The sequence below is a fragment of the Rosa rugosa genome, chromosome 1, assembly GCF_958449725.1.
Source record: "Rosa rugosa chromosome 1, drRosRugo1.1, whole genome shotgun sequence".
NCBI classification, from domain to species: domain Eukaryota; kingdom Viridiplantae; phylum Streptophyta; class Magnoliopsida; order Rosales; family Rosaceae; genus Rosa; species Rosa rugosa.
This window is the reverse complement of record NC_084820.1, coordinates 7,972,677-8,257,461: the sequence shown is the minus strand read 5'-3', so window position 1 is coordinate 8,257,461 and position 284,785 is coordinate 7,972,677. Positions and strand designations below refer to the sequence as shown.

Below are 284,785 nucleotides of genomic sequence, written 5' to 3'. Positions count from 1 at the left end.
GGTCTCCTTCACTACTTGCTTGGTGTTTATATAGATAGCTAGCTAGCCAAACCGGCTCCGTGAAAAGACACTAGTCTTTTATACCAGATTTTGTAAGCTACTAAATGGGCTTGTTGAGAATATTAATGAGGCACCGGATATACACATCCTCTAGTTCGAGCCTAGCCGGGTCTAGACCTGTAAGGGTATGTAGCTTCCAGGGCCGGTCCTGAGGTTCTTGATGTCCAGGGCGAATTTTTTTTTTTTTTTTTTTTTTGGTGTCCAGGGCCGGTTTGGAGAATTTTTTGATGACGATTTTGAGATTAAATTGGCTCCGTAAAGTTGCGAATTAACAAGTTTTTAGAATAATTATCAGAACAACAAAAACAAGAAATATAACTTCTACTATTCATAATTTCAAAATTGAAAAACACCCCATACCTATTTTGATATATACTTCAACCTACATCATGGAATGTCAAAAAAATTGTCTAATCACCTTAGAAGAACTAAAAAAATAGAGAGGAGAAAGATTGGGAGATGAAAAACATACAGGAGAAAGACTGGAGGGACAAATGATGAAAATGAATTGAGGGATTGAATAACCATTGAAACCCCAAATTTAAAGAGAAATTAGTTTGATTTCAATATTTTGGAGAGAGTGAGAGACTCTACTCTAATGGTGCTTAACTTTTTGCAGTTCTCGATGACTTGAATAGTAGAAGAATGAGAAGAAGAAGAAAACACACAATTATTGCATCTAAAATTCTGGAATTTTTTTTTTAAAATATTCTACAGCATATATTATTGAAAATTATAATATATATATATATATATATATATATATATATATATATATATATATGTGGTGCCCCACCTTCCCTTGGGCCCTGGGCTGTCGCCAAGGCTGCCCTTGGGCAAGGCCGGGACTAGCTTCACGCCAGATTTGGCAGAGATGCAATGCTAAATAAGTAAATATTATCCACTCGTTCTTTAGGGCCGATCGAGAAGAAAATAAGTTGCCCTAAAATTTGATACGATGTCAAACTAGTAGATTTGATATATGGGTGCGTCTGGGCTACGCCGGGCGCACGCTACGCCTTTGTGGGGTCAACCCGCGTGGGTGGTTCTCATCTATGTAATTTGAATAAGAAGGGCATTAATGTAATTGCGGAAATAACCAACGTTATCAGTTAAAAGCGTTGGCGTTACGATAAAAAGATAAGGGTAGTATCGTAATATGCTGAAGAGGTAAAAGCCTAGTTAAAATTTGACGAATCAAACCCAGGTTGCATTTGTCCATATGCAACCTTTCTCCATCGAGTCGGAAAGGTGATCACTTCACTCTCCATCACAATCCAAAAACCCCAAATCAAAACTACAGCAAATTATAAAACAGAATATGCATAGTGAACTACGCCTCCAAATTTGATGAGCGACGGAGCAATTGATAAGTCTGGGTATTTCCCACTTTCCGAATCTGGTGATCTCTTCCGGAATTGCCTGGGTCATCAGGTTTTGCTTGAAATCCGAGGTCTGAAGCTAAGGAAGGCCTTGACTTTTTGTTGTTGATGCCGTTGGTTAGTGTAATGGAAGATGGAAGGTTCAGGTGAAAGGGGTATCTTTGATTTTCAGTTGATTCAAATAACGAAAAGCCAAGGGTTGAATGGAGTCAATGGACTGGATTTGTGGCTCAAATGGAAATAGTTGCATCAAGGTATCAGATAGTTTTCAAACAACTCACAATCTCATATGGTGCATGTGCGAACAGACAAGCCTCTTGGCTAGACATAACCAAAAGTTCAAAACCTCACTGTAGCTTAGCTTGATCCCTCTCGACCGCCTCGAAGAATTAAACCAAGATGGGTGGTAGTGCAAGTTTTAATAACGAGGCTTTGAACTTGTTCAAAGGTTCAAACGAGTCTTGGTTATGTCTACTAGTGTTATACAACATATATTGGTTGTAGAGAAAAACATACCTTTCAAGATGAACAAGGTGAAAGAAATAGAATTTAACGAATTCGACCGTTGGATGTGATAAAGGTAGGGAAATATGGCTATGGTAAAAAATTGACATGTTTTTGTCATCTTTTCGGTCTCGATCCGCGTGGTCAACCCCAAATTATAAATATTCATCAAACTAAAACGCTCATAACCACTCCCTTGCAACTCTTTTTCTCGATCTATCAGTGCTCACACTCTCACGGGGATAAGGTGTATCAACCTATGTAAAAAATTCGGGACATTTATCTCCCCAAGATTCGCCTCCCCTTAGGGAAGCAAAAATGTATATTGGGTTGACATCTTTGACCAATATGAAAATGAAGGCCGATCAGATTAGTTTTTTTTACACGGTACCAATTAATCTGTGTTAAATATATGGGTAGTGCCAAATCTATTGATTTCCAATTTGTACTATCTGGATCAAACAAAATCTTTATATGCCTACTAGTGTTGTATAACATGTTTATTGATTGTAGAGAAAAATATACCTTTCAAGATGAACAAGGTGAAAGAAATAGAATTTAACGAATTCGACCGTTGGATGTGATCAAGGTAGGGAAATATGGCTATGGTAAAAAATTGACATATTTTCGTCATCATTTCGGTCTCGATCTGCGTGGTCAACCCTAAATTATAAATATTCATCAAACTAAAACGCTCATAACCACTCCCTTGCAACTCTTTTTCTCGATCTATCAGCGCTCACACTCTCACGGGGATAAGGTGTATCAACCTATGTAAAAAATTCGGGACATTTATCTCCCCAAGATTCGCCTCCCCTTAGGGAAGCATAATTGTATATTGCGTTGGCCTTCTTTGACCAATATGAAAACAAAGGCCGACCGAGTTAATTTTTGATCACAATACCTATTAATACGTGTTAAATATATGGGTAATGTCAAATCTATCGATTTCCAATTTGTACTATCTGGATCGAACAAAATCTTTATATGCCTACTAGTGCTGTATAGCATGTTTATTGGTTGTAGAGATAATTATACCTTCCAAGATGAACAAGGTGAAAGAAATAAAATTTGACAAATTCGACCGTTGGATGTGATCAAGGCAGGGAAATATGGCTATGGTAAAAAATTGACATGATTTTGTCATCATTTCGGTCTCAATCTGCGTGGCCAACCCTAAATTCTAAGGGCCCGTTCGGTAATGTTTCAAAAACATATTTTCAGAATTGTTTTTTGAAAATGAAAAAGTGAAATAGAGAATGCATTTTCCAGATGAAAAATGTGTTTGGTAATCAAATATTAAAAAACCATTTTTAATTTTTTTTTTTCATAACATCAAAACCCATCTTCACAAACAAAGAAGACGTGCACTATTCTTTCAAGTTTCTAACGCAGACTTCAAAGAGACTTTTATACCAAGAGCACCAATAATCATCCAACAGTTTCAATTGCTAATCTGAGACCACAATCAATCTCAGAATATTTCAATTCCCATTCAATTAACTCAATTCTCATCCGCCATTAATTATACAAGTGCATTCTATCTTTCTTCTTCTTCCCAGTTACTATGAGTTCAAATCCAAGAATGTAAGATCCACTTATAACCTGAGAGAGCTTAATTAAGATCAATATATACTAGAAAGACAGAAAGCAAAGATTTAAATGCTTCCAAAGAAATTAGTATGCATCTTATCAATGATTGATGTCAAAACTGACTGGTTTGATGTGTGCTTTATCGGTTTGGCTGAAATCCGATGAGGACACAAGTTTGACGACGGTGAGTTTGTCGGAACCCGGAACCCGGTGAGTATAAAAGAGTTTAGACAGTGTCATATCTTTGAGTTTCTGACTGTTGGTGATTCAGATGAAGTTTGGGGGTTGCAGGTTTGTGAGATGAAAACAAAGTGTGAGAAAATATTGAAAACGTTAATTTGACGTTTTCAGATTGTTAGAGTAAAGTTAGAAAATATTTTCAATTTTCATTTTTAATGTTTTCAAAAATATTCTACCGAACAAAATTTCTTGTTGTTTTTATTTTTAAAAATGAAAAAGGGCTCTTATTTTCTCTACCGAACGGGCCCTAAATATTCATCAAACTAAAACGCTTGCAACTCATTTTCTCCGATCTATCAGCGCTCACACTCTCGCGGGGACGAGGTGTATCAACCTATGTGAAAAATTTGGGACGTTTCTCTTCCCGTAATTCAACTCCCCTTAGGGAAGCATAATTGTATATTGCGTTGGCCTCCTTTGACCAATATGAAAACAAAGGCCAACCGAGTTAATTTTTGTTCACAATGCCTATTAATGTGCGTTAAATACATGTGTAATGTCAAATCTATCAATTTTCAGTTTAATGTTTGCAAATCGCTAGAAATACCTATGTGTCGAGTAGTATTGTATAACTTGTGTATTGTTTATATAGTGATGTAGACTTTTCAAAAACAACAAATAGGAGAAATTTTAGACCGATTGTTGGATGAGATGATTGAAATATTTTATGTTTGTTATAAAAAAATCAACCAATTTCTTCATTGTTTTGACTTCGATCCATATGATCAATCGTTGACAACTTAACAACAATATATTTATTTATTCAAAAAAATAATAACACTATATTTATTAATTACATTCCTCTAAAGATGTGAGATCTCAGAATTTCGGTTTTGTATTTTAAATAGAAAAAATAACTTCGAGCTATTTTTGCTTGATTTTCTCTTAATTACATTCCTCAAAAGTCTATAAGCTTTTGAGAATTATTTAAATTTTAAGTTTTCCAAAATTTGTCTTTCGAGTTTGTATGATTAAAATAGAGGTCGCTACGAGTTCGTAAGAATTTTTGGAGGATTTTTCAGACTCCCAAGCTATTTTTATTGATTTTTAGAAATTGGTATCATCCAATAATTAATTTAAAATAGGTTTATGAGGCGGTTTAATCTGGAGCGTCCATCTTAACCACCGCAAGACCTGGAGCGTCGGATTCAAATATGTATAAGCATGGATCAGCTTGAGAAGCACCAGATTTCAATCCTAGACCGACCCGTTTCCTAGACCAGTTTTGCAGCGACACGACCCAACGATATCTCCCTTCTCGGACTAGCAGCGACGGCGGCTGGAAGAAGCCCGAAAGCTTCTTGGGTTCTCCGACCTAGTTTCCGACTCCGGCCACGGCTGCAAGTGAGACCAGTGGCAGTAACTTCGTCTTGGCGAGGTGAAGAAGCCTGTGGTATCTTATTGAAGTTTTCTGAGATTCCCAGCGAGTTCATGTTTTCCAGTTTGAATGGCTTCTAGTATCACTGCTTCTAGATTCGAATGGATCATTTCACCATTCTGCTCCGGGTTGCACCCATTATACCCCAAATCCTGAAACCGCCACCGCTGCCACCGTTATTTCCCTCAGATTTCTCTTGAGAAACAGAGAACCAAATCAACCACAGCCTCGAATCTCATTGAAACACAGAGACTCTTGAGCTTTCAGAGTTTCAAAGCTCTTTGAATCTCAACCTTCAGCCGCCATCATCGTCTTCAACCTCCGAACCTTCATCTTCTATCTCATCGCAAGCATCTATTCCTCATCCTCTATCTTCTTCTAATCTATTATTTTTCTGGTACGTTCTCCATAGACTTCTCAATTGCTGAGATACTTGATCGCCACCTGCTGCAACTTACCTTCAATTCGGTGTGGATCGGGAGTTTCCGATGAGATACAGCTTCGACAACACGACTTGGCAGGTGAGAGGGATGGCACCGAGTGGAATTTAATTAAATGACCACTTCGCCCCTCGTTGAGAGGGATGGGAGCGCAGTAAAGAGTATTTTTTCACCCACTCCATCCTGCTTGTCGTTTGTGAAATGTTGATTGACCATACTGACCTTCTGTTAACGGCTGTTACAGGCGTAACTTACACCCGGCGCAGCCAAGAATTGTCCTTGATATATATATATATATAATACCTACAATTGAGGATAAGCATGCAGGTTTATGGAGCAAGCCATTCCATGCCCTGTAAGAAGTAATAGACTGGATAAGATGGATCAAATCGATCAGAGACATACAGGAGTAGCAGTACGTGCAGCCGTAGCTGGACAAACCCTAGCCGTACGTCTTCTCTTTTCTACTCGTGCTGGTGCTGCTTAATTGGCTCAATCGTCGATCAATATCACCATAATGGCGTTCTGGTTTGGTCGGCGGGCGGATGACGAGGATCGGAGTTGGAGAATGTTCCCTACAGAAACAATGATAGGCGTGCGTGCAGGTCCATACAAGATGGAATATTCTTAGATCCTTCTTGAAGTGAAATCGTGACAATTATAAGCAATCTTCTCGGCTTTGGGCCCAATACCACGTACTTTTTCTGAAACCCATGGCCACAGACCGGTCCGGCTAGCCCAATACTACGTATTTTTCACATCGACAATGACGAGGAGACGACGAAGCTAGATAAGCAAATTGAAAATAAGGAAAAGCTTAGAGATTAACAAGAACCCTAACTCCCTTTCTGATCAGAGAGTCTCTTACACTCATTGTTGAAAACCAAAGCACACACAATAGAATTCTCAAGTATGGTGAATGATTCTGATTATTGAATGAATGTAAATTGGCTTATAAAGCCATTACAAGTACAGGAAGCAACAATGCAGCCCACTTCTCAACATCCCTGAGATCGTGGTAGAGTAACTAAGGAATAGGCAAACGCTAACAAACCCTAACAGCATTAAACAACATTAAACAGACTTCTCCTAATAAATAGGAGTTTATTTTGACTGAAACAAATAAAACCTAACAACTTGACTTAAACAAGGACTCTTAACGATCATTCAACCAAATCCTAAAAATCCCTCTCCTAAACTGAAGCTGCTGAAAGCAACTCAGTTTTCTTCACCTTTAGCCTTGACTCCAAGCAATCCATGAAGCTTCTCAAATGTCTCCAGCTTCAAGGGTTTGGTTAGTATGTCTGCAATTTGCTCATTACTGCCACAAAACTTAAGCTACACAACTCCATCTCTTGTAAGATCACGCAAGAAGTGAAATCTTACATCATCGATGTGTTTACTTCTTCTATGTAAAACAGGATTCTTGGATAACTTAATAGTAGAGCTATTATCGTAAAACATAGTAACACACTTACATTGAGAGTAACCAAGCTTGTTAACCACTCATTGCATCTATACACTTTGGCAAGCACAGGCAGCAGCAGCCACATACTCGGCCTCCGTAGTGGATAGTTGTTAATGTCTAAAAGTTCGGCGGTAGCTGAACCTTTGTTAACGCTAATCCGGTGGGCGGATTGGTACTTATGTTGTTCTCAAAGCTTCCGCTACCTGTCAAGTGAAATACACAGGGCGTCAGAGGGAGACCGCGCCGGGCGGTCTTCAACTCTCCGATGCCTAAGTTAGTCAATGTATTTATGTTGACAGAGTAACAGTAGATAAGTATTGAATGCGTAATTAATGAGGAGAGAGGAGAGAACCTTTTATAGGTGAGGAAGAGGTTGATCTTCTCTTTGTTTTCGATGTGGGACTGATGTGCTTCAGTCCCCAGCTCTGGGAGCTTCTGATGCTACCTTGGCGCGGCGCGTGGCGGCGCGTTGGCGGTGATCTGGGGGTGATCCGCCGCCGAGGTTGTAGCCCGCCTGGCGGTGTGTTTGCATGTCATTCCTTTGGTTGGAATTAGTACCTTTGGCGGTCGAATGAGCGTGGCCCATTATAGCTAATTATGCTTGCAAATGTACATGTATGTACAAGTCCCCCAATTCCCCAGTCAAGGAGGGCAATCTTGGTTGGGGAGTTGTTCGGCGGTTCGAAGCGTTTTCTTCCGCTAGGCTTGCAAGAGCATAATTAGCGTCAGTGCGTTGTCAACCATGGATTTTACTGAGCAAACGCTTTATACCCTTTCGGGTGGGCCTCTGCTAGGCCCCCCAGGGAGTCCCCCACTCCCCGGCTAAGATAGACCTCCGGATGGTCTGTAAATTGTTTGTTGAGGGGGAGCTGCGCGGAGCAGAGGGTGTTGGGTAGCGAGCCCAATCTTTAGCACCCAAGTGACGGGGGTCAACGTGCCTGATCAGGGCCGTCGTAGACTGTTGACACAAGTCCCCGTGTCCCGTAGGGACCGTCTGACGGTAAAGATTGGGCGTGGCCTCGGGATCCGCCGCTGGCGGAAGTCCCCCCGCTGATTGGAGCAGGAAGCAGCGTCCAGTAGACGTGCCTGGCGGTATTTTATTGAGCGATACTGCGCTGAACAAAGTACGCGGCCTGCAAGATGATAAGGGGCTCCGCTAGAGGTGTGTAGCGGAAGATGCCCCGCTTGCAAGATGTCAAGGGAGAAGTTCCGCTGGCGGGGTTTCGCTCAGCGGAGACTTCGTCACTTGGAAAATGACAAGGGAGAAGTTCCGCTGGCGGGGTTTCGCTCAGCGGAAATTTCGTCACTTGGAAGATGACAAGGGAGAAGTTCCGCTGGCGGGGTTTCGCTCAGCGGAGACTTCGTCACTTGGAAAATGACAAGGGAGAAGTTCCGCTGGCGGGGTGTCGCTCCGCGGAGACTTCGTCACTTGGAAAATGACAAGGGAGAAGTTCCGCTGGCGGGGTTTCGCTCAGCGGAGACTTCGTCACTTGGAAGATGACAAGGGAGAAGTTCCGCTGGTGGGGTTTCGCTCAGCGGAGACTTCGTCACTTGGAAAATGACAAGGGAGAAGTTCCTCTGGCGGGGTTTCGCTCAGCGGAGACTTCGTCACTTGAAAAATGACAAGGGAGAAGTTCCGCTGGCGGGGTTTCGCTCAGCGGAGACTTCGCCACTTGGAAGATGACAAGGGAGAAGTTCCGCTGGCGGGGTTTCGCTCAGCGGAGACTTCGTCACTTGGAAGATGACAAGAGAGAAGTTCCGCTGGCGGGGTTTCGCTCAGCGGAGACTTCGTCACTTGGAAAATGACAAGGGAGAAGTTCCGCTGGCGGGGTTTCGCTCAGCGGAGACTTCGTCACTTGGAAGATGACAAGGGAGAAGTTCCGCTGGCGGGGTTTCGCTCAGCGGAGACTTCGTCACTTGGAAGATGACAAGGGAGAAGTTCCGCTGGCGGGGTTTCGCTCAGCGGAGACTTCGTCACTTGGAAGATGACAAGGGAGAAGTTCCGCTGGCGGGGTTTCGCTCAGCGGAGACTTCGGACGGTTGGGGAATCCATCGCAAGTGGTTACTTCCACCAGACGCTTCGTCTGGTGGTGGTTAACACGTGTCCAACCCGTAGAGGGTTAGCGTGCGGAGGTTTGTCTCCTAAGCCTAGCCGTCTTCTCGCCATTAATGATGGTAATCATGGATTCCGTAACCGAGGCGACGCCTCGGTTAATCCGGAGAGTAAGTGGAAGATCGCGACACGTGTACGGCCGGTGCGTGATGTCGTTTTTAGCGGACGGCTGAGAACGCGCTGATGTTGACATAAAAGGGGGGGAAACTCAGCGAGATTTGACACTTTGGCAAAAGCTTCAAACGCAGTCGTCGTCTTCCTGCCTTGCTCGTGTGATACCGAAGGGAGAGGCTGCCAGAGTTTGGAGGTATCGTTTCCGGAAAAACGAAGATTTTCCCCCCTGAAGGCTCTCGCTCACCACTACTCTGGAGCTTTCGTCACTAAGGTTGGTTTCTTGATTTCTGTCCCTGTTTTATTGAATCTGCTATTTTCTGGGTTTTGGTGTTTGTGGATTTTGGGAGTTTTTTTGTGCTTTTCCGTGTTCTGAGGTGTGAGGTGAGATTTGGGGGGGGGGGGGGGTGGTTTATTGTGGTTGGCAGAGAGTTGGTGTCTAGGGATGTGCTAGATGGTCGAATCTGGGTGGAGTGTGCTTGTTCTTGTTTTGGCATTTTCTGGGTAAATTGCCCTTGATGTTCTTGGCTGTGACTGATGTAAGAATAGGCTAGATCTGTGTTTGTGCTAACTGGTGTGGGTTTTAGGGTTTGGGATGGCTAACGTCATAGAGATTTCGAGCAGTGAGGATTCCGGGTCTGACGTGTCATTCAGCGCGGCGGATAGGGCTTTTATTGACTCGTTGCGTCCGTCTGCCCATGCAGGAACCTCACTGCCAGAACCGCTAGAGGTTGAGCCGCTACAGACCATATTCTGGGAAGTAGCCATGGGTCGTGGTCCACGTCCAGAGAGCTCTAGGGCGGGCGAGGCCGCTGCTGCAAAAGCTAGGTGCGACGAGCGTTTGGCGAGCAATAGCGCCGCCAGCGGCTCCGCTGAGGTAGAAGAAACGGCGGGGGAGCACGTTGAGTCAGCGTGATTCTTCCCGGATGGCACTGCTGTTGATGAGGCAGGAGGGCGGATGAATGCCGCCGCCGTTACCCGAATGAAGAAGGCCTTTCGGCTGCCGGGATAGGTGAAGCTGCGCCCGCCGACGGTAGATGAGAAGGCGTCGATTCTCCCAGAGGGCGCGGCGGCTGTACATGAGGCGATATTCTGCCAAGGAGTGACACTCCCGCTGGTGCCGAATCTCCAAATCCTGGTGTGCGAGTTTGGCCTTGCTTTTGGTCAGATTTGCCCCAACATGTGGCGGTTGATGTTGGCGATGAACTCGCTGTGGCGGTTGTCCGGGTGCGAGGGGCCTACTGTGGCGGAGGTGCTGCACTTCTTCGAGCTAACCTACGTGAGGCGCCAGGGTTGTAGAGGGCAAGTGAATCTGAGCCGCCACCAGGGAGCGCCCAAGTTGATTGAGAATCTAAGGGATTCCATGTCCTATTGGCGGGGAAGCTTCTGCGTCGCCACAGAAGGGTGGGAGTACCAGGCTGTGGGGAACGAGGGAGGGCCGGCGTTTAGGATTAAGTCGGAGTTCCAACCTATTCGAGGTCGGTAACGAAGTTCCGCTGACTGCATCTGGCGGGTGCCCGTATTGTATGTATTTTGACTAATTGGTTTGTGCTTGTGCAGCGGGATTGCGGTACAACTTAACGCGCGAGGAGGAGTGTCACGTGGCGCGGATTAGAGGTTGTTGGCGGAACCGTAACTTGCTGGACTTCCGACTTCTGACTGGCTGGGAGTTGCTAGTTGCTCAGAAATTAACTCGGGCCGTTGGTAAGAAATTGCCGTCAGGTTGCCCTAGTTTTTTTTTTTTTTTTTTTGTGCAAAGTAGCCAACTGACTGATTGAGTTTTTTTTTTTTTTAGAAACGCCGCCAGGTAACAAATCGAGCCGGGACGCTTTCGAAAAAGCCATGGACCGCGCGGAGATTGATAATTTCCTGGAGACGATGTACGCCGAGGGGATGGTGGCCCAGCAGACCGTAGTGGACCCCGAGACACTGGCGCTAAGCCAGTCAGAGGTTCCGGTCTTGTTGCAGATGCCGCTTCACTCGCACCTTGGCGATGATGGGCTGCCCGTCGTTCAAGGGGCCGCCACAGCGGTTGCGACGAAGGAGAGGGTACCCGCCAACCGGCGTGGTGCTCAGAAAGAAAAGCCGGTGCAGCCGGCAGGGAATGTGACCGCCCCAAGGGAGGACCCGCCGCCGAGGGTGACTAGGGCTGCTGGCGGAAATACCAGGGTGCTTGAGAGGAAGCGCCGGCAGATAAACTCCCCCAACGAGGAAGAGGATGAAGATGTGGAGACGATTGGGGCTCGGCATCAGAAGAAGGCCGGCCAAGCTCCGCTGAAAGCTGCGGTAGTGGAGGGAGAGGTGCCCACCGCCAGCGACCTGGACTCATTTGCCACCTACGCGGAGTTTATGACAGGTGGCGAGCGGGAATTCCTCTTCCACCTGTGCGAAAGGCTAGGGTTTGGCGGCCTAGCGGGGATCTCACGCCCGACAGCGATTGACCAATCGCCCTACAGCTCGGCGTTTGGTCAGGTATCAGCCGGGCTGTACGACATGTTTGAGGCGGCGAAGAAGCAGCCTCTGGTCGAAGGGGAGGTGAGGGAGGAGATTCAAAGTCTCCAGAAGGAGCTGGGGGAGTCGAGGGAGAAGCTGGCGGAGACAGAGAGGCGGCTTGTCAAGGCTGAAAGTGACTTCGCCGACGTCCGCGGTAAGCTCAACGTGGCGATCGAGCGGGACTTGGAGAGAAATGACCGCGTGATTAAGCTGGAGGAGAATAACTCCCTGCTGGAGGAGCGGATAGCTGCCAAGGATAATGTACCTACATGTACGTTGCAAAGCATAATTAGCTATAATCAGACACACTCATCGTACCGCCAGAGATACCAACTACCGTCAAAGGAGTAACCAACAGATAGGCAGCCAGGCGGGCCACGACCTGAGCACAAGCGTTCCCCGGGATCAACGCTGACGCGCCGCCACGCACTCTGCCAAGACGGCATCAGAAGCTACTGGAACTGGGAAACTGAAGCATATCAGTCCCACATCGAAAACAAGGAGAAGATCAGACCTCTCCTCACCTATAAAAGGTCCTCTCTTCTCCCTTCATTAACGACGCATTAACTACTCATTTATTATTGTATTGCCTATATGCATCAACTGACTTAGGCATCGGAGAAGTGAAGACTGCCCAACGCGGTCTCCCTCTGACGCCCTGTCTTTCATTTGGCAACCAGCAGGAATCACCAAATATACAGAGTAGCGGTCCGCCCGCCGGACCCGCGTTAAACGAAGGCTTGGCTACCGCCAGACTTTGAGCATTAACATTGGCGCCGTCTGTGGGAATCCTTGAACAAGAGGTCATCCCATCACAATTACCATGACTAGCGGTAGCGGGGGAAACGCCCATGAGCAGGCAGACCAGTCCGCCATCCCCCAACCATCCAATCCAGCGGTAGGTGTTAACCGCGCACTATTCAACACCCCAACTAACCCTGGCGGTGAGACGGATCCAGGCAGCAGCCGCCCACCAGGCCAGGACCTCGCCGCCATGTACGAGTTGGCACTGGCAGACCTTCACAAGGCAAACAGAGAACGTGAAGAGGAGCGCAGAGAGAAGACCGAGGCCCAAAAACAGGTGGCTGTGCTGATGTCACGTTTTGATGACCTGAAAAGGACGTTGGAAAGAACCGCCAACCCGGTACAGAGCGAGCACTCGCATAGCACAAGGCGTAGTCATCCCAACGCTGGTACATTGGGACCAGAACCAGTCGTACAGATGCAGGTCCCGCTGGACCCCCCCCGAACTACTAGGGATGGGACCGCCGCCCGTTCCCCAACTCATGTTGGAGCAGGAGGCAGAGTCGGTACCACGCACCAACCGCTCGGAAATTAGGGCAAGAACTGAGGGTGATCCGCCTGCGCCAAGGCATAGGCAGACCCAGCGGAGTACATACGCCGGACCCGCCGGCGACGCAACAGCCCAAATCCTGGAGAGGATGCAGCAGTTGGAACAAAGGTTGGTCCGGGCAGAGTCGGGCGCCGCGCCGTCAACTCAAAGTCCACTTTTCACGTCCAGACCAGGGCCCTTCACCGCTGCAATCCTACAAGCTATCAGGCCTGCGTACGCAAAAACTCCAAAGATGTCGCATTACAGCGGTACAACCGACCCCTTCGTCCACATGGACACCTTCAAAAAGGTCACCAACAACAAGGGATTTGACGACCCCACCCTCTGCCACTTGTTCAGCGAAACACTGGACGGAGAGGCAATGAATTGGTTCTTCGAATGTCCGCCAGGATCCATTGACTCATTCAACGCACTGTCACATACCTTCCTCTCCCGGTTCATCTTATTGTCCGCCGGACATCATAACACGAGTCAGCTGTTCAGCGTCAAACAGGGAGAGAATGAGTCACTCAAGGCATTCGTCACAAGGTGGCGAGCGGCGGCATCTCAGTGCCGCGATCTGGACAAATCGATGGCATCGGCGGCCTTCAAGCAAGGACTCCTCAAAGGACCGTTCCTCTATCACCTCAACTACAATCATCCAAATGCGGCATATGACCATATCATGAGTGAGGCGGTCATTCACGCCCAGGCGGAATTCATTACATATGGAGAAGTCCCACCGCCACCGGTAACGCCAGCAAAGGCCGCACAGCCTACCTCCAGTCATGAAACCGTTAATAAGGCACCCGCCGCATCACCAACTGACAAGAAGAGGGAATGGCCACAGGGCCACTACCAGAACAAGCGGCAGAAGGATCAATACCACAAGGGAAACCGCCCAACCCAGGAAGATAACCGCAACAGACAAACGGAGTCTTCTCAACGGTATGCAGTGTTCACGGTCCTCACAACCTCGTACGAGGAAATATACAATCAGTGCAAGGATCAGATCCCGCCACCTCCTCCAGCAAAATACCCAAGGACGGGCAAACCCAAAAACACCGGCAGATGGTGCAAATACCATGAGGACAGCGGCCACAATACCAACAGCTGCAACGCACTCAAGACGGCAATTGAGACCTTGTACCGTGAAGGCAAGATGGAACAGTTCAAGGTACGCCAACCGCCACCAGTGATCGCCAACGTAGAGACGTTGGGCCGCATTAACACAATCGACGGCGGTGCTCCAATCACGGGCTTGTCTCACAGAGCCAGGAAGCGTTACGCACGCATTAATCACCCAAAGGAAGTCTGCAATATCCGTTACGAGAGATCCGCCAAAATCCCAAAGGTAGGTTGGGAACCTATTACATTCTCTGAGGAGGAAGAGCGCGGGGTGCACCTACCCCATGATGACCCCTTCTTGGTCGACGCCATTCTTGGTAGGTTCTCAGTGGGGAGAATATTGGTAGATAGCGGGTCCGCTGTCAACGTCATCTTCAGCGGTTGCTACAGCCATCTCAAGCGGAATAACAAGTTGCTCCAGGATCATGAGCCACTGCTCAGCTTCTCTGGTGACGTCACACAGCCGCTCGGTTCTGACTACATGCGGTTGACTATTGGCACTAGTCCGTGTATGGCGGAGGTACATACAGAATTTATAATCGTTGATTGTCTCAGCTCATATAATGCCATCCTCGGACGACCGGCGCTCAACAAGCTTAAGTGCATTATCGCCGGATACATGCTTCTCATGAAGTTCCCCACACCTAACGGCACAGGCAGTGTGAGGGGAAGCCAGCAGTTGGCACGGGAGTGTTATTCAACGACTATGGCGCGGTCAACGCGCCGCCATGATGTCCTAACGGTGGGAAACCAGGCACCGCCACCAAATATCTTCGAGGACCCTAGGGATGAGGAGGAGAGGTATGTGAGGAAGGAGCCGGTCAACCCGGACACATCCTTGAAAGTTGTCTGCATCTCGGACGAGCACCCTGAGCGGACAGTCCGCATAGGCGCCCAACTAGATCCAGAAGTAGAGGCAGAACTCATTCAATTCCTACGCCATAACGCCTCCGTCTTTGCATGGTCCTACGCGGACATGCCAGGTATCTCCCCTGAGATTATCACTCATAAACTGACCATCAAACCCTCTTTTTATCCCATCAAGCAGAAGCGGAGGGCCTTCGATGAAGAAAAATACCGGGCAATCGGAGAAGAGGTCGCCAAACTCCAGGACATTGGATTCATCCGCCAAGTCATCTATCCCCAGTGGATCTCAAATTTGGTGATGGTCAAAAAGCCCAGCGGCAAGTGGCGGATGTGTGTTGACTTCAAAAACCTCAACAAGGCATGCCCAAAGGATAGTTTCCCGCTACCCCGTATCGATCAGCTGGTCGATTCCACCGCCGGACATGAGCTCCTCAGCATGATGGACGCCTTCTCCGGGTACAATCAGATCAAAATGCACCCCAGCGACCAGGAATGCACAACCTTCACCACCGACAAAGGCCTCTACTGCTACAATGTCATGCCTTTCGGTCTGAAGAACGCCGGTGCCACCTACCAGCGGTTGATGAACGCCATGTTCGCGGAGCATCTGGGAAAAATCATCGAGGTCTACGTGGACGACATGCTAGTTAAGAGCATAAAGGCCGGCGGACATGTGGCAAACCTCAGGATCATAGTAACCATTCTCTTGGCCTATGGTATGCGCCTCAACCCGGAAAAATGTTTCTTCGCAGTCACCGCTAGCAAATTCCTGGGATACATTGTCAGCGAGCGGGGCATCGAGGCTAACCCAGACAAGGTCCAGGCCATCCTTGACCTGGCGGACCCTGAGTATAAGGTGCACGTCCAGTGCCTCCAGGGCAAGTTAACCGCCCTTTCTCGGTTCATCTCTCGACTCACCGATAAGTGTGCCCCATTCTTCAAACTCCTCAAAACAACGCACAAGAAGGTCATCGACTGGAATCCAGAATGTCAGGCGGCGTTTCAGGGCCTGAAGGAATATCTGGCGGCAGTCCTACTCCTCTCCGTCCCTGTCCAAGGAGAAACCCTGTTCATATACCTAGCGGTATCCGTATCAGCGGTAAGTTGCGCAATTGTCCGAAGGGAAGGCCAAGATGAGCTCCCGGTTTTCTACGCCGGCAGAGGCATGAACGGAGCGGAGACAAGGTATCCTTCCTTGGAACAACTGGCCCTTGCACTTATCGTTGCCGCCAGGCGCCTCCGCCAGTACTTCCAGGCCCACACGATCCATGTGTTAACAAATCAACCGCTGAGACAAGTAATGCAGAACCCTGAACACTCGGGGCGCCTCAGCAAGTGGGCCATCGAGCTCAGCGAGTTCGACATAGAATACAAACCAAGAACCGCCATGAAGGGCCAGGCAGTGGCGGACTTCATCGCTGAACTCACCGAGCGTCAGCCTGAACCCGGTGTAGAGATGGTACCCGGAGCGGAAGTGATAACCGTCGGGGAGGCAAATCCCCAGTCGGATTGGAACCTACATGTGGACGGATCCGCCAGCGCCAAGGCCAGCGGCGCCGGAGTCATCCTAACAGGACCCGGGGGACTGAACGCGGAGTACGCGTTGAAATTCAACTTCAAAGCTTCAAACAATGTGGCGGAGTACGAGGCACTGATCGCCGGTCTACTTCTCGCCATTGACTCAGGGGCTGACAGCGTCAACATATTCAGCGATTCTCAATTAGTCGTTAACCAGGTCAACGACAGCTTCCAGGCCAAGGACCAGCAGTTAGCGGCATACTTGGGATATGTCAAAACGTTGCTCAAAAAGTTCAACTTTCACACCATCACACAAATCCCCAGGGAAAAGAACGCCAAGGCTGATTCCCTGGCGAGACTGGCAACCGCCCAGCCACATCAAAGTCCAGCGGACACAAAGGTGGAATGCCTTGACAAGCCAAGCATCACGAAAACCCTAGCAGAGATCTTCAACATTGAAATCAACCCCAGCTGGATGGACGAGATCACTGCATACAAGCATAGCGGCACACTACCAGAGGATAAGGTCAAGGCACGCCAAATTCAGCGGAGAGCAACCCGCTACAATATCCAGAATGACAAGCTTTACCGACAGGGGTTCACTCACCCCAACCTCCGCTGTTTAACCCCGGAGGAAGGAAAGGTCGTGTTGGCAGGAATCCACGGCGGGGAGTGCGGAAACCACTCGGGCGCCAGATCCCTGGCCAATCGTACAATGCGACAGGGCTACTTTTGGCCTACGCTTGGTGAGGACGCCCGGCAGGTGTCAAGATCTTGCCACAAATGCCAGCAGTTCGCCGATCTCCCGCACGCGCCGGCTGAACCACTTTCAGTCATCATCGGTCCATGGGTCCACTCTACATGGGGCCTCGACTTGATGGGAAAATTCCCAACCGCCAAGGGACAGTTCAAGTACATCATTGTCGCTATCGACTACAACAGCAAGTGGATAGAAGCAGAGCCACTGACGGCCATCACTACCGCCAAAGTCATTCACTTCCTCTGGAAAAACATTTACTGCCGCTATGGTGTCCCACACACAATCATTACAGACAACGGCACACAGTTCAACAATGAGGAGCTCATTTCATTCACCGCCAATCTGGGCACCAGGATGAGCTTTGCCTCTGTCGCCCACCCCCAAACCAACGGCCAGGTCGAAGCGGCAAACAAGATAATCAAGAAGCTGCTAAAAAAGAAACTCGACACTGCCAAGGGCCTGTGGGCGGAAAAGCTTCCAGAAGTGCTATGGGCCATCAGAACGACTCCATCCTCCGCCACTGGTGAAACCCCCTTTTGTATGACGTTCGGAACTGAGGCCGTTCTGCCTGTCGAGGTAGCTCAACCCACCGCTCGGGTCGAGTGCTACCACCCAGAGACCAACGGCGATGGCATCAACCTGGACTTGGACCTCCTAGAGGAAAAACGACACAAGGCCCATTTGCAAAACCTGCAAAACAAACAACGAGTTTCGCGTTTCTACAACGCCAGAGTCAAGGCCCGGAACCTCCAACTGGGGGACTGGGTAATGAAGGAAGTCATTCCAGCACCAACAAAACTCCGCCCAACTTGGGAAGGTCCATATAAAATAGTAGAAGTCGTTAGCCCAGGCACCTTCTACTTAATGGACAAGGATGGCGTCACTACGACCCACCCTTGGAATACCGAACACCTTCGGTATTACTACAAATAGTCATGTCGCTACCCAGGAGCATCTTGACTTAGCTAAATTTTTGTTCAATATTTAGCTAAGGGAAGCTACCCAACGGGTACATCCCCACTTTTGTTAACACTGACCAGTCAGTTATCAATGAAACGAGGAATTATTCAAACCATTGTTACCAAGTCTAGCACTGAGGGCAGCTGGCAACGCCGGCAATCGTCAGCGGACCTCGTCCGCTACGTTGTGCACTTGGACCAATCTTAATTCCTTTAATTTTTCATTGATTGCAAAAGAAAATCCCAAGTCAAAACTCTAGCGGTATAGGCATGTCATCACACAACGTCAAAAATCCCATACTTCATATATTCAGGGCTGGGACTCCCCACCCAAAAATTGTTCCTTACATTCAAAAAAAAAAAAAAACAAAAGTACATAATATTTTCAGCCTCAGCGGCTACAGTCAAAACAGAGCACGTCCGGCATGTCAGGGGTTGGCCCCGGCGTCGCCTACTTCGGACTGCGACGGCTGTCCGCAGCTTCCTTGGTCAGTCCCTCGAGCGGTGGGACTTGGCGTCTCTATGGTCCCATCCGCCGGAGTCTGATACCCGCTGCCTGAGCTGCCGCCACCTGCTGGGGGACTGGGTACTGGCGGGGGTTTCTTCGTCGGCGCTGCATTTTTTGCTTGCGGCGCCTTGGGCAGGGACGCCTTGGCCCAATCAATGGCACCATTCGCTCGCAACATCTCGACATTCGCCAGGGCGCCGGCCTTCGCCACTTCATTCATTGCATGTTTGTATTCCGCCGACTGCTTGAAACTCTCCACAGCGGCGGCAGCGGCTCGGCTTCCATCGTCCCTCAGCCGGGTCACCTCACCCTCCAGTCTCTTCACTTCCCCTTGCCTGGCGGCAGACTCCAGCTGCAGGATGTCAATTTTCTTCTCCTTGGCGGCCACACGCTCTTGCAGCAAGGCCTTGTCTTGCTCCAGCTGGGAGACTTGATCATTTCGTTCTATGTCCCGCTGGATGGCCACGTCTAGCTTGCCTCGAGCGTCCGCCGCGTCACAGTCCGCCTTCATCAGGCGTCGCTCCACATCCGCCAGCCTGTCCTTGGCCTCCGCCAGCTCCCTCTCCAGCCTCTTAACCTCCTCCCGGAGCTGTCCCTCAATTCGGGGTTGCTTGGAGGCCGCCAAGAACATTTCGTTCAGCCCAACCACCAAGTGCCCAAAGGCTGAGCTAAAGGGCGACTGCTCGATCGCCGTTGGCCGCGTCATCCCTGCCAGACCGCCGAACCCCAACCGCTCGCACAGGTGATAGAGAAACTCCCGCTCACTGTCGGTCATGAACTCGGTGAAGGCAGCGAAGGAGTCCAGATCGCTCGCGGGCATCTCTCTCTCGGCCGTCACGGGGGCCTTTGACGGGTCTGGTCGGCTCTTCTTCTGCCTGTGGACCTCGAGGATCTCGTCCTCATCCTCCTCCCCGGCCAAATCACACTGGCGCCGCCTCCGCAGGATCGACCGGGTATCTCCAGTGGGCGCAGCCCTGGTCCCCTTCGGCGGTTGTCTCCCCACCGCGGTAGCGGCAGCCCCCACTGGCGCCACGACCTTTTCTCTCTGTGGCCCACGTCGAGTGGCAACCACTCTTTCCTTCTGCGGCCCGGAAGAGGATCCCTTTTTCCCCCCGCCCGCTTGTCCATCCGCCTGCACGCTGGGCAGACCGTCGGCCCTTAGGTGCGAGTGGTGCGGCATGGGCAGCGTCACCGGAACCTCGGATACGCTCACCTCCAGCGTCTCCGGGTTCACAACTGTCATCTGGGCCGCCTCGCCTGAAGCATACATTGTCTCCAGGAAGTTGTCTATCTCCGCACGGTCCATGGCTTTGTCAAAGGCGTCGCGGCTCGCTTTGTTGCCTGGCGGAGTCTCTGAGAACATGCAAACACCTGTCAGCTTTAACCAAGTTATCAAGAGATACAATGTGGCGGGGGTCTCTTACCAATGGCGCGCGTTAGCTGCTGATCGACCAACAGCTCCCAGCCGGTGAGGAGACGGAAGTCCAGCAAATTGCGGTTCTTCCAACAACCTTTGATACGCGCAACCCGGCACTCTTCGTCACGCGTCAGATTGTAGCGCAGGCCCGCTGTAAAACAACAGAAGGTGTCAGTCAAACGATTGCAACATATATACCATAAACCGCCAACTATGTTCAGCGGAGATCGACGGACAACCTCGGATTGGCTGAAACTCCGACTTAATCCTAAACGTCGGCTCCCCCTGGTTGGACTCCGCTTGATACTCCCACCCCGTCGTTGCCACGCAAAACGTCCCCCGCCAGTAGGACATCGAATCCCTCAAATTCTCTATCAGCTTGGGCGCTCCCTGCCGGCGGCTCAAATTTACTTGCCCCCTACAACCTTGGCGATTAATGTACACCAGTTCGTAGAAGTGCAAAACCTCCGCCACCGTCGGCCCCTCGCACCCGGATAGCCGCCACAAGGAGTTCATCGCCAGCATCAACCGCCACATGTTGGGACAGATCTGCCCAAAGGCGACGCCAAACTCGCACACCAGGATCTGGAGGTTGGGTACAAGCGGCAACGTCACTCCTTGGCGGAATATTGCCTCGTGAATAGCGGCGAACCCCGCTGGAAGAATTGAGGCCTTTTCGTCCGCAGTCGGTTGACGCAGTTTCACCACTCCCGGCAGCCGGTATGTCCGTTTCATCCGGTTGACCGCGGCGGCAGTCATCCGCCCTCCCGCCTCGTCAACGGGGGTCCCATCCGGGAGCACCCACGCCGATTCTGTTTCCTCCCCCGTCACGTTTCCCCCGTCAGCAGAACCACTGGCGGCACTATTACTTGCTAGCCGCTCCTCACTCCTCTCCCGCGCAGCAGCTTCCTCACCCGCCCTAGAACTCTCCGGATGCGACGTACGGCCCATGACAACTTCCCAGGGTATGGTTTGCAGCGGCTCGATGTCTAACGGCTCTGGCAGTGAGGTTCCTGCACGGGCAGACGGACGCAACGAGTCAATAAAAACCCTATCCGCCGCACTGATTGACACGTCAGACCCGGAGTCCTCACTGCTCGAGATCTCTACGACGTTGGCCATCCCAAAACCCTAAAACCCAAATCAGTTAGCCCACAGAAGGATCTAACCTATCCCTATATCAGGCATAGTAAAGCACCACGAACAGCTACCCAGAAAATACCAAAACATGAACAAACCCCCCCCCCCCTCAACCCAGATTCAACCATCTAGCAAAACCCTAACTGTCAACTCTCTGTCAAAGCACCGTAACCTACCTCAAATCTCACCTTACACCCCCGACGAGCATCAAGAAACCCAGTTCACACACCAATCCCAGACACAAATACCAAACCCACAAATCAACAAAAACACAAAACTGAAGAGAAGGACAACCAGAACACTAACCTCAGTCGTGAACTCGCCGGCGTACTGATGCTCGCTATGCCCCGACGACGGAAATTTTCGTCTCTCCGACCACGAGAACTCCACCAACGCACGGCACTCTCTCTGCAAATCTCGGCTGGGCAGAGCTTGAAGACGACAAACAGTTCGAATGAATTTTCTGATGTCCCTTCTCAATACGTTCCCCCCCTTTTATGTCAACGTCAGAGGCTTTTGGGCCGTCTGCTAGAAAACGACATCACACCCCAGCCGTACACGTGTCCCCTGTTAGCACTAACCCTCCGGGTTAACCGAGGCGTCGCCTCGGTTACGAAATCCATCATTACTCGCATTAATGACGAGAAGACGGCCGGACTGAGGAGACGCGTCTCCACACGCTAACCCTCTAGTTCTTTGCCACGTGTCAAGGCGTATCACGGAAGCAATCCAGGGTACGTCCTTCTCCAAGTGACGGTCTCCGCTGAGCGAAACCCCGCCAGCAGAACTTATCACTTGTCCTTCTCCAAGTGACGGTCTCCGCTGAACGAAACCCCGCCAGCGGAACTTATCACTTGTCCTTCTCCAAGTGACGGTCTCCGCTGAGCGAAACCCCGCCAGCGGAACTTATCACTTGTCCTTCTCCAAGTGACGGTCTCCGCTGAGCGAAACCCTGCCAGCGGAACTTCTCACTTGTCCTTCTCCAAGTGACGGTCTCCGCTGAGCGAAACCCCGCCAGCGGAACTTCTCCAAGTGACAGTCTCCGCTGAGCGAAACCCCGCCAGCGAAACTTCTCACTTGTCCTCTCCTAGTGACGATCTCCGCTGGGCGGAACCCCGCCAGCAGAACTTTTCACTAGCTGTTATTTACGAAGTCTCCTAAAAGCGGCACTTCTCCCTTGTCATCATACAAACGGGGCACCTTCCGCTACGCACCTCTAGCGGAAACCTCTTTTATCTGGCAAGTCGCGTACTTTATTCAGCGCGGTACCGCTCAATAAAGTAACGCCAAGCACGTCCACTGGACGCTGTTTACTGCTATGAACCAGCGGGGGGACTCCCGCCAGCGGCGGATCCCGAGGCCACGCCTCATTCTGACAAATGACCGCCACGCGGCATTCCAGTCAGATTGTCCCTACGGGACACGGGGACTAGTCAACAGTCTACGACGACCCTGATCAGGTACGTTGACCCCCGTCACTCGGGTCCTAAAGATTGGGTTCGCTACCCAACACCCTCTGCTCCGTGCAGCTCCCCCTCACCAAACAAATTTTGCGACCATCCGGAGGTCCATCTTAGCCGGGGAGTGGGGGACTCCCTGGGGGGCCTAGCAGGGGCCCACCCGAAAGGGTATAAAGCGTTTGCTCAGTAATATCCATGGTTGACAACGCACTGACGCTAATTATGCTTTTGCAAAAGTCTAGCGGAAGAGAACGCTTCACACCGCCGATCAACTCCCCAACCAAGATTGCCCTCCTTGACTGGGGACTTGGGGGACTTGTACCTACATGTACGTTGCAAAGCATAATTAGCTATAATCAGACACACTCATCGTACCGCCAGAGAGACCAACTACCGTCAAAGGAGTAACCAACAGATAGGCAGCCAGGCGGGCCACGGCCTGAGCACAAGCGTTCCTCGGGATCAACGCTGACGCGCCGCCACGCACTCTGCCAAGACGGCATCAGAAGCTACTGGAACTGGGAAACTGAAGCATATCAGTCCCACATCGAAAACAAGGAGAAGATCAGACCTCTCCTCACCTATAAAAGGTCCTCTCTTCTCCCTTCATTAACGACGCATTAACTACTCATTTATTATTGTATTGCCTATATGCATCAACTGACTTAGGCATCGGAGAAGTGAAGACCGCCCAACGCGGTCTCCCTCTGACGCCCTGTCTTTCATTTGGCAACCAGCAGGAATCACCAAATATACAGAGTAGCGGTCCGCCCGCCGGACCCGCGTTAAACGAAGGCTTGGCTACCGCCAGACTTTGAGCATTAACAGATAAGAAACTTATTATCGTGCAGCGGGAGTCGGTCGCCAGGGCGACGGAGCTGAAGCGGCTGGAAGGCCAGGTTGCCCGTCTGACGGCTGAAGGGGATGTTGCCGCGGCCGCCGCTGTGGAATCGTTCAAGCGGTTGGCGGAATATGCGAAGGCAATGACCGAGTCTGCGAAGGCCGGGGCTTTAGCAAACATAGAAATGCTGAAGCGGAAGGACGCCATCGACTTCGCCAAAGCGTCAAAGCCTGATGCGCCGCCGGCCAAGAGTGCCCCGCCGGACAAAGAGGTCGTGCCTGGCCCAGCGGGAGGTGCCCGCTCAGGCAGTGGGGAAAGCAGTGCACATCCGATGGAAGGGTCCCAGCAGACCCCCACTCCCACACCGTCGGAGGTGTCACGTGCCGGATTTCTGGCGGCGCACACCCGGGCGGATGGCACAATAGAGACCCCTAGCCCGACAGCTCGAGGGTCCGATCAAACGAGTCGAGCGATCGTGCCGCCGCCTGCTGCAACAGAAGATGCCGAGGGCAACCCCTGAAGCCAGCTGGGACCGCCAGAGATTCCCCCCTGAACTTTGTTTTTTTTTTTTTTATATATATATAGCCGTTGAGGTACAATAGCTTGTAACAGAAATTTTGAAATGGAATGAAGTTTCGACGTTGTGTTTGTTATGATGTGTTTGTACCGCTAGTACCTTGACTTGTATATTTTTTTTTGTGTCAATGAAACATTAAAGGAATTAAGATTGGTCCAAGTGCACCAAGTAGCGGACGAGGTCCGCTGACGATTGCTGGCGTTGCCAGTTGCCCTCAGTGCTAGACTTGGTAACAATGGTTTGAATAATTCCTCGTTTCATTGATAGCTGACTGATCAGCGTGTACAAAAGTGGGGTAGTACCCGTTGGGTAGCTTCCCTTAGCTAAATATTGAGCAAGAATTTAGCTAAGTCAAGATGCTCTTGGGTAGCGGTATGACTATTTGTAGTAATACCGAAGGTGTTCGGTATTCCAAGGGTGGGTCGTCGTGACGCCATCCTTCTCCATTAAGTAGAAGGTGCCTGGGCTAACGACTTCCACAATTTTGTATGGACCTTCCCAAGTTGGGCGGAGTTTTGTTGGCGGTGGAATCACTTCCTTCATTACCCAGTCCCCCAGTTAGAGGTTCCGGGCCTTGACTCTGGCGTTGTAGAAACGCGATACCGGTTGTTTGTTTTGCAAGTTGTGCAAATGGGCTTTGTATCTTTTTTCTTCTAGGAGGTCTCTGTCCAGGTTGATGCCGTCGCTGTTGGTCTCCGGGCAGTAGCCTTCGACCCTAGCGGTAGGCTGAGTTACTTCAACAGGTAGGACAGCCTCTGTTCCGAACATCATACAAAAGGGTGTCTCGCCGGTGGCGGAAGTTGAAGTAGTCCGGATGGCCCATACAACCTCTGGTAACTTCTCCGCCCACAAACCCTTGGCGTCGTCGAGTTTCTTTTTGAGCAGCTTCTTGATTATCTTGTTGGCCGCTTCGACCTGGCCGTTGGTTTGGGGATGAGCGACTGACGCAAAATTCATCTTCGTGCCAAGGTTGGCGGTGAAAGATATGAGTTCCTTATTGTTGAACTGTGTGCCGTTGTCTGTAATGATTGTATGTGGGACACCATAGCGGCAATAGATGTTCTTCCAGAGGAAGCGAATTACCTTGGCGGTAGTTATTGCCGTGAGTGGTTCCGCCTCTATCCACTTGCTGTTGTAGTCGATGGCGACGATGATGTACTTGAACTGACCCTTGGCGGTTTGGAACTTTCCCATCAAATCGAGGCCCCACGTGGAGTGAATCCATGGGCCGACGATAATTGACAGCGGCTCTGCCGGTGCATGTGGGAGATCTGCAAATTGTTGGCATTTGTGGCAAGATCGCGAAATCCGCCTGGCGTCATCGCCAAGTGTGGGCCAAAAGTAGCCCTGCCGCATTGTGCGGTTGGCCAAGGATCTGGCGCCTGAGTGGTTTCCGCATTCTCCGCCATGGATTTCCGCTAGGACGGCCTTTCCCTCCTCTGGGATTAGGCAGCGGAGGTTGGGATGAGTGAATCCTTGGCGGTAAAGTTTACCATTCTGGATATTGTAGCGGGTTGCTCTCCGCTTGAGCTGCCGCGCCTGAACCTTGTCCTCTGGCACTGTGCCGTTGCACTTGTATGCAATGATCTCATCCATCCAGCTGGGGTTGATCTCAATGCTGAAGATCTCCGCCAGGGTCTTTGTGATACTTGGTTTGTCAAGGCATTCCACCCTTGTGTCCGCTGGACTTTGATGTGGTTGGGCGGTTGCCAGTCTCGCCAGTGAATCAGCCTTGGCGTTCTTTTCCCTGGGGATTTGTGTGATGGTGTGAAATTTGAACTTTTTGAGCAACGTTTTGACGTACCCCAAATATGCCGATAACTGCTGGTCCTTGGCCTGGAAGCTGTCGTTGACCTGGTTAACGACTAACTGAGAGTCGCTGAATATGTTGACGCTGTCAGCCCCTGAGTCAATGGCGAGGAGCAAGCCGGCAATGAGGGCCTCGTACTCCGCCATATTGTTTGAAGCTTTGAAGTTGAATTTCAACGCATACTCCGCGTTCAGTCCCCCAGGTCCTGTTAAGATGACTCCGGCGCCGCTGGCCTTGGCGCTGGCGGAGCCGTCCACATGCAGGTTCCAGTCTGAGTGTAGCGGAGCTGCCTCCTCCGCGGTAACCATTTCTGTTCCAGGCTCCGCCCCGGTGCCGGGTTCTGGCTGACGCTCGGTGAGCTCGGCGATAAAGTCCGCCACCGCCTGACCTTTCATGGCGGTCCTTGGCTTGTATTCTATGTCAAACTCGCTGAGCTCAATGGCCCACTTGCTGAGGCGCCCTGAGTGTTCAGGGTTCTGCATAACCTGCCTCAGCGGTTGATTGGTTAACACGTGGATCGTGTGAGCCTGAAAGTATTGGCGGAGGCGTCTGGCGGCAACTATGAGTGCGAGGGCGAGCTGTTCCAAGGGAGGATATCGTGTCTCTGCCCCGTTCATGCCCCTACCGGCGTAGAACACTGGGAGCTCGTCCTGAGCCTCCCGCCTGACAATGGCGCAGCTTATTGCCGATGTTGAGACCGCTAGGTATATGAATAGCGTCTCCCCTTGCACAGGGACAGAAAGGAGAGGGACTGCCGCCAAGTATTCCTTCAGGCCTTGGAACGCCGCCTGACATTCTGGGTTCCAGTTGATGACCTTCTTGTGAGTTGTTTTGAGGAGCTTGAAGAATGGGGCACACTTGTCGGTGAGTCTGGAGATGAATCGAGAAAGGGCGGTTAACTTGCCCTGGAGGCACTGGACGTCTACCTTATATTTGGGGTCCGCCAGACTGAGGATGGCCTGCACCTTGTCTGGGTTAGCCTCGATGCCTCGTTCGCTGACGATGTAACCCAGAAATTTGCTGGCGGTGACCGCAAAGAAACATTTTTCTGGGTTGAGGCGCATACCGTAGGCTAGGAGAATAGTTATTATGATTCTGAGGTTTGCCACATGTCCGCTGGCCTTTATGCTCTTAACTAGCATGTCGTCCACGTAGACCTCGATAATTTTTTCCAGATGTTCGGCGAACATGGCGTTCATCAACCGCTGATAAGTTGCGCCGGCATTCTTCAGACCGAAAGGCATGACATTGTAGCAGTAGAGGCCTTTGTCGGTGGTGAAGGTGGTGCATTCTTGATCGCCGGGATGCATCTTGATCTGGTTATATCCGGAGAAAACGTCCATCATGCTGAGGAGCTCATGTCAGGCGGTTGCATCGACCAGCTGATCGATACGGGGTAGCGGGAAACTATCTTTTGGGCATGCTTTGTTGAGATTTTTGAAGTCGACACACATTCGCCACTTGCCGCTGGGCTTCTTGACCATAACCAGATTGGAGATCCACTGGGGATAGATGACCTGGCGGATGAATCCAATGCCCTGGAGCTTGGCGACCTCCTCTCCTATTGCCCGGTACTTTTCCTCATCAAAGGCTCTCCGCTTCTGCTTGATAGGGTAAAAGGATGGTTTGATGGTCAGCTTATGAGTGATAATTTCAGGGGAGATACCTGGCATGTCTGCATAGGACCATGCAAATACTGCGGCATTATCACGCAGGAACTGGGTGAGCTCTGCCGCCACCTCTGGGTCTAGGTGGGCGCCTATGCGGACTGTCCGCTCAGGGTGCTCGTCCGAGATGCAGACAACTCTCAACGACGTGTCCGGGTTGACCGGCTCTTTCCTTACATATTTTTCCTCCTCGTCTCGAGGATCCTCGAAAATATCCGAGGGCGGTGCGTGGTTGCCCACGGTCAGGATCTCATGGCGGCGCGCCGAGCGCGCAATGGTCGTTGAGTAGCACTCCCGGGCCAACTGTTGACTTCCTCTCACACAACCCGTGCCGTTGGGTGTGGGGAACTTCATGAGAAGCATGTATCCGACGATGATGCACTTGAGCTTGTTGAGTGCCGGCCGCCCAATGATGGCGTTATACGAACTGAAGCAATCGACAATGATGAATTCCGTATGCACCTCCGCCATACATGGACTAGTGCCAATAACCAGTCTCATGTAATCAGACCCCAGCGGTTGTGTGACGTCGCCGGAGAAGCTGAGCAGTGGTTCGTGATCCTGGAGTAATTTCTTGTTCTGTTTGAGGTTGTTGTAGCAGCCGTTGAAAATGACATTGACAGCGGAGCCGCTGTCCACCAAGATTCTCCCCACTGAGAATTTGCCAAGAATGGCGTCGACCAAGAATGGGTCGTCATGGGGTAAATTGACTCCGCGCTCCTCCTCCTCTGAGAAGGTGATAGGTTCCCAACCTGACTTTGGGAGTTTGGCGGATCTCTCGTAGCGGATGTTGCAGACCTCCTTTGGGTGATTGGCGCGTGCATGGCGCTTTCTAGCCCTGTGGGACATGCTGGTGATTGGAGCGCCGCCATCGATGGTGTTGATGCGGCCCAAGGTCTCAACATTGGCAATCACTGGTGGTGGCTGGCGTACCTTGAACTGCTCCAACTTGCCGTCGCGGTACAGAGTCTCGATGGCCGTTTTGAGGGCATTGCAGCTGTTGGTATTGTGGCCGCTGTCCTCGTGGTACTTGCACCACCTGCCGGTGTTCCTGGGCTTGCCCGTCCTTGGGTACCTTGGAGGGGGTGGCGGTGGGATCTGATCCTTGCACTGATTGTAGATGTTCTCATATGAGGCCGTTAGGACCGTGAACACTGCATACCGCTGTGAGGACTCCGCTAGCTTATTGCGGTTATCCCCGTGGGTTTGGCGGTTGCCCTTGTTGTAATGCTGGTCCTTCTGCCGCTTGCTCTGATGGTGGCCCTGCTGCCACTCCCTCTTCTTGTCAGGTGGCGGTGTTGAAGGGGTCTTGCTAGCGGTTTCCTGATGACTGACTTCTCCTAATAAATAGGAGTTTATTTTGACTGAAACAAATAAACCCTAACAACTTGACTTAAACAAGGACTCTTAACGATCATTCAACCAAATCCTAAAAATCCCTCTCCTAAACTGAAGCTGCTGAAAGCAACTCAGTTTTCTTCACCTTTAGCCTTGACTCCAAGCAATCCATGAAGCTTCTCAAATGTCTCCAGCTTCAAGGGTTTGGTTAGTATGTCTGCAATTTGCTCATTACTGCCACAAAACTTAAGCTACACAACTCCATCTCTTGTAAGATCACGCAAGAAGTGAAATCTTACATCATCGATGTGTTTACTTCTTCTATGTAAAACAGGATTCTTGGATAACTTAATAGTAGAGCTATTATCGTAAAACATAGTAACACACTTACATTGAGAGTAACCAAGCTTGTTAACCACTCATTGCATCTATACACTTTGGCAAGCACAGGCAGCAGCAGCCACATACTCGGCCTCCGTAGTGGATAGTTGTTAATGTCTAAAAGTTCGGCGGTAGCTGAACCTTTGTTAACGCTAATCCGGTGGGCGGATTGGTACTTATGTTGTTCTCAAAGCTTCCGCTACCTGTCAAGTGAAATACACAGGGCGTCAGAGGGAGACCGCGCCGGGCGGTCTTCAACTCTCCGATGCCTAAGTTAGTCAATGTATTTATGTTGACAGAGTAACAGTAGATAAGTATTGAATGCGTAATTAATGAGGAGAGAGGAGAGAACCTTTTATAGGTGAGGAAGAGGTTGATCTTCTCTTTGTTTTCGATGTGGGACTGATGTGCTTCAGTCCCCAGCTCTGGGAGCTTCTGATGCTACCTTGGCGCGGCGCGTGGCGGCGCGTTGGCGGTGATCTGGGGGTGATCCGCCGCCGAGGTTGTAGCCCGCCTGGCGGTGTGTTTGCATGTCATTCCTTTGGTTGGAATTAGTACCTTTGGCGGTCGAATGAGCGTGGCCCATTATAGCTAATTATGCTTGCAAATGTACATGTATGTACAATAGTGTTACCATAGATTGCTTTCGTGAAGACCATGACACAGCACCACAACTTAACATGAACACAAAGCCAGATGTACTTCGTCTGCCATCAATATCACCGGCGTAGTCACTATCAATGTACGCCACTAACTCATCACCAACTCCCCTTCTATAAAACACTCCCAACTCAGTTGTACTCTTGAGATAACGTAGCACTCTCTTAGCTGCAGACAAGTGTGCTTCTCTCGGTTGTGCCATGAATCTGCTAATGAGGCACACCACGTACATTAGATCGGGTTTGGTAGCAGTCAAGTACGTGAGACTGCCAACAAGCTGCTTCGTACAATGTGCCATCAACTTCAGCTCCGCCACCCTCCTTTGACAACTTAGAACCAGGAACAATTAGATTTCTCACCGGATTACTCTTTCCCATTCCAAATCTTTCAAGGACTTCTCTAGCATACTTGCTTTGACACAAATGAATACCTTATGCACTTTGTCGAATCTCAACTCCCAAAAAATATTTCCCAAATCAGTCATTTCGAACTCATGCATCATAAAGCTCTTGAAATTCTCAATCATGCTCACATTATTTCCTGTAAAAATTAGATCGTGAACATAAAGACTTATGATCAAAATTTTACCTCCTCCCTTAATCTTCACAAAGAGTGTATGCTCATAACTACATCTCTCGAAGCCTTCCTTGAAAAAATATCCTTCAATCCTGCTATACCATGCTCTCGGTGCCTGCTTCAATCCGTACAACGCTTTCTTGAGCTTGTAGACTTTATTTTCTTCACCTTCTTTTACATAGCCTAGAGGCTGATCAATGTAAACTGCCTCACTCAACTCTCCGTGCAAGAACGCACTCTTGGCATCAAGTTGGAACACAGTCCACCCTTTCTGAGCTGCCAAAGCTAGAACCATCCGAATTGTATCCCAACGAGCCATTGGAGCAAACACCTCATTATAATCTATTCCATACTCTTGAGCATAGCCTTTAGCCACCAAACGTGCTTTACATTTATCAATCTCTCCATTTTCATTCAGTTTGGTCTTATATACCCATTTCACACAGATCTTCTTGGCTCCCACAGGTAGATCAACCAGCTCCCACGTCTCATTCTTTTCTATTGACTCAATCTCCAAGTCCATTGCACTCCTCCATTTACCACTTCTTGCAGCCTCCTCATAACACGTAGGATCTTCATAGGAGATGAACATGGCCACATTCTGCAAGTTTTCTTCATCAGAGAGTCTCTCCCCACTTTCTAGTCTTGCATCCAAACTGGAACCCTCTGAGTTTTTCCTTCACGTACCATTTCTTCTGGAGAGTTTGGTGTGCTATTTTCAGGTGAGCTGCTACTGCTTGGTACTTCTTCACTGTGGTCTTCATCTGCCTCACTCTCACTTCCAGATGCATCACTGGTTTCTTCTTCTTCATTGTCTCCCCACTCAAGCACATTAAGTTTGATCTCTTCAGCACTTCTTCCCCAATTCCAGCTCTCATTTTCTTCGAACACCACATCCTTACTGGTCACAACTCGCTTGGTTACAGGATCAAAGAGTCTGTAGGCTTTTGACTCTTCGCTCACTCCAAGCAACACAACCTTGTAACTCTTATCGTCAAGCTTCGATCTCTTGGCATCTGGGACATGTACCTAACCTATACACCTAAAAAATCTGAAATATTAATCAACATTTGGCTTAACACCACTCCAGCTCTCTTCTGGGGTTTTGTCTTTCACAACCACGGTGGGACTTCTATTTAGAACATGAACTGCCCATCTAACTGCAATACTGCATCCTGCCAAAAAGTATTTGGCATATTCTTCTCTGTGAGTAAGCATCGTACCATATTCATAATAGTGCGATTCTTACGCTCTACTACTCCATTCTGCTAGGGTGTGTAAGCTGCCTCTTGATTTCGTGAACTTTACAGAAGTCATGAAACTCTCTTGAGGTGAATTCACCACCTCTATTTGTTCTTAGGCAACAAATATACAACCCTAGCTCCTTTTCCACAAGACTTTTCAAAACTTTGAACGTTGAAAAAGCCTCACACTTCTCAGTAAGAAAGTACACCCATATTCTTCTACTATAATCATCAATAAAACTCAAGATGTACCTTTTCTCACTGTTTGAAATTGGAGTTATGGGACCACATATATCGGCATGTATGAGCTGAAGTCTCTCTGATGCTCTCCACTGGCTTTTTCTTGGTATTGCATCATGATGTTGTTTTCCCACCATGCAGCTAGTACACACCTTGCTCATGGAATTGAACTGAGGTAGCCCCTTCACCAGTTTCTTGTATTGCAAGGTTCAAAGGTTTTTGTGACTTATGTGGCTGAACCTTCGATGCCATAGTTCTGTGATATCTTCAGTAGTTGCCTTGAGACAAGTTGATGGCTGGGATGTCACAATTGCGAGCAGCACAAACATTTGGTTGGCTGTCATCTGTGTTTGCATAATAAGTCCCCATCTCTTGTGATAAACCTTGCATGCTCCATCTTGTATTAAAATGGCCATGCCCTTCTCTTGTAGTTGACCTATACTAAGCAGGTTATTCTTCAAATCAGGAATGTAATAAACATTAGACACTTCCTTTACTCCTCCAATTTGCAACTTGATACTTCCTTGACCTGTTACGACCATCCTCATGTTATTCCCTAACTTCACCGAGTGTCTATATTCCTCATCCAACTCTGTAAACCATTGCTTGTTCCCCGTCATGTGATTACTACAGCTTGAGTTGCACACCTTCTCGACTTGAGTTATTGAGCTCCATATAGGACATCAGAAGTAGCTCTTCCTCTTCATCCAATTCAGCTTAATTGGCTGCCTTCTCCCATCTGGGACACTCGTACTGAAAATGCCCTAATTGATGGCATTTATAGCATTCAATGGTTGCCTTGTTGAAAGCTCCATTTCTGCCTCTGCCTCTTCCTCGCACCATTCATCTTCCTCTTCTCCTCATTCCACTTCTATCTTCAGCTGTAACTTTCAACACTTGCTCCTCATCATTGTGACTCCGCATCCGCTGCTCATGTACAAGTAGGCTACTCGATCTGAAGCTCATCTATTGTAAGAGTGTCAAGATCATTTGATTCCTCCACCGAGCAGACTACATAATTAATCAAACTTTGAAGTCATAGACCTCAAAATCTTTTCTATGATCACAACTTGCTCCATCTTCTCCCCATGAGCCTTCATTTTATTAGCAATTGTAAGCGTGCGAGCAAAGTAATTATCTACCTTCTCTCATTCTCTCATCTAGAGCACTTCGAATTCTTTCCTCAAAGCCTAGAGTTATGCTCTTTTGACTATAGTGCTCCCCTGGTACTTCTGTTTCATAGAATCCCAGATGTTCTTGGAGGTGTCTTTGTTGAGTATCGTCTCCATAATGGTACGATCGATTGCTTGGAATAGATAATTTTTTGACCTTAAGGTCCTTCAGCCTTTGTTCCTCCATCGTCTTTTTCTGAGTTTTCGTTGGCACCACACCTTCTTCTACCACCATGATTCCTCCATCAACTAAGCTCTAGTATTCCTTCGATTGAAGGAAGTTCTCCATTAACATCGACCAGTGATCATAATGGTCGTCAAACTTGGGAATGGCAGGCTGAACAAAACTGCCCTCTGAAGCCATTCCTCACTCACCCCCTTTCGTGTTTCTCTCTTTTTTCTAACCTTCTTTCTCACAATCAGGCCCCAATAAGGAGCTTTGATACCAGAATGTTGAAAACCAAAGCACACACAATAGAATTCTCAAGTATGGTGAATGATTCTGATTATTGAATGAATGTAAATTGGCTTATAAAGCCATTACAAGTACATGAATCAACAATGCAGCCCACTTCTCAACATTCCTGAGATCGTGGTAAAGTAACTAAGGAATAGGTAAACGCTACAAACCCTAACAACATTAAACAGAATTCTCCTAATAAATAGGAGTTTATTTTGACTGAAACACATAAACCCTAACAACTTGACTTAAACACATAAACCCTAACAACTTGACTTAAACAAGGACTCTTAACGATCATTCAACCAAATCCTAACACTCACAACTTTTTGAACTAACTTGGGCCGGTAACTAATTCTACAACAAACTTAGTAACAGAAAAATTCAGAGATGGCAGTGAGGTTAGTTAGGGTTTCAACTATTACTAAATCATGATTACTAAATTTGCAACTATTACTGGATAAAGAGTATATTAGTCTTAGGGTAAGGGTAAAGAATTATATGACATGATTTGGCAAATAAGTGATTTGTGTAGATGACATGGTATAATATCTAGGATTGATGTCACAAATCTTAGGCCCCATTGAGGTCCTATATCATTGCCCAAAGAAAAATTATAGTAATTAGAATTCGATTAGGTTGTATTTCAATGTACATGATCAAGGTTTGATGAAAGTTAATTTTGCGACTATGTCGTACTTGTGGTGGTGATTGATGAAGATTTTTTTTTTGGTCGGTTCGTGTGTATTCTAGCCATTTACACCAAATTATAGGCCTGGGCACGGTCCCAGCCCGACATGCATTTATCAAGGCCCGGGACCAAGCCCGAAATGTTCGGGTCGGGCCCAAATTTCATTTTCGAGCTTCGGGGACTAGAAAGGCCCGGACTGGAAAAGAATGGGCTGGTCCTTCGAGTTATTTCGGGCCCAAATATTCAATTATGAATTTATGCTGATATTCATTTTCTGCAGAATTTCTTTCTGATTCTGACCTTCTGGGTTTAGAGTAGTGCTTAACCCATCATACAAAGCAGCAAAGTAGGCTACAAAATGAAGAAAATAACATCCAAACCAAATGAAATGAAGAAAGTGATGAAATGGAAAAACTAATTGCATTAAAATTGAAGGAGGTGGTATCCTTGGGGCGGTTGGTACTGCGGCTGATCCGAGCTTCTCTCTTCCTCCTTGAGCTTGGTTCAACTGTCGCATGACTCGGCTCACTCGGCTAGCTCTCCTGAACGCCTTCAGACTGGCTAGAATGAACTGAAGCTGCCACTATCTCACTCCCACAAACTGGAGCTCCATTTTTCATTTAGGAATTAGGGTTTTGAGGTTTCGTTCTTCAAAGTTCGAATAGAGGCTTGGGGTTGGGAAATTAGATTGTTGACGAAGTCAGGAAGGGGATTGAATGGGATTGAAGGCTGGGTTTGACCAAGGGATTGGATTGAAATGTGGAAATTTAGCCATTTAGGGTTCTGTTCTTCGAAGATGGGGTTGGGAAATCTGATTTTTAATGCAGTGAAGAAGGGGATTGAAGGCTGGGTTCGACTAAGGAATTAGATTGAAATCTAGAGATATAGGGTTCTGTTCTTCGAAGATAGAGTAGAGAGGGATCGGGGAAAAATCAGAAAGTTGAGAAAATTAGGGGATATAAAGGGATAAAATGAAAAATCTGAAAGGGGATATAAGGGGTGTTTGGGCCTTCGGGTTTTAGGGTCATTGGATTACAAGGCCTGGGACCGGCCCGTTAAAAGTCTAACGGTCCGGGCCTTTAGTTTTTATGTTTTTTTTTTCTTCTCAAAGCCTGGCCTGGACCCGACGGTCCGGATCGGTCCAATCCGGGTTTTCGGGCTAAAATGCCCTGGCCTACCAAATTAGTACAATTAGAAATTTCCAAAATGATTATGATGAAAAAAACATTAATGCAAGCGAAAAATTCTTTTTATGACACGTTTACTTACTTAGAATGGAAAAAATCATGAATCGGAAGCAAGAAATCGGTATGGGAATATTTCAATTCCGTTAACCTATTGACTTACCATATGGAATAAGAATAGGAATGCAATTGATTACAATTGATATTGTTTACTAATGTTCATGAATCAGAATCAAAACTAGTTCGATCACTAAACTACTCCTACAAAAATAAATATTCATGAGAGAGCTAGGTATATATATCCCTAGGGGCATGGGTGATTAATTTGGGGTTAGTAGGATATTTTGGGTAGTTTAAATGCATTCTTGAGGCTTTGATTCCTAAACCCATACCCCATTTGTTATCAAATTTCGGGTTATTTAGGAATCGATTCCTTACAATTATGTGAGACCCACACCAATTTCAATACCTATATATGTTAGTAAACGCATGAAAACTCATACACTGAAATCATCCCAATAATTTCCATTCTCATTTCAGGTAAGTAAAAGAGTGACATTCTACTTCAGTAGAATCAAATCTATGATCCTAATCCTTTTTTTTTTTTTTTCTATTTTTTTGAATAACTAGCCTAATCCTATATGCGATTAAAGATTTGATGGAGATAATTACAACACCTTTTTTTTTTTTTTTTGAAAAATTACAACACATTCTTTAACATGGGGAGAAAAAATTGGAATGATTCCATAACTGATATCCCTCAAACGGATCCATTTTTTCATGAGATTGGACTTCTCATTGAACTCATGCCTACAATTGGGCCATAATTCTAGTTTCTATTCCAGATCTGTTCCGAAACAGAGTACAGCGGCCCACACCTACAGTTATTTCCAAATCAAGTCGAACGAAACAAACGCTGTTTCGCTTTAAGATAGTTGACTACTTACTAGTTTACCATATTGGGGCGTCTCCTAAAACTGCTCCACTAACCCCCCCTCTCCTCTCCTCTCAGTCCACACCAATACCATGGTCTCTCTCTTTCTCTCTCTCCAAAAACCCCCCATATGTCAAACCTCTCCGATTCTCAACAGTCATGTCTTCTCCAGCAAGACTCCAAAACCATAGCAACCCCCTCCACGAGTTTCAGGAACAAACACCACGTAACCCCCTTCTGTCCGTACTCTCATTCTGGTTGTTTTTCTCGTTTCTCATCGGCATATATATAGTTTACACACTCATCGTTAACTTGTTCTTCACCGTCAAGACATAATTCTCTAATGGCTATGAGATCGACACCCGCTCTTGTGGTCGTTGCGGCATTTCTGGCTCTCCATTTCGTGCCTTTGCTCGTGTCGGGCCACCCCAACCTCATTCCGGAAAACGAGTCTGATCTCGATGGCTGGATCGTCCAAAACATGAGGGAGTACAACGAGCGGAAGGCCGAACTGAGGACCAGGAGCGACGTCCCCGGCACGCACTTCGACACAGGGCTCGCCGCCGCCGAGGACGCAAAGAGAGTCATCCGGGTGAAGCAGGACGGCACCGGAGACTTTAGGACGGTGACGGACGCCGTGAGGAGCATTCCATCTGCAAACAAGCAGAGCGTGGTGGTGTGGATTGGCGGGGGAGAGTACAGGGAGAAGGTTCTGGTGGACGTGACGAAGCCGTACGTGACGTTTTTTGGGGACAAGAACAACATCCCGTCGATCACCTACGACGGCACGGCTGCCGTGTACGGGACGTGGAACAGTGCCACGGTGGCGGTGGAAGCCGACTATTTCATGGCCGTGAATATAGCGTTCGTGGTGAGTAGTAGTGAGGCGTTATGTGTATTATTAGCATTACCGTTTTGTCCATAATTCTCCTTAAATTTGATGTCGTTTCGTGTTCTTTGCATATGTTCTGCATGTGCGTTATCTCATTTCACATTCTCTTTGCTCCTCTAATTTGCTAGCTGTCTTCAAGATCAAGACCTAGAGCGGTGAGGGAGAGAAATATTTGATAGCAAAATGGCATGCATGCCTTTTTGTGTGGTTTAGAGGGTCAGGGATGACCTCATCAGGGAATGGGAGCCCTAGAAAAAGATGGACTCTCAACTATACGATGGGTTGGAGTCCTTCCAACTTAGTCGGTCTCAATCATTTGATTTATTTCCCTTTACAATTAAACATAAGTTAATGCATTCATGATTCATCAATGCAATTACCTTTAATTAATTAGATAAATTTACAGAACAGAATCTTTACTTCGTCATATCGTATGGATCTCTTCTCTCCCATCGGCGCAATCAATCTCATCAATCTTTATGATGACTTTATCGTCTCCATCAATCTTGATTCCCTTTAGTTACTATTACGCTATTAGAATCGATTATTAGTATATTTCCTTTCCTAATATTCGTTTGCTGGTCTTAGTACTTGGTGAGCTTCAAATGGTTAAAATCGTGAAACAGAATCGTTTATCAGTACGTAATTAAGATGCAACACCAGATGCTAATCTTCTGTCTCCGTATATCAGCTTTCTAAAGACTAAAACAGAAGGCAATAAGTATGGTGGGGTATTTGTAGAACATGTGACCTTAAAGCTAATACTCATGCAACTTCTTTTATATTACTTATCATAAATTTGAGAACAATTATTTAACTTCTTTTGTTTGATGCTTGGTTTGTGTAGAATTCAGCTCCTATGCCAGACGGCATAAGGAAAGGTGCACAGGCGGTGGCAATGAGAATATCAGGGGATAAGGCAGCCTTCCACAACTGCAGGTTCATCGGATTTCAGGACACCTTATGTGACGATAGGGGAAGGCATGTCTTCAAGGATTGCTTCATCCAAGGCACTGTTGATTTCATCTTTGGCAATGGAAAATCCCTCTACTTGGTACACACATACCTATACTTGTTATGTCTTGTAATTGGGTTTTTAAATTTTATGTCCCTGAAATTTTTAGCTATATAGAGCATTAACAATTACAAACTAAGCACGTCTAAGAGAAAATATTTCCCTAAAGTGGATAGGTAATCTGAATCAATGAAGAAAAATACTAAAGTGGGACTCCGGTGAAAAGTAAATCAGGACTACAAATTTCTTAGGCTAGACAGGAAGAACCAGACAGGAAGAAATTCTTAGGCTTTTCAACTAGATACTGCATTGGATGCTCTAATGTAAACTTGGTATATATGATTGGTATTGTAGAAAAGTACCTTAAACTCAGTTGCGAATGGAAATGGAGTGATCACGGCACATGGTAGAACAGATGTGCAGGATGATAGCGGATTTTCGTTTGTGTATTGCAACATAACGGGGACAGGTGAGACCTTGCTTGGGCGTGCTTGGAGGGGAAGAGCAAGAGTGGTGTTTTCTTACACGTCCATGGGGAACCTTGTCGACAGAGAAGGGTGGTCCGACTACAACGACAGTGCGCGTGACAAGTACGTTCATTTCTATATCTCTAGTTTCATAATATGACAAATATATGTAAAATGAAATGATTGAACATCATGATGTTTATTTGAATATGAGCGCAGCACTGTGTATTATGGAGAATACAAATGTTCTGGACCGGGTTCAAGCTCCATCCATCGAGTCAAGTATGCAAGGATGCTGACTGATATAGAAGCAAAACCCTTCATCAGCCTGACTTTCATCCAAGGAACGAAATGGGTTCTTCCCCCTCCCAACCTCTAGTGAAGTACTACTACTTCACTCTACCCCGGCCGTCCACCACATCGTAATAACTAGTTTCATAAGTACCTAAAGACGATAGGGCAATGCTAGCCATGTACGTACTGATGTAGAAGAAGGTAAACAAAAGCTGCGCGCTAGCACTGTTCTTTGGTTGAATGTACCCTTCATGTACGTATGTATACTTTAAGTTTGTTGGTTCTGCGTAGTGAAAGTTGGGTTCATCTGAGTTGTATGTGCTCGAACAGATCGAAGTTGGTCGATGAACTTAACTTCGGAAGGGATTGGATAACAGAAGGTGTTGCATTAGGTTGTTTTGTTCAAATTTTTCATAAATGAATAACCATATATATTGTTCTATTTCGTGATTGCCATTAAGACAAAAAAACTCGAATGCAATATAATAAAATAGCTGTTTTTCTTTCTCAAATGGATCCGTGTGTGTATATTTCCTTATAAAGGTTTATAGCTAGAACACCCCTGCTGCCTTGTGCAAAGATGATAAGGATAAATCGGTTCAAATCATGATCGTTTGTCAAGTTGTACTGTAATGGAGGGAGTTCAAGTAGTTTAACCCCATAGCTTTAATCTCACAGAGCAAACTCATTCCTAGAGCTGGGTTCTCTAGACTCTACACAATTTGGGATTACTGTCATGTTAAGGGGATCGAATTAAAAGAAACAAAAATGTCTGCCTTTAGACCAATTCACATGATCATATACATATAACTTCCAATTGGTATATGATATTCAATAATACCAACCGAAAGAACAAAATTATTTCTGAATTTAGTGATTGCGATCCTGGAACCATGTGCAGGAACACTTGGTACATGAAGGCCATTATATATGGGACTTCAAGCTTTAGCATGTGCCATTGTTTAAAAAACGAAGAAGGAATCTGATGCATGATGTCGAAGATCTCATTCTGCTGTGAATTCGATGCTGGCCTCATCAAGGTTGCTGATAATAGCACTTGAAAAATAAGCAAAGAAATCTATTTTGGTCAAAAACCGTAGATTAATATAATGATCCTTATTATAGTAGCATATATAGAGCTGGAGGGACAAATGTGTTTCATACTAGATCAAACATCAGATTTAGTTTATACATAACACCACTCTGTATCACCAAATTGTAGGCAACACAAACACACACACCTGAAACCTCTCTAACTAAAAGTTGTACCTAATTGTTTGTTAATGACGAATAATTGAAAAAAGAAAAAGAAAAAGAGAGAATAGAAAATGTCTGCACACAAGGAGATACCCTGCTTTACACCAGAAAACCAGCCCTAAAATCTGGATCACTAAAAACCAACATCAGCATAATTACTTACTCTTCTGCCTCATCATTCAATGAGTTTCCATGCTCCAGCTGCAAAAACCATCAAAAAATGGCAATGTCGTCGGAATTCAAATTCAAACACACGGCAATGTGAAGTCGATATGACGGTGTTATGATGTGTAGTTACCTGGGGTTTCATCAGGGTGAGCTTTCTGATGGTTCTCCATGCACTTCAAGAGGTACTTGAAGGTCTCCGTCTCGCATGGAATTGTGAGCCCCCCGTTATGATCAAATCCAAACTCCTCTTCAGCCTTCTCCAGTAACACTTTAAAAAGGTTGTGACTAAGGTAGCTTGTGGGAATGATGAACCTCCGAAGCTCTGGTCCAACATAAACCGCCAAATACCCTTCAGGGACATCAGGTGGCGGCTCGGGACTTGCGCATGACTCCTCGTCCGAATCACAAATAACATTTGTGAGCCTCCTGCTAATCGCTGGTGAAAGGGCTCGACTAGATAAGGGACTGCTTTGCTCAGAAAGGGGACTAGGACTAGGACTGCCCACTCTCACCCTTCGACCAGAATGGGAAATGGAGCTGTCCCTCGTCACCCTTCGGTCAGAATGGGATTGAGGGCTACTGCCCACTAACATTCTATCAGCACGAGAATGAGGACTGCCTCCTCTTCGGGGGCTATTCCCCTTCGAGCCAAGTGTGACAGATTGCCATCTCTGCAGGATTTCTTTGAACTTAACAATCTGCCTAATTCCAGTCAACTTGCTGCTACCAGGATGCTCATCCATTGCTAGCTTTATCACAATTGTTCAAACAATCCAAAGCCAGAATTCAGTGTGTCTGATTCAGACGACAAGGTCTCATCAGATCTTCTTCCACTACAGAAATTTTGTAATAATTATCATCAACTGTACCAAGTCCAAAAATTCAAAACCGAATTCCTAACTCTACAACCTCTAATAAATTGATTCACAATATGATAATCAAATGAACTGAAAAACCAACAGGGGTTATCTTTCTGTAATCTGAAACCAAGTTTTTTGCTCCTTTTGAATCAAATCTATATTTCTGATGCCTCTACATGCTCCCGTAATACAACATAATTCTTCTTTGGCTAACATACGAGTCAGATTAACATAAGCTTCTAACTAAATTAAAACAAATTTCAATTGCCCGTCAAATGCATTACAGCATTAGTAATGTAAATTGGGATTACCATACCATCAAATCAAAGCCAATGTTTTCCTGACCTTAAGATCTATAACAGAAAAATATCAAATGGGACATGCAACAAAGAAAAAGGAGGTTACAAATCTCAGAACACAACCAACATTAATACAAACATGAACAAATGATACATGATATATAGAATGAAAATGGGTACCTGATGATTGAGGAGGGAGGAGGACATCAGCAGCAAACCCGAAGAAGGAATGCCATGGAGCTTCGGAAGGAAAATTCAGAGCGAGAGAGCTCACCTTTCCACAGAGAAAGAGAGGTTTTTTTTTTGTTTTTGTTTTTCTTTCAGAAAAAATTTGCTAAAATAATTAAAATAAGAATATGATCCAAAGCTGAAATTAGAGATAGATGGATGATGTGTTTGACTGTTTTGTATTCTCTCATAAATTTTCGGAGTCTCTCTCACCTCCGGTTTCGGAGGCACTCTGTTTTTTCGGTTTTCTCTGGCAACCAAACAAAACCAACGGCCCTGCTCTAAATCAAATCAAAGCTTAATGATTTTTTGAGAGAGACCCCAAAATGCATTATAGAATGAATCAAACACAAAAGGAAATACAAAAATATAGAAAATATTTATGTTGGTAGAATGGTGAGGTGGAGAATGAATGTGCTTTGGTGAGGACGAAGAAACAGGGGAGGGTGCTCACAGGGAGGGAGTAGCTATTTAATCTTTTGGATTTTAAAATTGGAAAAGTGTAAATTTACGCGTCATGGGCTTACTTTGTTGGTTTGGGTCCACGTTCTTTTACAGGAATCTCCACAGCCCACGTCCTTTGCCAAGTCATTTCTTTTTCCTTTCTTTTATCACCTTCCCATTAGAATCTCGGATTGACGATAGCTATAATCGAATGAAGTTGTGTAAAATAAATGGAACTTATATTCACTAACGTGATATGACGAAGCATCAAATCATATATATGTCTCGATATAAGAGCATCTATCTCTACTTTCAGGTTTATCGTCTAATAAGTATTTTTCAAGTAATTGATAAAAGTGCTTGCACAAGAGTAGTACTCTACTAATTATGAAGCTCTAACAGACATTTCGTATTATAAGTGGGTGTTAATATTATATGCCTACTCATTTGCAATATTTGTAACACTAATAAAAAGCAAGCTTTTCAAGTTACAATTAGCGGATGAGAGTATTAAATAAAATGATCGATGTAACCTGAGTTATAGGTGTCCATTACCATTCCATAAGTACGTACTTTAGCAACTTGATACCCACAACATTAATACAAAGTCTAAAAATGAAAATGTATGGAGTGTAAAGGTTTGGGTTGTTGGTTGATGGGATTGATATTAAGAATGGTTTGACAAATATAAAAACATTACTTCCAAAACCCTTTTATTTTCTTTATCATACCAAAAACCTTTTGTGCATGTGATTACCACCCCACATTTCAATTCATGTGTAAACTTTTCATTTATGATAAGTTATTTAATACTGGTATGAAAGTAAATTTTAAGCTTCCAATGTCAGACCCTTATTTTCTGCATGTTTTATGTTCATTCATGTATTTACCATGAATTTATCATCTTCTTCCTCGGTTTTCTTTCGTTCTTAGATTTCTTGCTAGCTTTCTTCCACCTTTTGCTGTTTCACCATAAATTTAAAATTTTAGCAATTTCCTGGTAATTTTACTTTTATCATTGCATTGCATGTTGTTTTGTTTGCTTAGTTTTCCGGCAATTTTCAGATTGAAACATGGAAAACAACAAGATCGATGGAACGAGATCGAAATGACCCAACACTGGTGGGTCTCAATTTATTGCTTCATTTCCAAGGATTTACCAAGTGAGCTCAAAATGGAGACGTACGATAACGGAGTACTTTTTGCAGCTAAGCCATAGCTATAGATTCTGTGTCATTGTCTTTGATCAAAATGTCCATGCATTATAATAGTACCATCATCAAAATGACAATTACATATATCTGGATTATGACAGTATCGATCCGTCTTAATTTCCTTTCTGGTTGATTAGTAGGTTTCACCTAATTGGCCAAACCCTAGCCTGCTTTTACTACTTTTTGCTGTTTATTACATCATCAATTCTCAGTACGAGGGTGAAAGTACGATTCTAGAAAACCTAAACCTAGGTTCCATATATGAAAAAAGTACTTCCCCATCAATTTGTTTCCTATAGCATTTGAAGTAGTACAGCTTTCTTATTACCATTCGAAGTAGTACTAATACTCACCCAGAAGTGACAAGAAACTGCATTTGAAAGTTTAGTATGCAACGGAAGTCAATGAGTTGGTTGATCTATTTATTTCTCGAAGCTGATCTTCAACATAATGTAATATTTGTCGTGCGTATGAATGAGATAGTCTTTGTTTCTGGAAAAGAAAGAACCCGTGAGCTATGGCTTTCCGAAAGGACACCAATAAATAATTAAGCAGCAAGTTTAATTCTAACTAATTTACAAGTCGAAATTATTAATTGTAACGGCAACTTAATCTTTTTAGCCTGCTGGACGAGGAGTGACATGCAAATTAAGTTCGACCTAAGCAAATTAACATCATCTGCAGTACATGCAGCTTCTGTAACTAATTAATATATAATTAACTAATCATAGTTAAGGTGAAATTAACAAAATCGACAACCTTTGCTTTTCCTAACATTTGAATTTAATTACTACAACGTTTCGTTGTAGTTGGCAAACTCGATTAATTATAAATATTAGTAAGTCATGCTGTACATGGATTATCAGTACGCCCTAGTTAATAGCTATACATGTTAATTATTTGATCGAAGTTTGAGGTTATATCAAAGGCAGGTAAAATGTTGCCCTAGACTATATATATAGGATGTTTGAGGTTATAAGATGCTTAATTACGTACCCTCCAGATCAATCAATATCTTGTATTATATGGCAACCCTAGCCTATTCCCTTATAAGCATATACCTTGTTTTATACACAGTTCACCAATCAAAATTCTCTTGAGTCTCATGTGTAATAATCAAACAGTCGTATTTTCTCAGAAGAAAGATAACACAGGTTAGTTAGGTAGTCAATTTCTCGATGACTAATTTACATACTACCAGCCAAAGCCAAAGCCAAAGGAAAACAACGCCATGCATTTTTTTTCCTGTCATATAGATAGCTAAGCTAGGCAGCCTCATCTGGTAATATTTCTTATATATAAGAACAATGGACCATAATGTTCGTCGTCCTTGCTAGGCTGCTACTTCTAAGTCTTTGGGTTTTGGGCATATAGCAAAAGTCTGTATATATATAATTGGATTTGATATTCAATTTCATTTCTGGACTTGCTCACATAAACTAACAACAAACAAATACAAAATCACTTTCAAAAGATTTTTGGCGTATTATTTAGTTATATAGGAAACTGGAAGTTAGCTTCCTAGAGCTAGTCCACCACTAAATCGCCAGTTTCTGTCTTCCTGTACGTGAGGTATAGGAAGGAGTGGGAGACACGAACCTTAAATAACTTAATAAGTGAGCTAGCAATACCAAATTAAGCTGAATCATATTTTCCATTCCTAACCAATTGTGTTGCGTCCATGGTCTTCCGCCACACATAGTTTCCCATATGAATTTTTCAGAAGCACACTATATAAACATATATGTGTGTTTGAGAGAAGGTTCGCGAAAATGATTGTTTATGGATATCTTTATTTATTTTATTATTATTATTATTTTGCTACTATACATTGAGTCGAAATGACTATGTACTTAGATTGATATAGTGTATTGATAAATGACTAAGTAGTTTCCAACTTTAGTGCTTTTTCTTAAGCATAAATGCCAAACAAAAAAAGGAAATGAAAATTTTCGCTATTGATCGAACTACGTGTTAGAAAGAAAATGTCTGCAAAAATCTTGCGATCGTCCTCTGCAAAATCTTAAAAAGTCAATAAATTAAGTCACATTAATATTATCGTTTGATCTAGGTTATTCATTATGCATGAACTATATGTGATATATATGGGTTCTTGGTTGATTTTCGTTCCTTTAGCTACTTAATAATGCACAAATTTTGCACAACTTAATTAGTTTTTCATGCACCCTAGTCATAGTGTACCCTGTGTTGAGGGCATACTTTGAAAACTTGAGGTCCAAAACAATTATTTTTACGAGGTGTCCTAATTATATATATTGATCCAACCACCCTTGTTTTTCTTTAATTTACATTCTACTCGACGTTGAAATGGTCACATGGAAGTTGTGAAACTTGGAACCTCCCTGAATTAGCAGGCATTCTGATAATAAAAAAGCGCACCTAAGAAAGTCAATGCATGATTAATTTTTTTTTTTTTTGAATAAGGGGTTTGAAACCCAGCCTAGCTGGGAGGCCTAGCCCCACGCCCGAATGCATGGTTAATTATTCATCATTGCAATTGGATATTATTCGAGAAATGTATGTTTTGGATTAATTTTAATATGAAATTCCGCTCGATCATTCTCATTACATAAACGACAAAGATGGCTCAACCCCAACTCGAATTTTCAAAATCGAACTAGTTTTTCTATTTGCAATTGAGTTTTGAAGAGGCACCTATATGATGTTCGAAGCAAATATTCAGTTTTCGAAGTCCTTTACAAAAAGTCTAAGAGGAATATATAGTACTTCGGCTTCATTAATCGATGCTTTAATTATAGCTCCATCACACTTAATTAAAGCTTTATAAATTTGTATAATAAAGAAGGTGAACTAATTTCATATATATTTAGGGTTTGCATGCGTATAATAATATCCTGCACCAAGTGAGACGTTGCAAACCTACCAACAATCAAGTTAAATAACTAAACTTGAGACTTGAGAGAATAGGTCATATTAAAAAAGGTATATAGGCACGAATTAAATAAAAGAGACTACTTTGAAGGTCCAATCAGACATTGATATGTGAGAATAAAACTCCTTGATTATAAGAATTCAGGATTTATCAACTGAACTAGCGAATACTTGTCAAATATTCATTGAAGTTACATATACAAGAAAAAAAAAAAAGGCAAGCATGTTTTGGTGTGGGTTCATATATGAAGAAATGTGGATTATGTGAATACTCAATCGAGTCCTGAGGCTGACGGCTCAACAACATATATACTTTTGAAGTTTTGATTCATATATGTCCACAACTACAATTGCTAGTTGTTTCTTACATAATGATCAGCTTATATCCATGCATAATCATTCCAGCTAGAATTGTCTGAAATTCTGAAAATGATAACTTTGCTCCTCCTGGATAATTGACTACCTATACCTTGCCCTTGTTTTAGGCCATGAATGGCATGGTTAACCACTTAACCGTACATGTTTCTTTTATTTTTTGAGCAAATATCTTGTTTATTCCTACTTGCCATTCTTTTAGGCCATTAATTTGTTGGAGAGGAAATATCCCACATTGGAAAAGTGACAAATAAAATATAACTTATAAGTGGGTGACTCTTACCCAATTGTACCGAGGCCTTTTGTGATTAAAACCCAACACCTATCGGGTGGTTAAGTTGGGACAGTATCGGTACAATGGTGGACCACGGGCCACGCTAGTCGCTGTTTAACATGGTATCAGAGCGGGTCCGTCTCCAATTGCGTCTCCAATTGTCATGGGCCTAAATTTGAGTTCCTTATATTGCCATCGGAAAATTCCGATTGGATTGTTACCAAGTGTCCGATAGGCCTTGGATTGTTTTGACCAAGTCTCCGATATGAGGCTTGTGTCCCAATTTCCAATGTGGGAATTGGATTAATTAATTTCACGTGCAGACCTAGAGCTAGGTTGCACGTGAGGGGGCGTGTTGGAGAGGAAAGATATCAGCATAATTTCTTGAACAACAACTCTGAAATAACTCACCACCGCGGCCCGATTGATATACCCACAGTCACTTTCCCCTCTCATAGCCGGATGGGAACAGTGTCATATCCTGTATTGCCCCTCCATCTCCTTCCATATATTTCTTTCTCTGTGATCGAGAACTATATCTCAATAACCGTTATCAAATTTAGGAGTCTTTATAAGAATGAGTAAAGTTTGGAGGAAAAGTCTGTGGTGAAAGTGTAATAGGATGAGAGGTCGTAGAAGATGTGCGTTATATGTATGAACACGACATATGTCTTTCATCTTATTAATCATTAAAAGTGTATGAAAATATAGAGATTTAAAACTCTACGTATTTCGTATTTAGTATATTTATAAATAGTGGTGAATCTTAATGAAGACGGGAGATGACCAAATCCCCATAAAAAAGAAGACATTGCAAGAAATGTAACATTTTATTCTTTTATTTTTCTTAAATTCACACACTTTCTCTCAAAAGACCCAAAAGAAAAAAAAAAGTAATAGTACGTATTATTTTGTATTTGCCTATTTGGGAGCTAATATTCTTTATATATAAGCTTCTCCAAGTGGAATAATTGTCTAGAAGACATTTGGCCTCATGAGCAAAATATCAACTACTCCAACTCTAGAGACCACAAAAGCGTTGAAATCGTGTAGGAGGAGTGATCGGTTGGGAGGTATTTGTCTTGTTTTCTTAGAACCATTCTGAATTCCAGTCCTAACGTGTGACCCAATTAACCCTCCCACCGCTTCATCGTTTCTACTTAGTCCTCCACATTTCAGTCACACAAAGCTGGCCTGAAATATATTTATAATGACGTCGCCGGCGACCCCGTCGTTTGGTTCCAAGCGATCAAACTACAGCTTACCTGATCATGATCGTCAGCACCACCGCCTTTGCGGCGCAATGCTGCCTATATTTCTCAACGACCTCACTAATCACAACAACCAAGACCTGGTTGAGGTCACACTAGAGCTCAACAACGACGACGATGACATTGTCGTGTGCAGCGTCGCGCCGGTGGGGAACGACACGCCGGAGGAGGAGGAGGAAGAGGAGACGGGGACAGGAATGCTAGGAAGGAGCCTCTCCGCTACGTCACGGAGCATTCGCCGCACATTCGGGTGGCTGATCAGATCGTCGTCGTCGAGGACCGCCGCGTCTTCCAATTCAGGTGAACTCGTTCTTCCGCCACGAGAGGCGAGGAGGCTGAAGGCAAAGCTTCAACGGACAAGATCGAGCGCGCAAAGAGCTCTCAACGGCCTGAGGTTCATCAGCAAGACCACCGGACCTAGCGACGCCGAGGAGCTGTGGAAGCAAGTGGAGGCCAGGTTCGAGTCGCTGGCCGTCCACGGATTGCTCGCCAGAGGAGACTTTGGTCGATGCATAGGTAAGAATTTAACTTCTATCAAGTTATGGTTTTGACACGTTACGGATAGTATAAGCATGTACTGATACGTTAATGTATTATAGAATTTTTTTTTATTATCGGAATTTGAAAATGATTTGATGACCGTGTGAAGGGATGGCGGACTCGGAGGAGTTTGCGGTGGGGATATTTGACACATTGGCGAGGAGGCGGCGGCAGAAAATTACGAAGATCACGAAGGAAGAACTTCATGATTTTTGGATACAAATCTCGGACCAGAGCTTTGATGCGCGCCTTCAAATTTTCTTCGACATGTATGTGTTCTCAGCCGTTGATTAGGTCTACCTTTGAGAGTTGGGGCCAGGTTTCTAACAAATCGACGGCCCCAGATTATGGTCAAATTACCCGCCAGATTAGTCCACTAATTTGTTTTTACTTTTTGGGAAAATTCTCTTTTTGGAGAGTTTTTTGCGTTTGGTTGTGTCTTTTGTGTGTTCTATCTACTTGAATAGATGAACCCACCCACCAAGATTCAAGACCTCTGAAAATTTTAGGTTAAATGCTTTTGAACTATGTGCAAGCTTTGCCTCTTCTGTAGGTGTGAATTTTGCAGACTAGGAAAGCAGTTCATGCTTTTCTAACCCACCAAAAAGTTCATGACTTTCTTACTCATGAAATCCACTAATCTTATGACTCTTATCTAGTTGTTTAGTTGGTAAAGATTTTTTTTTTTTTTTCCACTTTTTTAGACTCTTCGCTTTGAAATGTTTTCAGGGCAGATAGCAATGAGGATGGAAGAATCACAAGGGAGGGAGTGCAAGAGGTAAATAAATTGTTCAGTAATTGGTTAATTTTCCTAATCTGTAACTCCGAAGTAACTATCTTGCTAGACATGTAATGCTTTACTTGGTGTCTTCAGTATAATCGCATAAAAATGAATTTGAATCTCTTGAGTTTCAGCTTATAATGCTGAGTGCTTCAGCAAACAAGCTATCAAAGCTGAAAGAACAAGCTGAAGAATATGCTTCATTGATAATGGAAGAACTAGACCCCGAAAATTTTGGTTATATTGAGGTAAAAATGGGAACTTTGAAGAATTGATGTTCATGTCAATGATTCAAAAATTTGCCTCTCATGTTTACTTAACCTCTAATCAGTTATGGCAATTGGAAGCACTGCTTTTACAAAGAGACGTATACATAAACTACAGCAGACCATTGAGCGCAGTTAGTGTAGGTTGGAGTCAGAACCTGAATTCCTTCAGGCCCAAGAATCTGCTTCGGAGACTAAATCGTTCACTTCAGTGTCTCATACTAGACAATTTGCAACGCGGTTGGATTTTATTACTGTGGATTGTTGCAATGGCTTCACTTTTTGCCTGGAAATTCTACCAATACAGAAACAAAGCAGCATTTGAAGTCATCGGCTATTGCTTGCCAGTAGCCAAAGGAGCTGCAGAAACTTTGAAGCTTAACATGGCCCTCATCCTTTTACCTGTTTGTCGTAACACATTGACATGGCTTCAATCAACACGAGCTAGGTTCTTCATTCCCTTTGATGACAACATTAATTTCCACAAGGTAAAGGGCTAGTCAGTAGTCACACATTTCCACTAGTCTAGTTCTGTTTTTGTTGAACAGTGTTTGACATTTTCCTACAGATGATTGCATTTGCTATAGCAATTGGAATAATTGTTCATGCTGGGAACCATGTGGCATGTGACTTTCCTCGTCTAGTAAACTCATCTGCGGAAGAATTTGAGCCAATATCCTCTGATTTCCATGGCAAAAACCCGACGTACAAATTCTTATTCACTGGACCAGAAGGCTTGACTGGAATTCTGATGGTGATTTTTATGGCCATCTCATTCACGCTAGCAGCGAGTCACTTTCGAAGGAACATGGTGAGGCTTCCTGCCCCCTTGAACAAACTGACTGGGTTTAATGCGTTCTGGTATTCTCATCATCTGCTAGGTCTGGTCTACGTTTTGCTACTCATCCATGGAAGCTGTTTGTACTTTGTCCACGAGTGGTATCAGAAAACGGTAAGGAATTTGAGTAACCATAGTTACAACAAAAAATTGTGGCTCATTTATGAACTGCTACCAGTAATACTCATATATGCCTTCCTAAATCTCCCAGACATGGATGTACATCTCTGTTCCATTTCTGCTGTATGTAGTAGAGCGCAGTATCCGAACATGTAGATCAAAACACTATTCAGTTAAGATACTAAAGGTGACCGAACTTCACTAAAATCTAAGCCTGTATGGTTCTGAGTATTTGAGATGTTTGTAGATTACTAAGGTGGTTTATGATCCTTCAACAGGCTACAATCTTACCCGGAAATGTTATCAGCTTAATCATGTCCAAGCCACCTGGATTTAAGTACAGAAGTGGACAATACATATTTCTACAATGCCCAACAATCTCCCCATTTGAATGGTAAGTGTGATTCTGGATGAAACGAACTTCCCTTTCCATTCTCACCTTTTGTTAATTTCATGAATGCAATCGTTTTCAGGCACCCATTTTCCATCACCTCAGCACCTGGGGATGAGCATCTCAGTGTTCATATCCGAACAGTTGGAGACTGGACGCAAGAATTGAAGCGAGCCATTTCTGAGGGAGATCATTCATTATCTTTAGTTCATCGGACTAGTGTTGCTCAGCCACAAGATATGGATCAAATAAGACTATGCAGCCAACCCAAATTGTTTTTTGATGGTCCATATGGGGCACCGGCACAGGACTACCGCAACTATGATGTCCTACTCCTTGTGGGTCTTGGCATTGGAGCTACCCCTTTTGTAAGCATCCTTAAAGATCTTCTTAACAGCACAAGAACAGCAGAAGAACAACTGGTACAATTCATAACATCTAAGCAGGTTGTTTGTCACTATCTAATATTCTCTTCTTGGTAACTAAGATTATATGCATTTATGACATAGGATTCAAATACAGAAACTAGTACACCATCAGGCAGCCTAAATAGCTTTACATCATCATGTTTGACACCCAATGACAAGAAGAAATCACAGAGGACTACAAATGCTCATTTCTACTGGGTTACCAGAGAACCTGGCTCTTTCGAGTGGTTTAAAGGAGTCATGGATGAAGTGGCAGAAATGGATCACAAAGTAAAGCAATGCATTTCTAATCTTTTCAGAACATAGTTATATCACTTTAGGGATGAGCTTCCTGACTCTCGTCCTTTTCTCTTAACAGGGTCAGATTGAACTTCACAACTACCTTACGAGTGTCTACGAAGAGGGTGATGCAAGGTCAACTCTAATCACCATGGTCCAAGCTCTCAACCATGCCAAACATGGAGTTGACATCCTATCTGGCACCAGAGTATGATACTTCATTACCATTTCCCTCAACAAACAGTAAACGGGTAATTATTTTCCTAAGCAATAAATGACCTTTCAACATTGATGCTTTTGCAGGTAATGACTCATTTTGCAAGACCTAATTGGAAAGAAGTGTTTACCAAGATAGCTTCCAAGCATCCATTTTCGACAGTAGGTAAAGATAAGCTACCAGAAGTCCAGAACTATACACGTAAAATCAAGAATTCAAAAACAACTGGATCTAAGAATATGTTATTTTGCAGGGGTATTCTACTGTGGGATGCCAATGTTAGCAAAGGAGCTGAAGATGCTATCACTTGAGCTCAGTCACAAGACATCGACACGCTTTGAATTCCATAAGGAGTACTTTTAAAACTAGGAAGTTACACAAAGATGACACAGCTATTCTTTTGTAATCATTCTGATTATCCATAGATGAAACTAATCATATATGTATAATGATAGTAGCTCAGAAAGATGTAAATGCAATTGTTTACCATATATATATATAAAGAAATGTAGACCAATATCATAGAGAATTTCAATAAAACATGAGAAAAAGATTAAAACTAATGAGCTCCTGCTATTTATTTCCAAAGTTCATAGATGAAGTGTTATGGTGATTGACAAAGATATCCAAATCACATAATCATCAATATGTATACTACTTCAGGTTCGATGCAAGAGTGGTTTCACACATCTTCATCTCATAGTTCACACAGAAACAAAATAGGCAGCATTCAGCTTATAGTTTTACTCCAACTTAAATCACAGATAACGGCAGTTGCACGAATTCATAACCACAGGAACAAAATCTAGTCGGTAAACAACCCAAGAATCAGCCTCACAACTAGCTTAAAACTTCACCATAATAGTTTAAAAAGGATAACAATATCTGTTGATAAGGTGAGATGCATTTGTCACCACAGAAGCTGAAAACTCCTCAAAAATGCACTCTCTACACAACTAATGTTAGAGAATCACTCATCTATTGAATGCGATAACATAACTCAACCTAGGTGCAATCAATCGTCTCTGATCCTCTTGAGAAGCTTGTTAGCCCAGCGTTTAACGCGTCGCTTCAGGGTATAGCCAACAATGATCCCAGCAACAAAGGCAATTGCACATAACTTTGAGCATGTCCACAGGGACACCACTCCTCTGCAAGTAAACATAAAAAATTTACCAATTCAGTCCAATTGCAGAAATTCAGTCCAACTATTGAAGTTCACTTAACCATAACACAAGTTCATATACTAATTCAAGCCTCACCAATACGTGATCAACTCTACTTAAACACAAGCCAAAACAAGTTTGGGAAGCTCAATAGCAAAACCCAGAATCAATTTGCGAAAAAGCGATTAAAGAACCATACTTTGGTAGCATATTTGTTAGTTAAAGACAAGGCATTATGACCCTATTGCATAAATTGATCAAATATTTCACAAATTTCACACCAAAGTAACCCAATTCACACATACAATCAGAAATTTATAAACCTTAAAAGGTTAGAGCTAGATGGGTCTGTACCTAACAGGTCTGGCGACTACAATACGAGACTGATCGGACAAAGCGGCAGAGAGGCCTTCAGTAGAACGAGGACCTTCAAAGGAAGAAGAAGAAGAAGAAGATGATGAAGCTTTTTCAGAGGCGGCTTTTACATCTTTTGTGATTTTCCCGACCCATTTTTGAAAGCCCTCCATAGCTCGATGATGGGTCAATGTTTCAAAAACGCAGAACTAGGGGTTTTGTGAGGGTTTATTAACCGGTTTGAGAGGCCCTGTTCAAGTTTACTACACCGCCTTTTCAAGCCGGTTTAGATTGGAGAGCACGGTTTAATCTTGGGGCAGGGGGTAAGTTTTTTCTTTCCTAAAGCCACAACTTTTTTCTTTCCTGACCCGACCCGGCCCATTTTAAGCGGGCCTAGTCGTGCTTCGTGTCGTGCTTGGGCCGGCCCATTTATTATCGTGTCGGCCCATTTACTTAAACATTAAGCCCGGTCTGACCCATGGCCGGAGCCCATATCGTGCCGTGCCGTGCTCGTGTCAGGTCAATAAACGGGTCGTGCTCGTGCCTACCCACTATAAAACATGATTTTAAAATATTAATTTGAATAAATAAAAATTAATTTTATTTAACTATTTAAAACATTAAAATCAATTAAGTTCTACAATGTTTTTCTTAGTCTTAGCTTTTTAAGATTAGTTTTCTAATAATTTTTTATATTCCACTACAAGAAAGAAAGAAAGAAAAAAATAACTCAAAATATATTGCTTTTAGTATATTATTGTGAGATTAATCTTTATTAATATAATGTAGATTTAGTATCTGTTAATGCTCAAAGTTAGGCGGTAGCCGAACCTTCGTTTAACGCGGGTCCGGTGGGCGGACCGCTACTCTGAGGACTTGATAATCTTCGCTAGCTGTCAAACGAAAGACAAGGCGTCAGAGGGAGACCGCGTTGGGCGGTCTTCACTTCTCCGATGCCTAAGTCAGTCAATGCATATAGACAGCATAACAATAAATGAGTAGTAAATGCGTAATTAATGAGGACAGAGGAGAGAACCTTTTATAGGTGAGGAGAAGGCTGATCTTCTCCTTGTTTTCGATGTGGGACTGATGTGCTTCAGTTCCCAGCGTCAGGAGCTTCTGATGCTATCTTGGCACGGCGCGTCGGCGGTGATCTGGGGGCAATCCGAGGCTCAGGCGGTAGCTCGCCTGGCAGTGTATCCGTAGGCTACTCCTTTGGCGGGAATCAGTACCTCTGGCAGTACCATGAGCGTAGCTCATTATAGCTAATTATGCTTGCAAATGCACATGTATGTACAGTATCATATTATTGTTTCCTTCATTTTATAGTTGTATTATTATGAGATTAGTCTTTATTACTAAACATATATTTAATATTTAGAAAAAATACTTTATGTCAAAACAAGGATATAATGTTTTATTTCACTATTTTGACAACATAAAACAAATAGCATTGGTGGAATTATCATGAGATTTTAAATAAAGAGGTCTAATATTTAAATCTCATTATTGTGGTTTTTTAATATTTTTAAAAACAAAATGAAATTTTGTGTTTGTAACGGGCCGGCCCACAATATGTCGTACTCGGACCGTGCGGGGCCCATTGCGGGCTTGGCCCGGGCCGGGCTAATGGGCCAATATTCCTAGGCCCAACCCGACCCATTATTCTAACGTGCTCGGGTCGTGCCGGGCCACTAACGGGCTTGGACCGTGTCGGGCCGCTTTTAAGTGTGCCGTGCTCGTGCTTAGCGGCCCGTTTGCCACCTCTACCTTTAACTGAGTGCAATGAAATTGATGAGATGTTGAAGTCTATATTAAAAGGGTGTTTCTAAATGTACTCAGCAAATTACTTAGTGAACCCAGCAAATTATTTATATTTAAATATTATTTTTAGAAAACTACTTAAATCCAACAAGTTTCCCAAAATACCCTCCATCTTTAACAAAACCATGCACCCAGCAAACAATCTCATGATTTCCAGCATATCCTTCATTAATGGTACTCCTCGGGATGGGAAAAAAGAAAAATTGTTTGGAATATCTCTAGTCAATTGGTGATACTAGTATTGTTTCAAAATTGTATGATCTTGTTCAACAAGGATAGAGACTTTGAAGTCTAATCTCTTGAAATGAAGAAGATTTTTCAGAATATATATATATATATATATATATATATATAGACTTAGGATAAGAATTTGATGGAGCTCATGGATAATCACGATTATGTTTTCTGAAAAAAAAAAAATCATGATTATGGGTATGAACTATAACTAGCAGAAGTCTTTTGGCTGTTGTAGTGGTTGGATCTGGGTCTCTATCCCATCAATCATCACGAGTCCCTACTCCTTTTCTTCTCTAACAATCTCATATTTCCTCTCATTGCGATTTGTTCATATATATTCATTTTGCTGCGTACATAAACATCAAATTTGAGAAGATGAACAAATCACAGGAAATATTTTGGGAATTTACACAGCCGCAATCTCATTTAGACAACAAGGGATATTCAGTTTTCTAAATGTACTCTCATTGCGATTTGTTCATATGCATTCAGCAGTAATCACATCTTTCCTCTCATAGCGATTTGAGGAAGAATTGGTGGATCAAATCTTCGGTATGGCTTGGAGAAGATCATCAAATTGGTGGAATCTGACGTTGATTGGAGAGGTCGGGATTTGTTTTCTTGATTTTGGGAACAAATCGCATGAGCATCAGTTTACTTGGATGGGTATTTTGGGAATATTTACTGGGTTTAATAAATATTTTAAATATTAATAAGTAGCTGGGTATACATAGAAATTTTCTGGGTACATTTAGAAATACCCTATTAAAACTCCTTTTCTTTGTTTTTCTTCTTTTTCTTTTTCCGGATAACATACTAAATTTGAATGGGACAAGGATTCCTATACCAAACCAAAACTTAACACGGGTTCCTACAGGACGCAATGTATTGCATCACTAAAGGAAGAGAGAGGGAGAGAGAGAGAGAAGAAAAAAATTCCAATCGAGGGTTTCTCTCACGAATCTTCTCCTCTTCGATCTGAAAACCAGGGTGTCAAGGATTTACTCAGATTGAGGTATGGGTTGTGTTAATATTATATATGAACTGCTAATTACCGCAAACTTCATTCTGTATATCTAATCTTGTTAGTCGATCGGTCTTTATAGTTTCATTGTTTCTCTCTTCGTTTTCTTTTTGTGGCTTCAGTCATAGGCTGATTATTGGTAACCGGCCATAAGAGTTTTCTTTTTGTCTCTTTGTTCTCCTTTCTTTTTATCCAGTTATGGCGCCAAGTACGAGAAGACAAATATGCAGCAATGCAAACCCAAATAACAAAAGGGTCAAAAAGCAAGACCAAACAAAGGAAGGTCAAGAGCAGGTTGATCGAAACGCCATGGCTGTGGACACATTGCTACCTCACCTTCCAGACCTTATTGTTCACAAGATTTTCCGACTCATTCCCACTAAACTTGCCATACGCTCAACCATTGTTTCTAAACAATGGGCAAGTGTGTGGTCTTTGGGAGCCCCCCTCTTAGATTTCGATGACGAGGGGGACTCTACTGATCATGATGGTGACAATCTCGTCCGCAGGAAGCTGTTGTTCATTGACTTTGTGGAAAGCTGTTTGAAACATTGCGAGAAAAAGAAGCTCTTGGAGTTGGATAGTTTCAGGCTTCGAATGAGATATGATTCTGAATTAATTGGCGCGACTAGAATAGACAAGTGGTTTAGTTTTGTGGTTGATAGATGCGTCAAAGAGTTAGATATCAGCATTCAAAGAAAAGATGACAATGATCCGGCCGAAAGCACATACTACTGCATACCCCATACCATTCTCAATGCACAATTTCTTACTAGTCTGAATCTGGAGCATGTGAGAATACCGGAGAGTACTGGTCTGATAAGCCTTCCGTCATTGAAAACTATGTCCCTAACCGCTGTGCTGTTTGATTGCCAAATGAATTGGAATAAATCACTCTGGATGGGCTGTCCTTCCATCGAGCATTTGTCGCTAGTTTCGTGTTCTTTTAGCTCATTGGTGTGGCATATCACTGTCAAAAATTCCAGTCTTAAATTCTTGCAAGTTATGTATTGCAAGTGCAAGTCTTTTCTAGTTGAAGCTGAGAATCTTGAATCTTTTATATTCACCTCAGAATTTTCTCAACTTGAGTACATCGGCTTGCTTAGTGAATGCGTCAGGTTGAAATATATCAGCGTTTATGCTCAGCACGCGAAGATTATCTTTGAAATGCCCCGAACATGTCGAGATAATGTGAAGGCCACTATTGATATTCCAAATCTCCGAGGTTTTAGATACGAGGGTTATTTGCTGCCTAACGACGTAATCTCTTTGAAAGCTCGAAATCCATTGGCTGCTATTATCAAGCTTAATTGGGATGATGAAGAAGAAGTTCTAGAACCCACTTTCCTCCCTCCATGGACACATTTCCCTACTTGGAGATATTTTCTTCAAAACTTTGATTGCTGCAATAAAGTAGAGCTAGACATCCGTCACGATGCCATTGCTGAGGTATGTGCGCGCGCGAGCATATATGTAATTAAGTTCAATATTTTTTTATTGTTAATTGAACTTTTGTGAACATTGTTGCTGCAGGCTATCACATTTCCAGAAAATTTCAGGCAGACATTCTCACCACCCTTACCGAATGTCAAGTATCTCAAAGTCTTGATTGTACGTCTTCGTTGTCCCCAAACAGTGGCCAGAGTTTCCGCCTTGACTGACTCTCTGCGTTGGATGGCACCATATGCGTTGTTTACATTAACTTTCTGGGACTATGGTGAGGCTGAATCTTCAGAGGAAGATGAATAATCGTTGGTTTTATTTACTATAAAGATTGGTACATCATTACATTAACTTTCTGGGACTATGATGAGGCTGAATCTTCAGGGGAAGATGAATAATCATTGGTCTTATTTACTATAAAGATAGGTACATCATTCCATACACTAAATGGTACAAAATGCTTTATTGTTAGCTAGCAAGGATTTTTCTTTATGCTTTTATTATACACAATAGAAGTATTGCCATTCCTCAGAAAGAAAGAAAGGGGGGGCTAAACATCTTAGGTTTCACTCGTAAAAGTTTAAGCATTCATTCCAAACTCAATTGACGTTGTTTTAGATGTTCCAAGAAAAATTAACTGCAGCAGAAAGTCTGATTCTTCAGTATGAGACATATACACTACATTCTCACAGTTCAATACGCTATTAATTGTATCATTGTATGTCATAAACCTGCACATTTGAGATCAGTAGAAGTTCTTAATTCATATTACTGAATGGGCCGACCAGCCTAGCTTACAACTAGTGGCTACTCTACTAGCAGCATTGAGCATGTATATTCAGTTCTTTTTCATCCCAACCGATGATCAATCAACCATTTTATATCCTCCCTTTCTGTTATTCATCGTCTTCTGCCCGACATATCTGCCAAATTGACCAAATAAAACAGTCAGCTAGCCACTCTATTAAGCAAAAGCTCTATAAACATACAACCCTATATGCAAGAATCTAATTGGCTACAATTTGACAAAGACTGCTAACATGATTTGAGGACACTGACCTTCCAAGCATCAGAAGGGTAGCCTGAGGATTTGTCCCTGGTGATATACCAAAAGTACGGAGTGCATCTATACCAATGACGAGGAAATCACCAGCAACCACCTTCACGGCTATGCAGCCCCCATGGTAATGCCTTATGGTGCTTACAGTGCGGCGGCAGAAGTCTGCCATCTGGTCAAAGTCAGACTGATCAACCGGCAATGCAGGCCCTATAAACCTAAAATCCTTATTCCCAAACCATCCCTGGAACTTGAAATCATCCATAGACTTGGTCCTGAGAACATCACATCCACTGACCACTGGGCTGTTGAAGTAATTGAATTGAATGATAGGATTCACCTTGACATCAGTTGAACCAGCAGAGACTGGCCCGAGAATCTTCTCCATGAGAGTGGCCACAGTACAGGCTGGGGATGCAAATTGGATGACAGTGGAGGCTGATTCAATGTAAGCCCCTGATTCAGTAATGCCAACCGCTTGAATGAGTGAGTGCTCCAGTGGAATTGGTGGCACAATTGGATGCCGTTTCTGGGATTATCAAACATAAGCTGCCCGACATAATGAAGATGATGAGCCACTGGAATCCTACTTTAAGATCTCAATTGAAAGTGGATCTTTCGAAGAACTCCTGATCTGCAGGGATATAGAAACCAGCATTCATGGCCCTGCTGCCTCGAAGAATGCGTCCTCGGACATTTGGAACACCATCTTCAGATGTGAAGGCTTGTGTCGGAGAGTCAAAGGCATTGACATCCATGAGTGCTGACAGAAACCATCCTGGGTCATCAAGGTTTGATTGCCATAAGCAACACCACCTCTTTTGAGCAGGAGGACCCGAAACCTGGATGATAGTGTCGCAGCCAAAGGGCACCCAGCAGTGCCACCTCCGCTGATAATGTAGACATTATAGTAGACCTCCGATGGGAAGTCAGTAGCGTTGGAAAAGAACTTCAGGTAACTTGGCTCTGTTACAAAAACAGAGAAGCATTACCCTCAATTCTGTTACCAAGATATCTTTAAGCAAGAACAAGGTCCCAACCAGATGCATTTTCCAGTGATGCTAGGGAAGATATCTTTAAGCAAGAACAAGGTAACTTGGCTCATTCCAGTGATGCATTTTCCAAAGGCCTCCAGCAACCAAACCAAGCACTGCCCCAATAACTATCTCCTTGACAACGCTTGGCCCCTTCAATGTGGCATGAGCAATCTTGTGACCAGCCATTTCACTTAATCTGCAATTCAGAAAGTCTCATATTTTCAGTTCCTTTGGATTCTTAGGCACAAAACCATAAAGAAGCCATGATGAACTAAAACAAATAACAGAACTATTAACTAAATTCAAAACAACATTCAAAATTATTTAGATAATCTCAGAAACAGAAAACTAGGATAAGTAGGATTAGACATTACCCTGATACAATATAGTAGCGGTTGGGTTTAGTATCAGTGCAAATCCCCTTTATGTTACTCTCTGGTTTTTCATTTTCAGATTTCCTTTTTAGTTAAAGATAGAGGACCAAATGTAAGTGAGGAAGCAGTACAATGCAAATGGAATGGTACATAAAATGAAAACTAAACATGGGAAACAATTCTCAATTCGTTTTCTTTTCTAAGCTAGTGTTTTCATTCTTCTTCATCTCTCCCTCCCCGCTTTTTCCCTTATATTTCCCACTATGTTTCAGTAGAAACTGAACTCCAAAACCAAAAACAAAAAGGTGCCAAACAGGTCATCTCGTGGCCGTAAGGTCTGGTGCTAAGTCCCACAAAGGGGAAGGTTTCTAATGCAACACCGGAGGCATTAGGTTTATCAATAAGCTAACCCGTGAACGTGAGTACATGTATCAAAGAACAAACATAAACAACAATGCTCAAATTAGCCAATCCAAGAACACTCGAATCGAGTCAAATGCCACGGTGAGGTTCCAACCCGCGCAGCATCAAACATTTCAGCTCAAAAAAATTTCAACTTTTGCTACTATTCCTATATACTAAACAACCATTTGACTTCAGATTGATGAAAAGAAAACAAACGGAATCATTTTGCGGTATTTTCCTACATGTTCAGGCAAATCAAATCCTCACAGAACCCATCAGAAACGTAATTAATTGGATTCGATAGCAAAACATTGGGAACAATAAGGCGTCAAAATTCACAGACTACAAACCCTATGAGTACGATTTGATAAGCTAAACAGATCGATAGATAGTCGAAACATGAAAGAGAAGATCGAATACAGAGAGTTTACCATGATTTGGGAACCAAGAAAATAGAGCAAAAATTTCAATTTTGCTCATATCGACTGCCTTAAATTCCAGCAATTTCACAGAAACGAACACCGAATTAAGCAAAACGAACAAGAAACTGGTCGAACTCAGAGCGAAGGAAAAGGAAAGAAAGGAGCTACCTTGACGACGCCGGCGTGGGTTCCAAGACGACGGCCTTGAAGAAGCGACGACGGCATTGGTGATTGATCAACACCAAGAAAGCAAACGCCTGAAGTAGACAAAGCCAAATGGGTCTCGCCGCCATTAATGGGTTCTCTGATCTTACCCGGGTAAAAAACCCCTCAAACAACTTTTACCTTTACCCCTCTAATAAATTTTACCACACTTATTTATTTTATTATCTATCTAATAAAAGAAAAACGAAGAAGACGAAAAAGGACCTTAAGAATTAAGAGTCGGCCTAGGCTTTAGGGCATCGTAAATGTACTTAATGGTAATTTTGGGTAATTTTCTATTTACCCTATATATTTTACTACTCTTTACCTGTCTCCCTTCTCAAACAAAAAAAAGATTTTCTACGTTTTCCCGCTCATCTCAAAACTCTCTCTCTCTCTCTCTCTCTCTCCCTCTCCCTTTCTTGCAGCTGAAATGGACGACAACCAGTCACAAGCCCCTGGCCCTGCCCCACAGAGACCACCACCCTGGTTCCCCTTCCGGCCATCGGACAGCAGGGTGATCCAGTTTTTAAGAGGCAAGATTCACAATCATCATCTCCCTCTTCACGACATTGTTGAAACCGATGTCTTTCTTCCCGACCCAACGTTTCTTGCAGGTCAGTTCCCTCTTACTTCACAATCTAGTTTGCTTAATCTCACACCCCATTAAGCCGGTTCTTGATTTTTCCCACATTTCTATTTACACTAGCTATTTTCTTGGAATCTTGGATTCGGTTCTTGATTTTTCCAACCTCTTTGCTATGAAATCTTCTCTTTACACTATTTTATTGGAAAATTGGAGCAATCCAAGATTCCAAAAGTCAGCTTGTCCACAAGAGTTAAAGCTAAAGAAAATAGAATGAACAAAATCAAGCAGAAATCTGGTTTATTGAAATCACAGATGGCAATACACTCTTTAACATATTTCCACTGCTAATGAATATTACATCTCTTTACCTATCTATCTGACAGTTCTGACTATATGATACACTTTTAACATATTTCCGCTTCTTCTTTGTAGGTGAACATGGGTACAGTGAGGAGAAGAATGAGCTCTACTTTTTCAGTAATACAACTAACAGAGTGCCAAGCAAATGGAAACTTGATACCCACAAAGCTGATACTCCAATTAGAGACGAGAATGGCACACAGATTGGAACAAAGAGAAGGCTGAATTACGTACCTAATCCCCAACAAGACGACAAATGGCACCTGGACCAGTACACGGCTTATGGAGAAGCCAGTACATTGGCAGTCTACAAGTTGTATGCAGGCAGAAAACCTGCCCGGCGGAATCACCCAGCCGCACCTGCTGCTTTGCCTCAAGATCCACCATTGGCTGTCCACCAACCAACACAGGGTGGAAACACTGATAGCCACCCCATGAATACCATCCCCATCGCTCCAACTTCTCAGCTGGTCCAAGATTTCAATTCATACGCCTTCGGTTCTCAACCAGCTCCTCAGCTGTTCCCACCCTTTGATCCCACCATCAGTTCACAAAGCCTCTCTTTCTCTGAACCCATCGCTCCAACTTCTCAGCTGGTCCAAGATCTCAATCCATACGCCTTTGGTTCTCACCCAGTTCCTCAGCTGTTCCCACCCTTTGATCCCACCATCAGTTCACAAAGCCTCTCTTTCTCTGAGCCCATCACCCTACCTGCTCAGACGGTCCAATACAACCAGTCAGCTGTAGTTACACTTTTGGCTGCCCAAGCTGCCTCACTGAATGCATTGGCTGCACAGTTGAACAACACCAGTCAACTTACGCAAACATTTCCAGGTGCTGATCCCCTCTACTTAGGCACTCAAAACTGGTATCAAGCAGGACCTTCGCAGCTGCAGGACACCGCCATAGTGGACCCTCCTGTACTTCCAAACCCACCCCAACTCACCAACAATACATCTCCACAAATTTGGAATGAGCTGGACACTCCACTGGTTGATGACCAGCCACATCCCTAGCTCTGGATTCACCATCTGTGTTTAAATGCAGCTGGAAAGGTTGGCTGATACTTATACAGCTCTTGACCCTCAGAATATCAAATGCAGCTTACTTGAAACTGGAAGTTAACAAACAGTGTCAAAACAAAACAACTGTGTGAAAATTATACAAAACAAAACAACTTCTAATCAAATATATACATTCACTCAGTCATGCGAAAATTAACACTTCCTGCAACCATAGCATTAACTAACTGTGTGAAAGACCAGTATATACATTCACTCTTCCCCCAAAGTAGTTACTGAAAGCATGTAGTCTTTTGCATTTATCTTTTTAAGCTACAATTTGTGACTCACGAGAATCAGAACTATAAGTAGTACTATGATTTCTAAACGTTTATGTCTACCACACATGAAATTGGGATAGCTTATTACCAATATCAATGAATCCTTCCTTTTTAGATTCCAAAAGCTGATCAACATCCTGCATGGAAAAGTACTTTGTCAGTAATTGGTCTGAATCCAATTCATTAATAACCATCCAAACAATATAGTGTAGCTATTACCACGAATTTCTCTTTTGGGTATGCTTTAACAATAAGAAAAGATTAAGAGGGGGTGGCACGCTGTCACTTACTCAAGAAATTGACATTCATACCGCATCAGTATCATAATCTACAGAATGGCCCTTTCTTGCTGCTAGAGCGGCGCAGCCTATTTGGTTAATACCACCAGTATTAGCACCTTGAAATGATTAATACAACTTATAGTTCTGCACCTTAAACCTGTTTCAATTCTCCACTAATAAGTTACAATTCACCATTCACTTATATATCTATACTAAATAAAATAAAGAAGCAATATCGTTGGTATAACAAAACAGGGGTCTCATAATAGTAAGACGATCGTCTTCTACTACAGAATAATATCGTCATTAATTCATATACACCCTATCCTGCATGGTAAAGCAGAAGAAAACGCAGCACAGAAGTGAGTTTGCTAATATCTAACTTTATAACGATATATGATAAAGATATATACATAACCAAAGTCCCAAGTGGTTACATTACATGAGATACACCGATTCACAAACTGCCTCAAGAAGCAAACAAAAGAAAAAAATCATAAATCTCAGGAAGATAACTATACAAAGCAACCAAAATTGTGAAAACCTTTTAGTATCACATTAAGAAGTAAACTAAAATTCCAGAAATAATAATTAACAGAAGATACAAAAAGTAGTCAGAGCTTGCAAGTTTCAGGAGACAAATATAATCTTCCTATTCCGACTCAACTTCAAACAGATCTATGTGCTGCAGGTTTTCCTCTATTTTAATTGTTCTACATAAATTAGCTATCATAGATAGGACAGTTAGATCATGATAACAACTTAGTATCAGTTAATTTTCACTGACATAACGATTTTCAAATAGGGAAAATATCATCCAAATTGATTTCAAAATAAATAAATAAACTAAACATGAGTTCATAACTTTCTGGAAGAAATCACAAATTTTTATATCAGAAAACTAAGGTTTGACAATGAAGCAAAAAGCCAAGGTTTGACAAATATGTCCTTTCTTGTCTTTGTATGGAAAAACAAAATGAAGATTATAAAAATATTTTCTAAAACCACAAAGAAAAAATTAAAGGCCAAAATCAATAGAAAAGTGTATGTTATTCTGAAGTAGTTAATTATAGATACTTCCCTGATTTCAACATAGCCTTTGCTCTTACGGTCTTACCTCCTTAATCTATCTGTTAGTGATTGAATGTACAATGAATGCACTATTTTATATGCTCTCATTCTAGCAACTAAGACAATGAAGAAACACAAATGGCTTGTTTCAATTAAACCACAATTCACATAAATGCAGGCAAGGATAGGCTTCTATGCAAAGGCAATGAAGCGATTTTCTGAACACACCTGTTGCGATGTTTCTATTACCAACCAACTGAACTGAAGCTGCAAAAGAGGGAACTCATCAGAAGAGAAGGAAAAAAAAGACTTCTTTGCTAGCTTCTGTCTCATATTAAACTCATGAGAAGAAAGTTTTTCGTTTTCTCAAGTTTAAAACCGAGTATAGATTTTTATAGTTGAATTTTTTTATTTTTTTTTCACATCATATACAACTTCCTATACAATAATATCTCATAAGCCGTTTTCTGTAGCTATGACCAACATCAACTCTACTAACCAAACCCATAGATCAACCTCTAAATCCCAGATTAACTTGAATCCAATCATTAAGGAAATAATATTTCAAAAAACTGAAACTGCCTCAGAGAGTTTCTATTTACAGTTTTAGATTTGAAGTACCTTTTCAGAAGGAATAAACAAAATCATCTCAACAGATATGGTGACAATGCTTTACAACAAACATGCCGAAGATGGTAAAGAGATAAAGGTTGGAGATAGTTTACCTAAGTAAGAATAAGAAGCCCAGGTACTGCAAAACTGAAAACAAATGAACAGCAGCAAAAAACAGAAGCCTTTACCTACTGAAATCGAAGGAATCATCTTAATAAATATATAGGGAGAGAGATCCCAAAGGAATCAAAATGTAAGTATATATGGAATTATGGATGCATGCATGATCCTCTTTTGATTGGTTCTGTATTTCTTTTTTTGATTTACATTGAAAATGAAAGAGATGTGAACCTTAATAACATACCAGTTTTAGGTTTCCAATCCTTGATCTCTTTTTGATCCAAGATTCTTAGCTAACCTAGCTAGCATGAGATATGTGCAATCACAATTTGCAGTATATATATATGTTTTCAGTTTACTACATATCCATCTGTTCTACCTATTTTTTAAAGCCTAAATTGAACATCAGCAACTTGACTTTTGTTCTTCATTATAATATGTCAAAATGGCTGCTTATGAGGAAATAAGAACTACCCTACTAAAATAGCAGAGCATACATTGTTGAATTTGAAGGATCCACCAAACAATTCAAGACGGGATCATATATGCATGAACCATTTGAGTGATATCATTAATCATAAATGCATCTCCTAGTACTAATTAGTTCATAGATGTATATATACGTAAAGCACAAGAAAGTATAAATAGAAGGTGATATATATATATATATATATATATATATATATATAAGGCAAAGCTATATACTTAACTACATAGATATAGATTGATTAAAATTAGTTGACAGAAACTTTTAGAGATACAAATTTCATTTAAAAATCATGAATTCGAAAGCAAAGCTTCAAAATAACAAACTCGAAAGCAAAGCTTCAATTACAGATCATTATATTGCCACTTAATCTCATATGTAGTCATCTCATCAGCGACATGGAGCATCATCTTTATCATTTTACTCTCTCATGTACAGAGGCTCTTAACCTGTGAAAATGAACTATTTCAATGTGGGTTCTTGTTGTACAGCCTCAAGATGTCTTAATTTTTTAACTGCTGAAGGTTCTGTTTTATCATACCAATGAAATGAAAACTTAAAAGCAAAACATACAGTTTGAATCACAGGTTCAAATAGCATCCCTATTTGTTGCCAACAAATAATCAACTTCCTTAAGATGATCGTGTCTTATAATGACCAACTGTATCTTATGATATGATGACCAAGTGTATCTTATGATATAAATCCAAAGTTTTAATCTTCATACAATTTTTGAACCAAAACTTCTGGGTTTAACAATAACACACTATTTTGGAATAAGTTAACAGAGTTCTTCTCATAATTTCACAGCAAGTGCCAGGTGTGTTACCTTCCTTATTTTGCCTCGAACAGTCCTGGATTTGTGAGACCTGTGATCTAAGTAAGAATATGTAAAATCACTTAGTAAGAGCAAATCCAGAAAATGAAATTTACTTAGCAATAGTACACAATTGGTAACAAATTGAAATAAAGGAAATTTACTTAGCTCCAAACGCAGTTGCCTCAACTCGTCGGACTGAAATACAGCCTGTTCCGTCGCCATTCGCAGCTGTCTCTTCTATCTCGATTCGGAGCTTCATCCTCAAATTATTTGGGTCAGGTGGACGCGGCCGGCGGTGTTGATGGATATCCAGCTCTCCTTGGCCCCATGATTTGGAGCTCTGATACTAATCAATATAAGGAAGACCAAACTATGAATATTAACTCTCATCCCAACAACTGCAAATTCTCGATCGAGTGTACCACGTCTACCTTTTCATTTCATGGTTGAATACCTTTTTCTTTTGGGTGAATTTCTTTTTTCAAACCTACAGGGCACGTGTCCCTCCGAGTCCTGATAAACGACAAAGATGGCCTAATTTTTTTTTTTTTTTACTAATCTATACTATTATTTAAAAGAAAATATTTTCTTTTATTAAATTATTAGAAATAGAAAATATTTTTTTATTAGAAAAATAAAATATTTTGTGAGCTATAATCAAAAATTTTGACAGTAATAATACTTAAAAATTAAAAATATTTGAGAATAAATTTAATCAAAATAATAAATATGACAATCACAAAATAGATTTTTATTAAAAATAAATTATTCCACAACCAACTTTTCTCTTCACTCTGCAATAATTGTTTTATTCTATTCATTTTCTTTTTTATTTTTACAAAGAGAATTTTTTTTTTTTTTTTTTTTAGAGAAAGGAGGTCAGATTTTATTGATCAAAGGAATGCTTACAGATTACAAACTTCAGCCGCTAAGGCGGCTAATAAAAAAGAAGGAGAAGAAAAATAAAATGTCTCCACCATGCAAGAAGTAGCATGAGCGGCCATAAGATGTGCAACCCGATTTGCACTTCTCTTACTATGAGTTACACTCATATTGGCATGGTTCTTCAAAACTGCCCCCAGGTCATCATAAATACGTCCCAAAAAGGACAAATTGCAGCTCTCTCTACTAACCAACTGACTATGAACCAATTGGGAATCTGTTTCAACAATAGCTGGAAGAAACTTATTTGCAACTACAAACTCAAGAGCTTGTTTACATGCCAAAGCCTCCACATGTTCAGGAGACAGTAGACCAGATAATGACATACCTCCTCCTGCCAAGAAAGTACCCTGCCAATCCCTGATTACAAATCCAATGCTACCATTCTTCGTTGCTTGATGAAAAGACCCGTCAACTTTAAACTTTAAAATATCCCAAAGGGGGAGCAATCCATCGAACTGTTCTTGTACTACTAGCCCTGTTATGCTCAGTTTTCACATTCAAGGAACGAAAATCATGCAATCTGGACATGGCCTTCAAAACTACTTCATCAATGGTACCAATTTTGTTCTCCCAAACCCGACTGTTTCTTTCCTTCCAAACCCCCCAAAGAAGCTAGTAACTCCAATGACAGTTCAGTAGCACAAGAACTAAGCCATTCCAAAAGATCAAAATGAACAAAGTGAGGATTATAACACACCTGAGCCAAAATCCCATTTGTTTGCAGCACCTGTTTTGCGAAGGAGCAATCACGACACAAATGAATTGTTGTTTCAATCTCCATCATACACAGAGGACATGTCATAGACTCCAACAAAACCCTTTTCGAAGCAAGTCTCTCCAAAGATGGGAGTATATTGTGACACACTCTCCATATATGAACCTTAGCTGAATTAGGAATAACTACCTTCCATAACTTTTTCCAAAAGCTGACACCAACAGACAATTCAAAAGGACTACAAGAAGGAGAAGTAGAGAAGGAGAACCGATAAGCAGTCTTTACCGTGAATTTTCCATGCTTTGTAAAACGCCAAAGCACCCTATCAGTAACCTCCCTTCACGACACAAATGAATTGTTGTTTCAATCTCCATCATACACAGAGGACATGTCATAGACTCCAACACAACCCTTTTCGAAGCAAGTCTCTCCAAAGATGGGAGTATATTGTGACACACTCTCCATATATGAACCTTAGCTGAATTAGGAATAACTACCTTCCATAACTTTTTCCAAAAGCTGACACCAACAGACAATTCAAAAGGACTACAAGAAGGAGAAGTAGAGAAGGAGAACCGATAAGCAGTCTTTACCGTGAATTTTCCATGCTTTGTAAAACGCCAAAGCACCCTATCAGTAACCTCCCTTGACGATAAAGGAATAGATAAAATAGCTTCAGCCTCATGGGCCGGAAACACCCTATCAATTAGACTAACATTCCAACTCCCTGTATGGTGAATCAAATCACTCACCAAATTGAGATCAGTTGCAGCCAAATTACCTTCACAAGGGCGAAAATCTGGCACTCCAAGAATCCATGAATCTGTCCATATATTCACCATTGCCCCATCACCAATCTGCCAGAACATCCCTTGTCTTAATAAGTCCCTTGTGGAGAAAATACTCCTCCAAGAATAAGAAGGAGAAGCGTGAGAAGAAGCAGTCCAAAATGAGCCATCTGGAAAGTACTTAGCTTTAAACAATCGAGCAAGCAAAGATTGAGGGTTATTGACCACCCGCCAAGCTGGTTTTGCTAACATTGTTGAATTAAACTCTGCCAAGCTACGGAAACCTAGGCCTCCTTCCTCTTTAGGGTTACACAATGCCTTCCATGTCTTCCAACGAATTTTCCTTTTATCTAGCGTACTTCCCCACCAAAACTTTGCACATAATTGCTCAAGATCTTCACATACATTTTTTGTCAGTTGGAAAACACTCATAGCATAAGTAGGGAGAGCTTGTGCCACTACTCTGATAAGAATGTCCCTTCCTGCGCCACTCAACAACTTACCTTGCCAATTAGAAACCTTCTTGGCCAAATTTTCTTTGATATACTAAAAGGTAGCTATCTTCTTCCTCCCTACATAGGTTGGGAGTCCCAAGTATTTTTCATGGGACTCAACAACCTCAACTCCCAACAAAGAAGACACCTCCTCCTTCATATTATCAGAAACATTTTTGCTAAAAACAACATAACTTTTATCAAAGTTGACCAACTGACCTGAGGCTCTGCCATATGTTTCAATAACATCTTGTATCTGGTAGCAATCCTCTAATGAAGCTTTAGCATAAAGCATGCTATTGTCAGCAAATAATAGGTGATTCACTAGAGGCGCCTCCCTGCATATTTCAATCCCAGGCAATAACCCCAAAGCTTGCTTTTGCTGAAGTAAAGCTGAAAATCCCTCTGCCCCAATCAAAAAAAGATATGGAGACAAAGGGTCACCTTGCCTTAGTCCCCTACTTGGAGTCACAAGGCCGCGAGGTTTACCTCTCACCAAGAATGAATATCTGACAGAGCAAACACATTGCATCACCATCTCTATCCAAATAGAAGCAAAACCAAACCTCTCCATAACTTTTCGAAGAAAAGTCCATTCCATCCTATCATAAGCTTTACTCAAGTCCAATTTCAGAGCCATGTAACCGTCACCACCCTCCCTTTTATTATGAACAAAATGAGCAAGCTCATTAGCCACAAGAATGTTATCAGTAATCAACCTTTCAGGAACACAAGCACTCTGATATGGTGAAATCAACTCCGGCAAAATCCGTTTCAACCTGTTGGCTATAACTTTCGAACAAATTTTATACATATCTAAATACTAAATACACATCCTCTACTTAATACACACATATTTAAATTTTTTGCTTTAATATTTTACTAAATACATCACCCCAAGCTTCCCCAACTGCCATCAATTTCACAAAACATATCAATCTTTTTTCAGTTTATAAGAACTATTCTATAGTGTGAAAGTTTTTCCAGACCTATACCAATTAATTTCATCTGAGTAGATTAAGGACATGGGCATTAATGTTAATAATGTCAATTTGCAGTAGTTCATACTTCATAACTAGGTCACAAGGGCAGTTGACAGTACTACAGCAGAAACTTGAGGAAGTTGAAGGTTATTCTGTAATGGTAGAATTCTAAAATTTACTATTTGACTTTATACCCGGGATTGACTTCGTCACTTGTTTGGTCGACTTTCATCTGATGTTTATATTACAGAGGGCAAACTTCAACGTTTGATTGAGGAGTACTGCGACCCTAAACAGATTGAAGGAAGTCCATTCAAAAATACAAGGGATTTGTTCTTGCCATTCACATATTCTTTAACCTTTACTATTCACAAAAGTAACTGTCAATCATTAGTAGTATGTGATGCGGGCCATGAATTCAGTAGAAGTTCTTAATTCATGATTTTTGGATACAAATCTCGGACCAGAGCTTTGATGCGCGCCTTCAAATTTTCTTCGACATGCATGTGTTCTCAGCCGTTTAGGTCGACCTCTGAGAGTTGGGCCAGGTTTCTAACAAATCGACGGCCCCAGATTATGGTCAAATCACCCGCCAGATTAGTCCACTAATTTGTTTTTACTTTTTGGGTATATTCTCTTTTTGGAGAGTTTTTTACGTTTGGCTGTGTCTTTTGTGTGTTCTATCTACTTGAATAGATGAACCCACCCATCAAAGATTCAAGACCTCTGAAAATTTTGGGTTAAATGCTACCATGTGCAAGCTTTGCCTCTTCTGTGGGTGTGAATTTTGCAGACTAAGAAAGTAGTTTATGCTTTTCTAACCCACCAAAAAGTTCATTATCGATCTTACCCATGAAATCCACTAGTCTTATGACTCTTATCTAGTTGTTTAGTAGGTAAAGATTTTTTTTTTCTTTCATTTTTGTAAACTTTTAGGTTTTTGTAAGTGTTGAGCGCAGTAAGTGTAGGTTTTTGTCCATTTACCACAATTCTAGGGATTTTTTTTCCACTTACCCCTTACCCAAAGCACTCTAAGGACTTTAAAGTATTGTTAAAAAAAATTCCTATATTTTTATGAACTTCACATTTATATTTTTCAGGGGTATAATCTGGTTAAAGTATTTGGTTTAATATCAGCCATTGAATTCATTCATGCGAATTTTTTGTGGCATCAGATTAAAGAAAGTCAGTTGGTGTAAATTGCAGCAATTTAAAGTCATCGGCCATAGAACACGAACGAGGTCTGCAATATAGGAATTTTTTTTAACAATGAACACGGACGGTTCCTGTTCGACAGATTCGGTTCGTTCGTGTAAATTGCAGTTTTGGATACCTTAACGATCATCAATTTGGCTGAAAATTTGCAGAAGTGATCTATACATTAGGACCTAAAAACTGAATGTTAAGATGTGAATGTGTGATCGAAAAGTGGGAAAAAACTGGAAATCCGTTCCTAAGCTTAGGAACGGACCTCCGTTCCTGAGCAAAGTTCTGTATATATATATATATAACGGTCGAGATGTGGATATGCGACCGAAAAGTTACCCAATGAAGTTCGAGTTTTGGGTAACTTTTCGGTCACATATCCACATCTCGACCGTTCAGTTTTTAGGTACTAGTGTATAGATCATCTCTGCAAATTTTCAGCCAAAATGATGATCGTTAAGGCATTGATAACTGCCTTAAAGCTAGTACGGTTCAGGTTGACAGATTCAGTCTGTCCATTGGTTTAAGCGAGTTAGATATCTTAACGATCATCAATTTGGCTGAAAATTTGCAGAGATGATCTATACACTAGTATCTAAAAACTGAACGGTCAAGATGTGGATATGCGACCGAAAAGTGACCAAAAACTCGAACTTCACACGTTAATTTCAAAGCGGAGCTCCGCTCTGGATAAAATCTGTATATATATATATATATATATATATAGAGAGAGAGAGAGAGAGAGAGAGAGAGAGAGAGAGAGAGAGAGAGAGAGAGAGAGAGAGAGAGAGAGAGAGAGAGAGAGAGAGAGAGAGAGAGAGAGAGAGAGAGAGAGAGAGAGAGAAATCATAGGAGATCTCGTCGGAGTCCAGTCACCGGTCGTAGGATTCCGGTGAAAGTCCGGTCACCGGACTTCTCTGAAAACCTCGCTGGAGGTCCTTAAAGAGGTCGTCGAATATCTCATAAGTCGCCGGAAAGGTTATTGCCCCCAAATAGACCTTTATTGCCCCCCAATAGAACTTTCGGTCGCCGGAATGGGAACTAATCTTCCTAAAATTGATTAAAGAAAAAAAAAAACAAGGAGATTACATCAATTCAAAACGTCTATTGCCCCCTAATAGACCTTTCGGTCGCCGGAATGGAAACTAATTTCCCTAAAATTAGACAAATAAAATTTTGATTAAGGAAAAAAACGAGGAAATTACATCAATTTAAAACATATATTGCCTCATAATAGATGTCTATTTCCTCCTAATAGATCTCTATTGCCCCTAATTTTTTTCTTTTTTCTTTGGGTTTTTTTTTTTTTTTTGGGCTTCTGCCCCTATTTTACAAAAAATAAAATAAAAAAATCAACAACTCCACAGATGCGGTGCAGTTTTACTCTGCCCTCCTTTCATCTAAAAACCCAAAAAAAAAAACGGTTCAGTTTTTTTTTTCCGTCGAACCTGTTTGGAATCTGAACTATTCTATCCTAAAAAAAAAAAAAAAAACTCCACAGATGAGAGAGAGGAGACGAGGCCTGATCTTCGGCCTCAACAAAACGTCTCGATCTTCCTCACCATCTTGCTCACCTATCATGAAAATCGTACCTCTGATGTAAAGTGGTATCACGATCAATATACCACTGAAGCAAAGAACAATGCATGGGCTGTTTACAAACTCTACACAGGAAAAAGACCTGCCTACCACATAATCTCAGCTGCACCATCATCTTTGTCACAAGACTCGACAACTCAGACTGCAAACATTGCTGATATTGTTCAAGACAATCAGTCTGCATCAATAATGCTCGTGCAGCATCCTACATCGCAGCAGCTCTTGAATGCTAGTGACCCAATGAGTACCATGGGTATCCCCATTTCTACCCCCCTGCTTAGACAATGCTACACCAACAGTCATCGGCAGCTGCATCATTGCCTGTGCATCCTACATTGCAGTAGCTCTTCAATGCTAGTGACTCAATGAGTACCCTGGGCATCCCCAATTCTATCTCTGCTCAGACAATGTCGCAGCAACTCTTGAATGCTAGTGACCCAATGAGTACCATAGGTATCCCCATTTCTACCTCCCCTGCTTAGACAATGCTATTACCAACAATCATCGACAGCTGCATCATCGCCTGTGCATCCTACATTGCAGCAGCTCTTCAATGCTATTGACTCAATGAGTACCCTGGGTATCCCCAATTCTACCTCTGCTCAGACAATGGTATACCAATAATCATCGACAGCTGCATCATCGCCTGTGCATCCTACATTGCAGCAGCTCTTCAATGCTATTGACTCAATGAGTACCCTGGGTATCCCCAATTCTACCTCTGCTCAGACAATGGTATACCAATAATCACAGCCAGTTGCATCAATGCCCTTGCAGCATCCTACATCGCAGCAGTCAATCCTGGGCATCCCTAATTCTACCCTGCTCAGTCAATGGTACACCAATAGTCACCGGCAGCTTCATCAATGCCCGTGCAGCATCCTACATCACAGCAGGGATTGATTGGTGGTATTAACCTGTCTACTACACAACTCTCATCATGGAACCCCCAAGATGCTGCATTTCCTCTTGGCCAGCAACTCCAGCACCACTACTTTCCACCAGTCCCAATCCTTCCTAAGACCGTGTCTCAACCATTGGCTGCTCCAACAAAACTATCAGACTTTCCCAATGCTTCCTCACACTTCCTTCAACCTCACCTATGGCACAACAACTCTCTGACAATCCCAACATTACCTCAAACCTTGTTACAACCTGGGCTTTCAAGTTCAACATTGTCCACATAGAACCCCCAATTTCTTCTTGGCCAGCAGCTGAAGCACACAAACATTCTAACAGGTCCAATGCTTCCTCACAACGCCATTCAAACTTGCCCCTCGGAGCTGTATGACACCCCTATCATAGACTAAGACCCTTCAATTCTAAACCCTCCTCAGCCCACCAACCCTGCATATCCAGGACTTTGGAATGAACAGAACACCAATTTGTTTGATATTGATCAGATTACGCATGCATCGCCAACTAGTAACCAAATGTAGCTGATCTGAACATTATTAATAGCTTCTTTGCTTGTACTGCCACAAATTAGGGTTGACTTGTGATAGAACTATCAGAAATTACTGAATATAAGTTAATGGAAAGAGTGGAACTAATGTACTTTCTTACAGTTGAAGACATTGGATAGCTGTTTACTTTTCGATGTCATTATGCGTTATATGCACAGCATGTATGGTTTTTTTTTTTTTTTTTTTAAGAGTCTTTACTACCTATTGTGGTATAATATTAAAAGTTTGATATTTCTAAAACCCACTATAGACCTTTTATTATCAAGTTGTGAGAAGACATCGGATATTGCATTACAAATGGAAAACTTTATTGAAAAGCAAAAATTGGAATACAACAGAACACCATGGAAAGGCCAGAACGGCCAACATGAAGTGATCAAGGGAGACAATCAAGTGGACAATGTAATGCAATCATTGGCATCACCCTTGTACTTAAGTAACTAAAGAAAAAAAATGACTGAGATAAAGAACAGAAAAGAACCTTGATACGCTCGAAATGAGTGCCAATTTAAATCCTGAAAAATGTCAAATGTTAGTATAGAGCAAGCAGGGATCGTTCAAGCCGGGGATTGAGGGTACTCACATATAAACACGAAAACAAAGAAAGAATATACAAGAGGAACGAAAAGTACAAGTATTTATAGACAAGTATTTCAAAAATTACAAAAGAATTAGAATCCAAGTCAAACACAAAATTCAAATTAGACACAGATTCAAACAACAAATCCTAAACAAACTCTAACTACACAAATACAAATCCAAAACAAATACAAACACACATTAACGTCACAAACACAAACCAAACACTTTATTTATGATTCCCAAGTATCAAAACAGATTATTTACGTTTTAATTAAAGAATTTCATATTATAATTTTACAAGTTACAAATCCTAAAACGTTAACATATATGAACACATAACACAAATGCAGACAAGAATCCTAAAACACATATTTATGAATTTAATTAACTAAGATCAGATTATATTATGTACAAATTTACAGTTTCATTAACCTAAAAACCTAAATTGATTTACACATATACGAGAACACAAAAGATAAAAGAAAGGGGGGGTTTTTGAAGATTGAAAACAAAAATTTCTAGAAAAACATAAAGAAAGAAAACGATTTTAATTTGGAAAGATGGACGAAGGAAATATTTGGAAAACAATTTATCAACCACAATTCAAACTCAATTCATTACATGCATCCTTAAACCTTTACTAGAAGCCATATTATCAACCAAGAAACAAAGTTAAAAGCAAACAATGTCCCTTATTTTACTTTCCTTTACTCAATTGATTTAGCAAAGCACTAAAACAATATATTTTGAAATAGGCAATCACACAATCAAAGCAACCACGCAAAAATCAGATTTCGAATCGTTAAGTTCATGTGAAAGTTTAGTTGATAATCATGCAAATCCAAGTACACAAAGCATGTCAATTCAATGCACAAACAATCTGATTTCGACTTATGTCCTAAGCCTTTACAAAGCATAAACCTAATTACTAGCTCCAATTACATGCAATCACTCAAAGTTTTGAACCAAAGAACAAGAGCACATAAAAGATATCAATCAAACAAAATCAGATTATCATTCCATAGTTTCGGCAACCAACAAAGATTAAGAACACATAAACAAATATCACATTGAAAAGAGCATCAAACTTGTTCCTAAAAATCAAATTATGAACTCATAGTTTCGGTTTACACAAGAGAAAATCAAAAGCAGAAATTCCAACAACAAGAACACAAAACCGTGAAGAATACATGAGGAAGGTGGTATGAACAACGTCCCAAAGATCCAAAGCAGCTCCAAGGTGTCGCATAAGGTGGAATTCACTGCAAGGAATGGAAGGTGGTCACGGCAAAGCTTCTTGAAGATGTGAAAACCTAAAACTCAAGAGAACACAAGCGAGAATACAAAATTGTGGAGAAAGAATGGTGTCTTGCAACGTCAAATATGGTGTGTATATATAATGTGACGTCCAAGGGTTCTCCAAATTCGTTTCTACTTGCACTCTGAGTTTGTATTGATCCAGGCTTCCCTTTGAATTTTTTGATTGGTTGATACATCGATCCTTGGACCAATAAATTAATTCCACATCATCAAAGCTGCATCATAACTCTAATCCGTATCCTACATTGTCTCCATGAGAAGTTGACGTCAAGAACTCCCTAGAATCTTCATGAATGTCACGGCAAAAACAAAGTAGACTGCAATTCGAAATCCAAACTCCATATTGTTTCCAAAATCTGAATCCAACATGTATTCCATGTAGTGTGCATGGCACATGATCTTCTAGACTCTTCTTTGCACGACAAAAGTAATCCACATTCAATCTGGAATCCTTGTTGCACATTTATTCCAATTTTCGAGTTAAATATGTCTTGCACGGCCACATGCTTTGCACATGAATTTCAAGCCACTTCTAGATGCTTCATGAATCTTCCAAGACGTCTCCTAGCTTCTTCAGATCTCCTAGTATCATCAGGACTCCATATGCCAACAAGCTTCCTAATCCAATACGAACTTCTTTCACGAGATGCTTCTAGACTTTTCCGGAACCTTCTGGAGTAATCCTTATCCAACAGGGACTCCTTGTCACACTAGGTTTCCTTATCTGACTCGAATTGAGTTTCCTTGTTCAAGTAGAACTCCTAGTCCAAATCAACTTCTGATTCCTACTCCTACTGGGATTCCTTTTCCTAGTCAAACTGGGAGAACTTCCATTTCTTCATTTTTCTTCATTTCTGCGCTACTTGTGCCTTTCTTAGTCATTTTTTATCTTTGAGACTCCATTTAGCTCCTAAACTATCTTCACGAACATAATGTAACTACAAAACACTAACAAAGTTAAATTACACTAACAAAGTTAAATTGATCAAGTTAATGGAAATAACTTAGCAAAATATAGGGATTTAAACATTATAAACGTCCCATATTATGCTCCTATCAAACCTGTTCTCCCAAGTTGGTAGAGAAAGTAGAAAGACTCAATGGGGAGACAATGATATCGCTTTTTTTGGAGCTTATCAATCCAAGATGTAGCCTTCACCAGCTTCACGGCAATAATATATGCTCAATCTGATCAGACCTTTTGAACAAAATCCTTTATGTCAAAAGCATCTGTCCCCCTTTTAGTGATTACACCCTGCTTGGAAGAACAAGAAGTCAGATAAGATATTTGAATCACAAAACAGGATGTAGTTGATTTGCACAAATGTAAATTCATGTTTTCCTCCTACCTTTTCTGTTATGATGCCAGATATTAAGCTAGCAGGAGTGACATCAAAAGCTGGGTTCCAGACAGGGATTCCAGATGCAGCAACTTGTTCCCCGAGTCCTCCATGCGTGTTCAAAAATTCCTTTAGGGATCTTTCCTCTATTACTATATCTCCTCCAGAAGAAAGAGATAAGTCGACAGAAGTGAGTGGTGCAGCCACAAAATGTGAAATGTTTTGGTACTTTGCACCGACGACAAGACTGTAGGTACCTATCTTGTTAAGGTGTCACCTGAAGTAGGATGAAAAGAAATCAACTATACAGACACTGTAGAATCAGAATGCTAAAGAAGTGGAGGAGTGTTGATTTCATTTCTATTACCATTCGCAGCCACACGGTCTGCTCCAAGTCTCCAACAACAACGACACTTACCTTTCCATCCTTCATTAAGCGGATGCAGCCAAATATGCTATAAGAGTGGCACGTATGTTATCATGCACCAAATGCTGCGAGTCTTGATCCCTGCAATTTGTTTAAAACTATAAACCAATAACACTCAAAAGGACTTTCATATTGCATAATAACATAATCAACACCACGGAAAGTTCCCCATCATGTTCAGATGCATGGAAAATCTCAAGCATGCTTTCTTCACTTCAATGAACAAATTGCAACTCCTCTTAACTAATATTTATCACTTCATGTATGTGAACACCATGGAAAGCTCTATAGACGATTCTACACTAGAAAATATGAACAACAATAGAGTGCCTAGTCACTTGGTTGAATAGGTATACGTGTCTCGGTGCAATAGGCCCTTTTAAAACGGCTTCATTATGAAGTGAACGTATAACACCAAGAGCAGTACCATAAGTAGCCATAGCAAGGCTAGAAGTGGAAAACACATAAAGGTCAAAAAAAGACCTATAACTTCTACGTCAATATAGTTTAATCTTCCACAATGCATTATCTGTGGGATTTCATAACTCTACTCATTTATTTATTGGTAGACGCACATATGCAACATGCAAAAATCCATACCGGCAACCACATATGTTTGAAAACCAATCAACTAGGAGGATATGCGCCCTTGTGAAGTACCTACCACATATATAAAAACTAGCAAAGATGCTGCTGCTTCAGTGTTGGCATATTGTTTTACAGAAGATTTGGGCTCAGACTTAAAAAATGCCAGCCTCCAATAGTTGAGGTCAAGCGACTTGGGGGGGGGGGGGGGAGGGTAGTCAGGAATGGAAGTTCTATTACCTCCAATACCAATTAGTAGCAGATACACTTGTTTTTCATTGCTCAGTAAGACAGCTACTTCTCTGCATGTAAAACAAAAGAAATATAAGCATATACTAAAGCAGGAAAGGGCCTAATTTTTTTTTTTGGCTGTTTATCTTGGTATTTCAGATAACAGCGAGTGGGAATTTGAGAAGTATGGTCATTAGAAGCTTCAAGTAGGTCATTAAAATCTCCCATATGTCCTATCTGTGGTGATTACGAAGAATCCATTGAACACTCTGTCCTACTGTGTACATGGGTGGATTTAGTGTGGTTTGGGTCTCCATTGGGCATGAGAATTGATAACCAAAGTGTAACTACTTTTGACAAATGGTTATCAAGCATATACAAGTGTATTACTACAACATCAGAAAAAAAGAGGCTCCTTACCCTAATTAGATTCTTCTGCTGGAAAATATGGACTGCAAGGTGTGAGTTCACTTATCAAATAAAGGCATTGTCCCCACAACAAGTTATAAGAGCTAGTTGGCATCAATCTGGCTGGTGATTTCTGATTTCTGAGGAGCTAGAAGCCTCTACATCCAAGGTCAACTCTCCCATCCCCTCCCCTGGCTGATTTTGTAAAGGTCAACTATAAATCGGCTTGGACTGATGCCTCTACTACATGTGAATTCGGGATCACACGGGTGTAGTGGTTGGTAGATCAATTAGATCGACCGTATGTAGCTCTGTTCCTCTTGCTGAAACTCAAGTTGTTTTGGATGGCATTAACATTGCTTTGCTTTGTATCAAAACTTCTGGAAAGCAATAATAGAATCGGATGCATTAGGTCAGGTAATAATAACCATCAATACAAGAAACAATTGTAAAGATTGGGTCACTTACCCTCTGATTGAAGAGATTAGAAGGAAGAGCCTTCTTTTCGCTGAAATTTGCCACAAGAAGCGAATATCGTCGCTCATTCAGCGGCTTCGCTTGCCACCATCCTTGCTCTGAGTTTTGAAGACTGATGGACTTCCTTCCTTTCCCACCGTCAGCTACTGGGTTTCTAATTAATTATGCTTTTGTCCATTGATCTTTTTGGTTCCTAGTCTTTGCAGACACAGCCATGTGATCCCATTTCCCTCCAAATCTACAATCCCTCCTAAATATCAACCGACCCCTTTATTTTTCCCTCCAAAACTTTAATTCTCAGTATAACTGTAGATTCTAATAGTGAGCAAAAGCTGTTATTACAGTAGATGAGAAGGAAAAAAGCCAAAACATCACAAACACCATATTATCCAAACCAAACTGGTAATGTCATACATAATATAGCTTACGGCATTGACACTGTTTAAAATCAAAACAACCATCTGTTACACAAAAGCTATTAAAAGCACTGGCATTTTCAAAGTTCAAAAGACCAAAAGAGACAAGAGGAAAATGCCATAATAACAAAGGGTTACATGCCATAAAATACCAGTAGGTTCATTTTTAAAATACCATAAAATAACTGAGGGTTCAGGGCTTCCACAATCTCCTTTGCCCCCTAATTTTTTGAACTTCAACATTTTGATTGCTCTGATTGGTTCTTGCAGCAAGTCGACGTGATTTTCTGGGATTTATCCTCCTTGCAGGCATCTTGTATCTTTTGCCTGAAGTTGACGACCCCTGTGATGATGCAATACAGCAGGAATGAAACAAACAATTACAATGACAATTAAAGATCAAACCCAGAAAATAATGGCATCATCATTGTTTGGAACCTGATAATTTGGAAGTGGCACCACAGTGCTGTTGTCTTGAGAGAGCATAGAACTGTCAATGACGTTGTTGAAGTTTGGAATGTTCATAGATGATGCTTGGGTCTGCACATTGACATTTGTAGAGTAGTTTGATTCTTGTGTGGGAAAGTCTTCATTTGTAGACTGCTATTGAACATGTTGTTCAGCAATATTAGCTTCAAGCACCTCATTGTTGTGCTCAGGAACAGGGGCTTCAATATTAGCTTCATGTTCGTACAGGGTTTTGTTTAGGAACAGGAGGTTCATTGCCCTCATTTGCAGCCTGCAAAAATAGAGTCATTCAATTGCCAAACTCATAGCCCATGTATGTTAAACAACCAAAAACTAAACAAGTCATTTGTATCTGGTTTCTCCTCAAACAAGTCCTCAGATTATGGCCTTTCTTGCCACACAGCCCACATCTCACTCGAGAATATAGCTTCTAGGCAATTTCTCTATTCCTTAAGGTGGTGGCTATTCACCTACAAGACATTTACATTATTGACCAGTTGTGTAAAGTTTTACAAATAAACTGAATAATATAGTATGAGTTGAAAACAATTTACCAGGTTCTTTGGTCATATTTTTTTTTTGGCCTTCCTGGTTGCCTCGTGTAAAGGGGAGGTGCGATTGGCCTATCTTTATGGTCTCATTCCTCAACATCAGCTATTGGATGAAGCATAACCTCATATGCCTTCATGTACTTCTTCTGTGTGTACCATTAGAGACAAAATCATCTGGAGACCAGCCTTTAGAGTAGATTGTTGCAATGGCATGTCCACACAGATCCCATCTGCATGTGCATTTCCTCATATCTAATGCCACAGAGTGTACGTTGAGCAATCACTCCTGATTCACATGCCACACCTCTGCCTTGTACTTCAAACCTCCAATCACTGGACTGTAATGCCCTGTAATCACTTGCCCAAGCTGCATTTTGCTTCAATAATTTTTCTACCCTTGGTCCCACCTTACTTCTCCAGTTAGAACCTGAGTTCCTTCTATTTGCAAGTCTGACCATTGTTGCATTCCTAATATCATCCAAACATGGAATTATGGGCTTCTTTCTTGCTTCAAGAATGCTTTTAATGAAAGATTCACTGTGACTATTTAGCAGAACATCACACTTAGTCTCTTCATCAAAGTGAGACCTTGACCAATGTAGCAGGCCTGAATTGCACCAATTCCAAGCTTTGAAAGATATCTTCTTCATCTCATCCATATTCTTAGTGTATTGGGCCATGGTGGTTGATCTGGCCACTGCCCACATCCTTCGCTTCAACTCAAGGCCAGTGTGTCCATCCCCCTTGAAATTATTGTGTAAATGCCTTACACAATGTCTGGTGTTCTGAGTAAAGAAATAGTTCAACAATTGCTTGTTCAGCACTTTCTGCTTGTCTGATATAAAGACATAATGAGCTGAATGCTCAATCTCCAAGTCATCCTTAAGAAAATTCAAGAACCAGGTCCATCAATCTCTGGTTTCTTGCTCAACAATGGCCCAAGCTACGGGATACATCCCATTGTTACCATCAATACCTACTACTGAAAGCAGTTGCCCCATATGAACAGACTTCAAGTGACACCCATCCAATCCTATGATGGGTCTGCAGCCAGCCTTCCAGCATTCCCTCAATGCAGCAAAGCATATGTACATTCTCTTAAACCTAGTCACACTGCGATCCAACTCAATTTGAATCCAGATGGAAGTTCCTGGATTCCTTCTCTTCAACTCATGAGCATAACTTTCCAACTGGTTATATTGATCCTCAAAGCTTCCCTCTACCATCTTCCTGGCTTTTGCCTTAGCCCTATCACACATGTGGTACCCTATCTCCATTCCAAACTCCCTGTTCACAGCATTTTGAATTCGCTCTCTACTCCATTTTCCATCTGCCATGAAGGTGGACTTGTACTCTTCAACTATAAACGGGGCATGGAAGTGATAAACTCTCTTTGCAATGCATGAACAATTGTGTTGTGGTCTGTATGTCCTAACTTGTAGGGTGGGGTTTGACATGTCAGGGTTGCTTACATACATCCAGTAAGGGGAGCCTGGACTTGTCTTACATCTGACCAACATCTGATGCTTGGTGTTTCTAGGAAAACGAAGTTCCCTCTTGGTCAAGACAGCATGCTTAAACACCTCACTGTTAGGGAACACCATTCCCAGACAAAACCTACGATTCTTTATGTCTGTCTTGACATTGAATTCTTCGCAACCATGAAATCTCCTCTTCCCCTTGACTCTGAAAGGCCCCCTATCTTCACCTTCACCTTCACTATCACTTGAATTCACACTACTGAAGCCATCAGATTCTTTTGCATCATCTGAGATATTTCCATCAAAGCCCATTTTTTCATACTCAGGCAGTCTGTTTGCATCACCATCCACATTCTTCTGAAACAAGACTTCATCATCATCCCCATCTAACTCATAATCTGAGTCTCTGATCCTATCAAAATTTGGATCATCACTGTCAGAGCTGTACTCATACACTTCTACAGGAGCAGGCCTTGAAGATTCACCACCACTTCTAGTAGCATATGCCCTCTGTACATCCTTCTTGGACTTTCCCACTTTCCTCTTTGGCTTCTCCGCCACTTTTTCCTTTCCTTTACCTTTATCATTCCTAACTACGGAAGTTGGACCAGCAGTTGCCACTCCATCATTTGCTTAAGGTTCCCTAATTTCAATGACATGCCTTACTGTCCTTCTTGGCCCACTATTGTTCAAATTCCTTGACCCATTGACTGGCCTGCCTCTTCCTCTCCTTGAAGACCCATTGCTTACACCACTACTTTGACCAGTTGGTTGAATACGTACATCCCCAAAAACAGCTTCCAAGTCTATCATCTCCTTTGCTTTCCCCATATTTTCATCCTCTACATTTCCCAATGCCTTATCATCTGTTAAGGGTAAGTCTTCAATGTAGTGACCAATGTAGTTCAAGTGGTCAGGGTCATCATCATTGTGGCACTCTAATTCCCACAGAGTGAGGTGTCTCCTAGGTGCCCAACAGACAATGTATAAATCCACAATTCTTCTACTGGCTAGAATATACTGGATCATGTCCAGAGCATCACGATCATTTGTAATAGGCAGATACCCACTTCCATCCTCGATCCAGGTATCCGAAACCAATAAGCAATTGGGTCATGCTGGTAGCTCAAATCATATGCCCAGTAGTTCAGCCCGGTAAAAGCCAGCTTGTCAAGGTCAACCCCATTCACCAAAACTACTTCCTCTTCTCCCATGTACTGCTTATTTACTCCATTTTTTACTGTAGAATCTACCTCCATATGTATTCTAACAGTAAAGAAATTGGGCTCTGGAAAAAAACATGGTAAACTGAATTGTTACATCCTCAAATTTAATTCAGTGACATTCGTTCCAAAAACAGAAAAATTCATTTACTATGTTTGTCAGTTTTCATATTCATTCCCTTCATTCAATTTATCAGAATATTTCACTTACCAGTCCTACCTATTTCAACAGCCTTGAATCCCCATTTACTTCCTACCCCATTAACCTCCCACCAAACTAGAAACCCTAAATACATTAAGTTTCACTTCCCCACCTATAAATCCACCTTCGAATTGTTGTTTAATCTAACTTGCACAAACCGACAATGAGAAAACGATAGTTTAGAAACAATACCCCAAAATGCTAGACAACCACTATTTAACCCTAAAAAAGAAGAAGAAGGAAAGACCAAATAATTGGACCACAAACCCTAAACAATACTAGACAAGGAGACAAAAATCTAAAAGACATACAAAAGGTAAGGGGAAAAATCGTTTTCCATACCTCCGTATCTCGATGGATCTCCATCAAGTCTAAAATATCTCCAATAATTACCCATTCTTCAATAAAGGTAAGATTCCAGGTAAGGAATCTGCTACCATCGATCTCTTTTTTCCTTTTAAAACTGATCTGATTCTCTGATCTCTCTGTTACCTCAGCTGTAGAGAGGATAGAGTGAGATTCGAACTTGAAAAGGAAAGACGAAAGGGTTTGATTCCACACTGACCGAGTCTACCTTTTGGCTATGTTTGGTTGGTGGGAAAGGAAAGGAATCAATTTCCTTTCCCATGGGAAAGTGAATCCGGAGGGGGGGGGGGAATGGATTTCCTCCACTTTTTCCCTTCATTTGGGAAAGTGTTTCCTTTCCAATGGTTGTCCCAAACACAGGAAAGGAAACACTTTCCTTTCCCAATGCCCATTTTCCAGGAAACAAACAAGGCCAAAAAGTCTCAGTCGGGAATAGGGTATGGCGAGCAAAATGTCAATTTTACCTTCGTTTATTTCATAATGGCATGGGCCGTAACGGGGGAGTTAACAGCCTGTATCGAAAATGGGTCGGGATCCATAGTCCATGTATATATGTTGCAGTTCTGGAAATATAAAAATCTTATTTAACAATGGTGCATAGTTCATATACCGTTTCTAAAAATTTCCCCTTTTTATTTTTAAGAATGACTTTTGCCATTGTACTGTGTCAAATTAAAATAAAAGAAAATAAAAAAATATATTGAAGGACGACCTTTGCCGACAAAGCATTCGCCAAGAATGATTGTACTAATTGTTTGGATGCTTGTTCTAAGCACAATGTCAACATGCTTCCGAGAAGCAAACTATAATAACCTAGTCTTACCTAAATGAAGGTTGGGGTCAGCAATTGTCCACGCTCAAAGCCAATTCTATCCCAAGTTTTTTTCCCAACAGCCAATCTGCTCCCAACACTCCCTTATCTTCCTCCCAACAAATGTAAACAACCAACAAAACCACCGCTTCAAATCACAACTCAAGTTACTTCACAGTACCACACACTCCATTCCTCACATTTCTCTCCAATGGCTTCCCTCTCTCTTCCCAAGCACACCTTTACCTCTCTACTCCCCACTCAAACTCCCAGACACTACTACCCATCTTCTCAAATAGTCTCCAAATCATCAAATTCCCAATTCTATGGCCTCAAGCTCTCCAATTCTACCTCTTTGCCAATCCCATCTTCCTCTTCTGGGAAGAATATCATTTGTGGCAAGGTACATTGCTTCTCTCATGTTCTGATATGTTGGGTGGCTTATGGGTAAATGATGGTTTATTGATTGCTGGTTATGGCTGTGTGTGGTTTTGGCAGGTGGACAAGGGCAAGGTTCCCCCAAATTTTAACTTGAAAGATCAGGATGGTAAATCTGTCAGCCTCTCCAAATTCAAAGGAAAGCCTGTGGTTGTGTATTTTTACCCTGCTGATGAGACTCCAGGGTGCACCAAACAGGTCTGTTTTTTCTTTTTCTTGCAAACAAAAAGATATATGACATTGCTGCATTTGTTTAGGTTAGTGGAATTATTGGTCATCTGAAAATGTTCACTCCCTATATTGAAAGCTTGTTTATCTTCATTGATTAAGTGTTATAGTGCTTCTGCTTGTCTTGGACTAGTTTTGCCTAATGATTTCTACTACAGAGTAAGATCTTCTATGAAAAGCTTCATATATGATCAGATTGATGTTAGTTTTCATTTTTATGACATATGAAATGCAATTCAGATTGGAATTGGCATCACCCAGATAAAGATTGAACCTTTGATTACCGCAGACACTGACAATTTGATACTCCATTAGGCTTGTGCTTTCAGAGATTCTTATGAAAAGTTCAAAAAAGCTGGAGCACAGGTTGTCGGGATTAGTGGTGATGACTCAGCATCACACAAGGTAATATTATTGTAAATTTTCTAGTAATCTTTACAACTCATGCTTGAAGACTTGAAATGTTTGTGACTTCATTGCAAGTTTGACATGTATGTAGGCTTTTGCAAAGAAGTACAAGCTTCCATTCACATTACTAAGTGATGAGGGTAATAAGGTGAGGAAAGAATGGGGAGTGCCATCAGATCTGTTTGGGACTTTGCCTGGAAGACAGACATATGTTCTGGACAAGAATGGAGTGGTTCAACTCATCTACAACAACCAGTTCCAACCCGAGAAGCATATCGATGAAACACTGAAGCTATTGCAGAGCCTTTAAACCTCTCCTGGTTTAATTTTTCCATATCACTCTGTCCATTCTATATCTCTACATAGGGTTAGACAAGTCCTTAGTTTTGTATGATTGAGAGCCAATCATGGTTTCTAATGCTGTTAGTCTCGGTTGGACCTTTGACAATTATAAAGGCAACTGTTTTCTGCCCTATATATGAAGCCAAACTATTGTAACATGATATTTGTTGGCAATGAAAATCAAGTATGGTCTTGGTTGTAAGTGAGATGTCAATTTCAGTGTGGAAGATTTAGGTCAAAAGTGTGATGGAATATGCATTGTGACTATAGCAGCCCATGTGTTTATCTCTTTTCCCTGCCTTCTGCAGTATTATGACCTCATAAATTTCTGGGAATTCAAAAGGTAAACAAATGACAAATTCTTCATTGAGATGAATAAGTTATGAATCACTATTACTCTATATTGCACATTGCTTTCATTATTCTTATGCATATGGGTTATCTTTATTTTAGTTCTGATGTAAAGAACATCACAATTATAAATTTTTAAAGGGTAGTAACTAGTTTGCAAATGAACTTGGGTTCAGTATTTCTGCAGATAGTCTTGACTCCCATAAGGGCTAAATGCCTCTGCCAACCAGGTATTCTTCCTCCAAGATGTCCATCCCATCTCCTCACAAATTTCGTCACTGTGGTTGATGCTAAAAGTAGAGATGCAGAACCTCTTGTAGAACCTGGTGGTGTCCTTCATCACTTCCAGCTCTTTAGTTGTCTGCTCGAGCATTTTATCCACACTTGGGAGCTTAAACTTATTATCTATAAGTCGAGCCAGCCATATGCTGCGCAACTCAGAAGAATGCAGGTTCGAAACACTCTCCAGATAACCCACAAAAGCCATGTTTGGGATCAAAGGATGGATTGTACCCCTGCAAAAAAAAAAAAAAAATTATATATTAATACTTGACATATGTTACGTTATCGGTCATACTTTAGGACAAAGCTCAACGTCAAACACGATTTCACGTGAATAGTGATTTAGAACAACAACATAGCAAGGTAACATGTTGATCTGTCTGAGAGAAAAAATTTCCTAACCATGGCTTTAAAAATAGTTTTACCTGTATAAGGGCATAATACCAGATGGGTATTCCAACAAGCTTCTGAAGGGATCTGGTAAGATGGCTTTGAGCTTCTTCTTACCATCATAGCCAGTTGCAAGGACCACAACATCAGCGTCGATCTTACTGCCGTCGTCAAACTCAATTCCGTCTTTATTAAACCACCAGTTTCCTTGTGATCTCTTGAACACGATCCTTCCCTTATCAGCCTCGGAGAACAAGTTCTCAGGTGTGATAGCCATCTGGCAGGAAGCGTAGTCTTCCTCGAAAGAGTGATCTGGTTTTAGTCCATACTTCTCCAAAGGAAGCTTCCACAGAATGTATGATTCGATGAACTTTGAAATTGCATGCCTCTGTGAACATACAACCATACAGACTAGTTACTTATTTTCTATCGTTGCTACATATGTATATTAATCAAGGTTATTTTGTTTAGTTATTTACCAAAGGAGATAAAGCTAGAAGGCAAGTGAGGGTCCTGAGGAAACTCTGATTAGGTCTTGGATGGAGAAACTGTGAAGCCCTTGTTGAATAGAACAAGAAAAATGGCAAACCCCAAACCCAGTAATGGGGAACTGTCCAGTGTAAAGTCCTCACCACCATTGTGCATGGTTGCCCTTTTGGTCCTTCATTAATTCATGCAAAAGAAAGAAATACAGAAGATCACAAAATTAAATGCAAAGTCAAATCTGAATAGTAATATTGTGGAATTCTATTTCACGTTTTAAGTCAAATGTTGATTGGGAAATTCCAATCCAATTAGAATCGTCGAAAACGTGTTCAAGTCAAGCAGTTGAGACCAGCTTATAGTGATGGTTCAGATGTTTGACAATTTGAATGCCCTTTTCAATTTTTCTTTGCTGTACACACTGTGACTTGTGTGAAAATATAACCATGCAAATTTCAACCCCATAACGTGGAAATTGTGAACTAGCTCACTTAATTCATTCTATAATACTTCGAGGACCTTCATAACGTTATTTATTTATTATTTTCTATACTCATTCAGTACTCATTTTCGTTGTGAATCTTTCTTCTTAACATTCAAGGATGCCTTGTACGTATCCTTAATTCAATCTATACTTTCCATGATTAATATTTTAGGGATTCCTTGTCTCCCTAATTCATTCTATAAACTTCATGGCTTTATTTATTTATTTTCTATACTCGTATTAACATTTTAAGGCTTAACCCAGCTTTTAATGAGACAAATCATCCTCAAAAGGTTAATAACGTTCGTGTCACCGAATTTATATATCAAATGATGTATAAGCACACGTAAAGGTTTTGAGCTATATATATATATATATATATATATATATTTACCTTGATTTGCGTCAGCACACTCCACAGCTAAATCAAGGGCTGATTTTTTGTATCCAACCACGACGACCTTCTTATCCTTGAGTAATTCAGAAGCAGCTTCCTTGTCTAGTTTGCAGTAATCAAGAGAATGCAGAACCTGACCTTGAAACACTTGAGGGCCTTTGTTGTGTGGAAAATCTGGAATTCTGGGTATGTCACCATATTTCCCAATACAGACCACAAGGAACTCGAAGGCGTACCACTTAATAACGAAAGAAACACACAAAATTAGCATTGCTGAAAAAAAAAAAAGAATAATAATAATAATAATAGTAGAACAAACAAGAAGTCATCGATGAGATAGTACTGAGGTAAGAAACTTGTCTTGTCGAGAATTTGATTTGGAAAGATAATTATAGTACAAGGCATGCATGGGTTTCATCTTATAAGTAATGAGATCAATAAATACGGTATATATCATAGTCTTACAAAAGAAAGTAGAAAATAAAAATATTATTTCATTGGTAAATATTTCTAATGTAATTAAATCCTATACACTTCGAGACTTAATCAAGTATTAAGAACTATGTTGTTTTAAACACAAGCATCATAAGAATATTAGTGCAAAATACATCAGACAACTGATTCAAAGAAGAGTAGGGTTTATATGCATGCAATTATTTTAATACCAGTAATTGAATATGAAATGATTGGATTAACAACCTGAACGGTATCTTCACCACTTGTCTGCACAGCAACTTCCCAAGCAGGCTGACCCGCCGGTGGTTTAAAACCAGCATCAATGGTTTCCCGGTCACCAACAAAGCGAACCTCGACGACCTTGGAGTTGAACCTCACAAACTTGAGCACGTCAAAGTGCTCTGCATAAGAGTTCAAGTAATCCAATATCTCAAGGTGAGAAGGGTATTCTGGATTGTCCCTATCATTCCAAGGAAAGTCAGAGAACTCGTAATCGCGTCGATGAGACTGAAGCTTTGTGGAGTTGTACGAGCAATGCCTCCAGACCCCTCCAATGGAGTCAGAGGCCTCGAGGACAGTAGGGTTGTGATGGGTTAGGTGTTTCGCAGCCGCTATGCCGCTCACTCCGGCACCAATAATCCCAACTTTTGAGACAACCGGAGCCATGTTTTGCTTGCTTTGTCTGTTTCAAAGCTTGGTTTGGAAATATGAGATGGTTTTGGGAGAAAGGTGGTATGCTCGATGTTTTTGGTTTGCTAAAACCATGAGAAAGCTGAGGTATTTATAGGAGAAGAGTCATGTGCAAAGCAAGGGTAGTTGGTCATAAACTTATGCACGAAGCTGCCGCGTTACCAAAGTGGAATTTTGAGATCAAAGAAAGGTAGGTTAATTATTTGCTAGGGTAAAAGTAAATAAGAGGTTCATCGTCCATATGATCATGACCATTTCTCACTTGGTGGAATGGATGGGAGACCTTTCCTATTCACTTCGTGGTAACTTTCATTGCGTGCGGGTATTAGTTGAATTCGTTGTGCCCTTCAAACACTTCATTGTATGATATATTATATTATATTATATTTTCTTCGAAGTGTACTAGAGAATTTTTTGTATCATAGACTATATTGATATCTTAATGCAAATAGATCGAACCCTGATATAAGGTTGCATAAAAAATCGATAAGGTTTATGCCGGTCATGTCTACAATGCAACTACATTGGAGTTAGATTTTAGAAAATAATTCAGTCATTGATCAAGATCGATAAGCAAATCTTGAACCTTAGCTCGCCAAACTTAAAACCTGGCCAATAATGTCAGATTTTTCTCTCGCCATGAAATAAACGAAATGGCTAATATCAGTATTATATTAAATCATTTGGTTATTCCATTTTCATTGAGCAGGTTGGAGTTTCAAGATTACAAAGTCTTTAAGAACATAGCAAAAAAAAAAAATTGAATTTCAAGATCCTTTTTGATATAGTGTTTTGACATAGTATATTTTTGGAGTTCTCAGTTGAGCCTATATTAATTATTATTATTATTATTATTATTATATATATATACATGGTGAAGACTGTTTCATAATAAAATTATATAAACAATTAGAACATACAGAATATATGTATACCGAAAATGCAAAGGTAGCTTTTTCCTTACTCCATTACTCTAATTTGAAAAATTCATGCATGCATGTATAATGTAAAATTAGGAAGCAACCAAGAATTTAACTGGAAGCTTAAGGGAAATCATGGTCATCACTTTGGAGACTGATCAAAATCCACTTTTAGGAAATTTATTAGGAGACAGATGTGAAAACACTACCATGTATCTTGAAATTAATCAAAGTCGCTTTACTCATAACTACTAATTCACATTTCGGATGAGTCAAAGTATATATTATATATGCGTGCATGATTTTCGTTCCAGTTACAGAATTAAAGATCAGTCACGGGGTTTGATTAATTTCATGGTTTCTGGTATAGATTTGAGTCACTGGTTTCCATACATGTTCAAATGAATTAAATATACAGTTATCTTTGGCCTGTTTGGTTTGATTTTTCAATATTTCGTAAAAGCATATATTTTCTGTTTTTGCATTTGAACAAGGAATTAACAAACTTTTCCATCAAGTACGCCAGACCTAGCTAGAATTGTCAAAAGGGGAAAATGAACGAAAACGGAGCTCAATCTATAAGAGCTTTTGTTTCAAAACGACCAGTCAGATGCACATGTGGAGTGTTAGTTGACAATTTGGATTCAGACAAAAGAAGGAAATTGCTTATGCAATTTCAAAGCTGAGTTTGACCCGAGGACTAATATATACACCCAGGTTATGTTAGCACTACTTCAAGTTCTAATTAATTTATAAACTTTGATTAACTGGGATAATATTGTGTAACACAGTTCGATTTCGATGGAAAAGAACTTGCTGATTCAGCGTATATTTAATTTGCACCACATTAATTACTGCCGATTCACCGCTTAGCTAGAGTTACGTTTTAGTTGGGAATTGGTTTACTACGGCTACGCCCTAAATTAAGAAATCATGCAATCAACCCTAAACTAATTCCAATCACCGATATTCCTATATATTCTATGGCACAATGTGTGAACACCTATTATCTACATATAACCAATTTCTAAAGATTGACCTATAAACTATCCTAATCGCATCATCTACAATAAAAAAGTTATAAAACAGGATGAGACAAATTCGGGTTTAGGGTTGCCTAAAACAACTGCAAGCTAGTGAGATTACTTGCACGCAGATAATCCGTTTTGTTTGGTTGTTAATGCAATTACATGGAAATTCGGAAGAGTCTAATTAAGTTGTCTGATCAAATCGAGCTAGCTACCTCTCGCTGCCAGTCATATGGAGGTCAGAGCTTATTATCAGGTTGACGCCTCCAGTAAGTGCAAAGTGATAGCTAGTGCTATTAAGTCAGTTGTGACTCTTCCGGAATATATAGTCCTTACCAGACTTTTCAAACTTCAAATGCTAGCTTCCTCTATAATTTAGGCGTGCGCGCTTCTATAAGGACTGCGGTGGCTGTTGGCTATTAACACAATTAATCCACATATTTATGTTTCTACAAATTGCCAAGGCCACGTCGATGGATACCCAGTTGCCTGGAGGACCTGCATTACATGCATCTGTGGAATTCATCTGTGGAATTATACATGGGGGACCATGCATTTGATACAATTTCTCTCGACAACGAGTATAGACAAAATGCCAGCAGTTTGAAGTTTGAAAACACTCGACTAAATTTGCTTTCCAAATAGCTTTACGTTTTATTAGTGTACGAAGTCATGGGTTCGAGTCACCATGGGGGCAGCAGTGAAACCCTTTGATCCTCTTTTAAAAAAAAAAAAAAAAAAAAAGTGTTGGTTAAAATTTATTTATAAATCATATCTACAAAAAAATTAACCAAATCGGGGATTGTTTCGTCATCTAAGGATACTGAGTAACTGGATAGTTTATCATGAATCATGGTTAAATCTTCTATTTGTTTGGTAGAGCTAGGTGACCAAACGAATCTCCAACTTCGTTTATCTTCTGCACTACTAGCTAGTTAATAAAGGTATGTATCCACAAAGGATTTGGCTTTTCTGCTAGAACTATAATTTGCTAGAAAAAAAACTGCAAGGGATGAACTTGAAGTGACTTCTTGATGCTTCTTGATGTGGCATCACCTTGCCCTTAAATCTATATCTAACGGATGTGAGTAAAATTCAAGCACATTATAGCATAATTATTCTAGCAGAGAAGCCGAGTCCATCTACAAAATGACAATTCTGATGATAGCAAGTTTCAACAGTTGTCTGTAATGCTTTGGACACAAGTATTTTATCCTCATTTGAAAGTGACTTTTAGACCTTTCAATTGAATAAGACTTAAAATGATCACATTCACTACGAAACAAGTAAAGAGTATGAAGTCCACACGAGTGATATATATACCTACTATCTGGTAGTGATCATCGAGCAATGGGCAACTGTAAAGCATAAGGTTTATGGAAAACCAAGCTTGGACAATTTAAGACGCCGTCGGGGAATAAGGTTATTGGAAAAACAGGAAAAGCTTATGTGGAGAAGCAAACAGACTTTTTTGGGAAAAAATGAAAAGCACCCCAAAGGGGACTAAGAGGGTTTCTCTCTTTTAGTGTAATTGTTTTGTCTTCATACGTACGTACGTAACAGTTGATTCATTTTCTCAAAGTCTCACTTACTATATGTGAAAAGTAAGAAGTAAATTTGCAAAGTAATCACGTTGAGAATCAAAAGCGCAAGGAGTTAAGTAAAAACATATGAAATCACCTAATATACGTAATTTATGAATGACGACACAGGGATTAAAATTTCTTCATTGAACGTTTAACTATAGTTTTCAATAAGAACACATGATCCTTAATTAGAGATTTTAAACCATATTTATGCATGCCCTATCTTTTGGAAATTGAAAGTCATTCTCAAAAAGTTTTCTTCTTGAGTCCAAAACTTTTGTTATTTCAATTCAAAAGACATATTGGAATTTCAGCATTATATTTCACATTAGAATATTCACACCCACGAGACGCTATGACATATTTAATTTAGATCTAGATTAAAGTATCAAAATTTATTCTACTTATGTAAAGGATATTGTAAATTTATTTGAATGGTAGTGAATCATAACTAACACAATGAGGTTAGCTCTAAAATGTGTATCATATATAACAATGTGTGTCACATATGCAAATCTTATGTACCATGTTCATAACCTTGAACATTTGTATGGCGAGGAACTTAGGCTCGATCCAATAAGTGCAAAGGGCCCATCAATACGTCCTGTAACAAGTTGATTAATTGGACCCTGGAACATCAAATTTTTATCAACACGCACTACGTGCATCAAATTCTAACCTAATACGTACTATCTACCAAACCACCATCGCAGCTTCACCAACTGCTAATTAATCAAGTCCTACAATAACTCATGTAGGTATACATCAATACGTCATACCAAGACTTCTGTATCGAGTATCGACCTCAAGAAAATAACCTTAGGGGACGGAGTTTACAGCGAAATCATAATTACTTGTAGGACCTTCCTTTGATACCATGTTAGCTCCCGTTCCTATAATAGTGTAAATTTGAAAGTCCCAGAACTGAGTTGAGGTAAACATGGATGACTGTGTCGTACGTACACTGTAATATTATTGTACGAGAAGGAATACGAACCGTAACTTCGACTAGGGTGACGAAACGCCGTACGGTCGCGGTCGGAATTTTAACCCTTGAGTAACAAACTCGGTAAAAAAGACGCGAAGCAAGACAAACGTGGAGACTGTGTACAAAACCACCGCGCGGCCCCCACGTTTTGCGTTTCACGTTTCTTACATCTCCCGCCCTTTGCCGCCAATAAATAAGAGTTCCGTGGGGCACACGACTTATTAATTGTTGCTTCAGTTTTTCTTGCATTTACATTTAAACTAACGTTGTTAATGATTGAATTCAAAAAGGCAAGGGTACGACACCATTATATCTAACTCTAGAGCACAGTAGTCTTGTTGACAGCTTGTTGGGTACACCTTGACTCTGCGTGCACCACGACGTTGACCACACATTAAATTTGCCCGTAACAATAGTTTTTTTGTTTTGTCCGATCATTTTACAAGTCTTACAAACTATTACGAATTGTTGTGTTACGTACTGTACGTTTAAGTTGTTGAGAATATAACTTTGGTTACAGGGTTATAAGGATTTAGGTTGTGAAATTTAGGTTACGCGTATCAAAGTCAGGTTATCTACGTATATGTTTGAGCGATCACCACACTTGTTTACTGTCACCAAATGTAACTCGTCGATATGTATGACTTTTTTTTTTTTTTTTTGGATCAAATCATCATCCATACTTCATTCCAAGAAGAAGGAAAGTTACAAGCAGTGATGCAATGTAGTACAATAGCCAAGAGACCTACTTCTAACTCAAGTCCGATCATCTGATCTGGACATACCTTCCAAATTCTAAAAACAAAAAATGAAGCAAAACTCTCCAGAACACCAATAAGGCTAACAAATGACCAAAATCCGGCAACCGGGCCACAGCATGGTTCGAGCCAACGCCGGCATACCAACTGAGTCGTGGCTCAGACCCAAGTAGGAGGAATGCGCACCAGTCATCTCCGCCTCGTCGGCTAGTGAATACACGTGATAGGATCTGTTTAGAGGATCAACATCACAATAGGCGTTGGTGTATGGAAACATTGAAGCACAACAAGACCCAAACAGGGTCACCATGAACAACAACAGAAAGCTAAACTATAAAACTAGAACTGAAAAAACAAAAATGCACACGCCAGGTCCAGACTCAAGTTAGATCAGAGCCAAGCTAATTCCAGAAACCGAACCCAAAGAAGGGTCCAAATCCAAAATCAACTAAACTCAACCCAAACATCGGCCTAAACTCGATTCAACCCCCGCCGCAGTCCGGATCATCCATCACCTTCCTCCACCCTTCGCCGCTAGCTTTCCGATCCCCGAACAAGAGCCGACTACGCCGTCGATGGACCATAGCAGACCCGCGGCCTCTCCGCCTGACTCAAACACCAATGGGACAAGTCGTCAACATAGATCAAGATCCAAACAAAAGGAAATCCGATCTATTCGATGGCTGCCCAGACTGCCCGATCCGAACAACTGAATACCAGATCGGGATTAACAACCCCCACAACAGCCCCCATTCTCCCTGCCGTCACCGGATCTGACATCACGACCCCATCACTTGATCAGCAGATCCAATCCGTCTAGCACCACCATCCAATCCGTCAAGTTGATATGTATGACTTGAGAAATCACCGCACGTGCGAGGGGCATGTTGAAAACAAAAACAAAACTCCCACATTATTCAATAACATTGCTTATGGACTTATAAGGATTTGAGTCAACTCCTATCATTGCTAATTAGTTTAGGATTTGAGTCAACTCTTATCATTGCTAATTGATTTAGGTTGTGAATCTCATGTTACTTTGTCATAAGTTTATACACATGATCGATCACTCTTAATTTCATTCAATTGCATCACCCTACTTTGAAAATGAGGACTTGTCATTGATTATGAAAATTTAACTTTAATCTCTAGCTTTTGTATATTATAACTTGTTAAAAAAGTTTACTATACCATTTAAAGTTTTCAATTATTAAATGTGATGAGAGTCGCTTGATTAATGATCTGTGTCACGATTATTGTACCATTGGTGTGGCCGTGTGATTATACACGGTTGAATAACTCGTATATATTTAGTTTCACAATTGACCGTATGCATTTTCTTTCAGTTTCTAGACTCTAGTTTCTACTTTTAATGCACACCATAATATTTCTAGTGGTCAGCAATGACGAGAGAGGGCCTCTCAGACTCTCTGGAGGCTACGAAACGAAATAGACAACACTATTTCCTGCACCTCCACGTGTCACGGACTGTTCATGGCTTAGTGAAAAAATGGTAGGGTATAAAACGAAGGATCTACCTTATCAATTCGCATCTTAGTCTCGATTCTCGGCATCTCTTATACCAGATCCAATAATCCAAACTTAGCCATCACAAAATCGGACGGCTCACATTGCCTCACCCTTCCCAATATATTCATCACCACTGCGCAGATAGACCTACAGCAACTTACACCTCGTAAGCTTCACCATCCTCCTCAAACCCACAACCTCAAAAAGTTCTGAAACATCATCAGATTTCACCTGTTCGTTTCAAACATGAAATTCGTGTTGGATTCTCCTCTCGAAGCTCTCGCTTTCGACTACGTTAGCTTCGGGTTGATCACCGTTATCAATAGTCTCTGGACTTGGGTCGCCGTCGTCACCGCCGCCGTTAGCTTCTGGAGGCTCAGACCTAGAGCCCTTGAAGGCTTGAAGTTCCACTCCAAGGACGTCGTCAAGAGCTCAAATGGGTGTTCTTCATTTCCTGAAACATCGCCACCGGTCACGGTGGAGGAGGAGTCACCAAGCTCGGTTTCAGCTCCATCTCGAGCACCAGTAGCCGTTTCATCATCAGGTAGATTTGAAGATGACGGAGGTTTGACGAAAGGCGTCAAGTTTACATTGTATTTTGATGAGGATGCAAACGGAGACGTTGGCGGTGAAGGTGAGTTGACGGCGGAGGAGACGGAAGAGAGTGGCGGTGTGAACTGGTGGGAGAGTGGTTTGAGGATGAGGACGGGGGAGAAGAGTTGGTACAGGTGCCAGGATTTGACGGTGTTTAACGGCAACGTCGTTAGGTTATGGGATAATAATCACGGTTGCAGAGTCAACTCACCGCAGCGCTGCGTCGTTTGGTAGTTCAATTAAATAGTGGTATGATAGGCTTCAGCTTAGTCTTGCTGTAATAAGGGCTTGGGGGTTTAAGGTTCGAAGAAGATCGAATTGTATATACATTTTTGTTGGGTTCATTATCCTTCACTGAATCAATGCAATAGTGATTAGATTAGCTAGCGTTGCGTTTTACTCCATTTTTTTCCTCGTAATCACCCTTGGTTCTGAGGATTGTATTTACCATTACCCTGCCTTATGTGATTATTAGCTCTGAAGCCTAATTTACGTGTCTTCTCCGGGAAATTGCTTTCTGGTGCACCAAACATTATGCAGTATCAGATTAATAATCAGACTATAGTCGCAGTACTACTAGAGGACGTATTTCTCCGACCAGATGTGCAATTAACCCCGTGCAATTAAATATATAATCCAGGGTTTGCGTTGGTAATGCTGCTTATACATAATGTCTTTGAAATTAGCTCAAGAGATAATAAATAATAGAGAATTTGATCACAATTATGTTAGTTCGATCGATTAGGATTCGATCGGATTTCTCCCCTATAATATTTTGATGATATTCATTATTCTATTAATAATAATTTTTGTCCAATATACTAATGACTAACAGTTGTTGGGAAAATTCTATATACACACATTTATAAATGTGACAACAAATTTGTTGTCAGAATAGTAATATTGAGTCCTATTTTGTGTAATCTTGTTCTAATAATAGTAATTACACCACCTACAACCTTTTTTTTTTTTTTTTTTGAAATAGAAGTTGAATTCATTAGATCAACAGCTAAATGGCTGAAGTCTATCAAAACTTACATAAGAAATCCGGCAAAAAAATCCGGAGCAACCTACCTAAGCTAAAACAAACCTTTAAAGATCACTGGGACGCTCACATTTAAGCGAGCCTATACAAGAATGAAAAAACATCGCCTCCTACGGAAAAGAAATCATTCAACTAGCCCTCATTTGCCAATCACGCAATTGTGGTACAAACAAGAGACTAGAAACGTCATAGAAGACTCATTAAAGTTAATCCATCCTCACACAGGCTCATACCCTAATACATTAGGGCCCCGATTGCCTTGACCCGAGTCTAAGCCCGTAGGCCCAAGCCCAAATCAAGTCTTGCCTAGCAGGAAGACTCCCCTGCCCCATTAGCCCAGGCCCAGAGACCCAGGCCCAAACCCAAGCCAACAGAAGAGAAGCCTCATGTTGCTCATTTGCCTCCGCCGCCGTCATATGCTCCGGCGGCAAGCCTTTCGACCACAACTCTGGCGGGCGGCCGTTCCAACAGTGCATCAACATCAGACATGTTACCTCTCTGCACGTGGTCTACAGTCCTCAATCAACAACCTTTCGGAACCAAGAAAGAACCGGAGCCTGCACTCCGATGTCGACGGCTCCTCCCACGCCTCGCCAGTACGGAACGCTGATTGGTTCAGCGTCAATACCCAGACAACTCCCGACCGTCTCGACTTGGGATCGATCGGGTCCGGCGACAATAGCAAGCAACCAGATCTACCTCACAGATCGCGCCTTGCTTCTTCGAAATCTGGTGACGGAATCACCGGATCTTCCAACAGCCCAACCTCGAATCGAACTTGACGAGAATCGCGTCTCACTGACGCACTCGATCCTCCAAAACACCACTGACGCACGCAAGCGCCGTAGGCAAGCTAGAGAACCACCGAGCCGCGTAGGAGTCGCCAGATCTCTTCTATGCTCGGCAAACCCTAGAGCGCCGCTATGTCATGCTAATGATTTGGAAAGAGACCTTGACATAGAGAATTGCTCACAGAGAACCTTGTGATGAGAATTTGACACCACCTACGACCTTGTTACAAGTTTTGGAATAAATTTGTTGTCAATGTTGTAATTTTTGTTAAATTATATATAAATAGTGTAAATAAATATGGTAACTTTGTTCTCAATGTTGTAATTTTAATTCAAATAATTGTAATTTTTGTTTAAATAGATGTAAAATGAGTGTATGATAAACATCATAGTACCATAGTTTGTCTCACAGTTGTTGATTGTTGCAGACCAGATGCATTAAGTTACAACAACCCATGACCCTAATCTTACAAAATTTCAGAGGCTTTGTACGTAGTGGATTAACAAAGTTTTATGTGTGGCGTTTGGTGGGAGAAAATGATGTATGAACAGAAGAATAACAAAAAATTTTGATGAGGAAAGAGAACTAATTAGTGTCAAACACTCATTTTAGTAGATATAATCTTTTCGAGTACCATTTGATATTGTTAATTGATATGTCCTTGAGAAAAAGTATAAATTCACTGTAAAGGATCAATGATTGATCATTTCATGGGAGCAAACATCATATCAGAGAAATAAAAGTAGGGGACATGTTGGATTAGTTTGTGATTCTTTTATCTCTTTGATTCTTACATTGGTGAGATAATGCCTATATAAAAGACAGAGATAAAAAGCATCCACTTCTTCTCCTTCCATCATACAAAAGTTTAGGTATATATAAAATCCTTAATGACGATATAAGTTTCAGGCAACAGTCTATTATATATGTTAATCAATACCAAAAAAAATAATTATATATGTTAATGATATAGTGGAAGAGTTTGGTTGTTCAGGTGTGCATACATAGTACATATGCATGTACAACAATATCTCATTGAGTGATTCCTTATGATACTAGTTAAGCCTACTATGATAAAATATCATTTATAAGCAACAACCATTGCTCATCAAATGAACCCGAAGATATGGTGGCATCAAATAGTATCAACTTTAAAGTCCAAAATTTTGATAACATTGATGAAATTTTAAATTTTTAGGGGATCATTTACACAAAAATTTCATACAATTTCATCAATTTTGAAGTTCTTTTTAGTATATTCATTAATATTTTCTTAATCACCGATATTTTGGTCATTAAATCTATATACTAACTACTATAGTGATCAAAGGTGGATCCGGCAAGACTCCTAATAGGTCAACTATTAGTCATAGAATGATTCTGCTAGGGTTGCTCTCACGCCACTCTAGGCCGCTAAACGTCTTCCTCCATCATCGATGGAAACCTATTCCGATCTCCAGTCCATCGGATTCATTGAGTTTGGCTGATTCCATCTCCTCCACGCGGTCAAGGCTAGGCGCTGTACCTACCATGACCTCCTTCTCTCAATCCAAATATGATTTTGGAGCCCAGTACTCTGTGTTTTGCTGAGGAAAACGTCGTTCTGGATCGAGACGGATAGGAGAGGGGAGCGGCTCTGCTTGGACGCTACCGGCGTTGAAGTCAAGTTTAGGGGAGGTGCTGTCGCGAGAAATTCTGCTCAGATTTGCAAGGGCAGAGGCTAGAGGCGTCAAGACTCGTTTTGTGGGTTTGGTGACTGGCAATTTTGCATCCCGCCGGACTGGAGGAATGGCGCTCATCGTGCCGGATAGCGGTGTCTACCCAATGGGGGTGCCCACAGCATGGTTGGGTGGAAGGTCGTCTGCGATTCTGGTGGTGGGGCAAGCAGTCCTTGGGCTTCTTGGGTCGCTAGTTCTGAAACCAAGTTTTGGGTCGGGATTTCTTGGGTCCAGACTGAGTATTGGGTCTTTGTACCCTTTTTTCAATTAGTTTTGTTTTAACTAGCCTATTACTATGCAAGATTAGTTCATAGTTATAGGCTCACTTTAAATAAGTGAACGATAAGTTCTAATATAGTTGGTCTATCCTATGTACTACTGTGGCTCCTCCACGAAGTCTTGCCTGACCATTGGTATGTGTCAGCGGATAAGTATGTAATGGCCTTCTTGGCATGAGTTTTTATCAATGAAATTTCATTAGTTCAAAAAAAAAAAAAAAAGGTGGATCCGGCAAGATGTCTAGTTCATGGTCGTGTTACTTGTTGCCATATATAATCGACAATTTTGCACGAATGCAATATATGATATATCAGAAAGACAGTATCCATGACATGTACATAAATGTATAATTACCACATATATACAAGTAGGTACACCAAGTTTCAGATCTGAAATTCGTGGATATATGGCTTTGCTACTCAATGATCGATGCCTCTTTTCTTGTTTCTGGTTGTATTTTCAATTATTTGAGGCTGTGCGTAAATGCTATTAGCATTACATTAACATCCTAACCTGGACCCTTCGATCGCTTTGTGCCCACTAGCCATGCTGTTCTAGCATTTTTATTTTTGTTGTATAACAAATGATTGTACTTAAGTTGAATTCACAACATCTTAATTACAAAAAACTATCTTAATTACAAAAATAAAAATAAAAAAAACTGTTTTTTCACTAGACCAAATGATTCTGATTCCTGAGCAGTGTTGTAATATCCAGTGAGAAAGGTGTTCGCATAAATAAAAACACCCATATGCCCTAATACACGCACAGCTAATCGGGTCCAAAACTATAAAAACAGAGATACGCACTCATTTTTAATCAGTGTCAGTCACGGCGAACGGTGAGTGATATAAAATTCAATGATGAAATGATACTATAAGCCCAGAGTAAGAGAAGTTCTAAAATGACCAAAACTCAAGGGAAATTGTATTAGCCCGTAGTCAGCCCAATAGGACACACACTTCTGTTGGCGTTGTGTTGCTTTGACCTTCATTCTTTACTTAATTGCTCTATGAGGCATTTTATTATACACCGATAAGTAATAAGTTAAATAACATACATAAACAACGATATAAACATATATGTCTATCTAGCTCCCCTGTTTGATAGTTTTCAAACCACATGTGTACGAACCTTTCAATAAGAAGACACAATTTCATAATTTGATACTCTGTTTTTTGTACGTGACTTTTAGCCAAAAATATGGGGTCATTCAAGTCCTCATATAGTAGTTGAGTACTTGAGAATAGTGAGTATATTCAGTCTACCGACAATGGAGGTCTACTAGCGGGTCAACTACCACCAAAACGAGTCACCCGATTTTTTCTCTGCTCATGCGCCAGCTCTGGTCCCAAAAGGACCGCATGGTCTCGTCTAGTCAATCGCTGCCTGAGCTCAACCACCCTCCATTACCGCCTAGAGTGGTAGGGGTGGCTGAAAATACCGGACCTGCCGAAACCAGCCGAACCGCCTCCATCGGCGTCGACGAAAGTGGTAGCCGGAGGTGCGGTACGGTAGTACCGTACCGGAGCAACGTTTTCGACTCGGTAGTGGTACAGCCAATTGCATAGGTTCGGTGATACCGAACCAGCCGAGATAGATATTTCTGGGTTTAATTCCAAAAAACACTACTCTATTGCACCTGTCAAGGATCGAACCTTTGCCACTCTCACTACAAACTCGAGCCACTTACCACTAGGCCACCAGCTTGCATGTTAATGGTTGCGCATAAATAAACAAATATACTTGAATCAGAAAACAAAAAACAAAAAATTAAAAACTCTTTCTTGTCTTCTACTTCGAGACAAGTATGATTCTCTCTCTTCTTCATTCTTTCTCAGTCTCTTCCTCTGTTTTTTCTCTTTCTGCACACACTCTCTCTCTCTCTCATTTCTGACTTTTGTTCTTCTCATATTCTTGTTCTTCTTCCTCCATTTTCTCATCATTTTTCTTCTTTTCTCTATTCTTCCACCTCTGTACTCTTCCTTCTTTCTGTTTCTTCTTCCTCCTCATACTGCAATCCTCATCTCCTTCGCCGGATTTTATCTCAGCAGTCCTCCAAATTCCGTCGATCGGAATTTTCAAATACCGGCCAAAACCAACCGTTGAAAGCGGTAACCGAAAGCTCCGGCACGGCTACGGCAACACATTTGGCGAAACCGAAGAGTTTCGGTCGGTATTCGGCTGACGTCAAAAACGCCGGCAACCGTACCACGGCCAGCCCTATAGAGTGGTGTATCAAAAAGGGGAACCCAAATGGGGTTGTAATTATGTTTCTTCTTCGGCCACCTCGATCAAGTTCCGCTACCACTTGGATTATGTTCCTTTTTTCATCGCGGTTCCAACCCCACCAACCATGCACATCGAATCGATCCCACGGCGGCGTATCAAAGAGGAGATATAGAAATCGAAACTGGTTGCAACCAGGTTTTTCCTCATCTGGCCACCTCGAGCTCCGCCACCACTTGGGTTGTGTTATTGATAGCTAAATTTATAAGCTATTGATTTTCCTTATTCTCCTGTAAATATTCAATTCTAGTGTAGGGAAATAAGGGTCTCCCGTAAAGGATTAAATTAAACTAAAAGCTTTAACAAAAGTCACAAAAAGTGACTGCAATTCCTACTGAACAGCAGTCAAAAACTAAATTAAAAACCTAAGCAAAACAACTCATAAAAATATAAAAATTTATAGAAATATACTAGACACATAAAGCGTCCAGTGTGAACCCCGGTAATTTTGTTCAATTACTTTAGATTTTCATACGGTTGATTTCGAGTTTTATTTCTGATATTTAGAAGTTGAGTTAGTCCCGAAATACTTGGGCTAGGAACTAGTAGTAAGGTTGGATTTGGTTCGATTAAATTGGGCCTGTAGGAGACTTGGGTCAGCCCACATTATTGAACATATTAAGGAAGTGTAATTAGAGCATCAGCTACCTGAGTGCATGTTGTAGATGAAGTGTATAGCTGGGAAGGAGACACGCGTCTAGGCTTCTGAACACCCACCGACCCACCGACTCACTCTCACCTATTTCACCTTCCTCTCTTCTAGTCCGTCCCAAAAACCATGCAGTGAAAGAAAAATCCAAACCCAGAGTTTCCTTCACCGAATCAATTACCCTCTCCTTTGTTTCATTAAAACCTTCACCAGTCTCACCCTTCTTCTTGTGTGATCCTTACCACCCACCATAGATACCAGCCATGATGGTTGTTACCTGAAGGGAAATATGGGTGTCTAACCCATCATTTGAGATTGACCATCTTAGGCTTGGAGTTTGGATCGATTAAGGTAAGCTCTTGAGCCCAGATATGTTCTTGGTGAATTAGAAATCAGGTTGTACAATTTTGATAATTTTGGTCTTGTTGGTAATTGAGATTGGACGGAGGAAGAGAGAATTGGAGAAGTGGGTTCTGGCGTTCATTACTGCCATTGAGAGTTAGAGGCGTTGGGTGTGGGGCATCAACGAACCTATTCACTAAATTGGTCGAGGAGGTAAGCTGTCAAGATGTAAACATATTCATGGTTTTTGGTTCATGTATGTTGAGGTGGTGACGTCCTTGTGAGAATCATGGAACAAGTTTAGTTGGTTTAACTGCTTGCTGTTAATTAAAGAATCATGAGTGGGTTTGCTTGTTGACAATTGTGGTGCTATGATGATTGATTCAATTATGGGTATAAACTTGTAGAAACGTTGTCTGAAGGTATAGCTATTCAATTGCTATTTAATTTGGGTGTTCTTGTGATTCTGGAATCAAGACAGGATACGGGTATAGTTGTGTTGTTTTGGAAGTTAAAGTGGTAGGCATGATTTCCCTGTATATTTGCAGTACTTGACCAAAACTAGCTCAAAGTTGTAGGCTTGGTATGGTATTAAGGTTAATTTGTGAGCTGCATGTTGGTATAATTGAGGTTTTGGTCAGGAAGTTGTGTGGAATGTTGCTAGTGCTTAATTAGAAATCAAAGGGAGGCCATGATTATAAAGTTTGGTATATATGCTATGTTTGGTTGTAATTCATGTTTGGTCGAAAATGGTACATAGGTGAAGGATAACCATTTGTTCCTAGAACAGTTTACTAACTTAGAATTTTATCGGGTTTAGGATTCCAGTGACCCAGGCTTAATCAACGATGGTGATAACTCGGAGATTGTCTAAGCATGGATTCCAGGTAGGGGGGACTCACCCACGCCTCGCTAGAGTTTTCTTTATATTTTTGGTTTTAAGTATTGCGTGATTTACGCACTGTTTCGGTTTATTTCATTTATTTTACTTTATTCTATTTTATTTTATTTTATTTTATCGGCACGGAAATAACTATTAACGTGTCGGGGCCGTGCTATACGGTCAAGTAAGTTAGATGACTTGAGAGCGAAGGGTGGCTCTGACTTCCTTGGGTTCGATCCCCAAAACCTCCGGAGGGTTAGTTACGCCGGTCGTCCGGGTATTTCCGATCGTAATGACGGGCCCGGTACGTGTGTGTAGCTAGGTAGTGGACGCTCTCGCTACGCTTACCTGGTAATCATTCTAATTGAGGTAAGGCCGTGTAGTTGGTCTATAGGACCGGTCATCTGGTTTGTAAGCTATTGGGATCCCGTCTACGAGTCGTGTACTTTATGATTTTCTTTATGCTATGTATATGTTTTGCGCATTTCTAAGTTCGTGATAATCCTTTACTGCATGCTATTTATAAAACCTAGTGGGGTTGAGCTCCTATGAACGTATGTGATGCTCACCCCTACTTTCCCTCCAGGAACTGAGCAGGAGCCAGCTGAGGATCAGGCTTAGACGCTTGGGTGTTGGCATCGTCAAGTTGTGAATAGCTTCTTTTGGACTTGACTGTTGGTTTGGCAGGTGTTGATTAGTCTCCCTTCTTTTGAAATTGTGAATGTGACTTTGTTTTGTTGTGGGAACCTTGTAAATTTATTATTATCCGCCTCCCTATCTTTTGGTGTGTGTTACTTTGCGTGAACTTGAAACCCGAACCTTGGACTCGTGACATTGTGGAATGTAAATAAAGTACTCTTTTGTTGTAAAATCTTTACGCTTCTGAATCGTACTCTCAACCTCAATTGTAAACGTTCTTCTCACCACATTTCTAAAAGGCCTTGCAAGCTTTTGTGGCATGGGTTTGTAGCACAAGCTGCAGGCTCGTGTTCAGAGGCTTGCGGTGCTGTAACGTGATCCTTCCGGGGCGTTACATCCAGCATACAAAATTTGGTTTTGGAGTTTTTTTTATATAGAAATAAAATACGTAAAAACAGGAGATAGAAAGTAAAACGAAACTGAAACTGATTTGGAATTGGTTGATATCAAGATGATGAAACTAGCTAGGAAGAAAGGATCCACCCCCAACGATCACACACAACACACTTTGTCCAATTTATCACCAATTAACTCAGTTGAATACGCTCAGATTGGCTCGGTACGCTTGAACACAACCTATTACCCTTTCTTACTTTGTACGCTAGGCAGGAAGTGCTCTATACCTAGACTAGCTATTCCCAAGCAATGCAACCTAAAGGTACGTTTATTAGATTAAACATGTAGAGATCATTAATTTTGAAAAGAGTTTGAGCAATCATTAGGCATCGCAAATAACTTAGCGCCTCGCTAAACCTAGGATTTTGTTTACTTGCTAGTGAAAACTACCAATTACTTCTCTAGAAAATTTGAGGAATCCAACTATTGATCCAGGCATCAAACAATCAAAGTATTAGAACCCTAGCATGCATACTAAGTAGGTCTCCAAAGTACACAAACATATATAGAATTCATCAATGAGAAAATGGTAAACAAAACCTCAACTTCATTAATTGAAAAACAAATTGAATGTCAAAGCATGTTATGGATCATGTCTAGGGGCTTCAACTGCCCCCTAACTACTGAAAAATTAGCTACACATAGTCGGAATCAAAAACACAAAATAACGAAGGGGAGGAAGAGAGAGAGAGAGAGAGAGAGAGAGCAAGCTGCTGCATATTGATCTCCTTTTATATGCTTAGAGGTTGCCTTCATCTTTCTTGTTGTGTAGGAAATCCAAAACCTAAAAGAATTAGGGTCAGCGTGCTTAGGTGGAGTTTTCCTATTGTCTCTTGAACTTGATGACTTATTCCAACCATTCACATCGCGCCATTTGTCCATATTAAGTTGGAATATGAAGCACAAACTCGGCCTCGGGCTTCCCGTTGTGATTTGGGCCTCGAAACATAAATTCCCGTCCAACCTCAGATTCCCGCACATCCTGACATTCTTGTATTAACTTCTTCTAGAAAAATGATAGTGATGAACAGTAAAAAGCTATGGAAACTAGACATCCTAGGCTTTCCATCAATATAAAGATCATCACCTGGTTAGTCGTGAGCTGGTCTCAATAATCCGTCAAAGTTGACTGATCTGCACAGACAGATTTGCCGATTTTGCCTTTCAATCCCTCTTTTGCTTATTTTCTTCTTCTTTGCTCCAAATACCTATAAAACGAATAAATAAAGTAAATACTAGAAAATGCACTAAACTAACAAATAAAGTATAGAGATTAACGTTATTAATATCGCATAAATATGCTCGTATAAGTTATTCTCTTCCTTATGGTTTCAACACCACCAGAGTAGTAATACACAACAAATTTGACTGAGGGAGAAAGTATAAATGAAAAATTTTGGCCGAAAAACTTTTGAGGTAAATTCATCGTCCCTCGTTCATATTTGGACTAGGCTCAAGTTATGAAAGTTATAAACTAGGTAGAAACGAAGCCAACGCCATTGAATTCACTTGTTTTGGTAGTGATTTACCCGCTGGTGAACCTCCACTGTCAGTGGATAAACTCTTTCATCATAGCTTATGAATCTCAAGGATCGATTCAACCCTTTGAGCAGAGAGTTTTGTAGTTCATGATATAGAAAATGGGAGAAGCTTGACTACAAAGAAACGATGACTTTATTTTCATCAAAAGGCTTTTTCTTGTACCATTGTAATCTTCCGCAGTATTTGAGAGAATCAGTGAACAACAAACTGTACGTAAAGAGATATGTAATATCAGCCTGCATGTGTTCCTTACATTGATTTTTCTCGTCAAAAGTTTGCAACTATTCAATCTCTTTGATCACCGCCGGCTTCATCTAATACCATCACCAACAATCTATCTAATACCATGAATCAATAATTTGATCTTCATTCTTTACCTTCGCTTTAGATCATGCAATTTGGGACTTGTATATGCAAAGTCTACTTTTCAGTTACCTGATGATGTGCGATCGATGGAATTGATACCCTTTTTCTTGCTACAAATATTCTTAGACAAACTACCAATTAGGCTAGTTCCCCCATTGATTGCAAGTCAGCTAGCTTCGGATGCACAATGTGATCTTGTACTATCCACGGAACTACTTAATTGCTCCATGGGACATTTTACCAATCACTAATAATAACATACATAAACACCAACATAAACATACGTACCGCCTATCTAGCCCCCATGTTGGATGGTTTGAAAACCACATGCTAGGGTCATACAACGTACCTTTCAAGACACAATTTCATGATTTGTTACTTTGTTTTTTGTTTGTGACTTTTAGCTACACATATGGGAGGTCACTCAAGTCCACATACAGTACCTGAGAATACTGAAAGGATCAGCTACTTCTCAACTCTTTCATCATAGCTTGTGAGTCTCATGGACTAAATGCAGCCTTCTGAGCAGAGTACTCAGATGTTCTTGATGCAGAAAAGAGAGAAGCTTGAATAGAAAGAAGGGATGATTTCATTTTCATCAAAAAGCTTTTTCTTGTACCATTGTTTTTGTTCTCCTGTGTCTTGCACGATATATGAGAGAATAGGTGAACAACAAAAGTGTTTGTAAAGAGATCCGTAACATCAGCGTCTATTCAAAAGTTGATCTTTCTCAATAGAAAGTTCTCAACTGTTAAATCTCCTTTCCATCACGGCCGGCTTCATCGTTTACAAAAATGCACTACTGCTTGTAAAAACTGAGAATGTACATGCTGTCCCTTTTGTTTTGCCATGGTGTTACAAATAATTGAGCTTCCATGGAATTATGGAGATGACGCGCGCATCAACCATTAAAAGGTAGGGGCTCCAGCTTCTGCTTGTGAAGCCTACCTTTCCCAATTGGGACAGTTCCACTTCCACCCACATGGGCGCGCGCACCCCTTACCACAGAACTGGCATATACTCGTCCGGCCGGCCTCTTTTCAACATTTTATCAAACACATTGTATGTCACGCCCCGAATTTTAAATACAATTAAAATCCGAAACATGAATTATACAACTTAATAGAATAAACGTCCTGAATTTTTTTCTCACAACAACCACACTTCACACCTCTTAATAATACATCTCACAATTTACAAAGCTGTAAACTGAAACAAAAACTCTAACCCGCACGATCTCCGCCTTGATCTTCCTGACCTGTAGGATTTCCCGCTACACCATTTGAATTTAATAGTGCACCGGGAATTGGCAACAACACAAAACCCGGTAAGCTTTAAAGAAATCTTTAAAGCTCGTATGAGTAAACAAGAAAGAACTGTTGATTTTAAATTACAATTCTTATAACTCGACAACACAACCAACAATCTCAACATCCACGACGCAAACGTCAAACCAATTCAATATCACCACTTTGGTCCTATCTCACAACACTATCACCACTTTGGTCCCATCCCATAACACGTTAGAGCTCTAACTGCCTCGTTACCTCTGACACCTTGGCCTAGGGTCAAGCAACGGCAAAAATACTTCGGTTAACACTATAACCGTCGCGCTTTGGACATCCCCGTCCTCAGCACCATATACTTCGGTTAATAATAAACCGTCGCACCTTGGACATCCCCGTCCTCAGTACACAACTTCGGTTAATAATAAACCGTCGCACCTTGGACATCCCCGTCCTCAGTACACAACTTCGGTTAATAATAAACCGTCGCACCTTGGACATCCCCGTCCTCAGTACACAAACACTCCGGTTATCCTTAACCGTCGAACTTCGGACACCTCGTCCTCAGAATCCTACTTTCTCCAACTCTATACATCCTCCAATGTAAATCTTGAATATTAACAAGAACTCATCAATCATGTTCATCACATAAAAATATGGTAAGTCACATGTCAATTCATAATAATTTAATCATCCCAATTCCACACTCTTCAATGTCACACCATTCACATATAATCACGTAAATATATATATACGTAATTATCCGCTCAGGGATAATCACTAATACCAACTATAGTTCACATGCAATAAAACTGAGAAATTCATTTGTATAGTAAAAATCATTTTACTTACCCATGGACCGTAGTTGATCAAGTCCATATGATTTTAAAACAAATATTTATTCCATAAATATTTTCACGCAATTACGACAAAATAAGGTAATTAAATTTATTCGGTTCGTAATATGAACCACGTGAGGTTTACTCACCTCTAATCCAGCTGCGTCTTCTAAAAAGCCAAATACATCAATCCGAATCGTCCACCAAATCAATCCGTCGATAACCTAATCCAATAATGATCTTAACTTAGCCAACAACTCATAAATGTAATTAAACGACGATCCAACGGTCAGATCTGAATATAATGATGATCCAACGGTCGGATCTGAATTTAATGATGATCCAACGGTCGGATCCTCACGGATCGCCCTTAGGATCATCCTCCAAAATTATCACGAAGATCCAACGGTCAGATCTTCCTGAATCGCCCTTACTAACATCTCCACAAAATTATATGAAAATCCGACGGTCGGATTCTCACGAATCGCCTTCCGAATAACTATTTCTCAATTATACGAAGATCCAACGGTCGGATCTTCGCCCGTGACCTCACAAAGTCATCGGGACAGTCATACGATCAACATACTAAAATTTGAAGTAAAACCGATGGTCTGATCTTCACAGATCGTAAACCGAAGATAAAACGTAAAAAACCGTAAATAGTAACGTAAAAACGTAAATCCACTATTTATCAACTTTTTCTAACATGACCATGTTATATATCAAAACGCTCGTAAGGATGCGTAGATCATCACCTAGATAATAAAAACTCAAAATATGGTCGAATACGCCGCCACAAGCGGCGGTCAGTGGGCGGTCAACGGCGGTCAACGCGGCGGTCAACCACCTCCGATGCAAAAGTCGTCAACTACAAACTTGTTCAAAATGACGAGTTGATCCACTTTCATAACTAGCATGAAGTCTGAAAACGAAAGGAAGTGGTCGGAAATTACCTAGAACAGTCGAGGTGGCCGGAAAATTTCCAGAATCCGGCGAAATTTGCAGAATCCGGCAAGGCTTGATTTCGACGTCAAAACTTCAATTTCAGGCTTCGATTCCTTCTAGAGAGTTGTTAAGAAACTCAAGACGAACGCATTGGTTCAAGAATCACAGAAAAATATGGTCTGTAGCTCGAGATATACCGATCGAAAGCTTCGGTGGTCGGAAAATTTGCAGAATTTTGCAGAATCCGGCGAGGGCTCCGATCGACGTAAAAACTTCAATTTCAGGCCTCGATGCCTTCTAGAGAGTTGTTAACAACATCAAGGGGAACCCACTGGAAAAAGAATCAATCAAAACGATGCACTACAGCTCGAGATATACCGATCGAAGCTTCGGTTTTTCGATTTGATCGGGTCTGGCTTCCAGCCGCCACCACGAGTAGCGCCGCCGTGCAAGGCCACTTCTGGGAGCTTCAGGACGTTGAGGCGAAGCTATAGGAAGTGTTCTGGTCTTGATTGGTGGCCGGTGGAGTGAGAGAGAGTTTGGAGAAGTTTTGCTCTGTTTTGGGTGGTTTCGGACGTGAGAGAGAGAGAATTCGTTTCTTAGCTTAATTGATTCGTTCTTCCACTCATGCATAATCATGTTAAAGCACCGGCCTTCAAATTATGCAATTGTCCACTAACCTTAAATCACGGAACCGGTGTTTGCCACCAAATTGTTTGATTAAAAAAAACTAGGTTATTACAATCTACCCTCCTTAAAGAAATTTCGTCCCGAAATTTAAGCGCAAGTTAATTGCTCTCGATTACAGTTAACCTAACCATCGAATCTCCATCTTTCCCAAAACTGTAGTAATCTACAAAACCACAGCCCTTTGTATAAAAATACATTCCTATGGCCACTAAATCCTTTCATCACAAACGTAAACTCACACAACGAGAATTCACAAATGAAATCCTCATCCCCACTTAAGTCATCAACATGACATTCCTTCACCGCATCATTTCTCAAAATTACAACACAACAATTGCCTCAAGCAACCCACACTCAAATCACCACGTGGCATTGCACATATAGCTGTTTTCACACAGATCGTCATCCTGTACTGGCATACAAGCACAGTAAACACTCCCACAAAGCGTTTCGCTTCTCAATTAGCATCACTCAAAACAAATCATTCTCAAAAGCACGCCAATAAAACATGTCACCCAGTGATGATGACTTGGGCTTGCTCAATCCTTGGGCTAAGCATTAGGGCTGGCCAATTGGGCCGAAGAAACCGAACCATTCACATTTCGAACCGGCCCGAAACAAGTTGGGTTTAACATTTGGGCCTACCATTCGGCCGAACAATTGGGCTTACTATTTGGGCCTACCAATCGGCCCACCAACTTTCAGCTCGACTACGGTATGAAATTGTACATACCGTATATACGTATGCATACCGTACAGACCGTATATATGTATGTATACCGTACAACTGTATATACGTATGCATACCGTACAGACCATATATACGTATGCATACCGTACAAACCGTATATGCGTCCGTATATCAAGCATATACGGGATCCAAAAATATTTGTAGGAGGTAAGGTTCGAACTCCAGACCCCCTAAACCAATGCTTCTCTCCCAACCACTGAAGCAAGAGCTGCTTTCATTAATAGAAGCACACGCGTTATATTTATTATGTCCTAAGCGAACATAAATAAAATATATCAGGAGGCAAGTCTCGAACTCCCGACCCTTTAAACCAATGCCTCGCTCCCAACCACTGGAGCACAAGTTGTGCTTAATAAAATGTGTACAAATTTTATACTTATTATGTCATAAACGAACATAATAAAAATAAACGAGAGGCGAGGTTCGAACCTCAGACCTCTTGTACACGAACTTTACACTCAACCACTCGAGCACGGCTGCTCACGTTATTATTCATACCAATCCTTTTATTTAAACCAACTGTTTCAACTGTTTCAACAATTCGGCCCAAAACATCCAAGACTGTTGCAGAAACCCAGCCCAACGTATCCAAAACTGTTTCTGAACTCGGCCCATCAGGCCTCCACCCACAGCTACAGTGATGCCTTGATCCGAGACAGGCCCAAGTACGGCCCACTTGTGTCACGGCTTATCCCTTCCGTGATTTACGGCAGTCAAATCTGCTTTCGGCTACAGCTGTCTGCCACAGCGCCTCGAGATTCCCTCGGTCCCCTTACACGCTCAACACGCGCCAACAGCTTTTCCGGGTTTCGGGGCGACTTTAATCCAACGCGTGGATTCAAATTCTGAGATCGTTCATCCAACGGTGGAGATCTGCTCACCTTGTTCTATAAATAGGTGCATTCTGGAGACGCGACTGTTCACTCCAAAGGAAAAGAAATTTTCTTCCGAGCTCAAGCCTTTCTCTCTCAACTCTTCAGCCTTTCTCTTCTCAAATCCCCAGGTTTTTTCACTCTCAAATCTTCAATCCTTCTCTCTCAGATCTTTTCTTCCATTTGAAGATTCGATCTCTTCTTTCCTCTGAACTTTCAGATCTCCAATACCCCTTCATCGACCTTAATCCTTCTAAGGTCAATCTCCCACAAACACTCAACAACTTCGTTCTTCAATTTACACTTCCTCTCAACTCATCACCATGGAACCACGAACTCTGCAACTAATGGAGCTACAAACCCAGCAACAAATCGAGGATGGAGGAAACAACCAAGCAGCCGGGAGTAGTGCCAACACAGATTTCTGGCGAAGCCGTGCCAGGTGGGTTCCTACTCCAGATCAAATAAGGATCCTCAGGGATCTTTACTACGACAAGGGAGTTAAGACCCCAACTACAGAGCAGATTCACGAGATCTGTCTCCAGCTGCAACAGTATGGACAGGTTGAGGGCAAGAACATTTATTTTTGGTTCCAGAATGTCAGGGCTCGAGAGAAGCAGATGAAGAGGTGCAATCAGGCTGCTCAAGTGCCCATGGGAACTAGTTCTCCTGGTACTGGTGGATCCATTGATCTCAATTTTGGGTCCACTGGTTCTACTGGTGCTGGTGGATCCATCGACATCAATTTTGGGCCAGCTGGTGGATCCATTGACATCAATTTTGGGTCCACTAGTTCTACTGATGATGGTAGATCCATTGATCTCAACTTTGGTTCCACCTATTCTACTGGTAATGAAGGATTTCTTGATTTAAATTTTGTTTCATATTCTTCCTCACACTTCAACACTAATACCAGTACAACTCTTTTGGCACAACAGGAGGACAAACATCCCTGCAACAACGAGGAGGAGATCACCAGGAGGTTGAAACTCTTCCTCTGTTCCCCGTGCACGGCGAGGACGTCTTTGGTAACCCGAAGACTACTTCTGAGGAAGGTAGCGCATTTGGTTACTATTCTGGTGGCTCAGGCGGTTACAACAGTGGCTCTAACGTTTCTCTTGAGCTCAGCCTCAACCCATCCGGAGCTACCAATTAGGCTTAGTATAGCGTAGTTCCAATTTCCTTTTTGTAATATTAAATCAATAAGATGGTGTGCATGTATGTCGTTTCTTCTTTTTGTTAAACCAACAACAACACCAAGGATCAACCTTGGTCACCCAATACTATTTTCAAAACCATTGACAACTCTGCTGCACACATCAATCATAATGATTTATCACAAACAATCAATTAAGTTGCACAGAGGTCAAGCTAGTATCCTCTGAGTCAAACCAAACACAATAATTTCGTCGCTAGAATTAGGGATTAATAAAGCTAAACACTTCCTGAGTTAACTAGGAAAACTCACATCCTTAGAGTTACTCGTGCTAGTCATATAAAATCTCAACCATTCCCTCTAAAACATGCTCCATCAAACTTACCATAATTCAACCCTAAGATTTCACGATTCATACATCGAATCAACTCCATACCGCATAGTAATTCACTTGAACCACTATGGATACCCAATCATGTCACTATCATCAATACCCAAAATTGTATTTAACCATTTCACCTAAAATCCATAACCATAGAAACACACTCTCGTCCAAGATCATTAACAAAGAGTTGATTCTAATTCTCCCCATTATCTATCAACTAAAAATCAAACTCTATTTCAAAACTTTAAGTGTCCCGTCTACATAAACTTAAAACACAAAACAACCTCAAATATATAGTCGTTCGTCTCAATCACTCAAACACGAGATCAAACTCCTTTCTCACAACTTAAACCCTGCTCATCAACTTACAAACACATGGAAGAATTAACCACAATAATTCATTCCCAAACCGCAATACTACCCACCACTCCACATGAGTCAAGAATCAAATCAAAAACATCTGTATATCCAACCTAATAAGGCAAAAATTCCATCAATTCATACTCGTATCCACACTAGGTACGTGCATAGGCCAACATCATGCCTTCAACCAAACACCTCAACATCCAAAAGAACCTCACTTCCATAAAACAATCACCCTAACTCAATAGAGTTAAATCCGAAGGTTTCCATCCCTTAAAGATTATAACTCGCGGTAACTGAACTTATTCAAATACGAACCTACAAGACAACTCTGTAGTTCTAAGTACTACTCCTTCGAATATTCAACACCTAAGAAATATAGTATGCTTGGCTAATACACGTATAACACTTAAAACACAGTATAAGTCAAATACAAGTCCATATTAACCAAGTCAATACTACAGGGAAGGTGTTAACGTTCCTAAAACGACTTAGCGGCCTAAACAACTTCCAACACTCACACATACCCAATGACTTAGCCAATACCGAAGAGCGCACGATGGGGATCCGCTGCAGACGGGCCATCACTCGGAAGGTATTGACACGTCACCAAATATGTACCTTACGCTCTGATACCAAACTGTCACGCCCCGAATTTTAAATACAATTAAAATCCGAAACATGAATTATACAACTTAATAGAATAAACGTCCTGAATTTTTTTCTCACAACAACCACACTTCACACCTCTTAATAATACATCTCACAATTTACAAAGCTGTAAACTGAAACAAAAACTCTAACCCGCACGATCTCCGCCTTGATCTTCCTGACCTGTAGGATTTCCCGCTACACCATTTGAATTTAATAGTGCACCGGGAATTGGCAACAACACAAAACCCGGTAAGCTTTAAAGAAATCTTTAAAGCTCGTATGAGTAAACAAGAAAGAACTGTTGATTTTAAATTACAATTCTTATAACTCGACAACACAACCAACAATCTCAACATCCACGACGCAAACGTCAAACCAATTCAATATCACCACTTTGGTCCTATCTCACAACACTATCACCACTTTGGTCCCATCCCATAACACGTTAGAGCTCTAACTGCCTCGTTACCTCTGACACCTTGGCCTAGGGTCAAGCAACGGCAAAAATACTTCGGTTAACACTATAACCGTCGCGCTTTGGACATCCCCGTCCTCAGCACCATATACTTCGGTTAATAATAAACCGTCGCACCTTGGACATCCCCGTCCTCAGTACACAACTTCGGTTAATAATAAACCGTCGCACCTTGGACATCCCCGTCCTCAGTACACAACTTCGGTTAATAATAAACCGTCGCACCTTGGACATCCCCGTCCTCAGTACACAAACACTCCGGTTATCCTTAACCGTCGAACTTCGGACACCTCGTCCTCAGAATCCTACTTTCTCCAACTCTATACATCCTCCAATGTAAATCTTGAATATTAACAAGAACTCATCAATCATGTTCATCACATAAAAATATGGTAAGTCACATGTCAATTCATAATAATTTAATCATCCCAATTCCACACTCTTCAATGTCACACCATTCACATATAATCACGTAAATATATATATACGTAATTATCCGCTCAGGGATAATCACTAATACCAACTATAGTTCACATGCAATAAAACTGAGAAATTCATTTGTATAGTAAAAATCATTTTACTTACCCATGGACCGTAGTTGATCAAGTCCATATGATTTTAAAACAAATATTTATTCCATAAATATTTTCACGCAATTACGACAAAATAAGGTAATTAAATTTATTCGGTTCGTAATATGAACCACGTGAGGTTTACTCACCTCTAATCCAGCTGCGTCTTCTAAAAAGCCAAATACATCAATCCGAATCGTCCACCAAATCAATCCGTCGATAACCTAATCCAATAATGATCTTAACTTAGCCAACAACTCATAAATGTAATTAAACGACGATCCAACGGTCAGATCTGAATATAATGATGATCCAACGGTCGGATCTGAATTTAATGATGATCCAACGGTCGGATCCTCACGGATCGCCCTTAGGATCATCCTCCAAAATTATCACGAAGATCCAACGGTCAGATCTTCCTGAATCGCCCTTACTAACATCTCCACAAAATTATATGAAAATCCGACGGTCGGATTCTCACGAATCGCCTTCCGAATAACTATTTCTCAATTATACGAAGATCCAACGGTCGGATCTTCGCCCGTGACCTCACAAAGTCATCGGGACAGTCATACGATCAACATACTAAAATTTGAAGTAAAACCGATGGTCTGATCTTCACAGATCGTAAACCGAAGATAAAACGTAAAAAACCGTAAATAGTAACGTAAAAACGTAAATCCACTATTTATCAACTTTTTCTAACATGACCATGTTATATATCAAAACGCTCGTAAGGATGCGTAGATCATCACCTAGATAATAAAAACTCAAAATATGGTCGAATACGCCGCCACAAGCGGCGGTCAGTGGGCGGTCAACGGCGGTCAACGCGGCGGTCAACCACCTCCGATGCAAAAGTCGTCAACTACAAACTTGTTCAAAATGACGAGTTGATCCACTTTCATAACTAGCATGAAGTCTGAAAACGAAAGGAAGTGGTCGGAAATTACCTAGAACAGTCGAGGTGGCCGGAAAATTTCCAGAATCCGGCGAAATTTGCAGAATCCGGCAAGGCTTGATTTCGACGTCAAAACTTCAATTTCAGGCTTCGATTCCTTCTAGAGAGTTGTTAAGAAACTCAAGACGAACGCATTGGTTCAAGAATCACAGAAAAATATGGTCTGTAGCTCGAGATATACCGATCGAAAGCTTCGGTGGTCGGAAAATTTGCAGAATTTTGCAGAATCCGGCGAGGGCTCCGATCGACGTAAAAACTTCAATTTCAGGCCTCGATGCCTTCTAGAGAGTTGTTAACAACATCAAGGGGAACCCACTGGAAAAAGAATCAATCAAAACGATGCACTACAGCTCGAGATATACCGATCGAAGCTTCGGTTTTTCGATTTGATCGGGTCTGGCTTCCAGCCGCCACCACGAGTAGCGCCGCCGTGCAAGGCCACTTCTGGGAGCTTCAGGACGTTGAGGCGAAGCTATAGGAAGTGTTCTGGTCTTGATTGGTGGCCGGTGGAGTGAGAGAGAGTTTGGAGAAGTTTTGCTCTGTTTTGGGTGGTTTCGGACGTGAGAGAGAGAGAATTCGTTTCTTAGCTTAATTGATTCGTTCTTCCACTCATGCATAATCATGTTAAAGCACCGGCCTTCAAATTATGCAATTGTCCACTAACCTTAAATCACGGAACCGGTGTTTGCCACCAAATTGTTTGATTAAAAAAAACTAGGTTATTACATTGTAGCTAGGCACCCCACCTATTTCAAATCGGCCCCTATTGCTGGAGCCTAATGCCATCAAATTTCTTCACCATTTTCTCCCAGTATGAAAACACATGTGAATTTCGTGACACTGTGGGCTGCTAATACATGCATAGATTGTAGACCATTCCAGACTGTTAATTTCACATGCGTTGTTTCACAGCTCAGCGTGGGCTCGATGAAACTGCTTTCCTTATCGTCTTAGGGGACCCATGTTTGCCAATCAAAACTCCCACTCCATATTCCAGCCCTAGTCGATCTTCATGCATATATGGACGTGCACGTGCCTTTTGAGGACATATAATCGGTTCCGCTGGTGCAGCGCATTATCTCAGGCCCCCAACTCCCAAGCTAACCTTCAATGCTTAATATCTTATATATGGTGAATTAGCTTGAACTTGATGGCGATTATTTAGTATCATCATTTGTCGGTGTTTAACATGATACCGCATTTGTCTTGTCAATGGAGGGCATTAGATCGAGAGGAGTAAAGGGTCGGCCGTCGGCACTGTCTTTAGAGAATTTCGTTATCGGATAATAAATGGGTGTTTGATTAATTTCTGGTTAGAGATGGGCTGAGAGGGGGACATATTGCGGTATGAGATGTTGCTACAACTTGTGGGGCATTTACGTTAGGTCCTTACTTTGTCTTCAACAATTTTCCATGATCGATCTCAGATCTTTAATTAGAAACATAAGACATTTTGCTCATATGGGGGCGCATAAATGCGAATGCGAAAAATTAGACCGGCCTCTAAGACCACATAGATATCAAGCTGGCTGGCTACTTTTTTCGGATGACTGATATATATGTATCTAGCCCTGATAAGTTCTAATCATGCATTAGCATCTTGAAAGTTGAAACAATGAGATTATTAGATTGTTGGCTTATCTAGTTAAGGACTGTTCCTAAATACAAAAAACATGAGCTCTAACACTATAATATAATAATCAATGTCGAATAAACCTTAAATTTGACGTGAACCTAAGTCTTTATCATTTAATTTCTTCCTCTCTCTAACCATGAAACCATACACAATTAATTCGCAGTGGTAATCATACAACACATCTGTAAATCACATTAATAAAAATCTATTAAGTGATAGTCTCTTTGATAAAAAATTTTGAATACAGATTCATCCACGACTCTATTTGAAAAAGATTTTCAAATAAAGACTTAATTATAATTTTTAAATAAACGGTTGGTATGATAACAGTTGTATCGAATTTTTTAAATTATAAATACCTACAAATCCCAATAATTTCGAGATTTTCTTCACCAATCACATCACCAGTTCACCACATAAAAACATGACAAATACTTAGGTGGGGTTTCCCCACCACGTGGCCTTACGGTCATTCAATCAGAAGCAAGTAAATTTTCCATCTTTTCCGAAATTGCCCCTGCTCCCTAAAGTACAATACTCAAAACACTCCCCTACTGGGCAGTGATTGGTCATCCCCACCACGTATTCCGTGCGGGTGCCCTACGCAAGATTCTCTCTAAAAACATAGTCATATACACCTAGGCAGCCAGTCTTTTGCCTCCTCCAGTCCTCCCCATATCACACTCCCCTATAAAACAAACCCACCACCTCTTCTGGCGCACCAGCCTAGCTCATTTATTCTAATTCATAAATAACCTACTCACTCTCTTCACTCTGCTCACCTTCACTCCGCTCACCTTCACTCCTCTTCCTCACTCAGATCTCCACCACCCAAAACGATGCGTTTCACTCTCCTCCCTCTCCTCCTCCTCCTCCTCCTTCTCTCATACTCCGCAGCCGCACGTAAACCAAGCTCCCACAACGCCACCACCTCCTCCCACCTCGTCCGTACGTCATGCCAACACGCCAGCTACCCCAACCTCTGCCTCCACACGCTCTCCGCCTCCCCGGCCCAGACCCCTCGCGACCTGGCCCAGGCTGCCGTCGGCGTCTCCCTCTCACGCGCCCGTAAAGTCTCCGCCTTCCTCTCCCAGCTCTCCCATTCCTCCTCCTCCTCCTCCACCCCGAAGCGGCAGCGCGTGGCGGTCGGCGACTGCGTGGAGCAGGTCTCGGACTCCGTCGACGAGCTGAGCCGCACGCTGGAGGAGCTCCACCACCTGCACGAGGAGACGTTCCGGTGGCAGATGAGCAACGCCCAGACGTGGGTCAGCGCCGCCCTCACGAACGACGACACGTGTCTCGACGGGTTCCAGGAGGTCGACGGCAAGGTGAAGGCGGACGTCAAGAAGAAGATTACCAATGCTGCTAGGGTTACCAGTAACGCGCTCTACATGATCAACCGGCTCGACGAGAGCCGCGGACGGCCCAGATCTTAGCCTTGACGACGATGATGGACGCTGCTTGCTTGATGTACTTGATATCTAGCCGTTATGGCCTGTAATGTCTTGTTCTAGTAACTGTAGTTTTTACTATTTACTATTAGTGTGTTCTACAAGTTGTATGATATTATCATCTTATCTAAGTCGTATAATAATAGTATAATGCTACGTGACTGTGTGGATCCATCAGAAATGACATGTTTCTCATTTGAAACTAATCATCGATCATGTCCCTATTGCAAAGACTTTGCAATAGTACGTGTTTTAATTTTCTGTGACTAGAGATACTTAGAATCAAAGGTGGAAAACAAAATGATCAACTGAAAAACTGAAAGCGAAAACTAATGAAGTGTCATCGTATGAACTTTACGCAATCAACAACTCATGTAACAGTTTTTCAAATTACGACAAAATTTCAAGGATAACATTTGACTATTAGAGCAAGGTAAAAGATTTCGAACTATACATTAACAGTGCAAAATCAAATACCACAGTGAGATAAATTGAAGTGGAACTCAGGATTGCTCCTACTCATTTAGTGGCAAAATGTATACAAACACTGTAACCAAAAAAAAAAAATGTATACAAACACATGCCTCACTCGCCTTTTACCCGATCATTTTTGCAACTTTTCTTTGGGCCTAGATATGTGGATAAAGAAATTCTTCAGATTTTTGTTCTTAAATAAAATTCTATCATTCCCTGAAGCATACACATTAAAATAGTTTTTTATTTTGGAATTTTGACCATTTACTCTAATTTTAAGGATTTTTTCCCCCTTACACCACCCACTTATTTTTTTCCTCATTTACCCATAAAGACTCTAATAAGGTATTCCCTAATACTCAATTAAGTTTTTAATTTATTTTTTAGACTATTTTGCTCTCACCCTTTTGTTATATATATATATATATATATATATATATATATATATATATAGAGAGAGAGAGAGAGAGAGAGAGAGATAAGCCATAAGAGACTTCGCCGGAGTTCGGTAACCGGCCACCAGAATCCGATCAATGGCAGCAGCCCACCGGACTTCTCTAAAAACTTAGCCGGAGGTCCACAAAGAAGTCGTCAGAGATCTCATAGGTCATCAGAGATGTTTATTGTCCCTCCAATAAACCTTTATTGCCCCTAATAAAGGTTTATGAAACCTCGTCGGAAGCCCCCAAAGAGGTCCAAAGAGATCTCATAGGAGGCTGGAGAAGTTTATTAATTGCCTCCCCCAATGAACCTTTATTGCCCCCCAGTAAATATTTTGGTTGTCGGAATGATAACTAATCTCCCTAAAATTAAACAAATAAAACTTTGATTAAAGAAAAAAAAACGAGGAGATTACATCAATTCAAAACATTTATTGCCCCCAATAATTTTTTTTCTTTTCTATTCTTATGGGTCTTCTGCCCCCATTTTACCAAAAAAAAAAAAACAGAGAGAGAGAGGGTAGGCATTTAGTTACAGCTGAAGGACATGGTTTGTTTTTTTTTTTTGGATACAACTGAAGGACATGCAATTCACCAGCTCAGAAACCCATTCAACATCCAGAGCACCCGAAGCATAATTCGTCAGCATAAAAAAACTCATCAAGGCTCATTTGAGCGACTGGCAACATGGCTTTTTCTGCATCCCCGGCTGCCATTTCTTTGAGCAACTCATCAAGTCTCTAGCTTTGCCTATAAAATCTTGCAAAATCTCTCTCTCTCTCTCAATTTACGAAAAAACTCAACTTCATTATACATATTTGATGTGATATAATTGATTCTTTGGTAAGTTCAAAACATCAATATCTACAATCATCAATGATGAAATTGAACTAAAATCCTAAATTGGGAGCACCTAGCTCGTTAAAGCCAAAAAATTTCAATAATAAGAAATCTAAAATTTGAAGTGAATAGAATTTAAACAATACTCAGGTATCCTTCCTCACCAACCCAATGGAATTCAATGGTGAATTTACAGTGCGAACAAAACTCAAGGCGGAATGGTGCGGAAGATGAAAATGAGAAACTTGCTTTGTGGCCTCACACCATGAAGCCCAGAAGCGAAGCACAACTGGTGCGCCACTCTAAACCAACCCAGAAGTGAAGCATAATTGTCGGCGTGCTGCAACAATCACCCGATGGTCTCACCGTTGGACCGCCGAGAAGAAAAAATGGAGAAGGAACACAAGGCCATCAGAGTCGTCGTCAGCGCTTGAGTATGGGAGTGGTGCATGATGCCGGCTTGCTCGATCTCGCCGTCATCTTCTTTCCCGTCGACCAGCGACAACGCCGACGAGGATGATCGGCGGGGACCCGGGGACCGAGAATATGGCCGAGAGCGTGAGAGAGAGAGGAAGATGCGAGGAGAGAGTGACTGTAATTTATTGGGAAAACGTCCGTTTACCCAAATTTGAGCTACACTAACCCCACTTACCCAAACATCTTACGAGATTGCCCACTTACTCAATAAATTACATATCTTTTGCCTTAATACCCAATTAAGTATATTTTTATTATTTTTTGTTTATTTTTAGGACAATTTTTTCCTTTTCATGTTTGTCACTTAGAGAGAGAAGTTATCGGAGACTTCACCGGATTCCGGTGACCGGAGATCGGAGTCCAGCGACCGTCCGCCTGAATCCGGTGACCGGTAACGGGAGTCCGGCAACCGGCCATCGGAATCAAGTGACCTGTGACCGGAGTCCAGCAACCGGCCGTCGGAATTTGGTAATCGGAGTCCGGTTTTATTGCCCCCCAATAAAAAAGTTTACCCCAATAAAAAGTTTATTACTTCCAATAAAATAAATTTAACCAAAACAAAATCCTCTATACTCCATATACCAAATCTACAACTAACCATGTACCAAAAAAATAAAAAATCTACAACTAACTCCAACACTATTCATATATTCCCAACAAAAAAAAAAACAACACTATCAACTAGGATGCTGGCCTACCTATAGTCAATCAAACACTAATTGATTAAAAAAACCATTTTCCCTGACAAACTCAATCAATCTATCCTCCAATACGAAACCCAGAGAGCTCGGTTTCCATGAATCACCAGCTCAATTAATAATCCTTCATTCATAATGACGATGAGGCTTCATAATGTACATACGTAATTATATATAAAGCAAAGCATCAAGGATTTGCTCACAATCAAATATTTTGATGGCGACGCACTGCTCGGTTTCGGTGTTCTTGGCGAACTTGACCTTGGTACCCTCCCTGAGAGTCTTGCCCAGCTCGTACTTCCCGACCCAGTTCCTCATCCTTGGCGACTTAGCAGTACTCATCCTCAATCGATGATCAAGATCACAACGTTCAAATTTTCCAACTGCGTTCGAGCTCTGGTAGGTCAAGCTGAGATCTTTATTCTACTGGGTCGGTATTTCAGCATGATTTGGGTTCTTGGGAGGAGACGCAAGTAGAGATCCGGCCGTCTGAGGTCGTGGTCTGAGTCGCCGGAGGTCTGGGTCGAGCGTGGGAGATCAGTGGCAAAGAGAGAGGATGCGACGTCGTCGGCGGCCAAGATAGGGAAGAGAGAGTGACACGGTTGGAATTTTTTAATTGAGTTTTGTCCAAAACAGTCTTTTTACTTTTAAACTGGATAAGTGGATCTCTTACCGGAGTAAGTGAGTTCATGTTAATTCAAATTTAGATATTTGGTCAATGACCCAAGTTTTTTTTTTTTTTTTGAATTGATGACCCAAATTTAGGATCGTGTATAATATAGAAGGATAAAACCGTCATTTTACACTTAATGAGGTGAGTGAGAATCCTAATATATTGGTGGGGTAAGTGGGAGTGTTTAGGGTCAGGGTCCCTTTTTTTTTTTTTTTGTTTAATAGGAGTAAAATGGTGTTTTGGGCCACAAAAATGGGGCGAAAATTTAAACGACCCTAAGAAAAACCTATTAAACGTTTCAAAAAGAGAAAAAGAAAAAGGTTGTTCTAGTTGGACCTCCAAATTTGCTATTTGGACCTCCCATACTTAGTACACCTCTAATTTACTTTTTAGAATATTTAAAAGGCTAAGTAGACCTCCTTATTTTTACCAAAACACTCTTGAACATAAGATACAACAATATGTTACTCTACTTTTTATCTCTATCTTCAACATGAGAATAAGAATGAATCAAAATTGTTCTCTTATGAGTATGTCTCTCCTCCACGAAAATTAATCAGAGGTTCTCGATCTTGATATGTTGCTGGAATCCTTTTGAATTTACTAAAAGAATGAATTTCAAGGGTTTTGGTTGAAAGATCGAGCAATAACTATATCATAATACTCAATGAATTTAGTTTAATTAAGGAAATTCCAAATCATATTATTTTGAATTTATTTTTGTATTAAATGATGGGCCATATATAGAAATTATTGTTTTTACTTAATTATTTTAGGTAAATTATAAAACTATATGTCAATATATATAAGGAAATTCTGGAAAAATAAAAAATAAAAAATCAATTTAATTGAATGTTATATTTAGGGAGGTAATTTAAGAAGAGTATTTTTTTTTAATAAAAAAAAATAAGAGTTTTTTTTTTTAATTTTTTTTTTTTTCAGTTTTCTCTCTTTGTTCTTATTTGTCTTTTCATATGACTTAACAAAGTATATTAATAATTGAAAAAAGTTAGAGGTCCAAATATTAAATTTGGAGGTCCAACTAGAATCACTAAAAAGAAAAACCTATTAAAATTAAAAGATGGGTTCGGCTCCGAACCGGCCCAGAAAGAAAGGTTCGCGGTCACGGACTCGGGTCCGGCCATAAAATTAATCCGTTTTGACCCGTCTACAAAACCATACCTGGCTCCACTCTCTCTGTCTGTTTTTCGATAAACCCTCGCCGTTAAAATTGGTTGCAGCTAGGGTTTTTCTGCAACCTCCCAATTCCGTCCGCCCAACATGGAAGCCATTGAAATGGAAGAGCTGCCGCTAACCCCCACCAGCACCACCGCCTTCGACGACGACGCCGACGCCGACGCCGACATCTGCACCTCAATCCTCACGCGCTTCGGCAACTCCACGCGCGAGGACCACCAGCACCTCTGCGCCGTCATCGGCGGCATGGCCCAGGGTTTCAAAGACCAGAACCTCCCTCCGTCTCCGGTCGCCTACTTCGGCGCCGCGTGCTCGTCTCTCGATCGAATCTTATCGGAGCCGGAGCCCTCCGGTCACATGATCGACGCGCTCCTCACAATTCTCTCCATGGCCGTCCGGAAAGTCTCGCCGGCGATTCTCGTGAAGAAGAGCGACCTCGTTAACGGACTCCTGGTTCGTGCTCTCCTGTCCAGCTCTTTGACCGTCGCCGGAGCCGTCTCCGGGTTGAAATGTATAGCGCATTTGCTCATCGTCGGCAGCCGGGTCAACCACAACAACTGGTCAGACATTTCTCAGCTCTATGGCTTCTTACTGAGCTTCGCTACCGATTCCCGCCCTAAGGTGAGTGACTGATCATATTGTTTTTGTTTCGGATATTAGTTCAAATGCATTGCATTGTTTAGTTCAGCTGCTACAGCACAGTTTATGACTATTTTGATTGTATATGGTAGTGGATCAATGCTATATAGTAGTGATTTGATTGCGAAATTATTAGGTGTACAAAGTAAAGAGTTGTAGAGGTAGAAATTGATAATTGACCGGGGCTGTAATCTAAAACAGGTGAGAAGGCAATCACATTTGCGGTTACGTGACGTACTGCAAAGTTTCCAAGGGACTTCGCTGCACTCACCGGCAAGTCAAGGCATTACTGATTTGTTCAAAAGGTTTATTCTGCTTGCTGGTGGAACAAAACCAGCTGCTAGTGAAGGGCCAAAAGGGAGTCTCGAGGTTTTATATCTTTTGGATGCTTTTAAAGAATGTCTTGCTCTTATGTCGACCAAGAATAAAAACGAGATCCTCGAGCTCTTTAAACCTCTCTTGGGACTGCAAAACCCTGTTGTTACAAGGCGCATAACGGATGGTTTGTATAGGCTTTGTCTCGAACCATGCCCAGATGTTTCTCCTCAGATATTGCTTGATCAACTATGCTTATTATCTCTTTCTGTCTCCAACAATAAGACATCTGTGGATGACATGACATTTACGGCTCGTTTGCTCAATATTGGAATGGCAAAGGTTTATTCACTCAACAGGCAATTGTGCGTGATTAAACTCCCTACTGTATTCAGTGCACTACGAGGTATTGTTTTCCCGTTTATCCAACTTTAGTTACATATGTATAAGCTTTTTCAATACATTAAATACAGCCGCCTCTACTTTCCTGTTTACTTCTAAATACTGAAAACGTATTTCTATGTGATTTGTAGATATATTGGGTTCTGAGCATGAAGAGGCCATTCATGCAGCAGTGAACGCATTTAAGAGTCTTATTCATGCTTGCATTGATGAAAGCTTGATCAAACAGGGGGTTGACCAGATTGTGAAGAATGGAAATATGGATGAATGCAGGTCTGGGCCAACTGTAATTGAAAAAGTGTGTGCTATTATTGAAAGCTTGCTTGGCTACCACTACACTCCTGTCTTGGACCTTGCATTTCAAGTTGTTTCAGCGATGTTTGATAAATTAGGTATTAATATCTTCTGTATGCAATAATGCCCTCTCCTCCAAATTAATAGGTTCGATTACTTCTATCCGTCCAGGCATTTATTTTTCATTGTACAAGAAGTGTAACAGCTGTTATATACAGGGGTATACTCTTCTTATTTCATGAGGGGGACACTGAAGAGCTTGGCAGACATGGAAAAGCTGCCTGATGAAGATTTCCCTTTCAGGAAAGAGGTTCTTTTCCGATCTATTGAATCCCTATTTTTGTTGTCTGTACTTTGTTCTTTTGAAATTATGACTATAAATACTATAAATTGGTAAGTCTATTTTTCACTTAAGCACTTTCTAACATAATAATTTTATTAATATATAGCTGCATGAATGCCTCGGAACAGCTCTTGTTGCGATGGGACCTGAAACTTTTATAGGCTTTCTGCCTCTTAATTTGGAGGCTGAAGACCTTAATGAGGTGAATGTTTGGCTTTTTCCAATATTGAAGCAGTATACAATTGGTGCACGATTGAGCTTTTTTACGGAGTCAATTTTGGGTATGGTCGAGGTGATACGGAACAGATCTCGACAGGTATTAATCATTTACTGATGGAATGAGTTATTTATTTTATTTGTCAATTACCGCTAACTTCTTATATTTGGCAGCTTGAGTCACAAGGACGTATTTTTTCATCAAGGAGTACAGACGCACTTATATACTCCTTGTGGTCACTGTTACCTTCCTTTTGCAACTTCCCTTCTGATACTGCTGAGAGTTTCAACGATCTGAAGCAAGCTTTGTGCAACGCCCTTCGTGATGAACCTGAGATTCGTGGACTAATATGCTTGAGCTTGCAAATTCTTGTTCAACAAAATAAGAAAATTGTGGAAGAAGTGAATGATCTGTCTGATAGCGAAGTAGGTACTGCCAAACAGAGAGCGATGGCTAATTATACCCCTCAGGTTATGACAGATAACTTGAGCGTGCTCAAATCAAGCGCGCGCGAGATCTTGACTGTTCTATCAGGTGTCTTCTTGAATTCTACAAAAGATGATGGAGGTTGTTTACAGGTATCCTCCAAACCTGCTCTGCAGACCAGGCTCAAATTTTATTTAACATACACTCAGTCATTACATATGTCATGTAAATATGTAGAAATTTGTAATGCATTTCACAATGATATATCTTTAGGTATATATAGCCTTTTAGAAGGCATATTATATTTAAGTTACTCACAACGTGAATTAAGAAGTGCTAGAGAATATGCATTACAAATTTACAAGTGATGAGATGAAGTTGGGTTTTAGAGTAGATTATACTATATTCAGTCTTATTCATTTAAGAGGGTTATTAGGGGTGTAGAGGTTAAAACAACTTTATCATATTAAACAGATCTTTATATTGGATATTCTCTGTCCTTTTTAAGTGAATTCCAGTGTAAATTCTATAGAATTTTGTTTTGTTAAATGGAGAATAATTATGCTTGTACCATTTTCAGTCCACAATTGGTGAGTTTGCTTCAATATCAGATAAAGCAGTTGTGTCAAGGTTGTTTCTAAGTAATATGCACAAGCTTTTGAGGGTCACTAAAGAGGCCAGGGCAGCTGCAAGTTCTAGTGATTCTAATTCCATGCAAAGGTATGTCATTTTCAGTTTGCTTATGATTTTCAGAATCAGTACTTGGGTCTTGGACATAACAGTTGTTATTCTTTCTGTGTGATATCTTACATTTTATTCATTTCTTCATCTTAACTTCAGGGCACTACTATTTGACTTAGCAGTTTCATTTTTACCTGGTTTAAATGCTGATGAGGTTGACGTGTTGTTTAACGCAATAAAGCCTGCATTACAGGTCTGAAACCCTTTCTCTTTCCATATGCTTATTTACTTGGTTTTTCAACTTTTCATGCAACTTATGAGAGAAAGGAAAGGTTGAACTAACTAAGGGTTTCCTGACTTCAGGATGACGAAGGTTTGATACAGAAGAAGGCGTACAAAGTTCTTTCAATCATTCTTCGGGTATGCAACCGAAAGTTGTGGATTTTTTATATTTTTTTTTATGAATCTCTATTAATTGTCAATGGATCATCTTCATTGTTCCGTGGAATATGCAGAAACATGGTATAATGGTTCTAATTGATATGGTATATGACTAATTCTTAGTTCATTAAGAGATAGTCCCAAACGTCTCTCATATAAGAAAAAGGATGAGAAACATTAAGATGGAATTATGCAGTGATGGGCCACATCCCTCCTATTTTGCGGTAGCTTATATATATATATATATATATATATATATATATATATATATATATATATATATAAATGAAAGCAAATCATTTCTGGAATGGACTGATTTATTTATGGCTCTCTTTGCTCTATGTTTGGCAGGACTTTGATGGGTTTATCTCTTCGAAGCTCGAGGATTTGCTTAGACTGATGGTGGAATTGTTGCCTTCATGCCATTTTTCAGCTAGACGGCATAGACTTGACTGCTTGTACCTCCTAATAGTCCATGTTTCGAAGGTATATGTAAGCAAATACTCATCTTAGTCTCGAAATTATGTCGTTTTTTATTAAGTACGAGTCGGGATGTATGGGATTCAATATGTAAAAACTTTAATCTTTTTGTAGAGCGAGACAGAGCAGAGGTGGCATGACGTCATAAGTTCTTTCCTGACAGAGATAATTCTTGGGCTTAAAGAGGTAAGGCGGTATTTCAGCTGCAATATTTGGTGAATATGTCATTATCTATCTTGGTGTACTGGTGCTTTATTAATATCGGCTTTACATTACTTAATTCAATTCCTCATGAAATTTGCAATCGTGCCTACTTCTATGATCTACCAATTCAGAGTTGTTTGATTCGCCATATTAGGTTGAGGTAGAGCAAATTGTTAAACATGCTAAATAATTTGCAGACTACCTTAATTGTAGAACTTCATCTTTCACGAGGAAACCGAGTCAAGAGTTGCTTTAAGGAATAAACTTTGAATGCTGATTTCTCTTTTTGAAATGGTTTTTTTTTTCCACACTACATCTACAGTTAGTTGGTTACTGTGAGGAATATCAATAAAAAACCTTTTGTACTTTGTCGTTTATATGGATTTTGTTGATAGAGATTTCTTTCGATGCAGGCTAACAAGAAAACAAGAAACAAAGCATATGATATTCTAGTCCAGATCGGCCATGCTTGTGGGGATGAGGAGAAAGGCGGGAAGAAAGAGAACCTGTATCAATTCTTTAACATGGTACTTGACACTGTTTCAGGCTACTTATTATTACTCTAATTAGTCTATTGACAGGAAGTCCATGCTATTATTTTAAGTGCTTTTATGGTTCTTTCTTCCTTTGATTATGATTGGCTACAATCATCTCTATCTGAGCTTATCTTATGGTCACAGGTAGCTGGAGGCCTGGCTGGCGAAACCCCTGTTATAATCAGTGCTGCAATGAGAGGCTTAGCTAGGTTGGCTTATGAGTTTTCTGACCTTGTGTCTTCTGCTACCAATTTGCTTCCATCAACGTTTCTGCTCCTCCAGAGAAAGAACAGAGAAATAATTAAAGTTTGTTCTCCCTCTCTTTTTATATCAGCGTTCAACGTTCATTTTGAAATTTTTGTGCAAATCGCTTAATATATCATTCTGTTATTTGTTATTCATTTAATCTTGCATGAAATACAGTCATTTTACTTTTGATTCTTATATGAACATTTCCTTTATTTCAGGCTAATTTAGGCTTGCTGAAGGTATTGGTTGCCAAATCACAAGCTGAGGGGTTGCAATTGCACTTGAAAAGCATGGTTGAAGCCTTGTTGAAGTGGCAAGATGATACTAAAACTCATTTCAAAGCCAAGGTTGGTGCTTTAATTAACATTTTTTGTGATTTTATTCCTACATGACTTCAGTCTGTGCGGTAGCTGTGCTTTCGATAGTCAGTTTCTTATCTCTTACTGGTGAAAGCTGAATTGTTTTCAGATTAAGCTTCTACTAGAAATGCTCGTCAAGAAATGTGGGCTGGATGCTGTTAAGGCTGTCATGCCTCAAGAGCACATGAAACTACTTACCAACATTCGGAAGGTCTGTTGCCAAAGATTCTGTGCTAGAATTAGAATAGCCAGGGTTTTCACTACTCATTGCTTATCTTTATATCTCTTGTTGAGCACAGATTAAGGAACGAAAAGATAAGAAACAACAGGCTTCTAGATCGGAGGAAGCTAAATCTCATGCATCCAAAGCAACTACATCCAGGTCTTTCTATTTCACAGTATTAGAATTATATATGCATCTGTGCATATGTAGGTCTACCTACAGTCTTGTTTGCAAATGAAGCTCATATGTAATTAATACTGTACATAAGATTTAATGCTTTACTAAAGGTCTTGAATTTTTCTCTGTCAATGTTGAAGTTTTGTTCCTGCCTCTTTGAATCCCGGTGACATGCTGCATAAGCATTATGAAATGTACTTATCCCTTTGTGCCTGATGGATCCATGAGTTATCAGTACAGCATAGTGTTACTTCTTTACCTCTGAAAGGGCTGAAGAAGTGTTATTGGGTTGACCAGAGTATATAAAAAGGGGAGAGGATTGACTAGTAATCGATAAAACTGTAGCATTTCAAGGGGTAGAATCCTCCATAATTTCCAACCTACAGAAGCCCTTTAGTACTTCTCTGGCATAGACAGGTGGCCTCTAGAGAAATATGCCCTGGAACTCTTGGATCTCATTCTGTTTGTTATGACAGCATCAAATCCATATAAAAAATGTTTATTACTTTTTACTATATTTAAAACTTATGACCGTGAGATTTCTATGGCTATGTTGGTCATATCCTTGTAACTTTCATGAAGCTCAATCAATTCATCTTCCCTATTTTCTGTAACTCCTGTTCTTTTCTTTCAGGCTAAGCAGATGGAACCATTCAAAAGTATTTTCTGATTTTGGTGATGAAGAAACTGATGATAGTAATACGGATTATATGGATTCCCAAACAGTCACTGGCCGGCGTGGCAAGGCTTCACACCTCAAATCTAAAGCATCTTCATCATGGTTAGTTGTTTTAGTATTCATGACTGCACATAAATTTGATATTTGATCACAGTCAACTCCGTAAGCTAATTTATGTCCAGAATAGAAACTTTCAGTCTGGTTCAATTGGGTTTCTGTTTGTTATATCTGGCAGAGTTAAATTGCCCTAACCACAACTGTTTTCAATATGAGCAGGGCCAAGAGTAGAACAAATAAGAACTTGCCTGACCACTTATTTAATCAACTAGAAGACGAGCCTCTTGACTTGCTTGATCGGCAAAGAACAAGGTCCGCACTTCGATCATCAGAGAATTTAAAACGTAAAATGGAGTCTGATGAAGGGCCAGAGATAGACCCTGATGGGCGCCTCATAATTCATGAAGAATCAAACTCGTACAACAAAAAGCCATCTCATCCTGATTCAGATGCAAGGAGTGAAGCAGGAAGTCACTTGTCTGTGAATACAAAGAAAATACAGAAGCGAAGGAAGACATCAGAATCTGGATGGGCTTCAACTGGCAATGAGTATGCCAGCAAGAAGGCTGGTGGGGATTTGAAAAAGAAGGACAAGCTTGAACCATACGCGTATTGGCCACTTGATCGCAAGATGATGAGCCGCAGACCAGAGCATAGGGCTGCTGCCAGGAAAGGGATATCAAGTGTGGTTAGGATGACAAAGAAGCTTGAAGGGAAGAGTGCCTCAAGTATACTCACCAGTAAAGGCTTGAAGTTTAAAAGGGTCCAGAAGAAGGGCAGCAAGAGAAAAAGTAAGTGAGGAACCGAGTAATTTCAACGCATTAAAGGAAAATGACTTCAGTGTTTTTCTTTTCTTTTCCCTTTCTTAAATGCAACGCTGATGAGACCACAGTTAAGTTATTATAATTATTGTAACCCCTGATGCTTTGAAGAGGTCATGTTCATAAGGCTTGCTATGAACACGCAATTTTGCTGAATTAATGTTTATAAAATGGACCACAATTTCTTGTAGGAGACATGTGAGACTTATTTTGGAGAAAATCATTTGTCCTATAAGCATTTTTTATTTGAGACTTCTTCGGCAAGGCGCTTCTTTATTTTGGAGAACTTTGCCAACGCTAACGCTTATTATTAGTCAGGAAAAGAATGTTTCAAAGACCACAGCTGATGAGTTTCCGTTGGCATGGGCTGCGGAGAAGTGAGTGGGTGGGTGGGTGCGGATTAGTTTATGAAAGTAATTTTTTTGTTAATTGTTTATTTAAGGTTTTGGCTTTTTTTAATCTCTGACAATGAGAAATATACATAAAATTATTTTATATTCAATCATTACCTATCATGATCGTTGCAAACTCTGAGCACTGAGAAACGAGGAAGTAATAACGCAATCAAATTCGAGGTATTGCTTTTTATCCTGTTGAAATATTATAGGCTGCTTAATTGGCTTTGCATCTCATCTCAAAATTTGTTTGCGTCATTAGAAATTCAATTTTCATTGTGTCGGATTGAAGAACACAATTAAATTGTCATGGGCACACATATTACGAATGATTACATTGAAATATGATGTGTACCTCTTGTGATTTTTATTTTATTTGCCTCGATCAGTTTAGTTTTGTGAGCCAAGGATCGGACTGAGTACATATATATGGCGAGAACATGCTCCCAAGAACTTCTTTGTAGATTGCGTGTTAAATCTTTGAAGAGATTCCAATATATGTGTGTGCAAATCTTGGTATGCTGTATTTATGCACCCAAGTTTTGTCACCAAACACCTCCACTCTCACAGCAGACAGAACAAGAATACTCGTTCCTTCCTGCTTTCTCACTCCCTGGATCTCCGTTATATTAATGAGTTGCCCATTGATCAACGAAAAGACACTTGTTTCAGCTTGGTCAATTTAGACGAAACCACAGATGATATTGTTTCTATCGACTGGCTTAAGCTTTCGGATAATTCAGACTCAAGCTTTTTTTTAAGGATCGCACTTTTCCCAGGGAACGTGAACGCCAGGCATCATGTAAGTTCTAATTCATGGAAAAAGCTTAGTCATCCTTTGCTTGACCATGTTACTCTATATCTTCCAGATTGTATTACTGACACCAATGTCAACGGAAATGCTCACTGGTTGGCTTATGATGATGGCGTCCCTAGTGACTGGCAGTGATTGCTATATATATTCTTTCTTTTGACATGGTTGGTGAAGATAGAGCTTCCAGAATTGAGTCGCGAAACAACTGCATATGTCGTTGCACTGTTTAATGAATCTCTTTCTCTTATTGTTTATCCAAAGACGCTAGTTTCTTTCTTGGAAGAAAGTGACACCAAATGTTTTGACATATGGGTTATGAAAGACTACGGTGATGACAGATCTTGGACTAAGCAATTCACAGTTGGACCAGTTGCATTTGCTGACATACTACTAGGTTTTTGGCGAAATGGCGAGTTTCTCATACAACATGGTTCGGGACCCAAGCGCCGGAAAGATATATGGAGCAGCTTTGTTTTGGTCAAGGGCTTCAATTGATCCGATCTTGTATCTACTCAGAGAGCCTAGTTTCAGTGACAGGGAATGCACGAAATGATTTTGAAATACTACTTGAAGACTTTCCCTTCGTCATGACTCCAGACATGAAGAGAGTGCTAGGTTATATAGACAAATGTCCATGTCGTTCTTGTTCAACTTCTGCTTGATTATTTTCTTTTCATTTACTTCTTTTTTTTAGACTACGAGTTTTTGAAGTCTACAAGTCAAATAGCTTCCCCCTTTGTGTTATTGGCTTCATTGTTTTTTTTTTTGGTTTCAAAGAATTGGCTTCATAGTATTTTGTTCATATATATTATTTCTAAGAGCGTGCTTTAACTAACAATCTGTTTTTTTTGCTTTTGAGTTTTGATTGATCACTTATAAATTTAACTTTTTGTTTGTGTTACATTTTAATTCTAGTCAACGAGTCATAACTATATTAAATGTTGTCAACAAATGCTAGCTCTTGTACATAGCTTGCTTAATTTTTAACCAAGTGAAATGCTAAAGGTTAATGTAGAGAATATCACAAGGTCTTCGGTACACGGCGTGTATCTTCACATATCACTAAGATTAGACGGTTTTGAGTGTCAAATAACTGACTCAATTTATGGACGGACAAAATTACATATTTGTTGTATGTAAACTTACACCGCCGTATATACTTATTTACGCCAGACTGCAAAACTTCTGATCTAAGACACAGTTTTTCCTCAATTTTATTGATTTGTATGTAGATAATGCAGCCCTGAATTAGATCAAAATTTTTTAGGATGTAATCAAACTGTGTACCTTTGTAGTCGGAAATAGATTCCAACTTACAATTACAATACAAAAAGTACTAAGAAACACAATGTCACGCAACTGCCAACTCAAATTTCATTACAGTTGGTTATCTGATCAGCCAACTACTTGTACATGAAAACCAAAATCAACTACTGCTTTTACGGTGGTTCAGTGACTGCCGCATAAGATCAAACCCTACTGTGGATATTAAGGACATGGGGAAGTTTTCTAACAACAATAAGAAGCGAAAGTATTTCTTGATAAACCATTGGGTGAGCTCCTAATATTCTCCTCGGGTACACCTCAACAGTCTTCTCAAGTGATCAGCTGTCCAACCAATTCCATTTTCATAGTCACAATTCACCCAACCAAACAGAAGATCAAATACCAGAGACTTCCTGGGTGCTCTCTGCGAAGTGGAGTGTTCCCATTAATATCATGCAAATAACAAGATCTCTTAAATAAGCAAGCAGGTTAAACAGACGAAAGTATTTTTTACTTTTTGTTCTTTTGCCAGAAGAGCATTGAAAAGTTTGATGGTAATTGTCCTAAATTAGATATTTGGTTTATCCAGACTCTAGCCAAATGATCCAGACTTTAGTTTATGAATTGCTTGGTTAGTTTTCCATGTCAAAATTTATAAATCTATAGTAATTATAAATCTATAGTAAAAGGTAAAAGATAACCAGTAAACATACCTTCAGTGATATTGAAGTAAAAGTTGGAGTTGGTCACTAGATCTGTGTTACTACTTGTAAGGAGCAAACAAAACTGATGAGTTGTGGCCGCCAAACCCAAACGAATTAGACAATGCCACCTTAATGTCCAGTCTTTCTTTCTTTGGGCCTACAAGCACTTTCATATCCTGAATTCACATAAATCTGTCAGCTACATTGAAAATAATTTGCAGTAAACATTGAAAAAGAGTGAAAAGGCAATGGAAGACAACATACCACACCCTCATCTGGGTCTTCCAGATTAATATTTGGATGAACCCATCCAGTTCGTATTGCCTGTATAAATAGAGTAAATATCAAGAAAAACAACAGAGAAAGGGAGGGGGGGGGGGGGGGGGGGGGGGGGAGAACAAAATAGATAAGTGCACAAAATCTGCAGGTTCTACCAACTACTTCAGTATTGAAAAGCGAAGTCAAACAACTTGTTCATTTAACAAAAGCACATGAATTGCGCCTTTGCATCCCACATGACATAAAACTAAGGAAAAAAAAAAACATTTTTTCCAAGTAAAAAGCATCACATATGTTACCTGTACTGCTGCAACAGCCTCGACTGCGCCAGCTGCTCCTAGCAGGTGACCAATCATGGATTTTGTAGAGTTGACTCTCAACTGTAAAAGGTAGAGGTCTTCAACCACATGCCAATAAAATTGAAATGAGATGCTTGTGAATTGAGGTTACCTCAGGATTCTGGCCAAAACAATGCATCAGAGCGTGATACTCTTTTAGGTCTCCAGCTGGTGTGGATGTTGCATGTGCATTAATGTAATTGACGTCTTCCTTAGATACGCCAGACTGAGCTAATGCCTTCTCTATGCATTGAATAACTCCAGCCCCTGTTTCAGATACAAAACAGATAACGTCAATACTACATTGATTCTAGAATATATGTAATTCAAGGGAACAAAATGCAAGGTGACTCAGCACAACCCTGGTGTATGACAGAACTCTCAACTCTCTTACAAACAACATATGAAGTCAATTACCGAAAAAGTAAATAAACAGAGTTTCTAAATAACATATGATGCTAACAATAATAACCTACTCAGATTCTAGAATATATGTAATTCAAGGGAACAGAAGGCAAGGTGACTCAGGACAACCCTGGTGTATGACAGAACTCTCAACTCTCTTACAAACAACATATGAAGTCAATTACCGAAAAAGTAAATAAACAGAGAGTTCCTAAACAATATTTTTTGTGAAATGTTTCAATTACTGTTCTTTAATCTTTAATATCTTAACCTTGCAAGAAACCTTTAAGAAAAAAAAAATTAAATAAATAAAATAAGAAACACCTAAAGAAACTAGGGGGATTGATGAGAAACAAAAGAATAATTTAAAAAAAAAAAACACAACAAACTTATGTTTGTTTTTTTCTTTTGGTCAGGAACAAAAGATACTGAATTGGGTAGAACAATGAAAATGTGAGAACTGAAAACAATGAAACTAGTATATCAGCAGAAGAGACTTAAAAGAAAATACGCTTTTTCTTTTTTTGGTCTGAAAAATAACAAAAAAATACTCTTGTTCCCTTAGATCAACAAGACAATGAATGTGTGTCTGTGTGAGAGAGAGAGAGAGTTTTATTGTTAATGAAAGAATATTACCATCAGGGCGTGGCTCAGTCATGTGGTAAGCATCACATGTGAAGCTTCCACCAAGAAACTCTGCATAGATGGTTGCACCTCTTTTCTGCCAAATCCAAAATATTAATGAAACTAAGGGATCTAAAGTAACTTCTACATACAAATAATGTAGCATCATATCAGATAGCGAGAAAGAAAAGTAGAATCAGATAATGGGTTCAAGAGGCTAGGGTAGCAGCAATTAAAACAGCTACAAGTCACCCATGTAGCCTGACAGAAGTAAAAAAAAAAAAAAAAAAAAACATGACTGGTTCTATTCAAGGGAACTACAGATACAGACTTGACACAGTGTGTGGGATAAGTCCCAGATGACGTCAATCTTACAGACATGTTGACCTCTACTAAACGGACAAGACAAGGTGACATACATAGACACCCAAACCATGCACATAAATTTAGAGTTTAAATACCTTAGCATGTTCTAACTCTTCTAGAAGCAACACTCCAGCTCCTTCCCCCATAACAAATCCATCACGATTCTGTCCAATAACCAAAACCACATCTTGTGAGAAACAAAACAGATGTAAGCCCACAACTAAGCAATCAGGACTTGCCAAGTTTTTTTTATTCCAAATGCATTCACTTGTCAACTTGTTAAACACTTCACTAGTAAATAAACTCAAATCTCAAATTTACTATACGAGGCTAGACAAGGTTTAGTTATAATAGGATGCCTACACTTGATACTAAGACTAATTTATATTCTGACAACAAAAACATGATGTGATTTTACCTTCTTTTTTTTTCTTTTTCTTTTTTTTCGCTAACAAAAATATAGATAAGTCTCAGCACATAGCCAATGACAATGGAAAAAAGAAGATGTTTGAGTAACAGGACTATTCATGACATTACAGTATCCCAAGGTCGTGATGCTTTAGTTGGATCACTGTTCCTTTGTGAAAGTGCTCTGCATGCCACAAAGCCTCCCAAGCCTGTAGCAATAACATAAGAACAAGCTTATCATGAAAACTTCTTGCAATTTGGAGACAAAAAAAATGTAGTAAGAGATGGGAGAAATACCAATAGGTATCATTACTGAATCTGAACCACCAGAAAGCATAATGTCCTGCATAGAATTTCAAAGAATGTTGCAACAGAATTAAATGCTGTACATGGAGGACTGTATTATATCCTTCCTTTTCTTTTCTATATTTTTCTTTTAAGGTTCTAAAATTTATTTGTCGTATCACTTCATAGAACTTATAGACATTTTAGTGAATTAGGTTTCCATAATCCCATTGGGGTGCTAGTGAAAAATCCAGAGAACTTACAGCTTCACCTCTAATGATATGATTTGCTGAATTCAAAATGCAGAAGTTGCTTGTAGCACAAGCAGTAGAGATTGAATAATTTGGGCCCATCCAACCCTGCAATTTTAAGGGGAATAAGCAGTTAAAAATATTACAAAATTTGAACGGCCACCAAGAAACATCAGAGAGTACCACCGCAACATAAACATAAGCTCACCAGATCCATTGCGAGCATGGCAGAACCCATATTTGTAGTTGCGAAAGGCACACAGAAAGGATTCATCTTCTTATATGAAACCCGTAAAGCTTCAATTGCATCATTGAAGATCTGTTCAATACCAAAACACCAAATCAATCATCTGCGACAATGAAGAACGTATCAGGTTCCTCGTTCAGGTGCAGGACTTTTGGTTCTATGTGGGACATCTGGCATGGTATTTTACTTTTTTCAAAAAGATTTTTACCATTACCAAATTTTTTGAATAAGGGAGTGAGTCAGATGCTGATGTACTGTTTTACATTAAAAACTAAATACAAAATCAAGTAATTTCTGACATCAAAATACTTTTGGTACGCATTATCTCTGGTGGAAATGACACAGTGGTAGGTGTGAAATTGGCATACTTATTTCAAACTATACTTTTTAGAGAACATGAACCAGAAAACCAATCAGTGAGAGCTCTTCTAAACCAAGTGTTGGCCATTCTCCAAAATATTTAGAAATTGTTGAACCATATAGCACTAATGTTACCTTCATTCCACCCATTGCAGAACCGATCAACACCCCACATTTAGTTTTATCAATTTTCTCCATGACTTCTTCTGTAATTCCACCATCTGCCAAGGCTTTCTTTCCAGCAGTAAGCAAGTAAAGCATGAATTTATCCATTCTTCTGGAAAACTTTGGTGCTACCCATCCATCAGTGGAAAAGGACTTGATCTCTCCACCAATTTTCTAAAGAAAAGAAAAGGCAGTCAGAACAAAATATTGAGAAAGCAACAAATGACGAGAGGTTTAGATAATTAATCACCGTAGGAAATGGGGAACAATCAAAAGCTTCTATCTCACTAATGCCACTAACACCCTCAAGCAGATTATTGTAGAAAACATCAGCATCATGACCAAGTGGGGTCACCACACTCATTCCTGTCACAACCACTCGCCTCTGTCTTGTTATAGGTTTCTTTTGCTTTGTTAATTCTTCAGTAGGTTGCACAGCAACAGCCATGGTTTCCCCTATATTTCCAGTAATGACAGTAAAATTATATAAGGCAAAGGTGGCATGGATATCAGAGAATATAGAATCAGTAATTTACTTTATAACTACCGAGTGCCAAATTTCTTCTCCAATTTGAATCTCCGCAATACCAAAGTTGGGGACTTGGGAGTCCTTAAAGATGTATTAGGTAACATGAGAGTTTTAGGACTCACTAAAAAACTTGCATGCACACCTAACACAAACAAAGAACCTTTCCTCTTTATCTTTTTAAGGTGCCAAATTTTGACTAACAAAACCTTTCATTCCCTTTTCTATTTAGATAAAGCTTCCTGGCCCATTCACGAATCAACAATCTGCAATTACAGATATTCTGAACAAACAAATCATCTGGCTATTCACCCATTGTTATTACAACCGAAGACAAAATAAACACAGCATGCAAGTTTTTCCTACCCTCTTTCCAACAACATTGGTTCCTAATAGGTATGCCAACTTTAGGTAAACCAAACTACGGATGATATCAGCTCAATGGGTTCATAATCAAGATTTTACACAAACATAACCAGAATATTACAACTCCAAAATCCACCATTACAGAAATCAATCACCTAAATTAAATGATTTAAATCTCACTTCAGATGCAAACTTCCCAAGTAAGCAAGCAAACACACACGCAAAACATACACTAACAGATAAAAACAAGATTCTGAACCCAAAAAAAAAAACACAATAAGCATGAAGCTAGAATCAATCAAAAGGGTCAAAATCAATTACCAGAATGGGCATTAAAGCGCCTCCTGCTTCGATTCAAAGACCCAGTTTTGGATCCAAAGAGCGAGGACAGCCCATTTGAGCCCAAAGAAGATAAACCCTGAGAGCTATAGTACTCATCGCAAGGCTCAAACGCCAAACAAGAAGTCATCAGGCCCTGAATGCTGGATCCGCCCCTACTACTTAAGCAGTAGCTGCCACTACATTTCGCCAGCCTCCGTCTCCGGCCACCACCCAACTTGGCACGTGACGGCCGGGCGGAGTAGTCCCCGTCGCACGTGACCGACATGCAAGCGGCGACCAGCCACGTGCAGAGAGGAGACGCGGCCGAAGTGGCGGCAGCCATGATGGTTGGTTCTTTGATGGCGAAATCAAAAACCCAGATGGGGATGAGCTCCAAAGTCTCCGAATTGAATAGGGTAGGCGATGAAGATCAGAAATGGTGATTCAATCGGGCGCATTCGATTTCTTTCGTCTCTGTTTTCCTATGTGTAACTGCAACTCTCTCTCTCTCTCTCTCTCTGTGGGTGTTTGAAACGGTTGGAGAGGAAGAAGAGCCGAGAGAAGTATTGGGTGGATGGAAAGGAGAAGTCTTGAGAATAACAAAGACAAAAGCAGCTTTTCTCTCTTTCTTGCTCTCTGGGTCTCTTTCTGCTCACTGTGCTCTGATGCCTCTGAGGAGGAAAGAGAGAAGGATACTGACTCACTCTTCCCCTTAATACATCATCATCAACATCTACCAAAAAATACCAAAGATCTATGACCAGAAAATTTATATTTACTCATTTTTCTACTCAAATTCATTTTTGTCTTACTTAAATTGTTGTATAGTGTGTTTAGCCGCTGTGTGAGTGTGTGACTCACATGTACACTGCTTTTTTTTATGTGTGTATATATTTTGCTTGATTCACTGTTCTTAAATTATGATTTTTCGACTCTTTGTTCTATTGCTTCTTGTGCAAAATTTTAGTTCTTTGTTGGCCTACATTTTTAACACATGATAATATAGGTGTGAAAAGTGAAAACAGATGGTCTCGCTAAATACTATAGTCTTTGGTCATTAACTACACATTTTGTTTTAGGACAAGTTGCTATTCATATTTGTCAATAATCATTTTAATTTGTTTCAAAGTTTCAGCCTCCTCTCGTAATATGATCTTTTGACTCGAACAATTTGTTATATGGATAAATCTCTCAAACATCATTATGATTATGTAATTTTTAATTTGGTTCAATCTTTGTCAAGATTATCATTAAGAAATTATTTATATAAAGAAAGATTCGGATTATGAAATTACCATACAAGATGGACAACGAATCAAAAGAAAATTAGAGGAGAAAGTTGGTTGGCAAAAATTTGCTATTATTTTATTTGGTTCTTGCTAAATGAACCCAGCAAATATCTAAATGTATCCAACATTTAAAAATTATTTTTGTATTTCCAATTTTACCCCAATTTGTTGAAAAATGTCTATGTCACACATAGCCGCCTCAACTCCCTACCTGAGACTTGAGTCCCCATCATTTCTCCTAGATTTTGCGACAAACATTGGTTGAAATTCACATACTTTTAGAGACTTTTTTTCTTTTCTTTGATCTTTCAAAGACTTGCAAATTTTATGGGCAGATCATTATAAATGTTCATGGGCGTTGAGGGTACCAATGGTTTGGTATTGAGGAACTGGGTTTCTTGGATAATTGTGTCTCATGAAAAAACATATGGTTTATTTGGAGAGAGACTCTTGTTCGAGTCTAGAAACATGATCAAGTTTGGAAGTCTATTAGAATCCTCATGGGAAGGTGTCTGGCGATGATGGAATAAATGGAAGAGTATAGAACTTCTCACAGGAGATAGAAGAAAGTTTCATTGATCTAGATCTAGTATTTAAGTATACTTGCCAATTGGATTCAAAATATGAAAGTTCAAGAGCTTCATGGGGTTTGGATTCTACTTGTTTGAGCATAAATGAGTTCTCCTTCCATCGTTGACGCGTTCTTTGTAGATGACGATCAGTGTATGCACACACACACACACACACAGAGGATGATGAGTTGAAGTTGGTCGATTGGCGGCAGTTTAGATAAGCACCATGAGTGAGTGCTGGGTTTAAATAAGGGTAAAATTGAAAATTAATGAGTACATTTTCACAACTGGGTATACTAAGAAATTTGCTGGGTAAATTTTTTTATTTTATTGGGGGAGGTTAGCATTAGAAAGTTAGCAATACACACACCCTTCGGGGGGTATCCCAGCAGAGCCGGATTAATCCCTTCCGAACGCCACGGGGCATTAAGCACCCATTGGCTGGCCACTAAGGCCTCATGGAGATTCAAAAGCCAGACCTGGGGGTTCCAGACTGGGACCTTCTACCACCCCACTGTTCCTAGTGGTTAATCAATTAGAGTTTTTAATCTTTTGTTTTTGTCTCTAGACTCTATATAGACCACAATTCATGAATTTAGTAATTTGGTTGCTTTTGTCTTCTTGAATAGGCTAGGACATGCAATTGGAAACTTAATGATCTTTACCAAACTATTGTACATTAGGTGTACCAATTAGGATTAGATAGCCTTTTAATTAGTTTTTACAAAAAAAAAACAAAAAAAATTTAGGATTAGATAGTAATAACCACTATCAAGTTTGGCTAGTTAGAAATCAACTAGCTAGCTACGTAGAAAGGAGAGACTTATGAAAATACCTAGCGCTCTGCTAGGGTTGGGAGAGCGCCGCTCTTGGCCTCTCTGTACCTTCCTCCTTCGTCGATGGAGCAAATCTCTGACACCGTTCTCTGCGTCGTTACCCTTGTGTACGGCTTCTACCGTGCACGCTTACCAGTCGCAGCAAGCATGCTTCCCGGTGACAACCTTCTGGTCCCAGACTCTATCTGATCGTGGCTGGTGGGGAGAAGAAGAGGTTGTGCCGCCTTGTTGGTTTGGAACAACACCGGCTTTGAACCGTCTCCGACCGAGTCGGGCACGTCTGAAAGTGGGTTTATTGGTTAGATCTGGACCGGTGGTGGTGAGGCGTACAGCGGATCGGTGCGTGATTATGATCACTGATGATGGGAAGATGACAGATCGATGGCCGGAGTCGGAGACTGGATTCGGCGTTTGCTCTGCTATAGATATGATTAGTGGGGGTTGGTTCTGGGGTAGAAGATCTTCGGTATTCCTCGGACAACGCCACAAGACTGATGGGGCTGTAGGCGACGTCTTGAGTCGTGCGCACAAGGCCGGGACGGGGGTCCTCCGGCGAGGACTGGTGGCTCAGCGACTGGGGACGTGGACAAGGCAGGTATGGGTGCCCAGAGGGATTTTGGGTGGCCAACTATGGACCTGGGCCCTTTCTTGTTTGGGCTATTCAAGGTGGGCCTGTGCTAGGGTTGGCTGGCCCTCTGTTCAGTTGGATTGTTCAAGTAGGACTTTGGACTGGGCCTGGGCCTTTGTCAAGTTTGCCTCGGCAGATGTGATTTTGGATTCAGGCCTGATTTGGATCCGAATTTGGGACCCGGGTCGTATTCAAATCCGGATCTTGGATCCGAGACAGCTGCTCGTATTGATATGGTATTTGTTCTGGTTCTTGGGAGTTCGTTTGCTAATTTTCGAGTTTTTGACACCCTCGGTTACTTTCGAACTCCTGGTGAGCGAATCACCTCTCCTAGGTGATCATATCACCGGTTACGGTTACGGTTATATTTACACTGCTCTCGTGACATATGCAGTGCAGCGATGTCGTCCGACATCAAGTCACATGGTTACCTTTCATTTTAGATGCGTCTGTGCATCGTGCTATCTTTTATTGTTCTCCTATTTTATAGATGCGTTTGTGCATCTTGTTATGCTTTATTGTTTTTCCTTTCGATGCTTTTGCATCGCTCCATGTACTTCTCAGTTTCATCTAATAAAGTTTGTTGTATTTCCCTTAAAAAAAAAAGTTTGGCTAGTTAGAAGTCTTTTTAGGTCACCACATTGGTGTGTGTAATGTTCCGGCTATATTGAATGATTTAATTAAGAGTTTTTCTATTGGAACCTCCAAATTTACTCACTTGACCTCTATGCTTTTTACACCTCTTATCAAATATTCAAATATTAAATTTACTCACTAAACCTCACTAAACTTCCTCAAATAACCTCACTCATATAATTTGCAAACAAATTATTATCTTTAAAATAAAAATTTTAGTCATTTCAATGATTTAATCACTCTATAAATCTTAACTAAATATACATTTCTTAATCAAACTTGAGTTTCAAAAATTAATGTCTAATCAATAAGAAAATGCCATGAACTATTATGTTTTTTTTTTTTAAATTCTATTTTAGCTGTGCAAAAAAAAAAGAGGAAATCATTTATTTTTATTCTCAAAAAAAGATCATTCGTTTTTTAATGTTTATTTTTTTCTGTATTTTTTGTACCACATGATTAATTATTTAAATATTTTTTTTTCTATTTTAGCTGTGCAAAAAAAAAAATGAAGAAATCATTTGTTTTTATTCTCAAAAAAAAAAAACATTCGTTTTTTAATGTTTATTTATTTTTTTCTGTATTTTTTGTTACCACATGATTAATTATTTAAATATTTTTAGTGTCTTTTTTTTTTGTAAATATAATGGATTGACTTAGATTTAGGTCATAAATCATAAGAGGATTTATTTTGTTTTCCCTCACCAATATGCGTTCAACATATATATCATACATTTTTATGTTACATGATCTTAATCATATTTTTAATTCTTATTAAATATATATGAATGCTTTAATGAGTATGTAGTGAAATTGGAAAATGAAAATAGATAAGAAAAATAATAAGGAATACAATCTAATATTATTGAATTGGAAAGTCTACATAAAATAAATATAATATTTTTTTGGTATAATTTTTGTCCTTAATAGTCATTTTATAGTAGGTTATATATGTCATTTAATAATTCATAATAGAGTGAGGTCAAGTGAGCAGATTTGGAGGTCCCAATAGAAACTCTCTTTAATTAACTAAGTCGGTTTTTTGCAGAATATCTTTGACGTATGGTATACGTATACAGAAGACACTCACAAGGAAGTGAACTCATACTTAATGTGTGTGTCATTTTTTTTTTCTTTTTTGAATCAAGGTAGAAGCCAATATACTGAATACAAACTAGAATGACCATTACATACCCTCCTGTTACCAATTAGGGGTAGGCAAGAAGTTGTGCTAGTACCCACAGTAATACGTAGAAACTAGGGCACTCATTTGACAGTAAATACATCGAAATAGCATGAATCTTCCTTCGGTACTACTCCAGAAGATTCGCTAAAAGCACAACAAAGTGCATAGCTCTCTACTAGCGCCGCGAGAGAGACCCTACACCACCAAACGTTATCATGTCCGGCGGCGGCCACGGGTAGCGTTGCTGCGTTGTCCCTATGCTGGTTGCCGGACGGGTAATTCATTGCATGGGCTATGGTTTGGAGAAAAGATGTTGGGCTCGTGGTTTGGCAAGATGGTTGGCGGAGGATCTTGGTGGCGTCTCTGGGCGTTGTTTTTCTGTGTAGATCCAGCAAGGGAGTTTTGGAGTGTCTGGGCGGGTCGGAGGCTTCCGGGACTGGCGCGGGGTGTTGGGATCGTGGCGCTTCGGACAGTGGGACGCTGCATTGCTGCTTGTTTCGTGGCGGCGTGGGTCGAGGCTTCTTTGGTCGAGGCGGTGTGGGCCGCGGCGGCATGGGTCGTGGTGGCATTGGTCGTGGTGGCATGGGTCGTGGAGGCTGTGGCAGCAGATTGGGGTGGCGGTGTGGTTGAGCGGCGATGCACCAGAACGGTCTCATGGATCTACCGGGTGGATGGAGATGCATGGTTTGGAACTTTGGATCGGGCCAGTCCGACTGGGCCTTGGGTTCAATATTTTGTCTCTTTGGGCTGCTTTTTTGGGTTTACTAATTTGGGCTAGGTGTTTTTCCCTCAGCCTCTAGTATGAATTTAGCTTAGTCTTTTTTCAATAATTTCCTTGTTAGGAACCTAGGCACTTTTGGGCACCCTATGTAACTTTAGCGCATCTGGAGTAGTACCGAAAGAGAATTCTCGCTATGTCTACGTACTTAATTGTCTAATGGGTGGGTCTATAGCTATGTACCATTGTGGGTACTACCACTAGCTTCTTGTCTACGGCGGAAGGGTATGTACCGACCTATTATGGCTTGTGATGCAATATATTGGCACCCGATTTGAGTTTGATTAAAAAAAAAAAAAGTGCATAGCTCTCTAACAAAAAGAGAATTATTGAAAATAGACTAGCTATTAACGTAGGGTTCCCAAAACAAAAGTAGTTTTTTTTTTTTTTTTTTTTTGGCAAGAGAAAACAAAAGTAGTTAAAGTAAGAAGGAAAAATCCAACTAAATATAAGCCAAAAGCCCAAAGAACGGTTGAAAATGTGTGTGTCATCTTTGTGAGTATTTGTATGTAAAAATCTCTATATAAAAAGGGTGGTGCTATTCACACACCCTTTTTATCTATTCACACACCCCTTCTAATTTTCTATTACTTTAATTCAATCTTTTTTATAAATTACCCTAACTACCCTCTTTTGTAAATCTATTTTTTTTTTCAATTTTGTTTTTTCTATTTGGCAATTCAATCATGAATCAAACATAATTATAATTTATACAATAAATCAAATTTTTTTTACCTATAAATGAAGGAAAAATAATACGTTTATTAAGTGGAATGACATGTATTATTAGAGAAAGAATATGCTTTTCAGGTAATCACCTTCATCAAACTGAATCCAAATTGTAAAGTTTGTCCTTATACTTTGCAAAGTACCAAACTCAATGCTTGTTGGTTTATGATTCTTAATCCAGGTGCATCATCCTGAAAAAAAAATAGAATCAACGTTCTATCCACTTCAGCCACATGCTTACACACTGCAGCTGATGATGTGCACAAAATTTGGAGATGCTCTACATAATATTAAATGCAATGAGTTGCAATCTTCGTGTAGGGACAAAATTATGTTCTACTAGCATAATATAGTAGAACAAATCATGTTTATAATCATAAGGCCATCATTATTAGGTTGTTGTAAAGATCTATAATTGCTCAATGGATTCAAATACACCAAATAATTTCAGTTAGAATCTTACCAGGAATAATAGATTTAAAGGGGCTCGAATGATCACTGAACATATATATATTTTTTTCATGTAAAATTTTCACTAAAGATGGGTCTAAAGTTTCTTATTTTACCATGATTAAACTTCAAAGCATAGTTCCATTCAGTAAAACTGACCTAGCTCTGCTAGGGTTTGCTTGACGACTTCCGTCTTCGATAAAATTCTTCATCATGGCTTTTGGTGATGCTACTGCGGCTAGGAGAATGTGGGTTTTCTCCTTTATTTCTTCTGGTTGGCCTGAGGATTATGGCGGCGGTGTTTTCCGTCATGTCTCCTTGAATTGTTGGGGCTACTGGGCTCTCTTCTTTGGGGATGCTCTGATCTATGGATGGGGAGCTTTGTTTCTGGTGTCGGTTCAGGTGCCGGCTACCTTGGTTATTGGGGTGGGGCAGATCGTTGTGTTCTTAATTAACCCGGATTTGGTTCGAAAGATTATTACAATGACGTCCTTACTCCTGGTGCCGGACTTGGGATTGAGATCATCTTTTGAGAACCGTATTGGGATCGGCTCCGGCTGTCGACTTCAGTTCGTGCCGGCTGGTATACTAGGGTCGGAATCAAGATTGGGATCGCGCGGGATCGGATCTGGATGCCTGATTCGGGCTCATGCTTGTGTTCTGCTTTGGAGTACTGGTGGTAGAAGTGAAGACCTCATTGGATCTCCCGAGATTGGGGTCGGATTTGGGGTCCCGATTTGCGCGGCAGGTTAGGATGCATCGCTACAGGGATTCAACGAGGACGGTGGCGCTGCAGCTGGCGGCGACGACGGCTTGGTGATGGGAAAAGCCACTGATTGGGGTCCCCTTAGCATATGGTTGGGTCTGGGCCCTTTTTGGGCTTTGGCTTCAATCTTTGCTAGGGTTCGGGATGCTTTTTTCATTTTTGTTTTTTATTTTATTATGGTAGATGAGGAATTTGCGTCCTCATCTCCTAGCAATATTTAAATTTCTTTTGGGTCGCAAAATCTAGATGCTCGGTTGTAACATTTTATTCAAAGAGCTTCTGAGTTTTCTAGGTTTTGTTAGAAATAAAGTGCGTGAACTTTCTTAAAATGTGGGTGTACCCGGGAGTGTGAGGTTCTATTTTCTCTAGAATATGTACTTTGTATGTCCTAAGTGTTGGCCCCTCAGGGGTGTGTCGATTCTGGTACTGCTTGCTGAATATTATAAAACTGGCTGACCTACTTCGATTAAAAAAAAAACTTCAAAGCATCATATTAGATAGATAGAATGACTATGCTAGAGAAGTTTTTGATGAAAAAGAAAAGAGGGAATGGAAAATAGTTGCGAGAAAATAAGGGCCCGTTCGGTAGAGAAAATAACATCCCATTTTTGTTTTTAAAAATGAAAATAATAAGAAAATCTGTTCGTTAGCCTATTTTTAAAAATACTGAAAATAAAAATTGAAAATGTTTTCTAACTTTACTCTAAAAATCAGAAAACGTCAAATTGATGTTTTCAACGTTTTCTCTCAATCTGCTTTCATTCCTCACCAGAAAACTTCCACTTCTTCATCCTTACACTTCCAATAACATTGGGTAACTCAAAGAGAAAAAACTACCCAGACCCCTGTAGTCGCCGGATTCTGACCAAACTACACCGTCAACGGTGCCATTGTTGGATTATGACTAAGAATCTGTAAAAGTTCTAGATCTGGATTCTTGTATTGAATCTATAGAAACAATGATTGAGAAACATATAAGATTTATATAAATATAGAACTCTTGTATGATTAATTATCGATCATCTGGGTATTGAGTTGATTGTATATAGTCTCTTGCATGATTGATAAGTGATTATGGCCAGTAAACACTCGATTGTATTGGTTGTTACATAAACAATAGCTTGCCTTGTTTGCTCGTCAATTTGCTTATCTACTTTTAGGAAAATCAAATACAAAAGATTCATGGGTACGCCAATCCATTGATAGTCTATTGCCTCTGAGTTATACTGAATCTCCATTGAGTCTCAGCTTCCATGACACCATGACTCATGAATTTCTTATATTAAAAAGGAATATAAAAAAAGAGAATGAAATACCGAACTCATTTTCAATATGGAAAATATAATCTCTTTTTTCTCTTTTTCATTTTTAAAAAATGTTTTTGAAATTTTGTTTTTGAAAACTTTACCGAACGGGCCCTAAGGGTTTAAGATTTGAAGATGATTGACTTGCCAAATAAATAAAATAAAATAAACATAATTATAAAGAATGGTAATTAGGGTAATTTTTAAAAGAAAATTGAATTAAAGTAATAGAAAAATAGAGGGAGTGTGTGAATTGAGAAAAAAGGTGTGTGAATAGCACCACCCTATAAAAATCTCTCTGTTTAATAAGGTGCGCTTTTATTTTTCAGGGGATAAATTAAGTGACTTTAAACTAACCAACGGATTCCTAAGATGTGACCTTGTTGATACGGCATCAGGGTTGGGCATTAAAATGCTTCCATATCTACTCCAATTATTGTACAGGTAGTCACACGACCACTTAAATAGGAAACTTTTGCTGCAAGGATTGTTGGTCCTTGCCTTTGTACTTGCACAAGAATATACGTGGAGGGTGGTATTATTGTATTAATAAAAAGAATTTATGTAGCACATCTTCTCTTGTTTTTCCCTTAAACCAAAGGTTTAAAAGTTTTAATTAGATATGAGCATTTTTTGAACTCTAAATCATGAATTTTAAGCATTTCTCAAACTAAAGGAATTAAAAAAATGAGTAATTTGATTTAATTTATTTTTACAATTTTTTAAAGTTAGAAAATAAAAAAAAATCATTAAAGAAAAATTACATCGAGATTTTTTAGTTTAGTCAGTTAACAAACGTTTTAAAAATTGGGAAGTTTTCTGGAAGAAATTTAGAAAATGAGATTTTAGCCAAAACCTATGGGTTAGAGAACACTTTTTTAGCCTAAACATGTGAACACAGTTTCTTTCGCACCATTAGTTCAATCCATCATTTGTAGAAGACTATATAAAATGCCATCGTCTTTTTCCAGATCACACTCGATCATCACAAAAAATTACATGCCATGTATTATTTGGTCGAGTTTTCGATTAGTTGCTTCGAGCACCATGCATATGTCATCTCTTTCTCTTGGCATTTCACATTTAGCTACTTGACTATAAAAGATTCGATGAGTGCCAAAATAAACCCAGAATATATAAGCAGATCGGATTCAATCAAAGAGTCAACGTTGGTAAGCCAAACACCCGCTCTTCTCAACCAGATTCCTCAACCCTCTCTCTCTCTCTCTCTCTCTCTCTCTCTCTTTTCATGCAAATATATTTCGATAAACAAAGTACGTAAGCCGAGAAATGTTTTTTTCTTTTTCTTAAAGAGATCAACGACTGGCAACTACCTCCCCCAACTTCATATCAACCATCTCTGAAAAGCTTAATTAGTTTTCCGAGTTGTTTACTTGTATATCCATATTTGATGATATAGATCGATATGAAACACTTCCTCTTCCTCTTTCAAGTGGCTCAGAAACAGATATTCATATTCTTAATCAGTTCCTCATTACCAATGGGCCTAGCTAGCTAGTTTAAGAGATTTAATATTTAAGTTCACAAAGATGAATGCAAAATGTATAGTTTTGGGCTATACGCACTCAGCGTCTAGGGTTTATGTATGGTGTGATTGTGTCCCAACTCCCAACACAAATGACTTAATTTTCTATGATATGATATTTCGTAATGAATTCGTAAACTTTTTACTTGCACGAACAATTTTGGATTCCCGATTCCGTTTATGGTTATTCTTCACTCTTATGTCTTTGTTGCAACCTCCTAGCTCCTACTCTCCCTATGCACATTTGGAGCTTTAGTGATCTTATGCAGCGGCCCATGAAAAGTAAAAAGGTTTCTTTTGTGGGAAGTGTTAGGTCTGATTTGGGGTCCCAATAATTTGAGGAGAGTTTGACCAAAAAAAAATTATAATAATAAGGGTCCTTGACCAAAAGCCCCAAAATGAGCCAAAGTTATCCCACTTACCCCAGCAACAGATTTTTATTCCCACTAACCCAATTTAAAGAGAAATGACAACTTTGCCCTTCACCTAATTAAAAGACTACATGATGCCACTCTCTCCTCTCTCCTCTCTCCTCTCCACGCTGCCAGCAACCCATCTCTCTCTCCTCTCTCTCTCTCCTCCCCGATCTCCACCTCCGGTTTCTCTCTCTGCGATGGCCGCGCCGGAGATGCAGTCCAAGCTTGAAGACGACGAAGAAGGCAAGGATGTGAGTGATGGTCGAGATCGACCTCACCGGCGACGAAGGTTTCCGATCCCCTTGGGTCCTTGCCCTCCAGTCTCTCTCTCTCTCTCTGCCATGAAAGCTCTGTCGCTCTCTCCTCGTCGTAGTCGGACAGACGACGGCGTTGATCTTCGTGCTCGCCGACGGTGGCTTCTGCGATCAGAAGGTTTGGATTGGAGAGCCCGGTCGGCGATCTCCTTCGCCTCGATTCCACTGCAGCCACCGCGAATCAATCATCTCCGGCGAGATTCATGTCGGATTCCGGGGATTTCGAAGCGGGGATATCCTGGTTTGGTCCGCTCCGGCCCATTCTCTTCATTTCTGGCCATATATTCCCCCTGAAGTCCCGAGCAGTCTCCTTTTTACAAAAGCTTTTTATTTTTATTTTTTTATTTGGATGAAGCTTCTTGGTTGCAAATCAAAATAGTGGTGCTACTTTTGTTAGGTTTCCGGTCTGGTCTGCAACTGTGGAAGAAGAGAGAAGAAGAAGATTGGGTGAGCAGCAAATAGAAAGAAGAAGAAGTCGACTCCGACTGCAACAGGAATGGAGAAGAGGACATGGGTGCCCAGAGCTTTTCATTGGGTGACTCAATCAATTTCTCTGTTTTTTTTTTTTGGGTAAAATGGTGCAGAATGCCCTGATAGAAAGAAAAAATGAAGAAAAAAAAGTTCTATTGGGGCAATAGACATCTGTTAAAGCGTCTATTGGGGGGTAATAGACATCTATTGGGGAGCAATAGACGTTTTGAATTGATGTAATCTCCTCTTTTTTTTTCTTTAATCAAAGTTTTATTTGTGTAGTTTTAGGAAGATTAATTACCATTTCGGTAATCTAAACGTCTATTGGGGGGCAATAGACGTCTACTGGGGGGCAATACATGGCTGATAGTCGTCTATTGGGGGGCAATACATGGCTGATAGTCGTCTATTGGGGGCCAATAGACGTCTATTAGGGGGCAATAGACGTCTATTAGGGGGCAATAGACGTCTATTGGAGGCAAAAAAAACTTTCCGGTGAGATTTTCAGCAAATTCCGGTAGGCGGCAGCCGGTGACCGGATTCCGGCGCCCGGTGACGGGCTCCGGCGAAGTCTCCTATGGTTTCTCTCTCTTCCATTTTCTCTATTTCTCTCTCTAAGTAACAAAGGGGTGAGGGGTAAAATGGTATTAAAAAAAAATTAAAAACAAAAAAAAAATCTTAATGGGGTATTAGGGAAGACTCCCTTAGAGTGTATTGGGTAAGAGAGAATTAAAAAAACTTAATGGGGTAAGTGGGAAAAAAATCTCTAGAAATGGGGTAAATGGACAAAACCCCTTATAATAATTTGAGGAGAGAAGTAGGCCCTATTTTTTTTTTTTTTTTTGTGATGGAAAGATTTTTATTCAAACAAAACTACATTACAAGGAAAAGACCCAAAAAGGGCCCAAAGAGAAAACACCAACAGACAAAAACAAACTAGCCCAAACAGCCCTACAAGCTTCAACCACAGTGCAGATCCAACAGGAGAGAGATGACGTAGTGACGACGCCGCCAACCCCAAAGGTAACACAGAAACGTCACCACATCGGCCGACGAAAACTTGGAGTCCAGCCAAAACAATCCCGTGCAAGCACAGCAGCATAGATTCCAGCAAAAAATCTCCATAACCCAAATCTCTGAACCATACAAAACATCCTCAGAAACAAACACAGAAACCAAAATAGAAGAAAAAAAAGAAGAAGAGAAGAGGAGAAGGAGAGCGATCCGCAGAGGGATCAAAGGGACAGACAGCCGAAGACCGTGCAGACCCTTGTTGCACTACCGTATTCAACGGGTTTACGCGCGGTAATGGGAAAACCCTGTTTAAACAGACAATCCAAGCGACGCCGACGACGGAGCTCCGATGGACTAAGGAGTGATCAATGAAGTGGAGTCCGATGGGTGAGGAGGATGTGCATCTTAACCATGAAGAATCAGAGATTTGAGGCAAAGAGTAGGAAAGAAGAAGTAAAGATAGAGATGATGGAAAGGACATGAGAAGGAAGAGGGATGGTGGGGAGGGTGAAGAAAATAGAAGAACAGAGGGATGGGTATGCTGAAAATGAAAGATTAGGAAGGGTTGGAAGAGGGGAGCTGGGAAGGAAAGGAAAGCAAAGGTAAAAGGGAAATCATACTTGCCACCACCGGGGCAGGGGAGAGCTACCACTAGAAGAGTAGGGGAAAGCCTTACGAAGAGGGAAATTATCTCCCCCGACTTTCAAGCCAAAGATCCAGATCGGAGTGATCTAGATCTGGCAAGAAAGGGGGGGGGGGGGAGGAGGGGAAAGCTGGAAAGCTGGGTTTGCTAGAGAGAAGAGAGAGTTTCTCTCACTAGAAAACGCGTTTTTTCCCTTTCTCCCCCTAGTTTTGTAAAAGAGAAGTAGCCCTATTTGATTGGAGGTAGGAGATGAGAGAGCATTGAATAGAGTTCTTGATCTCACTAAGGAAACAAATTTTTAGGGAACTTACAAGGAGGAAGAGAAGATTGAAAAACCTAATTTAACGAGAATTGTGCCGAGAAATTTTTCAGTGCTCCCGTCAAATCATGTCATCATCTGATATGGTTTGACTACCGAATGAGGAGTGGCCACGTGGATACTCATTAAGATCAAATAAATATTGGCTTTTCCAAAATACGTACCCCTCTCTACGGACTCTCTTTGATGCTGTCGTTTCTCCTATCAAACTCACCGGTAGAAGAATCACATGAAGAAAACCCAGATCTGAAATGAAAAAATATCAGAGCATATACTTCTTCTCAGTCACAGAATATGGACTTCAAATAGCAGCATGGTCTTATTGGATCAATCTTCTTGTTTTCTCCGCCTATTATTGTTGGAAACCACATGTCTGCAATGTATAGAGAAGAGGATTTATTGAAAAAAATGTATAGAGAAGAGGATGTTAATTAACTGTTCGTTTAGTGATGAAGGATTCAAGGCTCGATTCAAAATCAATTGAATGGAATTCAAATCTCTCAAAGTGAAAAGAAAAAATCAATCACATATATATGTCAGTGTCTTTGAGAATTAGGCTTTGTTCATGAAGTTCCACTTTTTATTTTCTAGAAAAATAGCACCCAAATAGTACATCAGCCATGCTGGGCTCTTCCCAGTTCTCAATATGATGAAGATTAACCCTTTTCGGACTGCCCAGATGTCCAAACAACCAAAAGTGAAGAAATAAAAACCCAAAAATCCTATATCCATAAATCAAGCAATCAAAATCTACAAGGCGAATTGGCCGAGATGGAAACTTCATTACATGAAATGAAAATTCAAAGAGGAAAACAAGTTCCAGATTTTATCAGAATTTGAAGTGATTCAAGGGATCAAAAGAAGCAACGGATGGAGGAGGTTTGCACTTCACTGGTTTCCATTAGAGAAATAGCATACTAGAGAGAAGAGATGACATCCCGTGGGAGAGAGGAGAGGGGATGAGGGTAGTTTGGATATTTTAATTCTTTAGTTGTATTGAGAGTGCACACGTGTTTACTCGGTCGTCAAACCATGTCAGATGATGACATGGTTTGACGGGAGCACTAAAAAATTTCTCTGACTAAAAGTGATAACTTTTGTTCTATTTATAGTAATTACTCCACAAACTAATGTACTAATTTACAGACAATGTAATAAGTATGTGGTAAATATTTATGCTTTTATAATTAATGAGAGGATTACTACAATGACTACACATTTTACCACAACCCACAACAATTGATGTAAAAGCAGTAACTTTTGTTCTATTTATAGTAATTACTCAACCTAAACTAATGAACTAGTTTATGAACAACTTAACAAGTGTAACAACAAATTTGTTGTCAAAGTGGTAAATCTTTATGTTTTTATCATTAGTGAAATGATTACTCAATGACTATATATTTTACCACAACCCACAACTATTGGTGTAAAAACGCTAACTTTTGTTCTATCTGTAATAATTACTTCAAAAACTATATCATTTACAAGATTATCAACCATTTTACAATTCTGACAACATTTGTGTTGCGAACATGGTAAAATTAAAATTAGACCAAAAGATATATAAGAACTCAGTATTGCAAGGAGGTTCTCCACTTGATAATCAAGGTTCTCCCACTAGTACAAAAATTGAATCAAGCGACAACTAAAAACTATCGTCTGATACGAAGCTGACTGTCGTATATCTCGCTGCCATCTGATGAAACATAATTTAGAGAACCGTCGTCTGAAGAACTCGGCATCCATGTCGACAGCATGTCGACAGCCTCTCGACAACATTAACTGGTGTGTGAACGGTACTCAGACAATGGGCAACTTAAGCATCCATTGTATGATTGCGATTAAAAAGTCATTTTTTTTATAACCGTTGTGTGACTTTTACTCACACAACTGTTTTGTTATAACATCCATGATCTATATTGATTTCAGATAACAGTTTTTATTTTGCGGCTGTTGTGAACATATGTGTACATATGATAGTTTTTTGTGCAGTTATTGTTGTCTTAATAGATTGATTCAATGCATTATATATGCTGGAAGTGGAATAAAAAATACTATTAACAGTAATATATAGAAGAAATTGCTATAATCCACATCAAGTACCAAAATGGATTGTGCAAAGGTAATCTTTTATCTACAAAAGGAGTAGATCTAATGGTACTCTCCTAGCAATATACATCCAGAAATTTATTTAGCGAGTCTAGCTTTACAAGCTCTGCCGCTCTCATGGCCTCATTGGAACAAAGCCTTGCTTTATTGCATGTATACACTTCCTGGCCCCCAACCTTGGCAATGCCATCTTTTCCTGCTAAGTCTATCATTTTAAAAATGTTGATCACAGCTCTTGAAGGCCACCATCCCACTACACCTGGTGGCTTCCCTTGGGGATCACGGAGGCGCCATAATTGTCCCTTGAGAGCTTCCTACACAGAAGCATGCATGATTAACACCAAAATAGGGGAGAAACAAACATAACATGTTAAAAGGAAATCTCAATTAAGATGCCAGTCTTGCATAATTGAACTAATAACATGACCAAGCATACTTGGGGTACTCATGTGCTTAGATGAGAAGATATTTTGATGTAATAGTAGACTATTTTAGTTGATTGACAAACCTCTGCCACTGTGAATCCATGACGTCGTAGACCCTCCAGATGCTGAGCTCTTTTCCTGCAACCATTATGTACTTTGGAACATCCTGTGCAATCTTTATGTATATAAAACAAGAATATAAGATCCAGATTGACTGTGGGAATGCTAAAATATATGTTATGGCTAGACTCATAAAATGTACTCATAGAAGGACGACATATGGTGATGGAGGTAAAAGGGATCAAAGTCATACCACAGAGCCACCGCCAATGAAAGCGAACGAACCAACGTGACAAAATTTATGAACAACAACAGCCCTTGCAACGTGAGCGTAATCCTACATATAAGACACAACTAGATATCAGATTCTGCATGTAGGATAGAACTCACAGAAGTACGTATACTTATATATATGCACATATCCTACTTCTATGAGAAACAGATTAAGGTGTACTTTCAGATATAGGAATTAAAGGAGTAGGGATTTCAAATGACACGATTGTGGATTCAAAGCAAGGGCTTACTTCCACCACAACATGGCCTGCCAGAAGGGTATTATATGCTGATTCCATATACTAACTTTCTTGTGCACGTATAACTATAAGTAACCGATGAGATATGGGACCAACAGGTTGCGTACATTTAACTTAAAACACAACTTCTCTTCATCATATTGCATACTTTGTTTGTTCATGCGATAACCAAATTCCACCTTGCCTTCCATAAATAATGGTAATTGAATACTTATCATGAAAATATGTATTGACATGAATCACCATCACCACCGTTATCTTACCACATGGCAGTAGCTAAATCCTCCTCAGAAAAAGGATATGATCAGTTTCATATGGATGCAAGAGGCAGCTGACATGCTTCTATGAATGCAAATAATGATATTAAGCTAAATTTAGATAAACAAAGGTTTCACAATCCACAAGTCTTTGCAAGATACTGAATACAACTGTAAACAAAGTAAATAAAGTATAGCATATATGATCCTACTCCATTTTAAGAGTGAAAAATAATATTCTATATACTTGCATAAACAAAGAAGCTTCTAAAGTAATGAGACTTCCAGATTAACAGATTATTAATTAAATCATACCTTGATAGTGTGTGTGCTGACAGAGGAGCAATCACAATTACATCAGCCCAATAGCAGAGATGAATGGGGAGCACATTGTCACCTCTAATGATATTGTGAATCTTAAACTCATCCTCATCAGCTTAATTACTTCCACACAACTAGCCAACCAGAAAAGGAAAGATGAAATCCATACTCACCAGCATAGAGTAATAGTCACACATCATTGCTGTTAGGCCAATCACAGAATCAGTGCCCTCGGGGAAGAGATAAGTAGGCCTGTAAATAATAAATTCATCAGTCCCCAAAAGCAAGAAAAATATTATCATCAAGAAAAACGTATTTAACATGGAAAGCATAGACAAGGAAACATCCGAAATGGTGGAATAATCAGAGTTGGTAAAAATTGTAATCAACAAACATAATGAGTGCAAACAATTTGTTCATCTCAGCAACTGCATACAAGCCAGAGAAAAAAAACATGAACACCTTTGCCGTCAGATTTCCTTGATACCCAAAGAATATACTAACACACACACACACACTAACTTCTATGCAAAGAAGAGTTAGATCACTTCTACCAACTCAAACTCAACTTGTCGATCTGCACCATTGAAAGAATCAAAGTAGGGATGCACCAGAACCCACAAGCTAGCATCAACCTGTTTTGTGAAGTGAGAAACCAATGTAACACTGTATGTTCAGTACTTTGGTCAATTCACTAACTGCTTATGATACAAAATATTCGACTCTACAATATAGTTCCCTTTAAACAGGCAGAAGATTTAACCTCTTTGGTAATAAGCTGGAGAGAGAGCAGAGAGGGGAAAACGCAACCAAACCAATCAAAATGCAAATTCAAGACGAATTGAAGAAAAACCAAACCCTAAAGATCGGATTTGGAAACTGAACAGATTGGCGAAATCGGAAATTGAGAGAGAGAGAGAGAGATGAAGTAAATAACCTGGTTCGAGACGTCGGAGACCACCTACTTTTCGAAGTAATATGCATGATGGATTTGGGTTATAGGTGTAGAAGATAGAGGGAGAGAGGAGAGAGGTCTAGGTTCTGGGGAGATGCTGTCGAGAGAGTGAGGATTTGGGAGAGGGAGGGTTTGGTTTTGGTTTTGGGGAGACATTTGTCGAGAGTGAGGAGCTTTGGGTCGAGAGAGAGAGGCGCTGTCGAATCCTGTGGGCTTTTTGTTATTTTCTTGCTTAAGTTTCAATCCCCTGTATCAATTTGAACAAGCCCAATCAAATTTTTTTTTTTTTTTTTTTTTTTTTTTTTGAGAAATATGAATTGCATTAATAAGCAATCTAGATAGTTACATCAGAAATAAAGACCCGCACAACATACATTTATTTATAAAGGACAAAATACTATTTACTCCCTATACTTATAGAGTCTCGATGTTTCAGTCCCTGACGTTTCAATTTCACCTAGATGATCCCTAAACTCTCTAATTTCATACAATAGGTCATTGCCGTCAAATTTCCGTCAAAAGCTCCGTTAATTTGCTGATGTGGCATCCCTTCCACATTAAAATGTCTATTTTACCCCCACTGAGAATTTTCTCTCTCTCTCTCTCTGTTCTTTTTACCTCTTCTCTGTCGTCTCCAACCTCCTCTCTCTACCCTTGCACCTCCTCAACTGCACTTATATATGGAGCTTGTTATGATGTTCATGCAATACTCATCTACCTAGAAGGCGAAACCAACAGGAAGAAAACAAGCAAACTAACACATTCATATTGACGTAGCATCAATCCCACAAGAACTTATTCATATTCAATTAAACCGGCTTGTCAAAAACCACAACCCCATCAACACCTCTAACCGCCTCCTCCTCCGCCGCCGCAATCAGTGGTGGTTCAACTTCTAAATTAAACCCTAACGCCGTCGCTACCACACCACCTCCCAACCTCTTAGCGTTCAGAGCCCTAACCGAGGCACAATCGGAGTCGTCGATGCCTCCGGCGACCGCTCATTCACGCTTCTCTAATTATTTTGGTTCAATCTCGACCCATAAAGCTCAAAATCTCACAATCAACCAAAATTATAACAATCGAAGGATAAAGTAGCATTATGCACTAACAGAGGAAGAGAGAGATGTGGCTAGATTGAGCTGGATTTAAGCTTGTCAATCGGAGGCGCAGGGGCGGGTTGGGTCGCCGTCGTCCACCAGTCGGCGACCTCCTTGGACGCTGACCCACTAGTCAAGGGCCGCTACTATATCCTCCTCTCCGAGTCCACCTATTCTCTGCTGCCCCTCTCCACCGATCTCATCTTCGGCCTCACCGCCGCACTCTTCTATATCCACTCCTTCATCTCTCGGGAAGCTGCCTCCGTCCATACCTCTGATCTACAGGCCAAGTGCGAAGAACGGATTTGTTTCCGGTTGCCGTTTGATCTGAGCTCATGGCCGACCTCGACCCAACAGCTTCCGGTTCTCGCCGCTCCCGCCGTCGATACCCTTCTCGATTCAGACCCTGAAAACCGCGGATATATGGGCGGATCTGAGGAGGTGAAAATTGTGGAGGAGGGGTTGTTGGGGGAGATTCTAGATGGTCTGCCCAAGAAGCGGGTCGGGTCGGGTCGGTTTGCGAAGGGTGCGAAGAAGCAAAATTCTTGCCGTGTTTTCAGTGCAATGGGAGTTCGAAGATGGTGTTGGTAGTGGAAGGAGGAGGTGGTGGTGGGGTAGAAGCTCCGGCCGGGGGGGGGAGGACATTGGGGTGTGGGATAAGGAGAGGAGGGGAAGATGAGGATGAAGACGACAGAGACAGGAAGAAGAAGAGGTAAAAATAAAAGAGCAAAAAAAACATATAAAAAATAAATAAATAAATAAAAAAGAGAATGTGAGGGCATAATAGTCATTTTAGCCTTTAAAAAAATGCCACGTCAGTCAGATAACAGAGTTTTTGACGAAAAATTGACGGCAGGGACCTATTGTGTAAAATTAGAGAGTTTAGGGATCATCTAGGTGAAATTGAAAAGTCAGAGACTGAAACGTCGAGACCCTATAAGTATAGGGAATAAACAGTTTTGTCCTTTTATAAAAATGTCGTCTGAATACAGTCATTTTAAATTTGGGGTTTGTCTCCTATTAATTTGGTTTCCCTCTTGGGGGAGTTGGAGAAAAATACTAGTGGGAAATCTCCCTCCTTTCTGTCAAACATATTAATCATACTACAGTTTTATTGTATCTCATTGTATGATTAATACCTGTTGGGCAAAATTTTGGACTTTGACGCTCAATTTTTTTTTGGGTCATACAACGGTTATGTCCTGAAACGTCATCTGAACTGATTCATAATTTCATATCAGACGATGGGTTTTACAAAAACGACGTCCAAAAAAAAATCAATCATACGGCAGAAAACTATGATGTGTCGTCTGATTCAATTTTGTACTAGTGTCCATTTGATAAAAGTTGTCCAAATATGATATTTACATCTTTGACCACTCAATTACAATAACCACAATAAGTGTTGTCATAAGCCATAATTGTAGTTCAACTAGGTGTAATTTATTATTTTGACAATATTTATTACATGATTTTGAACAATGTTACATATCAAGAAAAAGTGTGTTGTTAATATGGTAAATTTTATTTTAAAAAATGACACATAACGATATTTAATTGGGTAACTTGTTGACCAGTTCAAAAGGTTTCCACTATATTAATTTACTAAAAGTAAAAAAAATAAAATAAGGGTATGACATACATCAAGGTACTCTAGACGACCTCTGTTGTGCGAATGCAGATGTGGCTAGACTTATTAGGAAGTCAAAGGAAGGTGGACTCAATGCAATTGAGACTAATGTCTTCTGGAATGCACATGAACCAGTTTGTCGTGAATACGATTTTACTGGTAATGTTGACCTGGTTAGGTTTATCAAAACGATTCAAGATGAAGGACTGTATGATGTTCTTCGGATTGGTCCATATGTTTGTGTTGAATGGAATTATGGGTTAGTATATTTTTCTTCTGATATTTTACAAATTAACTTACTATGAACACTATATGACTAACTTCATATCTAATGATGGAACAGAGGACTTCTTGTTTGGCTCCATAACCTGCCAAACTCTTAGATTCGAACAGCAAACGATGTTTTCATGGTAATTGAAATCACTTTCACTTTACCCAATTTAATTTAAAGTCTTAAACCTTTGTACTTAATTAACATTATTTTTTGTTTTTGGCAGAATGAGATGAAGAATTTCACTACATTGATGGTGGATATGATGAAAAAAGAGAAACTATTTGCATCTCAAGAAGGCCCTATCATTATTGCTCAGGTACATATGCTTACATATATATATCATTGTACTGGCTCATGGTTCATATTGATCTATCTTCTGTTCTACACAAATAGATTGTGATGTATTGAAAATTTTCTTAGATTGAAAATGAATGGGAATGTGGAATCATACTATGGAGATGCTGGAAAAGCATACATTAATTGGTCTGCAAATTTTGCTGAATCACTAAACATCGGAGTTCCATGGATTATGTGTCAACAAAAAGATGCTCCCGCATCAATGGTATGCGCATTTTTTTCTTTTTCGTTATGCATACTTATTTAACATATTAGTTTTTTACTATTGTTTAATTAATTGCATTATTTTTTATTAGATAAACAGATGTAATGGCTGGTATTGTGACACATTCAAGCCAAGTAACCCCAACAGTCCTAAGATGTGGACTGAAAATTGGACTGGCTAGTAAGTTTACACGTGAATATTTATTGCCAAATTTAAGTATGTGGCGTTCGATTGTTATTTTCCTAAATAATTGGCATGCATAATAGGTTCAAGAGCTGGGGTGGTTTAGACCCACTCAGGACTGCTGAGGACGTTGCCTTTGCAGTAGCAAGGTTTTTCCAATTTGGAGGCACATTCCAAAACTATTACATGGTAATTAGTACATTAGTTTAAATTTTTACACGGATAATATATATTGATAAACATCTATGCATATGTTTTGAGTATCATAGTGGAACAAACTTTGGTAGAACAACGGAACAAGAGCTTCATACATTACCACCTCGTATGATTATGATGCCCCTCTTGATGCATGAGTATGGCCATTTGAATCAACCAAAATGGGGGCATTTGAAATAGCTTCATGAGGTTTTGAAATCTATGGAATATACTCTCACCTAGATCTGTAAATGGACCGGATTTGGATCGGATCGACCTAAATCTAAATCCGTTTACTTAAAATTTTTTTGATCCAAACCCGCTCCGTTAACCCGGCAGATCATTGATAGCTTGATCCAAATCCGTATCCGCTAGATTAACGGATACCCGATCCGCTAATCTGACCCATTTATAATTTCAAATATTTTAAAATTTTAAATAGTAATATTAAATTGGACAAAATACTGTTTACTCCTTATATTTATAGGGGGTCGACGTTTCAGTCCATGACATTTCAATTTCACCTTAAAAGTCCCTAAACTCTCCAATTTCACCCCATTGGTCCTTGCCGTCACTTCTCTGTCAAATTCTCCGTTAAATTGCTGACGTGGCACCATTTTCACACTAAAATGTCTATTTTACCCTCACTAACTCTTTTTTTATTTTATTTTTTTTCCTCTTTTTCTTTTCTTTTTACCCATTCTTCTTCCAGCTCTCTCTCCTCCTCTGTTTATCTCCCTCTTCTTCTTCCAAAAGCAAACCCAAATCTCTCTCCAAAAACAAACCCAGTAAGTGAACTAACAATCATCTCAAATCTGCAATCAAAAATCCAACACCACACAAGAACAACAAAGCCAGACTCAACAAAATCACACGGCCCAACCAGATTCTATTAAGTAAATTTAAAACAATCATAGATCAAACATTCATAGCAAACATTTAGTGCTTATAGCTAGATAACAGCTGGCACAGTTCGAAGATTGAAGTTGCAAGCATAAATCACATTTTAAAATCAGTTTAGCAATTCTATTGAGTATAACAGATGCCTCAGATCACAAATTGCCAAAGCAAAACCAGTCCGGCACTATATATAACAAAGCTTTAACGAATTCAAATTCAAGAAACTGACCGGAGAACCCGTTTCACAAAGCTCTCGAAACTCCAATAGAAGAGTATCATCACCATCGAAATCCACACATCTTTGCCATCACCACTCAATTCAACACTCAGCATAAACCCCAGCATCATTGGAAACCCTCTCCAGATCAACACCATAATCCCGGCCGGTGATGTAGTTCTTCACATACCCTACACATTCCTCTGGGATTGTCATCCATGGATTCACATTGTTAGCCTCCACCGAAAACCTCCAGCTGGTACAGTATAGCTTAAGCTCTTCCTCAAGCTCCTTGAAATGGGGCTCGGCATGCTTATGATCAACGACCACGGTAGGAGGTGGGAGTCGAAGAAGACCGGGAAGAAAGCTAGGGTTTGTAGCAGAAATAGAAGGAGAAATTTCTAGAATATCATGGTTGATTATTGTGAAATTAGGGGAAATTGAATTTCTGGGTTTTGGATATGAAGTGAATCTGAGTAGAACCCCCCAAAAAAGGTCTGGAGATGGAGAACGAACCCGTTCAAGTCCAAATCGTCTCAATCGAAGAAGCTGAACCAGATTCTCGCCGACGCCTCACTCACAACCCGGATTTCGGCTCCTTTCTGTTGAAGTTGGCCCGGGACACCATCGCCTCCGGCGAAGGCCTGAACAACGCGTTGGACTACGCCGTCCGGGGGACCAAGTCGTTCGAGCAGTGCGCCGTCGATGGTGAGATGGTGTCAGGAGATTTGTGCATCTGGATTGTGGGATTTAGTTAAGAAAGTGGGTCGGGTATTGCGATGTGGATGTTGTTGGTTTTGGTGTTGAGCTTGAAGAGGTCGAATTAGAGAGAGAAGAGATCATAGAGGAGGAAGAGAAGGCAGAAGAGCAGGGGCGAGCTGGAAGAAGAATGGGTAAAAAGAAAAAAAAAATAAAAAGAAAAGAAAAGAGAGGAAAAATAAAAATAAAAATAAAGAGTTAGTGAGGGTAAAATAGACATTTTAGTGTGAAAATGGTGCCACGTCAGCAATTTAACAAAGAATTTGACAGAGAAGTGACGGCAAGGACCAATGGGGTGAAATTGGAGAGTTTAGGGACTTTTCAGGTGAAATTGAAACGTCAGGGACTAAAACGTCGACCCCCTATAAGTATATGGAGTAAACAGTATTTTGTCCACAAATTTATATCATGATACCTCATAAGATATTAATAAAATATTAAAACAACATGAAAAGTATCACCAAAAGTAGAATTACATTATCAAAATTCTTAATGCTTATTGGAATCTTGGGTGATAGACTGTCTCTTAGATTCCTGCAAAAAATTTGTATTAGAAATTCTTCATATTTTATATTTTTTAAAAATAATATTATATTAATAAAAAATAATATTTTATTATTACATAAACGGGCTGGATCATTAACGGATCGGATTGACCTAAATCCGTATTTTATCCGTTAAATAAACGGGTTAACGGATTCGGATCATTAACGGATCAAAATTTTCGATCCAAACCCGTCAAATAGCCACGGATCTGGAGCGGGTCCGGATCAAAATCCGGTCCATTTACAGGTCTACTCTCACCTATGGCAATATTACCACCACAGAAATCTGTCTCGGTAAGTAGATAAACCATTTTCACACAACTATGAAAATTCTAAATCGATACAATTTAACTAATGTTGTTTATGTTTTCTTCAGACCACTGTGTTTGCGACAAGTGAGTCAAGTAGCTGCATTTTTGGCAATGCAAATAACAGTTCAGATACTACAATCACTTTCCAAGGAAACACATACACCATTCCTGCTTGGTCTGTTAGTATTCTTCCTGATTGCAAAAAAGAAGCATACATGCAACACTGCTAAAGTATAACTAATTTCTTTTTGTTTTTTCAAATTATTACTTCATCATCTTCTTTTTTTTTTTTTTTTTGTGTGTATGCATTTTTTAACGCTTTTGTTGAACTGTTTGCAGGTAAACACCCAAACTACAGTGAAAGTAAAAAGTGTTAACAAGGCTGTGGATGAACCTGAATCCCTTCATTGGTCATGGAGGCCCGAGAAGACGGATGACACCCAGCTTCTTGGAAAAGGTGAAGTTGTGGAAAATCATCTTATGGAACAAAAAATGCTGCAAATGATGCTAGTGATCGATTATCTTTAATTGGTATATGACAAGGTAATCTAATGACTAAAGTATATATGATCAAGAACTTCCAGAGTTCCAGTCTACTAGGTTTACTTAACTGAGAGTTTCTTTTTCAGTGTTCCACTCAGTAAGGATGATCCAATTTTGAGTGGGAACATGACACTGATGATAAATGAAACTGGTTACATTCTTCATGCTTATGTTAATGGAGAACATGTTGGTAAGACACCAGAATTTTGTCTATTAATGCATGTATTTGAAATTTACTCAGTCCTGTTACTAATCTTTTCTAATGAACTTATATATATAGGTTCTCAATGGGCTGCTTATAACGTACGTGTTCAACTACGTTTTCGAGAAACCTATCAGGTTAATTGGTTCCCGGAGTGAACACAATTTCATTGCTCAGTGCTACTGTTGGATTTCCGGTTCGTACCAATTAATATCTGTATTTTCAGAAAACATTGTGATTGATTGACTATAATATTTACCAAAACTTTACTAATGCATTTTGTTTAATTGTGATTAGAATTATGGAGGTGGATTTGAGGACATCAAAACTGGAGTACCTGGTCCTGTTCAATTGGTTGGATAAAGTGGAGATGAAACTGTGATCAAGGATTGTCAGAACACAAATCGTCATACAAGGTTGGACTCCATGGCTTGAAAGACGAGCACTTTAGCTCTGCTTCTCGTTTTGCAACTAAATGGTCAGTTGAAGGATTACCTGTAAACAGGATGATGACATGGTATAAGGTACAGAACCCTAAACTCCGATGTGTATAATTTTTCATAGGTATGGTTTTGCAAACCCTAAACCTAAAAGCAACCAAGTGATAAACTATTTTTGTTTGCATCTTTCAGCAGGCAACTTTCAAAGCTCCCCTAGGAACTGAACCAGTCGCGGTGGACTTTCACGGGGTTGGGTAAGGGCCATGCTTGGGTGAACGGGCATAGCGGCCATAGCATTGGGCGATATTGGCCAAGCTACTTGGCTCCAGAGGATGGTTTTAGTGTTGAAGCTTGTGACTACCGTGGTGCGTACGACAATAACAAAGATGGTAACAACATTTTTCTCAACCTAGATAATTTATTCAATTGAAATATTTTATCATCAATTTTACTGACTCTTAATTAAATTGAAATATTGACGGTATCATGTTCCGCGATCCTTTTTGCAAGATGATGACAACACATTGATCTTGTTCGAGGAATTTGGAGGCAACCCATCTTATGTGAATTTTCAAACGATCAGAGTTGGAACTATTTGTGCAAATGCATATGAGAATCATACGTTGGAATTGGCATGCCAAGGTCGCCCCATTTCAGCAATCAAATTTGCTAGCTTTGGAGAACCTGAAGGGACTTGTGTATCATTTAGGAAAGGCCCAAGTGATGGCACAACTGCTTTGTCCATCCTTGAAAAGGTAGTAATTTTCCCTCATATTCTTCATTATTTTATCTTTTTATCATGTAGCTAATAGATCTTTATGATTGTAGGAATGTGTTGGAAAAGAGTCGTGCTCAATTGACGTATCAGAAAGCATGTTTGGCTCTGCAAATTGTGGTGATAATGTAAAGAAGCTGGCCGTGGAGGCAGTTTGTTAGAGCAAGTTAGGATTTTTGTTAGTGTTTTTATGAGATTTAAGCTACAAATAATGTTGATTAGTGTTAATGGCCATTTTGTAGTATATGATTAGGGTCAATCGATTTTCAAATATGGAATTAGACATAACTTTTCTTCAATTTCCTAAATCAAATTTAAAATTTAGTGATGCGTAGTAATTATTTATCTATGTAAATTATACGCATTCATATTGCTCAAAATCGCGTACTACCCTTTCAAAAAAAAAAAAAATCGCGTACTACCATATAGGCATGTAGCTACAATTCATACAAAGTTTGATTGATAGATGTACAATGTAATGAGAAACAATTAATCAATCTTTTAAAACATGTAAATCAAATGATAAGCAGCCTACCTAACTCATTCACAAAGAAGTGAAGAACAAAGAACGTGCATGTAAATCTGATCATGATATAGTTTCACATCTTGGTATATGTCTTTCTTATCATTTTTTTTTCCGCCATTTTTTTTATTGTTTTTATTTTTTGGAATAGACTCAAATTATATCTCTCGATTCAAAAGCTTCTATTGATTTTGATATTTTAGGAACATAATGGGGACTTGGGGAGCATAGTTGGAATAAAACATAGGAGCATAGTGAAGATGCTCTTAGTTGTGACTTGTATGGAAAATGAAAACTCGGACTCACAGTGACTTGTGTAATCGGTTTGATAAAAAAAAATAATTATGAACAATCATATTTTACTCTTAAAGATCCGATCCGCCCTATGGTTTTTGGCTTCTAGATCCGGGCAGTTGCGGCAAAGTTGGCGGCTGTGTTGCGGCAGCGTTATACTTTTGGATAGTGTCTCTAATCAACTCAAACTAAGATACATATCTTTAAAACTTTTATCATCATCAAATTTCTAGCTCCATCCAAATCCAAATAAATTTGGATATATCATCAAATTAGTGGATAAGCCTTCAAATTGATTAGGATTATTCTTTTTTCCTTCTCAGAAGTGCCGTATATATACACATCAGTTAATCATTGTTGCTCTCGTAATTTCTGCTCTTGATTTGCTAGCTACAATGCCTCCCTCCAAAAAATTTACGCTTGCCCTTTTGTTTTGTTTTTCCGTGATTCTTCTCATCTCCTACGCAAGTGCCGTTAAAGTTTCTCATGATGGAAGATCCATCACCATCGATGGCAAACCAAGAATTCTGCTGTCCGGTTCCATTCACTATCCTCGAAGCACACCAGAGGTAATAAGAGCTTGAACTTTTAATTTCATATAATCTCATTCAATGTTTTTAAAACTAACCCGAACCCTATGTATGCAGATGTGGCCTGACTTGATTAAGAAGTCAAAGGAGGGTGGATTAGACGCAATTGAGACCTATGTGTTCTGGAATGCTCATGAACCAGTGCGTCGCCAATATGATTTTACTGGCAACCTAGACCTCATTAAGTTCATCAAAACCGTTCAAGATGCTGGACTATACGTCGTTCTTCGAATCGGTCCGTATGTTTGTGCTGAATGGAACTATGGAGGACTTCCTGTTTGGCTGCACAATTTGCCCGGCTGCAAAATTCGAACTGCAAATGATGTCTTCATGGTAATTGCAATGACTAAGTTCAGTTTATGAAGAAACCCTATCTACTTGGAACTTCTAAAATCTAAACTCTACACCATTTTTATTTTTTATTTTTTTTGCAGAATGAGATGAAAAATTTCACTACTATGATTGTTGATATGGCCAAAAAAGAGAAGCTTTTTGCATCTCAAGGAGGCCCAATTATTATGGCTCAGGTACAGATATGTTGTCATGGTTTCATTCATTCATATTTTCTAGCTACAAAAATATAACATATGTTTATGGAAATTTTGTTTCAATTAATTATGGTAGATTGAAAATGAATATGGAGATGTGGAATGGTGGTATGGAGATGCTGGTAAAGCATATCGTGACTGGTGTGCAAATTTTGCTGAATCTCTTGATGTTGGTGTTCCATGGATTATGTGTCAACAAAACGATGCCCCAGATCCAATGGTACACACTTTTCTCTCTGTTTTTTTTTTTTTTTTTGAAACGGTTCTCTCTGTTTTTCTTTCTCTTCTTAAATTGGGTATAACTATTTATGTTATTTTAAAATACACACTATTATCTAGTTACAATTTTTTTTATTTTAGATCAACACTTGCAATGGCTTCTACTGCGACCAATTTACACCCAGACCCAATTATCCTAAAATGTGGACTGAAAATTGGACAGGATGGTAATTTACTTCATCTTAGTTTTGAATTTGTTTCCTCACATTTATACAATAAATTAATGCATATGTATTATAATAATCAGGTTTAAGAGCTGGGGCGGCTCAGATCCATTCAGGACCGCTGAGGATCTTGCTTTCGCAGTTGCAAAATTTTTCCAATTTGGAGGCACATTTCAGAACTATTACATGGTAACTAGATTAAACTAATTTGTACTTTAGTATAATTGTATATAATTTTGATACTAACATGTAAGTACATGATCGAATATGTTCTTATTTTCTAGTATCATGGTGGTACAAACTTCGGTCGAACAGCTGCTGGATACATCACCACTTCTTATGATTACAATGCTCCTCTCGATGAATATGGTACTTTGAATCAACCAAAATGGGGGCATTTGAAGCAACTTCATGAGACTTTGAAATCCATGGAGTACACTCTTACCCATGGAAATATTACCACCGCAGATTTGGGTAACTATGTTTCGGTAAGTCGAAAACTACCAACTTGATATTTTACACAATTTAACGTTATTTGACACTACTAATTGACGTTGGTTGCATTACTTTTATGTGTTTTAGACCACTGTGTATGCAACAGAAGAGTCGTCGAGTTGCTTTCTGGGCAATTCAAATTACAAACTTGATGCAAACATCACTTTCCGAGGAACCCAATACACTGTTCCGGCGTGGTCTGTTAGTATTCTTCCTGATTGCAAAATTGAAGTATATAATACTGCTAAGGTACATGCAAACTGCGTTTTCATAAGAATGAATATATATCAGTTTATATAGTTTTCTCACTTTTTGTTAATTTTATTTGCCAGGTTAATACCCAAACAACAGTAAAAGTAAAAAGGCCTAACAAGGCTGAAGATGAACCTGAGTCTCTTCAGTGGACATGGAGGCCTGAGAACATAGATGAGACTAAGATTCTTGGAAAAGGTGAAGTTGTGGTAAATCACCTTATGGAGCAAAAAGAGGCTGCAAATGATGATAGTGATTACCTTTGGTACATGACAAGGTAAATTAAAGCTTCTAAACTAACTTTATTTCCACCTATATGTGTGTGTCTATATATATATATCAATTATCTTGATTAATTCGATTGTATTGTCTTGGGTTTTGAGTAGTCTTGATCTCAAGAAAGATGATCCAAGTTGGAGTAAGAACATTACACTAAGGATCAATGGAACTGGTTGCATTCTTCATGCTTATGTGAATGGAGAGCATATTGGTAAGACAATTGTTATTACATTACTTACTATATATTTCATTTATTTTGGCATTTTTTTTCTCTCTAAACTCTTTTGTATGAAATAGGTTCTGACAATGCTGCTCGTAATTTTGAGAGAAATGTTACACTAAATTATGGAAGAAACATTATTTCTTTGTTGAGTGTCACAACTGGATTTTCGGTACGGAGTACTTGCCCATATCATTCTTTTGAAAAGTTTATAATCTGATTATGCTTATTAATTGCTTGTATAAGGGTTTTAATCAAACTTTGATTAATCATGTCCAGAACTACGGAGGTGGATATGATTTGCAACCTGCTGGAATACTTGGTCCTATTGTTTTGATTGGACAGAATGGTGACGAAACTGTGATCAAGGATTTGTCAGCACACAAATGGTCATACAAGGTTGGATTACATGGCTTGACAAACAAGCTATTTAGCTCCGAGAAAGCAACGAAATGGTCGTCTGAAAATTTACCAGTAAACACGATGATGACATGGTACAAGGTATATCTAAACCTATGTCCTATCCAGGTTAAATTAATTGGATCTGGTTTGTTTATGAGTTATGAGAAAGATTATTGAAAACAACTTGTGTGGTTGCTTGTGCTTTTCAGACAACTTTCAAAGCTCCTTTAGGAACTGACCCCGTTGTGGTGGATTTACAAGGGTTGGGGAAGGGTGATGCTTGGGTGAATGGTCATAGTATTGGTCGATATTGGCCAAGTTATTTGGCTAAGACCGACGGTTGTAGTGATGCTTGCGACTATCGTGGTAAATATGAGAGTAAAAAATGTACTTCCAAATGTGGCGAACCTACTCAAAGATGGTAATAACAGTTATTGTAATTTTGGTAATTTTGGTATGTTTACTTCGATTGATACTTGAGTTTACGAACTTTTATATGATTCTTCTCTTAATGGTGTTGAAGGTATCATGTTCCGCGATCTTTCATGCGAGACGATGATGAGAACACGTTGATCTTGTTCGAAGAATTTGGTGGCAATCCATCTCTTGTAAATTTCCAAACCATCACAGTCGGAAGTGTTTGTGCGAATTCATATGAGAAGAATACCTTGGAATTGGCATGCCAAGGTCGCCCCATTTCAGCAATCAAATTTGCTAGCTTTGGCAACCCTCAAGGTACTTGTGGATCATTCAAGAAAGGCACCTGTGATGGCGCAAATGCACTGTCCATCATTGAAAAGGTACACTTAAAACTATTCTTTTGTTGTAGATTTTAGTTTCGTCTATCTTGTAGTTACATGACTAAGTTATTTTTGATTTTATAGGAATGCATCGGTAAAGAAAAATGCTCGATCAACATCTCCAAAGACAAATTTGACACAACAAATTGTGGAGATAATGTGAAAAGGCTTGCAGTGGAGGCCGTTTGTTAAATTTCTCTTTTTCGGAGAATAGGAAGCTAAGTTAGAGTTTTTTTTTTTTTTTTTCTTTTTCTTTTTTAGGATGAGATCAGTTTATAGCTAGCTACATTTGCAAAATGTAAAGTACTCTAGCTAGGAGTAGATAAGGGCTTTTGGCATTTTGGATTGACTGTTTAAAGCCATTATTTGGCAATAAAAGTGGAACATCTTGTTTCAATATGCTATCCTTGTTATAATCAATCTACTCATCTTGCCTCTTTCTTTTTTATGAGAGAATTATCCTACTATTGAAACTATGATATAAATACTATTGAAACTATGATATAAATTCTGTCAAACTTAAACCCAGCAGCGGAGCCAGAAAATGATCTCAACTGGGGTAGTCAAAAGTTAAAAAAAAAAAATTAAAAATTTAAACTTAAACTTAAAATATATCAAAATTGTAATAAAAATAATAATTAGAATAAGGTTAGGGAAAGATCAATATTTATTTTTGCACTAAAAAGATTATTATATTTTAATAATCAAACTTATAGTTTTTAGATTTTAGACCATTTTTCATAATGAAAATATAAATTATCTTTGAACTTTGAAACTATATGAAAGAATACTATTAATGTTTTTTTTTCTGAGAAGAAATAATAGTATTAATGTTAGAAAAAGAAAGAAATAAAAAAAATATTAGCACATTGCTAAGAAGAAATAATAGTATTAATGTTATAAAAAAAAAATAGCAGATTGCTGCTATCAACAATCAAACCAGAGACCAGCCTAACATAGGTATCAGCTTCTACCACTACAACAAGATAACATTCAAAGATATTATGAAACCAGATCTATATATATCTCAAAATCTCACTGGGGCACGGTGGGTCCCGTGCCCTAACGTGGCTCTGCTCCTGTTTAAACCCTAACGGTGTGAGTGCTTTAGCAAACCTTGGTCATGACTTTGATAAAACTAGGTTTTAAGTTCGATATAATCCTTCCTGGGGTCTCCTAACTGTGATCAATTTGCTAGATCTTAGTTGTAGTAGTGGTCACTTTTTTATAACAAGAAAATAAAACGATATTAATTTTACTATTTTAGTCATGTATTTGCATTTAAACAAGGAAAATTTTTAAGAACAGTACATTAAGTATAGGCCGTTCCGAAGTTCGGTGTATTTGGTTTCAAAGAATTAACTTTGGTACATGATTACATGAAGTTCCAATCCCGACCCACTTTTAGTACATGACGTCAATAACACCGTTAAACCTATGCAATTATTCAATTTTCAAAGGATAATTTTGGGTTTTTACCTCTCTCTCTCTCTCTCTCTCTCTCATACGGACACCCAATTCTGGGTATCTTTTTTTTTTCCTTCTTCTTCTTCCTCTCTCCCTCCCCGATTTGATTTGGATACCCAGATTATCTGATTTTTTCCTCCTCCTTATTCTTCTTCCTTCTTCCTTCTCCCTTCTCCTCCTCCTCCTCCTTCTTCTTCCTTTCTTCCTCCCTCCCTCCCTCCCTCCCTCTCCAATATCAAGTTTTATTTGGACACCCAAATCTAATTTTCTTCTCCTTCTTCTTCCTTCTTCCTTCTTCTCTTTCTTCTTCTTCTTCTTCATTCTTCGATCTTCCTCCTTCTCCTTCTTCTTCCTTTTTCTTTTTCTTCTTCGTTCTTCTTCCTCCCCGATTTGATTTGGACACCCAAATCCAATGACTAAAATATCGATGATCGAGGAAATATTGACCATTCAAAAAATGGAAATTTCGAGAAAGTATCGATATCGATAAAAATTCGATAGAAACTATGAAAACTTAGAGAAAAACATAAAAATTATAAATGAAACTTTAGAATATGTCTATTTGATCAATTATCTACTCTTTTAAAAAAAAAAAATATTAAACAAATATTATTACATAATAAATTAATGTAATTTATAGGGAATTAGTACACAACTATACATTGAGCAGACATTTATTGAAACTTAATTTAGTGGATATTTAAAATCTTGATACTTTACTAATTCTCGTACATAAAATAATTAGTAGTTTATTCATGTACAAAGTACTTAAAATAATAAATTTAATTAATTACAATAAAATAAACTACCCAATAAACTGTTGAAAAGGGGAAGGTAAAAGAAGATGAGATCTGTGAAGAAATATATAAAACGATATTCCAATAATTACAAGATCCTTCTCCAGCAGGATTGGTTTCCTTGTTTAAATGTATGAGGCACAACCAAGGTTCGAACCTCTTTGAGGTTGGTTTGCTCCTTTTTTCCGAATTATCTAGTGAAAATATCGGCAACCCGAGAAAACGAAAATTTCGCCGATATTTCGGCGAAAATTTCGATTTTTAAGTCCTTGCCCAAATCTGATCTTCTTCTTCTCCTCCTTCTTCCCTCTTCTTTTTCTTATTCTTCCTCCTTCTTCTTCTGCAATTTTTTTTGTTAATTCATGAAGAGACGGATTTGCCCTTACAAATTTGACTAAAATCAGATTGACTAACGGGGGCCGTAACCGCATACACTGATTTTGGGTCGGGATTGTAACGTCATGGTACTGAAGTTAATTCTTTGAAACCTGGTACAAAAGTCAAATTAATATTGTAACAAAAAAAAAACAATGTCAAATTAATATTGTAACAAAAAAAAAAACAATGTCAAATTAATACAAAAGTCATATAACTGTTGAGTCGACCGTGACAACAAAAATACCCATCTCCTTCTGGAAGGATAGTAGTAGTTCGCTAGTAATGAAACGAAAGCGACTCTCTCGCTTGAGAATTGAGATAAGAGTACGATTTGGACCGGTGGGCATTGTGGCCCTTTGCATTTGGATTGAGGCAGGCACGTGGTTGATAGAAGTCGGTTGTCCACGTACAGGCTGTGGATCTTGATCAAGAAATTATCATATATTCTGTGAACTTTCTGTTTAACACGTGAAGAATGTACTACTAACCCAATATAGTTTTCTTTCTTCAGTTCAGAGTTACAATCTATGTTGCTCAGAAAATGCTTCTGGAATTCAAAAGCCATTGGCTCTGTAACTATGAACATAATAAACTGGGTTAATATATATATATAAAGATGAATTATTTCCACTCGATAAATTCAATGAATAACTATATGGTTACACGGTGTGAGAGAATTCTTTGTACCCAAGATACAATAAGGAATGATGGTAAGGATGGCCGCACAAAAATCTGGTCCATCCATAACCGGAATATGGTAAAGCATTGGAAACTAAAACTGTCCAAAGCTCGTCTCCGGTGAAAAAAATATGAAGAATTTAATTTAATTTTCATTAGCCAGCTTAATTTAGCTAATTAATTGATTAAATTAAAGTGTTGTGTGTTGTAGTAAAAAGTAAAAAGTTGGGTCCTTTAGAAATTCCATAGGAACGACTCCTGAGCTAAATTCTCCTCGGCGTAATCAACGGCTGGCGTTTGAGGTGCCGGACTGAAAAACTGACCGTTGAGATCGTCAAAACCCGGGAACAATCCATACTCCGTCGCGTAGTTACCCGACCCGAACGTTCTAAACAAGTCCAAAAACGACTGGTCGTTGTTTTGGTTCACCGTCACGCTAAAGTCACTGTCCATGACGAGGGTCCCACTCCCCTCCGAGACAGACGGGGATTCCGTCTGCTGCTCCGACATGGAAAGATCGGAGTGGCTCCTCGGGACCTGCGGCGGCGGCGGCGGAGGCGGCGGAGGGTTCGCCTCGTTATTGGCGAACCTGGCGGCCTCGGCCTGGATCTCGGCGGGGGAGAGGGAGCGGCCGCCGGAGATGTCTGGAGGGTTGTCGGGGAAGTTGAACTTGGCGGTGCGGCCGCGGAGGCAGAACAGAGCCGCGTCGAAGGCACGCGCCGCTTTCTCGGGGGTGTCGTAGGAGCCCAACCAGATGCGTTCGCGGCTGTTGGGTAGGCGGATCTCGGAGACCCATTTGCCCCACTTGCGCTTCCGAACACCTTTGTACTTGGCGTCGCTTCGCTCCGATGGCTTCCCGATGGTCTGCTTCACCATAAATTGTGCCGAGTTAGATAAAAGAGAGATACAAAGTCTTGTTTGGAGGGACTAGGGAGTGTGATCTGAGTTGAGTTAGGCTTGGGGTTTGCGGCTCTGAGGTATATATATATATGTGCGTGTGTTTCAGTGTTTCAGGTAGCTCGGGACTGTGGAGGGTCAACACTGTGTAGGCGCGTAAAAGAGAAGACGGGACACGTGGCGAGACGAGGGAAGCTAGGAATTGTGATTACGCGGGGAGGGACTTGGGAGAGTGACTCCAAATTTGGAACCACGTGTATGTTATATTTTTCCTCATGCTTCAATTTGGTGGGGAAGGGAAGCCTGTTTTTTTTTTTTTTTTTTTTGTCCTGAACTGATTTGAACTTTAAAAAAGGGATTGAATTGTCTATTTCAATTGGGAAATGAGTAGCAACTTGCACCTTTTGGTCCTTTTCATTTTCCAATCAAACTATCCGAAGTGTGTGGCATTGCTTGTGTTTGATCTAAGACGATTCATAGGTTCAATTTTAGGTGTGGAAACAATCTCTAGTTTTCAATTTCAGGTGTGGAAACGATTTCTAGTTCTTTTTCTAGACCAGATATATATATATCTATATAGATTATGTATTGAATCCACCTAGGAAAAGACTGAACATGAATATGTTCAATGTACATGTACCTATGTACGTTTAACCATTTTCCATGCAATAAACAAGGCAAAACTAGTGAAATCGCCAAAAATAGAGTGATAAGAAGTTAGTGTCAAGTCTCAAGACATGTTCTAATGATAAGGAAGCATCAAAATGGTAGCGAGTAATTAATGAAGAGTTATCTATATATGAGAGCCTATTTGGTAGACCAGGGATCGAAGCAGCAATTATAAGGATTTTTATGCCTAATTTTGATAGCTTTAAAGATGCAGAATTTTCAGTGAATTTTACACAAGAAATGAAAGAAAAGCAAAACATGGAGTGGAAAGATGAACAAAGCCGATAGGATGGCAGGTGAGGCCGATTGAGAATTACTTCTCAATAATAAGACTAAAAAAAATGTCATCGACTTTCGAATTAGTTTCTTATTAGGAGAAAATATTCTAGACAAAATGAGAAGCGTCTCTATCTTAAAGTTAGTTTAGATATATAGTTAGTTCTTCAATATAAGAGAAAATTATACATAGAACAAGAAACATCTCTATTTTAAAGTTGGATTAGATATTCTCCGCTCTTTCAAGTGCTTAACTTGAAATAAGGAACCAAAAAGAAAAGAAATCCCAAAAATTTTAACGAGAGGAACTCGTCCTCGTCCAAAACCCTAGTCGGCGGCAGGTTTTCCAACTGACAGATCGCCCTCGTCCGGTGGCGGCCCTGGCATAGGCCCACCTACGCCGCTTGGTCTGCTGCCGGACGGAGATTGATGGCTAACATTCCGGGGGATCTAGAGGGGTGTTGCTCGGAGTTCCTACAGGCTGGTTTTTGGTTTCAGATTTCGAGTGGAAATCTCCGGGATGCAAGGCCATGCGGTGCAGGATCGATGGTCCTCGTTTGATGCTCCTGAGTCGTCGACGATGCAGGGGGACAAGGATCGAAAGGTGCTAGATCGGTGCAGGTTCGGGGCGATGCGGGTTGTGGTGGCTGGTTCGTGGGTTTTGGTTGTGACGTTTTGGTGCGTGGCAGCAAGGATCCTGGTGAAGCAGTCGTGGCGGCGACGTGGGTCGGCGGAACTGCAACTGCAGTGTTGGTTCAGCGTCTGCTGGAGGTGGAGGCTGGGTCTGGGCCAAGCCAGACCTAATGGGCTTGGGCGGGCCTTTTGTTGCTCTGGACTGGCTATGTTTGGGTTAGGTTTTTGCCCTAGGCCCAATCTCTATGTTTTTAGTTTTGTCTAATTACAATAAATTCCTTGTATTAGGAACACTCTATTTCTTTCTAGCGTCTCTGGAGTAGTACCGAATGAGGATATCCGCTATTTCTTCGCTTTTGAGTGTATAATGAGTAGGACTATATGTATGTACCACTTGTGGGTACTACCACTAGCTTCTTGTCTGTCTCTAAATGAACAGCGGAAGGGTATGTAACGACCTATTCTGACTTCAGATGAATATATTGGCGCCCGGCTTGGGTGAATTCAAAAAAAAAAAAAAAGTGCTTAACTTGAGTATCTAATTTCATTCTAAAAAACAAAACTTGAGTATCTAATTAAATAATTCAAGACCAATTGACAATATATTACATAAAACGTACTCCACTCATTGTCGACGTGGAATACTCTTATTATAAATTGCCACAGCTAATTAAACAAAGAAAATGACATTCGCTTCACACCAAATAATATCATAACATCCAGAGCATATGAAATATTCAAAACCTAATTATTTTATCCGAGTAAACAAAAGACATGCATGTACATCACAAATTATATACGAATAATAAAACGAAAAGTAATGAAGTAAAGTATACTAGGAAGTAGGAACAAATTGCCAAAAGAAAACAAAGTACACTAAGAACGAGGATTCTGCAAGTCCCCGGCCACTAAGAAACCAAATAGATCGATTTTTAATGTAACGTTAGAAAGGCTGCAGGCATTATTAAAACACAATATATATTATGCAAGACATTAGACATGTGTTTCTTATTTCCCATACTATAAACAAATGCTATGTTGAAGTCCAAAACCGTGATCTAAGACCATATCTTCCATCACCTGTGGTTAGCTACTTAGCTTAGCTGCCTCCAGTGAGATACCACATTCGTTTTCCACCCAGAAATGCACGCATGGCAATTCAAATTCAAAAACGTCGTGGACCGAGCACTGTCAACAGTCAACTCGATCATCTACTTACTACGTACGTAGAAATTACTGGAAAAGCCAGTATGCAAATGGTTTTTCTTGATGCTAATTAATTCATATTTTAGTTAAGTTGATAATTTTTTTCAAGTTATAGCCCAAACCCTTATAAACTCATAAGCAAAGTTATATTTTTCCAATAGTTCAGGAACCCTAATATAAACTCAACTAGGAGGAGGAGAACTTTTTTCTTTTTCTTTGGCAGGAAAAACACTTCCCTACGGCGCTGTAATAATCTATCTACCATACTAGCTAGATCAGGGATCTGCTGGGATCGGAAGACCATGTTTCCAAAATTCTCTAGGGTCTTTTTTTTTTTTTTTTGACTCTTGATGACAATGTAAGTATGTAACTCCCCACCCCACCCCATCCTTGATGTCAGTGAGATTTAAACCCGTGACCTTCACAGTGTTAGTTAGGCTAGTTAATCAATAGGCCACGGCTCACCGACAAAATTCTCTAGGGTCTTAACAAAACCTTAGACCGACCCAGTGCATGATTGGATGACAAAATTATTATGAACAAAGGAGTGTTATATATGAATAGGTGTCTTCATTATCTCAAAACTAGCTTGCAACGTCCAAATTAGGGTTTTCTCTTCCACAATCTAATCTCGAATCTTAATTAATTCTTGCAATTTGCAAACAATATCAAGATATCAAGAGTAGCAAGTCTAATTTGGAATATGACCATCAAAATTAACAAAACGGTTATTTCCTTAATTATTACATTACTACAACAATGTAAAGTGTCCAATATCTCATATAGAAGCAAACAATTTGAGTGTGACAATGGATCACTTCCATTAAACAGAGGACAAATCAAGGGTAAAAGCATAAACTAGTTCGTGAGATATATCTTTCATACGTTTGATACCTCCCATATCATAACGATCAAATGGTATTTAGTATTTACATATAAGCAATTTTCTCTCTATAACCTCTTTCAAATTTTAGCTAAAATATATAGTTAAATAATTTCATGACTAAAACCGTCCAATATTTAGATTGGAGTTGAGAGATCATCTTTGCAAAAAAAACAAAAAAACAAAAAAACAAAATTAATTTAGTCATCGAAAACAATTTGGATCTAAATTGCTTTAGGTATCGAAAACATGAATTGCTTTATGATTTGAGCTAAGACATGAAAAAAGTTAGAAAGAAAAGTTACTATTTCATTATATTTATGTAGATTCACTACTTCACCAAGTCAATATTGCACGCATGGCAATGACATGCAATTCTAAGTACGTCGTGAACTAAAAGGTGGCCAAGTAGTCAATACATCCATCGATGGAGACATTAATCGCAGGAAAGCATGCATGAAAATGGTAATTTTTCTCGTTTAATGCTAATTCAAACTTTAATTCATTAATAATTTTCCAAGTCATAATCAACGAGCTAAACGGAGCTTTTGAATTTTTGATAGCTTTATATGCAACTATTAAGTAGCAGCCATACATATGTGCATACGTCAGCTCAAAGCGCAGAAGTAGACAAAACAATCCCCATCGAAAAGTGTCAACTCGCAATGATCAAACTCCCTGGGTAGAGTCAATCCAAGAGAACGAAGAACATCAACAAATATTTCAAAAACGCGTCCAGGCAAAGTACAGTAGCGACGGTCATCGCCGTCGAGATTTGAATTAGATCACCCACGCTGACGCAAATTTGTGAGATAACTAACATTGCGTCATCCACCGGTCGGTATATCTCATCGGTCTAGTCTCATCTCTCATTAGCAAGTTATTGGTTCTTCTGCCCGACCCGAGGACCCGGATATCAGCATATGTAGAAGCGTCCATGCTCGACCAAAACATAACAGAGAAGCCAGCCCCTAATACTCTTCATTGCTATCAAACTTCTAATTTTACCCTGCCCTTTTTTTTCTTTGCCTACACATATTCCAATCCAAACCACCTGCAGCGCTGTCGATCTCGAACAACTCGAATATTTGGTAATTCAAAACCGCCAAGTTCAAGTCATTACCGAGGACCCGCATACAGCATCATGACAAACATAGAATCATTCATAGTGTGTAAATGAAAGTTAGGAATGAGTAGTAAATTAGTAACACAGACATGTATATAAAGTTAGTACGACAAATGATTGTAAACCAACCACGGGAAAAAATGACTGTAAATCACTCGAATTTTCTGATATTATCATTATTATTATTCTTATTAATTATTATTGTTATTATTTATTTGCAAAAGGTAAAATCAATAGCAAGTTATCCGTGAATTAAGGCGTCTTAGCTTAAGACACTTAGAAAGCTGCTTCATTAATTATGACATCGATCTATGAGATAAATTTCTTTTTTTCTTTCTCATTTTCACCCCAAATTTCCCTACATATATAAATGTATCTAGTTAAAAGCTTCTCAGCAATGTAAATCTAAGTATCTAGGTGAAGGAGCGTACAACTAGTTTCTCTTGTCTCCGATAAGAAAGAGATCTCCTATCTTAATTACTACCAATCTATATCATCCCAAAACCATGGTCTCTATCATGTTTTGGTTTGCCAAACAAATAAGACCGAATAATAAAATTAATTACGATGAATTGTGTTCTTAGTTTTCTTCAATATCGCAGTTACTTTTCAGTTCATAAAATTCTCTTCTTCTTCTCGTACATTTATAGTTCAAAATGCATGTTGAAAGAAATGAAACTTGTGTCCATAAAACACACTTTTATACACGATATATATAATCATTGATTATGCATTTACTTTTCATTTTGTCAAGAATGTCTCAAAATCATCTATAAAAATAGGGGGTCTCTATTGAATATTTTACAATAAACATCAAGTAAGGACTTTTAAATGAACGGTTAGATAAATGTAATATATTCTAGTTGATTTAAAAAAAAAAAAAACTTTTAACGTACAAATCATCCATTAAAATAGTGGGTCTCTAGAAGACTCTCTCGATCATCTACTTCCTACGTAGAAATTACTGGAAAAGCTAGCATGCAAATGTTTTTCTTGATGCTAATTCATATTTTAGGATTTTTAGCTAAGCTGATAATTAATTTTTTCAAGTCATATTTAACGAGCTAGGTAGTTTTATGAGCAGCAGCCATGGATGACATATATGCATGCGTCAGCTCAAACTTGACAAAACATTCCCGATCAAAAAGTGTCAACTCGAAATGATACTGGGTAGAGTCAGCGAAAGAGAACGAAGAACATCGAACAAATATTCAACTACGCGCGCGTCAAGTTAGTACTACAGTGATAACCGCGGGAATGAATTAGATTGCATCACCCACGCTGACACAATCTCAAGAGATAACAACGATTGCGTCATCTACCGGCTGTTAACTGGTCAACGTTGAGATCATAGTCAAGTATTCAGTCAACAAAGGACAATTTTTAGGTTATTCACCCCGTTGTCGATTAACATATTTTTACTTAATAAATTTATAATCTAAAGGTGTATATCCTAAATTATCCTTTAAAGATCATCTCTATAAAAAATCAATCGAATCGGAAATCGTTTAATTATTTAATTGAATCAAACAAATGGATGGTTCTAACAACACTTACTACAACCGTCCATGTATTTCATAGAAATGAATAACTAAAAGGTCTTCAATTTGATTGATTTTTTACAGAGCTAATCTTTGTATTACATTATACAACATGAATGGTTGGATTAGAAAATTATAAAGTTATTATGCGTTAATCGCAAGAGATGATGAACATGCTCATTCACCCTAAGGGTGATCCTAAGAATTGTTCGTCAACAAATAAGGTGCTATACAGCTGTAATACATGTAGTGGTGACTCGGTGTGCATTGTTGACGTGTATTTACATGGTGTAATAACTAGGGCTTTTTCTTTTTTCTGCTACTATAAATAGCTATCATGTTGTAATAATTTCTACACTTCATTAATTGCAAAAACTCTCAGATACTCTCTCTCTCTGTAAGTTCTTCTTCTTCATGGCGATCATGTTATCATGGTATCAGAGCTATAGCTCTTTATTCTATATGCTAGTTCATACCAGTAGATGTTGTCGATCCTCTTCATGCTTCCGCCTTTAAGTTCTTGTGTACTTCGTCAGGTGAAAACCCTAGATCTATGATTTCGTCTTTGATTCTACGATTCACGTTCTCAATGGCACCTAATGGTGAGCTCAGATTACACTTTGAATCTCTATTTCACGCTCTCATATTTGGTTGAGATCTATAGCTGTTACTTTGTTTCGTGCTCTTTTTGTTCTATGATTTGTGAGAGATAATGATAGAAAAATTAGTTGCGATATTTGATGATTCTAGTTTGTGAAAGTTGATGATGAAATTGTTGATAATTTGTTGAACATTTGCGATAACATAATAGATTGATAACATAATTGTGTTGGTTGTGAGCAAGTTCTCTGATAAAAGTTCTATAATCTGTTGATTTGTGATAATTACTGAAGCTATGATCATGACACAATCTGAGATCAACAACAATAACCTTTCGGTTGAGTGAGAATAATTTTGTGAAGTGGAGCTTTCAATTTCAAGTTGTACTTGAAGGAAATGATCTATTTGGATATTTTGATGGTACATATCCTTGTCCTCCTTGTTTTGCTCTCACTGAGGATGATGAAGTCACAAGTGAGATCTCTATGGCTTATAAGCTGTGGAAGAAAACATAAAAAGCACTGCTTGGTCTCTTGATGGCAACTCTTGATGATGATATTATGGAGATTATAGTAGGGAGTAAATCTTCACATGATGCATGGCTTGCTTTGCTTGAGAGGTTCTCCACTGTTTCCAGAGCTAACATCATCCAGCTCAAAACTAATCTGCAAACTATCAAGAAGGGTGCTGACACTATTGACAAGTATCTTCAGCGCATTAAACATGCAAGAGATCAATTTAGCTCTGTGGGAGTCACACTTGTTGATGAGGATATTGTAGTTGTTACATTAAATGGACTACCAAATGAATATTCTATGATAAAGACTGTCATCAAGGCAATAAATACACCAATCTCACTGAAGGATTTCAGAGCTCAACTGTTGGTTGCTGAAAGAGATGTTGAGTTGCAGCTTGTGCCTCATGTGTCTATGTGAGCAATGGCTGCCAAAGGCTCTTCCTACAGAGGGAACACTAATGTACAATTTTCTGGATCATCTAGCAACTACAATGGTGATAAGGGAAAGATAGAATGGAATGATAATAACTCTAAACAGCAGTCTTGGTCTAACAATGGCAAGTTTTCCCAAGGTGGGGAGTCTAATGGTGGAGGCTTTAAGAGTTATAATGGAATGGAGTGCCAAATATGTGGTAAGAAGGGACATACAATGCAAACAATTGCTATCAGAATGTTGAATGCCACATTTGCCACAAGAAAGGCCATATTGCTAGCAAGTGTTTTCAGAATCCTGCCAACAATCAAGGTGCTGAGTATAGAAACAATATTGGTACTTCTCCTAAATGTTAAATTTGCAGTAAGAAGGGCCATACAGCTATTAATTATTTCTATCGAAGTGATATACCTCTTTATCATCCTTCTCGATCTGTTGTGGTGTGCCAAATCTGTGGTCTCATGGGACATGTTGTACTCAATTGTCATCACAGGAGCAACTATGTTTATCAAGGTTCTGAGCCTCCTGCCTCACTCACTGCTTTGACTGCACATACTAACTGTTTAGGTGCAAGTTCTTCAAGTTCTCACAATGCCAATAATACTGAGGTGTGAATTGGAGACACTGGTTCAACTCATCACATGACATCTGATCTGAGGAACCTTTCCATTGCTCATCCATTTGACTCCAACAATACCATTACAATTGGTAATGGAGAAGGTTTACATGTTAAACACATTGGTGTTGGACATATTACACATGCAACTCATACTTTTAAACTGAACAATGTTCTACATGTTCCTAGCTTAGCAGTCACTACACCAAAAATGGTCTTTTACGGCGCACAAAAATGGGCTGTAAAAGCTCGCGCCGTAAAAGACCCATGTCTTTTACGGCGCGCAAAAATGCGTCATAAAAGAACAATTAACGCGCCGTAAAAGTGGTTCCACAAATATTATTGAGGTCATTTACGGCCCACGTTGCACGCCGTAAAAGACCTCCTATTTAAGGCATATCCCTGCATGCCGTAAAAAAGTGACTGAATTTCTATTTACGGTGTACTCTGCGCACCGTAAATGAGGTCTTTTCAAACAAAAAAAAATTATATTGCTCAAATGTCATATTCATATTACCCTCATGTCATATATATAAGAAGCTGAATGTAAAAGAAACACTTCATAAAATTTTCATCCGTAACAGATGCCACTACATATATCTTACACTTAACTCGATAAGATGAGAACAAAATCAAATCTGTAAGACTTATTATCACACCACTCTGCAATAATCTCTTTATGGGCTAAAGAATCCATCCTTCCCAATCCTATCGTAGTGTATCTGCACATGACAAATATAATGAAAACCTAGTCATGAATTAAACCTGCAAAATCAAACTGACTTGCGTTACTTAACCATCACAATAATTATAAGGGAAAAGCTATACCTTAAGAAAACGATTCCAATTCTTGCAGTTCTGCAGATCAAGTTTCGCAACATCCTTTCCATATCTACAAAGATAACATCATTCAATATAATACCAAAAGTAGTATTGTCTTTGCCACTAAATAATAGATAGCAAGCAGCACAAACCTTATTGCAGTTTGAATTAAAGAGCTATCATCAACTGATGGATCACCACCATTAGTGGAATTCCATGGACCACCAATTGTCATGAATGAGCGGTGTTTTTAAGGATGGCAAACCTAATGATATTGCATATATAAGGGGTATGCGATCATCAGAACTTCTTTCAGATGACAGCTCCTCTAAAGCATTCTTGCTTATCCCACTCATCAAGATAATTTGGAAGAGGGATACAAAAGTAGGATAGTCATGATCTCTGTATTAACAGAAAGAAAATAGACAATGTCAGGATCATATATATGTATTAACAGAAGCAAAACCGACAATGATCATGCTTAGAATCTTCAATTATGTTGAATGTAAACTCTAATTTGAAGAAGGTTCCAAATATTTCTCTATTCCAGGAATTAACACTGGTTAGTTACCTAACTTTTGGGCAATTTAAAGAATAGGAAACGCAAGGATTCTATACAAAAACACTGGTTAGTTACCCATCACGTTTGAATGTAAGTTTGTCAGGCCCACCATTTCCGTCTTTCTTATAATCAAATAATTCATGTCTTTGTGCATGACTGCATGGCTGCGAAATGAAGCTGTCAAAAAACTGTTACAAAGACATAAAACAACTTTTAGGATCATTTTTTTTTTTTCAGATACTGTAGGAAATGACTCATGAAGTTTACAATTTTATGCATCAACAAGAAACAATAATAAAAACTTATATAAAATAAGAATACAATAAATGGACAGAAAATATATTTATATCTCGTCCAAGTCCACATGGCAATCGAATTTGGGACATACCTGCAAAGAGCAGTATGACAGCACAAAGCATGAGAGAGCAAGAGAACAAGTAGACCCAAACCTGGATGAACCAAGCATGCTAAAGTAATTGCAGCAAGTGCTGTAACCATTAGTGGATTAGCTCTTACAACCCTTACCACCTGTTCATAAAAGAGTCGTGTCAAAGTTCATGAGTCAGCATTTCAACCTTTTTCAAGAACTGAAGGAAACAAAAAGGGGAAGTAATGGTCAAAGGGGGTTATAATCTTTTAAAATTGTAAGTGGAAGTGCACAAAATCACCAAACACAGCGATATAAAGACATTCAAACACAGTTTCTAATAGCTACATGTGCAAGACACCAGTTCATAAAAATGCTTGAGCTGGTAATGATGATATTGTACTACAAGATAAAGTTTACCTTCCATGAACAGAAAACAGAGGCTATATTCACAAACCATTGAGAAGTTTTTCCCCCCAATTGAAACCTGCAAAAAAATAATTCCTATCATTCCATTATTGGCACTAGTAAACACGTAATCTTTTATCCAATTTTGTATAAAGAGCAATAAAGCAAGCTTACTGACCTTTTCTTGATGAAAATATGTAGCAGAGCAGCCCCATAAAAGGCGAACTGGGATATCAAAATCAGAATGGCTATGAAGCCATTAGCAAGGAAATAGCAGACAACTGATACAATGGTGAAGCTAGCAAATGAAGGAGAAGGTTGAGAAATCCAAAAACCAACGAGTAAAGAAAGACCGATTGGTGCAATAGACAACGAATATTTCTCACACCAGAATCATTGATACAAATTATATACAAAAACATCTAATCATAAACAAGAATGGGTTTTGAATCCGAATCCGAATCCAAGATCCAACCACAGAAAACAACAAACCGAATAGATGAGCATATACAAATTGAAACAGAGATAGCTAAGCGATCTGGGTGGTGGCCCAGAAAATTGGGAAAATCAAAAAACAGGTGAAGATATCATAAAGATGAGATTTTGATTTCAGAATTTAGAGGATTACATGTAAAATACCAATCTTTACTTGGAGAGAGAGAGATAAGGAGGGTCCTGGTGGTGGTGGTGGTACAGGATCTCTGTGCAACTGGGGGTGGCTTTAGAGAATCTGAAGAACAAGGGCCTATCGTCGCCCTACTGTCAATGAACTCCCTCACCTCTACTGACAGTGAACTTCAAAGGCGTCCCCCTATCGTCGCCGCTCAAATCGAACTGTGTAATGTACTTAATTGAAACAGAATCGCAATCAACTTCAATCCAATGCAACTAAAACAATTCCAAAAAAGCTCAAATTCAAATTAAAAAAGCACAAAGAAAAATAGAGTGAAGTTCACGCACCTTCAACCTCGTGACTGCTCTTCAGGGGTTCCAAATCCTTCACTTTCCTTGAGGAACTTCTTCTTCAATCCCTGATTTCTGATCTCTCCTCGCCTACATAGAGAACCGGGCCGTCGCCTCCTTGGTGATACCCTGCCTTTCCGATGCTCACACCTACAAATCCAAAACAATTGGTTTGATTGGTTGGACTTAGGGTTTTCAGATGAATGGAAAGAGGGCTTACGATACCGACGAGCTCACATCGCTACTCCTTGTCACCGTCATCGACCAGAAGCATCATCGGTCCTTGTGTCGGCGTCGGACTTCTGAATATCTCTTGGGCTTTCGGTGGATCTAGAGATAGAAAGCGTCGCTCTGCGCCATATTGTTCAAATCCCAATCCTCCTCCTGCTCGGGCAGATGGTGTTCGACGAAAGCAGTGGAGGCGGGGGGGGGGGGGGGGGGGGCGGAATGGAACGGCAGAGATGATGAGTGGGGAGGATCGGCAGTGGGGAAGAGAGTGAGGTAGAGGAAGAGGGAAAGGGGAGATGAGAAAAGAAAATGTCCGCTTCTAAGAGATAGAATAAGAAGAGGACTGAAAATGGAGTTTGAGACTAATAAAAAGTCAGGAGGGAATTTCAACTTTTAGCTAATAAAATGGGCGGGCTATGGCATTTAAGGCGTGCTCTTGACTCATGCCGTAAAAAACTTAACATATATGCCTTTTACGGCGTGCAAAAAATGAGTGCTGTAAATGTGTATATATATTTACGGCATGCAAGAGATGTGCACCGTAATTGTATTGTAACATTTACGGCGCGCAAGAAATGTGAGCCGTAAAAGACTAAACACCTATGACTTTTACGGCGTGCAATACATGTGCGCCGTAAATGTATATACATTTATATACATTTACGGCGCACATCAATCGTGTGCCGTAAATGTATGTCATTTACGGCGTGCTTTTTTGTGCGCCGTAAATTTCGCGCAGTAAAAGCCTACTTTTGGTGTAGTGAGTTAATCTGCTTTCTTTCAATAAGCTATGCAAAGATAATCACTGCTTCATCACCATGGATGATATTGATATATGTGTGCAGGACAAGGCAACAAAAGCTCCTTATTTACATAGGAAAGAGTAATGGGGAAGGTCTCTTTCTCTTCAAATCACCAAAATCCATTCCTTCATTTCAGTATGCTCAAACTGCTTATGTTGGAGCTGCTGTCAAATGCTCACTATGGCACCAAAGACTTGGCCATCCTTCTTCAGATGTAGTGTCTAAAATGTTTTCATTGTCTAAAGTCACATATAATAATGATCAAGCTTCTCATACTTGCATGTGCACACTGCCTTGCTGGCAAGATGCATAGATTGCATTTTCCTGAGTCTGTTTCCAAGTCTATACTTCCATTTCAAAAGGTACATTTTGATCTTTGGGGTCCTGCTCCTTGACTGCCCATTGAAGGCTTCAAATACTATGTGACCTTCATAGATGATTGTACCAAGTTTGTATGGGTTTATCCACTCATCAATAAATCTAATACTTTTGCCACTTTTGTCAAGTTTCTTAACTTTGTTTCCACTCAATTCAAGCAGAATATTCTTTCACTGCAAACTGATAGTGGTGGTGAATACAACAACAAGGCTTTCAGGAATTATCTTGATCACAAAGGCATTTTACATTTGATCACATGTCCTTATACTCCCCAACAAAATGGGGTAGCTGAAAGAAAGAATCGACACATTGTTGAAACTTGCATAACTCTCATGTCTGCTGCTAAATTGCCTAAGCCTTTCTGGTTTCATGCTGTTGCTCATTCTGCCTATCTTATTAATCGAATGCCTTGTAGGTCATTGAATTTGTCATCTCTTTATATCCAAGTCTTTGGTTCTGTACCTGATCTTAGACATCTTAAGATTTTTGGTTCAGCTTGCTATCCTTTACTTCAACCTTATTGTCATGATAAGCTTGATCCTAGGACCATTATGTGTGTATTTTTGGGATATGCCTTAGGATACAAGGGAGTGTTCTGTTACAGCATTGAGAAAAATAAGCTTTGGATGAGTAGACATGTTATTCATGATGAATCAATCTTTCCTTTTCACCTCTCTGGTGATGGCAAAGCTAAAGTGTCTTCTGCTCCTATTGTGTCTCATTCCCCATCTATCTCTATCTCACCTTTTTTCCCATCTATGATGCCTATTCTTTCTTCTGATCAGCTGCAAGTGGTATTTCCCTTTGCCATGTGTTTGGCTCCAATTTTGTTGCAGCTGGTCAACAGTCTCTTTTCTGCGCGGGCGTGCCAGCACCGTTCGGGTGCGGTCGTCGGGGGTGTCCCTTGACCTGACTTCTATCAAGCGATTGTAGACGAGGAGAGCACCAACCTCGTCGTGGGATTCTTTATGCCTCGTGGCGAGGACTTTTACTGAGCTTCTTGAAAATCACAATCGATACTCGATGTTGTAGATCGAGCAGAGCGAGAACCACTGGGAAGTAGAGAGAACTTGCTAAAGCGTGACTTTAGCTTGGCTGGGTTGCTAGGGCGTTACCCTTGCTTGGCTGGTTCTGTAACCGTTGTGGTCGCGGCACTACCGTCGGCTCCCGAGGAGACTAGGACCGAAGCACGTTGACAGAGGGTTTGGTGGCACTGAAAGTCGGCTTCTGAGAAGACTAGGACTAGGAGTGTGATCACCGATAAGAGAAAGAGAAGGAGATGAGTTGCTCTTAGAGAGGTTGCTCTAGAGAGAACTTAGATCATCTTAGAGATGTTGTTGAATTGTGTTGTCGTTTCTTTCTACGAGGGCGTTACCCTTGCTTGGCTGGTTCTGTAACCGTTGTGGTCGTGGTACTACAATCGGCTCCCGAGGAGACTAGGACCGAAGTACGTTGACAGAGGGTTTGGTGGCACTGATAGTCGGCTCTTGAGGAGACTAGGACTTAAAGTGTGATCACCGATAAGAGAAAGAGAAGGAAAGGAGTTGCTCTAGAGAGAACTTAGATCATCTTAGAGATGTTGTTGAATTGTGTTCTTTTTTGATACTTGTTGTAGCCTCTATATATAGGCTACCAAGCAACACTATTTGGCCTTAAACAACTCATAATGGGTTAGGTTTTAACACTTAAACATTAATGAAATGTTAGGTTTAAGCACTTAAAACACTAATGGAATGTTAGGTTTAAGCACTTAAACACTAATGGAATGTTAGGTTTAAGCACTTACTGCTCCAATTTTGCTGCAGCTATATCTCCACCAAGAACTCAAAATGGGCCTTCGACCTCTTCACATCAAATGATCCACAATGAGTGTAGATCATTGTGGCAAATTTTTAGAGCTTTCTTCCATGTGGTTGGGCCGGAAACGCTGCTGGACCTCTTACAGGTCCAGTTTTCCAGTTTTGCTTCTGCAGAAAATTGGACTGATTTTTTGAAGGCCTTCCACTCAAAACTAGCTCTGGAACTCTTCATAAGAAATGATTCTTGAGCTGTCTAGAATGGATCTGCAGAGTTTCAGCTGATTTAGAGTTCATTTGATCAGTATTCCACCCCTCCTTCCTTGTCTATCTCGGTTTCTCCTAGCCGAAGTAGGAAAATGTGCTAAAGTTGACTTTTCATGCTTCCATAGTAGGCTTTATTTAGCCTCTAAATATATATTTCGAACTTGTCGACAATATATAGCTTGAGCCACTGACTTTGGCTCAATTTCTCCAAGACGTGCCTTGTCAGGCAAAAATGCTCATTTTGGGTACAAACACGCACCATGAACTCTCAGCCTTCTGCTGCTATCCCAGCCTTGGCTGATGGGGGGCTTAGTGTTGATTCTGATTCTGATAATGGGAATTTTGAACCTCCTCCATTGAATACTGATAGTGGTTTTGGTAATGGGGATTCTGGTGATAGTGGTAATGATGGAAATGACAGGTTTATAGAGAATGACTCTATCGGTTCATCTCAGACTGATGCAACTATACAGGATAATGGTCATGCTCTATCACAAGAGTTACAATTTATTAATGATCCAGCACTTGCATATAACAATCACTCCATGCTAACTAGAGCTAAGAATGGAATAGTAAAAAAGAAGTCATTTGATGAGTTTTATGCTTACTCATGTGTTGTTCAACACAATCTACTTGATGAGTTGTCTTTCTTTAGTGGTCTTAGTGCTGTTATTGATATTCATGATCCTGTTGAACCAAAAAGCTTTAAGGCTGCTGTAGGTATACCTGAATGGGATGTTGCTATGCATGAAGAAATAGATGCATTGAAAAAACAAGGTACATGGGAGCTTGTTCCATTTCCAGATGGTAAGAATATTGTTGGAAGCAAATGGGTGTATAAAATCAAGAAAAATTCTGATGGAAGTATTTCAAGATTTAAAGCAAGGTTGGTTGCTCAAGGATATAGTCAAGAAGAAGGTCTATACTATGATGAAACCTTTAGTCCAGTTGTGAGACATAGTACAGTGAGAATTATTCTTTCTCTAGCTGCAATGTATAACTGGGAATTAAGGCAACTTGATGTTAAGAATGCTTTCTTGCATGGTGATCTTAAAGAAGAAGTATACATGCATCAACCTCATGGATTTGTTGATCCACTTCATCCAAATCATGTCTGCCTACTCAAAAAATCACTTTATGGCTTGAAGCAAGCATGCACCTAGAGCTTGGAATGAAAAAATCACCAACTTTCTTCCTGCTTTGGGTTTTTAATTCTCTCATTTTGATCCAAGCCTGTTTGTTAAGACTACAAGTGATGGGATCGTTGCATTACTTCTTTATGTTGATGATATAGTGATAACTGGATCTGACAAGAATGGTGAATCATCTGTTATATCTGAACTCAATGATGTGTTTAATATGAAAGATCTTGGACCTCTGTCCTATTTTCTGGGAATAAATGTTCAATACAAAGATACAGGTCTTTTCTTGTCACAAGAGAACTATGCAAAGGAGTTGATAGCCAAAGCCGGATTAGAAATCTGCAGAGAGTGTAATACTCCATGTTTACCTCACTTTCAGTTTCTTAAAAATGAAGGTACAACCTTGTCCAATCCTACTCTTTATAGCAGCATTGTTGGTGCATTACAATATTTGACTTTTACCAGACCAGATATAGCTTATGTTGTAAATACTGTGTGTCAATTTATGGCTACTCCAACTGATGTGCATTATGCTTCTGTTAAGAGGATCTTGAGATATCTGCAAGGTACTATGTCTAAAGGGCTATTTTATAAGTATGGCAATAGTGATGCATACATTAATGCTTTTTTTGATGCTGATTGGGCTGGTGATATAAATCAAAGAAGATCAACTACAGGCTTTATTGTATATCTTGGACATTGTCCTGTGTCATGGCAGTCAAAGAAACAAGGTTCAGTTTCTAGAAGCTCAACTAAAGCCGAATATAGAGCACTAGCCAATACTGCTGCAGAAATATCATGGATGAGACACATTCTTTGTGATTTGCAAATTAGGATTCCAGCTCCACCCTTGTTGAAATGTGATAATCTTTCTGCTCTTGCCTTGTGCTCAAATCCTGTTTTTCACTCAAGGATCAGACATCTTGATAATGACTTTCTTTTTGTCAGAGAAAGAGTTCAAAGACAAGACCTTCTGCTACAATATGTGCCTACAGAAAGTCAAACTGCTGATGTTTTCACTAATTAAAGGCTTGCACAATCCTGTGTTTAAGCAACATTGTATCAATCTCAGTGTGTTATCCCCCACTGAGATTGAGAGGGGGTGTTAACAGGTCAACGTTGAGATCATAGTCAAGTATCTAGTCAACAAATAAGGTGTTATATAGCTGTAATACATGTAGTGGTAACTCGGTGTGCTTTGCTTACGTGTATTTATATGGTGTAATAGCTAGGGCTTTTCTTTTTCTGCTACTATAAATAGCTATCATGTTGTAATAATTTCTACACTTCATTAATTGCAAAAATTCTCAGATATTTTGTCTGAAGCTCTCTCTCTCTCTCTCTCTCTGTAAGTTCTTCTTCTCTCTCAAGCTTGTGATTCATGGCGATCATGTTATCACCGGCGGCCTTTTTGATTGGTCCATTACCGTCCGGCCAGTCTAATACATCTCTTAATAATCTCATGGCAAATATTAGGGTGATCGATTTGATGAGGAGGAGGAGGATGATGATGAAGGCTTGCCACTTGCTCTATTGGCATTGCATGTCGGCACATGGGACGACATAGATGATTGATCGATCTGCAACCACCGGACAATGAAATCTCCATGATAATAGTTTGGTTAGAATTTGTGGCTTTGATACCATTATTGGAATTTGGTGCGGAAGCTTTGGAAATAGTGGGTTAGAAGTTAGGACAATGTGTTTAGGACAAAGTATTTAGGAGCTGGAAGTTGGGAGAAGATGTTATTAGAACAACTATGCTAGGAGGATATGATTTGGAGAAGAAGCAATTGAAATAGAGGAGGGAATGATAGCAATACTTTGAAACTTTCAATTGTATTGCTTAACTTGCTTCTTGTTCTTTTGATTCCTTGATTGCTTGATTACATTACATATCTATAGACCTTGATGGATCATTCTAGACCTTGATAGACTTGTTCGATTCTTCTAGATCTTAATTACACTTGCATGATTCATCTAGAGCCTTACCATTCTTTCATGGTAGTTCTAGAGACTTCCTACACTTATACTTACATGATAAGTCTAGAAACTTCTTGCACTAGCTATCATGATCATACTAGATCATATTCTAGATTACTCTAGCAACTCTTAATTCTTAAACGTCTCTTGATTGCTCTAGACTTCTCTAGATTGATGTAGATTATCTTAAATGTTTCAATGTGCATTAACTTTCAACAAGTTTGAACACGGCATGAGAATAAACCAAAATACAGGTGGATCTATATCTTCTTCTACCTTCCAACAAATAACACACGACGGTTATTTGATCTATATATAAATAGTTTCTAATTCTATATATATAAATAGTTTCTAATTCTAACACAACTAGGAGGGAGAGTTGTTTTTTCTTTTTCTTTGGCAGGTAATTAAAATCACTTCCCTATGGCGCTATAATAATGTATCTACCACATACTGGATTAGGGATCTGCTGGGATCGAAAGAACATGTTTCCAAAATTCTCTAGGGTCTTAACAAAACCTTAGACCGACCCCATCCATGATTGGGTGACAAAATTACCATTATAAGCAAAGGAGTTATATATGAAGGTACATGTCTTCATTATCACAAAACTTGCCTACAACGTCCAAAACTCCAAATTAGGGTTTTCCCTTCCACACTAAGATATGGATTCCAATGTCTATCGATCTCGAGTTTTAATGATTTATTGCAATTTGCAAACAATATCAATTTAGATACCATGAGTAACAAGTCTAATTTGGAATATGACCCTCAAAATTAACAAAACGGTTATTTTCTTATTACATTACACATAATTAGTTCTATTACAACAATGTAAAGTTTCCTATATCTCATGTAGAAGTAAACAATTGGAGTGTGAAAATGGATCGGATCACTTCCATTAAATAGAAGTAAACCATTGGAGTGTGAAAAGACACATCTCACGAATTGGTCGAAGCTTTCACCCTTGATTTGTAAGCTTAAACTAGTTCGTAAGATGTGTCTTTCTTAAGATTGTTATCTCTCATATCATGACGATCAAATGGGACGTTGAAGTCTAAAATCGAAATCTATGGTGTATATATAGTATATACATATACAAGGAATGTTAGCAATTTTTTCTACTTTTCCAAATTTTAGCTCAAATATATAGTTAAACAATATATTTTATTAGGGTTGAGAGATCATCTTTGAAGAAAAAAAAATCAACTATCGAAGTAATTTAGTCTTCGCAAACAATTAATTTGGATTCTGAATTGCTCTTGGTATCGATAACAGTAAATATATTGCTTTATGATTTGAGGTAAATCTTGAAAAAAAATAGAAAGAAAAGTTACTATAGCATTCATCTATATACATACATTCACTACTTCTTCGATCACCATGTCAATATTGCACACATGGCAATGACATGCAATTCTAAGTACGTCGTAACCTAACTGCCAAATCCATCGTTGGAGACATTAAGCACTGGAAAGCATGCATGCATGCAAATGATAATTTTCTCGTTTAATACTAATTCATTAAAGAGTTTTTCCAAGTCATAATTAACGAGCTAAAACGTGGCTTCTGATAGTTATATATGTCCACTATTGAGTAGCAGCCATACATATGTGCATGCACCGGCTCAAAGCCCAGAAGTAGACAAAACGCTCCCCATCGAAAAGTCTCAACTCGCAATGATCGAACTCTACGCAGTAGAGAGTCGATCCAAGAGAACGAAGAACATCAACAAAGATTCAAAAACGCGTCCAACCAAAGTACAGTAGCTAAGGTCGTCGCCGTCGAGATTTGAATTAGATCACCCACGCTGACGCAATTTTGTGAGATAACTAACATTGCGTCATCTACCGGTGGGTATATCTCATCGATCTAGTCCCATCGATTCTCTCAATAACAAGTTACTGGTTCTGCCCGACCCGAGGATCCGGATATTAGCATATGTAGTAGCATCCATCTCGACGAAAACATAACAGAGAAGGCGGAGGAGCTGCGCATATATATATGTTCAAGTCATTACCTGAAGACCCGCATATGTACTGGAAATCACTTGTACTCTCAAGTTGCTATCGAACTTCTAATTTTACCATGTTCTTTTTGTTCTGTGCCTACACATAACACATATTCCCCTCCAAACCGCCAAGTTCAAGTCATTACCTGAGGACCCGCACATATACTGGAAAACAGCATCGTCATCACAAAATATAGTAGCATCGATCCGATCATTCATATTGTGTAAATGAAACTATGAAAGTTAGGAATGAGTAATAAAGTAGTAAGTAGTAACACAAACATGTAGATAAAGTTACTAAGACAAATGAATGTAAACCAACTACGCCAAATGACTGTGAATTAAATCACTCTGATTTTTCTTATATTATTAGTATTTTTTCTTGCGGGTAAAACTAATAGCAGGTTATTTGAGAATTGAGTTAATTTAGGTTAAGCCACCTCATTAATTACGAGATCTATGAGATAAAATTCTTTTTCTTTCTCATTTCCACCCCAAATAATTATACAAGTTAAAACCGGTTCTATTCACACCTCCTCTATTAATATTTAGACCTCCCTCAATACTTTTTACCATAAAACTTCCAATTCAGTCCTTTATTATTTTCTCTCTACAGCTCTTCTTCTTCCTCTTTCTTCAAGAAAAATAAGGGAATCCAGATACACAACAGGATTCAATGATTTCTTTAATTAGGTGAAGACAAAATTGCAATCAGAATAAACAATGAATTGGCTCATCCATTTTGTTTGATAAACACATCAAGTTTTATGATTAGGTAGCTTACATGCAGATTGCTTTTGCTCCAGTATGATTTAATAGGTTAAAGGGGACGTTGGTTTGATTGGAGAGACTGCATTGGAGTTTGATAATTTAAATAAAATGACCAGAGGAATAAGGTGTTAGGAAGAAAGATTTTCAGCAATCATCCAATACCATATCAATTCAAGCCTGCCGCAAAAAAAAATTCAATTAATTTTTAGGTTAGAGAGAAATAATTTTTTATAAGCTACAAATAAGAAACACCTCTTGTTTCTGGGTTGAAATTAAGAAACGAGAGGTTAGAGAGAAAGAGGGTAGAAGAGAGGCGCGCATGCAACCAGGAATGAAGAAACGGGAAAAAAATGAATTTTTTGGTTTTTAACTTAGAGGGGCAAAATAAGATTCATTTCGACTGGTGGTCTAATTGCCAATTTAGGAGGTTTGAATAGAAGCACTCAAAACCAGTTAATTAAAATATCTTCAAAAATGTAAATCTAAGTATCTAGCTAGCTGAAGGAACATAAAACTAGTATATATCTCTTGTCTCCGATAAGAATGTGCCTCTTCCATCCCAATTAGTGGTCATCAATCTCATCCCAAAACTATTGCTTTCATCATGTTTTGGTTTGCTAGGCAAATAAGACCGAATTAAAAAATTAATTACTATCTTCAATATTTTATTTTAAACCCAATGCAATTACTTTTTAGTTCATAAAATTCTCTTCTTCTCGTCTATTCGATAGTTCAATATTATGCATATTTTGAGTACCTATGCGCTTTTTGAAATGCACGTTGAAAGAAATGAAAAAACACACTTTTATACACAATATATATAATCATTGATGATGCAGTTACTTTTCATTTCGTCAAGAACGCTCTAATGTCTCAAATTTCATTTTATTGTAAACGTCATCTATTAAAATAGGAGGTTTCTATTGAAGATTTTACAATAAGCACCAGGTAAGGACTTTCAAATGAACGGTTGGATATGAGTGTTATATATTTAGTTGAATTTTTTTTTAAAACTTTTAACGTACAAGTCATCTAACCGTTTATTTAAAAGTTCTTACTCGATCCTTATTGTAAAGGTTCTTACTAGCCACTCACTGCCCACTCTCCCGTTATTAAATTAGTATCCACTACACCAAAAATGGTCTTTTACGGCCCACCATGTGCGCCGTAAAAGCCTATTTACGGCGCACAAAAGCATGCCGTAAATGCTGGCGCCGTAAAAGACCTCATGTCTTTTACGGCGCGCAAAAATGCGTCATAAAAGAAAAATTAACGAGCCATAAAAGTGGTTCCACAAATGTGATTGAGGTCATTTACGGCCCACCTTGCACGCCGTAAAAGACCTCCTATTTAAGGCATACTCCTGCACGCCGTAAAAGAGTGACTGAATTTCTATTTAAGGCGCACTCTGCGCGCCGTAAATGACGTCTTTTCAAACAAAAAAAAATTTTATATTGCTCAAATGTCATATACTCATATTCATATTACCCTCATATCAAATTCAAATGTCATATTTACATTGTAAGACGATAATTGATCGAAATACACAAGGATGTTATCAACGGGCAGGAAATGGAAAAATAACCATTATGTAAAGCAACCGCGACAGCCTCAAAAGCTTTATACGCCGGAAATGCTATATTCCTGTGATCATGGGTACCATTACATATATAGGTGCAACCTTGTCCTGCAAAGGCAACCTATTCAATTAATACCGACCTGCCAATATAGATTCAACTTGTGCAACACAGTACAATGAAACTACATCAAAGTTTTCTTATGTAGGAAACTAAATTTACAATCAGTAAAGTGCATCATTAATAAGATTTCATATGAAGGAATTTTAAACCATAAAAAAGGGCTACAATTTGTCATCAGCAACTGTCCTCAGTTCCACACTAACAGACCAAAGCAGTAAAAAAAAAGTTGGCAAAAATAGAAAGGATCAGACCTTGCATCGTTCGTCTCTGGTATTAGGAGGGAGCCTTCCAGAGTGGTTTTGAGAGCTTCAACTGATCTGTACTCGATAGGAGAGTGAAACAAATAGTTAAGAGGTAAAATTTAGACCATACTATTTAAACCAGTTTATTTAGAAAGAGGATAACATTACCATGCATTTTTTTACATATGCTTAAGTTGTAATCAGTCTTTAATCAATAGTTGATCAGCAAGACTCTTACTCATGCTCCAGGGTTGTTTCTGGGTTTTTCAACGCGCTAGAGCCAATAACCTTTGGAAACTTGTCTTCTTTAGGATCTCCATGACATCAGAATTCCTTCTTAGCTCATCACCCTCCAATCCTTCTCTCCTGAGGTTAAATGAGTGCAAATAAAGCAAAATGTTGTATCGTGCAAAGACATGCTGACTGAAAACTGCACTGAAGGTATACAGTAATTACTTGGAGTCCAACATTGCTAGATGACATGCAAGTCATAGCATTATCCTTACAAACACAACTCTTCTCAAGTATACAATAAAACATTATAACTACAAAAACAGTCTGGCTAATTTCCATTGCTGATACGAAATGATACAATGCACATTTCTTAACTACAAAAACAGTCCGGCTAATTTCCACTGCCGATACGAAATGATAGAATGCACAGTTCTTCAATAAGATTGAAAGCTATCTCCTACTGCCCTCAAGCAAAAAACACTACATTCACTAAACACATAAAAGAATCAAACTTTGATGATCTAATCAAAAACCAAACTTGCTCTCAAGCAAAAACACTACATTTACTCAACATACTCAGAGGAGCTTCAGCCACATCATTTTATACGTGTTAAGAAGAACAAAAAGTTGCTGCTCATACTTTGTGACCCATAAATAGTAGCAGTTTCAACACATTAATGTATATAAAACAAAATACAATAATGTGGCACAGCTCACAGAATTAAAATACTTCCACATTCAGTGTGAAAATTATAAGCAGATATGTCATGTTGTAGTATTCATATCATGAGTAAAAGTGGATATCAACAATTACCCAGATTTAATCGATTCCCAAAAGCCAGCTTTGAGTCGATATGTCTTATGAATTCTGCTTCCTGCAAACAAAAATAAGAAAAAGCTTAAAACTTTTCCATTGTAGCTCACAGAAAAGGGTAATGACTAAACTCTAACACTCATTAAACTGCAAAAATGGGCAAGTATGCATACCTTTAATAAGGCTGTGGCTTAAATTCCAACGAAAGAATAACTTATTTAATACTTGACAATCCAAATCAAATGAAGCAATAGGGCACCTGCCACAAATATAAAACGAAAAAGGGCATCACTTCCTTGAACCCATAAACACACATTTTACTTCACCATCATTATCAAGTAATTGCACCCAATGGTTGAAAAAGTGCCTACAGATACTTCCATATAATTCCTAATTGTACTTACAGAATACATTAAACACAGAGCAGAAAGCATATATCTACAGTTTACATACCCACAACTTTGAGTTCAACAAAACTAAGAATCAATGTCCGAAAATCTCAGCAAGTAAAACTGCATTTAGCTCTAAATTTGACCATTGTGACTAAACAGAGACAAAGAGTTGACATTTTTCTCCTTGAATGCATTCATCCAGTTCAAATAAACATAAGATACAGTGATAGAATGATAGAAATTAGCAAACTTTAGGATTGACACGTGTCCATCCTGAAACAAAAGTGAATAACTTTTATGAATTCCTACTTCAGGCTTCGGAAGAAATAAGTACAATTACCAAGGAAATCAGTATTAATAATAATTTGGCATGACAACATATTGGTATGGTAAAACCCAAGGCCCTGAAGCTCCAAAAGGTCCACCAAGACAGAATGAGGACTGAGGACATGCTGAAGGAAACTCGAAAAAAAAAATTTAAAAAGGCATCTTACATGCAACTTTCAGTTTTGAGCATCTGTATTAGAACAACTAAGAAATAATGGAAGCTTACAAAAGAGTGGTTGGTATAAAAACAAAAAAAAGTACAACGGTAGGTTATGTAGTTCCTCACAAAGTGTGCTTAAATTTAATAAAAGAAGATACTCAATGAATTACCTTAAGATGAACCAATTCACCATCCTCAATCACCAAAACCTTTTTGGTGTGTTCAACTACGGCATTTGCATCACTGGACAAGAAGAGTTCTTTAGGATGTCCACTTTTTGAAAGGAAATTATCATCATGAAATGCAGAACTATTGCTAGCATTTTCATTAAGTTCCTGACATTAGCAAAAGGTCAGCCATGCCCAGAGAGAGAGGAAGAGATACAGACAGACAGTTCAATAAGATTTACAACCAAAATGAAGCATTCTAGACACAGTAGATATAGATGATCAAATTATGAGGCTATGATTCAGAACAGACTTATGCTATTTTCACTAAAGAAACTATGCCAGACACAACACGCACCAAAACTAGCTAAAGCATTACTAAACAAAAATTTATGGAATATAGGCATAATTAAAGGTTTTAGCCTCAGGTGTTACAGTATATATGACAAAAGCAACCTACTTTCACACCAAGGAGCAACGGACTGCCACGTTTACAAGCAATCAACTCATTTGGATAATGCCGGCTTTTAAAAATCAGCGCATAGGCTCCTTCAAGATGCCTCATAACCTCATGCACTACTTGACTAAATGTGATAGTCTGGTCACCTGTGACATAAGCAAAATATCACTACAGCAGGTTGTGCTTTGGGGAGTATGTGAAAAGATTCAGATAAACATTCAACAAAACATTATAATCAAAAGGAAATGCATTTGTGGGTATATACAAGAAGCCATGACTAGCTTTATATGCTACCTGCAACAAAACTACGTAAACTTCATCCTGTACAGGAGAGTGAAAATATAAATTTTAATTGAGCATTTCAATTCCTATTATACAAAATCACTTCCCTGCCATTATTTTTGGCAAATAGAGATGAAATATGAGATATTTTCTCCAATGTAACTAGAAGCCTTTTATATCTAGAATAAATTGAACATGTTAAACCAGAATAAATGGGAACCTTTTACATTCAGTAAAATCTTCTATTTAACTTTAAAAAGAATTGAACATGCTAAACCAAACAGCTATCAATATTATCAGTTGATGAGAGATCCTTTAGCTAAAAACAATAATTGTACGAATACAGATATTTAGGAATATTTAGCAAATGCACAATAATTGTGCATGTGCAAAATGTAAAGCTTAAATTTTGGACTCCAAGTCGTAACAAATATTTAGGAAGCAAAGCTTTTAACACACTTCAATGACATGTTAACTACCTTCTCCTTCTTTAGCTTTATCAAAGACATATTTGGCAAGCTTTGGAATAACTTCTGTGTCTGTTTCAGATTGAAAGGTAAATCCATGCCGAACTAGAGTGCCCTTTAAGGCCTGAAATTCACGGACCAGTAAAAAGATTGAAGCCATCTTAGAAGAAACCATCTTAGAAGACTCGTCCTCGGAGCTCACATCCTTCCTCTTCCTTCCGCCGCCGCCACCGCTCTGCTTTAGAATTGCCGTTTCTTTTCACTGTAAACCAGAGCGTCCTTGGAAAACTAGAGAAACTCTAGAAATCGAGGAACTAAATAACGCAGAATAAAGGGTTACCTTGTATGACCATCGCTGCAAGGCTATGTCCACTTCGGCGGAATCCAAGTAGGTAAGATGAGAAACCCAAATTAGTTTGGAGCCAAATCAGATTTTCTTGTCGATTCACCTCAGATCTGAAAGAAACCCCAATTCAGTTTGAGAGAGATGAGAGAGAGGTATTCGCCCAGATAACTGGATGATTGGATTAGTTTGAAGTTTGAACAAGGATTAAGAGAAGAAAGGGGAGAGAGATGAGAGAGGAAGGGATGGCTGATAATGTCAGGGTTTGGCGTTTGTTTTGTGAAGATTGGGTTAATTAGTAAGAGGTCGATTGGGTGGGAGATTAGAATTTTAGCCGAAATAAATAGGCGGGTTCTCAAAATATGTGGGGCACTTATTTACGGCACACTCTAAACGCGTGCCGTGAAAGACCAACTAGAAAAGTCTTTTACGGCGTGCTTTGGCACGTATTAAAAGCATGCCGTGAAAGACCAACTAGAAAAAGTCTTTTACGGCGTGCTTTTGCACATATTAAAAGCATGCCGTGAAAGACCAACTATTAAAAGTCTTTTACGGCGCGCATTCAAAGCACGCCATAAAAGACTAAGCAAGAGGAGTCTTTTACGGCGCTCATTTGGAGTACGCCGTAAAAGGCTACAGAGCTGCGTCTTTTACGGCGCGCGTAATATGCACGCCGTAAATTTTAGGCGGTAAAAGCCCAGATTTCTTGTAGTGATCAGTATCAAATATTCAAATGTTTAATGTTACCATCAAAAATTTTGACCGTTGTCACCTTGCATTTCATATCAGTTCTATTGCAGCAATGTCAAGTATCAAGAAACCTAAAGACTGTTCAAACTTCAGTGTCGTTAGTCGAAAAAGAACAATGGTGTCACTATGATCATTCAGTTTAAACCTTGTTTGTTTCGTATGACAAAAACATAATAAGCTCAATTGATTATATAGTGATATTCCATGAATTTATGTATGAATATTCTCCACACAAAAAAAAATTGTTTTTGTTCAAGGAAATTCCGATTATGTGTCTGGCTCAAACTCTAGGTTACTTGACCTAGTGGTAATAAGGTTAAATTAGAAGGATCTAGATTCCTATTCAATGTAAGATTACTTTCCTTGTATGATTGATATTCTATGCATTGTAATCCTCTATATAAAGAGGCCCCTATTATCAATGAGAATACACAGTGAATTTCTCTCAATTTCTGATTCCCTACAACACGTTATCAGCACGAAGCCCTAACCCTGAAATCCCAAAACCAAAAACCTTCGGAAAAAAAGAAAAAAGAAAAAAAAAATTGTGCGCGGCAGCCTCGTCTGCAAAGCTTCGGCACGATAGCCTTGTTGCTTGACTCCCTCTCACATAAATCCGCTCAACTGTGCACGTATTCATCCAGCAACTAGCGTGCATCGCTCCACCTGCACCAGCTCTTCCAGAGCCGCTAGTCCCAGCAGGCACACACATAGCAGCGCACGCCAAGCCTGCCGTCATCTCTCTCATCAGCCGAACGCGGGCAGCCCAACATTAAGCAGCAGTCCACCGCAATCTGTAAAGTCGACCTCGTCCTCGCAGACAGCGCCTGCACCTAGCGTCTGCGACCTCCCTAATACCCAGCAACCGCCCAGCGCCTCTACTACATCGCATCCGTTAACTGGTAACCCCTGTCATCGAAAAGAAAAAAAATACCAGAAGAAGAAGGAATATGACGCTCTCGATTAAAGGCAGAAGAGAAAAGAAAGAAAAAGGAAAGAGAAGGGGAGACGAGGCCCACTGCCAAAAGAAAAAAAAAAAAAAAAAAAGATGGCAGCAAAAGAAAAAAGTGAAGTAAGCCACGTGCTGCCAAAGAAAGAAAAAAAAAATAGAAAGTAAGAAAGTAAGAAAGAAAGGAAGCGCGGTGCCCAACAGAAGAAGAAGAAAAGAAAAGAGAGGGCCCCACGGCCAAGAAAGGCCAGAGAGAAAAAGGGACCAGCCCAAGAAAAAAAAAAAAAAGAGAAAGGCCCACGGCCTAAAGAAGAAAAGAAAAAAAAAGGGGGGAGGCAGCCCATCAGTCAACCCTTCCGGTCAACCAACTCCAGCCACCTTCGGCCGTTAGCCGCCGGCGACTTTTCAGGCAAAATTTCCGGCGACTTTTCCGGCCAGATTTCCAGCGATCTTTTCAAGGTAAACTTTTCTAAAAATTCCCGTTTTTGAATTTTTATTTCAATTTCTCCTCTTTTTCTCGGGGACTTCCAACATCCATTCTTCTACCCTCCCTTTCTTCTTCATAGGGGAGACCAATAGCCGAACAGTGGGGGTTCGTGCTCACTCCAAGCTTAGAGCTTGTAGAGTTCTCCAAACTTAGAGTTTGTTGAGATAAAACGATCGACCGCAAACATCATTGTTTCGATCTAATTCAACCCCTCTTGGAATCGAATTTCTTGGAAGCGACTACGCTCGTAAATTCCTAATTTCTTGGAAGCGATTACGCTCAGGAATTTTATATGTTTTCGTGGTAGCTTTTTCCGCTCCGAAACTAACCCTAATTTCTTGTTCTCTTTCAGGATGAGTAACCTGAACAAATTGGACTTTGCTCCATTGGGAACAACTGGCTCTGGATATCACAGGTGGGTTCGTGATGTCCGCCAGCATCTCAAGGCTGATGGAATCCTGGATATGATTCTCGAGCCTAACCAGAACGTGCTAACTGTTGAGCAAGCTCAAGCTTTGGAAGCAAATAGAGCAGCCTTAGAGGCAAATAAGGCGAAAGCCATCATCCTAATGACTCGTCATATGGATGATTCGCTCCAGTACGAGTGTATGAATGAAGAAGACCCCAGAAGACTGTGGGTCTCACTCGAAGAAAGATTTGGCAACGTCCGTGACTCATTGCTTCCTGACCTAGGAGTGAGATGGCATAGCCTCCGCTTCTGTGATTTCAAGTCAGTTCTTGACTGCAACTCGGAAGCACTTCGCATTAAATCCTTAATGGAATTCTGTGGTAAAGAGATCACAGATGCGGTGTTGATTAAGAAGACTCTCTCTACCTTCCCCGTCTCTGCATTCATGGTTGCTAAGAACTATCGAATCGATGTTACTGCAAGACGGATCACAAGGTTTCATGAGCTCATTAGAGCTATGAATGTCGCTGAAAAGCATGACAACATCCTTGTGAAGAACTATAATTCGAGATCCGTGGAAATAGAGCATATTCCGGAATCCAATTATAGTCGCGCCTCTAAGAGAAGGTGCCAAGAGCGAAACCCTAATCTTAGGGATACTTCTGGACGTTCTGGTCCATATAATCGCTCTACTTGGGAAGGTAACCGCCAATATAGGCGAACATGAAACCGAAGAGGTCAACGTAGAAAGAGAGAGGGAGGCAACGCCTCTGGCCATGTTGGTGTCACCACCAACACTAAGAGCCATCTAAATGACGCTTTCAAAGCGCCTCAATCAATGGAGTTCAAGCAAAGAGATGTATGTTCTCGATGTGGAGTGTCTGATCATTGGGCACACATTTGTAGAGCTCGTGAAGAACTTGTCACCGCCTACAAAGCATATTGTGAAGCAAGAGAAGCTCACTATGTGGAACAAGAAGATCAAGAAGATGATCTAGAGTGAAGGGTTGAAGACTACAAATCTGGCTGGGATCAATAGATCGCCGATTCTATTTAAGTCTTTATTTTTTCAAGAGATGTAATAGGCAATTGCCATATTATTTTTGTAGTAGATGCCTATGGTTTAGTCTTTCTTCAAAGTAGGCGTACTCAATGTAAATGTGATGTCTAGGAAGGTTTTGAGATAAGTGGTAATTAAGCGAGCTTTGCTCCACCGACATCTCTCTACTCACCTGGTCACATTTGTGTTGGAATTACCGAAAGAAGTTAGACGACTACCATTGTTTTGCATTAGCTAGCATTTGGATTAGATTCTCCTAGTGGTTAAGAGACAATGATGTACTCCGTTGGCTTATGAATAAAATTTTGAGTTCTCTTCATTACGACTCCATTTTGATTCATGAGCATGTTACTTTGTGACTACGATGGCTGGGCCATCAGTATTAATTCAAGGACATGGAATAGCCCAAGTTCCCCTTGCCAGATGGCACCTTGATTATTCTCACAAAACTCTCTACGCTCCTAGGGAAAATCACACCCTATGAATAGCCAACGGATTCTAAGCAGAAATGCAAGAGGAGAACAAAAATGAGTTCCTTTGCAATACCTCTAATGATTGCGTATAAAGGCGCATCTTAGAGATCTTTATGTGTCTCTCTAGTAGACTCTATGTCACTATTCGAGCTATTAATCCAATAAAGTCATGAGAGATGATCTCTTAGATTTAGACACATATTGGCTTTGTCACGACAGGATAGGTCATCCTAGTCATGATATGATGATCCGTCTACTAAAGACTTCACATGGACATCCTTTCTCTTGAGCGAAACGAAGCATGAATTAAAAGTTGATTCCCGGACTAAGTGTGACCGCCGCCGCCATTGTTTTTGGCACCGCCACCGTCTACAGCCAGCCTAGGGCGACCACTGTCCCCCTTGACAACGCCATAGAAGGCGTCACCCATGGCTATGACGCCATGGATGTCAATCCCCATGGTTATAATGCCATGGATGCCACTTCCCATGGTCTTGACACCATGATGGGTGATGTAGTCACAAACTTTTCTTCAAAATGCGTTTCTAACGCTCAGGCCCAACCAAAACCCTAATTGGTTGCTTCTAAGGCCTCTCTCTCATTTTACAAAGCCATTTCCTTAGGAAAATTAGGACTGAGACCGTCCTATGCAAAGGATATGAAAATACTCATTATGTTCTTACATAGAATCCGTAGGGATTCTGTGGACTGATTCCACCAACTTGCGGACGTTTAAATATCTCATGATGTTGGTTGATATGCAAACACGCTGGTCCCGTGTTGTGCCATTGTCCAACTGTAATGCTGCTTATGCTACACTCCTAGCAAATATCATATGACAACGGGCTCACTCCCCAGATCATCCTATTCCGTCACTTGGACATGACGATGCTAGAGAGTTTACATCGAAGACTTTCGATGGATATTGCAATGGATGTTGGACATCATATTCTCATGTACACACCCAAATGGTCTCGCGGAAACGACTACGATGGTAGTCAGGACATTAGAAATGCGCCCCAATCTCCTTATCCGCTTGGGGTGATGCAATATCGCATGCAGCAATGCTAATTCGTCTACGACCCACCGCCACTCAATGTACCTCTGCGTTACAGCTAGTGACTGGATACAAGTATCGTACTTACGCGTATTTGAGTGAGACATTTATATGCCAATTGCGCAGCCACAGCGCTCTATGATGGGTCCTTCCAGACGAATGGGCAACTACGTTGGATTTGAGACTCCAACAATCGTCCGCCACTTAATGCCCTTGCAAGGCGATCTCTTTACCGCTACATTTGCGGGTTGTCACTTTGATGAGACAGTATTCCCATCATTAGGGGGAGATAAGAACACAGATGTTCAGCAGAAACGACAGGAATTGTCGTGGTCTGTCCCCACTATGTCTCATCTCGATCCCTACTAAAGTGACGAGATCACACAAATATGCTGCAAACATTCCTGCAAGGATGGACGTCCCTACGAGAGGACGTTGCGCCACCCTACACGGAGGTAGGCATGGTGCCAACGCCATAGAGAATGGCACTTTGGCGTTACAGGCCATGGCCCCAGCTAGGATGCATGGGAGGCCCGTGAGTACGAAGGATATTTTGGCACATTCCAATCCTTTGATCATCGACACTCAAAATCCGTCTCATGAGAATCTTCCGGGTTGTGGTTGTCGTTGGGGGACGCCTCAACATCAGAACCTATTCCTGAGAATATAGAGCTCTTTGAAAATTACACTAGGGTACATGAGACGTGGGATAGAAACTCCATCATAATTGATGATGTAGTTGCGCATTTCGTTGCACATGAGTTTGTTGAGTCTGATGATATCGAACCACACTCCGTTGATGAATGAATGCCAACGTAGAGAAATTTGGCCTAAATGGAAAGATGCGATCCAAGTTAAGTTGGATTCTCTAACGAAGAGGAGGGTTTTTGAGCCAGTGATGTCAACATCTCCTAACATAAAACCTATTGACTAATGAGTCTTCGTTAGAAAGCGTGATGAGAAAAAGAGATGGCAATCTCGCCTTATGGCGCAAGGCTTCTCACAAAACGCCCTGGAATCGACTACGATGAGACATATTCTCTCGTAATGGATGTCATTGCACTCCACTACCTTGTCAGTTTGGTAGTTTCAGAATAACTGATCATGTAGCTTACAAATGTGGTCACTACGTATCTTTATGGGGATCTAGATACGGAATATACATGAAGGTTCATGGTGAACTTCATTTACCCAAGTCAAGTGGCTCTAGACCACGAAGCGCGTTTGTAATAAGGTTGAAACGCTCACTAAAGTGACTACTTGATTGGGAAGGGATATGCCCACGCGTTTCCATAACAAGTTTCGGATTCTATCGCGGTTCATGTTAGACATGATCTTCATTAGAAGCCCTTAAAGAGTTAAGGGAAACCGCTGAACACTTGAAATCCGATTTTGAGATGAAGGATTTTTGGGAGAACACGATTATGTCTCGGTTTGGAACTTGAGTATCGTGTTGATAGATGCTTAGGCATTTTGACAAAGTCAAACCTTCAAGCACCCCCATGATCGTCCGTAGTCTTGATCCTGAAAAGGATCCTCTTCGTTTAAAGGATGATGATGAAGATGTGCTAGAGGCAGAAGTGCCTTACATAAGTACAATAGGCGCATTATTGTATTTAGCTCAATGTACAAGACCGGACATCTCATTTGCCATGAACTTGTTAGCTAGATATAGCTGTGCGCCAACGCGACGCCATTGGATCGGTGCAAATGATATCTTTCGATACTTGAGATGTACGATTGATATGGGCTTGTTCTATCCCTACAGAAAGATGATGGATTCGGACCCATCACGCACCAGGAACGCCGCCAACACTAGCCTGCGTCCTCTATCCCCACCCCAAAACGACATAAGTGTTTTGGAAGGTTTTGCTGATATTAGGTATCTCTCTGACCCACACAAAGGTCATTCCCAATCTGGTTAAGTGTTCACCATGGGAAAAGACCGTGATATCTTGGAGGTCTACAGAATAGACCATAGTCGCTATATCTTCGAACAATGCAGAGATCATTGCTCTTCACGAAGTAGTTCGTGAATGTATATGGATTGGATCCATAATTACGCATGTTCGAACAATTGTGGTTTGAAGTCTACCACAGATGAGCCTACGAGCATTTAGGATAATGCTGCTTGTTTTGAACAAATGAAGCAAGGCTACATCAAAGGAGACAACGCCAAGCATAATCAGCAACAACAGACTCTCCTCAAGATCAAAGTGAACTAGGTTCAATCTGAGGACAGTGTGGCAGACTTGCTCTCTAAGTCATTGCCTAAATTCCACTTTCGAGAAACATGTTGGTAGTGTCGTTTGCGGAAGTTATCCGAACTCCCATTACCGTAGTCATCAGGGGGAGATGCAGACATCAGGGGGAGATGTCTACATGTATTGTCTCGAAGCGTGAAGGGTGTGTTGTGCTCTTTTTCCCCTTCGACCGAGGTTATTTTTGTCCCACAGGGTTTTTGTTACTCGGCAAGGTTTTTAATGAGGCAACGAGAGAAGCACCACGTTTGGGTGACACAAGGGGGAATGTTCAAGGAAATTCTGATTATGTGTCTGGCCCAAACTCTAGGTTACTTGACCTAGTGGTAATAGGGTTAAATTAGAAGGATCTAGATTCCTATTCAATGTAAGATTACTTTCCTTATATGATTGATATTCTATGCATTGTAATCCTCTATATAAAGAGGCCCCTATTATCAATGAGAATACACAACGAATTTCTCTCAATTTCTGATTCCCTACAACAGTTTTTTATTTTTTAATTAGGGGTAGGTCATAGTGAAAGGTCAAAATCGATACCTGTAAGTTATAACAAAGAGAAAAGGAGTACGGGAGAAGAAAATGCGAAGAGCAAAAATGGAGAAATCCTATGGTACATACAAATGTATATGTCATACATATTTATAAATGTGACAACAAATTCATTATCATGTGGTAATTAATGTGAATTCTTTATGGTATAAGCTTACTTATATTAGAGGTAATTACTCCACCTACACCCTTATTACAAGTTTGTGAACAAATAGTCGGTGAGCCGTGGCCTGTTGGTTAGCTAGCCTAACTGACATCAGGGATGGGGTGGGGTGGAGAGTTACATTGTCGTCCAGAGTAAAAAAAAAAAAAAAAATATTGTGAACAAATTCGTTTTCAATATTCTATCTTTGTTCAATTATATGCAAATAGTGAAAAATGAATGTGGTAAAGTTGTTTCAATTAATGCAGTAAATTTAGTTCAATTAAATTGTAGTTTTGGTTCTACACTAGATCTAACATGAATATATGATCAACATTTATTACCATAATCTACAATCCCAACAAACATGAGTATAGATTAAAATCAAATGTTTGTTTAAGGAAAACCAAAATTGGGAGAGAATTGAGTCGTGCTTTCATTGATAATAGGGGCCCATATAAAGGATTACAAGGTACAGAATCAGAGTTGTACAAGGAAAGATAATCGTACAATTAATCGGATATCTATGAATATCTCTGAGTATATCTCTAATTCAAAACTCTATTACAACTAGGTCAAGTAACCTAGAGTTTGAGCCAAACACATATTCTGGATTTACTCGAACACTCCCCCTTGTGTCATCCAAATGTGGTGCTCCTCTCATTGCCTCATTAAAAACATTGCCGAGTAACAAAAACCTTGTGGGACAAAAATAACATCGGTCGAAGGGGAAAAGGAGCACAACACACCCTTCACGTTTCGAGACCATACATGTAGACATTTCCCCCTAATGTCTGCACCTTCCCCTGATGACAACGGTCATGGGAGTTCGGATAACTTCCGCAAACGATGCCACCAACATGTTTCTCGAAAGTGGAATTTAGGCAATGACTTAGTGAGCAAGTCTGCCACATTGTCGTAAGATCGAATCTAGTTCACTTTGATCTTGAGGAGAGTCTGTTGTTGCTAATTATGCTCGGTGTTGTCGCTTTTGATGTAGCCTTGCTTCATTTGTTCAAAACAAGCAGCATTATTCTAAATGCTTGTAGGCTCATCGGTGGTAGACTTCAAACCACAATTGTTTGAACATGCGTAATTATGGATCTAATCCAGGATCCATAAACATTCACGAACTACTTCGTGAAGAGCAATAATCTATGCATGATTCGAAGATATAGCGACTAAGGTCTGTTCTGTAGACCTTCAAGATATCACGGTCTTTACCCATGGTGAACACTTAACCAGTTTAGGAATGACCTTTGTACGGGTCAGAGAGATACCCAATATCAGCAAAACCTTCCAAAACACATGTCGTTTTGGGATGGGGATAATGGACGCAAGCCAGTGTTGGAGGCGTTCCTGGTGTGTGATGGGTCCGAATCCATCATCGATCTCTCTGTAGGGATAGAACAAGCCCATATCAATTGTACATCTCAAGTACCGAAAGATATCTTTTACACCAATCCAATGGCGTCGCGTTGGCGCAGAGCTATAACTAGCTAACAAGTTCACAACATATGAGATGTCCGGTCTTGTGCATTGGGGTAAGTACAATAATGCGCCTATTGTACTTAAGTGAGGCACTTCTGCCTCTAGCACATATTCGTCATCATCCTTCGGACGAAGAGGATCATTTTTAGGATCAAGACTACGAACGATCATGGGGGTGCTTGAAGGCTTAACCTTGTCAAAATGCCTAAACATCTATCAACACGGTGCTCAAGTTCCAAACCGAGGCATAATCGTGTTCTCCCAAAATCCTTCATCTCAAACTCGGATTTCAAGTGTTTAGCGGTTTCCCTTAACTCTTTAAGGGCTTGCAATGAAGATCATGTCCAACGTGAACCGCAATAGAATCCGAAACTTGTTATGGAAACGCGCGAGCATATCCCTTCCCAATCAAGTAGTCACTTTAGTGAGCGTTTCAACCTTATTGTGAACGCGCTGCGTGATCTAGAGCCACTTAAATTGGGTAAATAAAGTCCACCATGAACCTCCATGTATATTCCGTATCTAGATCCCTATAGAGATACGTAGTGACCACATTCGTAAGCTGCATGATCAGCTATTAGGAAACTACCAAACTGACAGGGTAGTAGAGTGCAGTGACATCCATTACGAGAGAATATGTCTCATCGTAGTCGATTCCAGAGCGTTTTGTGAGAAGCCTTGCGCCATAAGGCGAGATTGCCATCTCTTTTTCTCATCACGCTTTCTAACGAAGACCCATTAGTTAATAGGTTTTATGTTAGGAGGTGTTGGCATCACTAGCTCGAAAACCTTCCTCTTCGTTAGATAATTCATCTTAACCTGGATCGCATCTTTCCATTTAGGCCAACTTTCTCTACGTTGGCATTCATTTATCAACGTAGCGTGGTTCGATATCATCAGACTCAACAAACTCATGCGCAATGAAATGCGCAACTACATCATCAATTATGATGGAGTTTATATCCCACGTCTCATGTACACTAGTGTAATTTTCATAGAGCTCTATATTCTCAGGAATAGGTTCTGACGTTGAGGCGTCCTCCAACGATAACCATAACCCTGAAGATACTCATGAGATGGATTTTGAGTGTCGATGATCCAAGGATTGGTTTGTGCCAAGGTATCCTTCGAACCCACCGGCCTCCCACGCATCCTAGCTGGGGCCATGGCCTGTAACGCCAGAGTGCCACTCTCTTTGGCTTTGGCGCCATGCCTACCTCCGTGTAGGGTGGCGTTACGTCCTCTCGTAGGGACGTCCTTCCTTGCAGGCATGTTTGCAGCATATTTGTGTGATCTCGTCACTTTAATAGGGATCAAGATGAGACATAGTGGGGACAGACCACGAAAATTCTTGTCGTTCCTGCTGAACATCTGTGTTCTTATCTCCCCCTAACGACAGGAAGACTGTTTCATCAAAGTGACATCCGCAAACCTAGCGGTAAGGAGATCGCCTTGCAATGGCATTAAGTGGCGGACGATTGTTGGAGTCTCAAATTCAACTGAGTTGCCCATTCGTCTGTAAGGACCTATCATAGTGCCCTGTGGCGGCGCAATGGGCACATAAATGGCTCACTCAAATGTGCGTAAGTACAAAATACTTGTACCCAGTCACTAATTGTAACGCAGAGGTACATTGAGTGACGGTAGGTCGTAGACGAATTAGCATAGCTGCATGCGATATTGCATCACCTCAAGCGGATATAAGGAGAGTGGTGCGCATTACCAATGTCCGGACTATCATCGTAGTCGTTTCCACAAGACCATTTGGGTGTGTTCATGGGAATATGATGTCCAACATCAGTCCCAATGCAATAACCATCAAAAGTCTTCGATGTAAACTCTCTAGCATTGTCAAGTCCAATTGACGGAATAGGATGATCCGAGGAGTGAGCCCGTTGTCATATGATATTTGCTAGTATTGTAATATAAGCAGCATTTACAAGTGGACAATGACATAACACGTGACCAGCGTGTTTGCGTGTCAACCAACATTATGAAATATTTAAGCGTCCGCAAGTTGGTTGAATTAGTTCACAGAATCCCCATGGATTCTATGTAAGAACAGAATGAATATTTTCATATCCTTTGCATAGGACGGTCTTAGTCCTAACTTCCCTTAGGAACAGGCTTTGTAAAAATAGCGAGAGGCTGTAGAAGCAACCAATGAGGATTTTGGTTGGGCCTGAGCGTCTGAAATGCTATTTGATGCAAAGTTGGTGATTGTAGCATCACCTAGGGTGCCATCACCATGATGGACGCCATCCATGGCGTCATGAATAGGGACTGTGCCAGCCCTAGGCTGGTGGTGGACAATAGTGGCGCCAGAGGCAGCTGCGACGGTCACACTTAGTCCAGGAATCAACTTTGGATTCATGCTTCGTTTCGCTCGAAAGAATGGATGTCCGTGTGAAGTCTTTAATAGACGGATCATCATATCAGGACTAGGATTACCTATCTTGTCGTGACAAAGCCAATATGTGTCTAAATCCAAGAGATCTTCTCTCATAACTTTATTGGGTTTAATAGCTCGAATAGTGACATATAGTCCACTAGAGAGACACATAAACTTCTCTAAGATGCGCATTTGTTCTCAATCATTAGAGGTATTGCAAAGAAACTCATTTCCGTTCTCTACATGCGTTTTTGCATGGTATCCGTTGGCTATTCATAGGTGCGATTTGCTCTAGGAGCGTAGAGAGTTTCTGTAACAGTAATCAAGGTGCCATTTGGCAAGGGGAACTTAGGCCATTCCATGTCCTTGAATTAATACTGATGGCCCAGCCATCGTAGTCCCAAAGTAATATGCTCAGAATCAAAATGGAGTCATAATGAAAAGAACTCGAAATTTTATTCATAAGCCAACGGAGTACATCATTGTCTCTTAACCATTAGGAGAATCTAATCCAAATGCTAACTAATGCAAAACAAAGGTACGGTAGTCGTTTGACTTCTTTCGATAACTCCAAAATAAATATGACCAGGTGAGTAGAGAGATGTCAGTGGAGCAAAACTCGCTTAAGTACCACTTATCTCAAAACCTTCCTAGACATCATACTCATTTTGGATGAGCTATGTGAAGAAAAACTAAACCAATGACATTTACTACAAAGTAAATGGCAATTGCCTATTACATCTCTTGAAAAAATAAAGACTTAAACAGAATTGGCGATCTATTGATTCCAGCCAGATTTGCAGTCTTCAACCCTTTACTCTAGATCAACTTCTTGATCTTCTTGTTCCACATAGTGAGCTTCTCTTGCTTCACGATATGCTTTGTAGGCAGTGACAATTTCTTCACAAGCTCTACAAATGTGTGCCCAATGACCGGATACTCCACATCGAGAACATACATCTCTTTGGTTAGACTCCATTGATTGAGGCGCTTTGAAAGCGTCATTTAGATGGCTCTTAGTGTTGGTGGCGCCACCAACATGGCCAGAGGCGTTGCCTCCCTCTCTCTTTCTACGTTGACCTCTTTGGTTTCGTGTTCGCCTATTTTGGCGGTTACCTTCCCAAGTAGAGCGATTATATGGACCAGAACGTCCAGAAATATCCCTAAGATTAGAGTTTCGCCCTTAGAGCCCTCTCTTAGGGGCACGACTATAATTGGATTCCAAAATATTCTCTGTTTCCACGGATCTCGAATTATAGTTCTTCACAAGGATGTTGTCTTGCTTTTCAGCGACATTCATAGCTCCAATAAGCTCATGAAACCTTGTGATCCGTCTTGCAGTAACATCGATTCGATAGTTCTTAGCAACCATGAATGCAGAGACTAGGAAGGTAGAGAAAGTCTTCCCAATCAACATCGCATATGTGATCTCTTTACCATAGAATTCCATTAAGGATTTAATGCGAAGTGTTTTCGAGTTGTAGTCAAGAACTGACTTGAAATCACAGAAACGAAGGCTATGTCATCTCACTTCTAAGTCAGGAAGCAGGGAGTCACGGACGTTGCCAAATCTTTCTTCGAGTGAGACCCACAGCCTTCTGGGGTCTTCTTCATTCATACACTCGTACTGGAGCGAATCATCCATATGACGAGTCATTAGGATGATGGCTTTCGCCTTATTTGCCTCTAAGGCTGCTCTATTTGCTTCCAAAGCTTGAGTTTGCTCAACAGTTAGCACGTCCTGGCTAGGCTCGAGAATCGTATCCAGGATTCCATCGGCCTTGAGATGCTGGCAGACATCACAAACCCACCTGTGATATCCAGAGCCAGTTGTTCCCAATGGAGCAAAGTCCAATTTGTTCAGGTTACTCATCCTGAAAGAGAACAAGAAAAAAAGTTAGTTTCAGAGCGAAAAAACTTACCACGAAAACATATAAAATTTCTGAGCGTAATCGCTTCCAAGAAACTCAATTCCAAGAGGTATTGGATTAGATCGAAACAATGATTTAAGTGGTCGATCATAAATTCTCTACAAACTCTAAGTTTGGAGATCTCAACAAGCTCCAAGCTTGGAGTGAGCACGAATCCCCACAGTTTGGCTTAATTAGGTCTCCCCTATGATGAAGAAAGGGGGGTAGAAGAAGGGAGGTTGCAAGTCCCCGAGAAAAAGAAGAGAAAAACAATAAAAACTTCAAAAACGGGAACTAAAGGAACCTTTAAAACATACCTTGAAAAGTGTAGAAAATTGTCGAAAAAAGTCGCCGGAAAAATCTCGCCGGAGCTGACGTGGCAGTGGGGTCTGGTGATGATGTGGCAGTGGGCCTGCGTCTGTGGGCCTTTGGGCTTATGGGCTGCCTTCTTTTTTTTTTTTTTCTTTCTTCTGCCGATTCAGCGGCTTTTAGACCGGTTTTTGGAGTTCTGTTTCCGGTTCCTGGATCCTGGGATCAAGACGCTGCTGATGGCAAAATTTGGTAGCTATCGGAGGTCCGGAATGTGGTGAACTGGTGCAGGGATCCCTTTTTTTCTTCTTGGAGGGCTGGTTCGATACTTCCAGTGGCCGGTTCGGTGGTTTTCAAGCCGGTTATGGAATCCTGGGATTGAGGGCTTCAATATATGCGGCGGTGGTGGCTAGGGTTTGAAGGCTATAAATTTAGAGTTTCAGGGTTAGGGCTTTATGCTGATAACGTGTTTAAGGAAAACCAAAATTGGAAGAGAATTGAGTCGTGCTTTCATTGATAATAGGGGTCTCTTTATATAAAGGATTACAAGGTATAGAATCAGAGTTGTACAAAGAAAGATAATCGTACAATTAATCGGATATCTATGAATATCTCCGAGAATATCTCTAATTCAAAACTCTATTACAACTAGGTCAAGTAACCTAGAGTTTGGGCCAGACACATATTATGGATTTACTTGAACAATGTTTTGTTTATTATTATTTTTTGCGGAAGGGTAAAATCACTCATGCCCTATATAATAATTTATTTAGGAATTGAAGCATATTAGTTTGGTGGAAGAGAATTTCCAGATTCTAAGATTCATCATCCATTAGGTAATTTTCTTTTCTTCCTCGGTTTCACTCCTAATTACTTTTACATAACACTCCTCATTAATGTAAATCTAATTTAGAGAGAGATTAGAATTGGTTTATGTTGTGTGTTAGAAGAAGAGGACACTCTCATCCTAACCAGTACAATATATCTCGAGCCACAGCCATTGTCTTCTTCTCAACGAGACTCGAGAAGTAACTTTATATTTTATATTTTATATTTAATTTCCTTCAATATCTCAGACATTTCGATTCATAAAGTTATCTTCTTCTCGTAGATATGAATATGACGCACATTTAAATACATATGCGCTTTGTGAAATGCCATGCTAAAAGAAATGGAATTTGTGTCCATAGATGGATGATACATGAAAATCATCTACAGTTATTCTCTTTTCGAAGACATTCAAATATCTCAAAAGTTTCATTTTATTGTCCACAGTGTGAGTCACAATATTTGGGCTCTCCAGGACTTGAAAGGCCCACATTTCAAGAAGAACAAGACCTTAGAGGCTTAGGGACGACCCAACCCAATCCATGATTGCGAGACAAAACAAAAGAGCAGTTCTAGAAGAGTGTGTTATCGTCTCATAAAACCTCGCCTGCAGAGTCCAAACTTTTTAGGGTTTTATCTTCTTCTTCTTCTTCTTCACTCTACAAAGCCACTAGAGCTCCTCCTCCTCCTCTCTTCTCCTCAAAATTCATTAGGTAATTTTGCTTCTCCTTCTCAAATTAATTGGGGATTTGAAATTATTTCTCTGAATTGAAATTGGATTTGGGTTTTTGCGCAGAAATGGCCACAGCTCAGCTAACAGCCTCATCTATCTCGGCCAGGAGCTTGGCCTCATTTGAAGGGCTTAGACCCTCAAACAGCAAGTTCGGGTCTCCAGCTGCAGTGTCACTGGTGGGCCACCGCTCCTTCCGCGGCCTAGTCGTCAAGGCCGCCACCACCGTTGCTCCCAAGGTTGTTCTCAACCCTAATTCATTTCTGGTGCATGTGCGTTGTTGGGTCTTGTAAAGATTTCATTTTTGTGGATAAAGTTGGTTGCTTTGGACATTTTTTGGTACTTGGTGTTGGTGTTGTGTGGTAAAGATGATTTCAGTAATTGGTTAGCAGCAAAATTTATATGGTTGACTTTGCTAGTCTGATTGTGGTGAAATTGTTGGCGATTCTTTAAAAAAAAAAAAAAAAAAATCCCTCCTATATTCTTGGTTTAGACCTTGTTGAGGTTCTAGTTTTGAGGCTCATCTTTGCTTCTTCAGCAATGCCGAGTAATCAGTTCAAGTTTATAGAGTTAACTTTGCAGATTGGACTTGGGGTTTATTTCCTAGCTATTTCGTCCTATCCATAGCCTTATATTCTGAACTTGTCATTGTTTTGAAAATGGCTTTGATGTTTGATCATTTGGTTATCTTTATTCTGTTGTATCTACCAATTTACTCTATTCAGGGTACTTAATACTTAGTGGTAGGGTTTATGCATTTTTTGTTTTTTGTTAAGTCGAATAATTAAAAAGAAAGTTTTTGTTTTGTTGTCATGGGTGTTACATTATAACTTGGTTCTCCTCATGCTATTTGTTCTTTCTCTGACGTGAGGGTGTTGTCATTCCAATTCTGCAGTACACTTCGATTAAGCCTTTGGGTGACAGAGTGCTTGTGAAGATCAACACCGTGGAGGAGAAAACTGGTGGGGGAATTTTGCTTCCAACCACGGCTCAGACAAAGCCTCAAGGAGGTGAAGTGGTTGCTGTCGGAGAGGGCAAAACCATTGGCAAAACAAAAGTGGGGATCAGTGTCCAGGTATAGATGATTTTCCACATGGCCCTGCTTAGCTCTGATGAATTAATTTCTAAATTTCCTGTTTATTGAATGCTTCTTTTCCATAATATAGACTGGTGCAGAAGTTGTATATTCCAAGTATGCTGGGACAGAGGTGGAGTTCAATGGTACAAAGCATCTTATTTTGAAGGATGATGACATTGTTGGTATTCTTGAGACAGATGATGTCAAGGATCTTAAACCCCTGAATGATAGAGTCCTAATCAAGGTTTGTTTACCTTCACACTTTAAACTCTTATCTGAAACATAATCAAGAGTCATTTTTTGAAGTAGAGCATAGATTTGAAGGTCCTTATGAATGCATAGATTTGAAGGTCCTTATGAATGTTTTGAGCACTTTGGTTGATTGTGAGAATTCTTATTAATCTGTATCCAGCAAGAGATGTACATCCTACATGGTGCTGGTTTTGATTTATCTCCCACTCTTTCTAGTGGAAGTAGTTACCATATGATATGCACATTACATCTCTTTCCACATATTTAATCCAAGGTTCCTGACGGTGCTGCACCTATATACAACAAATGCAGGTTGCTGAGGCTGAGCAAAAGACCGCTGGAGGTTTGTTGTTGACAGAGGCCAGCAAAGAGAAACCCTCCATTGGCGAGGTAAGGGTTAGCAGTTGTGAGATATTCCGTTTTAGCCCCAAGTCCCTTCTATTTTGTTTTAAGGTGTGGGTTTCTGAGATCATATATTTATGTTTTGCCTCTGATGTTAACAGGTGATTGCTGTTGGACCCGGTACTCTTGACGAGGAAGGGAACAGGAAACCATTAAGCATCAGCAAGGGGAGCACAGTTTTGTACTCTAAGTATGCAGGGAATGACTTCAAGGGCAAAGATGGTTCTGAATACATAGCTTTGAGGGCTTCAGATGTCATTGCCATCCTTTCTTAGTTGTCCAATTAGATGTTCGCAGTTTGTATTTTTGACATGCCTCGCGGAGTTTCTTCTAGACATTTCTGATTACATAGCTTTAAGGGCTTCAGGTGTCATTTCTGTACCTTTCAATGTAATAACACTGGGAATATAATGATTGCAGTTGTGGCAAATTTGTTATCAAATGTGTTTTTATTTGAATTTGGATGAAGTTCCAGCCTGATAAAATCAGAATGAAGATCTATCCCAAATTCAAATTACAAGACAGTGATCTCAGGTTTAAGCACATATGAACAAGTGAATGTACCACTCTGCAAAGAACAGAGTAAATAAAAGGCTCAGTAATTCACATCATAGAAAAACTAGCATGCAATGAACACACAAGTTAGAAATGGGACAAACTCAGTGCCATTACATCTGTCGCGAGTCATAACTAAAGGCTAAAGCTATATTCAATTCCAAGGTTGCTCTATAGAATTTACAAATTAGTAAGAAATGAATGTTCAATCTGCCTCAAAGAAGAAATATCATACATCATTTTACCCCCGCTGTACCGTACAAAATATCGACCAGTCATGAACAACATCATATGCAAGAATTAAGTGTGTCAAGCACGTGCATAAGCTCTAGGTTATCCTCTGAATCCGCAGAACCAGTATCTTCAATACTGGTCATGGAGCAATTATATCCCTCTACAGATTCAGGAAGCTTGTGTGGTATTGCTGTATCTATCTCACGGGAGGGATTTTGTTCACATCAGCTACAGCTTACTTGATGGGATTTAATGTTGAAGACTAGATTGTCTCAATATCGAAACCTTTACCGATTGAATGAGGCTGCAGAGTTATCTTCATATGGTGCCCTCCATGCATTTCCACTGTCAGTTCCACTGCAAGCTTGGTTGGGAACAGGAACATTTCCCAGATCTCCATCCAAGCTCATTTGTTGTACTTCAACAGATGACAGTATCTTTATACTCTGGACACAGCTCACGAACTCCCTGAAAGCAATTAACACAAAATGAATACTTGAACAAGGAAAACCACAATTATTGCTATTGCAATTGCATCTTGCTTGACTTACTCCCATGGATCATCACCAACAAGAAGTATGTCATTTTCGTGATCCACATAAACAAGCTTCCAGTCAGTTCTTTGTGGATCTTCTAGTTGCCCTTCAATCCCAAACATGCGGGCTAGATCATGCCTGAGCTCATCATAGCCTTTATACCGGGTAACATCAATACATCTTCCCACTGATCCACGCTTTTGAACCTATAAAAAGGTTGAAGTGGTATTATGCAAAGGAACTTTATGAATAATAAACTCATATCATATAAACTATGACATCCTCAGCCTAATCACAAAGTTCTTACTTTGACATGTTAGGCAGTAAAGAAATATACTGATGAAATAGCTATATACAGGCAGACTAATTGGTTTACCAATTCCATGATAAATATGCACTTGACATCAAAAGGGATAAAGAAAAGATAGCTGAGTAGAGTAACAAACCTTTGTATACGTTCTCATACGTTGGGCCTGTGATCCCCACAAACCATTATTTAGAACTCCAGCATCATTTAGAGCAACATCACTAGAGCACCCAGGCTTGAATGGCATGTTTGGCGCCCCAAATGATTGAGAGCTGATTGCAGCAGTAGATAGCTCTGTCTCAATATCTCTTGGTGTCCCACCATAATTAGACAGTAAGTTCTGAAGATCTTTCTGAGAGTCATATCCTCTTGACAACAAAGTGTCAGGTGCCAATCCATCAATATTAGCTGAAAACGGAAGATTGTTCCGAGGATGTGATTGGACATCACCATCTAAACAGAAGGATGGGAGCGCGTAGTTCTGCTGTATTGTGCTAGCATCCAGACAGTACGAAGTTCCAGAAGAGGAAGCTTCCAACTGATCAGTGATGGCACCTTTATATTTAATTTGGTCCAGTCCTTTTGAAATGGGCAACTCATGTTTGATTCGAATATCAGACTTGCTCTGAAAATCATGAACCAAGTTACTAGAAGGCTCCGCCACTGGATCCCCTATCAACATGGCTGTTCCTTGCTGATTCCTGTTCAGTAGGTTTGATGAGGACACCTGGCAATTATTTGTAGAAGGGGAGGTTGAACATGATGGACCGTCCCCTTCTGTAAGATTGGAATGGCTTCTGATTGCTGTAACTGGCTTGTGCTGGTTCTGTTGTTGGATAGATGAAACATGTTGGGCCTGCATCATTGGTGAAGCCGAGAAGTTGTTGCTGTTGAGAAGTTTGTCTGCTGAGAAGCTGTTACCGCTTAGCTGTTGCTGATGATGTTGAGACAGAGGCAACTGCAACTGTTGTAATTGCTGGTTTTGTTGATGGGCCAGCTGCTGCTGTAGCATTTGCGGCTGCAAAAGTGGGCTTGATGGAGAGAATAATTGTTGTTGTTGCTGCTGCTGCTGCTGTTGCTGTTGCTGCTGCAATTTCTGAAGCAACTGTAAGTGAAGTTGTTGCTCAGACAAAGCCTGTTGTGACGATGATTGTACTTGTGGCTGCTGCTGTGCTTTCTGTGGCTGTTGCAACAACTGCAATGGGGACTGTTGCAACTGTACCTGCTGCTGCCTTTGCAACAGGCTTGGTTGCGGTTCCAATTGTTGCTGAATTTGTGAGTCTTGTGTGCCGGCTGCCAACTGGAATGAATTCTTATTAGGAGTGTGGACTGCTTGCTGGGATTGGGTACTGCTTGTTAGTGAATGCTGCTGCTGAAGCTGAGTGAACATCATTGGTTGCTGCGAATTTTGGCTTGGGATTTGGTTCGGAGTAACAAGACCATTACTTACAAGAGTCGGTTGACCTAACTGTTGTTGTTGCTGTGACTGTTGCCGTTGTGGTTGCTGCTGATGTAGCTGATGAAGTTGCTGCAGCTGTTGAAGGCCTTGAGGTTCTTGATGGTTTTGTTGCTCCCGTTGCTGCTGTTGCTGCTGAGAGTAATTTTGCAGCTGTTGGTTTGCAGGAGTTTGCATTAATTGCTGCAGCTGCTGCTGTTGGGGATGATTTTGCTGTTGTTGGTTCAAAGGAGTATGCAATAATTGTTGTAGCTGTTGCTGTTGCGAGTGATTTTGCTGCTGTTGGTTCATAGGATTCTGCATTAGTTGCTGCAGCTGCTGCTGTTGGGGCCATGTCACAGTTGGCTGTTGCACTTGACTAACTTGACTTTGTGGAGCTGCTTTATTTACCTGGCCCGGTGCAGTTAGACCAGGAGCTTGAAAATTCAGCAACTTGGATGGATCATCAGTACCGTTATGCAGGGTAGTTGGAGGAACCATGGATGGGAAAAATCCAGACTGAGGGGCTGAAAACTGATTATTTTGTTGCATATTCATCCACTGCACTAAACTCAAACCAGGGAAAATCGAGCTTGGGGAATTTTTCATGCCAAACTCATCTCCAAGCCATGGCATGGCTCTCTTGAAAGCATTCTCTATGTCAGATTCATCATCTGCAAAAGCACACAAATGTTGTTCATAGGATCCCACAGCCAAAGTTTTTCAAGTTTAACCTTTTAAACATTTCCAAAGTTACTAAAGATGGAAGATATTGGACAAAAGAATCTAGTTAACTTGTAATGTGGTTTACCTGGCATCCCTGGTTGTTTGGGAAACTTTGGTCTAAAGAATGGAGGTGGGCAGATGTAGAAAGGAGTTACAACAGGCTCAATTTCCCAAATTGAAACTCGGCTAGGCCGATCACCAGCCGTTGATTCATCCCATCCAACCTATCAATATAAAATCACAGCTAGTTAACCTATAGTAAATATCAGAATGCCTAAAGATATCAACAGAAATGCCTATGAGGTGATGTGCTCTACAAGAAGAAATTAAGAATGGCTAAACAATACCTGAAGATTGCGCCATTGAGAACTTTTCCAACGAACATGATCCAACTCGCTAATCCCAGTGATTGTACCCATGTATCTGCGAACTCCTGACTCTTCAGTCTCAAACATCATTCTGAATCGCATGCCAAGTGAAACTTGGGTATACATCGCTTTATTGTACTTGGCTAAAGGTACCACAAACTCAGAAGGGCTGGCCCTATTAAGATCAAATAAATATTGTCAAAACCTATCAAATAAGAATAGAAGATGACATTCATTACACAGAAAATAATGAAGTTCTAAGCATTCTATAGCAACTTACCTCGGGTTGTAAAATATGGTAAATGGACTGTTATTTGCAGCAGCATGAGCTGCAGCTGCAAGAATTCCAATATGCATGCTATCGCTGGAAATGACTGATGAAGAGAGAGCTGGTTGCTGCCTATTAGCACGCCTTATACCCAAGAGAAGCTGAGATTTTTCATCTCTGCATACAACCAGATGGTGGCATATCAATAACCAAAGAGACTAAAAATCTGCTGCAATAATCGACTAAAAATCTGCTGCAATAATCATCTAATTCAACATGTATTTCATTTCACACCTTATAAAAAGAACAGCATCTCCAGCAAAGAGTCTTTTTGTGCTAACGAAAACACTCCAACCAGTAGTCAGCAGGTGCCTTTTTGGCTGGCCTGAAATGAGGATGCTAAAAGTTAGATTAATGAAATTTTCATCTATATACATAATAAGAAAAAGAAATAACAAAAACAAGAAGATAAAGAAATTATTGTGGTTAACATGGTAAAAATGCTAACAGGAGTAGAGGAAAGAGCCTTTGAAAAATGGCATGTTTGAGCAACATATGTCTGAATGTAAACATGGAGGTAAATGGAAGCAGAAGAAGAATGATCCTAAGAGGGCAGTACCGCGATAAATATGTCTGAATGTCCATGCACTATCATGCAAATCTTTTGCTACAAGCTCCTGCGCTGGTGGTTGCATTGTGAAATCCTACCAAAGATATTTTCTTTTAGTTACTACAAGGAATTTCTGAGCTATTTCTGAGCTGAATGTACTACACATTATCTTGTGACATCTTGATATTAAATAGAAATTTTCAGTTTTTACATACTAGAGGTGGGAAGATCTTCTCAGCTGCACGACGAGGTACAGAAAATCCACCGTGAGTACTTGTGTCACTAGCTGTAAGAGTTTTGCAGAAAAACTCAGAAGGTTGCCTGCTTTGCTTGAGGCCCATGTCAGAAGCCAGTATTGCTTCCTTGTCATACTGCAGAAACATATATTTAAACAATTTCGCCTTTGAGTCTTCATGACTTGCAAGTAAAAGAAGCTAAGTTGCAAGTACTTCTTAATTCCCATAATGAATGGCTGACCTACTTTGTTTACTGGTTGGAGAGTCATCTGCGCATACACCTCATCTGTTTCGGTATCAGCCTGATTAAGAAAACAAATAATAAGCATCTAAGTAATCCATTCAATGGTTCTTCATAACATTTCATCATTTTAAATTACATGTGTGGAACTGCCATACATGTAATGTGACATTGTGAAGCAAGCATATCAATTTCGAAGGAAGATTGGGGTAGTTAGGTATGAAATCCGTCTCCTTTTGCATAGATGCTGCAACCTGCAAGATTCAATAGATTCCATCAGAAACCAGATAAAACCATAAAACTTTGCTTCTGTACATTGAAATCAAAAGACGCACTTGCTCACTATGGCCTTGAGGGAAATAAACCACAAGACTTCCAACTGGAGGCAAAGAAACCAATGGCCCAGCACAGGCATGCCATAACTCTGAATTGATATTCTTCTGTTCTCCTGCTTAATACCAAACACAACTATGTCAGTTTTGAAGAGAATTTTATATTCTAAATGAAATTTCAGGAACTCAGGATCTATTGTTTCAAAAGAGAAAAAGAAGTTTTTGTGATATCTGCAACAATCACAATAGAAATGAAGCATGTTTTGGTATGCAATCAAATCCATAACAAACTGAAACGCAACCACTAATCTGAGCCAATCTTAGTGAAGCTGCAAAGCTACAAATGAATAAGAAAACTCAAGAATCCTCACCTTCAACTGAAGTTGCCAAAAACCCATTTGTAGGAGCCTTCATGGTTAACACTTGAACAATATGCCTCACAGAAATTCAAATTCCTGCTTTGCTCCACCAAGATATAACCAAACAGGATTCTAGCTGCAGCCCATTAAAACCCAGAAATTGCAGTACTACTTCTCAAAAGTAAAAGCCTTCAAAAATCAATAAAAGCTTTCCTCAATTCACATTAAACTCAGGTAATTAAGCCCAGCACCAATCCCCAAAATGCAACAAGAAACTGATTTTGCCTCCAAAAACACAAACTTGTCCAACTTAAAGAAGCCCATCGTTGCATTTCAAATCATCAACACAAACACCATAGCTGAAAATCTCAATTCCAATGATGTTGGTATGTTCAGCAACCCAGTAAAACCAGAAAAGAGACCAAAAAGACCGCAACTTTGCAGCTGAATCAGCAAAGTGAGAATCCCACATATTCCATTTCCGAACTGGAATCCATTTCCACCACCCCAACAGCCAAAGACAACAACAAAACTAGAAACTGGGTTGTAATGAATGAACTCCCAAAACAGAAAAGAAAAACAAAACGACCCCAAAACGGGGACTTTGTGTCTTCCTGAAGCTTTTGGGTTTGGCGTTCTTGCAAAGTTGGTTATTTTATTTTTTTTCTGTGAACAGGGAGAATTGTTGAGGGGATCGAAAGGAACTAACTTGTCGCCGGAAAAGCAGAGGCCAAAGAAAAACAGAGCTCAGACAGCTTTTTCTACTTTAATGAATCAACAGCCCCCGACATGAAATAGACTCGAGCAGAGAGAGAGAGAAAAGCATTCACTCTCATTCCTACTCTCTCTCACTTCTGGTTAAACAAAATCAAAATGAATTCATATAAAAAAAATAACAGAGATTAAGCCTAACCATAAACAATAATTTGTGCATCATATTCATCAGCGTCTGTTATGCTCTCCGCAGACATTGATAATAATATTCCTTGCCAGTCCCCACCTCTCTTTATATTTTCCAATCAAATTCCGCCTAAATTCACCTCATATTCCTAGGAAATTTTCATTTAAAACTCCTACTTTATCATACTTTTTCTTTGTGAAATTGAACTAGAATCTATCTAGTTATTCATTTCATTTCATTGTTACGTGTCGTGTGTATTAATCTGTTTAGCTGATTGTTTAATATTGTGAAATTCTCAAATCCAAATGTAACTCTAATATTCAAAACTGATAACAATACATCAACTATTAATCTTTTTACCGACATTCTGAACTCTCGCACAAAGTAATATCAAGTCATATAAAATGACGTATATTATGATGTTTAACAAGCCAATCCGAACATGATTCTTTTTTAAACAATCAACTTTCACAGAGACACAGAATGACTCAACATGCGATTATCATACATTTAAATTCGCTAACTTTATATCGTCCTTTTTGTCATAATGACGATGGGTGTGAAAACTTGTAACCCCAAAGAAATATCAAGGCTGAGGAAACGTTCACTTTTCTCAAGTTTCTGGCAAAAGTAACCGCGACGGTGGAAATGGGGGAGGGATTAGGTTGAACTTGCCATGATCTCATTTTGGAAAAGAGAAGCTTCCTTTTTATGTGCTTGATGACGTGGTAACGCACTTGATGTTTGACTATTATTTTCGTGCTGCATCCAACTCATTTTCCCCTTTTATTTTATTTGGGCCTTTTCTTTGGGGCTTTGGGCCCCACCAAAAAACCATCAACCATACATCATCTCATCTCCATTCAAAAAGAATAAAAACTAGGCATCACTATCATCTTAATGATTCTCTTGGTTTTGGATTTTTTATTATCAAAATGGAGTAATTTTAGAACTCACTGTTGGTAAAACATTATAATGTTTGGTTTTAATTCCTAATTTTATTCAAATTCTCATACCATGAACTCACGGTTGGTAAAGCATAATATTTATAAATCTATCTCAATCTATAGAGATCGAGTACTTTTCACAATATAATCAACATTGACACAACTATTAGTGGTCAGCTTGCCCTTTATAAATTCATTATCATACGATATCTTAGAAAAAGAAAAAAAATACTTTAAATCATATATATTGTGATGCACCACCTAAAATTCTGGTCATGAAACTTTTTAATATGTAAGAATTGCTTAGCGATTGATGTTGAAAGGTGTGACAATTGTGAACACAACATTATAAAATGTTGACCAACAACCAAAACCAAAGCCAATCCCTATTTTGTTCTTTGTTTTCTGGGTTTGGCCTTCTTATACAAAATGATGCTTTGATCCCTCTTTAGCAAAATAATAACAAAGTTCGATTCCTCAAGCTTTAGGAGGAGAAAAAGTGACCAAAAAACAAAGGGAATGAAAAGGAAAGAAGACAATTTTATATACAGCAGCAGCCGCAAAAGCAGGAGATCTTCACATGTCACAAAATTTGGTGGAATCCTCAGAGCTTCAGGAGGCATCACCAATTCTCCATTGAAATTTCATTTCCTGCCCAGAATTTAACAATAAGCGACAAAATTGACAACAGAAGATCCTGAATTTGAGGGTCCAAATTAACTTAGCACCAACTTCCTTCTGTTCTTTCCATCTGCTCCGAGAATCAAAGACCATCACAACCACTATCACCATACTAGAGATAATGGAAAACCAGTCATGGTCATCCATTTTCTATTTTGGGTATTGGGATAGAAACATATGGTCACCAAGTTGAAAAAAAAAAAAACAAAAAAAAAAAACAAATGGAGAGCATTTTCCCCCATGTGGAGGAGAACTAAGTAAGTACTTTGATTCTTTGAAGACTTGTCTTGTTTTCCATGTGCTTTAATGGGTAAAAAAAGGGACCACGTATAATAGTTCATGGAACACTGGAATAGTGTTGCACATTCGATTGTGAAGTGACACCAAATTTTGGGGCTTTCAGCTAGCTTTTGTAGTATTATTCGTTAGTTAGTTCGTGCTGAGGTATAAAGTATATATTCATGTACACTACGTGTAATTTTTTTGAGTAATGCTAAGTATACTATCTTTTTAAGTACCGTCTGCATCTCATTTTATGTAGTAGGCTAGCAACAGATGTGACAGAAAATCCAAGCTATCATCGAATTTCATTAAATTATGTGATTGTGCCACATCAGCTGACACATACAGTGAGATGCAAATGGTACCCAAACTATTCAATTTTTTTTTCTTCCAGTTAATAAATGAATGATTGATAACGTTCATGTATTAGCCCTCTTTTTTTTTTTTTTTTTTTTTGAATAGGGTTTGGAACCCAGCCTAGCTGGGAGGCTCAGCCCCACGCCCGGTTCCATTTATTATATTAATATTAGAAATTGGCAACGGGGGGGACATAAAACCTGAACCCCGTGCTACATTAGAACAATTACACTGATCCTCGTAGAGAACATCCTGAATAATAGCAGGAGTCTCATCTAACCACACATCATCAAGACAAAACAGACTAGCAAGGTGTGCAAGCCTATCTGCAACACCATTTGCTTCACGGTAAATATGCCTGATTCTAACTGATTGAAAAGCAGTCATATATTAGCCCTCTTTCATTTTGAGGAAAAGTTGGATTTTCCTAAGCCCTGTGATTATACACTCGCCTATCCTCTAATTCATTAGGCAAACAAATATCTTGGTGAATAATGTTGCTCGTATAACCTTGTTCGCATGGCAAAAATTTAAATTTAATATCTCATTCAAAGTTGTGAATACTATACCATCAAGCTGATGGCTAATTGCTTTACAGTATATACGTACGGTTTTATGCCAATTATTTTGTAACATTATATTATTTATCATATTATGTCATAATTGAACTTAACCTTAAAATTGAAGGATGATATTTAATTAATGGGTATGACCAATTGGACACTTTGGTACCTAGTCTTTAAAAGAGGACAATTTGATACCTGGACTTAGGCTCCGTTTGACAATTTGATACTTCTATTAATTTTTTTCAGTTAAATGTAAAATGAACATGAATTAATGCTTTTGGGTTATGTTAAATATGACATAATTGAATTTTATGTTTAAAAAGTTTAGTCGTCGTGATTTGAACACTCACGAGACTACTTTTGGTGGATTAGAAGGAATTTACCCTTAATTAAATTGACTCTATCTTTTTTTTAAACCCACCCCCTCTCCACTCTTAAAGAGGCTCAAACACATGACCTTCTAAATGAAAAGCTATTATTTTACCATCCTATCAAATACACGCACTGAAAACTCCATCTTTTTTTCTTTTTCATAACTTTAAGAAAGAAAAAAAAGATTTAAAGTTTTCTAATCAAGCCGATTAGACAGAGATCAATGGAAAATCGCAAAAAGCTTCCATGTGCGTGGACACCAACCGGATCATTTGCATAAAGTATCAAACTTTTCCTGTTTCTTTTCTATGTTCAAACACAGAAAGCTAGAATGAATTCCCACAACCGTACCTACTCATATATATATATATATATATATATCTCTTCAAACTGTTAACTGTAAATCTTTGACGTCAAAATATACCGAAAATAAAAACGAAGAAATGTACGTATAGATTACAGGAAGATCGTACAATCAGATTAAAGCAGATGGAAGCAGGAGGGTGCCAGAGAGAAGAGAGAAGACAACGGAGCCAGGCATGTGAAGCGCGGCAGCTTTTGTCGGGCCACCCACCGCCACCTCGACCCGACCTGACTATATAATACGGGCCGGGCTCCCCCTACTACTTTCATATATATGTGGTTCTAATCGATTCCCTATCTGTCAGCCACGTACACCTCCCCTTCTTGCCTTTGTACGGGCGACTACCGACTACGTACGGAGATAGTATATATTGGTTAATTACAGCACTTGGTGTCTGGATTAAGCTAGGGTTAGGTTTTCTGGGTTGGTTATTTGCCTGCAGAAGTAAATTCAAACAGTGCATGCATGCAGTGATGCAGTAGTAGCAGTAATACCACTAATGAGGCTCTGACGGCTTCGACCGTAAGTTCTGAGTAGTAATATATGTTTAGGTACGAACTCAATTATATTTTTGCCATATATGCATACATGTGGAGTTCTTGATGTCTTCTGTATCTGTGATGCTTAATTAGGCATGTCTCCTTACTGCATCGATGATGATGGGTCATTGTAGTACAAGTTGTTTTTTTTTCCCTTCTTCTTTGGACAATTATAAGCCTTATTGATATAGACCCGGTATTAATCGCTCAAACTTTCTCGTTTCTTTGTTTACGGGTGAAAATTTGCCCGCATCTCCAATCGGTCATGATTCTGGCGAGAAAAATACATAGGTTTCTTGATCGATTCCCGACCGGAAATCACCTCCAAACGTTACATGCATTTTCAATTTGTAAAACATTTCCACATCCTCACAAATGCCTACTTTATATGGAGCAAAAATGATGAATTACTTTTGTTTTCTTGTTCTAGAAGCATTTTTAGCATACTCTCTATTTTATCTCCAAAATAGAGCATGTTTAGTTTTGTATCTATTTTGGCAGCTGCACCAGACTCCTAAGTGGCTCTCCATTATAACTTTTAGCTATATCGCTCCTAAATATAGAGAGCGAGATGAAACTCTCTATAATTTAAAACATTCTTTTTAAGTTATTTTATGTAATTTATAAATACATTTGAACTCTTTAATCATCATTTAAAAAATAATATAAATTTAAAATTAGCTAAAATAGAGAGCATTGATACTAACGTATTTCTAAAGTGGCTAGCCAAAATGACTTTTTAGCTATTTTAGCTAAAATTTAACTAAAAAATGGCTAACATTGCTAAAGATGCTCTAACTATTAGTAGATTTGACAAATTACACCTACATGATTAGAAAATAATTTTCACAAGTTTGGGATTAATTAACTTACTGTAAGAAGAACTCATAATAGTGACCAATTCGGTAGTTAGACCATTTAATTAAAAAATCGATGAAATATTGCAACAGATATTTCGATGTTGATGGGGTACCTATATTTCGTATATATCATATCAAACTAGAACAACAAGCAAGATAACATGGAAATCTAAGATTATATCCATAGAGAGTCACGTACTTAATATCATAACCATATATATTCAAGCGGGACCAAAACAAAGAAGAAAAGACATAACTAATCTCCCAATCTATAGTCTTATTTAGTTGTGAAGCATATATCCTATCATGTATGTTTTTCATGACCTAATTGATCGATCAGCAAGCTAACCTAGCTGGTTACGTTTGCTTAAGAGAAAAATTCAACTACCGTCCCCAAACTATGCTGTCAAGACTAATTTGATATCCAAACTCTCAAAAGTATCAATGTGATACCCAAAGACATATTTTAACATCAATGTGATACTTCCGTAAAAAATTCGTGACGGTTCCGTTAAAAAAGTGACGTGGCAAGCATATGAAGACCAAAAACAAAGAAAAAGACCAATATACCCTTTTCTTTTGTTAATTCATTTTTTTTTTCTTTTTCCTTTTCCTTCTTCTTCATCTTCTTCTTCTTCTTCTTTGATGATCTGGGCACTTTCCCAGAAAACTTGACATCATCATCATCAGGAGAGTCGATGATGCTTAAGCCTACTTTACTACTACCCTAGCTCCTCTTATGCCCATGAAGAGGTGGTCTTGGGCACCTAAAGGGGCTGCCTAGATTCGAAAACACCCTGAAATAGAGGCGAAGTTGGGCTCCTAACTGAGAATGTAGACAGATAAGTCTCCTACTCTCCTAAATAGTTTCAAGATTAGCGCAAGCTCAAGATCGAAAGTCGAAAGAGCCAAAGAGGTAGCCGCCGGAGTCAAACGGAGTAAAAAGATACAACGCCTTCTTGCAAGAACTCTCCGACCCAATTCAGTTTCCAAGCATTGATAACCTCCGGGGAAGATTGCTTGAAGGTTTTAGTCTTGGGTTTGAATAGCAAGCAGCAGCAAGACCTGAATTAGCCGAAGCCGATGTATCTTTCTTAAACAATTTTATTTCTGAAACAATTTCATACAGAACTGAAGAAGAAGAAAAAGAGTAATATGAGTAGACTACCGGGAAGAAGTTATCATTAGAGAGCATGGAAATGAGGAAGTATGTAACAACCCCATGAAGTTGAAGAGGATTTTGTCCTCACAAAGCTCCCCACAAGTTTGTTCTCAAACACTTGAGCCTCGTCCTGCTTGAGCAGAGCTTCCACCACCGACCTTCCCAGGTACACCAACTTCAAATTCTCCGGAATCACGGCGGCGTAGCAGCTTTTCGGAACCGGAAAAGGCGCATGTAGAGCGGCGACTCTCCTCTTCAGCTTCTTCCTTTGCTGCTGCCGCCACTTATCCTCCTCCTCTTCTTCCAAACCGTCGTCGTCGGACTCATTCGACGAATCATCGTAATCATCCTCGAGATTATCAGCGAAATGCGGCTGGAGCAAATCGTAGATCTTGATCCGAGCAATGGTTTTCCTGCCGTGGAGAAGCCTGCCGTTGATCCGAGCTATGGTCGCAGACGATCCTCTTCTTCTTCATCGGGTGGAGAAGCCTGCAGTGGTTGACGTAGTCGGTGATAATCGTAGCGACATCATATTGGGAGATCTGCTTCGTCGTGTCTTTCCCAATCGACTCGAGAAATACAATCAGCGGCTTCAAGCCCCAGCTGAGAAACTCAAATTTCTTGGGGTGGTGAAGCCTCTTGCTCCTCCTCGTCGGAGCGGCGGCGGCGTCGACATCAGCGGTGATGGCGGCTTGTCTGGTCTAAGTTGAAGATGAAAAGCATATTTTTTTTTAAAATATGTATGTATGTATGTGTGTGTGTGTGTGTGTATATACATAAACAAAATTGGTGTAAAAGTACGACTTTGCCCTTAAAAATCTAGTCACATGCTTGCCACGTCACTTTTTTAACGGAACCGTCACGAATTTTGGACGGAAGTATCACGTTGATGTCAAAATATGTCTTTGGGTATCACATTTATACTTTTGAGAGTTTGGGTATCAAATTGGCCTTGACAGCATAGTTTGTAGACGGTGACTGAATTTTTCTCTTTGCTTAATTAATAGTTGGCTGATGCATATATACCATATATTCCATATACATATTTTCAGATAAGAAGGTAAAAGCATTGGGGATTGCTTGTTGGCATAGCACTAACTCGATCAATATCATCTTTGCTTGTAAACATATAAAGGAAAGAGATTGAGATATTTTCACGCACAAATTACTGTCTGCCATTACAAGCAATCATCGATCGGCGATGGACAAGTGCCCAGAACCTTCGTACATTGAGGTGCATGTGCTTTAATTCTGATTGGTTCGTCACTTTTGATTAGTTTAATTACATCAGAGAGATTAATTAGTTGATATGGGGTCTCACAAACTTGATTAATTAAGGCATGCATGTAATGGAGGGGCAAACCTAATGATTCTTCTCTTAATATTCCGTTGCCCGTGGCGCTTGGTGTGCATGCGAATTGCTCAGAATATGATCTTTATATTGAAATCATGTTAGTCTGCACATGGCTTCTGCTGATTAAAACTTTGAAAGTGATAAATACATAAAGAGCAAGGACAAATTAATTAAGCAACTTTAAGCTTAGCTAGCATAATCAAGTACTAGGGTCTTTAATTGATTGAGCTAATCATACGAGATTATTCCCCGGCCACTAAACCAAACCTCAATCAGTTTGGCTTTAACCTAGGTCTCGCTCTCTCGCGTTTAATGAAGACTAAACTAATATAATTAGCATAAGATCGATCATGTTATTTAGTCTATCTAATTAAAGACAGCGAGATGATAAATCTATCTTGATCGGTGGATCCACCCGGCAACCGTTAAACATGATTAGGCACGATCCCTCCACTGTGCGCCAGAATTTAGCGCACTATTAATCTTGATTTGATCAGAATTGATTGTGTTTCTGTATTTAGTTACTACTAAGCTATATTTTTCCTAATTAGCTCTTGGTATTTTAGGGGGTAAAGACAAGGATGGTCAGACGATTACATACACCGGAGGTTTAGGGAGATCGACACAAACCTTTATGAGGAGAACGAAAGTTGGGTTCGAACTCATAACGACAAGATAAAAATTGTAATGTTTCTACATTAAAGAGCCAATAATGTATATTAAGTTATTTGTTAAGACACATGCATACAAAAATTTCATATTTGATCTTATAACTTTATAAGTTTTAGTCTTGCGCTCTAGTGTTGAAGCTAATTGGTTAAGATTCTCTAATCTAAAACAAGCAACGAGTATTATTGAGATCTAATTAAGCAATGTGATAACATATAGGAAGGATAGCTAGGGATCGTGAGAGACAGTGTCGATAACTAAGGCACGTACACTAAGGTCAGGTGATGTTGATAAGCGAACCACTAAGGTCACTATCCAGGTGATTCAACCATATATCTCGATCGATCTAGCTAATTTGAAAAGAAGGGTGTGAATGGATATGCATCTTTTGTATTATCCTATCCACTGAGAAAAGAGTAACCACATGCTCGATATTTTCCCTTCAATTATGCGGGCCAATCCAAGGAAAGAGGCATCTAATGAAATGCTCAATATTGAAGGAGGTGGGGTTCAATCAATCAACTCGTCTATTCTCCTCCAAATTTGATTAGTGTCCGTGATAAAGATTGGGTTGAATTTAGAGCCATATATGCAAATGTATATGTTCTGCAATCAAACTAGTGGGTTTGTTCTTAGAGATGTACATTGCATTGGTTAGAGATAACCGACGTACGTAGTTTAATTACGTAGCTAATTATAGCAATCCCATTACAGACCTTTCTTTTTGTAATCTAGCTGGAAACTTAGATAAAACTACAAAATGTTAGGGAAAGTCACATATATTATATATCTTCGATGACTAATTGTACTTTCTGAACGAATTTAGGTAGGATATAACTTTCATTGTACATGAAAACTTTAATCGAACACTAAATTCTAAATTTGTCATATCACATAATCGCACGCAACGTGTGTATGTCTAACAAATTAATCAGCGTAGCAAGTATTGTGAAACTTCCATTTTATGAGCAATTTAAAATAACTAATGAATCAATTGATACGCATAAACATATAGATTATCCAAGTTCTCTTTCCTATTTTAACTTTACTTTTCAAACTGACTCGAGGATATTTTACTTCGAGTACGTAAAAACTAGGGCTGGGACTTTTTGACCCGAACACCTGCAGAACCGGCCCGAACCGGACCGAAACCGGCGGTTCGGTGCGGTTCCTGTAAAGAAAACACTGCATTTTAGCAAGAACCGAACCGTTGCAGCAAATCCGGTTCGGTTTCAGTTCCTGATTTCCTTAACTTCCAGGAACCGGAAGAACCGAGAAGCTCCTTAACATTCATATATTTTATAATTGTTAATACTCTCTTTCCTGCAAACACGTACACCACATGCCCAAGTTTTTAATGAATTCATATATTTTCATTTTTTATTGATGAGTGGGTGTTTATAAAATTTTATATTGAAGTTGATGGGAAACAAAGCCTGACATTGTTTCTTTTTCTCTCATCTCTCCTCTTTGTCTCTCATTTTCTACCCTTTTCACCGATCTCTTCTCTATTCTCTCTCTTCTCTCATCCCTTCCCTTCAGGCTTCAGTTACAGAGTAAATGCTGGAAATTATATTGAAACTTTCTTTTTCTCTCATCTCTCTTCTTTTTGTCTCTCATCTTCTTCCCTTCTCTTTGAACTCACCGAAACCATCAATCCATCTCTCTTCTCTCATCCCTTCCCTTCAGTTACAGATTAAATGCTGGAAATTATATTGGTTTCATCTTTTTCCTTGCTTTTTAATTACTTTGTTTTGGTTGTTAGTGGGGAAGTGGGTGGATTCAACGCGAGGTGGTCGTGTTTTCTCCGCCTCCTAGATCTGGGACAACTCAGGAAGTGGTGTTTGACTCTTTGCAGACTTGGTGTTTTTAGATTTGCTGTGTTCTTTGATGGAGAATCTGAGAAATTTGCAGAACATGATGTGGCTGGGAAGCTGGATAGCTTTGCAGCTTTGCTGCTATTTTGCTGTGTGTACAGAAACCGTAACCGAACCGAACTAAACGGTTCCGGTTCCAAGTCGGTTCCGGCAAAAAAAAGTAACAACACCGAACCGGAAAAATATTGTCGATTCCGGTTCCGGTTCCAATAAAAATGTCCAAAAACAGAACCGATCTCAGCCCTAGTAAAAACTCTAAATGGTACCTGAATTATTGTAAAAGGTATTTTTTGGTACCTATGATTTTTTTTTTACTCCAAATGGTACCTGAAATATTGTGCCGTTACCAAATATAGTACATATGTTAACTTCTCTGTTAAAATCACCTATGTGGCATGTACTTTTTTGGATAAAAACTCCAAATGGTACCCAAACTATTGCAAAGTGTATTTTTTGGTACCTGTAAATGTTTTTTTTTTTTTACTCCAAATGGTACTTCAAGTATTGCACATTTACTATTTTTTTTATCATAATATGAAATTCATTCATCGGAATAAGTGTTACAAATAGGTTGAAACTTGAAAGAATACAACTTTAGGTATAAAAAAATCTGATATTTCATCAAATTAACTATTTAGATAAAAAATTTATCAATAAAAAAGGTTTGGGGCAATATCTGAAGGAACAATTCTTAGGTTCACCCCTAGGGTGAATGAGCATATTCACCCCTATTGTCGATTAACATACTTTTATTTAATAAATTTATAATCCAACGGTCCATATATTAAATTAGCCTTTAAAGATTATCCCTGTAAAAAATCAATCGAATCGGAAATCGTTTAATTATCTAATTGAATCAAACAAATGGATGGTTCTAACAACACTTACTACTATTATGATGAACCGTCCATGTATTTCATAAAAATGAATAACTGAAAGGTCTTCAATTTGATTGATTTTTTACAAAGCTAATCTTTGTATTATGTTATACAAAATGAATGGTTGGATTAGAAAATTATAAAGTTATTATGCGTTAATCGACAATGGGGGTGAATATGCTCATTCACCCTAGGGGTGAACCTAAGAATTGTTCTATTTGAAGTACCATTTGGGGTAAAAAAAAATTATAGGTACCAAAAAATACATTTTTGCAATAGTTTGGTACCATTTGAAGTTTTTATTTAAAAAATAAATGCAACGTATGCGACTTTTAACGGAAAAGTTAACGGATGTACTATATTTGGTAATTGTATAATATTTCAAGTACAATTTGAGGTAAAAAAAATTCATAGATACCAGAAAATACCTTTCCCAATAATTCAGGTACCATTTGGAGTTTTTACCTTTTTACTTGTAGCGTTTGAAACCTAAGCACATATTGCCAGCTTATTAATTGGTTTGAACATTAATTTGAACACCTCGTTCGTTATTGATTTTAATTAGATGAGTCCAATCAAAGGGAGACGCACATTGGTCATATTTAACCTGAGGATATTTGGACTTGGGCTGTTTTTTTTTAGGATTAAATACTTGTTACTCCTCGTACTTTTCCCTGAAAAACAGTTTGGTCCCTCGCCTTTTAAATTAAACTGAATAGTCCTTATTCTATCAAATTCTCATATAACAAGTCCAAAATGATCCGAAATAACTATTATGCCCCTAATTTCCTATTTTTATTATTATTTTAATTTTTTTCTCTATTTTTTTAATTTTTCTCCCCTTTTTTTTTATATTTTCTCTCTCCCTCCTTCTCTCTCTCCCCTGTGACCTCTCTCTCCCTCGACCTCTCTTCTTCTTCTCTTCCTCTGCAACCACCGGAGAACACCAGCGCCGCCCTCTCCTCGGGCTCCCCCGCCTCCACCGCCGAGAAGCTCCAGAACGCCTCCACCGCCGAGAAGCTCCAGAACGCTCGGGTCAAACTCAAACTCAGCCGAGCCGATCGAAGCCGATTCATGATGGATGGATCGTGGACTGCAGCTGTGATGCGGCGAATTCACCAGCGCGTAGTTGGATCCAGCCGTACTGCTGCTATCTCCTCCACTAGTCATGTGTGGCTTCTCGGCGTTTGCTATAAGTTCGATGAGTCCGAGTCCGCTCCACTTGCATTCGAACACGATTTCTCGTCGAGAATCTTGATGACGTATCGAAGAGGATTCGATTCGATTGAGGGTGGGGATTCCAAGTGTTTTAGCAGCGATGTGAATTGGGGGTGTATGATTCGGACCAGTCAGATGCTTGTGGCTCAGGCATTGCTTTTCCACAGGTTGGGAAGGTCTTGGAGGCGGCTTATCGACAAGTCTTGCGGCTTGGATCAAGAGTATGTTGAGATCTTGCGTCAATTTGGTGATTCCGAAGCTGCGGCTTTCTCCATCCACAATCTGATTGAGGCTGGCAAGGCTTATAACCTTGCTGCCGGTTCCTGGGTTGGCCCTTATGCTATGTGCCGCTCGTGTTTTGGATGTTCATCGATTCCGGCAAGAACCTGAGTTTACTCCCCCAATCCGAAACCTCATCCGTTTGCCTCCTGAAATCCCATGAAATCCTCCCTGCAACCAAGAAATGGTCTCTCCCCCACATCGCCTTCCATTCAGGCCTCTTCGAAAGCCAACCATTGAGATCTCTAGTGACTCCGCCGCCGAAGATGCCGACGTAATCGTTGAATCCGCCGGAGCCGGCCGTGTTTTGGAGAGCTGGAGAGTGAGGGCGGTGATGGAGCGGAGGGGGTCGGAGAGCTCAGATCGGGTGTGGACGGAGGCATTCTGGAGCTTCTCGGCGGTGGAGGCGGGGGAGCCCGAGGAGAGGGCGGCGCTGGTGTTCTCCGGTGGTTGCAGAGGAAGAGAAGAAGAAGAGAGGTCGAGGGAGAGAGAGAAGGAGGGAGAGAGAAAATATAAAAAAAAAAGGGGGAGAAAAATTAAAAAAATAGAGAAAAAAATTAAAAAAATAATAAAAATAGGAAATGAGGGGCATAATAGTCATTTCAGATCATTTTGGACTTGTTATATGAGAATTTGATAGAATAAGGACTATTCAGTTTAATTTAAAAGGCGAGGGACCAAACTATTTATATCCAGAAACAGATACATCGAATTCACCATAAGAATAAATAAATATATATATACTATATACTATTATTAAGAGAATAGGGTTTGTTAGCCAAAATCTAGAATTCTGACAGAAATGACCCTAGAAGATTAATAAACTTTGAGAATTAATTAAATCAGAAGAATAATTAAGACATTTACAAAATATATTTTTATTAAAAAAATAAACAAAAAAAGTATCCACAAAATCCACTTTTCTCTCCCCATTATATTTTCTCTGCAATAACTAACTCTTTTCTTTTTTATTTTCTGAAAAAATAATAATAATAACTTGCACATACAGAGCATTTGTGAGGAAATGCTACTACTATTATTAAGAGAAGAGACTTTATTAGCCAATACTGAAAATTTTGACAGATTTAACCCTGAAAGATTAAAAAACTTTGAGAATAAATTAAATTACAAGGATAAATAGGACAATTATAAAATAGATTTTTATTAAGAAAATTGAAAAGAAATGCTTCCACAACCCCCACTTTTCTCTCCCACTATTTTCACTCTGCAATAACTACCATTGAATCTATTTCTTTTGCAATAACTAGGGCTGGTCTCGGGTCGGTTTTGCAGTTTCTAGTGCTAAACCCGGAACCGGAACCGACTATTCCTTATCGGTTCGGATTTGCTGTTTTTGGCGTCAAGCACTGAGACAGAACCGAACTGACCATGTCAAGTCGGTTTCTCGATTTTTCGGTTCCAATCTCAGAACTGCCAGTTCAAGGTCCTTTGGGATGAAAAGCCTTTTCCAGATGAATGATGGGCTCTTTTCTAGAAAGCAGGCAACTTTCCAGCACAAGTTGAATCAAATACCCTGTCTCGTTGCCCAGAAAATCCATGAACAGAAGAAATCACAGGAAAAACACCCAAAACCACAATAAACACATCAAGCTTTCATCTTTCATAAAAAAAAATGATATTAAATATCATATAGTACCTGTTATTCAACAAGTTCTTAACAGTGACTTTAGTCCCATCACTGAGAATCCCACTGTACGCAATCCCATACCCACCTTCTCCAATCACATTTTCTTCACACAACCCATTAGTCGCAGCCTCCAGCTCTCTCAAAGTGTACCACCTCCCCCACCCGAGATGTGAAACCTCGGGAACCACCACGTTGCAGTTAGCAGACGACGCTGTTTCGCTGTTCAAGGTCGCCCTGCTCTCGCCCCTGGAGGCTCGGTCGGAGAACACGACGTGGACTTTCGGCTGGGGTTGGTTGTGGGGTGGACGATTTCCTGGATTCTTTAGAGATTATTGGGCTGGGCTCCGCTGCGGCGAGCTTGTAGCGGGCGGTGAGGCAGAGGGAGAGGAGGAACAGGGTCAGGACTATCAAATAGCCGACGACAATTCCGATGACGACCCAGAGATGGAGGCCAAAGATTGAAGTGGGTTTCGATCGAAAAGAGGGAATTCTCTTCGATCTGTTTCTGTTTATGTTATATACGGTTTGTTTCTTCTTCTCTTCCTTCCTGTTTGGGTTTGGATTTTTTTTGTTTTGGAGTTTTCTGGTGGAGAAAGTTGGAGTCTTTGGGTTTTGTGCGAAATAATGATGGTGGTGTTTATTATAAGGGTTTGGGCAGTTGAAAGTGGCTTTATGGGGAAGGAGCTAGTAAGACCGGCAGCACGTGTAGTTTGACTATGGATATCGGTTTTGACACTCATCCGGAACTAAGAACCGAAACCGAACTGAAAACTTACAAAACGGTTCGGTTATGGAAATAAACCAATTTTGACAGCCAAGAACCGCACCGAACCAGCCATTTATGTTCGGTTCTTCCGGTTTTCGGTCCAAAAATCCCAGCCCTAGCAATAACTACCTACCCTTTTTTTTTTTTTTTTTTTTAACAACGAAAATTTTTCATACACATGCAGAGCATGTGATTGTAGACTAGTTATTATTAAGAGAAGAGAGTTTGTCAGCCAAAACAGAAAAATTTTACCAAAATATCCCTCAAATATTAAAAAACATTTGAACTGAAATATTTGAGAAAGACAAAATGGTCAATTCACAAATAAAAGAAAAACAAAAGAAATTTAACAAAAAAAAAAATCAAAAATAAAAAACAAAATATGTGCAGCAGTTTTCTCCACATTCTGTAGAATAACTTCCCACGTAATTATCCACACCCATAGAGTGTGTTTTTTTTTTTTGAGAAGAAAAGAATCCATTAATAACCAAAAAAATTACAACGCATTGGAATAACCGGTTGTGGTATCAACACCACGACACATATTCCTACCAAGATCCATAATTATGGGTCCGTCACTAATAGCAACATCCATGAACCGAAAAGGTCCAACCCCTAACCAATTTTTCCGCCTATCACCCCAGGCTACAAAGAACGATAACCAATCCCGAGCGTCACGATACAACCTCGTCACCAACATCCAGACAAACCACTCCACCCTCTTCCACACCGTGTCCCTAAACCGCCAGACCACGTGCAAGGGAAATCCACCTTTCCGTTGATAACCAACCAGCATCGAAATTATAACATATTGTTCCCAGGAGTAACACCATATAGATGGCTCCACAAAATGACAAGAACCTCCAAACCCTAGCTCAAAAGAGTAGGGACGATTTATTCGACCTAACCAAAAACCTGAAACTAAAACCCTAATAAAAAACTGAAAGAAACTACCATTATTGACCATCTCTTCACGCACCAGACCAAAGCTATGACAAACATCTTCCCTCTCTCTAATTTGCCCGCCGGCAGACCACCGCCACAACTCTTGCCCTTCGAGCTCACCACCCCAGAGGTACGCATTCAACACCTCAAGCCGCACCGTTCCACCTGCCAGTCGTCGGCCTGAACTAGATCTGGAACCACATCCACTCCAATCCAAACCACCGAGAAACAAGAATGGAATCGCCGAGCTCTTCCACCTCGGAACGAAATCGCTCCACCCATCTGTGTCCATCCTCCCAGGAGCCCGAACCCACAGCTGCAAACATCTCAGAGCGACCCACCTCCGAACAGAGATCAGCGCCATACGATCCATGGCAAACCGCCGCCACGATCTGGCCTCTGACCCCTTGTTCCAAGCCTGCGCCGCCGCTGAATTCCTCCTCCCCGCCTGCGCCTCTGCCTGAGAGTAGAGAAGAAGCATACCACGCCCCGACCACTGCAAAGAATACGAAATCGAAGGTCCCAAGACCCCCATCTCCCGTCCGGCAACACCTGCCATTCGTCGTTGAGGCGGGAAGCCCCGATCGACGAGGAGGCGCCGCCGGACGAGCGACCACTGCTCCTTCACTCTTTCCAAACCCTAGTTTGCGCTCCTTTTTTCTCGGTCCCCTAGTTGAGTTTGAACCCATAGAGTGTGTTTGGAGTCTAGTATATATATAATATTCTACCAATATATCAGAAATCATTTACATGCAATAAGAATATACAAGTGAACATTGAGTTGAAAGCAACCGACCCTAGAAAGCAAGCATAAGAGCGCGATTGCCGGAACCAAAGACTCCCATAGGGAACCACCTTCCTTCCCTTCCAAGTGTTCGAAATTTAATTATCATTGCTTCTGTCTGCTCCATTTGCCACACCACACGCCTCCTTCCTCTTATATTCTCAGCATCCAAATTTAATTCAAGTTAAACTAACCAATTAACTCTACCCTGTCTATAATTTAATCCACTGCAACAAGAATAGATTAATAAAAAGTCGGCTTACGAATCCATGGCAACGCCGACAACCCCTTAAAAATAATGCAGATTTAGCAGTCGACGATCTGTAGGATTTATATACAGAGTAAGTAATAATGTACTGAAGAATTCATTACTGTACGTGCTTCTCTTTAAGAAACGAAAGCTTTAATTCCCAGTTTTGTTTTTTCTGGTTAAACTTGAATTATTGCTGCCATTCTTTTCTGACGCATAGCAGAACTTTGTACCCAATTCATTTCGATCTGTATGTCATTAAATTTTGCATATGGTATTTGGTATCTAATACGTATGAGTCTGATCACAGGGGTAACTTAGCTAGTAATCATTTGCTTATCATGAATTCCATATAGAAATAACATGCACATCCAGATTTAGAGTAGCAGGTTTTTGGTTTGGAAAAGCATTGAATAAGATTGATCGATTTAGTGAGGAAGGTCTGACCTAATATTGGATCGGATCATAAACCTAGCTAATTCATGAATAAACCAAACCTGCTTGTATGTTCTATATCTGTGTATATGCCTCAAAAGTTAGAGGTCATGATGAATTCTCAAAGGGAAGATTTTGGCCCAACATCTCTGGTCGAAGTTTGTTTAACAGTTAGTACAACACATTAATTTCCATTTGTTCATGCTTTAATAATCAAATACCCGATTTGACGTTCAACAAATAAGCGCAATTATGTAGCGTGGGAAATTAAACTTTTTTACATATGATTATCACCATTGTTAGGGTTTAGTTAATGACTGTTCTTGTTAGATCTTTTCATCAATGTCTGCTTTCATGCGTAAAGCCCTAGCTAAAGCAAAGTCATCGTAAAGGACAGGTCGCGGTTTTAGAGTTGATATATTTGTCCTTCAATTAATTCGGTGGATCTCCCGCCCTCTATATTGTTATCTTGTAACTTAGCTATCATCGATCATTACTTTGGTTTTCTTACTTTCTTTGCACCATTCCACTCACCAAACGATCCAAATTGTAGCCATATGATTACAACATTTATAATCAACCCTCTTAATTGTATCTGATCTAGTATAAACAACGTAGCCGACAAATTATTTTTTGATTTGACCCGTTAATACGCAATTGATCCTCGTAAAGATACAAAATCTTAAACATAAACAATTTCAATCATTTAATTAGCGTCTAAAACCCATAAGATCGAAGTCACCTTTTGCAAACGTCCTCACTCGATCTAAAACCGGAAGAAGGAAGCTAGCTAGGTTGATCCATCGACCCGACAACAAGGACGTTGTGGCGGGCCAAACGACAAGTGCTGGGCCTGGCTGAATTTAATGATGGGCCTACCTCTGTCGTGCAATTTGGTTCCCGACTGTGGGGTCCAATAAAAACCGAACCAAGTGATGCGAAAATTCACCTGACGTGGGAACACCAACGGCCACATCGTCACGTTCACGTTCACGTTCACGTTCCTGAGTCCGTCAACGCGTCTGATTTGATTCCTCAAATCAATCTCTTTCGGTGTGAGTGCATGTATGGAATTGGGCCCCCCTTCCCTCCATCAGTCCATGTGTTTCTGATTTTGACCCTTTATCTAACACTGGTGGTTTCGTTTTGACGTGGCCTGCTTCCCCATGTCCATGTCCATGTCCGCTCGGTCATTGTAATTCTGCGTACAACGGATCGGACGGGATTCATAACACCGATTAAGAAGGTCGGAGTTTGAATTTCTTGACATTCTTTCTTATAAGGCATAAACAAAAGTACATATGTCAATAACAAGTCTTACTTATTGATATATCTGACTGTATGATTGAGAAGTATACTGAAATGTTCCGAGTCTTAGAATGATACTCATTGCGTATTGGGATATAAGAGTTTTTTTTTTCGTTTCTATTTTCTAGGTAGCAAACTTTCACACATATAAAGATCATTTTTGTAATCTTTTTTTTCCTAATCAAAGAAAAAAAAAACAAAAACTTTTGCACACATATCTTAAATATAATTTGACTTATTGAAGTGCTCGGTCTAAACCCTTTTACTAGGTAGAAAAAACTCTTGGAGGAGAAGAATTTGGCATATAGTATGGACATGGATTTTCATTGTACATAGCCTTGTGGACTGTCCTCACCGAGGGATTTCAAAAATCTTCCATTGTCAACCAAAGTCTATGGAGAGCATGTGACATGACGAAGACGGTGGATTTGGTCTGACTCGTAGAAAATAAATAACATAAATGGTCGAGTTATGTCTTCATCACTAGTGTTAGATAGCACGTTGGTGAATGCATAGGCCTCACATAGTTGATCCCTTTACATTATTTTGTAGGAAATGTCGTTATTGCTAGATGGATTTGGAGTGTTATTTTTCATCAAAATGCATGTGTTATTGGCTTATAGCTTACAATGTAGGAAATGTTGTTTTCTGTCTTTTGACTTTGAAAAATTATTAAAAAAGGTTTGTTATAGGTTTTAGTATACCGTCAATTGGAACACATTCTAAAAATCATGTATTATCAATAGTGAGATTAACAAACATGACAATTATTCAAAATATAGTTTGACACATTGAGAGGTGTCATGGGGGCAGCCATAAAATGCAATGGTATGCCGAAATATGCTAAATTTTGTTAATACCATTTTTTTTTCTTCTTGAATTCTCATGTACCATAATCTCATCATTTTGTAATTATTCTGTAATAATTAGCTTCTGACCATTGTATGCGCAAAGGTTCTCCCTATTTTGTTATAATAAGCGCAATAATTGTACCAACAACTAATTTATAGACGAAAGTCATCTTCGAGAATAAGTTACAACAGGGTCCTAAGTCCCAATACAAGAAGCCATCCTGCAACTGTTCTGGGGCAAGGGATCCTAGTAGTACCATCATTAAGCATATTGAGGTTTCAGGAAGGGATATGAAACGGTAAACCAAAATTAAGTTCATACATTCATATCCCCCTAATTGCAGGGTTACATTTCTATATTTGGTATAAACACTCCCAGTTCACAGAATTATGCAGTTCAAACTCACCATCATTCATCGGACAACATATGACTTTATAGAGTTCCAGTAACATTTCACCAAAACAATCATATAAACTTAAAGTGAATTGAGAGAACAAAACTGGGGACTCAACGACCGAAAATAAAAAGGTAGCCTAACTGTTCAGAATGATTGTTTATTGGTCTACATTTTTACCGGTATGCTATGTCATAAACCAGCCTAATGCTAAATTGGGCTTCAGAATTGATATAACAAGCTGTAACGAGTAATGACTGTGTCAAGATCAACCAAAAGAGGATAAGCATACAACACATTCAAACCTTGTTAAAGTATACATAATGATAACCAAAACAAGCTTCACTGATCTGCATCTCCCTCAACTATCTATGCGTTAGTATCATGACCGGCAATCATGTTTTCCTGTTAAACTTCCTCTTTTTCATTCCTCCCTTCTGCCTTTCGTCTCTCTTCCTCTTCTGTGCTTGCTTGTGAAACGAACCCCCAACCAAGGAAGGTTGTTCTTTTAATGCAAAGCTTTTTGCAACATGTCCCAAGTGAAGTTTCTTTGCTACAAAAATTCTCTTCAGCTCACCACGGTGGGCAGTGTATGCACGAACCCAAGAGCAAAATGCATTCTTGGCCAGAGGCTTTATGTTTGGCTAAGGAAAGAAATGAAAGACAATATATTAGTGATTCACAATTATTCTAAATCCATAATTCCTTACACCTGAAACATCTGCCTAGCATACTCAAAAAGCAATTACTTTCTTGTTCAGGTTTTTTATCACAAATGGAGTTGATAAAGACTATTCTTAATCTTGAAGATACTTTCTAAACAACTATCCTAGCTAAAGCACAGCACAGCACATTTACGCTTACTTTAAGGCACATTAAGAAAACTCGGGAGAAATGAACTACCTGATCTGTAAACGCTTCAAGTGCCTTTTGCAAAGCCAGCACCCAAGGATGTGCATCAATGTAAACAAACTTCCTGACATGTTGCTGACCATATAGTGGGAAACTATCTAATACTTTGAGGAGAGGATACTCTACTAGAGAAACACCATGCTTCTCCAATTCTTTCAAATAATCGATTTCAATTGGCTGTAAAAATAATATTGAATCTCCTCTTTCACCCAGCCGAGCTGTTCTGCCAACCCTACAGCAAGGATAAAATTAACATCATGCCCTCCCCTCAATTTAATATCAACACTCACATAGAAGAGATGTTGATAAGCTTTGCCTAGGGAAAATGGGAAATTCAATGCTCAGAAACTAATTCCCCCAGAAAATTCGCCTTATAACAGCCACCAAGAAAACAATATTACTCCAGTTGAAAGAAAATATTCAATTAGTTCTCAAGGCTTATTGAAATAATTGAATTGCTTTCTAGTCTTTTAATCCATCTGAGCATATAGGGGGTTCATGATGTATATCATACGATATTGCACAAGACAAGTTATACTAATCCCTTTTAGACCAAAAGGGCGAGAACAAACCAAAACTCTAGCAGTTTGGCTCAGATTATTTGCATATGTGAGAAACATAAAGGCTGAGATCTAACATACCTATGCACATATTCAGTAGCCTCGCCTGGAGAATCATACTGTATGATACATCTAACTTTGGGGAAATCCAAACCTCTGGCAGAAACATCTGTGGACAAAAGAAGAGCTGATTTTTCTGTTTTAAAGGTCTCGAATGTGGTTCTTCGATCCACTTGCTCCATATTGCCATGTAACCTGAAGGTCTTGCATCTAAGAAATTTCTGCTTAAGTTCTGATCCTGGTCCTGAATTAGGTTTGAATTGGAACTCACTTAACAAAGAGTAGTGAAAATCCACTGCATCACATGTTGAAAAGAATAGCACAATCTGAAAAATGAGTATGTGAGTAACTTGACAAGGTAAAAACATACAAAATGAGGCTGAGGACTACAGAGATAGACTCGAACTAAGTTTAACAAATAAAAGAAATCATTTTGAGAATTTCAGGTCGTGCGAAATAGGATTCATCACAGAGGCATAAGGATTGGCTAGAAACTAGCTTCTATAACAATCACCACTGAGAAAATGGAAAGCTGAAAAGTAGGCTTACTTTTTCAGAAGTTTCTCGCTCAAAAAGATGCTTTAGAATGGAAAGAAGTACAGCAAGCCGCGCATTACATGGTACTGCAGATAAATTTGATCAGAACACTTGCATCACCATGTCTACAATGTGGTTTTGATTACCCTCAAACACAAAAGGAAAAAAAACAAAGAACTATCGATACACACCTTTAACATATCTCTGAGTCAATTGGGCCGGAAGTTTATAATCTTCATTTGTAGAGCCTGTTGCCTTCACAGAATATTGCGGTTCCTCTGTGTCAGAGTCTGAAGACCCTAAAGGTTCAAATTTTGTAATCGACCGCATCTTCTTGTCAGGCATACCAATCAAGACCGGTTTCTCTAAGCTCATCTTTGCAAGATGATTGACTTTTTCATTCAAGGTCGCAGACAACAGCAAATTCTGCCTCTGAAATTCAAATTTACTTGACGCACCACTATCCTTGGCATGTTTCCTCGAACCCAAAAGATCTAGTATTTCCTCTATCTCCTTTCCAAATCCAAGTTCCAAAATCCTGTCGAGATGCACATATAAGCAAACCACCTCCTCAACATGAACGAAAACACTAAAGGGTAGACAATAACAATGGTACAGTATAAATGTGTCATACCTGTCTGCTTCATCGAAAATTATCCACCGCAAATTCGTGTGCGAAAATGATGATGTATGCTTCAAATGATCCAACAGCCTTCCAGGAGTTGCAACGAGAATAGATATGCCTGTAACATAGTAATTGCAGGGTTTAGGGTTTATATCAAAATCGAAACTTTTTTGCGAAAAAGAACTATCAATCCTTACTTACCTTTGCGCAATCTAGCCTTCTCCTTTTCCCTCTTTTCACCTCCCATCACATAACCAGGCACAATCCAGTGAAAACGGTGCAGTAACTTGTGCAAAATCTCATGAACCTGCAGACACAGCTCTCTCGTCGGCACGAGAACCAACGCAAAAGTACCATCGGAGCGCTGAATCCGAGGCTGCTGCAAGCTCAGGAGGTGGTGTACAACCGGAGCCAAATACGCCACCGTTTTCCCCGTCCCCGTCGCCGCATTCACCAGCACGTGGCGGCCGGAGAGAATAACCGGGATCGCTTGGGCTTGGACTAGAGTCGGACCCTTGAAGCCCAACCTCTCTGTTTCGTCCAACAAAATCAAATTTCAAATTTTTCGAAATAAAAGATTGAATTTTTGGCTATGAAAAATAGGAAATTGAGCCTTACCTTGAAGCTGGTCGCATAAATTGGAGTGAAGGCCGAGACTTGAGAAAGTAGAAGCCGAGAAAATCTCACCGTCTTCTGCTGCTTTCGCGCTTTTTTTCTTGGCGGCCACCATCGCCACTACCCTAAAGTTTCTGCAATAGCTCCTCAAATTGAATAAGAAAACCCGAAAATAACTGGGCCGGGCCTGGATTTCACAATTAATGACATCCGGCCCGGCCCATATTCAGAAACAGTTAAAAGATTGAAACTTGAAGAAGGAGGAGGAGGTTCAGGTGCTGGTTCTGGTTCTGGTTCTGGTTCTGGTTGGTCGTCAACGTTTTTGATCCAAATTATTATTGTGCGTTAAATTTGATTGGGTGGTTGTTAATTGGATCAGATGGCTTCGGACGACGTGGTTGAGATCGATAGCTTAGAGAAGGGTTTGCTGTGCGGAGGTGGAAATGAAGAAGAGGCGGTTCTGTATGCGGCGTCGTTTCGGGAAATGGAGGAGAATTTCGTCAAGTACCAAACAGCGCAGTGGCTTCTGTACTCTGCGCTTTTGATATTGGCGTGGGGGATTGGGTTGCTTATGCTGCTTTATCTTCCGGTTCGGAGGTATATTCTTCGGAAGGATATTCGGTCCAGAAAGCTTTACTTGACATCGAATGCGATCATCTATAAAGTAGGTTCAATTTGTTGTTTATGATGTGATTGTGTAGGTTTTGATTGAGGGTGATTTGTGAGTGATACTTTTTGTTGGTTTAGCTCAGGTTACGAGGCCAGTTCCGATTCCATTTTTCGGGGTGTTGAACAAGGAGAAGCATGTTTTGTTGCCTTCAGTGGCTGATGTTGTAATCGAGCAAGGTAAACCATAGGCGCAATGTTTCGCTTGGTAGTGAGTGGGGGGTTTGCTCAAATGGGGGGAAGACCATTTTTGGTTGAAATTTGTCACATTAGAACGTTTACTTTGATTGATTCTGACCTACTTGTTGTTAAATTGCATGCAAGGTTTGCTACTAATTTGATGCTCTTGATACTAGACATTAGAATAGTATAGTATGTTGAATTGCATCTTTTGACTTCTCCAAGCCACTCATTAGCCTTGCTCATGGTTTTAACCCCATAACACACGATTCTCATACTCAGGATATCTGCAGTCTCTCTTTGGTGTATACTCGCTTCGAATAGAGCATGTTGGTGTCAGAAGGCCTCCAAGTGATGATGTTCAAATCCATGGCATTGCAAATCCAATTGCTTTTAGGAAGGTACCATGAGTTTAATCAACGCATTCTCTGATCTATTTTGAAGTTAAGAAATGTGAGTCTTCATCTTCATATCAATTGCAGGCAGTGCTAATGCGCCTTTCAAGCATGACGAATGAGGTTTTCTCTAGACAAGTTTCCACAGTTGAAGATGTTCCAAATTTGAGGGTACGCTCTTATATCAGATTGTTGTGCCAAAATATTAGTATAAGCATTACAACTGATAACCAAACTAAATTCTGATTCATGGAAGTTGAACCTATGATGGTCATGCTTTTAACATGTTTGATCAGGGCATATGATTTAAATCCTTGATACTGTTAGTGGTGCCATCCATTCTCTCTCTATACGTTTTTACTTATTAACTCTTGGTTCTTTTTATCATCAGCTTCAGATGTCCCCATCAAAACCTCTCAGGCATGATTCATTTTCATACCCAGGGGAGCTAACACTACTGCAGAAACTTGAGGAAGTTGGAAGTTCTGTAAAGGTAGAATACTAAATTTTGGCATTTTACCAATAAAGCTGGGTATGCTCGTGTTATTGATTATGGACTTTCATCTGATATATATTACAGAGGGTTCAAAGTTTAATTGAGGAGCAACACTCTCAAACACCAGAACCTATAGGTTGAAAGAAGTCGATTCGAATACAAAGGGAGTTATAACTCTACTAGTTTGTGCCTTCCCTTGCTCTTAGTTGGACGATTGTCTCAGCTAACGATCCGGAATTGCATTATTTTACAACTCACCGGAAGCATTAGTGCCTACATTTCTGTTCGTGCCCACTAACAGACCATGTTTTGTTTATCACTTTGGTTCGTATCCTATCATCTGCAAATATAGAAATTGACCCATGTAAAATAATTTTTATGATTCTCCGTTGTGTAGTTTGTTTTCTGCTGTTATTTTCATGAAATATTGCGCTGCTGTTGTACTCTCTGGAAATTGTCATTCTAGTACAGACATTACAATTGCATGGTTGCGTTATTGAACTCTTTACCAATATACAAGGATTTTTGCACATGCTAAAAATGATACAGAAGTTTTAAATACACACCCCAAATTACTTAATACACACTCCATACTGAATACACCACTCACTTGATTTCTCATTCTAATATTTTACTAAATACACAACCCAAAGTACCTAAAATATCTTTAATCTAAAAAATCATGAAATATCCTATTATTTGACTATATTATGGCTACTATTTAATATGATTAGTATATTCTAATATATTAATTGATATTTTGTAAATAACCATATTTATTACTTGTGGTAGTTATTAAAAAAATCCATAAAGAGTTATTATTGTTCCCTTTAAATAGATGCATATAAATAGGTTTTGTATTATTTGAGTTCTCATCCACCAAACACCATGTTGATCAAGTATAAAATTATGAGTTGAACATTTAACCAAAACTATATCAGTAGTTTCTCCACAATGGCGGAACTATAAAGTTGTCATTAGATGGGCTAAACAAATTAACAGTTACAAAGTTTTTTCACCCGTGATGTTTTATATTAGAAAATAAATGGATTAATCATATCTCTCAAGAAAAAAAAAGGAAATTAACTAAAAATGGGAGTAAAGTGATTCGCTTTAAAAACATTTAATGCCATTGATTTTGAAATTCTAAATATTATGGTTTCCAACCTCACTTAATTACAATTTATTTAAGGAAAAATTAAATTAGATAGTTTTTAACTTTATTATTGTATTAAATTAGCATGCCATGTATAGAAATTTGTTGTGTTTATCTAACTATTTATACATAAATAGAATAATATAAGGAAACTAAGATGATCATCGGAAAAAAAAAAAAATTCCAGGCCACTCATTGTATGTATGGATAGATCAAAGTATGAGCTCATGAGATTGACATGATTTGACTTGTAAATTATCAATACATGTTCTTGGTTATTCATAAATGAGATTTCTCATATGGACTACATGTTATAGGAAACATTCATTAATTGTGTCTCACTCGTTGCACATCTGTTCGTCAAATTGCTCATGAATTATGGCTATATGTGCCATTTTCAGCATGACATTTGCATGATTGGGATGTTTATGATCATAACATCACTTAATATCTGGTTGGGATATTGAAGCAAACTAAAAATGAAACTAAAAACTAAACACATAATTACTTGCTCGGATTGGTGTAGTGCCGATCCTTGGACGTAACGGCATCGGCGGCAATTTTTTCAGTCGTATAGCTTATTGCAGAATACTTATAGGAATCTAACTTAGTTCTATGCAATCATAAGAACCGACCTAATACAAAACTAAAGACATGAGGGAAGGTCACCACATCTTTGAGAAAAGCATTTAGTAACTCAATTATCAGCATTCAATACAATTATTTAGTAATTCAGCAGTTGTCAATATAAATAGGTTTTACATACCCATGCCATTAGAGACAACGGACGTTGTCAACATAAACAGGTTTTACATACCCATGCCATTAGAGACAACAAACCAGTAAGTCAATAGAGCATTAAAATTGCTATTTCAAATGTTATCTCAGTAGTTAGAGAACCCACTACCTAAAATCAAGGTTCTGGGTTCGAGTCACTATGGGAGTAGGAGTGAAATCTTTTGATCCTCTTTTATTAAAAAAAAAAAAAACATTAAAATTGCTATTTCAAATGTTAAAAAAATGCTTTTTTGTTAATATTTTGACGTGTACTCGTCACTATTATTCCCCTTCCCCTTATAGTTAGTTTTGGTTTTTTTCTTTGGTCAAATATATTAGTTTTGATTTTTTCTAAAAGAAAAATTAATTAAATTACAAATTAGAACCTGTAGTACACTTCACCCACATTACTAATCTCTGTAATCTCTAGTGGGCAAGAGCCATCCAAATCTAGTTTTGATTGATCTCCATAAAAGCATGCCCTAGGTGACGGAGCATAGGGCATATATTAGGCCTCGTTTGGTTCACGGAAGGGAAATCAATTCCCTTCTCTTTCCTATGGGGGTGGGAAATTAAAATTCCTGTCAGGTTTCCTTTCCTGTGTTTGGTAACGCAGGGAAATTATTCAGGAAAGACCATTTGATTTCCCTTCCGGTGTTTGGTTGGTGAAGGAAAGGAAAGTAAAAATATAGCTATGTTTCAATGATACCCTTGTATTTTTAAAATAAAAACAACATCATAAAAATTCAAAAGTACACCAATTTTTCAACAAGAGATGGAATTTGCCACCATGTGAAGATCCTAAACAACAATCTGAAATGGATTTTCAGCACAGTGATACGCTCAAAGCAAGCGCATAATTTAACCCTGAAAACATCGTTAGTAGTATAAGCAAATAGGGATCGTTCTATTCCGGGGATTGAGGGTACACCTGTCATTGTCAAAAAATAAATAAAGAATTAAAATAATAAAGTAAAAAGTATTATGTACAAAAATAAAATAAAGAATAAAAATATATACAAGTTAATATAAAAAGGGGGGTTTTGAGATTATAGAATTGGAATTAAAATTAAATGAAATAAAGAAAGTGTAAAAACACATATACAAGGGTGGAACACAAGAAACAAAGATCAAAACTACAATCATATGAATGAAATCCAATTACAATTCCTATAGTTGATTATCTATGTCATGAGAAATAAGTTGACCATGTGAAACATTCGAAGCAAATGATTTCCCATATTTTACTTTCCTTGAATATTTAATCTAAGTGAAAGCACCTAAATTAAACCTATTGAACATGCAATCATAGTCTAGAAAACTAGCTAATCAAGAACACATTCAATGCATGAAGAACAAAGAAAGGATGTCAACCAAAGTGCACAACCTAGTATGAAAAAGTCCATCTATTTGCAATCCTCCTTAATTGATTTCGACTTTTGTCCAAAGCCTTTACTACTTAAATCTAGCACCAATTACATGCATATATCCTAAGTTGGCCATCAAAGAACACATACATATAAAAGTTTTCCATAATCCAAAATCAATTAAGCAATCTCACATAAGCAACATAAAAATCAACATAAAGAAATCACAATTTTTATTCAAACATAGAAATTGGGCTTAAACTTTGCCCTTAATGTTATTGTTAACTAGAAACAAATTCCTACGAAATTAAATAAGGAAAAAGAATGAATTACACCGTGAGTTGGAGATGGAGATGGAGTGCTTGAAACGTTGAAATCTTGAATCTTGGAAGCAAGCCTTCAAGGTGGACGATGGAGGATATGATATTCCCGGCTCCTTCTTCTTCTTCTTCTTCTTACTTGAAAACGCAGAATTTTGCAACTAGAGAATGGAGAGAAAAATGGAATGGAAATGGAGAGACAAAGAAGATGAAATGGATGAAGGAATGTGTTAGAGTGAGAGGAGAAGGTGTTTATATAGGGAAGAAAAAGAAGAGTGAAATGATAAATGGAAGAAAAATAATGAAAGTGGTTTGTAAAATATGGAAAAGATGGAGTAATGATGAAATGAAAGTAAGGCATGAATGTGCAGAAGTATGGAAGTGATGATGATCTATTGGAGCAGAAAAATATATCCAAGGAAAAAGAGAAAAGCATCTAGCTTTCTTCATGTGGGTAGGAAACATGAACATGTGATGTTGAGCTGTTTTTTAGATCAGTTTCTGCCCCTTTATTCCTTCAATTATTTCTCCAACAAGCATTCCCAATTTCACTATGACCTCTTCATAAAAAATGTTCCATTATGAGTGTAGATCACCCTGGTAAAATTTCAGATTTTTATTCCATGTGGTTGGGCCGAAAATGCTGCTGGACCTCTTACAGGTCCAGTTTTCCAATTTTGCTTCTGTAGAAAATTGGGCTGATTGTTTGAAGGCCTTCCACTCAACAAAAGTTCTTGCACTCTTCATAAGAAATGATCCTTGGGCTGTCTAGAATGGATCTGGAAAGTTTCAGCTCATTTGAAGTTCATTTGGTCCGGCGGCCGCTCCTTCTTCCTTGCTTGGCTTGGTTTCTCCTAGCCGGAGTAGGAAAATGTGTAAAATTGACATTTTAGTACATTTCCATTTTTCTCCACCATTTATAGGTAAGTGTGGACCTAATGCTCATTTCACCATCATTTACTCCAATGTACCTAAGAAAATAGAAATTGAGTTAAAAATCGATTCGTTAAGGAATTAACTAAGCAAAATGTGAGGAATTAACTATTAAAATACCACATTAAAATGCTCCTATCAAATTCCCCCACACTTAGCTTTTGCTAGTCCCTTAGCAAAATCAAAAACTAACAAACCAAAAAGACTATGACACAAAACAAAGAAACCAACGAAAAAAATGACTAAGTATGGAAACAAAAACACAAAGACTCAAAGAAACCAAAAACGTAAAACACAAAGCAAAACACAAAGAAAAGAAAAAAAAAAAAAAAAAAAAAAAAAAAAAAAAAAAAAAAAAAAAAAACGTCACACATAAAAGAGTAAATTCAAAGACAAAGACCAAGATGTTGACATCACAAAGACCTCTATTGCCCTTTAACATATTGTCTCAGAAATCTCTTACTTTCACAACACCAAGATTAGCACTCAACCAAGAATCAATGTTAAGCATTCGAGAGTTAATTAAAACATATGATCCACACATACACAAGTAGGACTTGGTTGTAATAATGGTGATTGGGGTTTAGCTTAGCATGCTTCAGACAAGTATGATTCATATCCTCACAAGGTATATCCACTTTTTCTTCTCTCAGATCAAGGCAATGCTTAAAAGCTTATAATCACTCATTTATATGTGAGAGAACATATTTTAAGGCAGTCAAATAGCTCACATATATAAGAAACGAAAAGCACTTTGTGAATATAATTTTTTTCAAAAGATCTCATGAAGGATATCAACTACTTGCACGAATGGACCCAAGCCATAGGTTCAACTCTTGTAACTCATCTCCACATCAAAGGCTGTCCCATCTTAAGGATCAAGAAGGTCCTCTCAAAGGTTGTAATGGGGCTAAGGCTCAAGGTTTAAAGAAATGAAAGGTAAGGATTATCAAAGTGTCCTAAAAACCTAGTAGAGCTCATATGAATGTAGAGATCTCGAAATATTTCACCAAGGCATTGCAAAAACGTCACTTCTCCATAGAGGTAATATAAGAGGGCCAAATGTCTTCATGTTGGGCCCAATCTTCAATATAAACTTCCCTTGAACTCTAGTGAAATGGACAAAGGCCAAATTTTTCTGTAGTGGGCCTTCAATTCAAAGCAAACTCCAAAATCACTAAGTATGGGGGATGAAAGTCCATAAACATATATTTTTTTTCTTTCTTTTTCTTTTTTAGCCGTACACAATTTTTCTCTTTTCTTTTCATTTTTCACGGCTTCAACATATCTATTTCTTTATGGACAAGTCTATCCCCACACTTGAACTTTCACCTCTTCTCAATCTTCATCCTTAGCACCAAACCCATGTAGTATGTCTCAAAAGATAGCTCCACTAAGTCCTTAGAACAAAGGGTAGGGTTGTAACTATACTAAGCTTCATGGTTAAGGATTTTAAGGGTGATGAACGAAAAGGCTTAATGTAGGCTCAAAGGGGCTTATCTAGGGGGGTCCCACGACGGGCACAAATGGGGACACAAGTTTATTTGGCAATGGTGGTAATTCCTAGAGAACCTCTATCCCTTCCAGAATCAGGGCCATGTATTGATATCACGTCTCAACAAGCACAAGAGCGAATTCTAGCATTCTCTAGTCCATTAAACTTAATCTATGGCAAGCAGTCAATCAAGATGAAAGAATAATGAGATCATCAAAACATCGCCAAGAAATTAAGAATATATTTTTCATTTCACTCCAAGAAAAAGGGACATGGTTCAATTATCTCACATGGCTTTATGAATCACAACTCATCTTAACATGCTCATATTCTGTACCAAGGTCATGCAATCCATATCCACTACAAGGCACACATTTTTCATATATCTCAATTAACCAAAGAATACCATGTTTAAAATCATCTCAATGTTGTGATCCTCTTTTAGTCATGATTTCAGAGATATAGAATCATCCCAGACAGTTGAAAGGCATCCTAAGACTCAAAACAAAAACAAAAGCAACGAAATTTTTTATATTTCTGACATTTTTCGATTTTTTTGTTTTGTTTTCTTTTTATGACAAAAACTAACTACAAGCATTAATCCTTCCCCCCACACTTAAATCATACATTGTCCTCAATGTTAAACAAGTTAGAGCATGCAATGAACAATTATCATGTGAATGGAATGATTAACTCAAGAAAACCTAAAAACAAAAACTAAAAACGCAAATAACAAAGATACAATCAGAAAATAGTAATAGAGGAGATAGAGTTTAAGAGAGCAAATCTGCGTTGATGGCTCCTCCACAGCTACGGTTGAAATGGGTTGCCTCCCATGCAGCGCTTAATGTTTAAAGTCTTTCAGCCTAGACTTGTACCTCCATTTACTCCTTTGGAGGAGCGGTATGCGGGCGAGTGGCAGCCTTCTTGCTGGTTTCAGCCTTCGGAGGAGGGTTCTGATGGAGTGACATAAATAAAAAAAAAACGGGGGAGGCAAGGTTCGAAACCTTAACCTGCTACACGAAACCTTTGTCCCCAACCACTGGAGCACAAGCTGTGCTTAATATAATGTGTACAAATTTTATACTTATTATGTCATAAACGAACATAATAAAAATAAACGAGAGGCAAGGTTCGAACCTCAGACCTCTTGTACACGAACTTTACACTCAACCACTCGAGCACGGCTGCTCACGTTATTATCCATACCAATCCTTTTATTTAAACCAACTGTTTCAACTGTTTCAACAATTCGGCACAAAACATCCAAGACTGTTTCAGAAACTCGGCCCAACGTATCCAAAACTGTTACAGAAATCCGGCCCAACTCATCCAAAACTGTTTCAGAAACTCGGCCCATCAGGCCTCCACCCACAGCTACAGTGATGCCTTGATCCGAGACAGGCCCAAGTACGGCCCACTTGTGTCACGGCTTATCCCTTCCGTGATTTACGACAGTCAAATCTGCTTTCGGCTACAGCTGTCCGCCACAGCGCCTCGAGATTCCCTCGGTCCCCTTACACGCTCTCCACGCGCCAACAACTTTTCCGGGTTTCAGGGCGACTTTAATCCAACGCGTAGAATGAATCACAGGAATCGTCCATCCAACGGTGGAGATCTGCTCACCTCGCTCTATAAATAGGTGCATTCTGAGGGCACAACTGTTCACTCCAAAGGAACGAAAATCTCTCCTGAGTTCCAGCCCCTCTCTCCCAACTCTTCAGCTTTTCCTCTTCTTTCAAAACTCAAAATATTTCTTCTTCGATTCAATCCTTCTCTTCTGATCTTCTCTCCCATCTAATTGATTCAATCCCATCTTTCCTCTGAACTTTCAGATCTCCAACACACCATCATCATCCTTAATCCCTTTAACAACAACTCCTTCAAACACTTGACAACTTTACTCTTCGATCTTCACATCCCCTCAACCCATCACCATGGAACCACGAACTCTGCAACTGATGGAGCTACAAACCCAGCAACAAATCGAGGATGGAGGAAACAACCAAGCAGCCGGGAGTAATGCCAACACAGATTTCTGGCGAAGCCGTGCCAGGTGGGTTCCTACTCCAGATCAAATAAGGATCCTCAAGGATCTTTACTACGACAAGGGAGTTAAGCGCCCAACTACAGAGCATATTCACGAGATCTGTCTCCAGCTGAACCAGTATGGACATGTTGAGGGCAAGAACATTTATTTTTGGTTCCAGAATGTCAGGGCTCGAGAGAAGCAGATGAAGAGGTGCAATCAGGCTGCTCAAGTGCCCATGGGAACTAGTTCTCCTGGTACTGGTGGATCCATTGATCTCAATTTTGGGTCCACTGGTTCTACTGGTGCTGGTGGATCCATCGACATCAATTTTGGGCCAGCTGGTGGATCCATTGACATCAATTTTGGGTCCACTAGTTCTACTGATGATGGTAGATCCATTAATCTCAACTTTGGTTCCACCGATTCTACTGGTAATGAAGGATTTCTTGATTTAAATTTTGTTTCATATTCTTCCTCACACTTCAACACTAATACCAGTACAACTCTTTTGGCACAACAGGAGGACAAACATCCCTGCAACAACGAGGAGGAGATCACCAGGAGATTGAAACTCTTCCATTGTTCCCCATGCATGGTGAGGACATCTTGGGCATCATGAAGACTACTTCCGAGGGAGGTAGCGGTTATGGCGGTGGCTCTCACATTTCCCTTGAGCTCAGCCTCAACTCCTACAGAGATGCAGACATGGCTTAGTATAGAGTATTATTATTATTATTATTATTATTATTTTTTTTTTTTTTTTTGTAAATAGCTGAAATTAATAAGACTGAATGAATGCATTTTTTTTTTTTTTTTTTTTTTTTTTTTTAAATTTTTTTTTTTTTATTATTATTATTTTTTTTTTTTGTAAAAAGCTGAATTTAATAAGACTGAATGAATGCATTTTATTTTATTTTTATTTTTATTTTTATTTTATTTTTATTTTATTTTTATTATTATTAAAAAATATAGGACTCAAAAATATTTATAGGACACAAAATGAAAGACAAAAATATTTATAGGATTCAAAATGAAAGACAAAAATATAAATCCCTTCCCCCACACTTAAATATTGCATTATCCTCAATGTAATCAATTAAAAGCATGCAATGAAATAAGTAAGCATATAGGGATGGAATTTACGAAAATAACTACTAAAACAAAAAGAAAATGGAGGAGTAAAAGGGGAAGAGAAAGCAAATCTGATTATATTCTGAATTGGGTTGCCTCCCAAGCAGCGCTTGTATTTTACGTCTTGCAGCCAGACGGTACCTACATTAAATAAAGTTAGTAACTTAATATTAACAAAGAAATACAAAAAAAATAAACAAGTAACTATGAATTACAAACTACAAGTATAATTTACAAGTATTTTGTACATAAGACACAAGTTAAGTACACAAGTGAGTATAAAACGTAAAAAGTATTTTTACAAGTATAAAGTGTGAAACAACAAAATAATTTACACGTAAAGAGTATGTACAAGTATTTCTTTTGTTATAAACATTATTGATATCAAATCTAATTCCAAGCGGTAAATCAAGTGGACGTGCGGCCCAAGTATAGTCGTCTAGACACAAAGTCCCTCCTACATCCGTTGGGCAACCTTACTGAAATGGCCAGGTAGGGGAGGGTGAACACGAGAGGAAAAATCCATTTTGGCATGAGCTAAGCCCATTTATAAGCACTTCTGGATTCAAAAACCCGTCATGAACGTTATCCCCTTCCTAGACACCATCTCACATAGGATATTCTTACTAGGATGTAAAAGGTCCTAAGTGTGTTAGACAGTTCAATGAATGTTAATAAAGGCCGCCCTCAACCTTAAGGGACCTGAACTAGGTACCAATAAGGGGTTTAGGCCAATATTAATAAACACGACTTCACCTATTCCTTCTTTAATTTACAACTCACAATTAAACTCGTATCCAACAATAAAAAAAAACAACCTAGTTAATTTAAACTAAGTATCAAACAGTTTATATACAACAATTATAAACAAAAACAAGTGATTTTTCAATCCCCGGCAACGGCGCCAAAAATTGATACGCTCAAAGCAAGCGCATAATTTAACCCTGAAAACATCGTTAGTAGTATAAGCAAATAGGGATCGTTCTATTCCGGGGATTGAGGGTACACCTGTCATTGTCAAAAAATAAATAAAGAATTAAAATAATAAAGTAAAAAGTATTATGTACAAAAATAAAATAAAGAATAAAAATATATACAAGTTAATATAAAAAGGGGGGTTTTGAGATTATAGAATTGGAATTAAAATTAAATGAAATAAAGAAAGTGTAAAAACACATATACAAGGGTGGAACACAAGAAACAAAGATCAAAACTACAATCATATGAATGAAATCCAATTACAATTCCTATAGTTGATTATCTATGTCATGAGAAATAAGTTGACCATGTGAAACATTCGAAGCAAATGATTTCCCATATTTTACTTTCCTTGAATATTTAATCTAAGTGAAAGCACCTAAATTAAACCTATTGAACATGCAATCATAGTCTAGAAAACTAGCTAATCAAGAACACATTCAATGCATGAAGAACAAAGAAAGGATGTCAACCAAAGTGCACAACCTAGTATGAAAAAGTCCATCTATTTGCAATCCTCCTTAATTGATTTCGACTTTTGTCCAAAGCCTTTACTACTTAAATCTAGCACCAATTACATGCATATATCCTAAGTTGGCCATCAAAGAACACATACATATAAAAGTTTTCCATAATCCAAAATCAATTAAGCAATCTCACATAAGCAACATAAAAATCAACATAAAGAAATCACAATTTTTATTCAAACATAGAAATTGGGCTTAAACTTTGCCCTTAATGTTATTGTTAACTAGAAACAAATTCCTACGAAATTAAATAAGGAAAAAGAATGAATTACACCGTGAGTTGGAGATGGAGATGGAGTGCTTGAAACGTTGAAATCTTGAATCTTGGAAGCAAGCCTTCAAGGTGGACGATGGAGGATATGATATTCCCGGCTCCTTCTTCTTCTTCTTCTTCTTACTTGAAAACGCAGAATTTTGCAACTAGAGAATGGAGAGAAAAATGGAATGGAAATGGAGAGACAAAGAAGATGAAATGGATGAAGGAATGTGTTAGAGTGAGAGGAGAAGGTGTTTATATAGGGAAGAAAAAGAAGAGTGAAATGATAAATGGAAGAAAAATAATGAAAGTGGTTTGTAAAATATGGAAAAGATGGAGTAATGATGAAATGAAAGTAAGGCATGAATGTGCAGAAGTATGGAAGTGATGATGATCTATTGGAGCAGAAAAATATATCCAAGGAAAAAGAGAAAAGCATCTAGCTTTCTTCATGTGGGTAGGAAACATGAACATGTGATGTTGAGCTGTTTTTTAGATCAGTTTCTGCCCCTTTATTCCTTCAATTATTTCTCCAACAAGCATTCCCAATTTCACTATGACCTCTTCATAAAAAATGTTCCATTATGAGTGTAGATCACCCTGGTAAAATTTCAGATTTTTATTCCATGTGGTTGGGCCGAAAATGCTGCTGGACCTCTTACAGGTCCAGTTTTCCAGTTTTGCTTCTGTAGAAAATTGGGCTGATTGTTTGAAGGCCTTCCACTCAACAAAAGTTCTTGCACTCTTCATAAGAAATGATCCTTGGGCTGTCTAGAATGGATCTGGAAAGTTTCAGCTCATTTGAAGTTCATTTGGTCCGGCGGCCGCTCCTTCTTCCTTGCTTGGCTTGGTTTCTCCTAGCCGGAGTAGGAAAATGTGTAAAATTGACATTTTAGTACATTTCCATTTTTCTCCACCATTTATAGGTAAGTGTGGACCTAATGCTCATTTCACCATCATTTACTCCAATGTACCTAAGAAAATAGAAATTGAGTTAAAAATCGATTCGTTAAGGAATTAACTAAGCAAAATGTGAGGAATTAACTATTAAAATACCACATTAAAATGCTCCTATCACACAGCCAAGGGTACTCAAGCAATGATTTTCACCATTGTACCGGCATTACAATGATTTTCTGCTATGGTGCTACCCCAATATAGTGGTCTGACTTCTGAGCAACAAATACAATACAACTCAAAATCTTACAAAAGTAAACAAAACTCAGATGAACTCATGAACATCTGTAGTACTTACCTGGACAATCTTTTTGCAAATGCTGAAGCTCAAGCCTTCTTAATTTCATTGTTGTTGTTCCTCCTACCAACATAATCAATGATCAACGATACTCCAGCAAAATAGATAATAGCCTTACATTGATAAGAAGTTCAAAATAGATCAGTCTTTTATAAAAGTTCAAAATATCTAGATCATTACTTGAGTCATCATGCTGTCCTAGGATCAAAACAAAAGAAAACTCAAGCCAACATTAATCTCCAGCATCCATCTCTCTAATGGCCAAGAAGTTTATGAATCCATTGACTTTTGAGGTTGTCTGGCAAACTGAACAAGAGGTCAATTTTGGAGTCATCACCAATAATTGCAGCAGCAGCTTCTATTACATCATAGTCATTTATGCCTTCAATTTTCATAAGCTCCTCCACAAGCTTACCTCTTCTTTCTGATGTTACATGCTCATTCATGAGTACTCCCTGCATTGTCTCCAAGTGTGCCTTGGTCACGTCCACAAAGGAGCGTAATGTGCTAGCCATGTCTCCCAAACATTGAGAATCAGCATCTCGTGCTCGCTTCCTAGTTCGAGCTGAAGGTGGGTTTGCAGAATTACGGGTAACAGATGAAGGAACTGTGATTTCATCCAAACCATTTTCTTCAATGTCAGCATAGTTATTCTCATTGTTGAGATCTTCATCTGCTTCAGCTGGTCCTTCAGCTCCTAATCCATTTGCACGGTCTCTGCCAAAGGCTTCTATCAAGCTATCATAATGAATGAATGGTTTCATTCTCAGTCCTTTTGCATCCTTATGAACCTGTCACATGCAATTAGATGTTAATGCAATTTGGGCTTTGATAACTACTAAAATATGCTTGCTGTCCAAAATAGAGTAAATGTATTGTACTACTGCAGTTGAGTAAAAACCAGGAACATAAAGACATAATTCATATGCATAATCATATATAAGTTGAGAAATTGGGAGTATGTTCACGTAAAGTAAGTTAGGTAATTAAAACCTCAATTCTTTTACAAAACTTTCCATAGCACAGCAAGTTAGGCAATTAATATTAGAAGTAGCTTAATTGATCATGAACAATTCAATTGCATTTGATACCAATTTCAAAGAAAGAATCTGCAAATAACTTCAACACAACTTACTTTAACCCAATCATCAAACACTTGTTTTTCACACACCACCATTTTTTCTTCATGGTTCCATGAGAATCCACTTGAGTTAGAAAGCATGTCGTAGATGGCAAGTGTTTGTTTCTTCAATGTCTTCAAACGAGACTCAATGTGGGGGTTTGCCTTAAGCCCACAGTTTGGTAGCTTTTGCTCTATAATCTGTTCAAGTTTACCCAAGTACCCAGACCTAAAGCCATTGTCAACCTTCCAATAGCCACCAACACATATCTCTGTTAGCGCCTCAACTGGAGCCACATCTTCACGAGGGGTCCAGTTGTGTGATGGCTGATCTGGTTGTTTTCTTCTACGAGTGGAATTTGCTGAACTCATCCTAAGTACATATACATATTTATCAGCAATAAATTTAAGGACAATGATCAAAGTTTCTAACTAAAATTCATTCCAACTTACGAGCAATATAAAAGAAATATGCATTGAAAACCAACCAGCAATATAACATTCTAAAGCATTAATAGCCAACCAGAATATAACATTCCAAAGCATTAATAGCCAACCAGCAATATAAAAGAAATATGTGTTGAGAACCAACCAGCAATATAACTGAAATTCATTCCAAAGTTTCTAACCAGCAAATACGAAGTCGTACAAAATAATTCTGATTTCAAATCAACCACTGACATAAAGTTTCATACAAAACAACTAACACAACATTAGAACAAAACAACAAAAAAGCCAACTGAAACAGAAAAAGGACATGCAACTGATCTTCTAAAGAAAAAGACAGTTTCTCATCTTCAATTCCTACTTGCTCTCCATTCGTTGAACATAGCTGTTGCTAAATCTTTCCTCCAATTATTCCATTGTTCAGATGAGTCAATACTACTGATAATATCATCTTCATCATGATTGTCATCTTCAAATTGATTTGGCAACTGATTTTCTAATGGATCAACAGCCATTTCTCTTCTTATAAGGTTGTGAAGTAGGCAGCATGCAGTAATAATTCGACATTGTGTCTTCACAGAAAAAAATGAAGGGCTTCTTAGAATTGCCCAACGTAACTTGAGTAACCCAAAACACCTCTCTATCACATTCCTAGCAGATGAGTGCTTCATATTAAAATATTCTTCAGCAGAGGTAGGTTGGTGTCCTTCTCTCCAATCATTCAAATGATATCGCTGCCCTCTATATGGGGCAAGAAATCCTTCCCCATTTGGATATCCAGCATCAACAAGATAATAATGTCCTATAGAATACACTAAATTATTAATGATGCTGCAAAAAGTTAAAAGAAAATAGAAAACCAAGGACTTAAGGACAACACATAATTAATTTCACTTCATCTCACCATGAGGAACTCTCAAACCATGTCTCCGACTAATGGCATCACGAAGGACTCGCGAATCTGCAGCAGAACCCTCCCAACCCGGTAACACATAAATGAATTGCATATCTTGAGAGCATACTCCCAAAACATTTGTAGCAATTTCATTCTTCCTAGATCGATACCTAGGCTTGTCAACTTCTGGTACATGTACTCTAATGTATGTCCCATCTAATGCTCCAAGGCAATTCTAAAAGAATAAAACACTTAGAATTTTTTCTGTTTTCAGTTCAAGTTAATAAGAAAAATCATGTTTTTATGTACCTTAAAAAACTTCCACCTCTCATCAGTTGAGTTCTCAGCCACTGGTTCTGGTGTTTTCAATAACTGTCCTTGTAGACATAATATTGCCTTTAAAACTGCATTGAAGTATCTGCTAATAGTTTCCCCTGAACGTAAAAACTTGTCTTGTATGACTCTGTTCTTTTTATGGTGTGCAAGTATGTTCAAGAACATAGCTACCATTTCATCAACAGAAACATTTCTTGTATCTCGCAGTCTACCAGATGTGCGTATCATGGAGCACAACTTGTTAAATGTGTACCTATCCATCCGAAGCTCATTTATACATCTTACATCACTCACATACACCGTGCGTTGAAAGTTTCCAACTCTTGAAAAAGCATCGTAGATAGATTTTGATTTCAATCGGTACTTACGATAATGTCGTTCAGCAATGATATACATGATAACGTATATCATAACGACAAAATTAAATAAATCCTTAGTATTTTCCAACATTAGTAGAATCTTTTTAGTCTTTGGCAAGATTCTGCGAGCCATAGCTGCATACCAAAATTTTTTATACAATTAAATTATGGACAACGTAAATGTATAAACTAGAGTACCAATAGCATATAACTTAGCAAGACAAACCAATAACACTAACATACATTAATATGCAATACACTTGTGCAAAGAACAAGCAGATAATCAGTTATGCATGTTACACGTTCATATTTGTATATTTGATTTGATTTGTTTAAGGGGAAAAAAAAAACAAGCAGTACAATCTGGCTATTCAAATGCACCATGAAAAGTAAGGCCTCGTTTGTTTCTGATATCAGATCACTCTTATGTTTCCCCTGGTTTATTCAAACATAAATCTCGTTTCCCCTGGTTTATGTTTCAAAATGGACTTCCAGCTCCTAATGATTTTGTTACAATTGTAGGCTGACATATACCAGGAAGAGAAAGATATTGTTGATTTCAGTTTCATGCTCTAGAAATTGTTGAATGCTCTTGCTGAGCTAGAGGAGTTAAAACCAGCAGTTAAACAGAAGATCAATGAGATAAACAGAGGAAATGCATATCCAAACAGCGGGCATGATCACCAAACTGGGGAAAGTATACCTCGTAGATCTCATAAAAAGAAAGTTGAAAGTGTGGGGACTTGTAGCAGTAAAGAAGGACACCAAAGTTTCCCTTTGGTCTCCGTGGTAACAAGAGATTAAAGAAAGGTGATATTAAAGCTCAGAAATGGGGATATATGGACTCAATGATATATGTTCATTGAACTAGGTTTAGCCTCATCTATCCGGGAAATATAGGAAAGACCTTCAATCCAAACCATTATCTAGTGTTCGGGTATTATCAGTTGAGTGATAGCTAATTTCAATTTTCACTTCCCCAACTATATACATATTTGGACCTTACAAATCCCAAAGCACATGCTACAATTGAGTTTTGATTGCATATGTGCTCAACTGTTCTACTTAATTACATATATATGGATATAATTGGACCTTAAAAATCCCAGTGCAGATTTTACAATTGAGCTTGATTGCTCAAGTGTTCAACTTTCTAAATTACATATCAGTTCTGTCTCTATTGCAGACTCCTACAAATTCAAAACTAACATGAGCAATATAGCACAAGAACAACCTTTGAATACCCTAGAGGATCAAAATTGTAAGGGCTTGCAATCAAGCAGAACAAATTAGGGGAAAATTACAATGGATCAGAACAATTGAAATAACCCAAAATTCATAATTCCAACTTATAGCATCCATCATACATAACCAAAATCAAGCACAAACAAAACAAACCCACAATCAAACAGAGAAAAGAATCTATTCTATTCTATTTCCATCAATTGGGTATTCCAGAAAACCAATCCTCAAACTTGGGTTCACTACTTCACTTTACCTTCTCCATTACTTAACAAACCCCATCACAACACACAAACAACAGAATCAAAAATACCCTTTTCTAGTCCTCATCAACCAAACAATTCTCAGTTCGTACACAAATATAAACACACCAAAGTACACTAAGAGAACCCAATCATATTATGAACAAGATTAGAGAATTGGAGCCTGACCTTTGATTACTTGGGAGAGAGAAAGCTGATTGCAGAGTGAGCGAGCCGAATGAAAGCTGAAGAAGACGAAGAAACAAATCATATACCCAATCAAAAAAAAACATAGGTAATGGATTTATATATCATACATACCTGAATGAAAGTTGTTGTGCGAGACTGATGAGAGAATGAAGATAATTCGGTTCATATCCTCTGATAACTTTTTGGAATGCGTGAGTGTGTAAGTGGTGAAAGAGGCGCGAAATAGAGGGCGCGAAATTGAGGCGCGAAGGCATGAGCGTGAAAGAGGCTCAGTATTCAAAGACATTCTGATGGGTAAAATTGGCAATAGCGTATTTGGGCTGGGGTATTATTGTCCAAAATTATTGCAATTAATGCTGGGAAATGGGATGGGAAACTCAATCCCATGAAGTTTGAGTGGAAGGAGTTTACCCCCAACTTTCCTCTCTGTCAGGAAAGTGCTTCCAAATTTTGTGGTTACCAAACAAAGGAAAGGAAAGACTTTCCTTTCCTGATGCCTCAAATCCATGAACCAAACATGGCCTTAGAGTAATCGAATAGGGTTTTTTCTCCCTTTCTGTACCTAGTCGACTTTCGCTGTTTCCAATTCAGATTCGTCCGGTGGTGGCCAGCAGTGTTGACCTTTGGTCGCGCTGCTGTCTCATGGCTGCTGCCGAAAGGGTGATGATGCTTCCTAAGGCTAGGTTCCCAAGATGGCTATGCTCGGAGGCCTGACGGTGGTGTTCCGGCTTGAATCTATTTTCGCTGCTCTGTGGCAAGTAAAGTCCGCGGTGTTGGTTTTCGATTCGTAGTCAAACGCGCGTGGGCAAGGCTTTTCTAGGCGTTAGCAGCGAAGCTCCTCTGTTGGTGGAGTCAAGGTGGAGGACGGTGGGTCGCCTTGTTCTGATAGCGGTGACGGCAGATGTAGTCTGGTGTTCCTGACAGAGCTGCACGGAGGGCTGAGGCAGGATAGTTGGGCTTGTTGTTGGGCTTCATTGGGTCACAGCCACCATTGGACCATTTGGGCTGCTATTTAGATAGATTTTTTTCTTTTTAACAATTCCCTACTTTTTAAGAGAGATATGCACTGTTTTTTGTTTTTTTTCGTGCCTATTTTGCTATGTCTTGTGTCATGGCAAATAGACTCGCTTTTTCTAAGTGAGCACTGGTTGTATAATGAGTGGTCTATCCTTATGTATCATCGTGGTACCACCACAACTTCTTGTCTGTCTAACAAATAGCAGCGGAAGGATATGTAATGGCCATTTTGGTTTGAGATCAGTATATTGACTATGCCTTCATTCAAAAAAAAAAAAAAAAACCCTACTAAAAGAGGCTACATTCTTCAACCATATGCACCAAAAGATATACGAGTCAATAAGTCATAATAGGAAACTATCTGATGATCTCACACTAACTTCATAATTGTGAAAAATAACTTATTTGGGAATGCATAGTATCTTGACGAACAGCTAGGATGATATGGAGCCAAAATGCAAAAGTATTAATTAAGTGGTTGATATCTAATATCAAATTAAGATGGTGATGACTGGTTATCCATTTTGAAAGTTTATTTCCTTTCTTTGTGGGTGTTCATTGTTAAAAATGGTCAGAGTGTAGATTTGAGAGAACTAACTCAATTTGAGAACCTTCAGCGGCAAAGGAATAAATTCATTAAGAAAACGGGTTAATTGGAGTTGAGGCACTTTTTTCTGTAATTGTACGGCAGCACAATTTGATGGGCGGAGACATGATTAAAACTCAAATAGCTCTAGCCCCATGTCTGAGTAGGCGAGAGTGCGAGACTAGGCCCAGAGTGCTCCGAAGGAAAATTCCCAGAAAGTTTCGTGTTGTGTCTCCGATCGGCAGCTCCTTGCTTTGTGCATGGCATGGATTGGTATATACATAGCATCTGAATAGAGGCTTGGCAAGTTGTTTGCGGCGTGGGAGTTAATAATACACGAGTTGTAGTAAAGGAGAAGACTATTGCGGCCAGCAGTACGTACGTGATGGTTGAGGGTTTCGGCATGTAGATCGATATAGTGGAAATGATGGGTGTGTAATGAAGAATAGAGAATTATACATAAGCAGGGCATGAGACAAACATGGCAGAGGAGGCTAGGCGAGGAAGCCTGGAGTTTCTTCCCCGACAACAATGATACCATTGTTTCTAATGAGGGGTTTGAGTCTATTGAAGGCTCTATACATTGGAAGGAATCTTTTGTTTCTAATAAGGGTTTGAGTCTTTTTCGTGACTCGTGAGTAGCATCCTTGGCCTAACCAAAAGAAAAACTTGTAAAGCTAACATTTACGCAATAAGAGTTTGATAGTTTGATACTGTGCCAAATATATATATATATATAATTTTTTTTTTCTCTCTTTTTTGCTTAAAAAACTATATCCCCGGCAGTCTGCTATCCGTAAAAGTATATTGTGCACCAGAAGACCTAAAATCTGTGGATCTCCCATAATTTCCATTGAAGCTCTAATTTCACAGCATCAATTCAATTCCATGTCCGTTTCCTTGTACTCGTACAAGGTATTCTTTGCTATCGTTATTCCTGTGTGGAGCTGTCCTTTAGTAAGTTCAGGGTTTAGGGATTGTTTTCCACAAAGGTGGAGGCGGAGAATTAGAAAAGAGATATTCAATCAACCAAGCAAAGAACCTAGACCACCCTTGTTTAAAGGTAGAAAAGAACATGAAAGAGGCGATCAGAATGGTACTGATTATAATCCTAAGTTTCCAGACACATCACGAGCAAGGGGTGGAGGTTTAGGGTTTTCAAGTGTAAAAATAGGGTTTAGGGAAAACATCATAAATGAAAGAGTGTTGCTTGGGGAGCTTGGCGATAAGTCGGTTGTGTGCATGAATGTTTGAATCCAAATGCAGAACCATGAAACAAAACAAAAAAATAATTTTAAAACAAGTTTTTGATTGCCAAATCATATTACTACAAAATGGTCATCAACATTAATCAACTCCTAGATATACTGTTTGATCAAAAAAAAAAAATTCGTAGATATACTGACTAGTACCAAAAAAATCTCATACTAAAAGCACTAACAAAAGAACTTAATTTCGCTACTCTTGAAAAAAAACTCTAACAAACTGCTTCCACGGCCAGCCTCTTCACAATATCGCCACAATTTGTGGAACCGAACTTCTTTTCTGATACGTCAATTGAGCACGACTCTTTTCCAACACATTCCTACAATCATAAGGTAAAGATATATTAGCTACATGATAGCAAAAGAAAATAATAAAGAAAATGAGGAAAAATACTAACCTTTTGAAGGATGGACAAAGCAGTTGTGCCATCACAGGTGCCTTTCTTAAATGATCCACAAGTCCCTTCAGGTTTTCCAAAGCTAGCAAATTTGATTGCTGAAATGGGGCGACCTTGGCATGCCAATTCCAATGTATGATTGTCATATGCATTTGCACAAATAGTTCCAACTCTGATTGTCTGGAAATTCACATAAGATGGGTTGCCACCAAATTCCTCAAACAAGACCAATGTGTTCTCATCATCTTGCAAAAAGGATCGCGGAACATGATACCTTCAATGTAATTAAGAGTCAGTAAAACTGATGATAAAGTATTTCAACTGAATAAATTAACCAGCTAGAGAAAAATGTTGTTACCATCTTTGAGTAGGTTTGCCACAGTTGAAGACACACTTGTTATTGTCGTATGGACCACGGTAGTCACAAGCTTCAACACTACAACCATCCTCTGGAGCCAAGTAGCTTGGCCAATATCGCCCAATGCTATGCCCGTTCACCCAAGCATGCCCCTTACCCAACCCGTGTAAGTCCACGACGACTGGTTCAGTTCCTAGGGGAGCTTTGAAAGTTGTCTGAAAGACGCAAACGAAAATAGTTTATCACTTGGTTGCTTTTAGGTTTAGGCCAGGGTTTACAAAATAAGTGCCATGCATATGAAAAATTATACACATTGGAATTTAGGGTTCTGTACCTTATACCATGTCATCATCCGGTTTACTGGTAAACCTTCAACTGACCATTTATTTGCAAAACGAGAAGCAGAGCTAAAGAGCTCGTCTTTCAAGCCATGGAGTCCAACCTTGTATGACCATTTGTGTTCTGACAAATCCTTGATCACTGTTTCATCTCCACTTTGTCCAACCAATTGAACAGGACCAGTTACTCCAGTTTTGATGTCCTCAAATCCACCTCCATAATTCTAATCATAATTAAACAAGATGCATTAGTAAATATTTGGTAAATATTATTGTCAATCAATCACAATGTTTTTCTGAAAATACAAATATTAATTGGTACGAACCGGAAATCCAACAGTAGCACTGAGCAATGAAATTGTGTTCACTCCGGGAACCAACTTGATAGGTTTCTCGAAAACGTAGTTGAAGACGTTATAAGCAGCCCATTGAGAACCTATATAAGTTCATTAGAAAAGATTAGTAACAGGACTGAGTAAATTTCAAATACATTAATAGACAAAATTCTAGTGTCTTACCAACATGTTCTCCATTAACATAAGCATGAAGAATGTAACCAGTTTCATTTATCCTCAGTGTCATGTTCCCACTCAAAATTGGATCATCCTTACTGAGTTGAACACTGAAAAAGAAAATCTCAGATAAGTAAATTAAGTAGACTGGAACTCTGGAAGAATATCTTGATCATACTTTAGTCATTAGATTACCTTGTCATGTACCAAAGATAATCACTAGCATCATTTGCAGCCTCTTTTTGTTCCATAAGATGACTTGCCACAACTTCACCTTTTCCAAGAAGCTGGGTGTCATCCGTCTTCTCGGGCCTCCATGACCAATGAAGGGATTCAGGTTCATCCTCAGCCTTGTTGACACTTTTTACTTTCACTGTAGTTTGGGTGTTTACCTGCAAACAGTTAAACAAGAGCGTTAAAAAATGCAATACACACAAAAAAAAAAAAAGAGAGAAGAAGAAGCAATAATTTGAAAAAAGAAAAAGAAATTAGTTATACCTTAGCAGTGTTGTATGCTTCTTTTTTGCAATCAGGAAGAATACTAACAGACCAAGCAGGAATGGTGTATGTGTTTCCTTGGAAAGTGATTGTAGCATCTGAACTGCTATTTGCATTGCCAAAAATGCAGCTACTTGACTCATTTGTCGCAAACACAGTGGTCTGAAGAAAACATAGACAACATTAGTTAAATTGTATCGATTTAGAATTTTAATAAGTTGTGTGAAAATGATTTATCTACTTACCGAGACAGAGTTACCCAATTCTGTGGTGGTAATATTGCCATAGGTGAGAGTATATTCCATGGATTTCAAAACCTCATGAAGCTCTTTCAAATGCCCCCATTTTGGTTGACTCAGATGGCCATACTCATCAAGAGGGGCATCATAATCATACGAGGTGGTAATGTATGAAGCTGCTGTTCTACCAAAGTTTGTTCCACCATGATACTGAAAATACATATGCATATATGTTTATCAATAAATATTACCGAAAAAAAACAAATCGTGTAAAAATTTAAACTAATGTACTAATTACCATGTAATAGTTTTGAAATGTGCCTCCATATTGGAAAAACCTTGCTACTGCAAAGGCAACGTCCTCAGCAGTCCTAAGTGGGTCTAAACCACCCCAGCTCTTGAACCTAATATGCATACCAATTATTAAGGAAATTAACAATCAAACACCACATACTTAAATTCAGCAAAAATATATCACGTGTGCTTACCAGCCAGTCCAATTTTCAGTCCACATCTTAGGAGTGTTGGGGTTACTTGGCTTGAATGTGTCACAATACCAGCCATTACATGTGTTTATCTGATTACAAATAATGCAATTAATTAAACAATAGTAAAATACTAGTATACTAAATAAGTATGCATAATTAAAAAGAAAAAAGTGCGCATACCATTGATGCGGGAGCATCTTTTTGTTGACACATAATCCATGGAACTCCGATGTTTAGTGATTCAGCAAAGTTTGCAGACCAGTTAATGTATGCTTTTCCAGCATCTCCATAGTATGATTCCACATTCCCATATTCATTTTCAATCTAAGAAAATTTTCAATACATCACAATCTATTTGTGTAGAACAGAAGATAGATCGATAAAACCATGAGCTAGTACAATGATATATGTAAGCATATGTACCTGAGCAATAATGATAGGGCCTCCTTGAGATGCAAATAGTTTCTCTTTTTTCATCATATCCACGATCAATGTAGTGAAATTCTTCATCTCATTCTGCCAAAAAAAAAAATTAATGTTAAGTATGAAGGTTTAAGACTTTAAATTAAATTGAGTAAAGTGAAAGTGATTTCAATTACCATGAAAACATCGTTTGCTGTTCGAATATGACAGTTTGGCAGGTTATGGAGCCAAACAGGAAGTCCTCTGTTCCATCATTAGATATGAAGTCAGTCACATAGTGTTCATAATATATAAAAGTTAATTTGTAAAATATCACAAGGAAAATATACTAACCCATAATTCCATTCAGCACAAACATATGGACCAATCCGAAGAACAGCATAAAGTCCTTCATCTTGAATCGTTTTGATAAACCTAACCAGGTCAAGATTACCAGTAAAATCGTATTCACGACGAACTGGTTCATGCGCATTCCAGAAGACATAAGTCTCAATTGCATCGAGTCCACCTTCCTTTGACTTCCTAATCAAGTCTGGCCACATCTGCATTCGCACAACATCGCAATGAATAACTTGATGATCATGAAAAGACATCAAATAATGCAACCAAACACTAGGGTTTACTTACTTGTGGTGTACTTCGAGGATAATGTATGGAACCAGAATTCAAAATCCTTCGTTTGCCATCAATGGTGATGGCTCTGCCATCATAAGAAACGTCAGTAGCATTAGCAACGAGGCTGCAGAGGATCACAGAAAGACAGAAACAAAGAGAAAACGCAAAACTCTTGGGGAGTGCCATGAGTGAAGAGGGAGCACGAGTGAAGGGAATGATCAGGGTGTTCATCTATATATACGAGAACTAGCACCTGAGAAGTGTACTTGGGATCAAATAGAATACGTACCGAGTTGATAGGATAAAGAGTTATGAGATTACTCGAACTAGGATAGTGTTCTAGGAGTAATCAAATTACGTGAAAAAATCTAATAGAATCTTATCTAATTTTTTTAATCTAACATTGGATAATAGGGGTTTAGTATAAGTCAGGAATTCATCCTTAAAACTTTGGTAGAGTTTGGATTATTGACTCTATGCGTAAACGTGTTTAGTTCCAAATTTATCACCATTTAGGATAACTTTTAAGTTAATTTAGGGAGCCAAAAAGAGAAATTTTATTAACACATCCCTAAATACTTAATACACATTCTAATTTTTTTACATTTAAAATCAGATTATATGGGTAAATGAAATGACTGAAAAGACATTCATATTAGAAAATGAACTATAATTGGAATATGTTTAATAGCTTTTAATATTGTTATAAATTCAAGTTGAAATCTTTGTCATTACAAAATTCTTATGATCGTTCATATTGTTTCTTGATAATTAATAGAAAGAAAATAAAACCTAGTAGATATGGGCAATGATATGGGGTCTCAAATCCTAGGTGTCATGTCATGTAAGTAAAGAAAAATTTATTTTCAATTCCATATAATATATCTTGCCACATCATACTATTTCAACACCAACTTTACCCTTTTACATTTCCTTTTAGACGTTATGAGGTGAATCAATTACATTAATGAATTTAATTAGGTGACAAAAAAAAAATATCAGCTATTAATTATATATTAATTTAAGAGATATGTCTACAGATTCTTTGATCAATATTTTTCTTCATTTAATTAAATTCTTTCCTTTAATTTTTCTTCCCAAATGGCATTAATATATTGAATTAATTATGTGTCAAGATATAGACGTTAACTTTTCTTTCCAAATATTGATTAATTTCATCCACAAAAATATGACATTTTTTTTTTAGGAGACAAAAATATAGCATTAGTAAATTGAATTTGGGAAATACTTATGTCTAAATTAAGAGGTAAGAAAAAATTACACGTTAGCAGCCATTAATAAACATCTACAATCTAAATATAAGGGAAAGACAAACAAAAAATAATAAATTCAGATCTAATGTTTAAACCCTAGCTACATAAAGAGAAAACAATGAACAAAAGAATAAATACAATCATATGAATATGTATTTTTCACATTACATTTTCAAAATTTGCAAGAACCCAACAAAGGTTGAATTCATATACATGTGTTATACAAATCTATTAATCGAATGTACGTGCAAATCTACTGATTGAATTACATGAAATTTTTTCTACTCTTGATTGAAGAAAAAAAAAATTTAATCTAAGCATGAGTGTAATGAAAAAAAAATGAAAGAAAGCCAAATTTTTTTTTTTTTTAGAAGAAAGCCAAAATAATTTTTGATGCAGAAAACCAAAATAATTTAGAGTCATTAGATTTTGGAATGATAAGATGGTCTTTTTCTTAAGAATTACATGGCATGATTTGACAAATAGGTGATTTGTGTAGATTACATGGCATGACACCTAAGATTGAGGCCATAAATCTTAGGCCTCATTGAGGCCACAAATCATTTTCCTATGATATATATAAACCCTAATTGGAATCTTCTTCTACAAGCTTGACTACTAGCAATTTTGCATTACAAAATCCTTATGATTGTATATGTTGTTTCATGATAACTAATGGAGAGAAAATAATAACAATGTAGTTATAAACCTAGTTGGATCCTCTTCATGTGTTCTTGATTATTTTTCAACAATTTTGACTACTAGCAATTTTGAATAACAAAATTGTTAAGATTGTACAGGTCTTATTATTGAAAGAAAATTAAAATTATTATGAAGATTCTGATAATTAAATGCATTTAAATTCATTATGATATATATAGAATGTTGTGATTATGATAAAGTTTAGCATGATGATTTTCATATTGATTTATATATAGTGATTTTATATAGAATTTTGAGATTTGAGGATAATTTAGGTAGTTTGAGTGGTGTATTTAATAAAATGATAGAATAAGAAATCAAATGGATGGTGTATTAAGTATTTAGGAATGTGCGAATAAAATTTCCCAGCCAGAAAACGATTTTGGTGAGAATTCTAATAGAAGCTTATCTAATTTTTATCCAATTTTGGATAATTAGAGTTTTGGTATAATTAAGTCAAGTCAGGAATTCGTCATTAAAATTTTTGGGGCACATTGAAGCACGACACTACGTACTTAGTTACGACTTTACTTTCTTATTAAACTTCTATTCTCCGGCCTATAACACTTGTCTTAGCTCATCTGGACCGATGCAATTTCTACTGCTTGTTGTCCTTGTTGAATTAGGACTTGTTTTACTTGTCCCGGAGGCCACAGATGTAACCTTGTTCTCGTTGAATTAGGTTTTTCAATCGCTTCCTCCTTGAAAGTTCTCTGAAAATTTGTTTCTTTTTAGAGAAATCAAGAACTTTATTCAATGCTCTCTCGTCTCGTACCTCCAACACAAGTAAGTCTCTCCTCGAATTATTGGAACCCCAAATCAGAAACACATCGAGGCCTTTTCTTTTGCAACCAATGGCAGAGCTTGATCAATATATATATATATATATATATATATAGAGAGAGAGAGAGAGACACACACACACACACAAGAGGATTTCTCTTACTCTCCGAACAGAAAATCGGAGCAGCGGGTCTCTCTATCAAATCAATTATTTCATAGAAAGGTAAAAACTGGAACATCTTCGTACAATTTTATTTTACTTGTTGCAGAAGGAATAGTATACGTATTTAAAGGCTCGCCTTGGCAGTGCTATTCTATAGAGGCTTTTGGCTATTGGTCGATCTTGGTCCCGGTTTTTACAGCCGTAATGGTTCTCACGGCTCTTTGTTACTGGTGAATTCTTATTTTAACTTGTTGATCTTGAACCTAGGGAGGAGTACTACTGCCCAGCCATGTCTCGAACTTATGGTGAAGAAAATCGAAACAGATTCAATGACCTACCGCCAGAAGTTACTTCTGAAATACTTGGTTACCTTGATATTCAAGACCTCGCTCGAGCTAGTGCCTCGTGGAAAGAATTTAGTAAGTTGTTTTATCCACCATATAATTAAAGACTTTGCGTATAGGGCTTAACAAAGAAGATATGATCAAATTGTGACCATTTGTCAGACATTTTCTCAAGAATGCAGCTGCATTGGAGGAGTAACCATTTACCACTCCTCATGAGATTCGTCAGCCATCAGATGTTGCCGGAAAGTTATTCATAGATGATGAAAGAGCGCTGCTCAGCAAGGCTTATCCTGATAAAACCTACTCCGTATAAAATCTATCTCGGTTACGAACTGTGTGAGCATCTTTTCATAATCAAGAGTTGCACTAGATATAATCGAGAACCGTCACTAACCCAAAAAAAAAAACTGAAAACCATGATTTCTATAGAAATGTATTTGTCCCAAGTAATTATGAAAGAAAATTATTTCATTGATTATTCTCTTAAAAAAGAAGTGAATGCCGCTCCCTTTTTGACAAGAAACATCTCCCCTTTTATTGTTTAATGACAATTCTCTTTAATGTATAAAATAAAAACATCGTCATAACATATGCAAGCTATTAATTTTTAAATACTTGTGTTCTTCACATTTTGAAGAAAAAATGATCCGTAAAATAGCTAGATAAGCGCCCCTTGTTTCAAAGAGAGGAGGACAGGTATTCACATTTCATTTGATGGTGATAGGTGGATTGAAAGCTAACCAATGGTAAATCTTAGATTCCCTGGGGGAAAAATAGAGATGTCTCATATGTTACCTATAATATGTGGAAGTATTTAGGTGACGACAAATTTACTAAAACCTATTATTTAAGGAGACACATTAGTAGGCGATGATACGGATAGATGTAGACAATGTAAATTCGAACCAATCATAACTTTTGTAAAAGCCAAGAAATTTAGTAAACAAGAGAGTAATAGCCACAAGCCAAGTCTCCCTACAAAAACAAAAACTAAGGCTGTGTTTGGTTTGTAGAAAGGAAAGGAATCATTTTCCTTTCCATTGGGAAAGTAGTTCCTGAGGGGAGGAACCAATTTCCTCCTCTTTTTCCTTTCCTTTGGGAACCAGTTTCCCTTCCTTGGCTGTCCCAAATACAGGAAAGGAAACACTTTTCTTTCCCAATACCCAGATTTTGGGAAACAAACACAGCCTAAGATCATTTTCAAAACCCCCATTAAAGTAAAAGAGTAAAATGGAGGGTCAAAATCAGACACCTAGAAAACCCTAATTGAAAAAGCCCTAAATAATTGAAGTTTTTTTTGGTTTTCCCTAAATAATTGAAGTTGATACTTGATGGCTACGTCTACTCGTTTTCTAATTTCTATCTTAATTTTTTTAATATTTTTGTAATTTTGTTGCTTGTAAATTGAATAATTGGGAAAATGTTGTCACTGTCTTGACGCCTTCTCGCCCGCACTATATGATTCCCTTGGAGGAGGTCACTGTCTTTGGAGGGGACTCCTCCGCCTACAGCTACTGCACCTTCACGTGGGCTCTCATGGAAAACGACCAGTCCCGGATCGCCACGTGTGAGTTTATGGCCCCGTGTGGTTTATGGTTATTTGGACCTTTCCTTCGTAGATGAAATGATTGTTTGGGCCGACGGGTAACCAATGCAATAGCCAAATGACCAAAATGCCACTATTGGTACACTCTTAAAAAGGCAAAAGTAAAAGTGATGTTCTAGTATTATTACTCAT

At 39.7% G+C, this 284,785-nt stretch overlaps 26 protein-coding genes, 2 long non-coding RNA genes and 2 pseudogenes across 59 annotated transcripts; 12 read left to right on the top strand and 18 right to left on the bottom strand.

Annotated features, from left to right (window-relative positions):
• Positions 1–29,236: 29,236 nt before the first annotated feature.
• On the bottom strand, positions 29,237–30,444 carry LOC133737234 (secreted RxLR effector protein 161-like). The gene is made up of 2 exons (XM_062164859.1): positions 30,121–30,444; positions 29,237–29,356 (listed from the first exon to the last, which is right to left on the bottom strand). Exons 1-2 carry the CDS (start codon positions 30,442–30,444, stop codon positions 29,237–29,239), a joined length of 444 nt encoding a protein of 147 aa, XP_062020843.1.
• A 6,275-nt stretch (positions 30,445–36,719) lies between these two features.
• LOC133727143 (putative pectinesterase 63) lies at positions 36,720–39,749 on the top strand. The gene is made up of 4 exons (XM_062154766.1): positions 36,720–37,518; positions 38,387–38,593; positions 38,909–39,144; positions 39,241–39,749. Exons 1-4 carry the CDS (start codon positions 36,991–36,993, stop codon positions 39,398–39,400), a joined length of 1,131 nt encoding a protein of 376 aa, XP_062010750.1. The 5' UTR covers positions 36,720–36,990; the 3' UTR covers positions 39,401–39,749.
• Positions 39,750–39,948: 199 nt separating this feature from the next.
• LOC133714488 (uncharacterized) lies at positions 39,949–42,536 on the bottom strand. Of its 6 annotated transcripts, none has more exons than XM_062140631.1 (4): positions 42,080–42,521; positions 40,871–41,573; positions 40,736–40,773; positions 40,220–40,359 (listed from the first exon to the last, which is right to left on the bottom strand). In XM_062140631.1, exons 2-3 carry the CDS (start codon positions 41,481–41,483, stop codon positions 40,748–40,750), a joined length of 639 nt encoding a protein of 212 aa, XP_061996615.1. In that variant the 5' UTR covers positions 41,484–41,573; positions 42,080–42,521; the 3' UTR covers positions 40,220–40,359; positions 40,736–40,747. The 6 variants fall into 6 exon arrangements, with proteins under 6 accessions (XP_061996599.1, XP_061996596.1, XP_061996605.1 ...); XM_062140635.1 differs by having other exon boundaries at positions 40,234–40,371; XM_062140615.1 differs by lacking the exon at positions 40,736–40,773 and having other exon boundaries at positions 39,949–40,371; positions 40,871–41,535; positions 42,080–42,536.
• Positions 42,537–48,266: 5,730 nt separating this feature from the next.
• Positions 48,267–52,990, top strand: LOC133714468 (respiratory burst oxidase homolog protein E). 2 transcript variants are annotated; one of them, XM_062140597.1, is made up of 13 exons: positions 48,270–49,134; positions 49,268–49,427; positions 49,888–49,936; positions 50,074–50,187; positions 50,271–50,693; positions 50,774–51,157; positions 51,255–51,350; positions 51,442–51,557; positions 51,637–51,976; positions 52,064–52,252; positions 52,341–52,469; positions 52,565–52,643; positions 52,732–52,990. In XM_062140597.1, exons 1-13 carry the CDS (start codon positions 48,558–48,560, stop codon positions 52,839–52,841), a joined length of 2,766 nt encoding a protein of 921 aa, XP_061996581.1. In that variant the 5' UTR covers positions 48,270–48,557; the 3' UTR covers positions 52,842–52,990. The 2 variants fall into 2 exon arrangements, with proteins under 2 accessions (XP_061996579.1, XP_061996581.1); XM_062140595.1 differs by having other exon boundaries at positions 48,267–49,134; positions 52,565–52,945.
• Positions 52,991–53,020: 30 nt separating this feature from the next.
• On the bottom strand, positions 53,021–54,275 carry LOC133714480 (uncharacterized). The gene is made up of 2 exons (XM_062140604.1): positions 53,999–54,275; positions 53,021–53,629 (listed from the first exon to the last, which is right to left on the bottom strand). Exons 1-2 carry the CDS (start codon positions 54,169–54,171, stop codon positions 53,494–53,496), a joined length of 309 nt encoding a protein of 102 aa, XP_061996588.1. The 5' UTR covers positions 54,172–54,275; the 3' UTR covers positions 53,021–53,493.
• A 2,653-nt stretch (positions 54,276–56,928) lies between these two features.
• On the top strand, positions 56,929–59,013 carry LOC133714455 (putative FBD-associated F-box protein At5g22720). Its single transcript, XM_062140582.1, has 3 exons — positions 56,929–57,074; positions 57,280–58,532; positions 58,617–59,013. The coding sequence occupies exons 2-3, from the start codon at positions 57,282–57,284 to the stop codon at positions 58,830–58,832; spliced, it is 1,467 nt and encodes a 488-aa protein (XP_061996566.1). The 5' UTR covers positions 56,929–57,074; positions 57,280–57,281; the 3' UTR covers positions 58,833–59,013.
• Positions 59,014–59,209: 196 nt separating this feature from the next.
• Positions 59,210–60,341, bottom strand: LOC133737158 ((R)-mandelonitrile lyase-like; annotated as a pseudogene).
• Positions 59,972–62,173, bottom strand: LOC133714463 (uncharacterized). The gene is made up of 2 exons (XM_062140589.1): positions 61,990–62,173; positions 59,972–60,816 (listed from the first exon to the last, which is right to left on the bottom strand). Exons 1-2 carry the CDS (start codon positions 62,112–62,114, stop codon positions 60,660–60,662), a joined length of 282 nt encoding a protein of 93 aa, XP_061996573.1. The 5' UTR covers positions 62,115–62,173; the 3' UTR covers positions 59,972–60,659.
• A 24,664-nt stretch (positions 62,174–86,837) lies between these two features.
• On the top strand, positions 86,838–88,409 carry LOC133714451 (peroxiredoxin Q, chloroplastic). The gene is made up of 4 exons (XM_062140572.1): positions 86,838–87,194; positions 87,290–87,427; positions 87,773–87,862; positions 87,957–88,409. Exons 1-4 carry the CDS (start codon positions 87,003–87,005, stop codon positions 88,173–88,175), a joined length of 639 nt encoding a protein of 212 aa, XP_061996556.1. The 5' UTR covers positions 86,838–87,002; the 3' UTR covers positions 88,176–88,409.
• Positions 88,410–88,557: 148 nt separating this feature from the next.
• LOC133714442 (probable flavin-containing monooxygenase 1) lies at positions 88,558–91,784 on the bottom strand. Its single transcript, XM_062140562.1, has 5 exons — positions 91,294–91,784; positions 90,592–90,832; positions 89,710–89,891; positions 89,266–89,618; positions 88,558–89,073 (listed from the first exon to the last, which is right to left on the bottom strand). The coding sequence occupies exons 1-5, from the start codon at positions 91,714–91,716 to the stop codon at positions 88,731–88,733; spliced, it is 1,542 nt and encodes a 513-aa protein (XP_061996546.1). The 5' UTR covers positions 91,717–91,784; the 3' UTR covers positions 88,558–88,730.
• A 6,810-nt stretch (positions 91,785–98,594) lies between these two features.
• On the top strand, positions 98,595–99,526 carry LOC133727142 (uncharacterized). Its single transcript, XM_062154765.1, has one exon. The coding sequence runs from the start codon at positions 98,797–98,799 to the stop codon at positions 99,376–99,378; it is 582 nt and encodes a 193-aa protein (XP_062010749.1). The 5' UTR covers positions 98,595–98,796; the 3' UTR covers positions 99,379–99,526.
• An 11,686-nt stretch (positions 99,527–111,212) lies between these two features.
• On the bottom strand, positions 111,213–120,543 carry LOC133714435 (uncharacterized). Of its 2 annotated transcripts, XR_009848667.1 has the most exons (4): positions 120,086–120,543; positions 119,282–119,356; positions 112,419–112,493; positions 111,213–111,417 (listed from the first exon to the last, which is right to left on the bottom strand). It is a non-coding gene; the product is annotated as an uncharacterized LOC133714435 (long non-coding RNA). The 2 variants fall into 2 exon arrangements; XR_009848668.1 differs by lacking the exons at positions 119,282–119,356; positions 120,086–120,543 and adding an exon at positions 113,223–113,680.
• A 1,919-nt stretch (positions 120,544–122,462) lies between these two features.
• On the top strand, positions 122,463–123,336 carry LOC133727139 (pectinesterase inhibitor 3). Its single transcript, XM_062154764.1, has one exon. The coding sequence runs from the start codon at positions 122,569–122,571 to the stop codon at positions 123,163–123,165; it is 597 nt and encodes a 198-aa protein (XP_062010748.1). The 5' UTR covers positions 122,463–122,568; the 3' UTR covers positions 123,166–123,336.
• A 4,633-nt stretch (positions 123,337–127,969) lies between these two features.
• On the top strand, positions 127,970–135,717 carry LOC133714419 (uncharacterized). Of its 2 annotated transcripts, none has more exons than XM_062140534.1 (18): positions 127,970–128,600; positions 128,820–129,339; positions 129,467–129,727; positions 129,848–129,939; positions 130,079–130,288; positions 130,363–130,767; positions 131,196–131,335; positions 131,456–131,549; positions 131,660–131,716; positions 132,089–132,229; positions 132,332–132,403; positions 132,835–132,948; positions 133,102–133,263; positions 133,425–133,553; positions 133,675–133,776; positions 133,865–133,947; positions 134,600–134,746; positions 134,921–135,717. In XM_062140534.1, exons 1-18 carry the CDS (start codon positions 128,064–128,066, stop codon positions 135,498–135,500), a joined length of 3,846 nt encoding a protein of 1,281 aa, XP_061996518.1. In that variant the 5' UTR covers positions 127,970–128,063; the 3' UTR covers positions 135,501–135,717. The 2 variants fall into 2 exon arrangements, with proteins under 2 accessions (XP_061996518.1, XP_061996525.1); XM_062140541.1 differs by having other exon boundaries at positions 127,971–128,600; positions 132,089–132,223.
• Positions 135,718–138,002: 2,285 nt separating this feature from the next.
• On the bottom strand, positions 138,003–144,368 carry LOC133714413 (3-oxoacyl-[acyl-carrier-protein] synthase II, chloroplastic-like). Its single transcript, XM_062140529.1, has 14 exons — positions 143,643–144,368; positions 142,680–142,885; positions 142,400–142,603; positions 141,866–141,976; positions 141,670–141,765; positions 141,419–141,464; positions 141,251–141,330; positions 140,809–140,877; positions 140,360–140,444; positions 139,431–139,585; positions 139,280–139,360; positions 138,966–139,025; positions 138,711–138,877; positions 138,003–138,421 (listed from the first exon to the last, which is right to left on the bottom strand). Exons 1-13 carry the CDS (start codon positions 143,983–143,985, stop codon positions 138,761–138,763), a joined length of 1,653 nt encoding a protein of 550 aa, XP_061996513.1. The 5' UTR covers positions 143,986–144,368; the 3' UTR covers positions 138,003–138,421; positions 138,711–138,760.
• A 15,214-nt stretch (positions 144,369–159,582) lies between these two features.
• Positions 159,583–163,975, bottom strand: LOC133714369 (uncharacterized). Of its 15 annotated transcripts, none has more exons than XM_062140471.1 (8): positions 163,315–163,975; positions 162,185–162,449; positions 161,802–161,882; positions 161,421–161,499; positions 161,242–161,342; positions 160,390–160,473; positions 160,160–160,214; positions 159,583–159,965 (listed from the first exon to the last, which is right to left on the bottom strand). In XM_062140471.1, exons 2-8 carry the CDS (start codon positions 162,229–162,231, stop codon positions 159,708–159,710), a joined length of 705 nt encoding a protein of 234 aa, XP_061996455.1. In that variant the 5' UTR covers positions 162,232–162,449; positions 163,315–163,975; the 3' UTR covers positions 159,583–159,707. The 15 variants fall into 15 exon arrangements, 8 of the variants coding, with proteins under 8 accessions (XP_061996455.1, XP_061996462.1, XP_061996469.1 ...); XM_062140478.1 differs by having other exon boundaries at positions 161,817–161,882; XM_062140500.1 differs by having other exon boundaries at positions 159,823–159,961.
• Positions 163,976–163,977: 2 nt separating this feature from the next.
• On the top strand, positions 163,978–170,999 carry LOC133737082 (beta-galactosidase 15-like; annotated as a pseudogene).
• A 1,303-nt stretch (positions 171,000–172,302) lies between these two features.
• LOC133727138 (beta-galactosidase 15-like) lies at positions 172,303–175,876 on the top strand. The gene is made up of 14 exons (XM_062154763.1): positions 172,303–172,578; positions 172,680–172,772; positions 172,870–173,013; positions 173,154–173,239; positions 173,320–173,425; positions 173,521–173,724; positions 173,819–173,980; positions 174,064–174,260; positions 174,370–174,473; positions 174,560–174,654; positions 174,762–174,983; positions 175,094–175,305; positions 175,408–175,684; positions 175,769–175,876. Exons 1-14 carry the CDS (start codon positions 172,303–172,305, stop codon positions 175,874–175,876), a joined length of 2,286 nt encoding a protein of 761 aa, XP_062010747.1.
• Positions 175,877–178,931: 3,055 nt separating this feature from the next.
• Positions 178,932–179,969, bottom strand: LOC133727137 (ethylene-responsive transcription factor ERF017). Its single transcript, XM_062154762.1, has one exon. The coding sequence runs from the start codon at positions 179,878–179,880 to the stop codon at positions 179,239–179,241; it is 642 nt and encodes a 213-aa protein (XP_062010746.1). The 5' UTR covers positions 179,881–179,969; the 3' UTR covers positions 178,932–179,238.
• A 9,249-nt stretch (positions 179,970–189,218) lies between these two features.
• LOC133714360 (uncharacterized) lies at positions 189,219–259,744 on the bottom strand. Its single transcript, XM_062140460.1, has 7 exons — positions 259,599–259,744; positions 190,739–190,858; positions 190,573–190,639; positions 190,174–190,313; positions 189,861–189,962; positions 189,376–189,625; positions 189,219–189,293 (listed from the first exon to the last, which is right to left on the bottom strand). Exons 4-6 carry the CDS (start codon positions 190,281–190,283, stop codon positions 189,427–189,429), a joined length of 411 nt encoding a protein of 136 aa, XP_061996444.1. The 5' UTR covers positions 190,284–190,313; positions 190,573–190,639; positions 190,739–190,858; positions 259,599–259,744; the 3' UTR covers positions 189,219–189,293; positions 189,376–189,426.
• On the bottom strand, positions 202,366–206,770 carry LOC133727135 (glutamine--fructose-6-phosphate aminotransferase [isomerizing] 1-like). 10 transcript variants are annotated; one of them, XR_009855029.1, is made up of 8 exons: positions 206,488–206,770; positions 206,160–206,409; positions 205,399–205,544; positions 204,942–205,106; positions 203,893–203,953; positions 203,013–203,279; positions 202,854–202,919; positions 202,366–202,589 (listed from the first exon to the last, which is right to left on the bottom strand). XR_009855029.1 is itself a non-coding variant. In XM_062154761.1 (7 exons), the coding sequence occupies exons 2-6, from the start codon at positions 206,320–206,322 to the stop codon at positions 203,111–203,113; spliced, it is 699 nt and encodes a 232-aa protein (XP_062010745.1). In that variant the 5' UTR covers positions 206,323–206,409; positions 206,488–206,770; the 3' UTR covers positions 202,598–202,919; positions 203,083–203,110. The 10 variants fall into 10 exon arrangements, 1 of the variants encoding a protein (XP_062010745.1); XR_009855028.1 differs by having other exon boundaries at positions 203,083–203,279; XR_009855023.1 differs by having other exon boundaries at positions 203,013–203,274.
• On the top strand, positions 222,115–224,464 carry LOC133714348 (20 kDa chaperonin, chloroplastic). The gene is made up of 6 exons (XM_062140450.1): positions 222,115–222,273; positions 222,357–222,529; positions 223,186–223,365; positions 223,457–223,612; positions 223,933–224,010; positions 224,124–224,464. The coding sequence occupies exons 2-6, from the start codon at positions 222,359–222,361 to the stop codon at positions 224,295–224,297; spliced, it is 759 nt and encodes a 252-aa protein (XP_061996434.1). The 5' UTR covers positions 222,115–222,273; positions 222,357–222,358; the 3' UTR covers positions 224,298–224,464.
• On the bottom strand, positions 224,582–231,219 carry LOC133714339 (auxin response factor 7). Its single transcript, XM_062140446.1, has 13 exons — positions 230,242–231,219; positions 229,874–229,986; positions 229,697–229,792; positions 229,543–229,599; positions 229,277–229,432; positions 229,071–229,155; positions 228,746–228,836; positions 228,464–228,628; positions 228,163–228,358; positions 227,901–228,039; positions 225,794–227,763; positions 225,363–225,553; positions 224,582–225,279 (listed from the first exon to the last, which is right to left on the bottom strand). The coding sequence occupies exons 1-13, from the start codon at positions 230,282–230,284 to the stop codon at positions 225,099–225,101; spliced, it is 3,483 nt and encodes a 1,160-aa protein (XP_061996430.1). The 5' UTR covers positions 230,285–231,219; the 3' UTR covers positions 224,582–225,098.
• On the bottom strand, positions 236,724–238,244 carry LOC133727134 (uncharacterized). Its single transcript, XR_009855022.1, has 2 exons — positions 237,267–238,244; positions 236,724–237,163 (listed from the first exon to the last, which is right to left on the bottom strand). It is a non-coding gene; the product is annotated as an uncharacterized LOC133727134 (long non-coding RNA).
• On the top strand, positions 243,116–243,646 carry LOC133706584 (cysteine protease ATG4-like). Its single transcript, XM_062132117.1, has one exon. It carries the CDS (start codon positions 243,116–243,118, stop codon positions 243,644–243,646), a length of 531 nt encoding a protein of 176 aa, XP_061988101.1.
• LOC133714323 (DEAD-box ATP-dependent RNA helicase 17) lies at positions 251,040–254,362 on the bottom strand. The gene is made up of 8 exons (XM_062140426.1): positions 254,230–254,362; positions 253,813–254,142; positions 253,621–253,729; positions 253,178–253,524; positions 252,999–253,072; positions 252,471–252,775; positions 251,821–252,061; positions 251,040–251,561 (listed from the first exon to the last, which is right to left on the bottom strand). Exons 1-8 carry the CDS (start codon positions 254,339–254,341, stop codon positions 251,313–251,315), a joined length of 1,767 nt encoding a protein of 588 aa, XP_061996410.1. The 5' UTR covers positions 254,342–254,362; the 3' UTR covers positions 251,040–251,312.
• On the top strand, positions 254,606–256,459 carry LOC133714334 (uncharacterized). The gene is made up of 6 exons (XM_062140436.1): positions 254,606–254,890; positions 254,979–255,072; positions 255,355–255,473; positions 255,555–255,638; positions 255,859–255,960; positions 256,048–256,459. The coding sequence occupies exons 1-6, from the start codon at positions 254,606–254,608 to the stop codon at positions 256,102–256,104; spliced, it is 741 nt and encodes a 246-aa protein (XP_061996420.1). The 3' UTR covers positions 256,105–256,459.
• An 8,563-nt stretch (positions 259,745–268,307) lies between the features above and the next one.
• Positions 268,308–269,682, bottom strand: LOC133737011 (uncharacterized). Its single transcript, XM_062164670.1, has 2 exons — positions 269,326–269,682; positions 268,308–268,981 (listed from the first exon to the last, which is right to left on the bottom strand). Exons 1-2 carry the CDS (start codon positions 269,680–269,682, stop codon positions 268,445–268,447), a joined length of 894 nt encoding a protein of 297 aa, XP_062020654.1. The 3' UTR covers positions 268,308–268,444.
• A 425-nt stretch (positions 269,683–270,107) lies between these two features.
• On the bottom strand, positions 270,108–271,384 carry LOC133736922 (protein ALP1-like). Its single transcript, XM_062164569.1, has 3 exons — positions 270,962–271,384; positions 270,662–270,887; positions 270,108–270,559 (listed from the first exon to the last, which is right to left on the bottom strand). Exons 1-3 carry the CDS (start codon positions 271,382–271,384, stop codon positions 270,108–270,110), a joined length of 1,101 nt encoding a protein of 366 aa, XP_062020553.1.
• Positions 271,385–276,121: 4,737 nt separating this feature from the next.
• On the bottom strand, positions 276,122–279,705 carry LOC133727133 (beta-galactosidase-like). Its single transcript, XM_062154760.1, has 15 exons — positions 279,497–279,705; positions 279,340–279,406; positions 279,164–279,256; positions 278,921–279,064; positions 278,741–278,829; positions 278,551–278,656; positions 278,259–278,462; positions 278,014–278,175; positions 277,711–277,907; positions 277,522–277,625; positions 277,330–277,439; positions 277,000–277,227; positions 276,666–276,880; positions 276,308–276,581; positions 276,122–276,229 (listed from the first exon to the last, which is right to left on the bottom strand). The coding sequence occupies exons 1-15, from the start codon at positions 279,703–279,705 to the stop codon at positions 276,122–276,124; spliced, it is 2,310 nt and encodes a 769-aa protein (XP_062010744.1).
• Positions 279,706–284,785: the final 5,080 nt, after the last annotated feature.

Coding starts and splice junctions, on each gene's coding strand:
- LOC133737234 (XM_062164859.1), bottom strand. CDS start 30,444: ATGGCACATTGTACGAAGCAGCTTGTTGGCAGTCTCACGTACTTGACT. Junction 29,357..30,120: donor CTTCACGAAAGCAATCTATG/GTAACACTATTG, acceptor GGAGTTGTGTAG/CTTAAGTTTTGTGGCAGTAA.
- LOC133727143 (XM_062154766.1), top strand. CDS start 36,991: ATGGCTATGAGATCGACACCCGCTCTTGTGGTCGTTGCGGCATTTCTG. Junction 37,519..38,386: donor CCGTGAATATAGCGTTCGTG/GTGAGTAGTAGT, acceptor TGGTTTGTGTAG/AATTCAGCTCCTATGCCAGA. Junction 39,145..39,240: donor AACGACAGTGCGCGTGACAA/GTACGTTCATTT, acceptor ATATGAGCGCAG/CACTGTGTATTATGGAGAAT.
- LOC133714488 (XM_062140615.1), bottom strand. CDS start 41,483: ATGGATGAGCATCCTGGTAGCAGCAAGTTGACTGGAATTAGGCAGATT. Junction 40,372..40,870: donor TCACCCTGATGAAACCCCAG/GTAACTACACAT, acceptor TTATTTTTCAAG/TGCTATTATCAGCAACCTTG.
- LOC133714468 (XM_062140595.1), top strand. CDS start 48,558: ATGACGTCGCCGGCGACCCCGTCGTTTGGTTCCAAGCGATCAAACTAC. Junction 49,937..50,073: donor CAAGGGAGGGAGTGCAAGAG/GTAAATAAATTG, acceptor CTTGAGTTTCAG/CTTATAATGCTGAGTGCTTC. Junction 52,253..52,340: donor TGGCAGAAATGGATCACAAA/GTAAAGCAATGC, acceptor TTCTCTTAACAG/GGTCAGATTGAACTTCACAA.
- LOC133714480 (XM_062140604.1), bottom strand. CDS start 54,171: ATGGAGGGCTTTCAAAAATGGGTCGGGAAAATCACAAAAGATGTAAAA. Junction 53,630..53,998: donor GTAGTCGCCAGACCTGTTAG/GTACAGACCCAT, acceptor GTTTACTTGCAG/AGGAGTGGTGTCCCTGTGGA.
- LOC133714455 (XM_062140582.1), top strand. CDS start 57,282: ATGGCGCCAAGTACGAGAAGACAAATATGCAGCAATGCAAACCCAAAT. Junction 58,533..58,616: donor GTCACGATGCCATTGCTGAG/GTATGTGCGCGC, acceptor TTGTTGCTGCAG/GCTATCACATTTCCAGAAAA.
- LOC133714463 (XM_062140589.1), bottom strand. CDS start 62,114: ATGGCGGCGAGACCCATTTGGCTTTGTCTACTTCAGGCGTTTGCTTTC. Junction 60,817..61,989: donor CCCACGCCGGCGTCGTCAAG/GTAGCTCCTTTC, acceptor TCTGAATTGCAG/ATTAAGTGAAATGGCTGGTC.
- LOC133714451 (XM_062140572.1), top strand. CDS start 87,003: ATGGCTTCCCTCTCTCTTCCCAAGCACACCTTTACCTCTCTACTCCCC. Junction 87,195..87,289: donor AGAATATCATTTGTGGCAAG/GTACATTGCTTC, acceptor TGGTTTTGGCAG/GTGGACAAGGGCAAGGTTCC. Junction 87,428..87,772: donor CTCCAGGGTGCACCAAACAG/GTCTGTTTTTTC, acceptor ATACTCCATTAG/GCTTGTGCTTTCAGAGATTC.
- LOC133714442 (XM_062140562.1), bottom strand. CDS start 91,716: ATGGCTCCGGTTGTCTCAAAAGTTGGGATTATTGGTGCCGGAGTGAGC. Junction 89,619..89,709: donor TTCTAGCTTTATCTCCTTTG/GTAAATAACTAA, acceptor GTATGTTCACAG/AGGCATGCAATTTCAAAGTT. Junction 89,074..89,265: donor GGTATTATGCCCTTATACAG/GTAAAACTATTT, acceptor TTTTTTTTGCAG/GGGTACAATCCATCCTTTGA.
- LOC133727142 (XM_062154765.1), top strand. CDS start 98,797: ATGAAATTCGTGTTGGATTCTCCTCTCGAAGCTCTCGCTTTCGACTAC.
- LOC133727139 (XM_062154764.1), top strand. CDS start 122,569: ATGCGTTTCACTCTCCTCCCTCTCCTCCTCCTCCTCCTCCTTCTCTCA.
- LOC133714419 (XM_062140534.1), top strand. CDS start 128,064: ATGGAAGCCATTGAAATGGAAGAGCTGCCGCTAACCCCCACCAGCACC. Junction 129,340..129,466: donor TGTATTCAGTGCACTACGAG/GTATTGTTTTCC, acceptor TGTGATTTGTAG/ATATATTGGGTTCTGAGCAT. Junction 130,289..130,362: donor TACGGAACAGATCTCGACAG/GTATTAATCATT, acceptor TATATTTGGCAG/CTTGAGTCACAAGGACGTAT.
- LOC133714413 (XM_062140529.1), bottom strand. CDS start 143,985: ATGGCTGCCGCCACTTCGGCCGCGTCTCCTCTCTGCACGTGGCTGGTC. Junction 141,766..141,865: donor CCATGCTCGCAATGGATCTG/GTGAGCTTATGT, acceptor TTAAAATTGCAG/GGTTGGATGGGCCCAAATTA. Junction 139,026..139,279: donor AGGCTGTTGCAGCAGTACAG/GTAACATATGTG, acceptor CTATTTATACAG/GCAATACGAACTGGATGGGT.
- LOC133714369 (XM_062140471.1), bottom strand. CDS start 162,231: ATGCATATTACTTCGAAAAGTAGGTGGTCTCCGACGTCTCGAACCAG. Junction 160,215..160,389: donor TCATTGGCGGTGGCTCTGTG/GTATGACTTTGA, acceptor TAATGGTTGCAG/GAAAAGAGCTCAGCATCTGG. Junction 159,966..160,159: donor ATGGATTCACAGTGGCAGAG/GTTTGTCAATCA, acceptor GCTTCTGTGTAG/GAAGCTCTCAAGGGACAATT.
- LOC133727138 (XM_062154763.1), top strand. CDS start 172,303: ATGTGGCCTGACTTGATTAAGAAGTCAAAGGAGGGTGGATTAGACGCA. Junction 172,773..172,869: donor GCCCAATTATTATGGCTCAG/GTACAGATATGT, acceptor TAATTATGGTAG/ATTGAAAATGAATATGGAGA. Junction 175,306..175,407: donor GGCGAACCTACTCAAAGATG/GTAATAACAGTT, acceptor ATGGTGTTGAAG/GTATCATGTTCCGCGATCTT.
- LOC133727137 (XM_062154762.1), bottom strand. CDS start 179,880: ATGGTGAAGCAGACCATCGGGAAGCCATCGGAGCGAAGCGACGCCAAG.
- LOC133714360 (XM_062140460.1), bottom strand. CDS start 190,283: ATGGTTACAGCACTTGCTGCAATTACTTTAGCATGCTTGGTTCATCCA. Junction 189,963..190,173: donor TGTCATACTGCTCTTTGCAG/GTATGTCCCAAA, acceptor GTTTTTTGACAG/CTTCATTTCGCAGCCATGCA. Junction 189,626..189,860: donor CTTACATTCAAACGTGATGG/GTAACTAACCAG, acceptor CTGTTAATACAG/AGATCATGACTATCCTACTT.
- LOC133727135 (XM_062154761.1), bottom strand. CDS start 206,322: ATGGTTTCTTCTAAGATGGCTTCAATCTTTTTACTGGTCCGTGAATTT. Junction 203,954..204,941: donor GTGAATTGGTTCATCTTAAG/GTAATTCATTGA, acceptor TTTTGTTTGCAG/GAAGCAGAATTCATAAGACA. Junction 203,275..203,892: donor TGGGAATCGATTAAATCTGG/GTAATTGTTGAT, acceptor CCTTCAGTGCAG/TTTTCAGTCAGCATGTCTTT.
- LOC133714348 (XM_062140450.1), top strand. CDS start 222,359: ATGGCCACAGCTCAGCTAACAGCCTCATCTATCTCGGCCAGGAGCTTG. Junction 223,613..223,932: donor ATGATAGAGTCCTAATCAAG/GTTTGTTTACCT, acceptor CAACAAATGCAG/GTTGCTGAGGCTGAGCAAAA. Junction 224,011..224,123: donor AGAAACCCTCCATTGGCGAG/GTAAGGGTTAGC, acceptor TGATGTTAACAG/GTGATTGCTGTTGGACCCGG.
- LOC133714339 (XM_062140446.1), bottom strand. CDS start 230,284: ATGAAGGCTCCTACAAATGGGTTTTTGGCAACTTCAGTTGAAG. Junction 229,987..230,241: donor TTTGGCAACTTCAGTTGAAG/GTGAGGATTCTT, acceptor GGTATTAAGCAG/GAGAACAGAAGAATATCAAT. Junction 229,433..229,542: donor CTCTCCAACCAGTAAACAAA/GTAGGTCAGCCA, acceptor ATGTTTCTGCAG/TATGACAAGGAAGCAATACT.
- LOC133706584 (XM_062132117.1), top strand. CDS start 243,116: ATGGATGGATCGTGGACTGCAGCTGTGATGCGGCGAATTCACCAGCGC.
- LOC133714323 (XM_062140426.1), bottom strand. CDS start 254,341: ATGGTGGCCGCCAAGAAAAAAAGCGCGAAAGCAGCAGAAGACGGTGAG. Junction 252,776..252,998: donor AGCGAGAAACTTCTGAAAAA/GTAAGCCTACTT, acceptor CTCATTTTTCAG/ATTGTGCTATTCTTTTCAAC. Junction 252,062..252,470: donor GCTACTGAATATGTGCATAG/GTATGTTAGATC, acceptor TCCTTGCTGTAG/GGTTGGCAGAACAGCTCGGC.
- LOC133714334 (XM_062140436.1), top strand. CDS start 254,606: ATGGCTTCGGACGACGTGGTTGAGATCGATAGCTTAGAGAAGGGTTTG. Junction 255,073..255,354: donor TGATGTTGTAATCGAGCAAG/GTAAACCATAGG, acceptor TCTCATACTCAG/GATATCTGCAGTCTCTCTTT. Junction 255,961..256,047: donor AAGTTGGAAGTTCTGTAAAG/GTAGAATACTAA, acceptor TATATATTACAG/AGGGTTCAAAGTTTAATTGA.
- LOC133737011 (XM_062164670.1), bottom strand. CDS start 269,682: ATGAGTTCAGCAAATTCCACTCGTAGAAGAAAACAACCAGATCAGCCA. Junction 268,982..269,325: donor TGTTTGATGATTGGGTTAAA/GTAAGTTGTGTT, acceptor TGCATGTGACAG/GTTCATAAGGATGCAAAAGG.
- LOC133736922 (XM_062164569.1), bottom strand. CDS start 271,384: ATGTATATCATTGCTGAACGACATTATCGTAAGTACCGATTGAAATCA. Junction 270,888..270,961: donor AGAGGTGGAAGTTTTTTAAG/GTACATAAAAAC, acceptor TTATTCTTTTAG/AATTGCCTTGGAGCATTAGA. Junction 270,560..270,661: donor TGGTTTGAGAGTTCCTCATG/GTGAGATGAAGT, acceptor TGTATTCTATAG/GACATTATTATCTTGTTGAT.
- LOC133727133 (XM_062154760.1), bottom strand. CDS start 279,705: ATGTGGCCAGACTTGATTAGGAAGTCAAAGGAAGGTGGACTCGATGCA. Junction 279,407..279,496: donor TGTGCTGAATGGAATTATGG/GTTAGTATATTT, acceptor ATGATGGAACAG/AGGACTTCCTGTTTGGCTCC. Junction 276,881..276,999: donor GGATGATGACATGGTATAAG/GTACAGAACCCT, acceptor TGCGTCTTTCAG/ACAACTTTCAAAGCTCCCCT.